We start from the raw sequence: 240865 nt of genomic DNA, 5'->3' as shown, positions 1-240865 counted from the left end.
ACATGACAAATAAAGATATGGATGGAATTACTACTATCCTCAGTTTCATTCTAGGGATACTTAGGTACTTGGGAAAAGGGCTAAGTGAAGACAGAGCTTTATTTATTATTATTATTATTATTATTATTATTATTATTATTATTATTATATTTTATTATTTTGCCAGGGGTTTTATTTGGTTTTGAGACAGGGTCTTGTTATGTATCCCAGGCTGGCCTCAAAACTCACAGGACTCTTTCTACCTCAGTCTCTCAAGTATTGGGATTACAAGCATATGCTACCATGCTCAAATATACAGAACTTTAAATGTAGTATTTAGACATAAAGAAACCCCTAGAAGAAAAAAGTAACAAAATCAGAAGTTGAAGATGATAGGCGTGATAGTGTAAATGGCAACAAATTTCTCAGTAGTTTCTAAATTAGGAGCACATCTAGCAGTTCTAGTGAACATCTGTAATCCCAGCAATTGGGAGGCAGAGGCAGGATTTGAATTAGAGGATTAGAAATTTAAGGACAATATCATCATTGTAGCAAGTTCAAGGCAAGCCTGGGCTACAATGAGACACTATCTCAAAAGTGGGGGAGGCACAAACTTGATGGCCTGAATTTGGTTCCAGAGCCCACAAAAAAAGATGTATATCATAGCTCACATCTGCAATTCCAGCATTTCTATGGTGAGATGAGAGGCAGAGACAAGAGAATCCACCAGTAGCTTGTGGGGAGTACTGAAAGCCCCAGCAGGAAAAAACAAACGAGAAACCCTGCCTTAACAAGGCAAGAAATGACTCCTAAGAGTGTCTTATGCACATTGTAGCACAGGTATGTCCCTCCTCAACATAAATAAATAAATGTAATAAAAAAGGAAATAGATTCCAACGTTTTAAAAAGCATACTGGACAGTTTCAGAGATGACTTTGGTAAAGAACAATATCTAGAGGGGTCCCCCAGGCAGTGGGATCAGGATCCATCCCCGGTGCATGAACTGGCTTTTTGGAGTCTACTATCTATGGTGGGACACCTTGCACAGCATTGATGCAGGGGGAAGGTCTTGGACCTGCCTCTACTGAATGCACTAGGCTCTTTGGACTCCCCATGGGAGGCCTTACCTTGTTGGAGGAGGGAATGAGGGGTGGGTTGAGGGGAAAGCTGGAGGGGTAGGAAGAGGGAGGAGGAGGGATCTGTGATTGGTGTGTAAAATGAATAAAAAATTCCAAAAAAAAAAAAAAAAAAGAACAGCACCTAGAGGTAGCAGAGGTAGCAACCCTGAGAGTGCTTATATCTTAGCTTGCTTCCTTTGGGGCTAATACAGTTTTTAAAGAAACAAACAAACAAACTGGGCAGTGGTGGCACACGCCTTTAATCCCAGCACTCGGGAGGCAGAGCCAGACGGATCTCTGTGAGTTCGAGGCCAGCCTGGTCTACAGAGTGAGATCCAGGACAGGAACCAAAACTACACAGAGAAACCCTGTCTCGAAAAACAAAAACAAAAAAACAAACAAACAAAAAAAGCCAACCAGAGCTATATGAGACTTGCCTCAAACAACAATAACACAATAACAACAAAGGCTGCCATTTACTTGGACAGCAGAACAGCACTCAGGAGAGCCATCTGTCCCCGAGTCTCTTGTTAAACAGTATAAAGGCCACTTAAGTATGCAATCAGCACAATGGCACCTTTGGTAACTGCCTACTTTTAAGCTTGAGAGTGTCTCATGTTAAAACCGTCATAAACTGTGTCCTCTACACTATGTGTCTTAGCTGAATTCATCTGATAGAGATCATAAGGACCAGGGAAGAGAGGAGAGGAGAGAGCAAGCTTCTGGTAACAAGATGACTTATTATACAAGAGTGTATGTAGCTGTAAGTTTTCTCCAATCCTGCCCAGCCCTGCGGTCTGTGGCCGCTTATAAAATAATCATTCAGAGGCTTAGTATTATTTACAAACTGTGTGGTCTATGGCAGGCCTCTCCCTAGCTAGCTACTGTAACAACCCATTTCTGTTCATCTGTAAGTTGCCATGTGGCTGTGGCTTACTGGTATTTTCACATCTTACTTCTCCTGGGGTGCTGCCGTCTCTGCCTCTGCCTTTCTTCTTCCTGTCCCCTCTTCAATTTCCCGCCTAGCTATAACCTGACTTGCCACAGGCCAAACGGCTTTATTTATCAACTGATCAGAGCAACACATAATCACAGCATACAGAAAGACATCCCACAGCACAAGAGTAAGTGGAAGAATTTTTTTATGACCAGAACAAAGAGAGAAAGGAAAGATGAGAGTTTCTGTGACTTGTCTTGGGGAAGAGAAATTCTAGTCCCTGTGGCCTGCCTCAGCAGTGGAGTTATGAGGTAGGAACTGTGGTCAGACATTATAAATCAGAGCTACAGAGTGGTAGCTCACATCTGTAATCCTACCACTTAGGAGTCTGAGACAGGAGGTCTTCTGTGAGTTTGAGGCCAGCCTGGGCTGCATACTACGTTCTAAGCCAGACTTGGATACATAAGACCCTATCTCATAAAGCACACACTCATGCACACACATACACACAAATAGAAAAACAAAACAAAACAAAAAACAAATCTAGGGTTGGGGAGATGGCTCAGCAGTTAAGAGCACTGACTGCTTTCTCAGAGGGCTTGGGCTTGATTCTCAGCATCTACACAGTGGTTAACAGCCATTTTCAACTCCAGTTCCAGGGGTTCTAATGCCCTCTTCTGGCCTCTGTGGGCCCTACAGGAAAATAGTATACAGACACACTTGGAGGCAAAACAAAGCTTAAGTTTAAAGATTACGGAGCTAGAAGGATGACTCTGAAGTCAAAAGTACTTGTTGACCTTTCAGAAGACCAGAGCTCAGTTCCCAGAACCCACCTCAGCAGCTTACAGCCAACTGAAGTCCAGTTTCAGGCAACCCGATGCCCTCTTCTGGCCTTAGTGAGCACCCCTGTCGTGCACGTATAGGCACATACACATAAATAATAAAATAAACCCTTATGTAGAATCCAGTAAAAAAAAAAATGCTCTGGGGTTTACTTATTTCTCCTTGAGAATATCCTGTTGTAAATGAAGTTGTAAGGTGATATTTTTTTTAGGCATGCTTTTAGATTTAGGGATGAGGGAAGAGTACAAATCTGGCAAAACTCATGTTTACAGACATTTTGGCCCTAAGAAAGCAGAATCTGTTTGCTGCTTTTAACATCCTTGTTTGAGACATCTTCAGAGAACACATCTCTTCTCTTCTGCAGGCAGTTTTGGCCTAATCAGTGGTGAAGCCTCTTGACTCCAGGTGAGGGGCTTCCTTTCCTTCCTACTCCCTTTAATTCTCTACCTTTCTGTCTTGCCTTGGACCCTCAGTACCACTGTTCATGGGATCCAGCCTGCTCTGCCCACAGTGTGGCATGCTAAGCACTGAAACTACAAATTCTGCAGAAAGTGTACAGCCCAGTTCTGAGCAAGCAGCTAGGAGGCTTGAGGCTCTAGGATCCACACCTGCCCTGAGGAAAGAACATTTGATTCACAAGGTACCCCAATGTTAAAAGACCATAGACTCAGCTAGAAGAGTAGGATAGCAGGAGGCATGGGGAAATGTGATTGGAGGAAGAAAAACGTGAAGTAGCCTCTGCACATGTAATCAACCTGGCTCCTCAGATGATTTATGTTCAGAAAGCATGGGGACCTGGGCTTTGATACCCAGCACCCAGGTAAAATCAGTGTCAGAGCACACACTACAGTACTAGGGATGTGTGTGTGGGGAGCTAGTCATAACCCCCAGGTAGCATAGGAGAACCTGTCTCAAAAATAAGGTGGAAGCCAGGCATGGTGGTGCAAATTTTTATTCCCAGCCCTCAGGAGGCAAGAAGTCCTAAGTTCGAGGTCAGCCTGGTCTACACAGAGAGTTCCAGACCAGCAAAGCCTACATTTTGAGACTTTGTCGCAAAAATGAAACAAACAACAAAATAATAAGGTAGAGAGTGATAGAGGAAGACACTTGGCATCAGCCTCTGGCCTCACATGCACATACAAGCTCACCATCACATATGCACATATGTAACAAACAAGCACACACAAAAGCCAAAGGAAAATGTCAGCCTTGTCATGTTCTGAGGGCATTTGATGTTCTAATTGGTGTTTTATAAGTATGGATTGGGGTTCAAAGGTACCAGATTGGATTGCCAGGTCCTAGTGTCCCTGAACAGAGAGATTTGGGCAGATGTTATCCATTAAGGAAGAGAAGCAATTTCAAGAGTGGGAAATAGCTGGGTGGTGGTGGTGCACACCTTTGATCCCAATACTTGGGAGGCAGAGGCAGGCAGATCTCTGTGAGTTCGAGGCCAGCCTGGTCTACAGAGTGAGTTCTAGGACAGCTAGGACTGTTACACAGAGACACCCTGTCTGGAAAAACAAAAAACCAAACAAAAGAGTGGGAAATGGGGTGGTGGTGGAGGAGGGAGAACAAGGGAGTCCATGGCTGATATGTAGAACTTAATTGTATTGCAAAATAAAAATAAAAATTAAAAAAAAAAGAGTGGGAAATAGACCAAGGTTGGAAAGGCCAGAGGCTCAGTGACAGATGCTAGGCCATGATAGTTGTGACCCTCTATAGGTCATTTACATATAGCACTTGCCTTTCCCCATCTGTATATTGGGATTGTTCCTTTCAAAAAACTTTCATAATTTATTTTGTTGGAAGGTAGGAGTGTGTGTGCCAGTGTGGAGGTTCACCATATGTGCTCCACCTAAGTGGCAAGTGCTTTTACCCACTGAGCAATCTTTGCCAGCCTCTACCTAGGTGTTTTTCTTGTGTGTTGTCTGTCCCTTACATGTTGGTCAGGGGTTCTCAGTGTTTTTCTCTGACATATACCAAAATTCTTTTTGTCTCTCTCCCTCCTTAGTCTCTTTTCACAAAGAGTCACCCTTAGGACACACTTGAGTAGGCCCAAGCAAAGGTGTGGTGGTTTCAGTTAGTTTGAGATAGACAAACGTGGCCTCTAGGTTCCTGAAAGGCAGCTGAGGCAATCATTACCATTTGGGCCCACATCAGAGGCTTGCTCTACGGGGGTATAGCTCATGGTAGAACATCTGGCTGCAAGGTGCCTGTAGTACTTAGCTTTGGGACTTCTGAAATGGCTGCAAGTGGAGCTGGAGAGCTTACTCGGACTTTCCCTGGGTTTCATCACCTCTATTGAGAAGATGCCTTTTTAGGCATAGTCATCTTTCTGTTGTCACTTCAGACTTCAAGATTAGCAAAAGAAGTTATGTCTCAGACACTGTGGCCCAGTGTGTGGTTCTTATTAAATTCCAATTCATTTAAACAAAATGAAATAATAACAGCTACAGTAAGCATCATTGTAATAATCTAAATGTATTTTTAATGTTATCCAAGGTTGTAAATTGAAGTTCTGTTCCCACATCAGTACTTACTCCTTGCTGAAAGACTTCCTAACAAACTCCCCTTTTACATTTCCATGGGTCTCTGTGATCCCAACCATCCTCTACCCCAGAGGGAACTTAATGGCACATGAACGTGTTATTACTGCCAGAGGGCTCTGAAGCACAGATTATAGAACACCGTGTAATGAAATCATTGATCTTGAAACATCTTCAGTTTGAAAGTCACATGAGTCTTCTAACATTTATTTGATTGATAAATGTCTTTAGCTACTGAATTTTTAATTGCTTTTAAGTAGAGGCAAGTTTACAGAGACATATGCACATCCACCAAAGACATTGGAATATTCATTTCTCTTTCTTTCAGCTCCTATCAAATCAAACAGGTTGACCTGCTTAATAAAGACCATCCTGGATGTTGGCAGATGTCTGTCTTTCCAGGTAGTTACCAATTCCTGGCCTTGCTGGGTGTCTCTGGCCAGTGATGAGTCCATGCAGGGAACTGGCACATACATTAATTAGATTCCCAACAAACATTCATCCCATTCCTCTATGGTTTGCCAGATTTACCAAAAGAGATTAAAAATAGAGTGTATTCAGTTAATGTTACATTTTGGACAAATAAAGAAAAGAAATTTTTAGTGTAAATATGCCCCAAATATTTCTTGGGGTATTATTATTTTTTCAAATAATTTATTTATTTTGTGTGCTCGTGTTTTTTTCCTTGCATGTATGTCTGTGTGAGGGTGTCAGATCTTGGAATTACAGACAGTTGTTAGCTGCCATATGGGTGGTGGGAATTGAACCCAGGTCCTCTGGAAGAGTAGTCAGTGCTCTCAACTGCTGAGGCATCTCTCCAGCCTCTTGGGGTATTATTATGACAAAAAATTATTGGATATTTAAAGTTAACTTGACAGCCTCAATTTTATCTGACAACCAATCCCTCTTCCACATTGTAGTCCCCAGTATCCTTTCTAAGAACTGAGCTTTGGGGGCAGGAGAGATGGCTTTCAATAAAATGCCTGTAGCACAAATGTGAGGATATAAGTCCAGCTCTCCATCACCCACAATTAAAGCTGGGCACAGTGAAGTGCATCTGTAGCTTCAGTGCCTGAGGCAGGGGACAGAAGGACCCTTGGAACTCACTGTCCAGACAGCCTAGACAAGTAGAGTTCCTAGTTCAGAGAGAGATTCAGTCTCCAAAAGTAAGGTGGAAGATGCCTGCCGTGTTCACTTTCAAATGATCATGGACATACAAATCCCCATACTCCCACAGACACTACAAACACATACACACACATCCCAAAAAGCTGAATTTTGCTTTCTATTTTATTTGTTAGTGACTTGGGTTAAGAGAAATATGTGGGAATAATTAGAAGAAATTTCTTTTTTTTCATAAATCACAACAGTTTCCACCAATTCATGCAAGAATTCAATTTTTTATGCCATTGCAAACACAAGTCCTTTCTGCAGCATTGCTTGACCTATAATGGTGTACAATGGGCATGTGTTAAGTGAATGAGTAAGTGACAAATGGCCAAATGCCTGGTGTCTTGGTTAGGGTTACTATGGCTATGATGAAACACCATAACCAAAAGCAAGTTGAGGAGGAAGAGTTTATTTGTCTTAGGCTTCCAAATACATAGTCCATCACTGAAGACATTCTCAAGACAGGAATTCAAGCAGGGCAGGAATGTGGAGGCAGGAGTGATGCAGAGGCCATGGAGGGGTGCTGTGTTAATCCCACTGATCGAGAATAAGATCACCACCACAGTTTAAAGACAAATTTGAAACAAGATTTAATTAAATACTGGCCAGGCCCATACCCAGGTTCCTGGGAAATGGCCCCAAGTCACAGTTTGCAGCAGCTTAAGAAGGAAAACCCATAATTCATTGCATTTCCCATCAGGTCCAATCAGGGGCAAGAAACATCCTGACATACCTCCAGCCTGCATCCAATCAGGGGCAAGTATATATCCTGATGTATTTCCTGCCTGTGAGCCTCCTGCCCACATGTGATCAAGCACATCCTGTTTTGTTTAGGGGAGTGAAAAACATGTAGCTTGTTATCTCCCATAAAAAAATCAGCCTCCAGTATTTCAGTAACTGTCCTTCAGCAAAGGATTTGCAGATCAGAGGCATTTTTTTCATGGATTTATAAGGAATAGTAATTAAAACTTAAAATGTAACTTTGGCTCTTACAGCTGCTTACTGGCTTTCTCCTGATGGCTTTCTCAGGTTGCTTTCTTATAGAACCCAGGACAACTAGCCCAGCCATGGCCCCACTCACAATGGGTTGGGTAATTCTCTATCAATCACTAAGAAAATGGCTACAGGATTGCCTACAGCCCAATCTTATGGAGGCATTTTCTCAATAGGCATTCTCTCCTCTCAGATGTGTCAAGCTGACATAAAAATATCAAGTACAATTGACACCTTGTCAACTTGACACACAACAATTTTTGTTTGTTTTTTTGTTTTTCAAGACAGGGTTTTTCTTTGGAGCCTTGGCTGTCCTGGAATCTGCTCTATAGACCAGGCTGGCCTCAAACTCAGAAATCTGACTGCCTCTGCCTCCTGAGCGATGGGATTAAAGGCATGTGCTACCACCACACAGTTGACACATAACACGTTTTAAGACATAACTGTTCCCTTTTTTGGTTCATCAAGATCTCAGATTAATGAATATCACAAATATAAAACATATTACAAACTTAAAAGTGCCACAGTCTTTACCAATTCAAACACTTTAAAAGTCCAATCTCTGTAAAATCCAAAGTCTCTTTTAGAAATTCAAAGTCTCACCAGGTAGTGGTGATACACACCTTTAACCCCAGCATGGGGGAGGCAGAGGCAGGAGGATCTCTGAGTTTGAGGCTAGCCTGGTATACAAAATGAGTTCCAAGACAGAGAAACCTGTAGGTGAATTTTAATTTGGGCTCACAAAAATCAACACAGAGACTCATTATTAATTATGAAAGTTTGGCCTTAGCTTAGGCTTGTCCCACTAGCTCTTAAGGTTTAAATGAACCATTTATTTTAATCAATGTTCTGTTGCATAGCTTGTTACCTCATCTCTCTGTACTGCCCATGCTGCTTTCTCCACATCTGGTTGGTAACCTTGCCTTATTTCTTCGCCTAGTCCTCTCTGTCCCCAGAAGTCTGGCCTAACCTCTTCCTGTGTAGCTATTGACCATTCAGCTCTTTATTAAACCAATCACAGTGGTACATCTTCACACAGTATAAGGGAATAGTCCAAAACAGAAACCTTGTCTTGAAAAAGAAAACAAACAAACAAACAAACAAACAAACAAACAAACAAAAATTCAAAGTCTCTCAACTGTGGACTCCTATGAAATAAAAAATATGTTAAATACTTTCTTGTTTTTTTTTGTTTTTGAGACAGAGTTTCTCTGTGTAGTCCTGGCTGTCCTGGAACTTGCTCTGTAGTCCAGGCTAATCTCAAACTCAGCTATCCACCTGCCTCTGCCTCCTGAGTGCTGGGATTAAAGGTGTGCATCACCACTGCCTGGCTGTTAAATACTTTCTTATTTCAAGAGGGAAGAACAAGGACACAGTCACAATCTGAAAAGAACAAAGCCACACTCCAACAGTGTAAATAAGTCAATGTCCAGTATCTGGGATTCATACAGGATCTTCTGGGCTCCTCCAATGGGCTTCGGTCACTTCTCCAGCTCTACCCTGTGTAGTATACACAGCTTACATTCTAAGCTAGGGCAGGTTCCACTCCACAGCTGCTGTTGTTCTTGGTCATCCCATGGTACTGGCACCTCCAAAATGCTGGGATCTGTAGCCCTAAGTTTTTTCTGGTCTTGCCCAGCCACACAGTCTTGTGTTCTTCCAGCCTGGCACCTGCTGTCCTTCAGCTGCTTATAAAATAATCATTCAGAGCCTTAATATTAATTACCAATTGCATGGCCTATGGCACGCTTCTTGCTAGCTAGCTCTTAGATCTTAAATTAACCCATTTCTACTAATCTGTGTTTTGCCACATGTTCCATGGCTTACTTCCGTGACTCTTCTTTCCTGTCTCTGTCCTTGATTTCCTGCCTGCCTCTAAGCTGCCTTACCATAGGCCAAAACAGCTTTATTTATCAACCAATCAGAGCAACACATATTCACAGCATACAGAAAGACATCCCACAGCATTTGGCACTCACTGTTGGGCATTGATCCACAAAGACCTAAAAAAGCTTAAAGATTCTGAATGCACAGAAACAGAGCCACCCTAGGCTTCCTAGTCTCACAATCTCATGTCAATAGCAGCATATAGAGACTCGTCTCCCAACAGCTGCCTGTGAGATGGAGCTGGCTCCCAGCTGCCATAAGCTAGAAGCGTGGCACATTCCTGTGGCAGTACACAGTATTGTCTCTAAGCCACACAGTGCACTGCGTGGTGGATTTAGCTTTTGCTAGTACAAATAAATAAATAAATAAATAAATAAATAAATAAATAAATAGTTTCTGGGCTACATGCTGCCTCCCAGAGTTAGCAGAAAGCATGGCTCCCAAAGCTAGCCGTAAATTACCTCTGCCATATTGGGAAGCTAAGGTGGGTGGAGTCAGCAGCCAAGGCTGCCACTTTTCATCCTAGCTACACAGTTTAACAGTTTAAAATCTCTCCTGGTCAGTAAAAGATTATAGATGCACAATAAGACAGATTCAGATGAAATAAATCTCTAAACTGTTTACAATGTGTGTAAAAATGTATGTAGGATTGGAAGAGAGAGAAAAAGGAATATATGCAGTTATATAAAGAAATAGATAGTTTTAAATAAAATCTTTAAAGAGACAATAAGAATAACATAAAAAAATAAGCCACATAAAGATGGAAATTACACAGAGACTCTGGATTATATTGTCTTTGGTATTTTTAACTGCAGAAAGACATTTGATTGTAAAGGTTACTGAGTTAAATCAGTATATATATTTTAAAGGTATCTTGACTTCAAAATTTATGTCTAAGGATACATTGCTTTGGAAAAGAGGTTCTGCTTTTGTTTCCATAGAAGATGAGAACCTGTGGATTGCTTCCAGGCTCATATGGTTTGATCATCCAAGACCCCTGAAAGGTCTCCGATGACACCATGGTCCAGATGATCCAACATCCAAAATGGCTTCAAGGCAACTGGCTCAGACAATGCAGTCTCACAGACTATTCCAGTCAGGACTTGACCATAATTCTTAATTATCTCAGGATCCCCATAAGATTACCAGTGCCCCCTATCAGCAGGAAGTAGTAGGAGAAACTACATCCAAGTTCCCAAAATATTGTTTATAAATGTTTATTTTTATTTAAAGGGAGTTGATTACAAATGCCATCTCTTTCTAAAGAAAAAAGGGATATTATAGATATAATAGGATGTTTTACATTGCTATGTATTTTAGTTAATTGATACAATTTTAAGTTAATTTTTGTTATACTGTATGTATATTTCTATTCTTGTTTAAGGTATGTTTGTATAGCTCATTTGAAATTGTAATGTATAATTAAGAAATACAGATTAATAATTAGTCATCTGTGATAATCACACTTATAGTCATGTTAAAGCTTTCTAGGTATACATAGATATATTTCAATTAGATAGGTGATCTCCAAACTCTTCAAAGACCTACAGAATATGGTATTTAAAATGTTTTAAAAACTTAGACTTTCCTGGACAGTGAGACACGTCTGCTCCTGGCAGCACCCATTTACTTCAAAGAGGAAGATGGGCATTGAAGACACTGTATATGGAGTTTATCTTCTTCTTGGCAGAAAATGGCCATTTGGGCAAAAAACTATTCTTGCCTGCACTGCTTGACAAAATGTTGTATGATTGACAAAAAACTTCACATGCAGGACCTATAGGAAGGTTACCACTAAACATTACAAGGTGAGATGATCCTTTAGGTTTCTCCTTCCCAGAAGAACCTGCCAGACATTCTACAGGACACAGAGAGAAGTGACTGAGAGACTCTAGGCCTATAGGCTGAAGAAGGATGCCCCAACATTGCAGAGGAACTGTCCAGGTAGCCAGCTGTCTCTGTCATTCTAGATTTTTGGAAGTTGCTTACAATGCATTTCCTGTTTACTTAGGTAATAGTGTATCCTTCTGGGGTCTCTGATGTAGTTGAAGACTAAATAGTTATAGTTATAATTTTCCTTAGTTATGATAAAAGATAAATTAGATATGAAACTTTAGACACACAAATATAGGATAGATGACAGAATATTTTCTTTAATTTTGGATAATGGATGCTGGTCAGCTGGGGCTAAAGAATCAGCTGTGATTAAGAAGAGGCCAGCATCATTGAGGTGCTGGAGCCAAATACAAATAGACTAGATATTGTAACTGTAATTCTTGTTTGATGACTATTCTATTATATGTAATTTTACTATGTTAAAGTTAAAATCTTCCTTTTTGATTAGACAGAAAAGGGGAAATGCTGTAGTATAATGTTCTTGTACACTGGCTTAATAAAATGCTGATTAGCCAGTAGCCAGGCAGGAATATAGGCATGGTGAGCTGACCAAGAGAATGCTGGGAAGAGGAAGGGCAGAGTCAGGAGTCACCCACCAGACACAGAGGAAGCAAGATGACAAAGGTAGAACTGAGAAAAGGTACCAAGCCATGTGGCTAAACATAAATAATAATTATGAGTTAATTTAAGAATAAGAGCTAGTCAGTATTGAGCCTTAGATAATGGCCAAGCAGTTATAATTAATATAAGCTTCTGAGTGATTATTTTATAAGTGGGCCATGGGACTGCGTGGGCCTGGCAGGACTCAAGAAACCTTCCAACTGCAGGGGTCTTCTGCTGTAACTGCATTGCACTTTCCCAAATGGCCTCTCCTGGGCTCTCTTCATGATACAAAGCCTCAACTTTTTTCCATGACCTCTTCAATCCTGGGGCTTCCACTGCTACTCCTGCTGCACCTTCACCAATGGCCTCCTCTGGGCTCTTACAGTGCCAAGCCTCAGGGCTCTCCATCACCCCTTCACCCCTTCAAAGCCAATACCACCTAGGAAACTCTTACACATGATCAAGTTTGGCTGTCAGCTCAAAGTACAACCTTGGCCACCTCTGAACACAGCTTGCATGTGCTGGCTTCAGCACCTCAATGATGCTGGCCTCTTCTTAATCACAGCTGACCAGCATCCATTGTCCAAGCAAAACAAAGGTTTTACTTCAGTGTTCTTGGTTGTTTGTTAATCACAGCTGATTCTTCAGCTCCAGTTGACCAGACACCACAGATTTCTCACACAAATGGCCTGGTAGAGTCTTTGCTTCCCTCTGAAACTTCACAAACTAGGCCTCCATCATTTGCATTACTTCCAACACTCTTATCTTCAAATCTCCTACAGAAAAGCTCACTGAACTCTCAACACTCAATGGTTTTTCTAGCCCAGTGCTCCAAAGTCCTCAAACAATCCTCCCCAAAGCAACATGGTCAAGTCTGTCACAGCAATACTCTATTCCTGGTATGAATTTTTCCTAGTTTGGGTTACTATTGCTATGATAAAACACCATAAAATTAGTGAAAACACCTGGACTCAGTTTTAATCTGTATGTGGTGCACATATTGGGAAACGGGGAATGCAATTTCAGTTAACATGATAAATTTCTATTGAGGCAAGAAAAGATACAAGAAAGAGGGATATAGTGGACTGAATAAAGATATCTTAATCCCTTATGAGTGTGTTACCACATCACAAAAATGTGGGGTTTTTTTGAGACAGTATCTCTTGTAGCCCAGGATGACCTTGAAATTTTTATACAGCCAAGAATAACCTTGAATTTCAAATCCTCCTGCTTTAACCTCCTGGATGCTGAAATTACCAAGTGCTGAGATTACAGGTCATAGGGATGGAACTCAGAAGCAACAGATTTGCTTTATATCATTCAGTTATTATTTGTAAATTGTTATAGCCAAGATCAGAAAATTGTAATTGGAAAGGGTATGTCCTGATAGTTTTATGTCAACTTGACACAAGCTAGAGTCATATGAAAGGAGAGAACCTCAATTAAGAAAATACTTCCATAAGATCTGACTGTAAGATGTTTTCTTAATTAGTGATTGATGGGGGGAGAACTCAGTCAATTCTGGGTGGTTCTGGGTTCTATAAGAAAACAGGCTGAGCAAGCCATGGGGAGCAAGTCAATAAGCAGCACCCCTTCATGGTCTCTGAATCAGCATCAGCTCTTGCCTCATGGTTCCTGCCCTGTTCTAGTTTCTGTGCTGGCTTCCTTCAGTGATGGACTACAATGTGGAAGTGTAAGCCCAATAAATCTTCTCTTCCCTATAGTGGTTTGACTAGGTATGGCCCCCATAGACTCATGTGTTTGTATGCTTGGTTCATAGGGAGTGGCACTATTAGGAGGTGTGGCCTTGTTGAAGAAAATGTGTCACTGTGGGGACAGACAGTCTTTGAGGTCTCATATATGCCCAAGCTGTGCCCAACATGCAGTCTCCTGCTGCTGCCTGACATCAAGATGTAGAACTTGCTGGGTGTGGTGGTGCACGCCTTTAATCCCAGCACTCAGGAACAGAAGCAGAAGGATCTCTGTGAGTTTGAGGCCAGCCTGGTGTACAGAGCTAGGTCCAGGACAACCAGAGCTATATAGAGAAAGCCTGTCTCAAAAAAAAGGTGTAGAACTCTTAACTCCTTCTCCGGCACCATGTCGGCCGGCCTGCCACTATGCTCCTTGCTATGACAATAATGGACTAAATTTCTGAAACTGTAAGCCAGCCCCAATTAAATATTTTCTTTTATAGGAGTTGTGTGGTCATGGTGTCTCTTCACAGCAATAGAAAGTCAAACTAAGACAGAAGTTGGTGCCAGGGATTGGGGTATTGCTGTGATAGGCCTGACCATGTTTTTGTTTACAGGAATATGGACTTTGGGATTTTGGATTAGAAAAGCACTTGAATGCTTTAAGTGGAGTTTAATGGGTCACACCAGTAGTAATATGAAAGACAGTGATGCTGAGGGTGATTTGAACTATGGGGGCCTGTCTCAAGAGGTTTCAGAGGAGAAGAATATTAGTATGTGGCCTAGAGACTAGTCATGTGATATTTTGGTAAAGAATGTAGCTGCTTTTTGCTCTTGTCCAAAAAGTATTCCTGAGGCTAAAGTGAAGAGTTTGAATTAGTTGTGTTGGCAGAGGAAATCTTAAACAAGCCTAGTATAGACTATGTTGTACGGTTATTAGTGTTCATGCTTATGAAGATCTATAATGAAAAGGAGAAAGATGAGCAAGAAAAGTTGCAAAATGTATAATTTGAGGAGAAAAGAGATACCAGGAAGTAGGATGGAGCTAAATCCTGTGATCAGCGAGATATACAGATTAAAGAAAAGCTGGATGTTAAATGGAATAAAAGGAGTAGTGACCTCAGGGCAAGACCTCACCCAGCTAAGCTTCCAACTTGTGAAAAGGAATTAAAGGAAAGTTTAGGTCCAGGCAGGTGGTACATGCCTTTAATCCGAGGAGACACAGGAGACAGAGGCATGAAGATCTCTGAGTTCAAGGCCAGCCTGGTCTACAGAGCAAATATCAGGATAGCCAAGCTTAGAGAAGGAAACCATGGAAAACAGAAAGCTGGTGAAGATGTGATTGAACAAGGCCGTGTTCCAGCCCTAGCAAGCAGCAGAACTTGGCTTTAGAGTCAAGGATAGAGGAAACAGTTTATAGAATCTCCCTCTGTGACTAAAGAAAGCCACCAAGGCCAGGCATGTGTCAGTGGTGTCCCTGCAAGGAGGCCCAGAGAGGCCATTATGTGAAGCTGTGAAGTTGAAGCCTGGATTGCCTTGGAGACCCCAAGATGTTGGAGATGCCAGAGTCATGGGATACTTGCTCAGGTAAGCTCTAACAGAGAGTTGAACCAGTCTAAGAGAGAGAAGTGTGTTGCAGTCAACAAAGCTGAAAGGAGTTAGAGATCTGAAGAATGTTTTGACATCAGACATTGAGATACAGAGTTTGGAGTCTGTTCAGCTGGTTTTCTGTCTTGCTTTGGTCCAATATTTCCTCACTATGCTCCCTTTTCTCTGTTTTGGAATGGTAATGTATACCCTGTGCCATGTTGGGAGTATGTGATCTGATTTTTTATTTTGATTTTATAGGAGATTACAGTTAAGAGATGCATGAATCTCAGAAGAGACTGAACTTTGAACTTTTAAACATTTTTGAGACTGTGATAGACTATGGGAACTTTAGAAGTTGGACTAAATACGTTTTGCATTATGTTACAGCTATAAGCCTATGGGGGCCAGGGAGTGGAATATGGTGTTTAGAATAAGTATGGCCCCTATAGACTCATGTTTGAATGCTTTACACACAGGGAGTGGCACTATTAGGAGGTGTAGCCTTGTTGAAGTAGGTATGGCTGTTGTTCAAATATTAAATGGTCTTATTAATAGAAAACCCAGAGCCAGATATCAGGGTGAAAGCTGAAAGATCAGAGCAGAGCAGCCAGCAACTAGTTCTTACCTCTATGAAATCCTCAGCCTAAAGAGAGTGAGTTCCTGTGTCCTCACACCTTATATGCCTTTCTCAGCCCTCCCATATTACTTCCTGGGATTAAAGGCATGTGTGCTTCTCAAGCAAAGGCATGAGATCTCAAGCACTGGGATTAAAGGTGTGTGTTACCACTGCCTGACCTCTATGTCTAATCTAGTGGCTGGCTCTGTCTTCTGATCCTCAGGCAAGTTTATTAGGGTACACACTATATCACCACATTTCCTCTTTTTTTATCTAAAATAATAAAAGAAGGTTATAATTAATAAAAGAAAAACTATATACAATAAGTACAATAAGTATATACAATAAATATATAATATTTTACAATATACAATAAGTATATACTATATACAGTCAAGAATTATACTAACAATATCTAGCCCATTAACATTTGACAAATTCAGACAAAAAACTCCATTATTTATTCTATTTTGGTGAGTCCAAAATGTACCTAATTCATTTCCTATCCCAACTTGTATTACCAACCGAAAACTATCTTTTGATGTCTTTCAAACTTATACACTTTACACCTCTTTAGTGAGGTTCTTTACTGAATTTGTTAACAAGGAAAACTATAACTATAACTATCTAGCCTTCAACTCCCTCAAAGATCAGAAGGCAATAATATTAACTCAGTAAGCAGGAAGTGCAAACAAGTGGCTTCTAAAAAATGTGAGAAATGACAGGAACAGCTGGCTGCCTGGACAGTCACCCAAGGTTTCTCTGCAATATTGGGGCATTTATCTTCAGCCTACAGGCCTAGCATATCTGACAAACTCATCTGTGAAGTAGGACTTTCTAAAGGGCCTTCCTTCCTTGTGTTGGCAAGGTTTGGCAGTCCTTTCTTTTGTGTCCTGCTTGTCCATTTTGGACAGCATACTGTCAGCAGTTGAGGCAAGGGCATTTTCTTGCCCAGTGGCTAACTTTTGCCACAAATAAAGTAAACTACATAAGGCATTTCTTCAATACTCATCATCTTCTCTGAAGTAGATTGGTGCTGCCAGGAGCAGACATGTCTCATTGTCATAAAAAAAAAAAAAGAATCCATGTTATGAAAACATCTTAAATGCCATATTCTATAGATCTCTGAAGTGTTTGAAGATGACCTGTCTATATAAAATGTATTTCTGTTTGACCTTGAAAACATACCTAATATGACTACAAGTTCAATTGTAATGACTAACTACCAGCTTGCATTTCTTTGTATCCTAATTAGTTGGTAATAATAACTTTCAAGGACTAGAAAATTACATTACATTGTTAAATGAGTTGTATAGGTACAATACCTTGAACAAGATTAGAAATATATGTACAGTATTTTCTAACAAAATCAATCTCAAATTTGTATCAATATACATAATTTGTATACAATATACAAAAATCCAATCCAATGTAAAATATTTAAAACTAGTAGTTGCTTTTTAAAAGTAGATCCAATAATCTACTTTTTTATCTTATATCTATAGCCTCCCCTTTTTCTTGTCAGTGTAGATTCAATAATCTACCTCTTATCTATATCCTCTTTTCTTTCTTTCTTTTTTTCCAAACAAGAACCTTGAATCTAATTTCCTTTGTTATAAAATACCCTAAACAATGACAATTATCCATAACCTATTGAACAACCAAAAACCACCCACTCCACCTCTTGGGAATGTGGGTGTCATTTTCTTAAAATTACTTCCTGCTGTATGGGGATGAAGGCATCGTTAGGGAATCCTGAAAAGAAAATTTTTGGGTTAATTATCAAGTCCTGGCAGCAGTAGCTGTATCATTTGTTGTCCAGTCTCTGCATAACAGGAAAGTCTCAAGTCCTTGCTTGAGTATGAGGCTGGATAATCTCAGCTAGCCATCTCAAGATTGTCCTGAGCAGTTTGTAGTCCAAAGCCGATCTTTGAGTAGTGTTTGTCATCTTAGTGGTGTTACCATTGTCCTGATGGAATCATTGTTGTTGGGCCCCATCATCTCTTTGGAAACTTCAAAGTCACTGTTAGGCATGATCATGTTTTACTACAGAAAACTGATAGAGACTCAAACCTAAAATCATGTACAGGCAGCTAGATGAAGCCTTTTTTCTAGGATTAGTTAGTACTCTATATGACCATTAATATCATGACAACAATGTGGGGATTTAACAAGGCAACTTCACATGGTTTATTTGGTAGATAAAAGGAGGTTTATTTTGGGGTAACTTAGAGCCAGTAAAGGAGTTCGTTACAGGATCCAGAAGAGGTGAGGTGCAGTCTAGCATGGTTCTCTTGAGAACTCTGACTTGGTCTGCAACCCAGCATCCAGGATCCATTCCAATATAATAATTGCCCTCTGCATCAAAATACGTGTGGGGGAATGTCTGGAGGGCAGTATGACCAGAATGCATTTAAGTTCTGGATTCATATGATCCACATGCACTTCTCATATTGTCTTTTCTACTAGAGCCAATTCCTTCTCAGCTTCTGCTGATAATTCTCTTGGACTATTTAATTCTTTGTCCTCTTTTAGAGTATTAGCCAAATTTTGTTGTCCATCGTTAGGTATTCCTATGATACCCAGTAACTTGGAAATCCTTCCTAACAATTTTTGAAAATCATTAAGAATCTGCAATTGGTCTCTCCTTAATTGTACCTTTTGGGGTCTAATTTTTTGTTGCTTTATCTTATATCCTAAGTAATTAATAGAATCTCCTCTTTGTATTTTTTCAGGAGTAATTTGTAGTCCCCAGTGAGGCAAAACTTTTTTTTTAACTTCTTCAAACATGCTTTCTAATGTACCTACCTTTGGATCAGCTAATAAGACATCGTCCATATAATGATAAATTATGGTTTGTGAAAACTTCGTATGAATTTTCTCCAATGGTTTTTGCACAAAATGTTGGCACAGGGTAGGACTATTTAACATTCCCTGTGTATGGTGATATTTTATTTGTACTGAAATGTGATTTTATTCATACGTTAATAAGTAAAGTTGCCTGGGGGTCAGAGTTAATAGCAAGCCATAGCAGAAGTCTGGCAGTGGCAGCACATGCCCTTAATCCTGATCACATGACAGGCAGGTCTCTGTATGTTCAAGGATACAGCCAGCATGGAAACACACACCTTTAATCTCAATATCAACCATAGAAGACCTGGAGATCTGTACAGACAGGCAGTGACGAGGAGGTCATGTGGTTGGGTTTACAACCAATGAGAAGGCAGAATAGAAAGTCAATAAAAAAGACAAACACACAGGAAGTAGGTCTCTTGCTGAGGAGGACAGCAGCAGCAGTGAAGGGTAAGGTTTTTAGCGCTTAGCTATTACTCTGACCTCTTGGGCTTTCATCTCTGCATTGGCTCTGTGTTTCTTATTTAACAAGACCATTCATCTACATTTGGCACCCAATGGCAAGAATTCATTAAAAACCACTTGGCTTGGCTTGGCTTGGCAGCAGGTCCAGTTTCCCGTCTAGGCAGCCTGGCTCCCTAGCTCGGGCCCAGCTCGGCTTAGTTCTCAGGCCCGACTGACTGTAGCTACAAACAGTTACCCGCAGCTGGAGCTAATTGCTTAAAGTCAGTGCTACAAACAAGTCAGGCCTGCCAGAGCTACCAGGCAGCTGCACTCGACTGCAACTGCTTTCAGCTGAAACACCAACACACTCAGTCGGAGCTTAAGGAAGCCGAGCCCAGGCTCGAGTCGGCTCAGGCAGGAACACGTGGCTGGATTTAAGTTTTTAGCCAGAACTTGTGGCTACACTTTCTTGCTCTCTCTCTTTCTCTCTCTCTCTCTGGATTCACACCTCGGACACTATGTAGCTGTTTTGAAATTCCCTCAGATTTCTACTGTTCTATACAGACTTGGTAAGTCAATTAAGATATCAGATATTTTAAAGGAAACTATTTAAAGAGAATTTTTTTTCACATTAAAAAATGGGTTTTATGTGTACATTGGAAGAAAATTGGGCTTTGTTTGAAATTTTAGGCAGTCTGACAATGGAACAACTATATGAGAAGATTAATGTTGATCAAATTATGCACATTATTACTTTTCTTATCCTTATTTTACTATTTAAAAAGATAGTCAACTTAAGTGCCAGGATAAAAGTTTTAGAAAAACCTGTTAAAATGAATTATAGAGAAATTCAGATTCAGACAGAAGAAATTAACAGTGAAGTTGTTTCAGGATTGGATTATAAGAAAGAAAGCCTGTTTTCACACAATCACCCTTAATTTATCCGGTAACCATACAGCAACTACATGGTTAAGAAAATGCACAAAATTTTTGGACTCCAACTGAAATGTTAGATTTATGAAGGTTCAAGGAGGCAATAGTATCTTATGGCATGCATTCCCCATATGCAAAGCAAATGTTAAACACCTGGTCAACTTATAATAGGATTATAGCTGGCAATGCTGTTCTGGAACCCGGACAACAGCTGCACTGGCAAATGTAGTCAAAGAGGAGGCTAAAAACATAGAAAAACAATGGAGGGATAAAGGTATACAAGTCTTCCAGGATCAGCTTATTGGAGAAGGCCAATATGCTGCAATACAAACACAATGTTTATATGATATCCAAACCCTAATTCTATGTCAAATGGCAGCCTTGAATGCATGGGACAGAGTTGAGGAACCAGGAAAAAAAAATGAGTCATTTACAAAGGTTATGCAGGGCCCAAAAGAATCTTTCACAGATTTCTTACAAAGACTGACTTCAGCAATACAGAGAATGGACCCCGAATTCAGAAGCTAGTAAGATAATAATCGAATCTTTGGCTTTTGAGAATGCGAATGCAGCATGTAAGAGAATAATCAGGCCATTAAAGGCAAGATCTGCACCTTTGGAAGATTGGATTAGAGACATGTTTAATGTTGAGGCACATGACCATGATGATATGTGGATAGGAGAAGCAATTTTAAGAGGTTTGAGGAATGTCAGATGTTTTGGATGTGGAAAGCAAGGACATTTGAAAAGGGACTGTAAACAGGGCATTCCTAGAAACAATGCTTCTTCAAGGAACAATGGCAACAGAATGCCCCTTCCTTCTGGAGTATGCAGAAGGTGTGGTAAGGGAAAACACTGGACCAATGAATGTAGATCAACAAGGGACAGGCAAGGTAATACTTTGCCTCAGTCTTCAGAAAACTCCCAGAGGGGCCTCAGGCAGGCCCCCACAGCAAATCCAGTTCAGACCTTTCCTGCAGTCATAGAGGAAACTCCTACTCAGAGCAATTAAATAATCAAATGCCTATTGGAATAAATCATGCTACTTGGGATAATGAAACAGAGAGAATAGAAAATTCAGGAAAAAACATAAAGAAAATTTTTTGGCAAACTTCTATTAATGAACAAAGACCAAAATTAACAATAAGAATAAATGGTGTTTTGTTGCCTGCTCTGGTAGACACAGGTGCTGACATTACCATAATTGCACCAGAATTTTGGCATCCAACTTGGCCTCTTCAGGAGGTAAACGTTTGACTGTTAGGAATTGGAACATTATCTCAAGTGAAACAGAGTGCAAGATGGCTTGAATGTATAGGTCTAGAAGGACAGAGAGGAAAATTAAAACCATATATGGCTAACATAGCTATGAACCTGTGGGGTTGAGACCTGTTGCAACAATGGAATACTCAGATTAACATCCCTCCAACCTCAGAAACAAATCACAAACTAGCACATGTTTCTGAGAGAAATATTAGAAGGTATTATTCTAATGAGTGGTCACCAGCCATCCATATTATACAAGAACAGGGTACAACAACTGCTGATCTTCCAAAGACACCAACAGCTCTACCTTTAAAATGGTTAACAGACAAACCTGTATGGGTTCAGCAATGGCCTTTAACAAAGAGAAACTCCGGGCTTTAGAAGAGCTGGTAGAAGAACAGTTAAATGCTCAGCATATTGAAGAATCAACCAGCCCTTGGAATTCTCCTGTATTTGTTATTAAAAAGAAATCTGGTAAATGGAGAATGGTAATAGACCTTAGAGCAATTAACAAAGTAATTCAGCCAATGGGCTCTCTACAATCTGGAATTCCTTTGCCAATTCTATTACCAAAGGATGGCCTCTCATAGTTATTGATTTAAAAGACTGTTTCTTTTCAATACCGTTACAAGAAAAAGACAGAGAAAGATTTGCCTTCACAGTGCCTACTTACAATAATTCTCAATCGTTTAAAAGATTTCAATGAAGGGTCCTCCCACAGGGAATGTTGAATAGACCAATCCTGTGCCAATATTTTGTACAACAGCCATTAGAAGTGATTCGTAAAAAATTTCCGAAATCTATAATTTATCATTATATGGATGATATTTTACTAGCTGACTCAAATGCAGATACTTTAGAAAGAATATTTGAAGAAGTAAAGAAATTACTTTTTTTATTTTTTTAATTTTGCCTGGCTGGGGATTATAAATTGCTCCTGAAAAGATACAAAGAGGAGATTCTATTAATTATTTAGGATATAAAATAGAACTACAAAAAATTAGACCCCAAAAGGTGCAAATTAGGAGAGATCGACTACAGACTCTTAATGACTTTCAAAGATTGTTTGGAGACATTTCTCATCTAAGAACTATTATTGGGGTAAAAAATGATGAACTGCATAATTTGTTCAAAACCTTCAAAGGTGACAAGGACTTAAATAGTCCAAGAGAATTATTGCCTGAAGCTGAGAAAGAATTGGCCTTGGTAGAAAAGAAAGTACATGAAGGACACTTGGATCGTATTGATCCAAAGCTGGATTGCATTTTGGTTATTTTACCTTCTAGGCATTCTCCTACAGGAATATTAATGCAGAGGGAAGATATTATATTGGAATGGATATTTTTACCAAATAAACCAAATAAAAAATTAAAAACTTATATGGAAAAAATCTCTGACTTGATTTGGAAAGGAAAATTGAGAGTTCGTCAATTAGCAGGAATAGACCCAGCAGAAATTGTCATACCTTTAACTAAAGAGGACATCGAAAAATTATGGACAGAAAGTGAACCTTGGCAAAGAGCTTGCAGTAATTTTTTTGGAGAAATTAACAGCAAATATCCCAAAAGTGATAGAATTGATCTTATAAAGAGAGCTGATTGGATCTTGCCTCGAATTGTATGGGAAAAACCCATATCTGGAGTTCATACATTTTATGCAGATGCCAACAAACAAGGAAAGGCAGGTTACAAATCACAAAATTTAAGTAAAGTGGTTCAAAGTCCTTATAATTCAGTTCAAAAATCAGAATTGTATGCTATTCTGTTGGTATTAATGGATTTTTCAGAATCTCTCAACATAGTTACTGACTCTCAGTATGCTGAAAGAGTAGTATTACATATTGAGACTGCAGAATTTATCCATGATGAGTCAGAATTAACTTCACTATTTATTCAGTTACAAGATACAATCAGGAAAAGGAGTCATCCTTTATATATAACTCACATCCGATCCCATACTGGTCTGCCAAGCCCTCTAGCACAAGGTAATGATGAGATTGATAAATTATTGATAGGAAATGTGCTGGAGGCCTCAGAATTTCATAAAATACATCATGTCATTAGTAAAGGTTTAAAAAAAGGATTTTTCCATAACCTGGCAACAAGACAAGGAAATAGTAAAGAAAAGGCCTACTTGTTCCTTTTACAATTAGATGCCATTACCAGCAGGATATAACCCAAAGGGTACTCAGAGGAATGAAATCTGGCAGATGGACATGTTTCACTTTGCAGAATTTGAAAATTGAAATATGTACATCATACCATTGATACTTATTCAGGATTTCAATGGGCAACTGCTTTGAGTTCTGAAAAAGCTGATTCTGTAATCACTCATTTGCTAGAAGTTATAGCCATCATGAGTATATCTGCACAAATCAAAGCTGACAATGCTCCATCATATGTCTCTGTTAAAATGAAACAGTTTTTTGCTTATTACAATATAAAGCATATTACAGGTATACTACATAATCCTACAGGTCAAGCAGTGATAGAAAGATCAAACAGAACTCTAAAGGATATGCTAAATAAACAGAAAGGGGTAACAAAACCCCCCAGAAATAGACTGCATATTTCTCTATTAACTTTGAATTTTCTCAATGCCAATGAGAAAGGAACAACAGCTGCAGAGAGACACTGGATAATAGAAAAAACTACAGAATTACATCAGCCTATATACTTCAAGAATGTGCTGACCTCAGAATGGAAACCAGGATATGTGTTACATTGGGGACGAGGTTTTGCTTTTGTTTCTACAGGACAAGATAAGCTGTGGATACCATCAAAATTGATAAAGGTTCGATTTGAACAAGAGAGACCTCTTAATTAGAGGAGGTGATAGTTTATCAGTCAGCATGACCATCCAATTTAAACAACTTATACCATTAACACATGCCTTTTCATTTAACCAGATAATGATTTTCTGAAAAGGAACCTCCCCAAAAATTAGTCTTGGGGAAAGGCTTTTGTTTTTGTCTTTTAGGAGAATGAAGGCTAAGGAATCTGAAGAACACTGGACAAATGTGACAACTGAAAAAAAAAAAAGGACAAATCATCTATCCCAGGAAACAGAGTAAAATGGCCTATTGGTATATCATCTATAAAATTTCATAAGTCTTCCTAAATGTTTGTTTCTGCTCTTCTCTAAAGAAATTTAACACTATTGGTCTTCTTGTAGTCCCAGTTCAATTAAAATTTAAAGCTGACTTTGGAGTTGGAGAATGGCTGTCTCCTTCTTTAAACTCAAGCATGTTGTTAAAAGGAAAATGCAAACTCCCTGTATCATGCCAGAAGAAAAGAGCCATCTTCTGCTATGGGACAGGAGAAAAACCAAATTAATTAAGGGACTAACTATTCTATTACTAATCTCAATTCTTTTATTCTATTCTGATTCTTTAAATTTTTCTTAAAGTATGAATTTTATATCAAATTTATAAGATTAATATATATACATATATATATTTTAAACTTTGATAAGATATGAATGGTCATATAGAGTACTAACTAATTCTAGAAAAAAGGCTTCAATTAGCTGCATATATATGTCTTTGTGTTTGAGTCTTTTATCAGTTTTCTGCAGGAAATCTTGGCCAGGCCTAACATCAACTGAAGTCTCTAGGAAGAAGATGGGGCCCCACAACAACAACAATTCCACGTGGACAATAATAATACCACTAGGCTGATAAACATCATCTACAGATCAGGTTTGGACTACAAAGTGCTCAGAGCAATTTTGAGAGGGCTAGCTGAAATGATCCAGTTTCAAAGACTACTTGAATAAGGACTTGAGATAAACCTTGAACTTTGGCATTATGCTCAAACTAGACAACAAAGGATGTAGTTACCTTTCCTAGAATTTGACAATTAACCCAAAATTTTTCTTTTCAGAATAAAGATACCTTTGCCCATACCCAGCAGGAAGCAATTTTAAGAATATGATGCCCATATTCCCAAAGAGATGGTGTGGGGAGAGTGGTTTTTTTGGTCTTTTAATGGGTTTTGGGTCTGGGATAATTTTCATTGTTTAGGAGGGTTGGTTACAAGTTGTTGTCAAGGGTTAGGAAAAGGGCTAAGCAAAGGAGATTAGATTTAAGGTTCTTGTTTAAAAAAAGGACAATGACTAGTTTTAAATACTTTACATTGGATTTGATTGTTTTACATTGTATACAAATTATATATATTGAGATTGATATTGTTAGAAAATGCCATAAATATATTTTTAATCTTGTTCAAGGTATTGTACTTAGACTGTTCATTTAACAATGTAATGCAATTTGCTAGTTCTTGAATGTTATTATTACCAACTATTAGGATAAAAAGAAATGAAAGTGAGTAATTAGACATTATAATAGAACTTGTAGTCATATTAGGTGTGTTTTCAAGATTGAGCAGATATATTTTAGATAGACAGGTCATCTTCAAACCCTTCAGAGATCTACAGAATATGGCATTTAAAATACTTTAATAACTTAAAAAAATTTTCTTTTTTGTTATGACTATGAGACATGTCAGCTCCTGGCAGTACCAATCTACTTCAGAGAAAATATGGGCATTGAAGAAACTGCATATGGAGTTAACTTTCAATGTGGCAAAAGTTAGCCACTGGACAACAAAGTATCCTCGAATCATCTGCTGACAAACAGGACAAAATGGACAGACAGGACATGAAACAAAAGACTACCAATTCTTGCCAAGACAAGTGTGGTTGTGGTTTTATCAAAAGGCATCTTCTGAGGCCAGGACAATATGGCACCATCCCTGAAGTGACCTTTGCAATCTGGAAAAGGTACAGTGCCCTTTTCTTCGAAGGCAGCTGAACAGGCAGTGGGCCAATGGCTTCTGAGGTGCAGTGGAACAGCAGCTGAAATAGTTATTCTTGAAGAGTAACTAAGCTCACACCTCTTAATAGTAGACTGGCATTTAATAGAGGGATGTGGAGAAGAATGGGATGCTGAGATGAAGCCACACACATACACACACACACACACACACACACACACACACACACACAGCCAAGAAGAATGGACAGCTGAATTCAAAAAACATCAACAATTTCCAGAATTTAAAATCCTGAATCATGACATGACTCTAGTGGAATTCAGGTGTTTCTGGTACATGGACTGCTCTCACCCAGTGTGAGGTTGAACTGTTGACCTTGTGTATATCCTAGTTCACAAATGTGTCTGTCAGGTACACTATATAGGCTGAAGATGATGCCCCAACACTGCGGAGAAACCTCAGGTGACTGTCCAGGCAGCTGGCTGTTTCTGTCAACTCACATTCTTTTTTTTGGAAGTTGCTTGCATGCACTTCCTGTTTTTATTTTTGTTAGGTAATATTATTTCCTTCTTGGGTCTCTGAGGGAGTTGAAGATTAGTTAGTTATAGTTGAAGATTAGTTAGAATAGAAAGTGAATTAGGTACATTTTGGACTTACCAAAATAGGATAGATAATGGAATTATTTTCTCTGAATTTGTCAAATACAAATGGATTAGACATTTTTTAGATATTTATTGCTTGTATATGTGGTATATAGTTATTGTACTTTTGTATATAGTTTTTCTTGTATTAGTTATAACTTTTTTCTTTTTATTAAAATGGAAAAGAGGAAATATGGTGATATTTTATTTGTACTGAAATGTGATTTTATTCATATGTTAAAAATTAAAGTTGCCTGGGGGTCAGAGTTAATAGCAAACCATAGCAGAAGTCTGGCAGTGGTAGAACATGCCCTTAATTCTGATCACATGACAGGCAGATCTCTGTATGTTCCAGGATACAGCCAGCATGGAGACACATACCTTTAATCTCAATACCAACCATAGAAGACCTGGAGGTCTGTATAGACAGGCAGTGACAAGGAGGTCATGTGGTTGGGTTTACAACCAATGAGAAGGAAGAATAGAAAGTCTATATAAAAACAAACGCACAGGAAGTAGGTCTCTTGCTGAGGAGTACAGCAGCAGCAGTGAAGGGTAAGGTTTTTAGCGCTTAGCTATTACTCTGACCCCAGGCAACTTTATTTATTAACATATGAATAAAATCACATTTCAGTACAAATAAAGTATCAGGGCTTTCATCTCTGCATTGGCTCTGTGTTTATTATTTAACAAGATGGTTACATCTATACCTGTGCAAGGACCTTTCATTGATATCCCTTGACTAGCTGGGAATTGTTATAGTTAGGTACTGTGAAGGCAATTTTTTCTTTATCATTTTCTTGTAAGGGTATGGTAAGGAAACAGTCTTTTAAGTCAATAACTATTATAGGTTATTCTTTGGGTAGCCGAGAGGGCAAGTGCATCCCAGTCTACAGGGAGCTCCTAGGCTGAATTACTATATTAATAGCTCTCAGAATTCCAAGGGCTCATAGATTCTTCAATGTGTTGAGCATTTAACTGCTCTTGAACCAGCTGTTATAAAGCTTGTAGTTTCTCTTTTGTCAAAGTCCATTGTCCAACAAAGACAGGTTTATCAATTAGCCATTTTAAAGGTAAGGCTGTTGGTACTTCTGAGAGTTCAATAGCAGTTTATGTACAGCCTGAATGTTTATGTACAGCCTGAATGGTTGGTGACTGTTTTTTATAGCATGTTATGATATTATTCCTAGAAACACATCTATATTCCCTTTCTGAGACTGTAGGAATTTCAATCTGGGTATTCCATTGCTGTAACAGATCTCAGCCCTAAAGATTCACCACTACATTTGCCTTTCTCTCTGTCCTTTTGGCCCTGTGCATTCAACCCATCTTGAACTCTGTTTTATCTGAGATAGGGTTCCAATCCCTAGAAACTGGACATCTACTTCTTGTAGACGCCAATTCAGATGCCATGATTTTGGTGTAATTATAGTCACATCTGCACCTGTGTCTACCAGACCCTCCAGAAAAATGTTATTAATTCAAATTCTAAACTTTGGTCTTTGTTCATTTATGGAAGTCTGCCATTTATTCACTTCATTGTGTTCTTTGGAACTTTTGATTTATCTATCAGAGCTGTTCTATCATCCAGTGCAGTACCACTCTTTACATTAGACATTGGGTTATTTAATTGTCCTGGAGAGGAATTTCCTCCACAGTCGCTGGAAATGTTTGGACCATGTTTGATTTGCGGGCCTGCAATAGGCCCTTTAAGGTGTTTCCCCATGGTAAAGGGTTGCCTCGTATATCTATTACTGATCTGCACTCATCGGTACAATGTTGGCCTTTGCCGCATCTTCTACATAATACAGAAGGTTGGGGTCTCCCATTTGGGTTATTTCTACAAGAAGTATTACTTCTAGGAGCATTCCATGTACAGTTTTTACTTATATGACCTGGTGTACCACCTTTAAAGCATTTGGTACCCCAGGGCCGCCTTCCACCTCTGGGAATTGCCTCTCCTATCCAAACCTCATTACTATAGATAAGAGACTCAACACTGTTAGTTTACTGAATCCATTCTTTGTTGCTGGAGAATTTCTCTCCAGCTCCCGCCACCAAGTCCCGCCAGTCCCAGAGCCCACTTGTAAAATAAACACACAGACTCTTACATTATTTAAACTGCTTGGCCATTAGCTCAGGCCTGTTATTGTCTAGCTCTTACTCTTATATTTAGCCCATTTCTATTAATCTTTACTTTGCCACATGGCTCATGGCTTACTGGTACCTTACATCTTCCTTGTCCTGATGGCGGCTCGCAGTGTCCCTCTCTCAGCCTTCCACTTCCCAGAATTCTTTTCCTTGTCCCGCCTATACTTCCTGCCTAGCCAATGGCCAATCAGTGATTTATTTACTGACCAATCAGCAACACACTTGACATACAGACCATCCCACAGCAATTCTTCCAACGGAACTGATCTGACCTTTAATGGCATAAGTATTCTTTTGCATTCTGTATTAGTATTGTTAAACACCAAGGACTCAGTTAATATTTGTCTTTTTTTTTTTTTTTTTCGAGACAGGGTTTCTCTTGTGTAGCTTTGTGCCTTTCCTGGATCTCGCTCTGTAGACCAGGCTGGCCTTGAACTCACAAAGATCCACCTGGCTCTGCCTCCCAAGTGCTGGGATTAAAGGCGTGCGCCACCACCGCCCAGCTAATTGTTTTAATTCTTTATCTGACACAGCTTTCATTATAGCTGTGATCAGCCTTTGTAAAAAAATCAGTGAAAGGTTCTTGCGGTCCCTGGAATATCTTTGTGTATATGTCAGTTGGTTTTCCTGGTTCTGAAAAGCATTTAGAGCTTCTGTATAGCACAGGATATTGTATGCTCATCATAAGTGGCTTTTAAATTCCTATCAGTGAAATGTCCCTCACCAAGAATTTCATCTTGGGAGATCTCAAAACCTCTGATCTTACCCTGCTGTTCCGGGTCCCTAGCCTCCTCTCTCAACCAGCTTTTCCATTGCAAGTGCTGGCAATATACGAGAACAGCTGAAATTAACTGATTTCTGTCATCTGGTATGATTCTATTTGACGTAGACCACGAATTTAACACCTGTCTTACGAATGTTGAGTGTATGCTGTATGTGACTACTGCTTCCTTCATATATTTTTAAAAAAAATCTCTTGTTGGAATAGGTTGTAATGTATATTCCACATATGGCTCAGGATGTCTATCATCTGCTGGCCTGTCATGGATGGTGACAGAATAAGCCATTATATGAGAACCATCTGAAGATGTTACGACATGTATGGTCTTGCCCTTCTGCTTATTAGGTCCCTTGTCATCTGTACTGAGAGTTTCTTCTAGGGCTTGCAAACGAGCACCCAGGGTCTGTTCTAGCAAATGAACCTCCTTTGTTGTAAGAGATTCCGGGGAATCATGCAACCTTTTATGTTCTTCTGAAACACATGATTCCATAGACCTTATCTTATCAGTTAATGATAATCCTTCTTTCTTATAAAGTATCTGAATAGCAACAACTTCACCATAGAGAGTTATTGTTCTATCCATTAAGTATTCTTATTTATGATCAATAAAATCAAATATGGCTATATATTTATTATTAATGTACTGAAGTTCTTGTAATAAGTTAGCAGATTCCAAAGTAAGAAGCCTGTTTTGTAAATCTTTATTATTACCTTGTAAATCCTAGTTAGCAGCTTCCAGAGAAAGAATCTTTTTATGTAAGCCTTCATTGCTATCTTGTAAAGCCTGTATCAGTCCTAATAATGACTCATCTTTGTTATTATTATTAAACCAGTATTTGAATGCTGTGTGAATTATTATGATATATGCCAAAATGGTGCACGCCAGATACACTTTAGGAAGTTCGTATATATTCATGAAAATGACATTCATCATATAGGCAAAAAAGTTCTTAAATTCTTGTGAAGTAATATTTTCCACCATATTATGAGAAGTATTCAAAATTTGTTAATCAGTTTCAAGGTGTAAAATTATCAAGTACCTGAAATGAAACACTGGCTTGCTTGTATTACCTTCCTTGTGATTTTTTTTTTTTTTGGGTGTAGTGGTGCCAGCAGGTGTCACCAGTGTAGCGCTAAAGAAGGTCCTGTTGAAGACTTTGGCTGGCGGCAGCTGCAGGTAGGAGCATAGTGTCCGGTGTGCATATGAGGAGGAGTGGCAGCAGCAAGAATGGGGCAGATCTTCCCGTGTCTCCCTGGAGCTTCAGGACCTGGCTTGGCTTTCATGGCCTCCTTGGTCCCTCAGTGCCCTACCCTCAGCCAAGAGGACAGTGTGTGGGGTTGAGTGGCCTGAGCCAGGACACAGAGAGCTCCAGACAGTGAGGACTATGGCTGGTGGCTGCAGCCCAGAGCCCCTCTCAGTGCCTATGAACAGCAGCAGGGGTAGCACCTTCAGGGAGCTGGCCAGGCAGCAGCAGAGGTGGCATCTATTTTAACTGGGCAGCCTCTGAGTGCCTTCAGAGAGAGACGGTGAGATGGTGGAAGCCGTGGGCTTGGGCAGGAGCAAGCAGATAGGTGCATGAGCCCCTGAGCTGGGGAGGAGGAAGGAAGGGAAGGAGCAGTACACGGTGGTTATGGGCTGAACAGGTAAGTGCTTGGACCCCAGGAGGGGCAGGAATTTTAAAAGAGACAGGGAAGAAAAGAGACAGGGAATCATGAAGTGTGGAAACACGCCACAGCAGCCACAGAGAAGGCTGAGGGCAGAGGCCACCAGTCGTTTGGAGTTTGCCCCACATGAGTGCCAGATAATGTGAGGATTTAACAAGGCAACTTCACATAGTTAAAAGGAGGTTTATTTTGGGGCAACTTAAAGGAGTTGGTTACAGGATCTGAGAGAAGTAAGGCACAGTCCAGCGTGGTTCTCTGGAGAACTCTGACTTGGTCTGTAATCCAGCATCCAGGATCATGAGGAGCCAAGCACATAAGGATCTTGGGCCTTAAGGGTTCCATTCTCAGGCATGCCACAGGCTCAGGTCATAGGTAGGTGTGGCAGTTACCAGCTGCCTCACTGGGGTAGTGCTTCAAGGTCAAAGCTGGAACAGCTACCCACTACATGACAAAAGTTTTATATATATATATATATATATATATATATATATATATATATATATACATCTTATAAATTTTGATATAAAATTCATACCTTAAGAAAAGTTTTGAAGAGTCAAAGTAAAACCAAAGAATTATGAGATTAGTGGCAGTAGAATAGTCCCTCAATTTTGGTTTTTCTTCTGTCCCATATCAGGTGGCTCTTCTGACATGATACAGAGATTTTGGATTTTCCTTTTAACAAGCATGCTTGGGTTTGGAGAAGGAGAGAGCTATGCTCCAACTCCAAAGCCAGCTTTAATTTTTAATTGAACTGGGACTACATAAAGGACATTTATGTTATGTGTCTGTAGGGAACAGCAGAAACAAACATTTAGGAAAACTTATGAAATTTTATCCTGTTAGATATGTGATATACCAATAGGCCAATTTACTCTTTTCCTTGGGACATTTTTTTCTAGATGATCTGTCCTTTTTCTTCAGATGTCTCATTTGTTCAGTGCTCTTCAGAGTCCTTAGCCTTCATTCTCCTGAAAGACAAAAACAAAACCCTTCTCCAACCCTAACTTTGGGGAGGTTCCTTTTTGGCAAGTTATATCTGAAGACTGAAAGATCAGAGAAGCAGAGTAAGCCACAGCCAACCTCACCTCGCCAACTCCTTATCTGATCCTGTTTCCATGAATCCTCAGACTGAAAGTCTCTGAGTCCTCAACTGAAAGGGTCTTAGCTGAACTGCTTTAGTTCCTGTTTCCTCAAGCCTTATATGCCTTTCTCCACCCTGCCATCACTTCCTGGGATTAAAGGCATGTGTGCCTCCTAGTAGTGGGATTAAAGATGTGTGCCACCACTGCCTGGCTCTGTTTCCAGTGTGGCCTTGAACTCACAGAGATCCTGACATCTCTGCATCCTGAGTGATACGATTAAGGGTGTGTGCCACCACTGTCTGGCCTCTGTCTAATCTAGTGCCTGGCTCTGACCTCTGATTCTCAGGCAAGCTTATTAGGGTACACAATATATCACCACATGTGGCCTTGTTGGAGAAAGTGTGTCATTGTGGGGGCAGGCTTTGATGTCTAATATATATTCAAGCTGCACCCTGTGTGGCACAGTGTCTCCTTCTGCTGCCTGCAGATCAAGTTATAGAACTCACAGCTCCTTCTCCAGCACCATGTCTGCCTGCATGCTGTCATGCTTCTCACCATGATAATGGCACTAAACCTCTGAAACTCAAAGTCAGCCCCAATTAAATGTTTTCCTTTCTAAGAGTTGCTGTGGTCATGATGTCTCTTCACAGCAATAGAAACCCTAAGACATTCCCCAACTTGTTTTTTGGTCATGGTGTTTCACTGCACAATAGAAACCATAATTATGACAGATTGTAAGTCATAAACAGATATGTTGCTGAGCTAGAAGCTTGCCTAACTGGGAAAATCTGACAGATTCATTTGGGACCAGTGGCAGATCAATGAGAGCCCTAGAAACTGGTATATGGTTAGTATGGAAAATCAAAGCACACAGATACTAGCAGAGTGCTAGGGACTGAAGAGGAAGGATGAATTAGTTTGTGTACATGGTGGGATAAATAGAAATGTATTTTCTTATAGTTCAGAAAGCTAGAAGGCCGAGGTCAAGTCTAGCTCAATTCTAACCCCTTTCTTTGGCTTATAGACACAGACTACTATCTTCTTCTCTCTTTCCTTCCAGTTGCCCCTTCCCTTACCTCCTTCTTGTAGCTGTACTTTTCCTGTGTCCTACCTGGTCTTCAGCCACTCAGACCCAAGTAAATACACAGAGACTTATATTAATTAAAACTGCTCGGCCATTAGCTCAGGCCTACCACTGACTAGCTCTTACTTTTAAATTCAGCCCATTTCTGTTAATCTATATGTTTTCACATGTTCTGTGGCTTTACCTGTGTGCCATTACATGCTGCTCCCTGGATAGCAGGCTGGCGTCTCCTCACTCAGTCTTCCTGTTCCCAGAATTCTCCTTGTCTGTTTTTCCTGCCTATACTTCCTGCCTGGCTACTGGCCAATCAGTTTTTTATTTATCAACCAATCAGAGCAACACATATTCACAGCATACAAAACATCCCACAGCACCTCCTTTTTTCTGTCTAATCAAAAAGGAAAGGTTTAACTTTAACATAGTAAAATTACATATAACAAAAAAGTAATCAAGCAAGAATTACAGTTATAATATCTAGTCTATTGGTGTTTAGCAAAATTAAAGAAAATATTCTATCTATCCTATATTTGTGAGTCTAAAGTTTTATATCTAAATTGTCTTTTATCATAACCAAGGAAAATTATAACTATCTGGTCTTCAACTACATTAAGGACCTCAGAGGGATATAATATTACCTAAGTAAACAAGAAATGCATTGTAAGCAACTTCCAAAAATCTAGAATGACAGAGACAGCTGGCTGCCTGGACAGTCATTCAGAGTTCTTCTGTAACATTAGGGCATCCATTCTTCAGCCAACAGGCCTAGAGTCTCTCAATTGCTTCTCTCTGTGTCCTGTAGAATATCTGGCAGTTTCTTCTGTGAAGCACGAACTGGAAGGACCATTTTGCCTTGCAAAGTTCAATGGTCACCTTCCTATGGGTCCTGCATGTCCAGTCGATGCAACATTTTGTCAAGCAGTCCAGGCAAGAACAGTTTCTTACCCAAATGGCTATTTTTGCCAAGAAGAAGATAAACTCTATATGGAGTGTCTTCAATTCCCATCTTTCTCTTTGAAGTAAATTGGTGCTGCCTGGGGTGGATGTGTCTCATTGTCCAGAAAATCTAAGTTTTTAAAGCATTTTAAATGCCACATTCTGTAGGTCTTTGAAGTGTTTGAAGATTACCTATCTATCTGAAATATATCTATGTATACCTAGGAAACTAAACTAATATGACTATAAGTTTGATTATCATAGATGACTAATTATTAATCTGTATTTCTTTCTTTTTTTTTTTTTTCAAGACAGGGTTTCTCTGTGTAGTTTTGGTGCCTTTCCTGGATCTTGCTCTATAGACCAGGCTGGCCTCGAACTCACAGAGATCTGCCTGGCTCTGCCTCCTGAGTGCCGGGATTAAAGGCATGCGCCACCACAACCTGGCTAATCTGTATTTCTTAATTATATGTTACAATTTCAAATGAGCCGTACAAACATAATACCTTAAACAAGAGTAGAAATATACATATAATATAACAAAATTAACTTTAAGTTTGTATCAAGAAACTAAAATCCATAGCAATGTAAAACATTTCAATCTACCCTTTCATCTTATCATATCTATATCCTATATTTCTATATCATATCCTCCTTTCTTTTTTTAGAAAGAGATTTATTATGACCAATAACAATTTGTAACCAACAATCTAAACAAAGACAAACATCCATAATCCATTTTTAGGGAATACAGGTGTATTGTTCTAGGGTACTTCCTGCTGATAGGAAGCACTGGTAGTCTTATGGGGATCCTGAGAAAATTTGAGATAATGGTCAAGTCCTGGGAAGACTGGCTATAACATTTGTTGACAGGTACCATCTGTTAAGGTTTAGGAGGTCTGGCTTGATCAAATCTGATCCATCTTAATCTGGAACAAATCCATAGCCTCTTGCTTCCTGTGGAAACACAAGCAGAGCCTCCTTTCCAAATCAACATATCCTTAGATCCAAATTTTGAAGTCAAGTTACTATATATATACATATAGGTTTAACTGAGCAGCCTTTATAATCAGTTGTCTTTCTGCAGTTAAAAATCCTAAAGACAACACAATCCAGATTCTCTGTGTGATTTCCATCTTTTTTTCTTTCATTTTTCTTTATTAAGAAATTTTCTACTCACTCCACATACTATCCACAGATCCCCCCTCCTGCCTCCTCCCATCCCCCAGCCCTCTTTCCCAAGCCACCCTGCATCCCCACATCCCTCAAATCGAGGTCTTCCATGGGGAGTCAGCAGAGCCCAGCACACTGAGCCTAGGCAGGTCCAAGCCCCTTCCCACTGAACCAAGGCTGTACAAGGTGTCACACCACAGGCACCGGGTTCCAGAAGCCTGCCCATAGACCAGGGACAGATCCCGATCCCCCTGTGTGGGTGCCCCCCAAACAGTTCAAGCCAAACAACCATCTTCTGTATCCAGAGGGCCTAGTCCAGTCCCATGGGGGCTCCACAGCCACCAGTCCACAGTTTATGGGCTTCTACTAGTGTGGCTGGTCATCTCTGCACGCCCTCCCATCATGATCTCGACCCTCCTCAGGGGAAGACCCTAGGAAGGACACATGGATGACCCTGTGAAGGAGAAGTGGATGAGATCTACATGTGTGGACTGGATGTGTGTGTGGGGGGTGGCAGAGGGTGAGGAGTGGGGGATGAGAACATAGGGAAATAGGAGGATCAAGCCGGAACAGGGACAGAGTGGGAGGGCAGGGAGGAAGATACCATGATAGATGAGGACATCATGGGAATAGGAAGAGGCAGGGTGCTGGGGAGGCTCTCAGGAATCCACAAGGTTGACCCTACCTTGGAGTGCTGGCAGTGGTTTAGAGGGTACCTGGACTGGTCTACTCAGGTGACCAGCCTAGCAAATAACCTAGTTGTCATCATAGAGCCTTTGCCCAGTGACTGATGGAGGCAGATACAGAGATCCACGGCCAGGCACCAGGCTGAGCTCCAGGAATCCAATTGATGAGAGAGAGGAGATATACTGCAGGTGAGGGACTACGAGATTGTGATTTCCATCTTTATGTGGCTTATTTTTTATATTACTTTTACTGTCTCTTTAAAGGTGTTATTTTTTAAAACTATTTTTATATAACTGCATATACTCCTTTTCTTCTCCCTTCCAAGCCTATGTACATTTTTACATACCATATAAACCATTTAGAGGTTTATTTAATCTGAATCTGACTTATTGTGAATCTATTGCTTTAAACTGCAACATTGCCAGGGCTAAAATAGCAGCTTTGGGTACGGGCTCCGCCCACCTCAGCTTCCCAACATGGTGGTTGTATGTTTACAGCCAGCTCTGGGAACCAAGCTGACAGCTGACTCTGGGAAGCAGTGGGTCTATGCTTCCATCCAGCAGCGTATAGCCCAAAAACCTTTTCTTTTTTTCTTTTTTTTTTTTTTTTTTGTCTGTACTAGCAAAGGCTAAATCCACCAGACACCACACTGTGCAGCTTGGGGACGACTCTGTGTACTGTGGCAGGAATCTGTAGCCATGCTGTAGGTCAAGCCCACATGCCATGAACCCACCATACTGTAGCTCAAGCTTGCACGTTGCAGCATGAGACATGAAGCAAGAATCTGTTTTTGGCTGCATTTAGAATTACTTATTAAATATTCTCAGGTTTCAGGTGGAAACCTGAGCCAACCCATTGGGTGCCATTTGTAGCTGGAGTTTTCCTGTGTCCTACCTGGTCTGCAGCCACTCAGACCCAAGTAAACACACAGAGACTTATATTAATTAAAACTGCTTGGCCATTAGCTCAGGCCTACCACTGACTAGCTCTTACTTTTAAATTCAGCCCATTTCTGTTAATCTATATGTTTCCACATGTTCTGTGGCTTTACCTGTGTGCCATTACATGCTGCTTCCTGGACAGCAGGCCGGTGTCTCCTCACTCAGTCTTCCTGTTCCCAGAATTCTCCTTGTCTGTTTTTCCTGCCTATACTTCCTGCCTGGCTACTGGCCAATCAGTTTTTTATTTATCAACCAATCAGAGCATCTGCTGGGGATGTCTTTCTGTATGCTGTGAATGTGTTGCTTTGATTGACTGATAAATAAAACACTGATTGGCCAGTAGTCAGGTAGGAAGTATAGTATAGGCTGGATAAGCAGAGAGGAGAATTCAGGGGAGTGAAAGGCTGAGTGAGGAGATGCTGCCAGCTGCCGCCACCATTAGAAGCAAGATGTAAGGATAACAGTAAGCCATGAGCATTGTGGCAAGGTATAGATTTATAGAAATGGGTTAATTTAAGATATAAGAACTAGATAGCAAGAAGGCTGCCAAAGCCATACAGTTTATAAATAATACGTCTCTCTGTGTTTACTTGGGTCTGAGTGGCTGCAGTACCTGGGTGGACACAGGAAAACTTCAGCTACAAGCATCACATTCACAGCATACAAAACATCCCACAGCACCTCTTTCCTTTTAGTTTTCACTCCCCACTTCTCTGTATCTGTGTCTTTCTCTCTGTGTGTATGTATATACTAGTGCACATGGCATGGCATGTGGGAAAGTCATAGGCAATTTGTAGGAGTCAAATTCCTTCTTCCACCATGTGCGTTCTGGAGATTGAAGCAAAGCGCCTTTCCCTGTGAGTCATGTTGCTGTCCCCCATTTTTTTTTAAAGTCAGAGTCTATATGGTCCAGGTTGGCCTCACACTCACTCACTGTGTAGTTGGTACCAATCTTGATCTCTTAACTCTTATGTCTCCACCTCTCAAGTGCTAGAAATACAAGTAAGGACACCACAACCAGTCCAAATAGCCAGCCACCTTCTTGTCACATCCTCACCCATAGTTTTTCTTCTGTGTGAATCCACCATGGTGTCTCTTGCTGAGTCCATTTCTTCTTATGAAGACATCGTATAGATTGTATTGCCTCTCTCATGACTTCATTTTAACTGGGTCACTTCTTTAAGGTCTTTGTCTTCAAATACAGTCACATTCTGAAGTACCAAGAGTTAGGGCTTCAATGTATAAATCAGAGTAGGAGACAATTCAGCTTGTAAAAAATGACTTTTAGTTAGGGACAATCTTTGAAAGATTGTCTATGGCTCAGATTGGAGACCGAAGTAAAACAACAGTACAGCAGGGCAGGATTGAGTGTTGAATGAGAGAAAGGGACTTTCTGGTATCAGTTTAAGTAAGATCGACATGTGAACGGGGAACTCTATTACATCAATTCTTATTTCCTTGTTTTGATCATTGTGCTATGGTTATGCAAGATGTCAACACTTGGGGAAGATTGAGTAAACAATATATGGTGGCTGGGCACTGTGGCAGAAGCCTGTAACCTTAGCTTGTAGGAGGCAGAAGCAGGAGGATTAGGGAGTTGAGGCTAGGCCGGGCTTTATGGCCCCTGGACTCAAACCAAACAAAACAAATGAACAAGGTTAGATAGGGATTCTTTGTATTTTTGTTCATTTTCTTGCTTTTGTCTTGTCAGATAGGGTCTTGTTATATAGCCACAGTAGCCTTAAACTCTGGGCAATCTGCCTCAGCAGCCCCCACCCCGAGTTCAGCATGATAAGTTCTGCCTGACATCCAGCTTCCTTTGTATAATTTTGCTGCATATTTCCTAAGTCTGGAATTACTTCAAAATTAAAACACTGAGTTAGTGAGAGGATTTAGTTGATTAAGCACTTGTCTCCAAGCCTGACTACCTGAAATCAATCCCCAGGACTTACAAAGTGGAAGGAGAGAACTGACCTTCACTACTCAAGGATCCAGGTTTAATTCTCAGTACCCACATGGCAGCTAATGATGGTGTGTAATTCTGTGGGCACCTGGTATGATAGTGATATGCAGACAAAACACCCAGACACATAAAATTAAAATAAAAATTAAAAAATAAAAGAAGATATTCTTTAAAAGGTACTAGATTTTTTTGAAAGAAAGAAAAAAAATATAGTGAACAAACAGAAGACAGAGAGGAGAGATACTGGGTGAGAGAAGTTGAATATCATGGAAAGAGGGAAACGCAGGAAAAGGCGTGGGGAAAATGGATTGCAGAAGGTCAGAGCTTCTCTTTGCTGCCCAAACGCCCACCTACCCTTGCTTTTGGAACTGGTACCATGGGTCTTCAAGCCTGTTTTGGGGTGGCAGGGGTCGCTGAGACTCAAGCTGAAGTGGGGAGAGTAATTGGCACATCATCCAGGATTATTTCGTTCATGAAAGTCCTCAGCCTAACCTCTGACATTTGGCCCGCAGTGACATAGAAAGGGAACATATTGTGTGCTAAAAGAATGAATTCCCTGTCCGCAGGCACCTCAAGTACATTGACACTTTGGGAACCGAGCTAGCTTGCTTGCTTTATTTTTATTGCAATAGTTGGGGAAATTGAAGCCAGGACCTTCTGCATGCTAGGTGATCACTACTACATAGCTTCACATCAGCCCTGCATCTTTTGAAATAGGATTCACGTGTCACAAAATTCACCACTTTAAATTGGACCCTGTGGCACAAACCTATAACCCCAGAACTTGGGAGGTGGAGGCAGGAGGATGGGAGTTGAAAGTCGTCCTCAGCTACATAAGGAGTTGGGGTTCAGCCTGGAACACATGAGACCCCGTCTCAAACAAACAAACAAACAAATCCCAGTTTTAAAGTGTAGGAGCCACTAGTTTCGGGTATATTCACAAAGTCGTGAGGTCATCTCCAATGCCCCGATGGCAGCCACAGTTCTTACAATGCTCGGCCTTTGGAAATGACAGATCTGCTTTCTGTCTGAGTGCCTCTCCTTCTGGAGATTTCTTGGAAATTGTCCAAACCTTGTGGACTCTGCACATCGAAGAGGCTCCGCCCTCTTGGTGGCCAGTCGTCACGGGATTGGGCACGCGGGTTGGGTGTGCATAGTGGTGTCGAATCACTCCGGCGCCTGCGGCTCAGTCAGGTGTGCAGGCGCGGAAGGCACCCCGGGTGGGTATGGCGAGCTGGTGGCGTGCGTTTCCACGCGCAGCACGGCGCTATCCGTGGCCCACCAACGTGCTGCTTTACGCCGGTCTCTTTTCAGCGGGTGATGCGCTGCAGCAGCGGCTGCGGGGAGGCCCGGCCGACTGGCGCCAGACGCGGCGCGTGGCCACTCTGGCCATAACCTTCCACGGTAACTTCAACTACATGTGGCTGCGCCTTCTGGAGCGCGCGCTTCCGGGCCGCGCGCCGCGCACGGTCCTGGCCAAGGTGCTGTGTGATCAGACTGTCGGTGGGCCGATTGCCCTCTCTGCCTTCTACGTCGGTGAGGGGCCTAGGCGGGGCTCAGAGTCTGGGACTGGGGCACTGGAGGCCGGGCAGGAGGAGCGGGGTGGGGGGGAGGAGGTGGAGAGTGGGGACTAGGGGCCGCGGAGACCGGAGATCTGAAGCCACTGGGGCTGAGGCAGGAGGTGATAACTCTGCTGCTAGAGAACCAGGGCTAGAAGGAAGCCTTGAAGCAGCAACAGGAGGTCTGAACATTGGGGGACGTGAGGTTTTCGTGAGGAAGAATTTTGGGGGCTGCTGGCCAGGGGAACTGGAGATCCAGCGTGCCAGGGATTCAGGGGGTTGGTGTCAGGTTGGCGATGTTCAGGAGTGTGTGTGTGTGTGTGTGTGTGTGTGTGTGTGTGTGTGTGTGGTCTATTTTCCTTCAGAAAAGGGCACATCTAAGACACCCTTGCTTAGCCCTGTAGCAGCTGCATTCCTGGGCTCCACCTGCCCTGCGAAAAGCCACACCTGAGGCTCTGCAGCCAATACATCAACTCAAAAATGAGGGGATCGGTGACTCTGGGGGCAGAGTGGGTGGAACCTGTGATTATAGAAAAGTCATCTCCAGGGCCTTAGCCTTGCTTGGGCAACAAGATTTCCCTGCATGGGGTCACACAGAGAATGGAAGGGGGTTGTATACTTGAGAAGGAACTCTCATCACTCTGGCCTGGATGGCCTGGCCTTGGGAAACCTTTCTGCCTGATATACTGAAAACAACAAAAGGTCTCTCTCCTCAGCGATTTCTGTACCCTCAAAGGCAGTGGCAACTGGGGAGGGTCATTCAGTATTTGGAGAGTCTTCTCCAGGGCCTTGGGGATGTTAGATCACCAACAATTGAGCCTAAAGCCTCAGGCCTCAAGCTGTGTCAACTAGACTATATCCCCAGTCTTTAGTTTGTTTTTAATTTTGAGACAAGGATTCACTAAGTTGCTCAGGCTGGCCATGAACTTGTGATTCTCCAACTTCAGGCTTCCAAGCTGCTGGAATGACAAGCCTGCCCCACCTGTCCCAGCCTGTCAATGTCTTCTTAAACCGACCGAGAGTTAGCAAACCATCTAGAAGAAACTTCCCCTCTGGGGGCAGGCATTTAAGGGAGACTGTATTCACTTCCTTTTCTTCTGTAGCCCACAGGAAATATCAAAGACCTGGTGGCCTGTTACAGTCTCAGCTAACGCCATGCTAAGGAGGTCAGTGAAGTCAGAATAGACAACCAGAGAGCAAGAGCCTTCTGATTTGCTCAAGCGCTGTGCCTTGTTCCCTGGTGTGGTCCCTCAGCTAGCTTTGCAAATGGATTCCTACACTCACTACAGCTTGGTGCAGTGGTGAAGGAGTTAGGAGCCAGGACTTGCCACTTGACAGGCTAGATTCCTATTGAATCTTTGAGCTACCACTTAGGCAGATATACTCACAATTCCCATGCTATATAATGAGAAAACAGGCATGGAGGGGTTTGGAAGTTCACCAGGAGACAGCACAGTCCAGGCTTTCAGCCTTGTTTTTCATCTTGATGTTGGTGGTCATAGTATGTGTGATCACCCTGAGACTAGGAAATGGTGCTGTCCCAGGGTGTGGGAGACGCCTGTAATGAAGGCCTGAGGCCTTCTGTTATATCACTGGTCTGGATTTTTGCTGGTTCAGTCTCCTCTGTTTCATGTTACAGTGGGGGGAGCATGGGTGTGGGAGTTGAAAATTGATAGTTGGGTAGTGCACCTGGACAGGTTCTTGCTCTTCCACTCCTTAAAGCACTTCATTTTTATACAAAGCCGTGCTGGGTAGTGTAATCTGGCCTTGAGCTCATGGCAGTCCTCCTGCCTCAGCCTCTTGTTTGCTAATTTTACAGGGCCACCATGACTAGCTGTCTTTCCTCCTTTTAACTCTTCTCATCTGAGTTAATTGTTAGGAGGGTCAAATAATGTGGTGATGTGAGTACTTAGCATTAACTGGGAAAGCAGATCACAACACTACAATATTTGCCGGGTTTTGTTTTGAGTCTCATTTTTTTTTTTTTTTAAAGATTTATATGAGTTTTCTATCTGCATGTCTTTAAAGAGGGCAACAGATCCCACTAGAGATGGTTGTGAGCCACCATGTGGTTGCTGAGAATTGAACTCAGGATCTCTGGAAGAGCAGCCAGTGCTCTTAACCACTGTGCCATCTCCCCAGCCCCCTTGAGTCTCATTCTAAGAATCTCCTGCCATTGGCTGATAACTCATATCCCCAACCCCCACCCAAGTGCACAATCAGGGCTGTTAGAAATTTTTAAATGCTGTTATTTTTACACTCTCCTTTAAAAGTGAGGTTTTGGCTCTGTTTCTTGAATGTTAAACTCTGGTAGGAATATACTGATGGGAAATGTGTAGTTGCTAGAATGTCTAGAGGCCAGTAATTTTTATTTGTTTGTTTATTTATTTATTTTTGAGACAGGGTTTCTCTGTGTAGTTTTGGTGCCTGTCCTGGATCTCGCTCTGTAGACCAGGCTGGCCTTGAACTCACAGAGATCCACCTGGCTCTGCCTCCCGAGTGCTGGGATTAAAGTCGTGCGCTACTACCACTTGGCTATTTTTATTTTTTAAAGGAATGGATTTAGGGTGAGAATGTGGCAGTGTTGCTCAGTGGTAGAGGGTAGGTTTACCATGCTTCAGGCCACAGGTTTAATCCCAGTACAAATAAAAAAGAACAAAAGGAAGGAAGGAGATGAAAAGGGAAAAAGATTAAAGTGGTTTGTGTTTTGTTTTGTTTTGTTTTCAAAGTTGGGGCTGGGGCTGCAACTCAGTTGACAGAGTGCTTGTTTAGCACCTGGGCTCCGCCCCCAGCAACACATAGCTGGGCATGGTGGTTCCCATCCGTAGTTCCAGCACTTGGGCAGCAGAGGCAGGAGGATCCAGTCATCTTTGGCTACCTAATAGTGAATTTGAGACCAACCTGTGACACTTGAAGTTCTGTCTCACAAAACAACAAATAAGCTGGGCGGAGTGACTCACACCTTTAATCCCCAGCACTCAGGAGTCAGAAACAAGCAGATCTCTGTGAGTTGGAGGCCAGCCTGGTCTACAGAGTTCCAGGATAGCCAGGGGTATATATAGAGGGGAAAGGAAAGGCTAGAGAGATGACTTAACAGTTGGAAACACTTGTTCTTGCAAATACCAGGCTTCAATTTCCAGCACCCACATTGCAGCTTACAAGCATCCACAGCACTGTGGTGTGCATACATATGAGGAAAACATTCAAATACATAAAATAAATCTAAAATTTTTTAAATACTTTAAAAACAAAAACAAATAAGGGGACAGGAAGATGGCTCAGCTGGTAAAGGCACTTGCTGCTAAGCCTGACAACCTTGGAACTGACCCCAGAACTTGTTCTCTGACCTCCACACTTGGGCAGCGGCAAGTGCAAACATACACAATAAATAAATAAAGCAAGCTCATTATCCAATGCAGAATTAGCTGCATTTTGTGGATTCTTCATTTAGATAATAATCATTCTGCTGTATCTTTTATAACTTGATATTCTCATTTCCTACTTGGTGTTCCTTTAAAACTTGGTTTTAAAATAGAGATATTCTTGTTTTCCTGTTGGGTCAACAGCAACATAGTGAATAGTTGGAATTGGATGTGCCTGGATGCTGTTGGGATGAGAAACTTGAACACACTATTAGATAGTAACCATTCTGCTTCTAAAATCCTTGTGGTATATTTCTATAAATAGGTATGAGCATTCTCCAGGGAAAGGATGACATATTTTTGGACCTGAAGCAGAAATTCTGGAATACATATAAGGTAAGACTGGCTTTTGAAAATGTAATCATATCTTTTTAAATATTTTAAACATTAAAGGACACTTACTTTAGGGGCTGTTGAGAAGACTCAGTGGGTAAAGGAATTTGCTGCCAAGCCTGAGGACCTGAGTTCTATTCCTGGGATTTACATGGTGATAGGAGAGAACTAACTCTCTCGGTTGTCCCTGAACTCCACATACTTGGTATGGCCTGCCTGCACTTGTGAATGAGTGTTCTCACAGGTAGGCACACAGACAGACAGATATCTCTGTCTCTCTCTCTGTTTCTCTCTCGCTTTCTCTCTCTCTCATACACACACTAAATGAATGTGATTTTTTTTTTTTTTTTTTTTTTTTGGTTTTTCGAGACAGGGTTTCTCTGTGTAGCTTCACGCCTTTCCTGGGACTCACTTGGTAGTCCAGGCTGGCCTCGAACTCACGGAGATCTGCCTGGCTCTGCCTCCCAAGTGCTATGAATGTGATTTTTAAAAAGAAACATTTTAATACAACTTTTTTCCCCCCTGAAGATTGAACTTATGCCTAATGACAAGCACTGAGTTCCATGTCGGCCTCTTTGACTGCTTGCTTTGAGATGGGGTCCCATACAACCCAAATTGGCCTTGAATTCTTGATCCTCCTGCCTCCACCTCCCCAGAGCTGAGATTACAGACATGTGCCATCATGCTGAGCTCCCTAGCTTTTCAAAATTAATGACATTATTTATTTAGTGGAATGGGGTTTAGAAGTGTGGAAGTCAGAGGACAATGTGTGGGAGCCAGGGATTGAACTCAGGTCATCAGACTTAGTAGCAAGCTCCTTTTACCCACTGAACCACCTTGCTATCCCACCTAGCTTTTCTTTTAGTCTCTTCTTTCCCTTTTCCTCCCTTCTTTCTTTTCTTTCTGTCTTTTCTTTCCTCCCCCCTCCTTCCCTTCTTCCCTCCCTCCCGCCTTCCTTTCTTCCTTGAATCATGGACTCTAAGTTGACTGAATGGCATTCAGTTCACTGTAGCTCAGCCAGCCATGAACTGTTGATTCCTGGGATCCTCAATCTTTTGAGGAGCTGGGATTACAGTTGAGGCCACCAGGACTGGCTTAAAACAACTACGATAAAATCAGGCTTACAGTTTGGTTGATCTGGGAATACAATATTTTGAAAAAGATCTGTCTTAATTTTGTTGTAGTTTGTTTTATTTTGAAAATGAACATCTTGTAATGTTGCCAAATTGGCATACAACTTTTGGACTCAAGCAGTCTTCCTGCCTCAGCCTCCCAAGTAGCTGAGACTGTAGGTCAGTGCACTAAATGTTTCTAGCTTGAATATGTTGGGATGGATACATTTGAGGAGGCCTCAGGGCATCTGCTTCTCGGGGATGGGAAATAAACACTATCACTGCATTCACACAGGTGTTCATGATGATTTCTGACTTCATTAGATTTACTCTTATAAGCAATCACAGTTTATTCAATAGGTTTCCAAACCTATTCACAAAACAGGATTGTAGGCTGTGGGTCGGCAAGGAATCATTCCCACTGCCAGTGCATCCAGGTGTGAGTTCTTTTGAGTCTTTGTGAAAAGAGCCTTCTAGATGTCACAAAGGTGTTTCCCGAGATTATTCCTAATGAAGCAAATCCCCTGTTGTGTTCTTTATTCAGTACAAAGGTTGATGTTGTTCCAACACTACCCATCATTCAGTGAAGGCTTATTGTTTTCAGGCCTGGCAAAGTCAGTGACATTCTTAGCTCTGACACAGCAATTCAATTAATAATAACCATCAGATAGATAAATTTTTAGGATTCCAGGATATTCCTAGTATCTTACAGGTACTTAATCCCCTATTCAGAGCAGTGCTGAGGGGTAGAGCTATAGCTTGGAGGTAGAAGTGTTTGTTTAGTGGGAGTGGGGAGGAGAGCTCTCAGTTTAAAAACACAAAAGCCAAAACAAATGAAACCATATTGAGCTATCACCTGCACTGTTTCTAGAATCTTCTGATGAATGGTTGGTTATGAGCCCCAGAAGCAACATTGCTCATTTGATGATTGAAGGCAAGGAGAGATTTGAAGCTGTAGAACCCCCCGAACCCCTATAGTTAAGGACATTTCCTGCAAGGAAGGGGTTTGGAACTCTTTTATTTATTTATCTATTTATTTATCTATCTATCTATTTATTTATTTATTTATTTATTTTTATTTTTTGAGACAGGGTTTCTCTGTGTAGTTTTGGTGCCTGTCCTGGATCTTGCTCTGTAGACCAGGCTTGCCTTGAACTCACAGACATCTACCTGGCTCTGCCTCCTGAGTGCTGGGATTAAAGGTGTGCACCACTGCCGTTCAGCTGGGTTTAGAACTCTTGCTACTTCTCTTGGGGTGCCTCCACAGAGACTTTGGAATGTGACTTCCTTGTCCTTTACTTTAGAAGGGGGAGTATCAAGAGAGATACACACATATGACATGTTTTATTAATTTATATATTTATTGGTTTTATTCTTTGTTTTGAAAAATGGTCTTACTATGTAGCCCAGGCTGGCCCAAACCTACTCTGTACTCAAGGCTGGTTCCAAAATGTACAGTAATCCTCATGTCTCAGCCTCCTGAGTGCTGAGATTATAGGCATTGTAGGCCACCACACTGTGCTGTACATCTAATGTTAGAAAGGACAGGAAGCAGGATTGGAAGTGCAGTTCATTGGTAATCTCCTCCCCCAGTGTTGCCTTGGGTGCAGAGTCTTGGAAATCCTGGCTTATCTTCTGTTTTTATCCCTTTTTGGGACTGGGATCAGACCCAAGTCCTCACGTATGTTAGGCAAGTAACATCACTCCTTACTTACCCTAGTCCTACCTCTATTGTTGTTATTATTGAAACAAGGTCTCATGTAGCTGAGGATGACCTTGTGTGCTGGGATTTGAAACCAGAGATTTGTGAATGCTAGGCACTCTACCAACTGAGCCATATCCTCAGCCCTATTTACTTATTTTTTGCAGTGCTAGAGAATGAACTTGGGCTTCAAGCATGCTAGACATGCATGCTACCACTGAGTTATACCCAGCTCTTTTTTTTTTTGAGACTTGGAACTTGCAATCCTCCTGCTTTAGTTTCCCAAGTAACCTGTGCCTCATTTCCCTCCGTTTTCTTTCCCCTTCCATTCTGTTCCCTTCCTTTCCCTGTTTTTCCTACAGTGCTGGGGCTGGAATTCAGGGCCTTGTGCATGCACCATCTTGGCCTCTGCACCATCTCTGATTCTGCCTGAGTTGCCCTGCTGTGCTGGGGTTGGGTGGTGAGTCTTCCCAGCACTGGTGTTCACCAGGTGTCACTCAGCACTGTACTGTGAGCAACGGCCTGCTCTTCTGTCCCAGCCACTTCTTTATTGTGGGTGTGTACTCTGGGGTTCTTTTTTTTCTTCCAGGGTTTAAAACTCATTACTGGGTTTAATTATTTTTGGTGCTTGCAGCATTCCAGAGTTGGTCAGTGGGAGGTCCTTCAAGCTGATTTCTGTGTCCCTACAGAAAGACCTCTGTCTTTCACACACACACACACACACACACACACACACACACACACACACACACTCTACCTCTTAATGGCTAGGATTAAAGATTTGCCATCATGCCTGGCTCATGTATGTATTTTCTAAAAATTAATTATTGATACTTGAATTAATACTTATAACCCCAGCACTCAGAAGGCTGAGGCAGAAGGACTGCCATGAGTTTGAGACCAAACTGAGGTACAGAGCAAGACCCAGTTACAAAAGCAAATAAAAAAAGAAAGATTTTAAAAATTAAGAGGATGGCAAGATGGCTCAGTGGGTAAATGGGCTTGCCACCAGGTCTGAGGAGCTGAGTTCAGTCTCCAAGACTCCTGCAAGTATCTTCACACACACACACACACCTACACACACACACACACACACACACACACACACACTAAATGTAAGAAGAAATTTGTAATGTCAGCTAATCTTGTTCTGTACCAAGAGATAGCATAGATATATTGTTTGCATATTGTTCCATAAAGAACTGTTTGCAGCCGGGCGGTGGTGGTGCACACCTTTGATCCCAGCACTCGGGAGGCAGAGACAGGTGGATCTCTGTGAGTTCAAGGCCAGCCTGGTCTACAAAACAAGTTCCAGACAGCCAGAACTACACAGTGAAACCCTGTCTCAAAAAACCCAAACCAACCAACCAAACAAATGAACGAACAAAAAGAACTGTTTGGATAAGCCAGCTGTGGTGGCGTATGCCTTTAGTTCCAGCAGTGGAGAAGCAGAGACAGGTGAATCTCTGTGAGTTCTAAGCCAGCTTGGTTTATAGAGTGGGCAAAACTCCGGGCCAACCAATGACATATAGTGATACCCTATCTCAAAAAAAAACAAAACAAAAAAAAAAAAACCTGGGGGGGGGGGGGCGCAGGGGTTGGCATATACTTTGAAAAATTCACTGATAAAAACATATGTATATTATATGCTGTTACTCACTTGGAAATTATAATATATAAATACATGTGATTATTTTTAAAGTACCTATTTCTTCCAGAATTTCTGACTGACTTTTTATTCTGTACTTATAACTAACAAAAGGTGTACTGGCTTACAAGTTGTGCCCTCAAGTCTCCACCTGCTCTATTCTCAAGGTATCAAGATGTCTTCATTTAATCAGCTCAGAGTGCAATCCAGTCCTACTGGGCACCCTACGTGCCTGGCATTTCTTAGTCTCTTATAGAATGAACTGTGCTTGCTTTGTAACTAGACAGCATTCTAATGAGGGTTTTCTTTATTCCAGAGTGGGCTGATGTACTGGCCTTTTGTGCAGGTGAGTGCAGATCTGTAGAGAATCTGGGGCTGGGTCTTGACTCAGTGGTAGAGCATTTGCCTAGCATGTGCTGGGCCCTGAGTTCAGTCCCTAGCATGGAATAAAAACAAAACCCAAAACAAACTCTGTTACCTGTCCATTCCTAATAGACTCTCTTTGCATTGCAGCTAACCAACTTCAGCCTTGTCCCTGTGCACTTGAGAACAGCTTATACGGGACTGTGTGGTTTCCTCTGGGCCACCTTCCTCTGCTTTTCTCAGCAGAGCGGTGATGGCACAGTGAAGTCCATGTTCATCTTCTTTCGCAGGAAAGAGGTGGGTGACGGGCCTCCAGAGAAATGAGGAGTCCAGGACTCCCTTTCAGACTCAGTTATGTCTCTCCATTGCTCTCAATCACCCGCGGCAGGCCTGCTTCACCGAGCAGTTGCTATGGGCTCCATAGGCCCACTTGTTTCAAAATGATTGTTTTAACTGTTATCTAAACCCTTCCTATTCATTCCAATCTGAAAGTCTTATTTCCCTGATGTTTTCACATCTCTAATGCTTTGGTTAAAATTACAACAGTGACAGGTGACATTTTAGAGTTATTAATACTTTTATTCTAATATAAGACCAGTTGCATTAAAAAAAAAAACAACAACCTTCTAGTTTTGATTGTTTATATTTCTAGCCTAAACTCTCAGGCAATTTCCTACACACTTTGGGATCAAATTGCCTTTTGTCCTTACAGTAAGTTTCTATCTATACAGAATTCAGTCAAGAAGATTGAATAACCAGCCTCCTCAGATACTCAATAATAATTTATTATTACACCAACAATAAAATTCTGTAAGCAGATGTTTTTATCTTCAAAAAGGAATAATGTTGGATATCTTCTATATAGAATATTTTATTGTTGCTGTCTACTTGTTTTCTTTCTAAGATAGGGTCTCTCTTTGTGTAGCTCAGGCTACCCTGGAACTCACTATGTATCCCAGGCTGGGCTTCAGTCTTCCAAGTGATGAGATTACAGGCATGAGCCATCATGCCTTACTCTTCTACTTTTATATTATACCATTCAAGTATACTACCCTTTAATTGATATCTTCTAGCTTTGAGAGGATACAATTGACAAGCACTCTAATTCCTACATACATGAAATAAAATATTTGGCTTCTTAATGAATTATATTAAATGAAAATTCTAGAAAACTAATCATTTCCTTCCTCTCTAAGGAAGAACTCTAATCTATATTCTACCAGTATATACAGTTTGCAATAATCCTCCTGCCTCTGCCTTCCAAATGCTGGAACTACAACATGAGCCATGCCTGGCTTTGTGTGTGTGTGTGTGTGTGTATGTGTGTGTGTGTGTGTGTGTGTGTTTATGGTACATAGAGTCTTGCACATGCCGGGCAAAAGCTCTGTCACTAGCTACATCCCAGGATGCTGACAGTATTCTTTTATAATTCAGTGCTTTAAAGTGGACTCAAGAAACATCAGCTAGTCTTTTACATTTATTCAGTTTATCTAATCTCAGCCAGCCACCATCAGGTTTCAAAATTATGTAAATAACAAGGTGTGTGCCTGTCTACTTGGGAGACTAATGGAGGAGGATCACTTCAGCCTAGGAGTTCAAGACTGCACTGGACAAAACAGCAAGTCCCTGTCTCAAAAACCACAAAAATAAAAAATTTAAAACTATGACTGTCTCAAGAAATTTCAACAATCTCTCCTAAAAACGACCCCCATGGGTCTGTTGCTTCTACTGGCATACTTGACAAATTTCAAGATGTGAAACACTGAATTCTGAGTTTATCTTGAGAATGTATATTTAAGGTCATTTTTAGAATTCATACTTAAATTTCTAAGCAAGTAATTTATATGGTTTGTAATATGTTTGTACTATCTAAGTGACTAAGTTATTGGAATGTAATAGATATGAATGTATTTTATGTTAGGTCAGTAGTAAGAACATTTCTTGGTGACTGTATGCTTTTGAAAGTTGGGTGGCTCTAGTGGCCTGCCTGTGTTCAGTAGGTGGGAATGGGATCCCTGGGGCAAGAGGGCTTTACTTGAGCAGCTGAATGGAATTAATGAGCTCAGGGCTCAGCAGGAGATATTGCATCAGTGTGGTGGTTTGGATGAGAATGGCCCCCATTGGCTCATAGATTTGATGTTTAATCATCAGGGAGTGGAACTGTTTGAAAGGATTAGGAACTGTGGCCTTGTTGGAGTAGGTGTGGCCTTATGGAAGAAGCGTGTCACTGGGGGTGGGATTTGGGGTTTCTGAAGCCCAAGCCAGGTCCAGTGTCTCCCTCTCTTCCTGTTGCCTGCGGATCCAGTTGTAGAACTCTCAGCTGCTCCTCCAGCACCGTGTCTGCCTGCATGCCACCATGCTTCTCACCATAATGAAGGGAACAGGTAAAAGCACCATGGCCTGAATACTGCCATTTTGACTTCAGACTCCATTTTACCTGCAGGGTTGAATAAAGTTCTGATTCCCAAGTCCTAGGAGAGCTGGGAACTTTCCAATAGCTGATCCTACCTCTTCTTTAAACAATAGAAATAATCACTATGCATCTTTAGTTCCCTAGAAACAATATGACTGTTCCTAACAACAGAAGGAACAAATGAATCTGATTGGTTGGACTGAAAGGCTTGCATTGTATATTGATTAACAATGAAGGAACACCCTAATTTCTAAATCCTGATTGGTGCAAATTGTAACTGTAACTTGGCAACAAATGTTTGTGATTTTTGTGCTTATAAACCCCACTTCTGCCCCTTCTTGCGGCTGTCAGGAGAAACAAGGCTCCCAAGTCCTTGTTCTGCAGCCCTGATCAATCAGTGCCCCATTTATGTGGTGACTTAATAAAATCTTTGGAACCATAAGTGTTGCCTCTCTTTTTCCTCATGGCGCATAATGGGCTAGGTATGACACAATAAAGGACTAGACCTCTGGAACTGTAAGCAAGCCCTAAATAAATGCTTTCCTTTATAAGAGTTGCTGTGTTCATGGTGTCTCTTCACAGCAATAGAACACTGACTAAGACAATCAGTAATGGGGAGAGAGATCAAAGAAAGGTACCCTGTGTCAACCTCTGGCCTCCATGGGCATACATATACCTGTGAACATCCATACACATACATGCATACTATCTTCACACACACACACACACACACATACACACACACACAAAGATGATGATGTGCCTGACCTCTGGCTTTCACACACACACATACATGCACACAACTATGTAACTATAATATTTGTAATATACAGATACAGATACAGAATGTACTGAGATGTAGCTCAGTTGCACGGTTCTTGCCTAGGGGTTATTCAAAGAAGGAGAAAGAGGGAAGAAGACAGGATAAAGGGAGGCAGAGAGAGAGGAAGGAAGGACTAACAATATTCTCTGGCCATTTCTCAGCTTTGCAAAAAATGTAGTGCTTCTGTACAGTAGCTTTGTAATTAAAAACAATGTATAATTAATACCTTATTGGAAGTTACTGTCTTATCCATATCATAGTATGGTGAGAATTAGACCATTTGAGAACTGGTGACAATTTTTGTAAGAACTGAGTTTGAGAACTTGTTTTAGTATTTCCATGTTTTTCTCAGTATGTGTTTAGTGGGTGATTTAGAGGGTAGTATCTGCCTATAGCAGAGTCAGTGAAATTTGTCAGTTAGGGAATTGTTTTGGGGAAAATTTAATTACTATCTGGTCTATAGCAGAAGAAATCATATAATGACTAAAAGAAATTAGAGATACTTGGCTGGTATGGTGGCTCATTCCTGTTATAACAGCAGGGAGACACAGGCAGGATGACCAGGAGTTCAAAGTCATCCTCAGCAAGTTCAAGGCCACCTTAGGCTACACGAGCCCCTGTCTGAAAAACAAAACAAAATCCAATTTAGAAAAGAGAAGAAAAGAAAAGGAGGGCCTGGAGAAGTGGCTCATTGGTTAAGAGCATTGTCTGCTCTTGCAGAGGATAGCAGTGGGGTTGGTTCCCAGCTCCCACAAGGCAGCTCACAACCTCTTGTAACTCCAGTTCCAACACCCTTGGCTCCTCAGGCACCAAACATGCACTCAACACACTCATACAGATAAAATAAAAATAAATTAAAAAAAAAAATCTCTGAGAAAGGTCAGGTGTGCCAGTCAGATCTCTGAGTTCAAGGCCAGCCTGCTCTACATTGTGAGCTCTAGGTCAATCAGAGCTGCAAAGTGACACTAAGAAACACAGTTACTAAAAGTTAGGTTACAGTGTAAAGAAGAAAACACTTTAACATTCTAGTACTTCACCTACAATTGTTACTTTTGTTTTTAACCATTTGAGGAGGGAAATTTTTTCTCCATTTCCTTTACATTAAAGTCTAGAGTTAAAGAAAATTAACTTCTGCCTTTGGAGTGTATCTAAATAGGGCCTTCATATTAACTATGGAACTGCACTGGACCAAATTAAATGTGTCTCTTCTATAGACATAGATGACCCAAGGTACAGTTCCTAGGTCATATGCCCTTCTGACTGCCTTGATTACTGTTTTCCTTTTAAAGGCCATCATCCTTCATGATTGATTTGGAGCTATGAAAAAAATTACTATTTTTTTCTACACAGTCCATTTACTTTTAGCTCATTTTATATACATTTCTACAGTGTTCGCCAAAACACATTATGTCTAGAACATACTTAACATATCCAGGAGGCAGCTTTCATTTACAATTAGGTTCATTGTTGTTGGGTTGTTTTTGTGTGTGTGTGTGTGTTTTTAATCTTTTGGCTCTTTACTCTTTTGGTCTTTGGGGGCCTGCCACACAGCTCTCAAATAAATCACATGTTGGCTTATTCTTTCTTATAATGCCTGGCCTTAGCTTGGCTTGTTTCTAGCCAGCTTTTCTTAACTCAAATTATCTTGTCTATCTTTTGCCTCTGAGCTTTTTATCTTTATCTGATATACCTTTCTTTATTTCTTACTCTGTGGCTTGCTGTGTAGTTGGGTGGCTGACTCCTGGAGTCCAACTCCATCTCTTGCTTCTCTATCTCTCTTGCTTTTTTCTCCTATTTGTTCTCTCTGCCTGCCAGCCCTGCTTTTCCTTTCTCCAGCCTTGCTATTGGCCATTCAATTCATTATTAGACCAGTCAGGTGTTTTGGACAGCAAGGTAACACAGCTTTACAGAGTTAAACAAATGCAACATAAAAGAATGCAACACATCTTTACATCATTAAACAAATGTTCCACAGCATAAACAAATGGAACACATCCTTAATATTCTACATTTCCCCCTTTTTGTCTAAATAAAAATGAAAGGTTTTAACTTAATATAGTAAAACTATATACAATAAAAACAGTTATCAAGTAGAATTACAATTACAATATTCAGTCCATTGTATTTAGCTACTTTAGAGAAAACATTCCACCATTCATCATATCTTAGTGATTCCAAAGTTTTATACCTAATTTGCTTTCTATCATAACTAAGGAAAACTGAAACTCTAATTATTTAGTCTTTAACTCCATCAAAGAAGGGTATACTATTACCTGAGTAAACAGGAAGTGTATTGCAAGCAACTTCCAAAATTCTAGAAATGACAGAGACATCTGACTGTCTGAACAGTCACCCAAAGTTCCTCTGCAATGTTGGGGCATCCATCTTCAGCCTATAGGCCTAAAATATCTGACTTTTCAGTGAAGCAGTAAATTTGAAAGCAAAGCTCATCAGTTGCTTTTCTCTGTGTCTTGCAGAATGTCTGGCAGACTCTTCCATGAAGCAGTCATTTTGAAGGACTGTCCTGCCTTGTCTTGGCAGTTCAACAGTCTTTTTCCTATGTCCCTGCTTGTCCAGCCTTACTATGCTGTCAGCAGTCAAAGGCAAGAGCAGTTTTTTTGCCTAGTGGCTATCCTTGTCACAGTGAAAGTAAACTCTGTATGGAGTTTCTTTGGTGCCCATCATCCTTTTATGAAGTAAATTGGTGCTGCCAGGAGCAGATGTCTCTCACTGTCATGAAAAACTTCAGGTTATCGAACATCTTAAATGCCATATTCTGTAGATCTTTGAAGTGTTTGAAAATAATCTGTCTAAAATATACTGGTTTAACCTTGAAAAATATACCTAATGTGATTACAAGCTTGATTATTATAGGTTAACTACTAACCTCATTTATTAATTACACATTGCATTTTTAAATGAGCAGCATAAGCACAATACCCTAAACAAGAGTAGAATCATATGTTCAGTATAACAAAAATAACTTTAAATTATACTATGATTAAAATGCCTAAAATAGGGGCTGGAGATATGGCTTAGTGGTTACGAGCATTGGCTGCTCTTTGAGAGAACTAGGTTCAATTCCCAGCACCCTCACACAGACAGGCATGCAGGCAAAACACCAATTCACAGAAAATAAAAAGAAATCATTGTTCTAAAATGCCTAAAATAAACTTCCTAGTGTCAGACTCTTGAAGTTTGAACCCACACCGGCTACTGAGTCATGTTGAGCCGGACTTCCTTCTTGCCTCATGCAGATTGACACTCTGTTGGCCATGATATTTTCAGACACCCCCCCACACACACCCATTGAGAAACCTTTGTGGTATAGATCCAATTAAAGCTGGTTCTGTCTAGTTCCCATCTCTTCCTTCACTGAATCTTTGTTCACCTGCCCCTCCCTCCAAGCCTGGCAGACCATTTTAACCTGTTGTGGATTTCCCACAATGCATGGTCATTCTCCATTTGCGTATCTGCCTGGCCTACAGGATTGAGAGTTTGGGAGGAAGACTGTACTTTTCACATTTGGACCTGAGGTGTTCAGCACAGGGTAGGCATTTGATGGCAACTGCAGTATGCTGACTGGTTTACTGAGGATGGTGGATTTACTGTCTCTATTACTTTTTGCTCTGGTTGGTTCTAAGCCAAGACTAGTCCCTTTTTGTCTGCAGACAGCTCTACAAACCCTCTCCTTCAGCAGCTTCTGGCTACAGGTCCAGGGAATTCTATTGTTCCCTGGGGATGCCTTTCATTCTCTGGCTACATTTGTACACATCCCTCAGGCCTCTCTCTGACTCTAACCATCATGCTGGTCTCTAAGGGTTGGGTGGAATCTCAGTATTCTGGATCATTGAACAACCCTTGTTCACATATGTCTGTAATGTATGCAAAATAGGTGTGAGTGATAGCCACTAGCTTACAGATGCGTAGAATTCTTTAGAGGCTGGCAAGGTGGCTTAGAAGGTAAAGGCAATGGCTGTGTAAACCTGGCGATCACTGGAGCCCAATTCAAGATGGAAGACACAACTACTGAAAGGTGTCCTTGGGTTGCCACATGTGCACTATGGCACCCAAGCCTTCCCCTCCACCCCACTCTATCTCACATTCATTCACACAATAACAAGTTAAATTTTTAAAAATACTTGTGAGGATAAATGTGCTTGCCAAGTTTGAATGATGTCCGGAGTTTGATTTCTGAGATCCACATGGTAGAAGGAAAGAATTGACTCTCACAGGTTGACTTCAGATTTCCACCCAGGAGCAAACACACCAATAATAATAATAAAAAGAAAGTGTCCTTTTGGGGATCCCTGACATCATATGTCACTTGTTTTTCCCATGTCTATTCCATAGGACCAGAAAACCTATATACCCTAAAGATAGACATTCAGCCAAGCAACTAGGTGATTTTCCCCAAACAAGAGAATTGGCTACTTTCCCTTTTCAGTTATGAATGGTTGGAATGGGCATGTTATGGGCTCTGTAAATGCTGAGGACTGAGCCTTAGTCCCTGTTAAATGACAACCCCTTTGGGGCTGAGATTCTCATCATGTTTGATGATGGTTTTTAGCAAGTGACTGAGTGTGACTGATTTTCTTTGCCATGGACAAACACTTGGTTAAGTCTCTGCCACATCTGAATACTGCCACTTCTTCACCATGATGAACACTTCTCTCTGTATACTCTATAACACCTGTATTCATCGGTGTCTTATTTCTCTGAGCCATGGGCCAGGAAGCTTGCTTCCTATTTTGTATGAAAAGTGAAGTGCAGCCAGGCGGTGGTGGTGCATGCCTTTAATCCTAGCACTTGGGAGGCAAGAGCCAGGTGGATCTCTGTGAGTTTGAGGCCAGCCTGGTCTACAGAACAAGATCCAGGACAGGCACCAAAATTACATAGAGAAACCTGTCTCGAAAAACAAAAAAACAAAAACAAAAACAAAAACAAAAACAAAAACAAAAAAAAACAAAAAAAAGAAAGAAAAGAAAAAAAGAAAGAAAAGTGAAATGCAAGCAACATTACTTGCTTCACTTTTTAGTTTAAATTTTCCTTGTAGAATGTGTATCTTAAATTTTGACATCATAGCCAGGTGGTGGTGGTGCATGCCTTTAATCCCAGAACTTGGGAGGCAGAGGCAGGTGGATCTCTGTGAGTTCCAGGCCAACCTGGTCTACAGAGCAGGTTCTAGGACAGCTAGAGCTGTTATACAGAGAAATCCTGTTTCTAAAAATAAAGAAAACAAAACACAAAACAAAAAATTTGACATTGTATGACTTAATAGGTATGGAAACATACATGAATCTGAATTAAGTGTGGCAAGTAACTGGCTGTTTGTGTTATTGGTGATGCTTATTCTGGAAAAAAAAATGGAAGGATACATTCTGTAATCTTTCCTAATGGTTCTTATTGAAAATACAAGACATAGGCCTTTATTTTGAATTAAGACACAATGGTTTTACTTTTTCATTGCTTAATGGTTTCTTTCAAGTGATGGCTCACATTCTGTTCTGCCATGTATACCATACAGCTGAACCATGTGGATTGAAGTTGTTCTTAAGTGACTTTACAAAAAAGACTTATTGCCGGGCAGTGGTGGCGCACGCCTTTAATCCCAGCACTCGGGAGGCAGAGCCAGGCGGATCTCTGTGAGTTCGAGGCCAGCCTGGTCTCCAAAGCGAGTTCCAGGAAAGGCACAAAGCTACACAGAGAAACCCTGTCTCGAAAAACAAACAAACAAAAAAAGAAAAACAAAAAAGACTTATTTATTTATTTTTGTTATTTTGTTTTGCTTTGGGAGAGGGTCTCTCTATATAGCCATACTATCCTGGAACTTACTATATAGACCAGGCTGGCCTCAAACTTGGAGATCCACCTGCCTCTGCCTCTTGAGTGCTGGGATTAAAGTTGTATTCCACCTCTGCCCACTACCCATTCTTTTTTAATGTTTCTTTTTTTTTAAACTTGTATGTGTGTGTGTGTGTGTTTGCACATGGACACAGATGCATGTGTAGAGGTCAGAGGACAACTTTCCAGAGTCTGTTCTTTCCTTTCACCATGTGGATTCTGCCCATCAGGCCTGGAGGCAAGCCATCTGACTCTGTCAAATTAATTTTTTATTAGTTATTATTATTGTCATGGGTGCATGACTGGTGGGGGACACTCACAGTGTCATGGCATACATGTGGATGTCAGAGGACAACTCTGTGTAGCTGATTCTTGTCTTCCATCTTTATGTGGGTTCCAGGGATGAAACTAAAGTCACAAGGTGGGGAGGGAGCTAGAGAAATGGCTCAATAGTTAAGAGCACTGGCTGCTCTTTTAGAGGATTAAAGCAGGGATTTAACAAGGCAACTCCACGTAGTTTATCTGGTAGTGAAAAGGAGGTTTATTTTGAGGTAACTTACAACCAGTAAAGGGGTCAGTTACAGGACCCGGGAGAGGTGAGGTGCAGTCCAGTGTGGTTCTTTGGAGAACTCTGACTTGGTCTGTGATCCAGTATGCAGGATCAGGAGGGCCAAGAGGGCTGGCACGTATGGATCTCAGGTCTTAAGGGCTCCTTTCTCAGCCATGCCCCAAGGACAGGTCATAGGCAGGCATGGCAGTTACCGGCTGCATCACTAGGGGAAGTGCTTCAAGGTCAAAGCTGGAGCAGCTATCCACCACAGAGGACCTGACACCTTCTTCTGGACTCTGAGGATACCAGGTATGCATGTGTTTCACAGTCATACAGGCAGACAAAACACATAAAATAAATATGTACATACATACAAAAATACTACTATTGTTTGCTTGGGCTGGAAAGCTGGCTCAAGTTAAGAGCACTTGCTGCTCTTCCAGAGGATCTGAATTTAGTTCCCAGCATTCATACTATGCAGCTCACAATTATCTTCTTTTGTTTTTGTTTTTTTCAAGACAGGGTTTCTCTGTATAATAGCTCTGGCTGTTCTGGAATTCATTTTGTAGAACAGGCTGGCCCTGAGATCCACCTACCTCTGCCTCCCTAGTGCTAGGATTAAAGGTGTGCACCACCATAATCCAGTGCTTACAACCATCTGCAACTCCAGCTCCAGAAGATCTGGAACCCACTTCTGGACTCCATGGGCACTTGCACTCAGTTTCAAATATCCACATACAGACACACATAATTTAAAAAATAAAATAAATATTTTTAAAAGTCACAAGGCTTGTGCAACAAGTACCTTTTGTGGGATATTAGATCACATTGTGAAACCCAAGACTGAGTTAATTAAATATAATCAGCCTTGGGTCAGGAGGCAAATCCAGCAACTAGTTGACAGAAAGTAGTCATCGAGAGTCAGAGGGAGTCTGAAAGACAGATAAAGAGATGCACAGGAAGTAGTAGGGAGGGACTTTACATGTGGTAGTCTTTTTGGTTTGGCACCATGGAAGGATACTCTCTTTCTGAGACACCAGCAAAGAAGGAAGGTCAGCTAGTTGCTCCTCAACCTCTCTGAGCTAGCAGGTTTTCACCCCAGCCTCTGACTCTGAGTCTTTATTGGTAAATAGAACAATAGAGATTTAGTTAAAAACTACATTTGGTGGCAGTGGCAAGAGGTGGTTCTGGTGGGACTTATGTGTCCTACCAGGCCCTGGCCTGAGCCGCAGCAGGGCAGTGACGTTGGAGCTGCAGTCAGTAGCTAAAACAGCAGTAGATCTAGGTGTAATCACTGTGCTGATGATAAAACAACATTTTGGCACTGCAACATGTGGTATGACCACATAAAGAAGAAGTCACACCAGCTAGTACCACTGCAGTCACCACCTGGGCCTCTCCATGAGCAACAGTTGCCTGCCACTTGAGAGGACTCTGAACTTATTCCACATGATTCAGAATTAACTTTGTTATTTATTCAATTATAACAAGTAATCAGAAATTGAAATCATCCATTTTATGTAACACATATCAGATTCCATATGGGTCTACCAGGCCCTCTAGCACAAGGTAATGATGAAATTTGTCAGGGACAAGGACAGAATCTCTAGTTAGTGGAAAAATACAGACCCCCGATAAAACAGTCATCTCAGCACGGCTTCTCTTCCTAGAGATCTAGGAATTGATCTGAGGAATAATAGGTTAGTCTAGGTGGAAGGGACCTAAGTGCCCTGAGTGGCAACACAGCGACCTGACCCAGTGATCTGCAGGTGCACTACATATGATGGGATCGGTGGGCTTCCTCTGCCACCAGTGTTACAGGATTTTTTAAAAGAGTATCATTATAAGCAGAAGGTTAGAATCAACTGAGCAAGGAAGATTTGGGTCTACGGCACATGCATGTGCCTAGTACAAGGCATCTTCTACCATTGCACCAATGAGGATGATGAGGGCTCCTGCGATGACCATCCCTGCTCCTGCTCCCGCTCCAACTGCTGTACCCGCTGGTCCTTCATGGGTGCCCTCTCTCTTTGGTGCTGCCCTGTTTGCTGTGCTACCTGCCAGCCACAGGCTGTGTCAAGCTGGCCCAACACAGCTATGACCGCCTGTGACACCAAGGCCAGCAAGTCTGACAAGCCTTTCTGACACTTTGGATGAAAATTCAGCACTGCCCTTGGAAACATGACCCCTGCTGTCAGACTGGATTTGTGACAAACAGTGTCCCTGCTCAGCCCAGAACATGATTGACTATGGGACTTGTGTGCTGTGTGAAAGGTCTCACACACAGTTTGCTGTAAAGTCCTGCACAGTCCATTGATTCCCGCACTATAGGGACGCCCATGGTGCTTGAGTCTGGAGAGACATTCCCTCTCGGACCTTTTTTCACAACCTTTAAAGGGACAGGGCCTCTGTAATCCTCCATGCAAAGCCTCTTTCAGAGCCTTCCTTTTAGACCATTCGAACCTGGTTTATGTTGGCCCTTAGATTTATTACTAAGAAGCGGGAGATGTCAGGGACAAGGACAGAATCTCTAGTTAGTGGAAAAATACAGACCCCCAATAAGACAGGGAACTAAACATCCTACACAAACATCCTGTTAGCTTGCCCCACCCTATGTAGATAATAGCTTCTTGCTCCCCCTCCCCTGCAAGAACTATATAAACCCTCTTGGAGAAAATAAAGTTGCACCTTGATCAGAATATTGTCTTGGTGTATTTCCTTTGTATCTCCTGTCCCTATCATTCTGTCCTTAGGGTGGTTGAGAACCCGTTGAAGCCCTGCTGGCCGGGGCAGAAATTGATCAGCTATTAATAGGAAATGTGCTAGAAGCCTCAGAATTTCATAAGAAACACCAAGTTAATAGCAAAGGTTTGAAGAAAGATTTCCTATAACTTGGCAACAAGCCAAGGAAATTATAAGGAAATGTCCTATTCTTCTTTGTATAACCAAACTCTATTACCTTCAGGAAGTAACCCAAAAGGTACTCAAAGAAATGAAATTTGGCAAATGGATGTGTTTCATTTTGCAGAGTTTGGGAAATTAAAGTATGTGTACAACACCATAGAAACATATTCAGTATTTCAATGGGCAACTGCTTTGAGTTCTGAAAAGTTTGATTCTGTAATTACACATTTATTAGAAGTTATGGCCATCATGGGTATACCTGTACAAATTAAGACTGACAATGCTCCTGTATATGTCTCTGGTAAAATGAAACAGTTTTTTGCTTATTACAACACAAGCATATTACAGGTATACCACACAATCCTACAGGGCAAGCAGTTATAGAAAGATCTAATCGAACTCTAGAAGAATATGCTTAATAAATAGAAAGGGTAATAAAGACCCCCAGAGATATAATACACAATACTTGATTGACTTTACATTTTCTAAATGCTAATGAAAAAGAAACAACAGCTGCAGAGAGACATTGGGTAATAGAAAAACTACGGAATTAAGTCAACCCATATATTTTTAAAGATGTGTTGACCTCAGAATGGAAACCAGGATATGTGTTATGTTGGAGAAGAGGTTTTGCTTTTGTTTCCACAGGAGAAGAAAAGCTATGGATACCATAAAGATTGATAAAGATTAGATTTGAACAGGAGAGACCTAACAGCATGACCATTCAATCTAAACTAACTTGTAAGACTAACAAATGCCTTTCATTTGATCAAGTATGAAAAAAATAATATTTTTAAATGATAATTGACCAAAGGCACAATTACCTTACTGGCATGAAAGGAAAAATGGGTTCCTTAAACCAGGTGTCTTAATTCTATGTTAGAATGTTAGACTGTAGATTGCCGTGTGACCCACACCATCTTGGACATCAACTTGGACATCAATAGGAAGGATATTTTTGTTATTTGGTGTTAAAAACACAGTTAAGATATTTAAAATGTTTAAAGTAAATTCAAAGGGTTGCTACAGTTCAAATTTGTTTTCTAAATGTCTGGAAACTGAAGTTGAGTCCTCTGTAAAAGCAACAAGTGGTCTTAACCTCTAAGCTGTCTCTCTAGCCACAATAAAAATAAATCTTAAAATATAACAAAATGTTCTTAGTCTACCAGTAAAGGTTCTTGTAGATCTAAGGTATTGTTTTAATTCCCAACCCTTCTTTTCTATTATAGAAAAACAAGACTGATGAGATGACTCAGAGTAAAGGCACTTGCAGCCAGGCCTGATGACCCCAGTACCCACTATGTAGGAAGAGAAAAGCAACCTCTACAAGGTATTCTCTGACTTTCACATGTGCTGTGGCACATGAATGTACATGTGCATGTGTGAGTACACACACAGACACTCAAAATAAAATATAATTTTTATAAAAAGGAGACTAGATATGATAGCACACACCTATAATCCCAGGATTTTGGAAGTCAAGGCAGGAGCATCAGGACAAGGTCATCCTTGAATACACAGCAAATTTGAGACCAGCTTGGGCTATGTGAGACCTTATCTTTAAAAAAAAAAAAAAAGACAAAAAAATGTGTGGTGGTGTATGTCCATAATCCCAGTATTTAGGAGACAGAAGCAGTCAGGTCTCTGCAAGTTCAAGGCTACCCTAGTTTACATAGCATGTTCCAGTCCAGCCTGGGCTGCACAGTAAGATGCTGTTCCAAACAAACAAACAAACAAACAAACAACAACAACAACAACAACGAAACAAAAAAGAAAAGAAATCAATCTCTTTATGCCTGGGTTGAATGCCAGGGAAAGTAATATTTAAAGGCTTTAAAAAACAATGTGAAGTACTAAATTAATAGACCAAGCAAAAAGATATAAACCCAGCACACAGAAATAAACATCTGTAAAATTTCTGTAGGCTGTTCTTGCTCAGTAATGATAAATGATACCAAAGATAACCAATGATGAATTTCTGAGCATAAACAGCAGAGCATCTTCTGTGGTGATGTGCAGGTTTTCAGACACAGTGAATGACTACAAGTTTATTGAACCTTCCAGAAAATTTTAAAGAGCTATATAGACATTAGAGTTATTTCTCAATAGTCTGTAGCAATTATACCTAGCTAGCCTGGTCTACATAGGTAATTCCAGGACAGTCAGAACTACTTAGAGAGACTTTGTTTCAGAGAGAGAGAGAGAGAGAGAGAGAGAGAGAGAGAGTTGACTGGTGTGGTGGCACACCTGGAATCCTAGGACTAGAGGTGGAGGCAGAGGCTCAATGCCATCCTTGGATAGGTAGTTATTCTAGGCTAACTTGTGATGGTACTCTCTCAAAAAAGCAAAACCTGAGCATGGTGGTGCACACCTTTAATTGCAGTACCAGGTTGCCAGAAGCAGGTAGATCTCTGCAAGTTTCAGGCCAGCCTGGTCTACAGAGTGAGTAGCCAGGGCTACAGAGAGCAGAGACACATTGTCTCAAAAAAAAAAAAATTTTGTGTCTTATATATAGTTTATATAGTTGGGCTGGAGTGTCACCAGGTGGTACAAAACTTCCTTTTGCAGGTGTGAGGCCCTGTGTCCCATCCCTAGAACTGCCAAAGGGAAAAAAGGTAAATTACAAGAGAAGGGTTACAGGAGGTAAGGCATCTTGGCGAACATGTTAGTGTGCAAAAAATGAAAGGACCAAGCAGACGCCATAACAAGCCGCTCAGTCTTCTCTCAGATATCAGTCCTCCATTTCAGTTTCCTGAGACTTGAGCCAGCAGTTTCTGGGAGGGCTATGATATAGACCTTGCAGTAACCCCCTTTCTGCACGTACTCTGCTCAAGGTTCAATCAATTGTTTACTGTCTGGGACCCCTCACCAACTTAGAGCTACATGCATGAGTCAAGGACAGAACCTGGGTCACTGAGTCAGCCTCCACAGTCAGTACATGTTAGGCCAGCCAGCCTCCATGGAAGCTCAAGGACAGAGCCTAGGACTTATCCAGTCCTGCCCCCAAATGATAACTGTAACCCCCAACCAGTAAATTCAAAGGTTACACACCCTCACTCAATCTTGTGACCCCAAGTCTTGTACCACCCTGCTTGCCGTTTTTCCCTTAAAAAATCCTCATTCTGAGAGCTCAGGGCTGTCCTCCTCCACCTGCTGTGTCGGAGTGTTGGACATGAACCAAGCCTGGGCTTGCTTGTTATTAACAAACCCCTGTGTGTTTTGCATTGGATATCGACTCTGTGGTGGTCTTGCTCGGGGGTCTCGGGACATGGACACAACAAAAGAATATACCTGGGCCCATGAGTTCAGCTACCAGCACATAAGACAAGCCTTCCTGAGGCAAACCATATGGACAGACACGAACATCCCTGATCAACAGCTTATCATCCCTATTCTGTTTTCCCCACATGGGCCACTTCCTTGTCCCATCAGAGCATGTGATACTCACTCCCTTGTCCCCTGCTAGGATCTTGCTTCTCCTTATGTGTGAATCAAACCTTTTGTTGTTGCTAGGCTATTACTGTTTCATCTTCTCCAGTTCATGGGGAGTCCTGGAGCTCACTCCATTTCAGTGTTTGCTCCAAAAGCTTTCTCTTCCCTCTTCCAGATTTAAAGAAACAGAGCCACCTGTACCAGAGAACATAGTGGGCTGAGCCAGATCTGGGCTATAGATGATGTATGTGTCTTGTGGAAAATGTACAGGTAACGAGGGCTGTTGTGTAGCCCCTGCACTGTGGCTGGTGCTCCCTCAGCTGTTGACCTGGGTGGGTTTTGAACTTTGACCTGTGTTTGTAGCACTGTAGTGTCTGCTGATTACTAGCAATGTGGTGTAATTGAGCTCTGTGCCTCAGTACCTCTGGACTGTTTGGATGTCATTCCTTCGGCTGGTGAAGTCCCAAGGCCTCTTTTAAAATCCCAAAGCTAAGAGTTGACTGACTTCTGGATTATCTGTGCTTTTTTCCCCTTTTTGTTGGCTATCGATATGATGAGTGGTGGAGAGTAATTCTGGTTAAGAATTCACTTTAGGGCTGGGGAGAGAGTAATTCCAGCCTTGAAAGGTGGAGGGAGAAGGGATGCTCAGAGCAAACTGGCCAGCAAGACTAGCCATGTCATTGAGCTCTGGGTTTGACTGAGAGATTCCCCCTCAGTGAGCAATGCCTCCTCACTTGCATGCCAAAACATGCATATATATGTGTGTATATACCACAAACAAAAAACGGAAAGAAGATATTTCACTATAATGCTAATCATTGATTCATCAATTTATTCAACAAACATCTATTGAATTATGATCCCTGTATTCTAAAGTTGCTTTTCTTTCTTTCTGCACCCCTCCCCCTCTTTGAGACAAGGTCTCATGTAGCCCAGGCTACATAAGTCTCAAACTTATTATGTTGCCATGAGTATCCTTAGACTTCTGATTCTTCTGCCTCCATCTCCTGAGTGCTGAGATTATAGGCATGCTCCACCATACCCAGTTTATGAAAATCCAGGGATTGAACCCAGGGCCTCCATGTATGCTAGGCAAACACTGCTACCAACTGATCTATATCCCCAGCCTCTAAAGTTGGTTTTGAAACATCAGCCCCAATTTAAGCTTAGTGGGTGGGAATTTAGTTCCCATTATGAGATAATTTCCGGAAAGGTTTAGAGTACTTGGGGTTAGAGATAAACTGGGAAAGAGAAAGACAAAATTGAGCAGGCTAGAAATAGAATGAGTGTTAGCTAATCTCGTAATCAGCAGCTTGTAAGACCAGAATTGCAGGACTCTAATTACCAGTCAGAAAATGGGATCTGAGTCCTCTCTTTTGCCCTGGGAGATATAACATCCCTAATTGTCAGGAAGCCAATATATTGCTAACTATCTAAACCTAGATCTGGAAGCCCTACGCCCTGTGAGATTACTGTCTAGCAGAAGTCTTTCTGATAAAGAAAAGGACATTCTACTTCCTCTTTTAGGAGTCAGTCTAAACAGGCCTATCAATCATGTAGATAGGAACACAACCTTCAGGGAAGCTGTCTGTCTCAGAGATTTTAAAGTAGTATTTAAAATAGCATTTATAAAATATATAAATATAAAATAAAATACTATTGAAAATAGTATCCTGAGGCCAAGGAGATAGCCAGTGGGTAAGAGTATTTGCTGTGCAAGCATGAGGACCTCAGTTCGAATCACTAGTCCCCAGGTAAAAAGCAAGATGTGGTCATCTGTGACCCCAACACTGTGGGGAGCCAAGACAGAAGGGTTGCTGGGGCTTGATGGTGGCTAGCCTAGCTCCAGGTTCAGTAAAAGACACATATGTAATCACACCATAAACACACACACACACACAAACACAGACATACACACTCAAGCAACAATAACAAAAACCCTGTTATAAAACCTATCTGAAATGTAGGCCAGCACAGTGGTCCCTTTGGTGTTGGCCACTACCATCCTCTGAAGGCAGTAAACTCCGATTGTCTTCTACACTACACTCTGTGTGTCTTGTGTGAATTCTTGAAGTGGCAGTCACAAGGACTAAGGAGGCAAGAAGTCATGAGCAAGATACAGTAACATTAGGACAGTGTCTGGCTCTTCCTTTTTAACTGTCATGAAGTTCCTTGAAGTCGTGCACATGCTTTCTGTCTCTCCAGCCCAATGTCTCATTAAAATATTTCAGTCAATATCTGTTGGTTGGTTTCTTTATCAGAGCATTAATTGCATTCAGTCACAGAAACCTCCTAAAATGGAAAAAAAGCAGATGGTGTTGATGCTGCCAGCTAGTGAGTAAGTAATATGCCGTTATTTGGCATGTGTGGTGGCTCACAACTGAAATCTCAGCACTTGGGAGGTTGAGGAGTCCCTGCCAGTTCTAGGCCTGTCTAGGCTATATAGTGAGTTCTAGTGAGTGATACAATATCAAAAAGAAACAAACAAACAAGGCCAGTAAGATGGGTCAGCAGGTAAGGGTGTTTGCTGCCAACCCTGACGAACTGAGTTTGAACCCCAGAAGAGAGCGGAAGAAGAGAGCAAGCTCCTACTGTTAGAATTCTGCCCTCACTCCTGCTGCGTGACCACACAGGCAGTTCAGGAGTTCAGCAAAGGGTCTTGCGTCTTACATCAGCGTGTGCTGGTGATCACATACAAGGATCATTCAATCTGCGCATGCGTGGTGTGGCTCTGTAAGCCCGTCTGCACCTTGAAAAGCCGTGACTCAGACCCTGCCCTCTCTTTTTGTTCTGTTCTCTCTCTCCACCATCTTCCCTCTCTCTGCACGTGCTCCTTCCCCACATCTGGTTCTTTTGTCGTCGTCCCCCCCCCCCGCCCCCATAAAGCTCTCCGTAACTAGGTAGTCGTGGTTGTGGCTCGTGACCATAAAGATGGAGGGTGGAAGTTGTCTTTTTTGTTTTGTTCTGTGCTGTGGGATGGTCTGTATGTCAAGTGTGTTGTTGATTGGTCAGTAAATAAATCACTGATTGGCCATTGGCTAGGCAGGAAGTATAGGCGGGACAAGGAAAAGAATTCTGGGAAGTGGAAGGCTGAGTCAGAGAGACACGGCGAGCCGCCATCAGGACGAGGAAGATGTAAGGTACCAGTAAGCCATGAGCCATGTGGCAAAATAAAGATTAATAGAAATGGGCTAAATATAAGAGTAAGAGCTAGACAATAACAGGCCTGAGCTAATGGCCAAGCAGTTTAAATAATGTAAGAGTCTATGTGTTTATTTTATAAGTGGGATCTGGGACTGGCGGGACTTGGTGGTGGGAGCTGGAGAAAATTTCTCCAGCAACAAATGGCGCCCAACGTGGGGCAAGAGTTTCCACCTAAAAACTTAAAAAAAAGATTCTAAAACGGACCTAAAAACAGCTTCCTAATTGTCTCTCTCAAATAAGCGGCAGCTGCCGGTTTGAGCTACTGGCGGGTTCCTAGCGTGCGCTCTCGACCTACAGTATGGTGGGAATGAGGCCTCTACAAGTAGCACATTAAACTGTGTGGTGAATTTAGCCTTTGCTAGTACAAAACAAAAAAAGAGGTTTCTGGGCTACACGCTACTTTGGTAAAAATGTAGACCCACTATTTCTGAGAGTTACGGCTCCCAGAGCTGGCGGAAAGCGGACCGCCGCCATGTTGGGAAGCTGAAGTGGGCGGAGCCAGCAGCCACTGCGCCCTTTCAGGCTTAGAAGGCTGCAGTTTAAAGCAATAGGCTCAAGCTAATATAAAAAAATAAGCCACGTAAAGATGACTACCACACAGAGAATCTGGATTATGTTCTCTTTCATATTCGTAACTGCAGAAAAACATTTGATTGTAAAAGCTGTTGAGTTATGCCAAAATGTATATTTTAAAGGTACCTTGACTTCAAAATTTGGATATAAGGATATGTTGCTTTGAAAAAGAGTCTCTGCTTTTGTTTCCACAGAAAGCCAGAGACTATGGATTTGTTCCAGATTAAGATACATCAGGTTTGACCAGCCCAGACCCCCTGAAAGGTCTCCAGTGACACCATGGCCCAGATGATTCAACATTCAAAATGGTTTCAAGGCAACTGGCTCAGACGATACAGCCTTATGGACTACTCCATGATCCTAAAATTTTCTTCGTGTCCCCATAAGATACAGCGCCCCCCTCCAACAGGAAGTAGTAAGAAAAGCTACGCCCAAATTCCCAAATATACCAAGCTGGCTTTAGAGATGGAATTGGCTCACTCCCCCTCTAAACCCAGACATATTGCTCAAAAAAAAAAAAAAAAATGGTTAAGAGATTCTTATGTCCCAAATCAGAAGAGCCCTCTGGTGTGGGACAGAGAAAAAACAATATTTTTATTTAAATCAGGTTGATTATAAATACAATCTCTTTCTAAAACAAAAAGGGGGATAGTTTAGATATGATAGGATGAAAGGGTAGATTAATGAACCTACTTTTAAAGAGTAACAACTTGTTTAAAATGTTTTACATTGCTATAGATTTTAGTTTATTGATACAAATTTAAACTTAATTTTGTTATACTGTATATATATTTCTATTCTTGTTTGAGGTATTATGTTTATGTAACTCATTTAAAATTATAATGGATAATTAAAAAATAGATTAATAATTAGTCATCTATGATAATCATATTTGTAGCCATGTTAGTTAAGTCTTCTAGGTATACATAGTTATATTTCAGATAGATAGGTAGTCTTCAAACACTTCAAAGACCTACAGAATATGGCATTTAAAATGTTTTAAAAATTTAGACTTTCTGGACAGTGAGACATGTCTGCTCCTGACAGCACCGATTTACTTCAGAGAGGAGGATGGGCATCGAAGACACTCCATACGGAGTTTATCTTCACCTTGACAAAAATAGCCATTTGGGCAAGAAACTGTTCTTGCCTGGACTGCCTGATCAACTGGACATGCAGGACCCATACAAAGGTGACCACTGAACTTTGCTTGACAAAATGGTCCTTCAGGTTCCTGCTTTGCAGAGAAATCTGCCAGACATTCTACAGGACACAGAGAAAAGTGAATAAGAGACTCTAGGCCTGTGGGCTAAAGACAGATGCCCCAACTTTACAAGAGAACTTTGAATGACTGTCCAGGCTGCCAGCTGTCTCTGTCTACCCTACAAGACTCCTAAAAGTTGCTTATATCCTTCTCCCATTTCTCAGGCAGTGTTATATCCTTCTGAGGTCTTCGATGTGGTTAAAGACTAGATACTTACAATTTTCCTTAGTTATAATAAAAGATAAGTTAGATATAAAACCTTAAACTTACAAATATAAGATAGATAGGATCTCTTCTTTAATATTGTAACTGTAATTCTTGCTTGATAATTGTTTTGTTATATGTAATTTTACTATGTTAAAGTTAAAACCTTCCTTTTTAAGAAAAAAAAAGGGGAAGTGCTGTGGGATGGTCTGTATGTCAAGTGTGTTGCTGATTGGTCAGTAAATAAATCACTGATTGGCCATTGGCTAGGCAGGAAGTATAGGCGGGACAAGGAAAAGAATTCTGGGAAGTGGAAGGCTGAGTCAGAGAGACACGGCGAGCCGCCATCAGGACGAGGAAGATGTAAGGTACCAGTAAGCCATGAGCCATGTGGCAAAATAAAGATTAATAGAAATGGGCTAAATATAAGAGTAAGAGCTAGACAATAACAGGCCTGAGCTAATGGCCAAGCAGTTTAAATAATGTAAGAGTCTATGTGTTTATTTTATAAGTGGGATCTGGGACTGGCGGGACTTGGTGGTGGGAGCTGGAGAAAATTTCTCCAGCAACAGTTCTGTTTTTTTTAAGTCAGGGTTTTATGCAGCCCAGGCTTTCCTCAGACTTGGTATGTAGCCAAGCATGACTTTCAATTCCTGATCCTCTGCCTCCACCTCCTAAGTGCTAGAATCTCAGGCTGCTCCAACCACCCTTGGCTCAGTAGGGGAGCTGTAGGTTCAGGACAACGATTTGCAACCTCTAGGTGAGGTTGCTGGACTCAAATATAGAAATATGGGAAAACCAGTAAAATGTAAGTTACAGATAAACAATGGGTATTTTTTGCTATAGATTATCAGTATTGTGCCTGTTTTAGAATTGTTTTATATTAGTTATTTACTTATTTGTCTGTGAGGGGTGAAGATGTGCTTGTGAGAAGGTCAGGGGCAGAGTTGGTTTTCTCCTTCCGCCATGTGTGTTCTGAGGATCAAGCTTGGGTTGTCAGGGTTGGCAGTAGGAGGGCCCAGCCCACTGTGGGTTACACCATCCTTAGGCAGGTGTGTAAGGATTCTGTCCTTAATTATGTCATCAGCCTGCGATGGTGTCCCAGCCTAAAAAGCGGGTGGGCCCTCTGTGCGTCCCTCTTTCCTTTCCGCTCCTTCCTTCCATCTGTCCTTTCTCTCTCTCTCTCTCTCTCTCTCTCTCTCTCTCTCTCTCTCTCTCTCTCTCCCTCTCTCTCTCTCCCTCTCTTTCTCCCTCTCTCCCCCCCCAATAAAGCTCTAAAAAGGTAACCATGGCTCGTGACTCTCCTCCAGCACTCTCCTCCGTCGGCATGGCTGCCTCAGGCGGTGGCCAGCCACGAGCAGCGCGCCGTTTAACCAACACAAGGGACTAAGTAAAGTTTATCCCTGTAATTAATTACATCAGTACTTAGCATGACTGCTTTTAAAGAACTTGGTTATTTATAAGATGACTATTTACTTGTGTTCTCTAACAGTCTACAATAAATTGGCAGCTTCCATAAGACTAGGATTTCACATTCTATTCCTGTCAGGTTTAGCCTTAAAAAATGATTTTTAGCCAGGCAGTGGTGGCATAGGCCTTTAATCCTAGCATTCTGGAGGCAGAGGCAGGCAGATCTCTGTGAGTTCGAGGCCAGCCTGGTCTACAGAGTGAGTTCCAGGACAGACTCCAAAGCTACATAGCAAAATCCTGTCTCAAAAAAACCAAAAAACAAAACAAAGCAAAACAAAACAAAACAAGAAAACAATGATTTTTAATTGAAGCTCTTCTAGTATCAAATATGGGTTCAATAAAGACACCAAAATAGCCATTCCATGGGTAAAAACAGAACAAGTTTGTACCAAGCTGTTAAAGCTGTCTCCTGGAAAGTCAGGGAAATGAAAAGAGAAAGATCTCAGGGCGAAATGGGAACAGGAGAAAGGGGTGAGTTAGGGTATGACCCATGAGCAGGGACTGAGGGAGCCTAGGGACTCACTTTGTTCTTGACAAGTTCTAAGGCACCATGGCCATATGTTAATTGAAGGGACACAAGTTCCTTTTGCCAGAGATAAGGAGAGTGAATCCCTTTTTAGCAAGCAAGAACTTTCTCCAAGCCCCCAAGGGAATGAATGGGAGCTTTATCTAAATGCCTGACCTTGGGAAAAGGACTTTGTAGTTTTATCTCTGTTAAGTATGAGCCTTAAAAAAAATAGGGGCTGGAGAGGTGGCTCGGAGGTTAAGAGCACTGACTGCTCTTCCAGAGGTCTTGAGTTCAATTCCCAGTACCCACATGGTGGCTCACAGCCATCTATAATGAGATCTGGTGCCCTCTTCTGACGTGCAAGGATACATGGAGGCAGAATGTTGTATACATAATAAATAAATACATTAAAAAAACCAAAACAACAATCTCTCAATTGAGGCTCCTTTTAGAATCAATATAAAACATTTATATGGGCTGGGCGGTGGTGGCGCACGCCTTTAATCCCAGCACTCGGGAGGCAGAGCCAGGCGGATCTCTGTGAGTTCGAGGCCAGCCTGGGCTACCAAGTGAGTTCCAGGAAAGGCGCAAAGCTACACAGAGAAACCCTGTCTCGAAAAACCAAAAAAAAAAAAAAAAAAAAACATTTATATGACTCAGTTTTCCCAAATAGCTTAAACTTAACAAATTTAGCAACGACAAGAAGACTAGACATACCATTAAGCCTATTAAGCCTGAATAGATCTTGAATAAGGAGAAACATTCTCCAAGCCACTGGTTCTCAACTTTCCCAGAGCTTTGATGTTTCAACATAGTTCCCCCATGTTGTGGCGACCGCCCCCCCCCATTACAAAGTTTTTCCCTTTGCTATTTCACAATTGCAGTTTTGCTATTGTTATGAATCTCAATGCAAACATCTGATGTGCAGGTGGTCCTAGGCTACCCCTGGAAAAAGCTTTTTCAACCCCCAAAGGGTGGAGATTATTGGGCTCAGAAGCTGTTCCAAGCCCTTTGCCAGATTATTTAGGTCATTGCTGTATCACAAGAAATGAACATCCCAGTTTCCGGTTAGTATTTGGTGCTTATGGCTGTGACTCTAATTTTTAGCCTTTTATTTTAAGTCCAAATATTAACATATAGAACATTTTATAAACTTAAAATGTCCCGTAGCCTTACAAATTTAAATATTTTAAAAACTGTTCTTAAAAAGGTTTAAAATCTCTCATATGTCTTCTTACAATATCAAAAATAAAGTACCCTCTTTTACTTAAATAAAGAGGAAGAAAACATGTCATAACCACAATATGAATAAGGCAAAACCAAGCTCCAAAGTGCAAACGGTCCCAAAGTTCAGTATCTGGGATTCATTCATAATCTTTTCGGTTCTTTTATTTAGAGACTTGGATCATTTTTCAGCCCCACCTTTGGCAGCACATATATAGCCTGTCTTTTAGATCTCGGCCTGCTCCGTTTCATTGTGGCTGGTGCTTCTCGTGACTGTCACCTGGCACTGCCATTTCCAATACTGTCAATTATTGTAATATGTAAGACCCACCTGCCCAAGGACCATGTAATTTCCTGGAATGCTGGGAGTTGCAGTTCTGGGAAAATATCAAAGCCACATGGGAAACATGGTAACCATATAGTTTTGTCCTTGAAAAGCCCCTACAATATGCAACTCGTTGTCATTTGCTGGGAACACAGGTGTTGCCCTGATCAGAGTCCATGCTGGTCAGTACTTAATTAAAGCTTGCTTCAAATTTGGCTCAAAATTGTGGATCTGATTTTTCTCTTGCTAATCTCAGGATTAGCATTTGGAGGCTCCAGTGAGACAAAAAAGACCATTCCACCCCCAAATTCTGGAGCTAGGCTCTTCACTCTGGCTCTCGGACCTCCCACAGTGAATGCTGATACTCTAAAAATGAGATAGCAAGCATTGTTGGTAAGTCATGGAAGCCTTTTTAGCTTCCTATGACATTTTTATGCCTGGTTTCTGGATTCCGGTTCTGGGATACCCAGATCTGGGAATATGGGAAGGACCTGATGGGATCTGTGTGTAGCTGGAAGTTTTCCTGTTTCTTGCCACGTCCTGCAGCTATTCAGGTCCTAAGTAAACACACAGAGTCTTATATTAATTATAAACTGTATAGCTTATGGCTCAGGCTCATTATTAACTAGCTCTTATAACTTAATCTCCAATTCATTTCTATTAATCTATGTTTTGCTATGTGGCTTCATGGCATTACCTGTTCTCTCACATCTTGCTTCTCCTGGCGGTGGCTCGAAGCTTTTGCCTCACTCCACCCTTCTTCATCTCCATCTTCCGTTTGAATGTACCACCTAACCTTATTCTGCCTCGCCATTGGCCAAACAGCTTTATTTATCAACCAATGAGAGCAACATATATTCGCAGCGTACAGAAAAACATTCCAAGCATCTGGGCTCGTTCAGGGCAAAGGGAGATTTTCCACGACCCTCTGATTAATTCTGGCTAATTGGGAACTTCAGCCAGAGCTACCAGTTTTTCTCCTGACCTGCCTTGGAGCCCTGAGGTTCCAACGCCACCTGCGCTAACCATAGAAGCATTCCATAACACCAGGGGCCAAACCAAGGGTTTGGAAAGGCCCAGTGTGGATCGGGGAGCCAAGGAGGACTCGAAGAGGCCTGGCCCCTGATAGGTTTGTAGCATCAGGGTTGTACTAGAAGGTTATAAGAAATTTTCTCTTGGTCAGACTGGTGAACTTCCGAAGCAGAGGAATCCAGTTGTTGTGTTGTTCTAGCTCTATGTCTCGTCTAGTGTCTGTACTTGTTGTTCTGTGTTCTGACTTGATGCTGGTGAGCAGCTTTGAAAAACCAGGGGCTCCCTCCCATACAGAAGCCCTGATGCAGCACCACTGTACTGGTGGAGAACTAGGTTCAGCAGCAGCAGCTACCAAGCCATCCCCTATACCCAATGTACAACAATGGAGGAGGTAGGGAAGTTTTGTCTGTCTGCTTTGTAATGTGTGAATGTATGGTGGCCACTGATTGTCTCTTGTTAGAAACCAGGCACTGTCCCAGCCCACCTTCAAAACTCAGCGCCCACAGCCAGGTCATCACCAGGCACAAGCCACCAAATATAATACTCATACTCCTTAAAAAGTCCCCTCTATCACGGACCACTCTTGCTCTGTCTGTCTGTCTGTCTGTCTGTCTGTCTCTCTCTCTCGTCTCCACTCCTAGATGGCCTTTTGCTTCCCACCTCCTGTCCCACATACACAATAAATCTCCTGTGTGAGATCTGTTGCACGGTGTGATTTCTGCAACATTCCTTGGCCTGGATCTGCCAAGGAACTACATACGCCTCATAAACCTTAACATCTCCGACTTATTTTGAATGTATGAGCTTACTGTGCTGTTTCTCCTAGCTAGGGCTCAGAATTTATCTCAGAATTTATCTGACCACTGGAACTAATGTACTAGGGATTCAAATGTCAACTGGGTATGGATAATATTGAAGTTGTTTCATGCTGTTCTAGTCCACCCCCGTGGGACCTGCACCCCTCCCCTACTCATGACCTCCCCTCCCCCCTGTGGGGTTTCTCTGTGTAGCCCTGGCTGTCCTGGAACATGCTTTGTAGAGCAGGCTGGCCTCAAACTCACAGAAATCCACCTGCCTCTGACTCCCAGGAGCTGGGATTAAAAGCATGTAACACCACACCTGGCTGATGTTCTAGTTTATTGAAAAACTGCCTCTAAAATTAGGTTATAGCTCTCTCTTTTGTGGACTCAGACATACTTTTAAAATCTCTATGTCTGGGGTCAAGAGCTGAGAGAGGGAGAAAAGAGAAAAGCAGAATAGCGAAAGGGATTATTGGTTTCATTTAATTGCCTTAAACTATCATATGAACTTCCTTTGGTTAAAAAATTTGTAATATCTGTAACAAAAGTTAATTAAAACTCATAACACAGGGTTAATAGTTAAAAGTCTGTGCGTAGGTAATCTTAAAGGAACCATGTGACATGATTCCATTTTGGGAGATCAGCAACATGTGGCTGGCTTAGGTAGCCATGTACCTGGCAGCCATCTTTTCTGGGTCTGCAGAAGAAAGATTTACTATGGCTTTACCACTATCTTGATTAAGGGTAACCACCTGGTATGGCTGACCAAGGAGAGAATAGGTCTCCTGTAGACAGAGTTTTCCTGTCTTGAACACCTGCTCCCAAATAACTGACACAGGGGCTTAATATTACTTATAAATGCTTGGCTAATAGCTCAGGTTCATCACCAGCTGACTCTTACACTTAAATTAACCCATATTTCTTATCTATGCTTCCCCACGTAGCCCATGGCTTGTTACCTCATTTTATATATGTCCTGCTCCCTCAGTGACTGGCTGGCATCTCTCCCGACTCTGCCCTTCCACATCCCAGTATCCTCCTTGATTGTCACTCCTAACTTTATCCTGCCTTGCTATTGGCCAATCAGCTTCATTATTAACCAATGAGAGCAATACATATTCACAGTGTACAGAAGGATTATTCCATAGCATTTCCTTTTTTACTAAATTAAAAAGGAGGGTTTTAACCTTAACATAGTAAAACTATATATAACAAAACAGCTATTAAGTAAGAATTATACTTACAATATCTAGTTTATTTGTATTTGGTAAGATTTATTTATTTATTTATTTTTTATTTTTTTTGGTTTTTCGAGACAGGGTTTCTCTGTGTAGCTTTGCGCCTCTTCTGGAACTCACTTGGTAGCCCAGGCTGGCCTCGAACTCACGGAGATCCGCCTGGCTCTGCCTCCCAAGTGCTGGGATTAAAGGCGTGCGCCACCACCGCCCGGCTTGTATTTGGTAAGATTTTAAAAAAATACTCTAAGCTGGGTGGTAGTGGCGCATGCCTTTAATCCCAGCACTCAGGAGGCAGAGGCAGGTGGATCTCTGTGAGTTTGAGGCCAGCCTAGACTACAGAGTGAGTTCCAGGAAAGGCACAAAGCTACACAGAGAAACCCTGTCTCAAAAAACAAAACAAAACAAAACAAAAATACTCTATTATCTGTCTTATCTTTGTGAGTCCAAAGTTTTGTATCTAATTTACTTTTTTTTTTTTTGGTTTTTCGAGACAGGGTTTCTCTGTGTAGCTTTGCGCCTTTCCTGGAACTCACTTGGTAGTCCAGGCTGGCCTCGAACTCACAGAGATCTGCCTGGCTCTGCCTCCTGAGTGCTGGGTTTAAAGGCGTGCGCCACCACTGCCCAGCTAATTTACTTTCTATTGTAACTAAGGAAAACTATAACGATTTAGTCTTCAACTCTATCAGAGACCCCAGAAGGGTGAAATGTTACCTAATGACAGGGACATCAGACTGTCTGGAGTGTCACCCAAAGTTTCTCTGTAACATTGGAGCATCCACTTCTGACCTACAGGCCTAGCATATCTGACAGACTTTCCTGTGAAGCAGGGCATTCTGAAGGACTGACCTACCTTGTCTTGGCCAAGTTCGGCAGTTGCCTTTCTTGTGTCCTGCTTGTCCAGTTTGGACAGTATATTGTCAGCAATTGAGGCAAGGACAGTTTATTTGTCCATATAGCTAGCTTTTGACATAAAGAAAGCAAGTTCTATATAGAGTTTTTCTGATGCCCAACATCTTCTCTGAAGTAGATTAGTACTGTCAGAAGCAGACATGTCTCACTGTCATGAAAAGCCATAGGCTATTAAACATATTAAATGCCATATTATGTAGGTCTTTGAAGTGTTTGAAGACCATCTATCTATCTAAATATATTTGTGTATGACCTTGAAAACATACCTAATATGACTATAAATTTGACTATTATAGAGTTCTCTTATTAATTAATCTGTATTTATACATTACATTTTTAAATGAGCTGCACAAACATAATATCTTAAACAAGAGTAGAAATATATATACAGTATAACAAAATTAATTTTAAATTTTGTTTAATTTTTTAATTTAATTTAATTTAAAATTTGTTTAAATCAATAAACCAAAATCCACACCAATATAAAATATTTAAGATTAATAGTTGTTTTTTGGATTGAAGTAGATTCAATAATCTACCCTTCTATCTTACCATTTCTATATCCTATCCCACTTTTTTCCTTTAGAAACAGATCTTTGAATCTTTTGGTTAATTTTTTTTTTTTTTACCATAACCAATAATAATTTGTAACCAAACCCCCTAATCCATTTTTTGGGAATGTGGGCTTAGTTCTTGTTATTTGGAGGTACTAGTAATCTTTGGACCCTGAGAAAATTTAGGATAATTGTTAAGTCTTGGCTGTAGTATTTTGTGAGGCTGAATCATCTCAGTCAACAGCCTGAAAGCTGTTCTGAATGCTGGATCACCTGGGCCATCATTTTCATTGGTGTCTGATCCTCTTGTTCTGAAAATACATAAACTTTTAAAGGTAACATACATAGCTGTATTAATACAAGTATAGACTGTGCATTGTACACAAGTCAGCCAAAGATGATTTTTTTGTTTTATGTTTGAGCAGGTAAAACATACATTATGTGTCTTGTAGTTCTTCCATGTTTATTTTTTATGTCTGTAGCCAGGATTTCAGGGGGTCTTCCTCAACCAAACCTGATTTTCTTTAACCTGGGATGAAACCACAGCCTTTCATTTCCTGTGGAAATAAAAACATAACCTCCCCCACAAAGTAACACATCTTTTGACTTAAATTTTGAAGTCAAGTTATCTTTAAAATATATAGGTTGGTTGAATCTAGCAGTTTTTATAATCCATTGTCTCTTAGCACCCAAAAAAATTCAAAGACAACACAGTAACATACAGGATGCAGACCCTCTGTGTATTTCTCATCTTTGTGTGGCTTATTTCTTTTATGTTACTATACTCCCTCTTTAAGGACTTTATTTGTTGTTCAACTCTTAGATAGTCTTTTAATAAAAAACCCAGAGCCAGATATCAGGGTGAAAGTTGAAAAATCAGAGAAGCAGAACAGCCAGCCACTAGTTCTTCCCTCTATGAAATTCTCAGTCGAAAGAGAGCGAGTTCCTGTTTCATCACATGTTATAAACCTTTCTCTGCCCAGACATCACTTCCTGAGATTAAAGGCTTGTGTGCTTCCCAGTACTGGGATAAAAGGTGTGTGCCACCACTGCCTGGCTCTGTTTCCAGTGTGGCCTTGAACTCTCAGAGATCCAGATGGATCTGTGCCTCCTCAGTGATAGGGTTAAGGATGTGTGCCACCACTGTCTGGCTCTATGTCTAATCTGATCCTCAGGCAAGTTTATTAGGGTACTCAATATATCACCACATTTCCCCCTTTTTGTCTAGAATAATAAAAGAAGGTTATAATTAATATAAGAAAAACTATATACAAGTATATACAATATATACAGTCAATAATTCCATTAATAATGTTTAGTTCATTAACATTTGACAGATTCAGAGAAAATACTCCATTGTTTATCCTATTTTGTTGAATCCAAAATGTTGTACTTAATTCACTTTCTATCCTAACTTGTGTTACCAACCCAAAAATATCTTTTGATGTCTTCCAAACTTATACACTTTACACCTCTTTAGTGAGTCTCTTTTCTGAATTTGTTAATGAGGAAAACTATAACTATCTAGTCTTCAACTCCCTCAGAGACCTAAACAGGAAATAATATTAACCCAGTAAGCAGGAAGTGCAAACAAGTGACTTCTAAACAACGTGAGAAATGACAGAAACAGCTAACTGCCTGGATAGTCACCCAAGGTTTCTCTGCAACCTTGGGGCATTCATCTTCAGCCTACAGGCCTAGCATATCTGACAGACTCATCTATGAAGCAGGATTTTCTAAAGGGCCTTCCTGCCTTGTCTTGGCAAGGTTTGGCAATCCTTTCTTTTGTGTCCTGCTTGTCCATACTGTCAGCAGTCCAGGCAAGGGCATTTTCTTGCTCAGTGGCTAACTTTTGCCACAAATAAAGTAAACTCCATAAGGCATTTCTTCAATGCTCATCATCTTCTCTGAAGTAGATTCATGCTGTCAGGAGCAGACATGTCTCATTGTCATTAAAAAAAAAAGAATCTATGTTATGAAAACATCTTAAATGCCATATTCTGTATATCTCTGAAATGTTTGAAGATGACCTGTCTATCTAAAATATATTTCTGTTTGAACTTGAAAACATACCTAATATGACTACAAGTTCAATTGTAATGACTAACTACTAACTTGCATTTCTTTGTATCCTAATTAGTTGGTAATAATAACTTTCAAGGACTAGAAAATTACATTACATTGTTAAATGAGTTGTATAGGAACAATACCTTGAACAAGATTAGAAATACATGTACAGTATTTTCTAACAAAATCAATCTCAAATTTGTATCAGAATATATAATTTGTATACAATAAACAAAAATCCAATCCAATGTAAAATATATAAAACTAGTAGTTGCTTTTTAAAAGGAGATTCAATAATTTACCTTATCTTATCATATCTATATCCTTTTTTTCAGAGTAGATTCAATAATCTACCCTTTATCCATTATTTCTATATCTGTTTTTCAGAGTAGATTCAATAATCTACCTTTTATCTTATCATATATATCCTCTTATTTTCTTTACAGAGTATCTTATATCTATATCCTCTTTTTTTCTTTTTTTTTTCAAACAAGAACTCTAAATGTAATCTCCTTTGTTTAGCCTTTTTCCTGACTATTAACAATAACAACCTGTAACCAATCATCCTAAACAATGACAATTATCCATAACCCATTGAACGACCAAAAACCACCCGCCCCACCTCTTGGGAATGTGGGTGTCATTTTTTAAAAATTACTTCCTGCTATCTGGGGGTGAAGGCATCTTTAGGGGATCCTGAAAAGAAAATTTTGGGGTTAATTATCAAGTCCTGGGAGAGGTAGCTTTGGGTGGTGTTTGTCATCTTAATGGTAGTATCGTCCTGATGGAATCATTGTTGTGGGACTCCATCATCTCTTTGGAGACTTCAAAGACACTGTTAGGTATGATCATGTTTCACTGCAGAAAACTGATAGAGACTCAAATCTGAAATTATGTACACGCAGCTAGATGAAGTCTTTTTTCTAGGATTAGTTAGTACTCTATATGACCATTAATATCATGACAAAAGTTTAATATATATATATATTAATCTTATAAATTTTGATATAAAATTCAAACCTTTAGAAAAGTTTTGAAGAGTCAAAATAAAACTGAGGAATTATGACATTAGTGGCAGTAGAATAGTCCCTCAATTTTGGTTTTTCTTCTGTCCCATATCAGGTGGCTCTTCTGACATGATACAGAGATTTTGGATTTTCCTTTTAACAAGCATGCTTGGGTTTAGAGAAGGAGAGAGGTATGTTCCAACTCCAAAGCCAGCTTTATTTTTAACTGAACTGGGACTACATAAAGGGCACTTATGTTATGTGTCTGTAGGGAACAGCAGAAACAAACATTTAGGAAGACTTACAAAATTTTATCCTATTAGATATGTGATATACCAATAGGCCATTTTACTCTTTTTCTTGGGGCATTTTTTTCTGGGTGATTTGTTCTTTTTCTTCCGATGTCTCATTTGTCCAGTGTTCTTCAGATCCCTTAGCCTTCATTCTCCTGAAAGACAAAAACAAAACCCTTCCCCAACCCTAACTTTGGGGAGATTCCCTTTTGGCAAGTTATATCTGATCAATTGAAAAACATTTGTTAGTGGTATAAGTTAGTTTAAATTGGATAGTCATGCTGGTTGATGAACTATCACCTCTTCTAATTAAGAGGTCTCCCTTCTTCAAATTTAACCTTTATCAATTTTGTTGGTATCCATAGCTTTTCTTCTCAAAACAAAAGCAAAACCTCATCTCCAATGTGACACATATCCTGGTTCCCATTCTGAGGTCAGCACATCTTTAAAGTATACAGGCTGATTTAATTCTGTAGTTTTTTTCTATTATCCAATGTTTCTTCATAGCTGTTGTTCCCTTTTCATTAGCATTGAGAAAATTCAAAGTTAATAGAGTATTATGTAATCTATTTCTGGGGGTTTTTATTACCCCTTTCTGTTTATTATTTTTACTATTTTATTATTGTTTTAAAACTATATTTTTAGATCTAAGACTGTATATACTTTCTCTTCTTTCTCCCAAGCCTATGTATATTTTCAAATACACTGTGACCCATTTAGAGGCTCTTTTTTGTCTGAATCTGGCCTTACTGTGAGTCTGTAACCTTTTCTGTCTTCATGAGAAAACAAAAACAAAAACAAAAACAAAAAAACAAACTGCTTTGTAAATTAAATCATGGTTGTTGGCAAGCTCCTCCCTCTTGGTTCCCTGAGAGGCTAGTCTCATGGTGGAGGTATATTTACTGCCAGCTCTGGGAGACATGTTTACCACCCCAACTCTTGGAAGTTTTGGGGTTCATACTGCCATCAAGCAAACTGTCACCTGGCACTCACAAACACCATTTAAGTGTTTGGCATTAGGACCTCTCAGAAAAGCCACCCATTTTTGCTGCTAGCACTGAGCCAGAAAGCCATCTCTTAAAGGAGCTGCACCTCTGCTGACTGCCAGCAAACAGAGCCCACCTGAGAAAATGCAGTTATCAAGAAGCTGTGCTTGACTTTATTCTTGTGTGTCTAGAATCCTTTTTTAAGCATTGTCAGGTTTTATGTGGATATTTTTGCCACACATTGGAACACCATATGTAGGTAGAATTTTCTAGTCCCGATTGCCTGCTCTCAAATAACCAACACTAAGGCTTAGTATTACTTATAAATGCTTGGCCTATAGCTCGGGCTTGTTACTAGCTAACTCTTACATTTAAATTAACCCTTATTTCTTATCTATGCTTTGCCACGTGGCTCATAGCTTGTTACCTCATTTTCTACACATCCTGCTTTCTTGGTGTCTGTCTGACGTCTCTCCTGACTCCACCCTTCCTCATCCCAGTACCCTCAGTTTGGCTGTCCCTCCCTAACTTTATCCTGCAATGCTATAGGCCAGTCAGCTTCTTTATTAACCAATGAGAGTAATACATATTCACAGTTTACAGAAGGATTATTCCCCAGCAGTCTCCAAATTTTTCTCTTGCAAGTCTCAGGATTAACACCAGCTAGCCCCAAATTCATAATCTTCTTGTCTCAGTATCCCCAGTGTTAGGTTAACAGTGTTTATTCTGCAATTGTGGGGTTTGCATCTGTGCCCAAATAGCAAGCCTGCATCCCTGAAAATGCCTGTAAATTTAGTCCCAAGGGGACAGAGACAATAGGATTTCTGGGCTTTTTTGATTTAGCTGAAAAAATGCAAACCCAAGGTTCAAGGAGAGATCCTGCATCAAAAGAATATGTGGAGAGTGATAGAGGAGGATATTGGGCACAGACACTTACACTCATACACATACAAGCACAACACTCACACAGACACAGATACATACACAAAGTAAACCTTTTAAAAGAAGAGGGGAAAAAAAGGACTAAAACACCACAGCAAACATTGAGAATACTTAGTCATTATCTTGTTCATTGATTGGTATAGATCACAAATGTGATGAGTGTTATTTACTAAACTGTGCTGTTTACCATGTAAGAGAAGCCACAAAGCACAATGAAACCCACCATAAGAGTTTATTAAGGGAAGAGAATAGAAGGGGTGTGCATAGGCCTATGGAATGACCATGCAGGAAGAAGAGGGGGGAAGGAATAAATAGGTGGAACCCACTTTTATAGGTTCCCCCCACACATGCGCATATGGGCTTACTTAGCTATACCACACATGTGCATAGATTTCGTAACCACACTGCACCCAAATTACATGATCGTGCAGCTCAGGGAATTCATAGGACGTAAGGCCCTGGGATGACTAAGCTTCTTGCCTGGCTACTGGACAGTGCACATGCAGTAATGTAGCTGGGGGAGTGGCTGGGAATTCTAACAGTGAGTTCCAGGAGTAAAGTAAACATGTAGATGTTGTGTTTGTGATGTTTGTTTTTGTTTCACAGAATTTATTATGGTTAGGCTAAACTTTCAGACCTTGTTTATCATTTTTTTCTAGACTCTAGATGTTCTATACAGACATTTATTGGTCAAGTTGACAAACTTTATAGCAGGTATTATCAAAGGGTAATAATATAACTATTAAGTTGAACCATGTAAATTAGTTTTCTTTTCAATTCTAGAGCTGGGTGGACAATACTTCTCATTATAAAATGAAGTAAGTGTTCTGATGGTCCAAGCAGAGGAAGTTGTTTTTAGACAGGGAAGGGTTTAAAGGAAAGAAAGGGGGATCATGGTAGGCAAGCATTCTACTACTGAGCTACATCTTCAGCCCCATCTGGCATTTTTTTAAATGTAATTTTATTTTTATGTGCATTGGTGTTTTACCTGCATGTATGTCCGTATGAGTGTGTCAGATCACTTGGAACTGGAGTGAGCAGTTGTCAGCTGTTGGGGACCGATTCCGGACAGCGGTGTCCTTACTTTATCAAGCCTTACAAAGGCAGGAAGTTCCTGGCCTAACCTCGGGCTGTACAACTTCCTGGAGTACCTGCTAATCAGCCAGCTGCAGGGGCCTGGGACCAAAGCGACCTCACCCTCCCTTAGGAATTTTCCATTCTTCTCTCCGTGCTTCCCCTGCTTCCCCTCCCTGCCTGAAGCCCTGCTTATAAGCCTCAATACCCAGTCAATAAACGAGACCTTGACGCAACTCAGACTGACTTTGTCTTCCTTTACGCGCCTGGTCTCCTTTCTCTCTCGCCCCCATTGATCTTTCAGGAGGTGCCTCCTCGGGTCTCATCAAATAACCTGGCCCGCGGGACCGGGCAGTCAGCTGCCATGTGGGTGCTGGAAATTGACCCAAGTCCTCTGGGAGAGCTGTCAGTGCTCTTAACTGCTAAGCCATCTCTCCAACCCCCAGTCTGTCATTTTAAATCAACTTTCCTTTGTGAAGTGGGGAGAGAAAATAGTAGGAAAATAAAGGATTAGTTATTTCAGACTCCTTCTTTTATGTTAGGATTAGGACCAGGAACTTTGGTTGTCATGCTAATGGAGTTCTCTAATCCTCATTTCCAGGAAGATCAGGTAAACAGTTTCATTTCAGCCAGGTGATGTGGCCCTTTAGCACAAGTGGTTCCATTTTGATTTTCAGCCAGATTTATGCAAAAGCTTAGTCCAGATCAGTGGCCTCTGTTATTTGTATCTAATAGCATAGATAATGGAGCACTTGGTTAAGAGTGGAAGCAGAGACAGTTAAAAGTCAGACTAGAGATAAAATAGAGGAAATACCAGTTTGGACTAAAATATTTATTGAACAAATGAAAAACAAGCTCCTTGGAGTTTGTTGAGGAAATGGATGACTGAGGCTTCCAGACCCCTCTGAGATTTGCAACACAGCAATGACCAGACTAACTGTCTTTCATTTCAGAGCAAATATTTACCCCTAGTATGAATGTGTAGCCAGAGCCATAGAACTCAGGAGGAGCGTCCGTTTTGGTCTGATGAAAAGCAAACCTTCCTGAAAACATTACTTTTGGAGAATGGGGCTCTTAAAACAAGGCTTCCATTTCAAGCAGGCTCAGCTTCTGCTTAGACTGACTGAATACTGTCAGGTTGTGAGTCTTCTTTTACACAGACTGAGGGAGCAGGTGTGAGCCACTTACATGTCTGTGCGAGTTGTGAGACTGGAAGAGGTGTGAGGATAAGCATGTGTTGTTCTAGATATCTTTTGGTGCTGGTGAAGGAAGCTCCCAGGATCCAGACAGACAGACAAACAAACCAGCAATTGCACATTCAACAACGACCTAGAGTGCTTCTATTTTTTCTACCACATCCCTTTTTTATGTTTAAAATGAAAAAGTTTCTGTGATATTTTAGATTAGCAGCTGCAAACTAATAGTCTACCGGATGCTTTTATGATATCCAAAGGGTTTGAAAATTTAGAGAATTTTATATTAAAACTTTTAAAAAAACATGTATTTATGTGTGTGTAGATGTGCATATCCACATGCATGCCACTGCATGTGGAGGTCAGAGGATAATTTGTAAGAATCAGGTTTTTTTTTTTCACCATGTGGGTTTCAGGGATTGAACTTAGGTTGTCAGGTTTGGCAGCAAGTGCCTTTATCTACTGAACCATTTCATCGGCCGCGTACATGCACATTGATCCCCACTTTTGTCTTTCACCTTATAATCCTACAATTTCTGTCAGTGCCTTAAAGATAGACAGACCTGTTGTTTGGTGCTGTGGCCACAGGGAGTAGATCCCTTCTCTGCCCTCACCCCCACTGAGCTATTGTGGTTGGCCCTGTTCTGTTGGGATCCAAAGAATGAGATTACTCTGGCCACAACTCTGCCAACTATGTGAATTTGTGACATAAAATGGGAAGACAGCCAAGCATGTTGACACACACCCGTAATCCGAGCACTTGGGAAGTGGAGACAGAAAAATCAGAAGTTCAAGGTCATCCTCAGCTACATGATGTGTTCAAGGTCAGCTTGGGCTACATGAGACCTGGTCTCAAAACATAAAATAGATGTATAGGCTGTATAAACTGACAGCACAACTGCTCCATGGTGTAGTTAAGGGAATGTTTTTATTGTAGATATGAGAGAGAGAACAACCAGAGTCATCTGGAAGAGTTCAGAGCAGAGAAAGAAAGTAGACTGAACATGGCCAGAAGACTGGACCTGGCCATGAGAAATGCAGGAACAGAAAAGAAAGAGATACAGAGAGGAACTTAGAGAAAGAGAGAGATAGAGAACATACATTGTGAAATAATCTTTTTGTACACTGTGAAGATGTTGATCTCATTGGTTTAGTAAAAAGCTAAATGGCCAATAGGTAGGCAGGAGGAGGTTAGGTTGGACTTGCAGACAAGGAGAGAGCTTGCTGGGATAAAGAAGGGCAGAGCTGCCAGCCAAACATAGAGGAAGCAGAATGTGTACAAGGTGAGGTTAATTTAAGTTATAAGTGCTAGTTATATGTGCTATATATAAGGCCAAGCCTAAGCTAAGGCCAAGCATTTATAATAATAATAAGGCTCTATATTGTTATTTGGGAGCTGGCTGGTGGGACAGAAAAGTCTACCTACAAGCACACATATCAAAAATAGCAGGAGAATAGTGCTGTGTAAAGAGAAGCCCATGAGCAGAGGGAGTTTAGGGGAGGAGGTGAGGAGGATTAGGATGCCAGCATGGACTCTGACATGTGTAATAGGTACTTATGATACTGAGGGAGCCTGGAGACCAGCATGTGCTTTGATATGCTAATAGGCACCTGCTGTGGGATGTTCTGTATGGCAAATGTGTTGCTAATTAGTCAATAAATAAAACACTGATTGGCCATTGGCTAGGCAGGAAGTGTAGGCGGGACAAGGAGGAGAATAAATCTGGGAAGTGGAAGGCTGAGTCAGAGAGACACTGCCAGCCACCACGATGACAAACAGCATGTGAAGATGCCGATAAGCCACGAGCCATGTGGCAAGGTATAGATTTATAGAAATGGGTTAATTCATGATAGAAGAAGTAGATAACAAGAAGCCTGCCACGGCCATACAGTTTGTAAGCAATATAAAGTCTCTGTGTTTACTTGGTCGGGTCTGAGCGGCTGTGGGACTGGCAGGTGAGAGAGATTTGTCCTGACTGTGGGCCAGGCAAGAAAACTCTAGCAACAGGCACCACAGAAAGCCATATGCCCCTTTGGCCAGTGATAAGGGAAAAACCTCCCTTTGGTAAAGGGGGACCAGTTTCACAAGCTCCTGAGGGATGCTGGCTTTTATCTAACCACCAGAAATCCTCCTACAGTCCAGGTTGAGCCCATTTCTTGATGTTTTTTTAGACTGCCTTTTAGAATTTGAGGAAATGCAGTTTCCTTTGGACCTGACAAAGTCTACACAACTGCAATAGTGTTCGATTAAGCCATAGTTCACCACAGATTTTACTTTCTCTTGTCTTACAATACATTTATCTCTATGATATATCTACAGGCATTGGAGTTTGCAATACTGTACATTTGACCAAATCACCACATATTAATGATAAGCTCATCTGATAATAACTTGAAATGACGATTTGTGCTTTCCTAATAGAAGAGGGGTGGGTGGCACAGTTCAATGGTAAAGTGTTTACTAACTCTGCATAAGGCTGTAGGTTCAAGCCCCAGTGCATTGCACATCCATGCAAAAGAAGTGATGCAGTACTGTGACAGTGTTCCTTGGACCTGTCTGCTGGTGGCATTAGCTGTTCGTTGGTCTGAGGTGGTTGAGTTTCATCTTGCTCACTGTATCACTCGATGTATTAATAGCAGCAACATTTGCCATGGAAGAACATGATTCAGCTCTTGTCTTCCACTTCTAGTGACAAACGTTTTCCTTTTGAATCAGCATTACTGAGAAGCAGAGGCCATCAAAATTTGGCTCTTATATTTTCCACATTGTAAATGTTGAGTAATGAAGAATTTTCCCAGCACTGATTACACACATCAGCTGAGTTTATCGTTCTGTGATAGATGTGCAGCTCCTTAGAGCCAGAGGGAGACACGCAACAGCCTGTTCTCAGCTGTGCAGTAGTGCTGCAGTATAATGAGTAGGTAATACTCAATCAGGCTGATCAGTCACAGTATAGTAATCCAATATTTCCCTTGCAAAGTCCCTGGGCTTTACATAAGAAAATCTCTTCTCCCATTCAAGTATTAGCCAGGCCTACTCTGCTTAGCTTCTGAGGCCAGACAAGATTGTCATGGTCAGGGTGCTATGGCTGCAGACAGGACATCTTTTCTAATGAGAAGTGTGATTCTTAGACAAGTGCCGTTAGTGCCATGTCCTCTATGAACTAGTGGTAGGATCTTGGACAAAAAGCTAAACTTTTCTTTTTTTTCCCCTTTTTTGGTCTTCTGAGACAGGGTTTCACTGTGTAATTCTGGCTGTCCTAGAACTCACTCTATAGACCAGGCTGGCCTTGAACTATTGATCCTCCTGCCTCCACCTCTCAAGTGCTAAGATTATAGACTTTCAGCATCACACATTGCTTGAAGCTAGACTTTTCAACCTTAAGGTAAGTTAGGGTTAAATGTGAAAGCTTGCAGACTGCAGAGATCTTCCAGTGAGTAAAGCACTTGTCTCATAAGCATAAGGACCTGAGTTTGAATCCATAGAACCCACATAAAAGAACAGACATACTTGCATGCAACGTAATCCCAGGGCTCCTACAGGAGATGTGGGGGGAACAGAGACAGCAGAATCCTAGGATGCTCTCAGGCTGACCTGATGGCAAAAAAAGGGACCCTGCCTCCAACAAGGTGGAAGGTACAGACCTATACTGAGATTGTCCTTTGTCTTCAGTGAGTGCTGTGGCACAGGCACTGCCTTCCTGCCTCCTCCCACTTCCCCAAACCGCTCTGTACCCTGTCTGTCTTTCACACACCAAGAAATAAAACATGAAAGCCTGTCCAGGCACCTGTGGGACTAGTCACTGTTAGCGTCCACAGAAGACCAGGAAGCCTGCTGTAAACTGTGTGGTGTTTGGCTATAACCAAACATATCTCCCAGACACCTCACATCACCAGCAGCTTACTTATAATGCCCAGTACAATATTGATTCCATGTAAGTAGTTATACTGTGTTGAGGTCCCGCTGCAGCTGAGTTTGGGTCCTGAGATGGGGAATGGGAAACGGTGTGAAGAAGAGTTGTCCAACCATCAAACGAGTTTCACACATGCAGTTGGTCCCGAATAGCTCAAGCCATCTTTATTTATACTTCAAAAACAAGCATGTTTTCTCCACCCTCCAGGATTAAGCTCTGGTAAAAACAAATTTTTTTTTCTCCCAACTTTTACATCAAAACAACTTTTAAACTAAAAGCAATGCTCAACATTTTGCTAGCTTGGCTAAACATCGAGCCAGGCGCATCCCATCCTTACAAAGTTAAAGGGTGATAAACATAGGCACACATTCTCAAGAACAATATCATTCAAAACTCAACAAAGCTTATTTACAGAACTAGGGGTGACTTCCCATAAGCTGCCTGCATATAGTTAGCTTGTTTTTCTCCAACTGGTCCCTTGTCCTATAAAAGGGTCTTGCAGCCTAATCCTCTATAAAGGGTGAACTTTCATAAGGCACTCTTTTTCTATCTTAATGTTTGTCTTTATTTCCCCAGAATTAGGAGATATAATTAATATCTCATGTGTTGCTTCCTTATATGTGCCCATTAAATTTTATTGCCTCTGAATCTGCCCTTACCAAATCAGCAATGTTCCCAGGGTCTGGAGTGACAGCTGGTATTTCTAGATAAGAAACCTGAGAAGCATCAGTTCCCAAAGAATTTTTAGGGGAAAATATTGGAGAAAAAAAAGGGGGGGTTTCTAGGAATGATTACAGCCTTGTGCAGTGAATGGGCCTGTGAAGGGGTATCAATGTATCAGCTACTGAATAGAGTCCTGGCAGCTAGCGAAGTATCCAGCACAGAATGATATTTGTGGAAAGAGTGAATGTTATATAGAGATCATAGTGTCTTGGGGGAAAGAATGTGAGCTCGATTTGGTTCAATGGGAGTAGACAGTAAGGGGAGATTACAGGTCAGTAAAAGTGAATGTACCTAGAAGAGTCAACAAGATGTGGGCCAATACATATACTTTCTGGTTTCAATAATTCACTAAAACAAAGCTGTGATAGAAAATACAAAATTTTATCTTACATATGCACACATGTGTGTTTATATGTGCATGTATGTGTCATATGAATACTTTGGATTTTCCAAACTCATTAGATTCATGTATTATCAGATTATTTCTTACTCATTCCTCAAAATCTAGCTCAGATAACACACACACACACACACACACATACACAAAAGAGAGACACACACAGAGACACACACACAGGCACACAGGTGCACACACACACACATTTGTGGTTCTGCAGATCAAATCTTGGGCCTTGCACATGCCAGACTAGTGCATACTACTGAGCTATTCCCTCACTAAAAGGCAGATTGTGGAGGTCAGGTTGAATTCAAGGCACTTCTGGGACACTTATTCTAGAGGTCTTGACAACAGAAAGATGTGTAGACTCATCTGGAAGCACAGATTCAGTTCTCCATGAGACAGGCATGTGAGTGCAGGAATACTTAACGGATCTTCCTACCTCCTACAGGCCAATTGGTGTTCCTGCTCTGACAGTGTGAAGGGAACGGATCACACTTCCACCATGTCAGTACACTGTGTCATGTGACTTGTCATTAATACCAATGCTCACTGGTGAGTACAGTTCGGTATAATACCTATAAAGGATTGTTACTTATTTTGTGGTGTGAGTGTGTGTTTGTGTGTGCATATACCACAGTGCTTGTGTGAAGGCCAGAGAACAACATACCAGAGTCTGTCCTCTCTTTCTTACCGTGTGGGTCCCAGTGTTGAACTCAGGTTGCTGAGTACAGTGGCAAGAGCCTCACGCTGAGCCATCTCACCTGCCACTGAGCCCATTCTATAGGAGTGAAAAACCTAGAACAGTATGGCTGCCGATATTACACTCATAGCTTTTCTCCACTCTTTTTTATTTAAAATGGAATGATGGAAACAACATGGGAATAGGAGGTCTTTTGTCTTTCTGGTGTTCTTTTATATGTCATGTGCAACAGGAAATTTTTCTATGGCTGCCAGATGTGGAAGCAGACACAATCCTGTTCTCACATGGTCTGTTCCTGTGTTTGCACATCCCTAGGAGGAAATGGTTAGTTCCACAAAGCCTCGTGCCCTGCTGGACAAAGCACAGATTCAGGGGTGGGGCAGGAGGATGATGGGGTAGGATGACGGGTAGAGGAGTTTGCTCAGTTCATTTTCTGTGAACTGGGACAATGCAATACAACACTAAGTGGCAGCACACAGGCCATGTCACAGTCATCTTGTTATTATTACAACAATTCACTGTGATTTAGAATATGTGGTCCTTCATGACTGACATGTGTCACTTATCATGGTGTTTTCAATATGACATAGCACATGTTATTGCTCTGTTGCTATGTAAGGTTGTGAGATCATGGGCCATCTCATTTAGTTATCATGATAGTGCACTCAATATACACACACATAAGATATACCTCATATATATATGAGGTAAAGTCTAACTATGTAGTCCTGGATAGCCTATGTAGACCATTCTGGCCTCAAACTCATAGAAATCTGCCTGTTTCGGCCTCCTGGCTGCCAGAATTAGAGGTGTGCACCACCATGCCCAGGCTTATTTATTTATTTTTACAGGTTCTCTAGTTTGCCTGGCCTCAGACTCTCTAAGTAGCTGAGGCTGACCTCCTGCTTCATCTCCTGGACACTGGGGTTATAGTCATGAACCATTGTCTGGTTTATGCAGGGCTTGGAGTTGAACCCTGGGCTTATTACCTGCTAGACAAGCACTCTACCAACTGAACCACATCCCCAGTCCAAGGCATTAGACACTTTAAAGATAAAGAAAATAAAACACAGGAGCTGCGGAGGTGGCATACTCATGTACTGTGTGAGCAGAACAATCTGAATTTGGATCCCAGCATCCGCATAAAAGGCTGAGCATGGGGTGTGCCTGTGCCCCAGTGCTGAGGAGAGGGTTCCAAGGTTTGCTGCCTTTGTAAATTAGTGAACTCTAGGCTCAGTGTGAGAGCCTGTTTTAAAGGTGGATGGGACTGGACAGAAGGTCAGCTGCTGTGGGATGTATGGCAAATGTGTTGCTGATTAATCAATAAAACACTGATTGGCCGTTGGCTAGGCAGGAAGTATAGGCGGGGCAAGGAGGAGAATAAAGCTGGGAAGTGGAAGGCTGAGTCAGAGAGACACTGCCAGCCACCAGGATGACAAACAGCTTGTGAAGATGCCGGTAAGCCATGAGCCATGTGGCAAGGTATAGATTAAAAGAAATGGATTAATTTAAGCTATAAGAACAGTTAGCAAGAAGCCTGCCACGGCCATACAGTTTGAAAGCAACATAAGTCTCTGTGTTTATTGGTCGGGTCTGAGTGGCTGTGGGACTGGCAGGTGAAGGAGATTTGCCCTGACTGTGGGCCAGGCAGGAAAACTCAAGCTACAAATGGCGTCCAACGTGGTGGCAAGAGTTTCCACCTAAAAACTGAGAAAAAAAGATTCTAAAACGGAGCTAAAAACAGTTCCTAATTGTCTCTCTCAAATGAGTGGCAGCTGCTGGTTTGAGCTACTGACGGGTTCCTAGAGTGTGTGCTCGACCTGCATTCCCCTATGGCGGGAATAAGGCCTCTGCAAGTGGCACATTAAGCTGCGTGGTGGATTTAGCCTTTATTAGTACAAAACAAAAAAGGAAGTTTCTGGGCTACATGCTGCTTGGCTAAAAGCATAGACCCCCGATAGCTCCCAGAGCTGGTGGTAAACGTAGCCATAATGGGAAGCTGAGGTGGGCGGAGCCAGCAGCCACAGCTGCTGCAGTTTAAGGCAATAGATTCACAAAAAGACAGATTCAGATGTAATAGTTTACAATGTGTGTAAAATATATGTAGGCTTGGAAGAGAGAGAAAAAGGAATATATACAGTTATATAAAGAAATACATAGTTTTAAAAAATAAAGTCTTTAAAGAGACAGTAAAATTAATATAGAAAATAAGCCACGTAAAGATGAATATTACACAGAGAATCTGGATTGTGTTGTCTTTGGGATTCTTAACTGCAGAGAGATATTTGATTGCAAAGGAAGCTGAGTTAAACCAATATGTATACTTTAAAGATACCTTAACTTCAAAATTTGGATATAAGGATATGTTGCTTTGGAAAAGAGTCTCTTTTGTTTCCACAGAAAGCCAGAGGCTATGGATTTGTTCAAGATTAAGATACATCAGGTTTGACCAGCCAAGACCCCCTGAAAGGTCTCTGATGACACCATGGCCCAGATGATCCGACATCCAGAACGATTTGAAGGCAACTGACTCAGACGATACAGCCTCATGGACTATTCCATAATTCTAAAATTTTCTTTGTTTCCCCATAAGATACAGCGCCCCCTTCCAGCAGGAAGTAGTAAGAGAAGCTACGCCCAAATTCCCAAATTATATGTAATTTTACTTTGTTAAGGTTAAAACATTCCTTTTTGAAAAAAAAAAGGGGGGGAAGTGCTGTGGGATGTATGGCAAATGTGTTGCTGATTAATCAATAAAACACTGATTGGCCGTTGGCTAGGCAGGAAGTATAGGCGGGGCAAGGAGGAGAATAAAGCTGGGAAGTGGAAGGCTGAGTCAGAGAGACACTGCCAGCCACCAGGATGACAAACAGCTTGTGAAGATGCCGGTAAGCCATGAGCCATGTGGCAAGGTATAGATTAAAAGAAATGGATTAATTTAAGCTATAAGAACAGTTAGCAAGAAGCCTGCCACGGCCATACAGTTTGAAAGCAACATAAGTCTCTGTGTTTACTTGGTCGGGTCTGAGTGGCTGTGGGACTGGCAGGTGAAGGAGATTTGCCCTGACTGTGGGCCAGGCAGGAAAACTCAAGCTACAGTCAGCAGTTAAGAGCACGTGTGGACCTGGGTTCAATTCCTAGCACATACATGGTAGTTCAAAACCATCCAAACTTCAATTTGGGGACATCTTCTGACTTCCTCCCTTACCAGATACCCATGTGGAACACATACACACGTAAGCAAAACATTGACACACAAAATAATTAATTAAAAATGAAGATAGATTTAGTAGTTGAAGAAGAAACCCAGTATCAATCTCTGGCCTGTACATGCATGTGCACACACACATGCACAGATGTACCCACAAATATATATATATACGTACATATACTACAAACCACGCAGTAAATCATAGAGAAACTTAGGACTGCTTGTTTCGCACATGTCTGCAATCCAAGCACCAGGAGGCTGAGGCAGGAGGGTCAAGAGTTAGAGGCCAGGGCTGGAGAGGTGGCTCAGAGGTTAAGAGCACTGCTTGCTCTTCCAAAGGTCCTGAGTTCAATTCCCAGCAACCACATGGTGGCTCACAACCATCTGTAATGGGATCTGGTGCCCTCTTCTGGCCTGCAGAGATACGTGCAGACAGAATACTGTATACATAATAAATAAATAAATAAATAAATAATTGGTATAAAAAAAAAAAGAGTTAGAGGCCAACCTACCACAGATTGAGATTCCCTCTCTCTGTCTCCCTCCCTCCAACCCCTCTCACTCACTCACACACACACACACACACACACACACACTCTCACTCTCTCTCTCTCTCTCATACACACGCGCACACACACACACACATACACACACACACACATACACACACACACACAAGCAGCAGGGAGAAAATAAAACTTAGAGAAATTAAGTGATGCATCACACAGGGAACCACAGATGGCAAGTGGCAGGATCTGGCTCCGTCCAACGCAGTATTCTGTATTTCAAAGTCTATATTTCCAAAAACCATGCTGCTCTGATAAGCTCCATATCATTCACATTTGAAGCTGTCAACATGCTGATAAAGTTTCAAATTACCAGAATGATAGTGCAATATTCTCCTTTTCAATCAACTGAGATGACAGTTATGAAAGTGCCTCATGCTGGTCCCTGCTGGCCTGGCTCCGAGTAATCATTCCTTGTCCCTCTGAGTGCTTGGCCTTCCCAACAGAGTTGAGTCCAGGACCAGGAGCTGGCAGAAGAGCGCCTTACTCTGCACAGGTGGCCATGACAGGCAGCTATTGAACTTGAAGCATTATTGTCCAACACTAATGGGAACAGACTGGCTCAGCCACACTGTAGCAGTGGTGGCCTCGTCCTCCAGAATCATAGATTCTGTGTTCTTCACACAGTGTTAGATGCTGAATCCATTCATTTTTGAAATGATAGAGCAATGTCTTCTCAGTATAGGTGCTTGGGAAATACAGAAAATTGAAAGAAGAAGCTTTTCCTCTTATCTCAACTTTAGAAATAACCGTTGGTAACATTTTCTAGGTTTACTTCATGCACTATAAGCATTATTTAAGGCAAGTGTGATGGTACATGCCTGAAAGCCCAGCAGGAGAATCAGAAGTTCAAGGTCATTCTCAGCTACATAGTGACGTTGAGGTCCCTAGGCCGTGGGAGACCCTATTTCAAAACAAAACAAAGTTTAGGACTGAGCATTCAATTACCACGTGTTCTCAGCAAAGTTGTCCTCTGATATTCACATAAGTACATGCATGCATGTGCGCATGTGTGCAATACATACATTAATGTAATAATAATAAAAAAGAATGGCCCTGTCCACAATCAGGGGTGTGGGAGGGGCTCATGGGGGCCTTATTCAATCCATGTTAAACTATTGCCTGCTGAAAGATCCTGAGAGAGGGCCAGTCATTGTCTTTGGAGCCTACCAAGCTCCAATGGACAGTTCCACACTCATGGCTACTAGTTAAACTCAGTGAGTCATAAGACAAAACAAAAGGACATGAGTGTGGAGAAGGGATTCAGGATGGGCAGGGGTTGGCAGAGGTGGTCAGAGTATCCAGAATGCATTTTAGACATGTATAAGATGTCAGAGAACAAATTACATTAACAAAAAGAAGAAATAAAATCAGTTTTATGACTAAAAAAGTAATAATATTATCTCATAGGAACATTGTAGACTACAAACAAAACACTTGCCATCATGGCATTATAGGTAACCATTATTAATATGCTGCATGTCACTTTCCTCCCTGGTGATGTGAGCAAATATGTAAACATATGAAGTGGGGAGTCATTGCTGGCCAAGGTGACACACACACCTATAATCCCATAATCTCAGCATTTAGAAGGCAGAGGACCTCTTCAAGTTCAAGTTCATCCTTGGACACCTAGCAACTTTGAGGACAGCTAGGGCTGCATAGACCCTGTCTTAAGAAAAAAATAAAAAAATATTTTTTATTTAATTTATACCATTACTAGTCCATGAAAGAACAGAATTGAGATCATGATGTACATTTAATGTTAAACAAGGTCAAGAACCAAGAAGGCCTGGTAGAAAAAGCCTAACATCCCAGCCGCTGTGGAGGCTGAGGCAAGAATGTCAAAAATTCTAGATTTTTCTGGGATTCACAGTGAGTCCAAAACCAGCCTGGGCTACATAATAAAATGCTAAAGACAGGAAGGAAAGAGAGAAGGAAAAGAAAAGGAAGGAAGAAGAAATAATAGAAAAATACAGTAAGATATTAGTTGATGGGTCACAAAAATGAAGATTAAGCATTACTGAGCATACAGAGAAATTGTACATTTGCATATTCCTGGCAGACAAGTAGAATGTTTTGACAGTTTCTCAAAAAGCTAAACACGGAATACTAGGTGGTCTGACAACTCTACTTGTAGGTATATATCCCAAAGAAACAGGTACTCAAATAAGTGCTTATACACAAGGCTCATACTGGGACTAGTCACAGTAGCTAAAAAGCAGGAACACTCATCTATTTATCAATGGCTGAATGGATAAATGAATGTGGCATATCCATACAAAGAAGTACTACTCAGTCATGAAAATAGATGAGTTCATGCTGCAATGTGGATGAACTTCAAAAAGAGTGTGGTAAATGAAAACAGATAGACACAGAAGTCCACATGTGGTGGTGCCATTCCCATGAAATATTCAGAACAGGTAATTCTTAGGGGAAGAGAGCAGGGTGGTTGCTAGGAACCAGAGGAGGACAGAAGGTGAAATGACAGCTTCCTGGGTACGGAGTCTCCTTAAAGGCTGGTTGGTGAAAGTGTTTTAGAATTAGAGAGAGAAAGTACTCAACAATGGGGCCTCCCCACCAGCCTGAAGGTGCACCCTGTTGCAAGATATTTGATTACACTGTGTAAAGATGTGTCACTGTGATTGGTTTAATAAAAAACTAAACAGTCAATGGCTAGGTGGGAACAATAGGTAGGACTTCTGGGCATAGAGAAAAATTGGGGATGAATTTAGGCACAGAGGAGATGCAAGGAACAAGTCAGAGGCACAGAATGAAAGAAAAGTAAAAAGCCACCTGATATAACATAGATTTAAAAATATGGATTAATTTAAGATATAAGAGTTAGTTAGGAACAAGCCAGCTGAGTTTTCATAATTAATAAGAAATCTTCATGTCATTATTTGGGAGCTGACAGGACAGAGAAAGACTCATTACAGCACCCCCATCAAAATATCCTTTCATTGTAAAGTACTGAAAACATTTTTCCATAGTATTTTACCATCTTTTTCAATTGTGTTTTTCTTAGGTTCTTCATACACCTGGATTTGTGTATGCCTTCGTGTGTGTGTGTGTGTGTGTGTGTGTGTGTGTGTGTGTGTGCACATACACATGTGTATGTGTGAGATGGGAGGCTTGCAGTTTCTGCTTGGTGAGGCAGCAGTCTCACTGTGCTGTAGAGAAGCACACCGTGTAACATTGCTGTAACAAGTCTTTCTCTGTTCTGCCAGCTCCCAAATAATGACACAGAGACTTATTACTTATGAAAGCTTAGCCTTAGCTTAGACTTGTTTCTAATTAGCTCTTATACTTAATTAACCCATTCTATTTATCTATGTGCTGCCATGTGGCTCATGGCTTTTACCTCTCCTCCTCCATGTTCTGCTTCCTCTGCATCTCTGCCTTTCTTCTTCCCAGAGCTCTCTGTCTAGAAGTCCTGCCTAGACCTCCTGCCTAGCTATTGACCATTTAGCTTTTTATTAAACCAGCCACAGTGACACATCTTCACAGTGTAATCAAACATCTCACAATACGTTGCCTCTGTCATATAGCAAGATTCTAAATATATGTGGCTTTATTGGGGGGCTTACAATTTTCTTCCTCTATTATCAAGCTTGCTTTATTTATTTATTTATTTATTTATTTATTTATTTATTTATTTATTTATTTATTTATTCTTGTCTTGCTGTGTTGTGGGTTTTTCTATTTTAGGCTTTTTAGTGTGTATGTGTGTGTTCTGGCTGTTTGTACACAAGGCTGTCCTGGAACTTGCAATCCTCCTGTCTCCACTTCTTTTCTCCTAGGATTGCAGACATGGGACACCATGTCAGGGCTTATCATAAGGTTTGATATCTCATCATTACATTTTCCCTGCTTTGCTCATTTTTTTTCCATGCCTATCTTGTCTATTCCTGGTGCTTTGTTCTTCTATGGAATTTTAGAATCAGCTTACCAAAGCTAATTTTAATCATGGATTTCCTATTGAAATCTCAACTGGAATTATACTGAAAAGAATTTCTTATCTTTATAATATTGATTCCTTTCATCCTCAAACACAAGGGCTAGGGAGTTGGCTCGATGAATGAGCTACTTGTCATGCAAAGCATGAGGACCTGAATTCAGATCCTCAGCACCCATATAAAAAGCTGGGTGTTTTGGTACACACCTGTAACCCTGTGCTGGGAAGGCAGAGATAGGAGAATCCCTCATGTTCCTGAACTGTTAGCTCTAGGTTCAGTAAGAAACCCTGTCTTAAAGAATATGGGAGAAGGCAAATGAAGACAGCTGATTCTGACTTCCAGCCTCCAAGTGCACATGGGAAACCCCCCCACACACACACACAAAAGATATGTAACTTCATATGTCTTTGTTTTGCTGAGGTTGGATCCATGACCTTGAGTATAGTGCGAAGCATATACTCCAATACCCTCCTAGGCTCTCAGCACCTGTAGTTTTCAATTCTTTGTTGCTGTTATTTCTTTCTGGTTTTGATTTTAAGTCAAGGTCACATGTAGCCCAGCTGGTCTTGATTCCTGACCCTCCTGTTTCTACCCACCAGGTGCTACCATGCTGAGTTCTTTCTATTTTGTTTTGTTTTGTTGAGACAGGGTTTCTCAGTGTAGCTCTGGCTGTCCTGGAACTCACTCTGTAGACCAGGCTGGCGTTGAACTCAGAGATCCATCTGCTGCCTCTGCCTCCAAGTACTGAGATTAAAGGCATGTGACACCATGTCCAGTGGCTTGGTTCATTTTATTTAAAAATTTTGATTTATGTCTCTAACTGTGTATGTCTGCACATATGTGCCATGTGAGTGTGTGCACACATGAATGAAAGTCTCTTAAGAGGCTAGAAGATGGTATCTAGTCTCATGGAGTTATAGTTACAGGGAGTTATAACCCACTTAATGTGGGTCCTGGGAACTCCAGGCCTATGCAAGAGCAGCAAATACTCAATTGCTGAGCCATCTCTACAGTCTCATCAATTGATTTTTTTAAATGTTGCTTAATAATGTGACATAAACCAGTTAATTAATTAACTTTCCAGGTGGCATAAAATAACAATTTTCTCAAGTTAAAAATATTTTGATTATATATTTAATTTCTAATATACATAAATACTATTTTACTATACTTAAATTTTTATTACATTTATTTATTCAGTGTGTGTGTGTGTGTGTGTGTGTGTGTGTACAGGATTGTATGCCATGTAGAGGTCAGAGAACAATTTGTAGGAGTTGGTTCTTTCCTTCTATCATGTGGGTTCCAGGGATAAAACTCAGGCCATCAGGCTTGGTAGGCTTGCCCACTGAGCCATCTTGCCAGTCCCGAGCTCAGGGCTTTCTGGCCTATACCACCACACCCAATCGTATTTCAATTCCTTGGGTTTTTTAAAGGTTTATTTTTATTTTATGTGTATGGGTATTTTGACTGTGTGTCTGTGCACATACATGCAGTGCCCTTTGAAACTGAAAGAGGGCATTGGAACTGGAGTTGCAGACTGTTGTGAGCTGTCTTGTGGTGCTAGGAATGGAAGCCTGGTCCTCTGCAAGAGCAGTCAGTACTCATAACAACTGAAATTCCAACCTCCTTCTTTCATTTTTCATGCCTTGATAATAAAGGAAATAAGATATTATTTTATGTTTTTATCTAATTAGATTAGGACCTCTCAGAAGTGGCCAAATGATGAGACCCCATCTCAATTCAAACTCCCAAACAAAACAGAGCAAAACTTGTCATTATAATCTAGGTTTATGGTTTTAGGATGTTTTGAAACAAGCTCTTTTAGGAGTTCACTGTTGATAACTTTTTTTAAATGGTAAAGTCATTTTCTTGAAAAACTGGTCTGCTTTACACTTCCAATTCATAAAAATAGATACCAATGTTCCCAGATGACATCACAAAATAACTAACAAACAGCAAGCCAGTATCTCCTGACCCAGAGATGGGTCTGTTTTGTATGGAGATACAAAACATAACAGCAGTTGAGATGCTACAGAGAAGGCTTGGCAGTTAAGAGCATGCATGGCTCTTGCAGAGGACCTGAGTTTGGTTCCCAGCACCCATGTCTGGTGGTTCACAACTGCCTATAACTCCAGCTCCATGGGCTCTAATGCCTCTGACCTCTGACCTCTGAGAGCACATGCATTCACATGCACCTCCCACACACATCCCAGCTCATGCACATACATGTAATTTAAATATAACCACAGGGGCTGGAAAGATGGCTCAGTAGTTAAGAGCACTGGCTGCTCTTCCAGAGGACCTGGGTTCAGTTCCCAGCACCCACATGGTAGCTCACAATGTCTGTAACTCTAGTTTCAGAGGATCTGACACCCCCATACAGACATACATGCAGGCCAAACACCAATGCACATAAAATTTTAAAAAAATTAAATATAACACAGTCAAGAAAGTCAAGACAAGAAGAGGTGGAATCTGAATTCATATATTCTGGATTCAAGGACTGATTCCGATACCTGGAAGTGTGGGGATTTGGGTAAGTGATCTCTCAGAACATCAATTCTGTCTTCTGTAAAACACGGGGAGTGGAGTGCTAGCTTTCACAGTGACATTGGTAAGTGTTTTATGTTTAGCAGTCATTCAATAAGTAGTATTAATTTTTATTAACCTAGCTGCTGATTATGCTCTATTTATTTATTTATTCATTTATTCATTCATTCATTCATTCATTCATTCATTCATTTGAGACGTGGTCTAGGCTGGCCTCAAACTCCCTATGTAGCCAAGAATGATTTGGAATTTCAGATCCACCTGCCTCTACTTGTGTGCTAGGTTTATGCAGTGCTGGGGATAAGGACCCAAGGCTTTGTGTGTCTTATGCAAGCATTCTACCTACTTAGCTGTGTTCTCATCCCTTACCTCTTAAATATATATATGTATATATATATATATACATATATGTACATATATATAAACACACACACACACATATATATTTAAAGTGTGTGTGTAGGTCAGAATTTGGTGCAAGGTGTCTTAAGGGTAGCAAGTCCTAGGGATCCTCCTGTCTGGCATTAGAAGTGTACACTGCTGCACCTGCTCTTTTAATGTTGGTTCTGGAGCTCAGATTTGGGTCCTCAGGCTTGGGCTGTGAATGCTGTACCAGTTGAGCTCCACTGATACCCCTGACCCTATATTTTAATGCTGCCGTGTTTGGTCATTATGGTTATTCTCCAGGTTTGTAAAGATCAATGTTTCAAATAGCTTTGTTGGCTATGTGCCCCAAAATAGTTTCGTCTCTCTTGTTCCTGTCCATACAAACACACAAGATTCACACAGGTGGGTACACACACACACACACACACACACACACACACACACACACACACACACGGTGTCTGCTGCCCCCTTTTTATTCAAATCATGTACGTAAACTCACAGAACTCACCAGCTGGGGTCCACACTCCTTCAAAAAGCACGCATCATCAACAGATACACTCTGGCTCACCAATCACACTTGAAACCTACCAGCCCTCTGACAGATCCCAAGCCACCCACAATTCTAGATCCATTCACGCAAAGCCTATTTATTCACTGGCTCCAATATGGGCAGTTACCTTATTCTTGCTTCCTTTAGGGATGATTTTATTTTAGTTGTTTTTGTTTTTGTTGTTCCAGAGAGTTTATCATCTGTCCCTCCTTCTCCTTACCCAGCCCCCAAACCTCCCCCCTCCAGCCTCCATTGCGCATGTGTTATGCATCCCTCCCCCATCCTGGGTACCAGTTGGGCGCTTTCGGGTGCTGGCAGTTGAAGAGATGGAACAGCTTCCTCAGGAACGCCTAGCCCCTTAAAACGCTGCTGACCAGAGCCGCCCTCCTCCCTGCAGCCTTCAGCAGGGATGGAATGAAAGGGGACCCCTTGACCTGCCCGCGGGGATCAGCAATGGAGTTAAAGCAATCTCTGTCTGTCCATCTGGAAGCCGAGAAGCCTCTGAGGCGCTATGGGGCGGTGGAGGAGACAGCATGGAAAGCGGAGGGACTGGGAAGTAAGTGTTTGGGCAGGGAACGGGAGGGGACAGTTGGAGACCCTGTGCTGAAGCTGGTGGCCCCTAGTGCGCGAGGAACGTGGGTGAGCAGACGGAGGAATCGCCCGGAGGAATCGCCCCCGCAGCCAGGCTTCCAGTGTTGCACAGCAGCGGTGTTCTCCCTACAAACAAAGAGGGGACCCTCCAGGGCTGGGCTGCGTCGGGAGGCTCCTCAGGAAATCACAAGGCAGCTAATCCAGGAGGAGCCTGGCTGGATTAGGGAGTCCTAGATCTGGGAGCTGGAGACTGCTCTTGCAAAGGACAATCTTTCTTGCAGCCTAGGAAGGAGGATGCTAGGGCGTTGAGATGCTTGAGGGCGCAGGAGCCAAGGGTCAGTTTGGGAAGCGCCCACGTACTGGAGATGGGGGAGTGTCTGTTTGGTCTTCCTGCCTTGCGGTTTGGGGCATAGCAGAAATCCCAGCATCTTCCCACCTCCTCCTAGGTCAGAGGAGAAGGGAAGGAGCAAGCAAGGGCAAGGTCAGCCCTGTGCACACACCCCCCCACGCTTCTAGTCCTTGACTTGATGATCCGATTTGGTTTGGGTTCAGCCTTAGCAGGCGGTTTTGAAACACACCTCTGCACTCATCGGTTCTCTCTATGGTGTTTTGGTATCAACAGACATTGCTAAATAAATCCAAGACTTTTGCCTTCAGTTTGTTGGACACGATACTTAAAACTGCAAAGTGTGGAGGCTGGAAAGTCTAGAGTCACTGATGTTCCTGCAACCCTAGGGGCTTCCCAGTGTCCTCCACCCCATCTCCTGCTCTGCTATGGCTTGCTCAGCAGCCTTGGTGTATGTAGCCTGACAGGCTGGGAAAAGCCCTCTTGTCTACCTGCTCTGCTCTGGGTCTCTGGGCTCAGTGCTCATTCCCAGCACCAGTCCCTGAGTTACATGTATTTAAAGTATTGTAAATACGGCTCTCTCTCTCTCTCTCTCTCTCTCTCTCTCTCTCTCTCTCTCTCTCTCTCTCTCTCTCTCTCTCTCTCTGTTTTCTTCATACTTGTAACTATGTACTCAACAGCTTAGCTATACTGTGTTTGGATTTCAAGTTCAAATGTCTTCATTACTGATAGGATGGGTGTCCTAATCCTTCTGATCTCTTTTCTTCTTTCATTTTCTTTCTCCTTTTAAGACCTGGGTCCATTCTTCTGCTTCATCCTTTCTAACTCTTTGGCTTTGGCATTTTGAGGTAACCTCAAGGCTGCAGGTCAGTTTTACAAGCTCAAAATAATACCACCAATGGATGCCTTTTATTGTTAGATTGCTATATCCTGAGAACTTCAGATACACCATCTCATTAATTACTGTTACCACCTTGTGTGGCCTGTAACACCCCTTGCATGAGAGGGCCAGGGCTTGCTAGGTAATGCAAACAGAATTGATAGACCCAGGATTCAGACCCAGGTTAGTTGGACTCTACACATTTTTCATGAAGGTTTACTGCTTTCACAGTTTCAGGAAACTTCCTAGGTCTGTTTCAAAGATGGTCAGTGATTTTATAAGCAGATAGTGGCCCTGTTGGTCCCTGCAGTCCATAATGCTTGAAAGAAGGTTGGGTCCCCATAGAGTAGAAGCAGAGCACAGTTGAGGAATCTCAGACTTGACTAAGATTTTCTGACTGACCATGTGACAAGGTATGTTTCTGTCATTACTTTGCCTCTTCTTTCAAAGTGGGGATAATATCATGGACCATATGGCTTTATCATGAATATTAAATAAGATGGTGCTCAGGTGAGTTCTCAGGACACAGCTATGTTTTGATAGTTCCTCCTCCATCCATAGAGGGAACTCCTCTCATCCTTTCCATGAAACTGCACAAAGTAAGACTACGTTAAAACTGCAATATTGGGCAGATCTCTGTGAGTTCTAGGCCAGCCAGGTCTATTTAGCAAGTTCCAGCCCAGCAAGGGCTACAAAGTAAGACCCTGTCTCAAAATAAAAACCAAAAGCAAACTGAAATATTAAGCAGTTCTCTAACAGGAACACCTGTCCCCCAAGGTCTCATGAAACCCAGACTGGCCTCAAACTCTGTAGCCGAGGATGACCTTGAATTCTTCTCCTGCCTCTCCTCCTAAGTGTTGGGATGCAGGTGTGCACCAGCTCACTCAGCTCCTTCCTAGCATTTCTCTTACAGATTTTCATTTCTTGCCTTTTTATTGGGGAAAACCAAATTCAAGCATGTAGGGAAAATTGAGGTATGAATCCAATTTATGCCACATGAGTCCCTGAAAATTTTGTACTTCTGAGTCCTGGCTGTAAACTCCCTGACCCTTTCTGTTCCAAACCATCCAAGACTCTGAGACTTGACTGGTGGTTCAATGGCAGATCAGTTTCTTATGTGCCTTGGCACAGATCCCCAAACATATCCCCTAGCTCTTTAAGCTATTCACATTGGAAATCTTCTCAAAGCAGGAATCCAGAGGCTCACTTTGGAAACTGGAATCTGGCAAGTTTGAGTATTTTGATTCCTGTCTACAATCAGGCACTTTGGGATTTTTGTTTGTGCATAAACATCCTCTCAACTCCCAAGAGATCTATAGAGCCTTCCCATAGGTCTGGGCCTCTATTTATTTATTAATGAAGTGTGGAAATTAGTAATACTGGTGCTATGGCCAAACTAGTGCCAAGCCAGAGCTGTAAAACTTGACATGTTGAAGGAAGAAAGAGCCCTAACAGAGGGGAAAGGTGGTAGACGTGGTTGCTTTTAGCTGAGATTGTATTAACTGCTTCCTTTCATTTCAGTGAGAATATTTAGAGTATTTATGTACTCTGACTTATTTACAGACAGGGTCTCACGTAGTCCAGGCTCGCCTCAAACCTGCTATATGCCAAAGATGACTTTGTAATGTAGAGGTCAGAGGACAATTTGTAGAAGTCAGTTCTCTTCTATCATGTAGATTCCAATCAAACTCAGGTCATCAGGGTTGATGCCAAGAGTCCTTACTGGCTAAACCATTAAATTAGCTCTTGACCTTGAACTGATCCTCCTGCCTCTACTCCTAAGTTTATGGGTATAAACCACCATGCCTGGGTTTGCATTGATGGGACTCAAACTTGGGGCTTTATGCATGCTAAGCAAGTGTTCTACCAACTGACCTACACCCCAGCTCTCAACTATAGCACTTACTTAATTTATTATCATTATTATTTGTGGTACTGGATCCTGAACACAAGGCCTTGTGAATGCTAGACAACTGCTCTATCACTAAGTGGTATTTTAAAGTCATCTAGGCCTTGAACCTACACTGTAGTCCAGGTAGGACTTGAACTTGGAACCCTCTTAGGCCTGTACCACCTGGTGCAGCTTCAGGTCCAGTTTTTAGATGAAGAAATGTGATGTACTGTAGTTATAGTAGAAAAGAACAGAAGTGGGGTATGGTGGTCCATGGCTGCCGTCTAAGCACTGGGGTGGAGCGGCAGGAGGGACTGGAGTTCAGGCTCATGCTTGGCTACAAAGAGAGTTTGAGGCCAGCCCTGTTTCAAAAACAAATAACTAAAAGTGAAAGAATAGGAGTTTGAAGCCAGGTGAGGTAAGTTCAAACTCGCCCTTGCCCTTTCCAGCTCTGTTACCGTGGGCATATAGTTGAAGCTATACTACTGGTTGTTTTATCTGTAAAATGGTAATAAATGGGACTGAAGAGATGATTCAGTAGTTAAGGGCACTTGACCTAAGTTCAGTTCCCAGCACCCACATGGCTCATAACCCTCTGTACCTCCAGATCTGACACTGTCTTCTGAACTATACAGACACCCGCATTTGTGAACACACAAATAAATAAACTAAATGCTCTAAAATGAGAATAATAATAGTAATGGATGTTTGGGGCTCTTGGAGGACAGAATGAAGTCATTTAACACACAGCCCCAGGTCAATGCCAAATGGTTGTCATAATAGGAACCAAGTAGAAGCCCCTTGTATCTGCAGAGGTTGTTGAAAAGCCGTAAAAGTGTGGATAATGACTGTGTCTATGCTACCTTCTTCACAGAAGTGTGTGCAGAAAGACTTTTTAGTACCTCAGCCCTGCCTGTACTTTTTTTCAGTTTTAGGAATTGAACTAGGGCATCATGAGTGCTAGAAAACCATCTAGTATTTCCTCAGTTGAAACAGAGTCTAAGAAATAGCTTCTATTAACCCTTTCCCCCCCTCAACCCTTACCAGGTAGCCCAGGTTAGCCTCAAAGCTGAGCTTCTGGCTCTACTCCACCTCCCACCCACCTTTGACAGCATTTTTCCATTAGCAGTGAGGTGTTTTTTTGTTTTTTTGTTTTGTTTTGTTTTTTTTGTTTTGTTTTTTTGAGACAGGGTTTCTCTGTGTAGCTTTGCGCCTTTCCTGGGACTCACTTGGTAGCCCAGGCTGGCCTCGAACTCACAGAGATCCGCCTGCCTCTGCCTCCCGAGTGCTGGGATTAAAGGCGTGTGCCACCACCGCCCGGCTTGTTTTTTTTTTTTTTTTTTTTAATAACTCAGTTGGAAAATGCATAGTGACATTTCACTGTGGCAAGATCTATAAAAATATTGCTTTCAACTGACTGTACTTAATTAAGGGAGACATGAAGACAAGGTGCCTTTGAGAAAGCTTGGGGCTCTTAAAAAGCACAGTGGTCTGTTGTCAGGGCCACGTTTTGGCAAATCTGAATGTGCCTTAAAGGATGATCAAGGACTGGGGGTTGGGATGGTGGAAAGATGGCTGTGGGGGTGGGGGTGGGGGGGGGTGCTGAGGGCATCAGGGTAGGAGAGGCTGCAATAAAGCAGCCAGCCCAGGCAACAATCTTCCCAGAAGCCCCTGGAAGATGACTGTTATTTACAAGTCCAAGGATGTGAAGCGACTAGCAATCAGATCATTAACTGACCAGTATCTCTGTTAATAAAAATACAGAGCTTGAAGTAATGTGACTTGCTGCCTATGTGTGAACACACTGTTGGGGGGAATGTTTTCGCACCATTTTTCTTGGTTTGGCTCATCTCCCCTGACTTTCTAATTAGGGAGGATAATTGTATTATTTCTCGTTTTATTTTTGGCATTATTTTGTTCTTATTATTATAAAAATAATAATTTCACTTTTTGTGTTGTTTAGAGGCAGGGTCTCATGTATTCCAGGCTAGCTTCCATTCACCATAAAGTCAAGGATATCCTTGAACTCCTGATCCTCCTGCCTCCACCATGGAAGTGCTGGAGTGACAGGCACATGCCACCACTCCTGGCAGTGTTCAAGGAGAAGGGCACCAGCACTGAGCAAGGCAAACCCCTCCCATATTTAGGGGACATCAGGATTAGGAATGAGGGTATCAGATAATATCTAAACAGCATTCCATTCCAGTCATGATAAATGTTTCCTGGGAATTCTCAGGGGAATACTGTTCATCTGGTCATCAGGAAATGACTGCTTGAAGAATATGACATTTTGACATGCAAATAGCTCTGGATGCAAAGAGTTGGAGTATTCGAGGAAGAGGCAGGTGGCTCAGGCAGCTGGGATCCAGTGAGTCAGGGCAAGGTAGTGCTTAGTCAGGAAGGAGGCAGGCCAGATATGTCCTGTGGTTACCTTTTTAAGAGAAGTCTGAGGCTGGCTACCACGGTAAGACATGTTATTGGGCCACGCTTTTTCATGTTTTAATATACTTATTATTCTGTGTGGGGGGAGGGCATGTGGAGGTCAGAGGACAGGGGTCCATTCCTCCTTTCACTATGTGGGTCCTGGGGTGGTCAGTCTCGGCAACAAGCTCATTTACCCACTGAGTGATCTTGCTAGCCCCTGCAGAGCCATTTTAAGCAAGGGAAAAACACAGGGTGGCTTTTGTTTTAAAGGGCCACACTGGTTATTGAGGGAAAATAGGACCACAGAGGGGCAAGCTGTGATCCACACAGCAGTGCTTGAGCAGCTGAAGCATTCCTTCTTCCTTCCTGATGACATCCATTTTGAGCAAATGGGGAATGGCCTTGAGTGTGAAGCGTTGACAAGGGACAGAGACAGCACGGCCAGCCTTGGGAGGCTGACCACTTAGTGAAGAGTGGATGTTGTTGTCTTGTTACCCTCAGCTGACAGGCACAAGCTTGAGTTGTGGAAACTATAGAAGCAGAAATTGGAGTTATGACGATGCTGGTATTAAAGAATTTGTTCTGCTTTTTTTGGCTAGCCTCAAACTCTTAGTGATCCTCCTGCCTCAGCTTCCTGACTGTCAAAATCACAGGCCATCACCCTTGTATCTGATGTTTCGTGTTTTATGCTTTCTTTCTGAGTGTTAAGTGAAGGGGGAAATGTCAAGGGTGTTTATTCTTGGTATCTGGTTTTTTGTTTTGTTTTTTTTCTGAGACAGGGTTTCTTTGTATAGCTGTCCTGGATCTCACTCTGGCAGTGTCTCTGACTCAGCCTTCCACTTCCCAGCTTTATTCTCCTCCTTGTCCCACCTATACTTCCTCCTGCCTGACTACTGGCCAATCAATGTTTTATTTACTAACCAATCAGAGCAACACATTTGCCATACAGAACATCCCACAGCACAGATATGCAGAGAGGGAATGCAATGACAAAGGACAGTGTCAGTGGAATGAGACCGTTGCTCCATGGGAACACAAGCAGGAGTAAGAGGAGATTGGTGCTCACAAAGGGACTTCAGGCCAACAGCAAATAAGAATGTTTGCACTGGGCTGTGAACTAAGCAGTTTTTAGAAGTGGAGAGAGGTGAGGAGGGTGAGAGAGGTTAACTGCCAGTTTGAAGAGAAGGCATCTCAGGTAAGCCGCCTGCTCAAGGCAGGGAGGAGGTGATTTCAAAGGTCGGAGTCCATGCACTGGCTTTGGGTTTTGCTTTGATTTTTTTTTCCTGGCTTCTTTTCCCTGGCTTAATGAAATATGCTTCCATTGCCTTATTGCTATTCCATGTGGCTCCCTTATGCCAATCATGTGTTTCCTCCATGCACATGTGGTCTGGAAGCTAACACAGAGAGTTTCTTCTGGTGTAGCCTTTCAGAACCCTGCTTGTGAGTGCCCCTGAAGAGGCTAGCACATGACTCTCTATCCTTCACCATGCACTTGCTGAACAGGTTGAATGCCTACTGTGTGCTAGCTTCAGAGACACAGAGTAGAGTAGGCCCAGCCTCCACCCTAGGGGAATTCTCTGCCTGTGTTCCCTTTTTCACTCTGCTGCTTTCTAGCAACTGGGATCTGAGGCAATGTACCTCACATCCTTAAACCTCATTTTCCTAATCTGTAAAGTGGCCATAGTCCCCTGAGGATTAAACAGGGCAGTGTCAGTAAGCATGGGGTTTGACATATCCATGTCTGATGTTACTGAAAGTCCCAGTATTAGGGTTCAGTCAGCTTAGCTGACGTTTATTAAGAAACATCAGAGGTAGGAGGAAGACTCAGTGGATGAAGGCACTTGCCATCAAGACTGAAGATTTGAGTTTGGTCCCCAGAACTCACAAGTGAAAGGAGAGAACTGCCTCCCATAGGTTGTTCTCTGACCTCTGCACATGCACCATGGTACTCACTTTTTTAGTTAAAAGGGGGTATTTATGCCAAGCTGAAGAGATGGCTCAGCCAGGAAAATGCTTGCTGTGCAACCATGAGGGCCTGGGTTCAATCCCCAGGTCACACATGAGAACAATGGCTTTGGGGGCATGTGCTTTTATTCTCAGTGCTGGAGAGTGGACACAGGAAGATCTCAGAGACTCCATGGCCAGCTCACCTCACCTACTTGGCAAGCCACAGGCCAGCGAGATACCCTGTCTTCAAAAGACAAGGTGGACAGTGCTTAGGGAGCTGCTGGCACACATGCACACATCCACAAGCTTGCACACACACATACATTTATTAAAATATGCTGGCTAGGTGGGCAGAGCTGATTGCTCAGTGCTTATCACGATATCCAGCACTTAGACCCTTATTATTCAATCAATAGTCACTGAATTGGGAGGCTGTTAATCCGTGAGGCCTAGGTGCAAATGTATTTTGTAAACCTTCAATTTCATGAAATTGAAAGTAAGTCGGGGTCTTGATTAGTCTGCATTGGCTGTCCATATGCTTGACATAGTTTTTTCCCAAGGCTGTGCTTGGATCAACATTCTTTCTTTCTGCAAGAAGCAATATTTTAAGATCACATATATGGTATCTGGAATGGCACTGTTGTTGGTAACCACTAACATTGACAATGTGACTATGAGTAGAGGCTGGGGTAGACACACACACACACACACACACACACACACACACACACACACCCCTCATATATTTTGACCTAGCAACCTTACTGATGCTAGCCTTTATTAAATCCATTCTGAAGAGAAACCATAAGAGTCTGTCCACTGGCAGTAGGAACACTAGTGTACAAAGATACTTTGCTGGACACAAAATGAAGACATTTACAAATTATTGCTTATCCGCTATGAAATGCTATGCAGCTGTTAGTAAGGACAAGTTGTCTCAGAGGTATTTCTGAGGGACAGATGAGATCCAGGAAGTGTCTGTGACGAGTTCTTTTTTGTGAGCCAGAATTCATGCTCTTTCCATATTTCTGTTTCCCTTTCTCACTCTGCCTCTGCATATAAAGTATCTATATACCCATACATATATAGATCACACATATGCATGCATTTGTGTATATGATTTTATTAATATGGATAAAAATATATTAATCAGTTTTGCATTATGACAACAGAACACCTGAGGCAGGGAGCTTGTGAAGAGTAAAGGTGTGTTTAGTTCACAGCTTCGGAGACTGAAAAGTTAAAATTAGTTGGCTCTATTAGTTTGGTCTCTGGTGAGTCAGCAGGTGTGTGTGTGTAAGATACATACATACATACACACATACACACACACACACACACACACACACACACACACACACACACGAGATAGACTAGTGTACCACAGTCTCCTAAAGGTGTACTCCCAATGACTTAAAGACTTCCTGCTGGCCCGCACCTCCAGAAGGCACCACAGGACTCTTCAATATTGCAACTTGGATGACAAGCCCTCAGTCACACTGGGCCTGTGGGGAGACAGTGATCATTTTCCACTCACAGGAAAATGACAGAGTGCACAATTCTTGCTGTTGGATGCTAGGGAACTGGGAGTGATATAAAGGCAGAAACAGGAAGACACAATGGGGAGCTAATGAAATTATACACAAAAACGAGTTTCACTGGGAAAATACACATACAATCATAATTGTATGTTTATGCTAAGCTGTGTTTGTAGACTGGGAGAAGGGATCCTCACTTCAGAAATGTAAAAAGTGTGGGTGTGTTAAAAGTGTATGTGTGTGTTCATGTATGAGTATGAGTGTGATGTGTGCTAGTATGTGTCTCAGACTTGAGGAAATTTAGTTTTATCTGACAGAATCCTTCTCACTCCAACTTTATAAGTATTGTCTATGTTTTTTAATTATAAATGGAAATCAATTTTCAGACAAGATCTCACTATGCAGCCCTGACTAGCCTGAAACTCTCTGTGTAGACTAAACTGGCCTTGAACTTACTAATTTCATTCATAAAGGTCTACTCTCAAGACCTCATCATTTTCCACAAAGCTACACTTATCCTATCATGTTGGGGTTTTGGTTTCAACATCTGAATTTCACGAACAGTCTGGGCTCCTTGGTTGAGACAGAAAAGAAGACAGCTGAAAGTTGGAAATGTGACCAGGTCTCACTCCAAGGGTGAAATAGTTTTAGCTCTTAAAAGGAGCCGTCATTTTGACAAGGAGCAAAGGTGCTGAAATTATTTCCATTTGGTTCTTCCCACATCCAGAGTGCAGGGGTGAGATGGGATGTCACTCCTCTGTTTACAGGTCTGTGTAAATCTGGAGACGCATCACCCATCCAGGCAGGACCCGCCCATCTTCATCCTCTTTGGATGGACAATGAAAGTGTCAGTGGAGCTCTTCCTGGTGGTTACAGCTAGTGCAAACTCGTCTGACAGAAGTGTCTGCTGGGCCCCAGCAGTTGGGCTAGGTACCAGGAGCTGGGCAGCCCAGTTCCCTAGGGATCAGTTCTGCCTTAGATATTTCCCAGAGGCTCATGGGAGGGGAAACTAGGCTAGTTTAGTCATCGCTGCTGAGATAGATCTTCTAATAAATGGAGGCGTGATTCACAAGGTTAACCATGACCTGTGTCCCAGTTACTTTTCCTGTTGCTATGATAAAATACCTGATGAAGGCAATGTAAGGAAGGAAGGACTTATTTTGGCTGGCAGTTTGAGTTCATCTGGTGAGAACATCAAGGCAGCACCCACTTGAGGTGGAAGCTGGTCGAGCAGTATCCAGTCAGAAAGCATTGAGTGATGGATGCTGCGGCTCACCACACTTTCTTCTTTTTATTCAGTCCAGGACCCCAGCTCATGGGATGGTCCTGCCCATAGTTGAGGCAGATCTTCCCACTTCTATTAACCTAATCTAGGTAATGCCTCACAAGCCTTCCCAGGAGCTTGTCTCCTAGGTGACTCTAGTCTAGGTCAAGTTGACAAATTAACCCGCACAACTGCTTTTCAAAGTTGGCTTTTTTTTTATCTCTCTCTTTTGAGACAGGGTCTCAAGCTGATTTGGAACTTTCTAGGCAGCTGAAGATGATCTTGAACATCTGATCCTGCCGCTGCTTTCAAGTGCTGAGACTGCAGTGTGCTTTACCACACATGGTTTTTATGGTGCTGGAAATGGAACCCCGGGCTTTGCATAAGCTAGGCAAGCACTCCAACTGATCTTAAAGTTGACAACGTATTGCCATTTAGTGCAGTCGCAGAGTGGGGCAAACATTAGCTGTCTCACTCTGATACATTTGTTCTTCCCTCAAGGAAACTGATGGGATTACACAGTTCCTTCCCTTGAGTCTACAGGACAGGAAAAGACTTCTCTACCCTACTGTTAGGTTCATGACTGAGACTCCAATAACAAATGGTGATCCACAAGAGAAAAAGGTTAAGAATTTATCCATATAGTTGAATGTCCCTTTCCTGAAACATCTGTGACCAAAAGTGGTTTTGATTGCTGATTCTGGAATGTTTGCATATGTTTGTATATGCATAATGAGATGTCCTGGTGATAGGGCCCAAGCCAAAACACTAAATTCATTTATATTTCCTATATATAGCATATACACACAGCCACGTCATTTTATACAATATTTTTAGTGTACTTCTGTGTTGGTTATGACTCATTATTCCACATTGGGTATGGAATTTTCAACTCTAATTGTGATATTGGTTCTCAGAAGATTTCAGGCTGCGGACATAGCTCAGCAGTAGAGTGCTGGCCTCACATGCATAATGCCACCTTTTTATAAGTTGGGCATGTAATTCCAGCACTTTGAAGGCTGAAACAGGATTACTGTAAATTTGAATAAGACTTTTGAGGTTGGTGTAAGTTTCATGGGACTGTTTGGAGGTCAGAGGTCAGCCCCAGCTGTTATTCCTCAAACACTGTCCACCTTGTTTTTGTATGTGTGACAGGGTCCCTCACTGACCTAGATTGGCTGGTTAAGTACCCAGCCCCAGGGATCCTTGGCCATCCAACACTGGAATTACATGCAGCTGGCTTTTTTTCATGGATCCTAGGGATCAAAATAAGGTCCTCGTGCTTGTACAGCAAGCATTTTGCAGACAGCCTCCCCCAGCTCCTTGTATGATATTTCTTCCCTTTGGGTATAGGACAAGGCACCTGCCACTCAAAGATCCTATTCCTGCTATTTCCTCAAATGCCAAGGTGCTATATTTTGGAGTAACATGTTCTGAACCCCATTGTGGCCCCTTTCCAGGTCCTTAACACCCACTGGGCTCTCTTTCAGCTCAGGGTATTTTTATATAAATAGAACGCATCCAACATGTGACCTTTTGTGTCTGGCTCATTTCTCTAGCATCATCTTTTTAAGGCTCCTCTGTGCTCTAGCAAGCATCAGCACTTCAAACCTTGCTGCTGAATGCTGCACTTACAGGAAGGAAGGAAGCTACGTTCTGTTTGCCCACCCATGTGTAGATGGCTAAGAAGAACCGGTCCTCACCCCATCGCTGGGCTCCACCCCACAGCCAGAAATCCCTGAGTTAGGATGCAAATACTTCAGTCTAATAGTGTTCCTTATCCCCTCTCTTCATCTCCATCCCTAGGATATTATTGTCTCAGTGTTCTGCACACACACACACACACACACACACACACACACACACACACAGAGCACTGACAAGCAAAATTGTTGCATGTGCTCAGAGTAAAGCCAAGGGAAACACAATTAGGAGCTTTTGGAAGCATGAAGAAGCTCCCATTCAAAATGGCTTTTATTTTCCTGCCTAGGAAATTTATGGCTTTCGACAAATTGAAGTGAAGGAAAAATTGTCACTTCCATTTACAGCCAAAAATCCTTCAGATGGCTTACTAGAAATACCCTGCACACATGAGCCCTGGCTGCTACATCAAGTCTGCTCAGCCAATGGACTCAAAGCTATCTCTGGAACAGGATCAATTCCCAGGGATAAACCATGTTTTCTGCATCGCCACCTCCCAAAGTACATAGGAAACAGCAAATGAATGAAAAGTACCCTGGGACATCTCAGCTTGCGTGTGTGTGTGTGTGTGTGTGTGTGTGTGTGTGTGTGTGTGTGTGGTGTGTAAGTATGCCATAGCTCATTTGTGGAGGTCAGAGGACTATTTACAGAGATGGTTCTTTCCTTCCACCATGTTGGTTCCAGGCATTAAACTCAGGTTGTCAGGCTAGCCAACTCATAGCCTGTGCCCAGCACATTTATGTGAGTGCTGGAGTGAGACTCAGGTCTCAGTGCAAATACTGTACTAATCTGGGCCGTCCCTCCGCTCATTTCTTTTATTTTTTTTCCAAACTGAGATTAGAATTTATTTAATGAGGTGGTGGTGGAGGAGGAGGAGGAGGAAGAGGAACAGGCACCAATGGCCAATCTCACTAATATCTTGACACATCAGATGCTCCTTGATCTCCTCGGGAGGCCGCCATGTACACATTTCCATGTTGACTTTCAGTTGCTCCTATTGCTGCTACCAGGTGTAGAACAAAGAGGAAGATGCCGAGGAACATCTAGCCCTGTGGGAGCCATCTCTGGCTGCACATTAGAGTCCTTAAAGTCACATTTAATAAATAAACCTATTCCTCCACCTTCCTTTTATAGAGGATTAGAGGCCTTTAGCTCAGAGGGAAGATGATATTCCCAAGGTCTGGGGAGCAACGGAAGTCAATCTGAACCACTTGTCACACACATACTTTTTTTTTTTTTAAGGAAAGAAACAAAAAGCAAGGCTGAGATATAGCTCACGATGTTTGCCTAGCATACACAAGGCCCTGTGTTCAATCCTCAGCACTGTGTAAACCAGGCATGATATCCAAGCACCTGGTGGCAGTGGCAGAAGGATCAGAATTCAAGGGTATCATCCATTACACATGAATTTGAGGCTAGCTGGGCTAAGTAAGACTCAGTCTTTAAAGGAAAAAAAGCTAACTTGAAAAAAAAAGTCCCTTTCTCAATCTAATCACAGTCACCAAACCCTAATCCTCTCAGTAAAACATCTGACCCAATGTCCACCTGCTGTGGTTCCCGGGTGAAAGGAAGCAGATGTCCTAGACTAGACAGCCCTGGCTGATTACAAAAGATGCTAATGCTCTCACTACTATTTGTAAACATTCAAAATCTTGCCATGGATAGAGGGATGCAGAATTCATGTTTTGTGAGTCAAACCCTCCATTACTTTACTCCCTTTTCTAAAAAGAAGGAGGAGGCACGGGGGGGGGGGGGGGGGGGAGGAGAAAGACAACAAAGTGTATTTAGAAAGGGTAAGGATCCAGTAGTCACTACCATTCCTAACGACTCAGTTGGCTACAGGCAGACACAATTGCTGTAGAAATGTGCCTGTACTGGACCACTAGGTTGAAGATGTGTTTCAGGTGACAGTGTGTTAGACGCTCTGTGTTGCTGTGGCGACCAGCCTGAATTAAGTTTATTTGCTTATGCTATGCAAGATGGTGAGCTCTGTGAACAGCAAGGTGTGTGGTTAAATCAGAGCTGCTCACTTCAGGGCACTGGGAAGCAGGGTCCCAGTGTCCCCTTCAAGACACGTACCCAGTGGCATGACTTCTTCCAATTAAGAAGCCCACCACCATAGTGGGTTCCCAGGCATTGAAGTCGGGTTGTAAGGCTAGCCATCTCACAGGCCTATAGGCTGACTGATCACCAAGCCTTTGTTGTGTTCTCTCTCTCTCTCTCTCTCTCTCTCTCTCTCTCTCTCTCTCTCTCTCTCCCTCTCTCTCCAGAATCTTATGTAGCCCAGTCTACTCTTGATCTGATACTTCTGCCTCAGCTGAGACTACAGACATGTACCACCATGCCCAGCTGGGTCTAGACCTTTAACACATGAGCCTTTAGGGGACATTTGAGATTCAAACTATAGCATATGGCCAAAACAAAAACAAAACAAAACAAAACCTTCTTATAGTATTATAAAAAGATAATTTTCAGGAAAAGATAAAAAGAAACAGAAGTTAGAAATTGTTGTCTGGGCCTGTTGGGCGAGTGCACAGCTTGCATTCTATCCCAACACCACCTGAAGCTGCCTGTGGTATTGAACATCTGTACTCTCTCCCAGCTCGTAGGAAGTGTTGGCAGGAGGATCAGAGGTTCAAGGTTTTCCTCAGGGTGCACCAGGAGTTTTGAAGCCAGCCTGGGCTGTATAAGACCCTGTAAATAAATAAACAACTATACACTGCATTCATCTGAATCCATGTGAGATCCAGGCAGGTGTGATAACAGGTTTTAAAGGACCTAACAGACCATGAAGGACCATGTAGTCAGGGATACAGGACCATGTAGTTGATAGGGATAGAGGGATGAATGTTCCCTGAGAGACTGATGTTTCATAAGCGAGGACAGAATCTGGATGTGGACCAGAATAGTTTGTATGTTGTTATCACTTTCCTGCCATTTGCATTGCAAAGACAATGAAAGAGCAGACTCAATCACCTGCAGAAGTGACCTCTAGACAGTGTTTTCCACAGGAAGCACAGGGTCTAAGGGAGTACACACCTCCCCTATTTAATTTACTTGCTCTCCTGAGGAGGTAGTGAGTGCTAGGTACTTGATAACATCTCAGGCTGGTTTCGACTAGCCATGCAGCAGAGCATGACCTTGAGCTTCTGATCCTCCTGCCTCTACCTCCCAAGTGCTGGGATTTACAGGTGTGTGCAGTTGTGCCTGGTTTATGAAGTGCTGGGTCATGAGCCCAGAGCTTTGAGTGTACTAGTTAAGCACACTGCTAAGTAAGCTGTCAGAGGCCAGCTCCGACTTGTCAAAGGGTTCTTGGGGGAAAAGAGTGAGGAATAAGGAAGTATTAGATAGAAATATAGGCAGAGATGATGAGAAAGACAAAGACACAGGATAGCTTTGAGAGGGCCTGGGTCAATACCCAGTCAACTGAGTTTAATCATAATGGGCCTTTTATATACTAGTAAAGGGAAAGGCAAAAGATTTTCCCCCTTCAAAATCAAAGCACAATGTAAAAACCAAGTGTGGATCTTTCAAAACACCTGGTAACCATGTCTTTGGCCAAATCATCCCATTATGCAGCCCTGCTGGGCAAAGTAAGCTCAGACTTTCTGACCTTGAGTAAGGCCTTACTAGAGAGCCTCTGTGGACCCCCACAGATTCCCCCTTCTTTATAATATAAAGGGTTCCTCAGACCCCTTAAATGGATTGTGCCTGTCTTAGGTCGCCTTCTTCAACCATCCAGCCTTACCCATCTTTGAAGCACACTTTCCAACAAGTGTGCAGGAAGGATTTATCCATCTTTGGCTACCAGCCTCTGGCAAGGGAAGGTACAGAGCCTAACTCTATGCAGCTCTGAAGCAGCTTTTCCACTAATAGCTTGCAAATAGCTGGAATAATCAAAGCAATACACCTGTTCCTTATGGCTGCTATACCTTCTAGTAAAGGAGTAAAAAGGATGACCAAGATGAAATGGCCTTTTAAAATGGGTCCAGGATGTCTACAGCAGTTTTAACTGCCTCCAACCTTTTTTAAATCAATAAACTCCTGATGTAACCACATCAAATAAATCAATAAACTCCTGATGCAGCCACATCAAATCTAAGGACTCCTTAGCATCATCATATTATGATTCATTAACATTAACAAGTTAACATCATAATTCTAGTATGAATATTACTATATCCAATTATAATTCTCACAAACTTACATCCAAAAGCAAACTCTTAATAGAACTATTTACATTTCCAATACGTTAGCAAACATCCAAAAGCAATCTTTTAATAGAACTATTTACATTTTCTTGCTAACAAAACATAGTGTACATTAATACAGGCTAACATTATCCATACAAAGAATAAGAAAATGTTTTTGCATTTGAGCTGCTTCAGTCCAGCAGCAAAACCTTTATGCCAACTCCTACTCATCAGTACATTTTTTTTTTTTTGAAATATGATGAGGTGACTGAGGATATAACTCCCCCTTTTCTTTATAATTGTTTAAAGCTGCATCTTGAGCCTGGGTAGAAAAAATAAACTTCTCTTTCTTACACAAAACAGTTCCATTTTTACACAAAACAATTCCACAAAACAGTTCCATTCCTACACAAAACAGCTTGTGGGTCACCACAGTTGATAGGGTATATATGTGTAGGTGAAATAAAAATTGTCCCATTTCTGAGGTCTGAAAAGTTCAAAAACCACTTCTGATACCAGTCTTAATGTTCCACTGAAAGCTCAAGATCAGGGCCTGGCTCACCAGCTGCCCTGAAAGTCCAAGTCATAATGAATCCGAAGCAAAAAGCTCCAAATACAAAGAGACCCACAACCAAAAATTTGTTGCAGTTCCCTTGAATGCAACAGCCCAGTTCAAACAAGAGTCTCTGAAACTTTTGCTCTCAGCTACAGAGGCATTTTTCAGTCAGTACCTTTTCCCTAGGCAATCTGCCCCAAGGCAAAAGTGGTGTCACAGTAGCTGAGTTGTTGCAGACCTCTCAAAAAAGACCTCCATGCTGAGCATGAACCAGGAAGCCATCTCTTAAAGGAGCCACACATTTTTTTCTTAGCCAGCAAACAGAAGCTGTGAGGCTTTGGCTGCTGACTCTGTCACATTCGGCTTTCACAGTCCTGGTCCATCTGTGCCTCCTGTCTCAGGCCTGTCCTTTCTAGGACCCCAGTGTCCTAGGGCCTGAGGCTCTCAATCACCTTATGTCACAAGGGCTCAAGGTGCTTCCCTGCTGCTGTGAGCTCAGACTCCCATTCAGTACTCTGTGTCTTAGAGGAAACATCCCCTCCCCCCACGCTGTGGTCAGTAGCGGCCAGCGTTGCACTCTGGCTCTGTTCCCTGCTCTGCCAGTGGCTTTGCGACCTCTGTGTGCTGCCTTACTTGCATGGCCAAATGCCAGCCTCAGGGTAGCCCCACAGCTCTGCCTCACCCTGCCGCTGGGAGCTCTGGCTAGCCTGGGTTCCAGCGTGTCTCTGCTGTTCAGCCTGGAGCATAGCTCTGCCTCACCTCAGCAGTTCCAGCACTGCTGCTGCTGCTGCTAGGGACTCACTCTGACCCTGTGCATAAAACCTTCACTGCACTCTCCATGAGTGGGCACGTCTTGCCCAGGCATCCTGTCAGCCAGCAGTTTCCCCTGGGTCCATAGCCTCTGCCTCAGTTCTGCCCTTGGGGATGCTGCCTCATCTCTGCAGGGACCCTGGTGTCCCTGGAATGCACAACCAACTGGGTGCATGCAGACTTGGAGGCACCTGCTCCCTGGCCCGCCTGGTGCATGCCCTGAAGGTATCTTTCTCCTGAGGCTTTATCTGTGACACAGCCACCACAATGCCCTGTGAGCTTGGCCTCCAGCTGCCCACTGACAGATCTGGGGTTCAAAGCCTCTGCTGCACTCTCCATGCCACAGTTGCTGTTTGCCTTTCGCCTCTCCTGCTGCATCTCTGCTCAGCTCATCAAGGCAGAATGTAGCCTCCAGCCATGTCAGTCTGGCTCTTGCAAGCACCATAACTGACTGTGCTCTTCTCACTGAGGCTCCTTCACAGCAGAAAATGTGTAGACCCTTGCTGCTCATGATGGTTCTCTCAGTGTCTGCTGCCTGTGATGCGATAATGGCCCGAGGGTCTCAGTGATGCTGATGCTGGGTCAGCCGCTGCTCCTGCTGCTGGTTGTGGTGGGGGCTTCTGAAGACACTGCTCATTCTTGGACTGCTAAATCTGTAGTGGCTGCTCAGTCATAGACACTGCTTTCTGTGTCCTAGGTCCCACGCTCAGGAAAATCTATTTTACCCTAAGTTACTTTCTATTAAGCCTTCACAATATCCTTATACCTAAAGCCTATATTTTTCAAACTTCACCAAAACTTTTATGACTTACTTATATTACAACTTTAGACCTAACTTAGCAGATAGAGAGATTCTTGCTGCTGCCTAACTTTAGCTCCTCTGGCTATTTTTTAAACAGCTATCTTCTATTACTCTGTTCTATATTTACAATTTTACTCCCAAAAAAGAAAATCACTGCACCCCATTATTGTCCAAGCATGCTCACTGCAACCTGCAGTGTTCCTTCACTTTATCCTCTGTACCCAAGCCCCATGTTGGGCACTATATGTTGGAGGCTAACTCCGACCTGGAGGGTTTTTGGAGGCAAGAGTGAGGAATGAGGAAGCATTAGATAGAAATAAAGGTGGAGGTGATGAGAAAGACAGAGACACAGGATAGCTTAGGTAGGGCCCTGGGTCAATACCCAATTGATTGAGTTTAATCAAGATGGGTCTTTTATACACTAACGAGGAGGGAGGCAAAAGACTTTCCCCTTTCAAGATCAATGCACAATGTACAACCAAGTGTAGATCTTTCAAGACACCTGGTAACCATGTCTTTGGCCAAATCATCCCATTGTGCAGCCCTGCTGGGTAAAGGAAGCTCAGACTTTCTGACCTTGAGTAAGGCCTTACTAGGGAGCCTCTGTGGGCCCCCACAGTAAGCCATATCTCCAAACCAACAAAATGATTTTATATGAAACCTGGTCCCATGAGCATCAGTGTTCGACAACCTGGAGTTTGCAGGGGCTGTAGAAAAGTAACTAAAAAATTTGGTCAATTATATCCAGATATCCTCATTTGATGCCCAGTGCCTCGTGCTTTACTCACTTTGTATAAGCTTCAAATAGATGTGTTCACCCCAGTCTTGCTGTTACCAATTTAGCTGACCCACAAACTAAAAATATCCACTACATATACGTATTTTCAGCTCAGGGTCACAGCTGTGTCACCTGTATGTAACAATAACCAGCCTGCTTGGCTGGCAGATCAGATCATCCTTTTGAAGAACAACAGGGGCTGTCAAACAGTAGGAATTCTACATATACCTGATGATTTACTGGAGATATTTGATTCCTAAGCAACCAAAGAAATCCATGTGTCAGTTCCTAAAGAAGTAGGGTTACTGGGCATTAACAAATCTCTAAAAATGACCTAGGAAGACAGATAACTTTGACCTCTGTGGGTTGGAACCAGGCATCCAGATTTCCAACATTTACTCAGCTGCTGTTTCTGTTATCTAAAAATACAGTGAGAGCAGCTTGGAGCTGGCTTGTGGGCCTAACCTTTCTGTTTGCTAGCCTGACGCACACCATGCTGCAAGCCCATCAGAGGCACAGTTTAAACAGAATTTCCCTGATGCAATTTACCTTTCTCTAAGACAGTGTTTTATAAATCCTATTCTGAGGAATCGCAGCTGTTAATAGGTTTTCTAAGAAAAAGAAGTGGGAGTGTGGTCAATAAATTTGCAAGTGGCTGTGTGAAAATGCAGGAGGTGGGGTTTCCTGGCTGTAGAAGTCTCTCAGTTCTGCTGTGTTGGGCCTCACACGTGCTAGGCCAAGTGTTCCATTCCTGAGCTGCAGCTACAGTTGGTGCAGATTAGAACTCTTTGAGGGTGCCTGGAACCTGTGGGAGTGAGGTTGAGCTGCCTGTCCTCGGTCTCACCCTATCTGCTGTTGACTTCGCATTAGTTATATAGTTGAGCATGACCTCAACTTTGATCCTCCTGCCTCCACCTCCGATGCTGGAATTACAGATGTGTGCCCCAGGCCTGCTTTGCTATTTGCGTGTGTGTGTGTGTGTGTGTGTGTGTGTGTGTGTGTGTGTGTGTGTGTGTGTGTTTTGAGGGATGGTTCAAATTTTCCATGACCCTGAACTTCTGGTCTTCCTGCTTCTACTCCTGAGTGCTGGGATTATCAAATCCATGTCCATTTTTATTTTCATTGTTGAGGGTAAAATCCAGGGTTTTGTGTATACATCCACCAATTGAGCTATATCCCCAGCCCTGGGACCAACATTTGAAAAATGAAATAGAAAAGAATAGAAAATTTGAGGTTGCATTTGGGGTACTAAAGGGCATTTTTTGGTGCATTTTTTATTTGCCTTATGTTTATATGGCATGTAGGTACTGGGTCATTGTATAGTTCTTTTTTTTTTAACATTTATTTATTGTGTGGGAGGGCATGTGTGTGAGACCATATAGGTGTGGAGGTCAGAGGACAACCTGTGGAGTCATTTCTCCCTTTCTGCTACATTGGTCACTGGATGCCTTTGGTCACTTAACTGCAAGTGCCTTTACCCACTGAGTCATCTCATGGGCCCACACTGCATATTTATTACTGTGGGTCACAATAAATAAATTTATCTAAATAAATTTGCAAAGCCAAGGACCCTAAGGAGAAAACCAAATGTACGGAAGGAGGTAGAAATCTTTCCAGAATAAAATAAAAACCAAACAATCGGGAATCAGAAGAGAGGGTGTGCTGCAATGAAAAAGTCAAAGCCTCCTCATCAAGGCTGTGTTTCACTGCAAATGTCTCTGACACACTGTGTTCACTGTTAAGATCAGGGAGAGGGGAGAAAAGTATAGTGTTAACTACAGTCACTCTCTGTGGCTAATAATCCCACCTCCTATGTGTGAAAGCTCTGAAGATAAACACCTCTAAAAGACTGCTGAATCCTGCACACTCTCTCAGGGTCTCAGAGCCTCCCATCAACTGTTAAGCAGTAATATTGCAGGACTTCTTGGGGGGACATGAACAAACATCTGTTCACCCCAGATTCATATCATGGTACTGATGACAAACCATAGAAAAACATCCATTCCAGACCAGCTTGGTGAATCAGTGAGCTTAAACTCAAGGAACTGCATCTTTGGAAAGCCTTCTCCTTACCTCTGCCTGGGTAATGACTCATGAAAGCTGCATCTCTGGAGCTCCACAGTACCACCATGCCACCAACAAGGAAGAGTCTGATGTCCCCATCCCACCCCTGTTTCTGGTTACTACTTATGTGGCTTTGGGGACAGGTTTGCTGAGCCTTGAAACTTTCTTCAGAGTTATTTAAGTTTCTTCTGAGTTTCAGGGGTCTCTCCTTTCCCCTGTAGGTGGAAAAGTTTCAAGCTGGAGGAAATAGCTATTCAACAGCAACGGATTTCCCCAGTTCCCTTCATCCACCCTTAATTCTCCCTTCCCCTTTCATGCTGTGTTCCAGGTGTGTGTGTGTGTGTGTGTGTGTGTGTGTGTGTGTGTGTGTGTGTGTGTGTAGGGGGGAAGGAGGGAGGTAGTTTTGGATTCTGTGCATTTGGATTCTGTGCTATTACCCTCTCTTGCTCCTCTCTCCCTCTAGGCCCCTCCCCCCACATAGCCATACTTGCATATATATGATATAATATTAACTTCATATATATGGTTCTGAATATGAGGGAAAACACAAATACTTATCTGAGTTTATGATGATGGGTGCCAGTTCCATCCATTTTATTCTTCTTTATGAATGAATACTCCTTTGTGTTTGTATACTATATTTTCTTTGTCCTGCATGCTGGAGAGATGGAGCCCTGGGCCCTGAGCACACTAGGCAAGCACTCTACCACCAAATTCCGTCTCCAGCTTGTTCTTGGTTCTTAGAACCAGGAACCTTGTCTTTGGGGTTGTTCTTCTTTGATTTCTCTTTCTCACCTTGTAAATTCCTTCATACTGTTAGGTCTCAGACATCAGTACCCGCTTCCCTAATGTCTCCCCAGTCTCAGCCCCTCTCCCTTAGCACACTGTCTTCTTTGGATTCACCTCCCCATCATAGAAGTTGTTACATCAGTTTCCTTTCCATTCTGTCCAGGTGGGAATCACACCTGGCATATTTGCCTAACATTTATCTATATTCAGTTAATATTCATTAAATTCATGAAAAGGCAATGACTATGTTAATGAAATGATACACTCTTAAGGAGCAAAGAGAGTGGAGGCTAGTAGTTCAGATCAAGACAGGTAGCTGCTGACAGATTCTGAGAGCAGCGTGGGATGTTGTGTTGGGCCTTTGAAGGGGAAGGGGACGTGAGTGGGAAGACTGGTAACTTTGAGCCAGTGTGAGGTATTAGAGCAATGTTTAGATAGGTGCCATTTTCTATACAGTGTTCATGTTAGTGGCAAAGGGAAGGCTGAGGAGGAGCTCTCTCTACTACCACTACGGGTCTTTGGTAAATCTCAGTAAAACTTAGCCCTCTGGTGTAACATCCTTTCCCACCTTCCTTTAGAATTCCCTTCAGAATGCTGGTATCTATGACTCTTTTTCTGGTTTATGTTTTTACGTTTCCACAAATGTACATATGTATGTGTGTATGTGAGGTCAATCTTTGAAGTAATTTCTCAGGAGTCAGCCACCATGTTTTTTGAGGCAGGGACTCTCACTAGCCTAGAGCTTGCTCAGCAACCCCCAGGGATCCACCTGCCTCCACCTTCCTAGCTCTGTGATTACAGATACATGACATTGTGTTTGGCTATTTATGTGGGTCCTAGGGACACACAGGTCCTCATGCTTTAGTGTCTGAGCCATCTTCTCAGCCTTCTTTTTCTTTTGAAGTGAACGAATAAGCAACTGACTTATCACATTAAAAAATTCTGGGGGTCCTTGCAAGCTCTACTGTTGGCAGAGAAATGAAACTTGAGAATCAAGAGGGAAACTCAGTTCAGCACGATTTAGCAGGGTTGATTCAAACTTCAGGAGTCTAACTCAGAGAACCTTATTATAAGCATATTTAAGCACAGTGCAATTTGGAAAAAAAGTTTCCTAGTGTAGTTTCGCAGTGCACATGGAGGCATAAATACATAGAAACCCAACTGAAAGTACATGCTATTTCTTCCAAGAACATGGGTTCTGCAGACAGGCTACCTGTGCTAGCTCAAGGGCCTAGGGAAGGAGCTGGCCTGGTCTCTGTCATACAGATAGCACTTGGCTGTTAGCCTGGCTAAGGGAGCCTGGGGGAGTCCCTGGTCAATAATGCAAAGGTCACCTAGATCCTGCCTTGTGGGAGCTTGATATGGCCTGGTCCTTCGGATAACCAAGCTATTAATCACCTCCAATTCCTAGCCTTCTGGGTGGGCAAACAGGTGATACATTTTTTTTTTTAAACTGGAAAAACAAAAAACAAAAACCCTGAGAGCTTAACATTCCTGGTTTCGCTGGTGGTCTGTGGGCAAAAGGACCTTTGTGCTCCCCCAAAAAATGAGAGGAAAAATATAAAAAGTTTTTTTTCCTTTTTGTGTGCCAAGTTCTGCTATTTTTTTTTTTTTGGCTTGAGTTTGACCATAACATAGTTTGTATTTTTCAAGAAAAATATCAAGCCCCCCCTTTTCTTATCACAATTTGAAAAGAGAAATATGGGGGGATGGGGGTGTGGCTCAATGACGGTATTTTCCTTGAATGTGCAAGGGGTTTGATCAGCAGCAGTGTGTGTGTGTGTGTGTGTGTGTGTGTGTGTGTGTGTGCACGCACACACTTTAAAAGAAAAAGAAAAAAATCTCCTTTCAAAATTTAATTTCTGTTCAGACAAATGCACGTAGTTAATAACATATTTGAACATACTTTGTAAAGTCAACTTATATTGAAAGCAGACCACAGTACCTGACTCATTCTGCTAATACCTAACTGATTTCTCCTTCTCTGTTCTCTAGGTTGTAATCATTATAAGATGATCTATGGCCTGTGATTAAATTTTAACTGCTTAGGTACAGAACTGTGAAGTCTTCACACTCTAGTGAGAACTTCTCAAGCCATCCATTGGAAAGAACCAAGGGAAACAGCCACACCTCGTGTCCTCCCTATCTTTCACGGGGTTAGAGATTTTTCTTCCCTGGTACATACTCAAACTACCTGTGCCTAGAGAGCACCTAAGACCAATTAAAGGGATCATTACTAATGGCTGGGAGTGAGCATTTATGACCATAAATAACTTTTCAAGAGGCTGAGGAGTTAAGATAGTCCATCTGTTAAAGTTTGCCTTACAATCACAAGGACCTGAGTTCAATTCCCAGAACCCGCATAAGAAAGCCAGGCCAGGCATGGTGGTGTTTTCTTGTAATCCCAGAGCTGAGGAGACAGAGAGAGGAGGATCCTTGGAGCTTGTTAGCCAGCCAGCCTTCGTAGCCTACTTGATGAATTCTTGGTTCCAGTGAGAGACCTTGTCTCAAAAACACAAGGTGCATAGTACCTGAGGAAAATGACAGCTGGTTGTCCTATGGCTTCCATACACAGGTGACCATCGAGGCACTGTACCTGTGCTGAGCATGCGTGTGCACACGTGTATACACACACATGCACAGGCACACACACACGTGCACACATGTATACACCTACTGTTATTTATTAAGTGGTGCTGTTTACCATTTGAGAGGAGCTACGAGGCACAACGAAACCCATGCGCATAGATTACATGACCATGCTGCGCTCAGATTATGTGATCACGCAGTGCATGGATTATGTAGGATGTAAGGACCTAGGATGACTAAGCATCTTGCCTAGCTACTGGACAGCACATGTGTGGTCATGTAGCTGGGGGAGTGGCTAGGAAGTCTAACACCTACCACAGACATTTTCCACATGGAAAAAAGCATCAAGATGGATACTCTCTCATATGAACAGGCTGAACAGGAACAGTGGAGTGACACCAGAAGACTGCAGCACAGCCACCTTTGAGCACAGCAAGCTTGATTGCTAGAATTGGGCTATAATGGACAAGCGAGGAGAGGCATGTGTGAGGCTGTGAAGCCCTGACAGATCCTGCAGCAGAAGAGCAGAGACGCACAGGGGAAGGCAGGATAAAGGACATCTGAAAAAGCACCCAGTGACGGCAGTGCTGTGCCAGCAGCCATGTCTGGCTTGCCCGAGACTCTCCTGGTTTCAGCACAGGAAAGTGCTGTCTCCCAGAACCCACCGGTTGTCACCAGAGCAGCTCAGGTGACAAGCTCTGGTGAAAAGCACTCCAGCACTGACCTGCTTTGTGGAAAAAGGTCGAGATTTGTGAAGTGTTGAGAAACAAACCCAGGCTTTGTGCATACTAGGAAGCCCATTACCAGCTGAGCCACATCCTTAACTCCAGGCTTCATTTCGAAAAAATGCACCATTCCAAAGGTCTTCACTGTCAAGAAATTTACCCCACATACTCTGGCCTGACCTTCACTGTGTTCTCTGAAAGGACCATAGTTAATGTCTGACTATTCTTAACAGCAGTTTCTAGCTCATCAAGTTGAAATCTTCCTTTCTCTTCCAGTGGCTGAAACATATCTACTGAATTAATTTCTTGGCATTCTTATACAGGAACTGTCAGGAAGCTTTTATGAAATCATTTTGAAGTAACAAATCCTCATTATAACAACTTAACTATACCCAAAGGGCAAGAAATAAAAGTCATTCCCTGCTTCGTGTTTCTGTCCCCATACAAGCCTAGTGTACAAACTCCTAGGTTCTTATTGGATGGTTATGTATGTGTTTATTATTTGAGACAGAGTCCCATGTAGTTCAGGCCTGCCTCCGTGGTTATGTAGTTGAGGATGACCCTGAACTTCTGATCCTCCTGCCTTTACCTTCCGAGTGTTAAGATTATTGGTGTGCACCACCACACCCAGTTTATAGGATGTTGAGGCTCAGACCCAGGGTTTTGTGCATGCTAGACAAGCTCTTTAAAACTGAGTTATATCCCCAGCCCAGACATTTATTGATTTGTATATTTTAATTTTTTTAAATTACATTTATCTATTTATTTATGTGTTATGTGTGTGAGCAGATTTGCCATGAAGTACATGTGCAGGTCAAGGACAACTTGCAAGAATGGGTTCTCTCCTTCCACCATGTGGATCCTAGAGATCTAAGTCAGATCCTCAGACTTGGTGGCATGTGCCTTTATCCACTGAGCTGTCTTGTTGGCCCTTCCTCTACATGGATCCTTCAAGTGGACTTGCTCAGTAAGGCTGTGAGTTAAAATAAATGAATAAAAAGGAAAAGACGCCGGGCGTTGGTGGCGCACGCCTTTAATCCCAGCACTCGGGAGGCAAAGCCAGGCGGATCTCTGTGAGTTCGAGGCCAGCCTGGGCTACCAAGTGAGTTCCAGGAAAGGCGCAAAGCTACACAGAGAAACCCTGTCTCGAAAAACCAAAAAAAAAAAAAAAAAGAAAAAAAAGAAAAGACACAACTGTTCCTAGGTATGGTGGAGGAGAAAGTTTATTATAGACAGAAGAGAGAATGCAGGCAGAGACAGGGACATCTGGGAGTCCAGAGTGAACATGACCTGAGCCAGGCCATGCAAGAAGAGGGAGGGGAATGGAGAGGATAGAGAAGGGAACCAGGTGCAGGAGCCTGGAGGCCAAAGGTACAAAAGGACCGGGTAACCAAATGGTTGGATTCTATAGGGAAGGGCAGCTGAGGGAAGGGCAGGGTATACCAGCTGGAGGGTAGGGACAGGTAGGGACTGAGGGGTGCCAGGAGAACCTGGCGGCCAGGTTCGCTTTGATATGTTAAATAGGCACCTCAACCTTTTGTCCCAGGTTTGAAACTTAACAGGCTGAATGGTGGAGGCATGTATGTCTGATTTCATTCTAGGAGGGCTCATTTTTTTGACCCAATTAAAACTTCTTAAGCAAGAAATGAAATACAACTTCAGTGGCTCAGTGGCCCTGGGTGAAGCCCTGTTCTCCTCCCAGCTGGCCAACCCCCCAATACTTTTCTGGGCCTTTGGCTCTTGTCTTATGGAGCTTTTTGAATAATTGACCAAGTCATTTTTAAAAAGTTCATGTTCACCTGTGTTTGTGTGTCCATGTATGTTCACGTGGAGGTCAGAAGATGACTTGGGGTGGTAGGTCCTTGCTTTCCAGCTTGTTTGAAGCTGGTGTCTTATCTTTTGCCCTTGCACAAGCCAGGCTAGCTTCTTCAGATTCTGCTGCCCCTGCCTCCCATCTTGCCATAGGAGATCCAGGATTATAGTCACAATCACCACATTCAGTTCTATGGATTCTAGGGGTCTGAACTCAGGTCCTCACATTTGCTTAGCAAGTGTTTTGTCAATGGGACCATCTCTGCACCCTGACAAAGTTATCTGCAATGTAAATATGACCTTCATTGAGCTCAGCAGTTCACCATTGTCTTTAGAAAGAAGCTAAAATTGGTTTACAGCAGCCACTGTCTTGTTCTCAAGCCCAGCCAAAGCCTTTGATCCCATTGCCCTGCCTCTACTTCACAGCCTGCTGCACCTGCAGGTGTAGGTTCAGATTGTTCCCATTTTTCTCACCAACCGTGTCCTACTCATTTGTCAATAACTCGGGCATCTTGCCTTCTTTGGAAGCATTTCCTGACTCCTACAGCTTGAGTTGAGTGCATCACATTCTTGGGGCTTAATCACATTAATCACATTGTGTCTAAGTTTCTCTTCTGGATTTATTTACTCATTGTTTATTGTTGAAACAGGTTCTCCTGTAGTTTAGGCTAGCTTCAAACTCACTATAAACTAGAGATGACCTTGAATAGTTGATCCTCCTGCTTCCTCACTGGGTACTGGGGATAGAACCCAGGGCTTTATGTGTACCAGGCAAGCAGTCCCCAACATTTAACATAAAATAAGGCAGTGACAGAGAAACACACACACAAACAAAAAGGACACAGCACATACAGAAAAGCAGCAAGACAACAGGTGTAAATCAACCATGTCACTAATTATATTAAATGTCCATGGGCCAAAGCTCGGTGTGGTGGTTCATTCCTGTAATCACAGCCCTTAGGAGGTGGAGGCTGCCGAGTTCAAGGCCAGTCTCAGCTACATAATCAGCATGAGGCCAGCTTGAGTTACATGATACCCTGCCTGAAAAAAAAAAAAAGAAAAGAAAAAGAAAGAAAGAAAAGAAGGAAGGAAGGAAGGAAGGAAGGAAGGAATGAAGGGAGGAAGGAAGAAAAGAGAAGTGGGCTTCGGATGTAGTTCAGTAGTAGAGTACTTGCTTAGCATGTAAATTTTATATTTAAAGACACAAATAAAAAGAAGATGATGGAAAAAATAGTTGGGATGCAAATGTAGGACCATGGAGGTGCTGTACATCTGTCAGAAAAAAAAGACTGTAAGCTTTCTAAAAAAAAAAAAAAAACCAAAACACCAAAACCAAAACAAAGCAAAAAGCAAACAGGCAAACACACAAAAACCTGAAACATGTTATTATAGCAAGGAGGGGCACTTCACAGTGGTGTAGAAGTCTAGGGGCTGGGAAGATGGCTCAGTGGTTAGGAGCTATCTGAGTTCAGACATGAGGACCCGAGTGACAAGGCAGGGCTGGCCAGTACGTGCGTGTAATCCTGGTGCTGTGGGACATGGAGACAGGAGGGTTACTAGCTTGTTGGCCGCCAGCCTAGTTGAAAACAAAAACAAAACAGCCCCCCACCCCCAACTCCAAGTTCAGGAAGAGACTGTGCCTTAAAGAAACCAGGCAGAACATGACTAAGACACCTGACGCCCTCTTCTGGCCTCCATGGGTACTTGCACACATGTTGTAAGATGACAATTACATCATGCATACACTAACCACAAAAATAGAAAGGAACTCTAGGATGAGTTGTGTGTGTCCAGATACATCCCTTACAGCGTCCCCAGCTTTTTTTTTCCTAAGTAGCCGATTTTCCTCTCTAATCCAAGGCATCATCATGCTCAAGTGCACCCTAGTGGCAGCCTTAACGGGGTAAGGAAATCCGCTGTAGTAAGGGCATGCTGCTGTCTTGGGTGTAGGGGTCATGTGTAAAAGCTCATTTTCATGATCCAATCTTCTGGTGCTGGGAGTGCGGTCCACTCTGACTTAGTTTCTTTCCATCCCTCTCTTTCAAAAAAATCTTTTTGCATGTGTTATGTGAGAGGTGTGTGTATATGCATGATTCCATGTGTGACAGTATGTGGAGCATGTTCCCATGTGTGCGGGTGACCTGTGTATGGAGCATGTTCCCATGTGTGCGGGTATACTGTGTATGGAGCATGTTCCCATGTGTGCGGGTGTACTGTGTATGGAGCATATTCCCATGTGTGCAGGAGTACTGTGTATGGAGCATGTTCCCATGTGTGCAGGAGTACTGTGTATGGAGCATGTTCCCATGTGTGCGGGCGTACTGTGTATGCATGTTCCCATGTGTGCTGGTGTACTGTGTATGGAATATGTTCCCATATGTGCGAGTATACTGTATATGCATGTTCCCATGTGTGTGGGTATACTGTGTATGCATGTTCCCGTGTATGGGTGTACTGTGTATGCATGTTCCCGTGTGTGGGTGTACTATGTATGGAGTATGTTCCCGTGTGTGTGGATGTACTGTGTATGGAGGCCAGAGGTCAACATCTGTGCTGTCCTCAGTGATCTCTGAAAGGAAAAGCATCAGCTCAGAGCCTCCCAGACGAAGTTCTCAGCCCAAAGAAGGTTAATTTGCCCCAGAGGGACAGAGGGCAGAGACTAAGAGACAATAGGAGAAGGGGAAGGGACAGTGGGAAGGATAAAGGACTGCTCTGGATGGAGAGGAGACAGACATGGCCTATAGGAAAATGGCCCTTTATAAAGTAAAGAGGAAAGCTTGTGTTAGGCTGAAGAGTCAGAAACAAAATAGGGAGAGAAACTTGACTCACCCACAGCCTTTTTAGAATGAGTCACACAAATAGAAAGATAATTTTCAGTTGTGGTAAGTGCACTAAGGGAAAGCCCAGGCAGGTTTGCCAGGTAAAATGCAGACCACTCTACTACCTTTGGTTTTCAGATAAACAGCAAGTAGTTTGAAAGTTAAGTATATCCCATGCAATAGTTGAGATATGTATTACCTTTATCTATTTGCTTTATTTGCTTATCTAAAACCAAAGGGAACCGAGCGAGCTATATTTTCATGTGTTCAGTCTGGCAGCCTCAAGTCCAAGATGTCATGAGCCATGTGATGAAAGGGCCCCAGCGCAGTGAGGGTAGGGTGTGACAGAAATGGTGAGATGCTGGACTGGGGTGGGGGGAGGGCGGGGGAGGAGGAGAAGATGGCAGGGTCTGGGAGGCCTCCCTGGAGCTCTACAGATATTTAACTCCCTGGATAACAGAGATGAGGAAAGAAGCAATTAGGAAGCGAATAAGTGTATTTCACATTTCAGGAGGGACACCACACAAGTGTCAGGTGCAGTGACTGAGGTTATTAATTCTAAGAGATACATCTGTGAAGCTGGGCCAGGAACACACCCCGCCTATCTGTGGTCAGGTGGCAGGAGCATGGCCAGCATGCCACTCCAGGCAGTCATTCCTTAAGGGCACCTGACTTTGCCCATTAACATGTAACACAGAGTTTCAAAGCCTGGGAAGGCCCAGGATGTTTGCTTTTTGTTGTGGAGCTGGAGATGACAGCCTAGGGGATAGGCACAGGTGAGCACTGTACATTGAGCTGCATCTCCAGCTCATTTCAGTTTCAACATAAAGTGTAGTGGAGAAGCTGGTGAGACAGCTGGGTGGGTAAAGGGCTTGCTGCATAAAGATGCCTCAGAGAGGCTGAGTCAGGGCAATCCCTGGTCTTGCTGGCTACTAGTCTTGGGGAGACATAATAGGCAAGCCCCAGTGAGAGACAGACTCAGTGAGAGACTGTCTCAAAGGAAGAAAGAGAAAAGAAAAAAAAAAGTAAGGTGGAGATTGATAGAGCAAGACACCTAACATTGAACTCCAACTTAAACATGCTCTTGTAAGGGCACTCAAACATATATGTGCACATATACATAAATAAAAATAAAATAATAGTGTAATTGATATGCCAGAGAGAAACTATTGAGAGAAGCCCTTCAGCAAACCACCAGGGAGAAAGAGCTCATGAGCATCCTGTACATGGTGTGCTGGACCACAAGCCCTGCCACTGGGCATCTAACCAGAACCTGCAGTAGTGCTTCTTAACAGGGGTGAGCTCCACACCACCCTGGCAATGTTTGGCCGCACAGATGTCACAAGTGGGGTAAGGGATGCTCCTAGCATCCCCTGAGTAGAGGCCACAGAAGCATCTAAACCTTCTCCAGTACACAGAATGCCCCTTTGTCCTTGACAAAGACTCACCTGGCCCCAAAGGTCAATGTTTCAGAGGGTGAAAAGCCCTGGCATGCTGACACTGGAGGTGAGGAGGAAGCATGATGCTGTGAATCTAATGACAGAAAGAGGTCTCAGTGTTAAATAGCCACATGGGCTTAGAGATTCCTTTCAAGACATTCTTTGAGGCCCTGTGCCATGACATCCTACCAGGAAGCCTGGTAGGTATACATCCATGCACACACATGACTACATGTCAAAGTACCTCCTGCCTATATGTGATCGAGCACATCTTGTGCAGTTGGGACCAGCAACCTACTGAAGTGAAAACACGTGGCTTGCTGGGCCTTTAAAGGGTGGCATACGCCTTTAATTCCAGCACTTGGGAGGCAGAAGCAGGTGGATCTCTGAGTTCAAGGCCAGCCTGGTCTACAGAGTGAGTTCTGGGACAGCCAGGGCTGCACAAAGAAACCCTGTCTCAAAACAACAAAACGAATAAACAAAAACAAAAACCAACAACAAAAAAACAAAAACAAAAAACCTTGTGGCTTGTTATTTTACATGAAAAACAACCCCAGCATTCCAGGAAGTTATCTGCCCTTGGGCAAGTAGGGCTTAGAGGTTAGAGGCATTTTTGTTTTATAGATCTCTTAACAATAATTTAAACTTAGAACATAACTTTAGCTCTCCTAGGTGCTCCTAGTGGGTATGCTTTGTCTTAAATTATTTATGCATAACTCACCACAGTCTACAGGTACCTTCTGGGATTATTCCCCATTAGGTCCCTTTATCCATTCCCTTCCTTTTTTTATAGTACTAGGGACTGACTTGGGGTCTCTCACATGCTAAGAAAGCATTCCACCACTGAGCTACTTCCCTGATTCTTTTAAAAATGTTTTCATTTTAAGACAGAGTCTCACTAAATTGTCCAAACTGGCCTTATATTGAACTCGGAATCCTTCTGCCTCAGTGGATGACAGACCAGCACCATCAAGTGTGAGCCCTATCCTACTTTTTCCAAATACGTTGGGCACCACACCAGACTATAACTTTTGCTTCTTATATTATTTTTGCATCAAATACTTACAAAACACAAGATAAAAGCAGTCCATCCTGTGGGCTCCTGTTTTATCCACCCAACATCCTTCTTCAAGCCTCAAGCCTTCCCTGTTACCATCCCTCTGATTAGAGAACTTTCTAAGCCATTCTTTAAAGGCAGTCTCACTACCAGCAAAATCTCTGAGCTTCTCTTCAGCAGGGAATGCATCTCCCCTAAATTCCTGACAGACCCCCCCCCCCCGTACAGAATGCAGTTTGGGAATCCTTTCTATCAGCACTTGAGACACACCAAGGCGTTTTCTGCAAGTGGCCCTGGTTCCACATCCACTATCATTTGAGTGAGTGTTCCTCTCTAAGCTGCATTTTCTTTCTCTTTGGATTCTTTCTTTCAAAATCTTTTCCTTTGTCAAATGAACTTTGATGAACATTGGTGGGATTTCTTCAGACTTAGCTTATTTGGCATTTTTCTCTTCTTTTGTACTCTACAGATTGTCTTAACACATTTGAAAAGTTTTAAACCTTCTCAGTTCTGTTGTCCTTCTTGCTGACTTCTGGATCCCAATGATAGAAACATTGACAATTTACTTATTTTTTTTAATTTATTTTATTTGTTTATTGTGCGTGTGTGTGCACAAACATGCACACCACAGGGAATGTGTGAAGATCAGACAAATATTTGCAAGACTCCTTTCTCTCCCTCTACCGTGTAGCTCTTGAAGATCAAACTCAGGTTGTCAGGCTTGGCAGCAAACACCTTTTCCCACTGAGCTATCTCCCTGGTCCTGTGCATGAATTTCTTTACTTCCCAGCCCGAAACACTCACACTTGCTTGTTATGGGGCCCTGAGGCTGGTTATTTCCTTGTTTAGAGACAGGGTCTCACCATGGAGCTCAGATTGGTTTCAGATTCTGTAGCCTAGGCTGGCCTTGAACTCTTGTTATGCCCAGATCACGTCCCCAAAGAAGCCACCAGAGACTTTGGGTACAGAATGCAAAAGCAAGGTTTACTCTAATGAAGTTTACAAGCCTCGGCAGGGGGGCTCATTCCAAATCTCTCAGCACAGCAGGGAGGTTGGAAGGAGTGCACCCCTTTCTTTGTGAGGCTAGTTCTTAAAGGCACAGACCACATAATTCATTTCCCACAACCCGCCTCCCTTTCTTTGGTTCATATCAGTTCTCTTTTTTAGTCTTTCATGTTATCTTTATTTCTCGTTTGTTCAGCAACCGTGTTTAGGAGTTTTACAAGCTGTCTCTGGGGTTCGGGAAGCTTGGGATGTTTTATGACCACTTAGCCACTGCCAGATGGTCGAATATCCTGACTCTGTTTTTTTAAGTTTCTGTAGCTGATAACGCCACCTGGGAAAAAGGGGTCTAAGTTCTTATCTACACTTAGGAATCCTGGTTTAAGCTTCTCTTTGTCTGTAGGGGATAGAGTGTGTGGAGGGTTTTACTGAGGTTTCACACTCTCAGTCCTCCAACTACAACTATTTGAGTGCTGGGATTATAAGTGTGTACCTCACCTGACTATTCACTTTCTCTGTGACCAGATTGGGCAATACTACTCATCTGATCTCAAGTTCATTGATTTTTTTTTTTTATCAGTTCCTGTCTTTTTATTTATCCATACACAACTACTTGTCTTCTGGTTTGTTGAAGCAGTAAGTCAGACAACACTTGCCACAGTAATGTCTGTCAAAGTGGCTAGCCATGAAAACTCCAGCACCACACTCTTCAGAAGGACACTCTCGACGAAGACAGCTAATTTTGCCATTTTCATCCACCTTATAGTACTTTAGTACAGCCAACTTAACCTTCTTCCTCTTATGCTTATTCTGCTTGGGAGTGGTGTAAGGCTTCTTCTTCCTTTTCTTAGCACCACCATGAAGTCTCAACACAAGATGAAGGGTGGACTCCTTTTGAATATTGTAGTCAGAAAAAGTACGGCCATCTTCCAGCTGCTTACCAGCGAAGATCAGCCTCTGCTGATCAGGAGGAATTCCTTCCTTATCCTGGATCTTGGCCTTTACATTTTCTATAGTGTCCGAGGGTTCAACCTCGAGCATGATGGTTTTCCCCATAAGGGTCTTCACGAAAATCTGCATCTTGGTGGCGGTCCCACCACAGATGGCGGATCGGAAAGGCAAGTTCATTGATTTTTATCCTGATGAATTTCCTGCTAAGTCCATCTGGTGACCTTTTAATCTTGAGTGTTTCATTTTCTAATTTCCTTGTTTAAGAAGATACAGGGTCTCACTCTGTAGTCCAGGCTGGCCTTAAACTCATGACAGTCCTCCTGCCTCATCCTCATGAGTGCTAGGATTGCAATCATAAGCCACCAATCTGGCTTAATTTTTTTTTTTTTAATAACCTTCTTTCTGGAGATTGTGGGAGTTTTCTAGTTTTTCTTTTGTTTCAAGAACTCTTGTAGGTCTGGTGTGTTGGGGCATACCTTTAATCCCAGGTAGAGGCAGGAAGACCTCTGTGAATTTGAGGCTAGTCTGTCTGTTCTACATAGAGAATTCTGGGCCAGCCAGGACTACACAGTGAAACCTTGTCTGAAAAAAAAAAAAAAAAAAAAAAGACAAAAAGCAAAATAAAGAAAAAGGGAGCTTGTTACATTTGGACCCTTTTAGTGATTCACCCAGTAAACCCGGCATCCTGTCTTCACTCCCTAATGCTGGTATTACCACAATCTGCATTAGGTTCTCAAAGGAACAGAAATAATAGGGTGACATAATATATGTGAATTTATTGGAGTGGTTTACAGGCTGTGGTCTGAATAGTCCAACAACAGCTGTCTCCTGACTAAAAGGCTCAGGATCCGCTAGTTTTTAGTCTGTGAGACTGGACGTCTCAGCAGTCCCTGTCTGCTGCTGGAGTCCTAGGTAAGTCCTAAAGAGCTGCCAGTTTCCAGTCTCAATTGGAATCCAGAAGAAACATGTTCTAACACCAGTGAAGGAGTGGCATGAGAGTAGAGTAGATGATCTTGCCAGCCAGAGTAAGAGCAAGCAGGCAAAAAGCAAAAGCTTCCTTCTTCCACACTCTTTTATGTGGCCTGCCACCAGAAGGTGTGGCCCAGTTTTAGGGTGAGTCTTCTTATTCACATGATCTAGATTTAGTGTGGGTCTCCCACCTCCAATGATCCATCCAAGAAAAATCCCTCACAGCTATGTCCAGCTGATTAGGTTTTAGTTATTTCCAGATGTAGTCAAGTTGACAGCCAAGATTAGCCATCACAAGTCCACTTCTTGTCAAGTTGATACAATCATGTCTCCTTATGTCATGGTTAATTTCCAAGTGAAAACAATAATCAAGTCATAATGACAGCCAGGGTTCGTAGAGAGACCCTGTCTCAAAAAATTCAAAACAAAACATAGTGTGTGTGTGTGTGTGTGTGTGTGTGTGTGTGTGTGTGTGTGTTTAAAAAAAAGAAGAGGCAGCAGTTGTTGCTTTCCATGCTCAGCAACAGGCAGCTGAGTTCTAGTTCAAGGGCATCTAGAAGCTGCCGTGACTCACTGCTACCTCAGTTCCCAACTGAAGGAGGGGTCACCTAGAGGGCACAGAATGAGGCAACTTCCAGGGGCTCCTATGTTTGCAGGGGTTGAGAGGGGTTTAAAATAGCATTTATTGCTCATGTTCCAAGTTATAAAATTAGTGCAGGTGATATAATCAAGCAGTTCCATGTTTATTGCATGGTCCTGTGTGGTGGAGTATTAGTGTGCCAAAATTTGCATGTATTACGTGTTAGTTTTCATGAGAATTCCATTAAGAAGGTTCTGGTATGTGTTAATCCCAGAGATAGAAGGAGAAAGACCACTGATCCAAATCATCATGGTCGAATTAATAAAGAAACAAGCAATTAATTGAAGCAAGCTTTTTTTTATTCCAGTACATGGACTGTCTCCCCCTAAAGGTGGAGTTCAAGAAGTCAGCATTGAACGAGGAAGACTTCCAAATCAGGGATTTGGCAGGCAATATAGGCATGTTTACAGGAACAGAACATAACAATGTAGTCATAATAAGGTAGCCACAACAAGTTTTTGAAACAAGATGGTCATTACAATTTTTTGAAATATAAATATGATTACTATAAGATGGCTTTTAAGTTCAAAATGGAGGCAGGCTGGTTTATCATCCCCCCTTGTCTTAGGTGTCCTTGATAGGGTTCTTTATCTGGGAGTGGGATATGACAAAATTTGTAGTGCACGCCCCTTTTATAAATTATACCTGTTTAGTTAGCATAGAAAGGACAAAGTTTTTAAGGCCATTATCATCTTGGTATGCCAAAGGCACTGTAGGTAGTCATTTTGTCTTCTCTGCCTCGGACCTGTTGATCTAACATTCCAGTCTTCTGTTGAGGATAAGGGGTGATGGATTCTCTAAACTACGTCCTATTGAAATTAGAACACCGTTGACAGGTCCTGGGAAGGATTAAATGTTAGTCAAAGACCAGGAGGGGATTAGAGTGATGGGGCATTCATCAGAAGCATCTGGTTTGAAGAGAGCAGTTACTTGGGTTGAACTGGTTTACATCAGCTTTCAGCAAAGACCGGGCTTTCCGATTTTATGGGACTGCCTGGGACTGGTGTGGTGTGGAGCACCTTTGGAGCAGTTTGTAGTTTGAAATCAATTTCTGGATGGTGTCAACTAGCTGAGTAAAACTCTGCCAACACAGGTAAAGACTAAGGACAGAAGTTAAAGTTTAGGCACTTAAGGGAAACTGACATTTGGAGCTTCCCCCTCAGGAATAGGCTAGGCAAGGGAGCTTGGGCTGTTAATTGACAGCATTACTTATCTGGAGTCCTTCTGACCTGTGAGAGATGGATCCAATTGTTATGACTTTCTTGATTCCCTGAAACTCACATTATGATGTTTGTAATCTGTACTAAAATCCACATTATAGAAAAAGCAGCCAACAGGTGTCCAGAACAGCTGGAATAGACTCACACACTTGAGTCTTAGCAAGAGCTATGGCTTTGTGTTAAAAAGCATGAACATTCTTTTCTCTGTCCAGAGGGATATATATATAATCGATATATATATATATCGATTGGACAGAGATGTGTTTAACATGCATCTTAAAGTCTATATTTAGAAGACAACTAGAGGGAATCTTTAATCTTGAGCTTGTGACTAATAATAGCAGTACTTTACCAGGGCTAGATTAATAAGTTATCAGAACTCTATTGATTAATGTTAAAACTCTGAACTTTTGAAATCTTAGTATAACAATAGCATAGAATACTTGTATTTATATATTTTAAATAACTTTCTTAGATCTTCATATTTATTTAGATTTTTATATTTTTAGAAGTTTATAATTTATATAAACCTTAAACTTTTTATCCAATTACTTACCATTAGATATACATAAGTGGTTGATTTCTGAGAGCAGCCTTTGCAAAGCAAGTTCCTTTAAACAGTAAAAGTTACCTCTAAAACCAGTTTATCCTTTAATATGAAGCCTGTTTGTAAAGCAACCCTGTCTGTGAGTTCCCTTTTTCATCAGGTGACATAATAGCTTTAGAAAAGCTAGGCCTGGTTTTTATATATGAAATGCATTGACCCGGCAGCTGCTACTAAATTGATGAAGCTAGAGTTAGCTGCCAACACCATTAGAGATCTGAGAAGGATAAATTATATCAGGAAGCATCATCCAAATAATCTATATATCAATTAAAATGACAGAGACTTACCGCTGTCTGGGTGGTTGCCAGAGGCTCCTGTGGTATTGGTGGCTTATTTGGGAGCAGTGGCAGTACGTCTTCAGCTGTACTGTCACACAGGACAGCAGGACATCTTCAGCTGCTGCACAGGGCAGCATAGGCCTTTGGCTGTCAGACCCGGAAGGTCCAAGAGATTTTCCTGTGGAAGAGTCACTTGGAAAAACTGACCCACTGTGATTAGGCAGAGCAAGGCAGTCAACCAAATTGTGTCCACAGTGTGGGAAGAGCCCTGGTGGTGTTCGCAGTTTTGCCCAGTGGTTAGTGTTACCATAATTCAAGTGGAGTTGTCTGTGCCCCTTCACCTCCTTGAAGACCTTAGGATTGCTGCTAGGAGCTGGCATTTCTCTCTGTCGTGGGAAGCTTTATCATTAAACATTTTAAATGCCTTATTCTGCAGATCTCTGAAAAGTTTTGAGGGCCATCTATACGTACACCTGAATTTAAATAAACTTTACTTGTTTTTAGTTACTTGTTTTATGTTTAACCTTGAAAACATATACAGGAGGCTAAATAAAGCTTGTCCCTGTAAATGAATTATATGTGTAAAGAATTTGATCGTTTATAAGGTGACTATTTATCTACATGTCTTAATCTTTAACAGTTTACAATAAGTTAGTAGCCTCTTGTTTGTTTGTTTGTTTGTTTGTTTGTTTTTTGAGACAGGGTTTCTCTGTGAAACAATCCTGGCTGTTCTGGAACTCCCTCTGTAGACCAGGCTGGCCTCGAACTCAGAGATCCACCTGCTTCCCAAGTGCTGGGATTAAAGGCATGTACCACTACCATAGCTTTTATAAGATTAGAATTCTACAGTTTTATCTCTGTTAAGATTAGCCTTAAAAAGATTGCAAATCTTGAAATGAAATTCTTTTAGTATAAATCATAAATATAGTCCATAGGGAGACTGGCAACTTTACTTTTCTGGTCCTTTTATAGTACACCACTGCACAATATCACAGTTTCTTGTATGACTCAGTTTATCAAAATAGCTAAAGCTTAACAAAGTTAGCAAAGACAAGGAGGTTAGCTTGAATAGATCTCAGGTAAGGAGAGACACTCTATAGGCTCTTTGTCAGACTGCTTAGGTCATTGTCCTTGCTGCCTCATAAGACAGGAATATTCTCATTTCTGGTGTTTAGTGTTTGGTGTTTATAATTGTGGCTCTAACTTTAGTTGGCTGGTGACTGTGCAGAGTGTTTGAGACTCCAGGGTAGCCTTGAGCCTTCAAGAACAGTTAGCCAGAAGTGGAACTGCAGGAGTTAAAAAAGCAAGGCTAATAAATTTGAAGACTACAGACATTGAAGGATTAGGTCTTTGTTTTAAGATTACCTATGTAGCTTTTTAATTATAACCCTGTGTTATAAGTTTTAAGTCAAATTTATTCCAGATTTTACAAATTTTTAACTATATTCAGTAAATTTGTAAATCCCAAGGCATAGAAAATTTGTACAATAGTCTTATAAATCTTGAGATAAGATTTACATCTTAACAAAAGTTTTAGACAGTTAAATGAAACCAATATTCTTTTTTTTTTTTAAGCTGCTTTGCCTTACTCTTTTTTTCCCCCTACTACAAAGTCAGGTGACTCACCTGACATAGGACAGAAACTTCCCAAGTCCAGAGCCAGCTTTTCAATACAGCAGAAAAGCATAAAACAATATTGCAACATTACCCATGCCCGAAAGACATTTGAATCCCTACTAAACTGAATCCAGTGACCAGAAAGAAATTTTGAGACTTGGTTATCAAAGTAGCCACAGCAGGAGCTTGGTCTGGCTCCCAGGTCAGTCTAACTGGAGGGGATTAATGGGGCACAGAAACATATAGGAGGAATGGGAACAGCAAAAATGAAGCCCTTACAACAGGGACAATGACAGCAGCAGTTGCGGCCATTCAGGGATTTACCAGTTTGATCAAACAAGTTTTTTAACAAATAGGAGGCTTTTTCCTGTGGCACATCCTGCTGAGCCACACCTGGCCTGGCTCCAGAGCACAGCCCTAATCCATCCTTTGTTTAACCGACACCTTTTGTTTTTCTTATACCTTTTGTTTCACTCACTGCCCTATGTGAATCTTGTCTGAGAGTCAAGGATCAGAGAGTTTCCCAAGGATCAAAGGTCCATGCAAAACTTGGTTCAGTAAACCCAGAAAACTATGGTACCTGAGAAATCAAGGAATTTGCACTTGGCATTTTATCTCTGGGAGCGCCTTTCAGGTTGCTTTGAAGGTATGGAAATTAACTGGCTAAACTGTAATTAGAGACAAATAAAAATGCCCTAGGCGAAGGGAAAGTGCTTCAGTCCTTCGATAATGGACCCCCCCTGCAGTCATGAAAGGCTAGATTCATTCTTAAGATGCCTCTGAATCTTCTTTCCATGGATCCCTGTGAACCCACACATTGGTGCCTAGACTACAGCGACATTTTCTCAATTGCCTCCATGCACAACCCAGGCACTGGGAACCCACTAGAGGTTTCCCAGTTCAGTTTGGCGGGGCCTCTCTAGTTTCTGACTCAGCTCCTGGTAGTGCCTGGCATATCCCCCCCCCCCCCCCCCCCCCGTTGGGCCTATCTAATCTCTTCATGGAATGTCTTCAGGGTTCCCGGGCTCTATTGTGCAGCCTGGGTATTGAAACCCTGGCAATGGATGCTTAGTTGCTGGGCCTCTCCAATTTATTGGCTCCTAGTCTCACCAGGGCATCCCCAGAGTTCCAAGACAGGTCACAAAAAGAACTAGTACCTCTGGCCGAACTCTTAAGTTAATCAGATGGTCATGTGACATCTTGCTTGTTTCCCTTGATGGAGGAATGTTGGATCTCATAGACAAACATACCCACATGCCTCCAGATCAGGATCCCACAGAACCAGAACAGAACCAAATGCCGCAGAGAGTATCTATGACTTATCAGAGGCGGCCTCCGGAAACTGGTGCTTGCTGCTTTCATTTTTTTTTCCTTTTTTCATCCTGGCATGATCAGACACCTGATGGCCTGGGAATTGAACCCAGGTCCTCTAGAACATCAGTCAGTGCTCTTAACCGCTGAGCCACCTCTGTCTTCTGCTGCTTCCATTTCTTAATGAAGCTGTTCCTTCAGAACTGAAGGTGGCCGGGCGGTGGTGGCGCACGCCTTTAATCCCAGCACTTGGGAGGCAGAGCCAGGCGGATCTCTGTGAGTTCGAGGCCAGCCTGGGCTACCAATTGAGTTTCAGGAGAGGGGCAAAGCTACACAGAGAAACCCTGTCTCGAAAAACCAAAAAAAAAAAAAAAAAAAAAAAGAAAGAAAGAAAGAAATACAGAACTGAAGGTATGCCTCAGGGCTTTGGAATTTCTCGGGAGGGAAGGGTTTGTCTTCTGAATTTGGTTTGGGGTCTTGATCTCCCTGGGGAACTCCAAATGTTAATCTCAAAGATGTAAGGAGAAAGACCACCACCCCAAGTCATCATGGCCAAATTAATTAAAGCAAGCTTTTTAAAAACTTGTGTATGCAAGCTATCTCTCCCTAAGGCAGAGTTCTAGAGGTCAGCATTGGATGTGAGGAAGACAAGGTTTTTATAAAGCTCAGGGTAGGAGGTCTCCAAATGGGGCATTTGGTGGGTAAAACAGATGGGGTTATAGGAGCAGAACATGAGCATAACAAGTTAGTCATAAGGACCTCCTGAAACAAAGATATGAATGCAAGGTGGTCATAACAAGGTAGTCATAACAACCTTTTGAAACAAGGTAGGGTTGCAAGATGATCATAACAACTTTTTAAGACAATGGCATAGTTGCCATTTCCTGGAACAGGCAATACAGAGCCATTTGTATTTACAGTCACAGGTGGAACATAGCTCAATCCTGGAGAAGCAGATTTAATCATAAACAGGAATGAGCCTAGTTTGTCTTTTTTTTTTTTTTTTTTTGAGACAGGGTTTCTCTGTGTAGCTTTGCGCCTTTCCTGGAACTCACTTGGTAGCCCAGGCTGGCCTCGAACTCACAGAGATCCGCCTGGCTCTGCCTCCCGAGTGCTGGGATTAAAGGCGTGCGCCACCACCGCCCGGCTAGTTTGTCTTTCTATAAGATGGCCTTCAAGCCTAATATGGAGGCAGGCTGGTTTATCAAAATGTCAATATATCATCAACAAACCAGTGGATGATACCACCAAAGCCCAGCTTAGGGAACCAAAGAGTTTATTGCGCTCACTTAGGAGCATGGTGACCCCAAAGCAGGTTAGACAGTCTCATTCCCATAGATGCACAGATAGCGAACCCACTTCAATTAAACTTCCAGCACCTTGGGCTATATACCTCAGCACCTCCAGAAATGACAACGAGGGTGCATGTATTTATTGCAGAATTACATACAGCTGGCTGAGAGGTGCTGGCAGGGGTGACTGGAATCTTAAGCAAGAGGCCAATGACCCTTCCCCCTCCTTCCATAGGAGAACACCCAATGTTGAAGCCAATGTGGAAGATCTTTTGCAAGTAGTTACAGCTGCTCTGATGATTTTGTACTTGGGGATAACACTCTACAGCAGGGGGAGAGAGAGATGGGGTGCTGATTTCATTAGAAGTCCGGACTTTGCCTCTTATCTTACACTTGGCTGATCTTCCCATCCCGAACCAGTTACTGTGGTAGAGAACATGGAAGCAGCTGGTTCTGATTGGTCAGATTCTGGGTCACTTCTCATTCCTAAAGGACATGGGTGCATGGAGGACTAAAAGAATAGATAGGTCCCTGGGCTGAGGAGCTGCCCTCAGAGTATTCTGATGACCTGGCCACTCAAGCCCCCACATTGCCCCTTTGTAAAAGGGCATACCACCACCCATTCAAATCTCAGTCCATCCCTAGCCCTCCCCTCTCTCTATCCACTCTAGGAAACCAAGCCTCTTTTTCCCCATCCACTTTTCTAATTCCATCAGAGAAATATCTTAGAACTACCTCCACTTTGAGAGATGGGGCTTAGGAAACTCTCCATCAGCGCTTGGAGCCACTCTGGTCATTTCTGTAATTGGCTATGAGACACCATCTCTCCAAGCTCCCTCTTGAGTGGAAGACAACACTTGCAGCTGAGTCATTGGAGGGAAACAGGGGAGGTATTTGTTTTCTTTTCAGAAAGAAAATAAAGGAAGCAAATAAGTAAGAATAAGAGAAACCAAAGTGAAACCCAGAGCTCATTTGTTGCCCCAGCTTGTCCAGAGCACCATTCTAGGAATTTTAACTAATCCATCCATCTGCAAGCCATGGGAGCTGGCCTAGTTCATGTCCAGCCAAGGAAATAAACCCAGCAAAGCTATCATATGAGAGGCCCATGCGGATGATTCAGATAATATGAAAATGGCTGGGTTGTTTTGCTTTTTTTGTTTGTTTGTTTGTTTTTTTTGTTTTTCGAGACAGGGTTTCTGTGTGTAGCTTTGCGCCTCTCCTGGAACTCACTTGGTAGCCCAGGCTGGCCTCGAACTCACAGAGATCCGCCTGGCTCTGCCTCCCAAGTGCTGGGATTAAAGGCGTGCGCCACCACCGCCCGGCTGTTTTGCTTTTTACTGAGCAATGTGTGTGCCCTAAGGATTTAAGTGTGAAAGGCTTAATCAGCACTCCAGGCACCTTGCAAGGTGGAGGAACTTTCATAGCTCAGTGGGAGGGGAGACTCTTTTACAGACATACCCAGAGGTTTGTCTCCTAGGTGAGTCTAGATCCTGTCAAGGTAGCAGTCATCACACCAGGCACACACAGAGCCTGGGTTCAATACTGAGTACTGCTCAAACCAAAATGAGCAGAAAACTGCAACAGGGTGTGTTGGATCATGCTACCAATTACAATTTAGACTAGAGAAACCCCCAAAGTTGAGATTATCTACCCCATAGTATAGTCTAGTTTCTAGGTCATAATGCAACGTGAGTCTTGGTTCAGCATTCACCAGCTCTGAGACCTTACAAAAAGCACTTCACCTGAATCTGTTTTAGTTTTGTCTTCTACAAAATGGGTCTAGTAATAGGAACTGCTCGAGAAAAAGGTCGGGTTGTTAAAGGTGCTGATGAACAGAAAGTGCTGCTGATGCTTTCTGATGCATGGCGAAGGCTAGAAAAGTCACAGCGACTACAGGACTGGTGGGATAGCTCAGAGGGTGGAAGCACTTGTCTCACAAACCCAAGTTCAATCCCCAAAACCCACATAAAAGTGGGAGGAAAAACCACTCTACAAAAGTTATTCTCATAGATATGTATGGATATGTATTCCCATGGCATGTATGGCCCCTCATTATACACACACACACACACACCCCAAAAATTTTATTAAAAGTAGTGACTGTTATTTCTGTCAGATTCATTTCAATTATGGCTTACGATATAAGATTATACAAAATACAGATGATGTAGTTTGTAACACTATAAAAATGGGGCTAAGTGACCATTATGAAATTGAATATACCATTGTTGTTGCCCTGGGGATTACTCTTTAAATTCTAGATGGCACGTTTGCTTTATAACTTTAAAAGCATCAATAAGCAGGCTTATATAAAATATTAGCAATCCTGCCCACCTGGCAAGAAATATCAAATGTTTCATTAAGTTTCCCAGCACAGTATGAGTGGATTTTAAAAATCCTGAATGCCTTGGTTTATAAGAAACAAGTTAGAGATGTGTGTGCCTGTGTGTATGTGTGTGTGTACATGTGTGTGCTTGTGTGTTTGTGCATGTTGTGTGCATGTGTGTTTGTGTGCCTGTATGCATGTGTGTTTGTGTGTTTCTGTACATTTGGAAGCCAGAGGTCAACCTTGGGTGTCTTCCTCTGTTGCTACCCTTTCTGATATTATGAGATGGGGTATTTCATTGGCCTGGAGCTCACTAATTCAGTTAGACTGGATGGCCAGTGAACCCCAGGGTCTGTCTCTATCTTCCCAGTGCTGCATGATGAGCACTTGCTATCACACCTGGCTTCTTCAGTTGTGTTCTGGGGTTTGAACTCAGGTCATTTTATTGACTGACCTATCACCTATTCAGTTTTTGCTAAATGTCTTCAAACACATAACACAGTCACTGGCTCACTTAGGAGAGGGGCCTTTTCTTCAAGGGTTGATAGTAAATATTTTTGCCTCAGAGGGCCATATGGTTCCCACCCAGATACTCTGCTCTATTGTAGCACAGAATAGCCATGGAGACAGTACATGACAACTGTGCATGGCCCCATTCCAATGATATTTTCTTTATGGGCACCAAAGTCAGAATTTTGTGCCATTTTCACATCGTGATCTGTTTTTCCCCCTCAACCATTTGGGAATGTAAAAACCATTGTGACTCATAGGCTGAACAAAGAGAGGCAGATGGTGGGTTGGACTAGCCACTAGGCCAAAGCTTCTAGACCCAGCGTTAGCAGAAACTGTCTCCTCCCTTCTCCCCCTCTTCTCCTTTTTCTGACACGTGGTCTCGTGTAGTCCAGGCTGCCTTCACACTTGCTATGTAGCCAAAGATAACTTGAACTTCTGGTTCTCTTCCTCCACTTTCAGAGCACTGAGGTTCCAGACATGCACCACCATGCCTGCTTTATACACTGGTGGGAGCAGAACTTTCCAGCTGGACTCAAAATAGCTGTTTCTGACGTGGGCTCTCCATGACTCATGCTGGAGTTTCCTAGCATTGGGGTATTGTGGGCAGCATATTTCACTCACTCCCACACTCACTCCCAGAGTCTAGACTTTTCTGTCTTTCCCCAAATGTAACTAACTACCTTCAGTTTAACCCAGGTACCTGTCATGCCAGCCCTATTTGTTTTTAAGGGGGTGGTAGCCCTTTGTTTTGGTATGTGTGTACACATTCACGTGTGCATGCACAGGTGCACAGAGGTCAGAGGTCAAAGTCAGGTGTCCTTCCTCATTTTTTGTTTTGAGAACAGGGTCCAGGACTCATGACCTCGCTAGCCTGGCTGGCAGCCTCCACCTGTGAACACAAGCAAGCGTGTGCTACCATACCCAGCGTTTCTTAAGGTGTTTCTGGGGCTCAAAGTCGCGTCCTCATGTTTGTGTGGCAAATATTTTCCTGACTAAGCCATCTCCTTGCCCCCCTGACCCTATTTTCACTGGAAATGACCTCATCATTTAGATCCAATATCTTTCTCTCTATGCTCTGTTAAATTGAGACAGTGACCCCCAGTGGCAGGTGGCCACTTCATGAACTACCAAGCAAGACACTCAACATAGTCTTCACTGGGACCCAGACCAGGGCTCCAGACCCAGTTTTTACAGTCAGCTATGATGCTAGAGTTTGTGTCCAGAGATGCTCTGGCTCCCTGGGGCTCAGCCTGCGTTCATTTATCTGTCCAGTGACACTGTGTGTGAGAACAGCACCCATGGCAACACCTCACTCTCTGCACAGAACCATAGGAAGCAGGAGCAAGGAAGTCGTCCATGCCCAAAATGAAAGAAATGGCTAACCCTTTTTCAGAGCCTCCGCCCAATTCCCACACTATTCCTATGGTCTGGAACCTTCTGAATGAAAACCCCGTCATCCACATGGTTTACCTGCATGACAGGTTTCCAGGCTGTGAGAACTCAATCAGCAACATGCCTTTCAAGCTGAGCAGTTTTTAAAACCTGAAGTCTGACTTTTGACAGTCCTAATCACTTTCTCCCCAGATTCTCATTGTAGTCCCACTGAGCACATTTTTCTGAGGCACCATTTGGTTTTCTAACCATCCTTGCATGGCCAGGGCCCTCTGCTAATTCTTGACTTGGTTTTCAAATTAGAAGCTGGGGAGTCATGGTGAAGATTCGTGCTTCACAGCTCAGGATGTATTTATAATTGTCTGGATTCATGAAGGAAATTGAAAAAAGAAACCTATGAATAATAGAATGAACTGTCGTTCTGTAAAGCATTGGTTGTCTATGTTATCCTAATCAGCCAATTGTCCTGTTACTATAGGGTTTTTGTTCCACAGTTTTAACTCAACAGCCAGAATAATATGCTCTCTCTTTTTATTTTATTTGTTTTTGTATTTTGAGGTGGAATCTCAGGTAGTTCAGACTGGCCTCAAACTTGTTATGTAGCCAAAGATGACCTTGAACATCTGATCCTTCTGCCTTCACCTCATCAAGCCTTAGGTCACAGCACGTGCTGCCATGTCTGGTTTATGCTGAGAATCAAACCTAGGACTTTGTGCATGGTAGATGAGCACTCTACCCACTAAGCCACATCCTCAGTCTCAGAACAGCTCTCTTGGATATTCACTTGCTTGGTCCCAACAGGTCTCAGGAACCAATCTGAGCCCTTCTACTTAGGCTAAGGCTTAGGAGAACTGTGTCACAGCGGCCCAGTGACTCACCGAAGGTCATCTGAAGTGTTAAGGAGAGGACATTAATTAATGCAAAATGGCATTACATATGGTCCAGTAATCCACCAGGACTCAACCAATATCTCATTTGGAGTGCCGGCCCTCTGGTACACATTCACAGAAAACCTTTTGGAAATCCTACTTGGGAGCTGCAGTTTCTGTCTGCCAGAAAGTCTCAGGAACATTTTCCACGGTGATAAATCTTTGCTTTGGGAAGGATGTTCAGAACAAGTTGGACCTTGTGTGATAAATAGCCCCAAGGTGTCATGCAACCAAAAAAAAAAAAAAAAAAAAAAAAAAGCAGATAGATACCAGACAGAGTTCAGCAAGGACACTGAGTCTTAGCAAGCAGGTCGTGTTATCTGTTCAAGGTCAGCAGTTAGAAAGATTCAGAGCCAGGATTGGGGTCCAAGTCAGTCTCCTGAAGTCCCAGTGTCTGAGTCACATTGCTGACTATGCCCAGTCAGTGTTCTGTTAATGTAATGAATGTATGAGACAAAGCAACTTACAAAGAGAAAAAAATGGGGACTGAGGAAATGGCTCAGTAAAGTGTCTGTTGTGCAAACGTGAGGACCTAGGTTTGGATCCCAAGCACACATATAAAAAGGCATGTAAGAATATATTGTAGGATTATAATCCCAGCATTGGGGAGGTGGAGACAGAACAGTCACTGGGGCTCTCTGGCTAGTCAGCCTAACCTACTCAGTGAGTTCCAGGTAAATGAGAGACCCTGTCTCAAAAGCCAAACTGGATGGCTCCCGAGGAACACCTGAGATTGTTCTCTGGCTTCCATGTATATATGTTCATGTGTACACATACACACACAAACACACACATGTACACATATACTTACAAACACACACTAAAAGATTTATTTTAGCTCAGTTTTGGAGATTCAGCGTGTGGTCACTGCCTTGGGCTTGTGGCCTTCAGCTCTCAGGTAAGAAGTGGTGGAGGGGAAGAGGAAGGACTATGTGCCCATTCACAGCTCCAAGCCTGAGCCCCACCTTTTCAGTTCCCACCATCTCCTGATAGCACCCTTCTGGGAGCCAAGTCTTTAACACATGGGGCTTCAGGGGACACTATGGGAACCATAGCACCTCAGATTACCTTGATGTCCTTGGAGAGGTCAGATGAGGCTGAGAAACCAGGAACTCAGAGAAGTTGAAAAATGTGCTTGAGGCTGAGATGGAGAATAACACTTCTGGAAGGGTACGGAGGCATTCTGGCTCCAGAGCTGCCGTGCTCTCCTCACAGGTAACTGAGTCAAAGAATACATTGTGGATGCTTCAGTGTGCAGCAGTATGCTTTCTCTTGGGCCTCAGCTTCATTCTCCTTCTCAAGACAGGCCTCAGGGATAAAGCAGCCAGGAGCTTCAAAATTTAAAGCAGTTAATTCACCTCCTTGGGAAAGAATGATTCATTAAAAAGCAACTGGCTGCTTGCTTCTCATTCTGTTAACATCAGAGAGAGAAGAGCCTCTCAGCCCACCCTGAGACAGAGTGCTTGAGGACTGAAATGGGTTCACGTGGACAGCTGATGACAACCACCGGTGGGCTGCCACCAGGGCTTTTGTAATTGGGCTTAGATATCTATTCCCTGATACATAAGACTCTCTCTTGGGTCAAGGTCAGGAAGATGTTCCTGTGGAAATGTGAGTTTAGGGACTAGAGTTTAATTGGGTTGCTACATTTTCCCTAAAGAAGATGATGGACTGGGCTGGAGAGGTGGATAAGAGTGCTTGCTGTTCTTGCAGAGGACTGGAGTTCAGTTCCCAGTACCTATGTTGAGTGGCTCACAATTGCCTGTAACTCCAGCAACAGGAAATTCAGTGCCCTCTTCTGGCTTTCATATGTATCTGCATACTCACACACGTACATTTTTAAATTATTGTTTTTGTTTGTTTGTTTGTTTTTGAGACAGGGTTTCTTTGTGTAGTTTTGGTGCCTGTCTTGGATCTTGCTCTGTAGATCAGGCTGGCCTTGAACTCAGAGATCTGCCTGGTTCTGCCTCTCGAGTGCTGGGATTAAAGCAGTGCGCCACCACTGCCCAGCCATTTTTAAGTTTTTAAAATGTTTTTAAAAACATTTTATTTAAATGTGGTAAAACATTTGTCTAGCACATGTGAGGCCCTGGACTCCCCACTCCCTAGCACCAAAACCAATAATAACTATAAATACTTTCAAAACAACAACAACAAAAACCCCACAAACAGAGTCAATGTAAAAATAATAATAATAATAATAATAATAATAATAATAATAATAATAATAGTAAACCTAGGTAAGTGTGTGGAAGTTTCACCTTGACCAGTTGGCCCTGTTGGTTTAGGCCTGTTTTGAGGGCCTGTGTTGAGGTGACATGTCCTGGTAGGAACGTGTGAATTCTATGCAGGGTCTGTAGTTTTGGTAGTTCTTTGATCTAGCACAAGGGCTTTCTAATTAAGTCTGGATTGGAGTCTCAGCCCTGCCACTTATTTACAAATCACTTACGACCTCTACAATTCTTTTAGATTAAACTAGAAAGAGATGGGTATGAAGAAGAGTGTTGAGGAGAGCAAGGAGCCTTCATCCTGAACACCAGGTATGGAATGTAAAGTGACAGCAAGGTCCTGGCCACCTGTGCCTGCGGCATACGCTAAGGGATATTTCTTTTGTCATTACCTATTTTATTCTCTGAGCTGGTGTTCATGGATATTTCAAACTGGGAGTGATAGATGGCTGTTATCTCTCCCCCAGGGAGGCTGAGGCTAGAGGACTAAGAGTTTGAGGCCAGCCTGCACAAATAGCAGTTTCTAGATTGCTAGTTCTCATCGACTGTCACTCCATTGCTGGGCATGTGTTCCTTGGGCATATACACTCTCAAGATAAATGGCTGAACCTGTTGGCCCATCCCAGCCATACCTGGCACTCAGCTCTTGTTTGCTGCTGCTCGTGAGGCACGTGTGTCCCTGGGGTGGCATTTGGGGATAAAAAAGATGGATTTAGCTGCTTCTTCCTCCAGGAATGACTCAATGGCAGTTGGAGCTCGGGATTTCTGTGCCTTAATGCTTTGTGCTCATCCCCAGCAAGTAAGCTCAGCTGGGAAACATAGCCATCTTTCCTAGCCAGGCCGGACACTTCCTGCTCCTCTCATAATTTGCTTTCCTCAAGTGTCCAGCTGTTGACAGCTGATGGATGTCTCCCAAAATATCAGAAGGGAGTGTAGAAACCATCATGTGAGACTCGTTTCTCTACTTCCTGTATCTGCTTGCTGAGGTTTGAAGTCTTCCTCATGTAAAGGACATGAGCTTTGGCCCAGGTTATCCTAATCCTTGGGGAATGCCCTTTTAACAAACTTCCCATAAAACTGATGTCTTGCAACCTAAGAAAGACCAAGCTTGTTTGGGCTTACAGTTGGAAGGGACACTCATCATGGTGGAGAGGGCAAGGTGACAGGTGTGGGAAACAAAGGATCACATTGCATCTGCAATCAGGCAGGAGACAAATGCTGGTGCTGGTGCTCATGTCCTCCTTTTAGTTCAGGACCCCAGCCCACAGCAACAGCCACATTTATGATGGGTCTTCTTACTTCTGTTAACCCCTAGATAGTCCCACACATGCATGCCCAGAGGTTAGTTTCCTGGGTGGTTGCTGAGCCTGGCAATAGCCATCTTAACCATCACTGTGCTCACTAGCCTGCAACTGGCCGTTTTGCATGTTCCAGAGGCAATACCACTGACATGCAGATGGCCTGTCTCTTGTCTGAAATGCTTGGGACCAGAATGCGCTGCAGACTTTGGAGCTATCCAGATTTTAGACCAGAATCCAAATGTTCCAAAAAGTCTTCTAATCTTCTGGGATCATCTTTTCAGATCACTACGAATTATGGATGCTCAACCTGTGTTCTGTTTTCTTTATTGATATAATGATGATGGTGCATTTCAAGTAGGAATATGCTCCTTAAATGAATAGAATGGATCACAAGGGTTTTGGAGTAGGACTCATCTATCTATCTATCTATCTATCTATCTATCTATCTATCTATCTATCTATCTATTCATCCATCCATCTATCTGTCAGGGGTCAAATCAATGGCCCCATGCATACCAGATAAATGCCCTACTACTGAGCTACATCCCCAGCTCATAGATCTCAGTTTTAGCCTCAGCCTCATCTCTTCTTTTTCTGATCCTCAACTTCTCCTCTGTGAAATGGGATAACAGTTCTGACATCTCAGGGCTATTTGAAAATCAAATAAGGTCCCAAGGCTCCTGGTATGTGTGTGATACAAAATGCTCCATCAATTTTAGTTGTTGATGTTATTGCTGAGTATGACAGTTCATCTTCAGTACCAAACTGACTGGACTTGGAATCACCTAAGAGATACACTTGTGGGTGTGTCTGTGAGTGAGTTTCTAGAGAGGTTTAACTGAGGAGGGAAAAGCCACCCTGAATACTGGCAGCACCATTCATGGTTTGGGATCCCAAACTGCATAGCTAAGCATCAACATTCATCGATTTCTGCTTTCTGACTGCAAAATACTAGGACCAGCATCTTCATCCCCCCACCTCCATGCTTTTCCCATGATGGACTGTATCCCTTCTTAAACCTCGAGCCCAAGCCTTTCCCCTTAAGTTGTTTTTATTAGGTATTTCATCACTACAACAAGAAAGTAGCTAATACGTGGAGTAAACCTAGTTTTCAAAACAATTATATTTATTGTGAGGGGGCGGTGCACACATACCACAGCACATACATCTCCATGTCAGAGGACAACTTGCAGGAGTCAGTACTCTCTTGAATTCAGATCATCAGTCTTGGTGGCAGGCACCTTTATCCACTGAGCAATCTTGCCAGAACTCAAGTTTCTGGTGTGTGTGTGTGGGGTCACTATAATGTTCTTGGTGTAACGTTTAAGAACTGCCCTGGTGTGTTGCAATTTTCAGCATTTGTATCCTCAAAAGCAGGTTGGCTAACTGAACAGTGCCATAAAACACAAGGAGGGTTCTATTGTGCTCTGGTTCAAAGCACATGCTCACAAGTACAGATATATGTAACCTGCACCAGGAAATGGCCTAGTGTGGGTGAGATGTGACTCATGGTTTGGGGGAGAATGAGGGAGAAAGGGCTCCAGTGAGCTGGGTCTGTTTGTATTCCATCTCTCCAATGTATTGGTGCTGGAATACATGCTGGGCAAGCCACTTTACTTCACTGTGTAGCTGCAGATGTGTTTGAACTTTTGACTCTCCTGTTTCCACCTGTTCAGTTCTGGGATTAGAGGCACACAGTGTGTGCTGTGCTGGGGCTGGAACTCGGGGCTTTGCACATGCTAAATAAGCACTCTACTAACTGAGCCACATGCTCAGCCCATCACTTGTCTTTTCTAATCCCAGAGTCATTGTTAGGGATTAGGTGAGATAAAATATAGAATCTGCAGCACAGCATCCCTGTTTTGCAGAAGAAAAAAGTTATTCATCAGGGAAAGGACATTTGACATTGTGTAGCTGATGATTTAGAGCAAGTTTACTAACTTGGGTCCCTTGCTGGCTCTAGGAAGACTCCATTTCCCTTCCCATGGTCCCTCACACCTCTTGGCTGCTTTGTGAGACACCTGCTGCTTCCAGCCTGGCTTCTGATGGTTTCTGAGAGAGTGGCATTCTGACGCTGCTAGCATGGGGTGAGGGCAAAAGGTAGCAGGTTAAGCAAGCGCAGTGGTCCTTCAAAGGATCGTTGTGACCAAATACGGAGCACAGCATACCTGGGCAAATTCATTCCTTATGACTGCCAGTGTGGGGGACTCCCTGACTTTCTGGTCACAGAGCTGCTGAGCCAGAGTGATTGACGGACTGCCCAAAGTCCTACAGGGAGTGGGGTGCAGGCCTGGAGCTCCAGCCCATGTCATTAGATTCCAGAGAGCCCCATTTATCCACCATCCCATGTCATCCTTCAAAAGCTGGGTACCCAGAGTCAGCAAAGTTGCATAGAGTGATGTTTAGCCAATATGAATGTTATAATTATTGTGTGTGTGTATGTGTGTTACATGTATAAGTGTGTGCACACATGTGGACGCCAGAGGTTGACGTTAGGTGCTTTCCTCTATTGCTCTCACCTTAGTTTTTTGAGACAGGGTCCCTCACTGAACCTGGAGCTTATTGATTCAGCGAGGCTGGTTGGCCAGCAAGCTCCAGGGATCTGCCTGTTTTCACATGCCTCTCATCCCCATTGCTGGTGTTACAGATGTCTGCTATCATAAGCCATTATGCCAGAACATGTTTGTGCTTTTCCACAATGTCAGAATTTGTTAAATAACAATAAATTCACATAGTTTATAGAGTTCAACAACAGCAATTTATCATATAATCCACCTGACTTGGTAGTCTGGCTGAGGTAAATGCAGGTTCTTCTATTCCAATATTAATTATGAATATTAATTCTCAGATCACCCAGAGCACAGTAAATATATTTATGTATCTGTATGCACATGGGCTACAGAATGAGTACAAGTTAAAGAAGCTGCAGCAGAGTTTAAGAGGGTTCCGAAATGGGCTGAGAAAGAGTCAATCTCAGTAAGACAATGAACTGAAGGGTGCTGCTGCTGGAGTTGGTCATGTTAGAGAGCAAAGCTGTGGAATTCAGCTGTGACATAAAAGGTCAAACCAGATTTGGAGCAGGAAACAGGTCCAGGCCCAGATGGGCAAAAAGGTGGGCTGGCAGGCAGTTGATGAGGCTGCATCAACAGCAGAGGTGGAGGAAGCGGAACCCAAGCTTTAGGCACAGTTGAATCGTTCTTGCCCTTGACCCACATGCCAAGTATCAGATGAGAGGTTGCTGTGGCACCATGCCATTGCAGTGTTAAGTGTGTGTTACTCTATGTGATCCATGCAAGGGAGCTTCCCCCCTTTCCTTGGTCTGATGTGTCTCCTAAGTTCTTGAGCCCTGTTTCCTGGTCAGGTTTTAATAAACCCGTGTGCTTCTACATTCTCAATTCAGCCCTATAAAATTATAGAGATGTCATTTTTCAGTCTGTGCTGGGTAGGTGGTCCTGGCAGATGCTGTTGTTTTTAGGTCCACCCAGAGGCAGTCATCCTCCCTCAAAATGGAGGCAAAAGCTGCCTGTATAATGGAATATCCTGGGGCAAGGCATGGCCCACGTGGAGTAAGTTAGAGCAGGCAGGGTACAACTGGCTCTCAGCACTTGACACGTCCACATGGGTGCATGGCAGGCACTTTATCAACAGAGCCATGCCCCCAGCCCATCCTTTCTCCTCTCTTCAGTAGAGCCTTATTGCTCCAGTCCAGGAGCATTTTGGTGTGATCCCTGGAGCAATGGGACCCAGAATATGATTGTGGGGTGGTGGGTGGGGGACTGAAGCACAACCAGACGGCCCTGACCAGACCTTTGTCCAGCCCATAATGCTGGAAAACTTCCTGCATATCCTCATATACATCATCACCCTTCCTTAACAACCAGACGGCCCTGACCAGACCTTTGTCCAGCCCATAATGCTGGAAAACTTCCTGCATATCCTCATATACATCATCACCCTTCCTTAGCCTCAGGCAGTAGTGTGGAAGAAATCAGCACATATATCTTCAAACAGGCTGCCTGTACCACCATAAAGGCCTTAGATATTGCATCTTTTATCAACCTCTATTCCCTCTGGAAATGTAGCCAGAAGGACCCCTTCATTGAGGGCTGACTTTGGGGATGGTCACTACAAAGCTGTATATAGGGGTGTGTTGGGGAGGGGCACCTGAATTTTTTTAAATTGGGAAACAATTTATAATATAGTCACAAATAGAAGGGGCTCGGGCTTTCACATCACTGCAGAGGTGCAGCTGAGGACAGAAAATACACGTGGCATGTGCTGAGTGAGAAGAGAAAGGATGAGCTATTGAGATTCACCAAATCCACAGAGCAGTGGATGCATGTGTATGTGTTTAATGGTTTATATACGTATTATATATGTATTAACATTTCTAACTACTAACATTTTGGTAGCTCTTTATTAGTCTTTTTAAGTATGTTTGAGGCTGGAAGGTTGTCTCAGAAGACCAGAATTCAGTTCCCAGCATTCACATAAGATGACTCACAACCTGTGACTCCAGCTGCAGGGGAATTTGACACCTCTGGCCACATGTAGGTAATTTTACAGAGGTCAGGTGTGGAATTGTCCCCTATAGTGTCATGGTGGTGCTCAGAAAGTTTGGACTTTGGATTCCAGATTTTTGGTTTTGAATTAGAGATTCTCAACCTCTATCACCCTAACATGACATCTCATGGACTACCATAGGGAGTGATGAATATGGAGGCACAGGCCTGTCACCCCAGCATGTAGAAGGTGGGTACAGAAGGATGGGAGTTCAAGGTCATACAGTTAATTTATGTATGCGGGTGTTTCCCCTGCGTGTGTCTGTGTACCATGTATCAGCCTGTGCCTGTGGAGGCTAAAAGAGGGCATCAGATCCCCTGGGGCTGGAGATATGGAGAACCGTGGGTGCTGGGAATCAAACCCAGGTCCTCTGGAAGAGCAGCCAGTGCTTTTAACTGCTGAGTCATCTCTCCATCCTCAGTATAGTTTCTTATACACAGTTCTTATATATGGGAATGTGTATAACTGACCATAGTGGACTGGAAGAGGACTAGGGTATAGCTCAGTAGCCTAGTGCTCACCTACAAAGTCCTGCATTTGATTCTTAGCACTGAAAGTTTTTAAAAAAGAGAATGAAAAAGAAAAATAAAAGCCTGGAGGGATGTCCACTAAAAGGTAATTAGTGGCTCTCTCTGGGCAGTGTCATATGGATATTTATTTATTTATTTATTTATTTAATTTATTTATTTTATTTATTGTGGGGATAGGGCACATGCGTGCCACAGTTTATGTATGGAGGTCACAGGACAACTTGTGGGGGAGGGATTGGTTCTCTCCTTCCATCTTGTGTGTTCTGAAGCTTCAATTCAGGTCATCAGTCTTGCCAGCAAGAGCCTTTACCCCCCTCACTGGCCATAGATTTTTTTCCTGTGTATTTTTTTCCTACCAGCATTCTGTGAATTTCCCACAACAAAACTCTGTTACTTTGTACTATTACTACTTACATTACTTATTAGCACCTTAAAACAATTAAAATGGAGTTTTCTTTCATCTAGAATCAACCTTAGTCTTTGAGGCTTGGGGATGCAAAATGGCCACTGTCAAAGAGGCAGACTGAGGGGCTGGGAGCAGGCAGAGACAGACAATGCCTTGGGAAAGTTCCCATGAGCCCACTGAGCCTCTGCAGACATCCCACCAGGCTCCACACATGTCTTAGTTCATTTTCTGTAATTAGGACAGAATACCCAGGAATGGGTGATTTGTAAAGAAAGGAGTTTGATTCTGGTGAGGGACAGAAAGTTCACGTGTGGGTGATGCCTCATGCTGCATCAGAGCAGCAGGTGCATGCAGGAGAGATGAGTGAGCTAGGAAAATGGAACATGCTTTATTACAAGCTGCCTCCTAGGTAACTAATCCAGGCCTGTGAGAGAAGGAGCATACCTTGATTATTTCTAATCATATATCACAGGCCCCACTTTTTCTCCACTCCATTATGCTTGGGTCCAAGCCTCAACACAAGTCATATTAAAACCATAGCACCATGGGTTTCCTGGATTTGGAAGGTTCCTTCTCTCACACACACTCTCAGCCTAGTTCATATCTCTGCCCCTGTGGTGTGTTACGGCTGCTGGGGCATGGTTGCTCCCCAGAGAAATAGCACAGTTTCCCTGTAAGAATTCTTATTTTTTGGAGAGACAGGATCTCACTGTGTTCCAGATGGTACTCAAACTCTCAACCCTCCTGCCTCTGCCTCCCTAGTAGCTGGAATGAGGAACCACACCCCATATGCCTGGTGGGAATTTTTGAAAGCCCTCATGGCATTAGAGTCCTGACACCAGTTTCCTGTTCACACAGGCCAGCTGGACATCATCTCCATGGCTGAGACCAGCATGATGCCAGAAGAAATTGAGCTGGAAATGGCGAAAATCCAGCGTCTCCGTGAAGTCCTGGTCCGTCGAGAGTCAGAACTCAGGTTCATGTGAGTGAGTGGGGAAGCAAGGTGGAGGTGTGGAGAATAGAGGCAGCCTGGAAAACATAGTTGACTAAGTACCATGCACTAACATCGATCCCTCAAGACACCAAGAAAGCCTCTCATGTATGCCACATATTCAAGGAACTAAACTCAGTTTCCTCCCTCCCTCCCTCCATCCCCCCTCTTTCTTTCTTTCTTTCTTTCTTTCTTTCTTTCTTTCTTTCTTTCTTTCTTTCTTTCTTTTCCTTTCTTTTCTTTCTTTTCTTTCTTTCTTTCTTTCTTTCTTTCTTTTCCTTTCTTGGTTTTGGTTTTTTTAGGATGGTTTCTCTGTATAGCCCTGGCTGTCCTGGAACTTGCTCTGTAGACCAAGCTAACATCAGACTCAGAGATCTGCCTGCCTCTAACTCTCAGGTGCTGGAATCAAAGGTGTTGCCACCATGCATGGCTTAAACTCCATTTTCTTAATTAAAAAAATTTTAAGGAAAGAAAATAGAATACCAACAAATTTTATATATATATATATAAATAAACTCGGTTTCTTTGTTGAGGGGAGATAGATTGGGATCACCATAGAAGATAGTATACAGGTGGCATCTACAGTCTTCTCTCTCTGGAAATCCCAGGGTTCCTGGAAGCCTTAAGAAATTTGTCTTTAGGGCTGGGAAGTGGTGGCACACATCTTTAATCCCAGCACTCAGGAGGCAGAGGCAGATCTCTGAGTTTGAAGCCAGCCTGACCTACAGAGCAAGTTCCAGGACACAGTCAGGGCTACACAGAGAAACTTTGTTTGGAGGAAAAAAAAAAGAAAGAAAGAAAGAAAGAAAGAAAGAAAGAAAGAAAGAAAGAAAGAAAGAAAAAAGAAAGAAATGTGTCTTTATGGGTTTTTTTTTGTTTTTTGTTTTGAAAGATTTATTTATTTATTATGCATACAACAATGTTCTGCCTGCGTGTAGGCCTGCAGGCCAGAAGAGGGCACCAGATCTCATTACAAGTGGTTGTGAGCCACCATGTGGTTGCTGGGAATTGAACTCAGGATCTCTGGAAAAACAGCCAGTGCTCTTAACCTCTGAACCATCTCTCCAGCCTGTCTTTATGTTTTAACTTTGCTATTTTAAGTGGGAAATTCCAGAAACTTGTTACTTATGGCATTTCTCAAAAGCTCTGCTCTCTGGCCTGTCATGTGATGGGTGCATTTTGCTGTATTGAGAAATGCTTTTAACTTCCCATGTCCTTGGAGCTGAGCTGGGATGGCTTACCAACTCACAAGAGAACATTAATAATGTTAACAATGTGGGGCCCTGTGTGTGTGGGGTTGCTGCAACAGCCACAACCCAGATGAAACTATGAAGGTATATGTACACACAAGTATGTATATGCAATCATGTATACATGCTAGTGTGTGTGTGCATACGTGTGTGGGGAAAGGCTGGTTCTTATTTTGAGCCAGGAGAAATAGAAAGCTGGTTGCTGGGGGAACTAGCAACAGCATTCCAGGAAGTGGCACTATCAAGGTGAATAGTCTGTGAACGTACAGCTTCTGGCTTATTTTAAGGAGGTGTGGTATGACATTTAGAGGTAATTTTTAAATTATGTAAAACAGGTATAAAATATATGCTTTGCACAAATATTAATTTCATATGCAAAAAAGAATTTTAGATTCTCACTGTAACCTAGAGGAGCAGATATTGTCATCTACTATTTCTTATTTTGTTTGTGTGTGACAGTGTCTCGCTATGTATCCCAGGCTGGCTTCTCAAATGCTGAATAAGTGCCTAAGTGCTCCACCATGTTCAGCTGTTACTACCATGTCAAACAAGGCCTCTGGGTTGAGTTCAGGCTAGCCTCTTCCAAAGCTATAACTTTCCCTGTCACTCATTAGGGATGGGGATACCCACAAGTGCTGCCCTTTTGTGAGCTAAAGAGGCAAATTGGACCATCCAGGCAGGCGACTCCCTGGACTTTGGTGCCCTCAAGTGCAGAAGGGGAGAAAATAGCTGCTGTGGGCCGCAGGAAAAATTATAAGAACTCGGCTGGTTATGGCAAAGCCACTTATCTGAAGGGATCAAGGAATTCTTTCAGAGGAAGCTAAATTCCAAGGAGCATTTGGTGTTATTTGGCTTGTTATTTATCGACTGTCTTCTGTTATAAAAATCATGTGTGCCTTCATAGTTTTCCCAATTGACTTTTCCCTAAGAATTGCTAACAGTGTGGACTGATACATTCAGGGTATTTGGAGAACAGCCTCAGGAAAGGCTTTCTTCCCCCCAGCCCATCTGTTTCTCCCCTTTCAGCACTGGAATCAGATTAGCCACATTCAAGGACTAACAGAAATAACAGTCCAGACTACCACATGCTAGTCTCCTGATTTAAGGTAAATTCCACAAGGAGACACCGCCTAGGTCAGGTAGACTTTAAGTAATAGCTTTATACAATTCAGCTCGGACCCTCCTTTCTTACAGCCTTACTAATTTTATGGACCTCTAACTCCTTACCTAACCACTTCTAGGAATATTTAGATAACCTCCTGCGCTGACAGCTATGCTCAGCCAGAACCCCAGTTCAAGCCTCCCTGTAATTATCATCATTGGCAGCATCCAGCCAGGTCCATCCCCAGAGAGAAGAAAGTACCTTATCAGAGATACCTCTGTACTCTCTAAGAACAGACTTAATCGTCCAGACTACCCATTTGAGAAGGCCTGGAGGATGTGCCAATTTAGCTTAACTTCCTCCTTTCCCAAATCTTACCTCTAATTCCAGATCTCCCTTTAACTATCACCAGAGGCATCTAGCTGTACACAGGTTGCCTAGCGACTGAGCACACTTTCCCCCACCCTGCAGAAAAATGGCAGAGAGCTTGGACAGATAGGAGCCACAGGAAAAAAGAAGGCAGTTTTATTTTCTCCCATTGACCTAGCAACTTATAGATTTTTTTTTTTTTTTTTTTTTTTTTTTTTTGGTTTTTTTCGAGACAGGGTTTCCCTGTGTAGCTTTGCGCCTTTCCTGGAACTCACTTGGTAGACCAGGCTGGCCTTGAACTCACAGAGATCCTCCTGGCTCTGCCTCCCGAGTGCTGGGATTAAAGGCGTGTGCCACCACCGTCCGGCCAATTTATAGATTCTTAACATTTTCTCCCAATCACATTTAAGATTATATATAGTTGAGCACATAAGATCCCTCTTCTTAGATATTATCCGAATTTAGCCTTCAGTTAATTCATTTCCCCATTAGTCACTTCCCTTTTGGGTTGCAAATGATAATTAACAATTACTGCTCTTCTTTGTGATTCTTATCACCCCTCCATTTGCCCCTGGAAGCCTGGCTTTGCACTACCAAGAGATTACTGCTTGTAAGCTTATATATACCGGGACTCCCAGGGCACAGGAGGATAGAGAAGAAGATTTGGGAGAATAAATGACTGGACTAAGAGCTTGGTGAGCTGAGATTCTATTTCCTGAAATAGTCCTCCCTGTTCATAGTTCTCTCTCCTGAGCCACTGGGATGTATAATATTAAGGCTGGTCCCTCTAATATTATACAAGAAATAGCACTGTTTTCTAGGGCTGCCTGGTGATCCGGGTCTCCAGAACTTGGGATTCCTGGGGATGAGCAGGGGGTTTCCCAAGAGAGTGTATGGTTTTTCCCCCTGTGTGTTTTTTTTTTGTTGTTGTTTGTTTGTTTTTGTTTTTTTGTTTTTTTGTTTTTTTTTTTTTTGTTTTTTGTTTTTTCGAGACAGGGTTTTTCTGTGTAGCTTTGTGCCTTTCCTGGAACTCGCTTTGTAGACCAGGCTAGCCTCAAACTCACAGAGATCTGCCTGGCTCTGCCTCCCGAGGGCTGGGATTAAAGGCATGCGCGCCGCCGCCGCCACCACCACCACCCAGCATGAGAATATGTGTTTTTAAAAACTGGATTCTAACAGGCATACGGTGAGCATTTAGACTTGAAGTGCATCAAAGAGTTAGGAGACAGGGACTCCTTCTTACACCTTGGAACCTAGGAGAACCGAAACAGCACTTCCAAATAACAGGGTCTGCAAGGAGGAGGTGCAGCCGTCTTTCCTGGCTCTGTGAAGGGTCTCTATAACCAAAGGGAACACACGAGGCTCCTAAACTTGAAGATGCTTATGCCCAAGTGAACTTAGTTCCATCAAGCAAGGGCTGTGCTTGTGTGTGTGCTGCAAAGTCCCTTAGCCCATGCATACAGCAGGCTAGTCCTGGTCAGATTCCTAAGCAAGCATCCTGCCCAGGCTACTGGACATGGAACACATGGGAACTCTAAAAAGACAGTAAGTGCAGCTAGATCTGTGTCCTTCTGAAATAGAAAACAACAAAACAAAGGTAGCTGGGCTGGATGAACATCTCAGCTGTCTGTCAGCTCAGTTCCGTCCTCTACCAGAAGTGGAATTGGGGAGCATCACCCTCCAAACAGGTCACGGCATCTTCCTTTGGTGATTTTTTTTCAGCCCCACCTGTTCAGCAGGGTGTTTGATCATTTAGCAGAGGAAGAGACCAAGCCTCAGGGGTTAAAGGAGCTGCCACAGGCCTCCCATCTGGGAAAGAGGGAGTTAGAATCCATGCCCAGTTCCCCTGCTTCCAACGTATGCTTTCAGTATAACTCTCTGGTATTGTCTCCTACTCTGTAAAATGGAGAGCAATGCTGACTGCAGCCATTCACTCTATTCTGCATGTGCCAGAGTGTGGCTTAAACAGAGGGACTGATGCTTCATGGGCATGACTCTGCTGATGGGATCCTTTGGAGGAAGGAAGGCTTCAGAACATTCCCAGTTTACAGATAAAACAAACAAACAAACAAACAATGTTCCCTTTGTCTGGAAATAAGCAAACTGAAACATAAGGATTCAGAAACAACCCTCCACCCTCCCCTCCCCCATCCCCACCCCATCCAAGCATTAAAAGTAGGACAAAGAACACAGGCTGCTTTAGAGGACTGAGGACCCCTTCAGCCTGGAGTTACATGAGATGGCTGGAGAATGCGTCTGCTGCTGCAGGGGCAATGGCTGCCAGTCTGTGAGAAAGGAAAGAAGGGAGGGAAGGAGAGAAGGAAAGGAGGAAGATGGGAGGGAGGGGAGGGGAGGGGAGGGAAAGGGCGCTGCAGAAACTACATCTGAATAAGCTGAATAGTTTCCTGTGGGGGGGATGGAGGGGGAGGGGGACGGGGCGAGGACCTTAACCATCTCTCTTAATGTAAATGTAACATCTCTAGCATTCTGAGCAGTGCTGAGTACTTAGGCCAATTAATATTTCTCAAATGTGCAATATATTACCTTTCTCAACCTTACCCATCCTTATCCCTCAGAGCCCTGTTATTTCTCTCTCTCTCTCTCTCTCTCTCTCTCTCTCTCTCTCTCTCTCTCTCATTCATGTGCATAAGACCCTTGGTCTAGCGTAAGAGGGAGACAGTGTTAAGACTCTGTGCCCTGTTGAGCGTTTTCAGGCTCATGGCAGAAGCTCTGCCTGACTTGAACCTAGCAGCCTTTGGCAGAACCAGTGGCAGTCATGGCCATAAGGAGACCAGTTCTGTTACACCCACTCTGAGGCGATCTTTAAGCCCACGCTGCTGTGGGACCTGTGAATTAACCTGTATTCCACAGTCCAGGTGGCCATGCGCAGATCCTTTTCAGACCAGGTGTGGTGGCAGCTGCCATCACTCCCTCTGTTTCTTCCTTGGTTTGGTACTGCTCTGTCCTCTGGGATGCACAGCCTCTCCTCATCTTTCTTCTGCCAGAATGTTGAGTAGTATGAGAGAGAGATGTACCCATTCTCTGAGTCCTATTGAGAACTCAGGAGCTTCTCCTACTACTTGGGCCCAAGGCAAGGCAGCTAAGAGCTACTGTTTCCTGGAGGCTCTGAAATGTCACACAGTGTACCCTACACATGGCATAATTCATTCACAGAAACCAACAAAATGTGGTTTCAACTTTTCCCCTATGTGGATATAGAAACCAAGGCAAGAGAGACATGACTGACTCCAGGTCAGTAGCTAGTGAACAACAGAAGCACAATTTGAACCCGTGATGTCTGTTTTGGAGGCAAAGCCTTAACCTGAAGCTACTCCCAATGCAAGGATCCCCTGTTCCTTAATTGTCCAGCCCTTCCAGAACAGAGCAAGCTCCTGCTGGGGTGCCCACATGCCCACATTGGGTTTTGTCTTGCTTCACCATCTTCGTTAGGTCCCCAAGAAACCCTCACTCAATCCCTAGACCACGTATTGCACTGCAGAGCCCTCCCTGCCTTATCCTCCAGTGCCAGCACCCAGAGACTCTCACAAGGAGTCTGGGGGACAGCTTCTTTCCCATCCACAGCACTCTGACGTTTCCAGACCTTACCTAGAGCCACTTGATGACTTCTGGGTGTGCTAGGCTTCTGACAGACACATACCAACATTTTCTAGTTCTCCTTTAGCTGAGCACTCCCCAGCCTCTCCTGGATTCTCAGAGACAGCACTTCCAGTCATACAATGAAGGAGCCATTGCCTCACGTGTAGCCTCACCAACCAGCACTGACCCAAGTCTCCAAGCTGTGGCCAATGCTCTTCATTCATTCATCACATCCTTCTTATCAACATTTCCCATCCACCTCCTGGCACCATGTGCCTGCTCACTCCGTGTCCCAAAGAAATTCAGGACAAATGACTAACTGAGGTGTCTATTAGCATAAGCAGATGCTGGCTACCAGGTTCTCCCAGCATCACAAGTGCATGTTAGAGAGTCCTGGCTCCTCCCAGCACTTCTCACCCAGACCTCCTACCCTAAAACCTCTCCAGCCCGTGGGCTGGGCTTTGCTTCCTTTCCTCCAGCTTCTCCTTTTCTATATAACTCAGCCCCCTGGATCCTCTGCTCTTGGCTCCTGGTCCCCTCTCTTGCCTTCTCTCTTCCCCACCCCCCTATCTCCCATGGCCTGGTTCAGTTTGGACCCTTCCGGATACTTCTGCTGAACTCTCCCTCATATAAAAACTCTCTCTCATAAAAACTTTCTCCCCCCCTGTGTTGAGTTGAGAGCAGATATAAGTCATATTGGACAGTGTCTTTGCTTTGGACAGAAACCGTGCTAGGCAGCTTTCTGTTATGATAACAAATACCTAGGATAATGGATTCATAAATAGAGAGGATTCTCTGGGCTCAGGGTTTCAAGTTTCAACTGTGATCAATCGGCTTCATTGCTATGAGCTTGGAGGAAGCAGAATACCCTGGAAAGGAAGTAAGAAGAGATGGGGTCCCAAAATTCTTCTGCAAAAGAATCCCCCCATGGCCTAACTTTCTCTCACTGGGCTCCACCTCTTAAAGTCTCCACTGCCTTCTAAAAGCACCATCCTGGGACTATGCCTTTAACGTGTGGGACTGTAGAGGACATTCTAGATCTAGGATACAGAATGACAGTTTGGGACTTGCAGATCCTAAACCCCGTTAGTAAAGACAGCCCACTATGACCTTGCTGTGGAGCTCCCTTTCTGCAAGGGTTCCTGGGGACCTCTTAATGGTTTTGATTGCCAACTTGACTGGATTTAGAATCTTCTAGGGGACACAGCTCTAGGAGTGTCTAAGAGAGTTTCTACAGGGCTTTAACTGAGGAGGGAGACTCACGTTCAATATGGGCAGCTCCACCTGTTGGGCAGGGAACATGAACTGAATGAAAAAGGAGACAGGAGAAAGCCACCTGGGCCGCAGGCAACTCATCTCTCTGCTTCCTGATGGTGGATGTGATGTGACTAGCTGTCTCATGCTCCTGCTGCACCTTCAGACAGTGAGACTAAGTAAGCCCCTCCAGTCTTCTATTGCTTTTTGCCAGCTGTTTTGTCCTAACAGGAAAAGTAACTATGACACTCACAGTATTGGTACTTTTTTAGTTCTCCTGGGCCGTGGCACACACTAAGTGCTTCCTAACAGGATATATCAAGACACTCATCAGGCCCATGCAGTCAAGTTATACACCACAGTCAGGTTCATAGGCCATGGTCAGATACATAGCTTCGTCATAAAGGAGCCCCCAGTAGTGTGTTTCCCAACCTGAATACCCAGCATGACTTCTCTGTGTCTCACTTTAGCTTGCCCTCTGGCTTCAAACCTACAAAATGCCATTTTGAGATCTCTTTGCTGAAGTTTGTTGAACTTTCCTTCAAAGAAGTTAGGGAGCTCCTGGGTCTCAGAGAACCCCATCCCCTGCAGCAGCCAGCAGGTAGCTGGGGGCTGATGCTTGGGACTGCCCTTCTCCAGGACACTCTTGTCTCTCCAATTCTGTCTGCTGCTACAGCCTCAGGCACATTCTCTTTTCCTTCCCAGCCAGGGATTACATCATTAGCTTCTAATAACTCCTGTAGCCCTTGGCTACCTGGCTCAGCTCTCTGTCTCATATCCCTCCCTATTCCTGCTATTTATCTGGGTTCTAGAAAATAAGTACCCTCAGCCTTCCAGTGGGCTGGGCTGGTTATCTCCACTCTCTACCTGCTGGTTGGATTTTCATAAAGGGGATGTGTGGCCCTCCTCTCAGCTTGCTCCAGGCAGTGGCAGCTTTTAATGGCATAATTTCCCTCCAGGCAAGGGAAAATGATGGCGTGAAGGGCATATCTCAGGAATGAGGTCCTGGATTCTAATATTTTCCCAGAACTATTTAGAAATATAAGGTTTGAGGAAGAGCCCAAGTCCTAGGAACCTGGCAGAGATCCCAAGAGCGGTGGCAGATGCACACACTGCAGACCCCATCCATTCTTGAGGAAGATTCTCTGTGTATTGATGTATTGATCTTCATCATAGCTCTTGTGGTAGTTTGAAAGAAAATAGTTCCAAAGGGGAGTGGCACTCTTAGGAGGTGTGGTCTTGTTGGAGGAAGTGTGTCACTGTAGGGGTGGGCTTTGAGGTCTCCTTTCCCCCAGCTTCACTCAGTGTGACAGTCAGTCGACTTCCTGCTGCCTTCTAGTCAAGATGTAGCACTCTCAGCTCCAGCACCATATCTGCCTGTATGCCTCCATGCTCCCTATCATGATAATAATGGACTGAACCCCTGAAACTGTAAGCAAGCCACCCCAATTAAATGTTTTGTTTAAGCGTTGCCGTGGTCATGGTGTCTCTTCACAGCAATAGAAACCTTGACTAAGACAGCTCTGGAGGTGGATGATATCACATACTCATTTTATAGATGAGAAACGGGGGCACAGAGAGATTTATTTCTTGTTCAAGCTTCCATGGGTTCTGATAAATAGAGGATGGTAATATGACCTGAGGTCTCTGGGGAGTGAGGGTAGGGACAGATCAATGGTCTCAACCCTTGAGCTTCTCAATGATTTTAGGTCTAGTTTCTATTGCCAACTATGTGGCCTAGAACAAATATTTGTCCTGTTGGAGCCTCAGTTTCTCCATAAGTATAATGTGGGAGGCCTGCTCCCACATTTTGAAGTGTTCTTACAAGAGAGGGATAAGAAAATATTAGATAGAAAGAGAGACCTAGCTGATGAGAAGAAAGACAGAAATACAGGATAGCTTTGGGAGGGCCTGGATCAATACCCAACAGCCTCTTCTGTTTATTCAAAAGGGCTTTTTCGTTTGTTTGTTTTTGTTTATTATTATTATTATTAAGAGATTTTCTATTCATTTTATATACCAACCACAGATTCCCCTCACCTCCCTCCTCCTACCCCCCAGCCTTCCCCCCCAACCCCATCCATTCCCACCTCCTCCAAGACAAGGTCTCCCATGAGGAGTCAGCAGAACCTGGCACACTCAGCTGAGGCAGGTCAAAGCCCCTCTGCCCTACACCAAGGCTGTGCAAAGTGTCCCACCATAGGCACTAGGCTCCAAAAAGCCGGCTCATGCACCAGGGATGGGTCCAGATCCCACTGCCTGGGGGCCCCCTAAACAGTTCAAGTAAACAACTGTCTCACCTATCCAGAGGGCTTAGTCCAGTACCATGGGGGCTCCTCAGCTATTGGTCCACAGTTCATGCATTTCCACTAGTTTGGCTGGCCGTCTCTGTACATTTTCCCATCACGATCTCGATGTCACTTGCTCATAGAATCCCTCCTTTCTCTCATTAATTGGACTCCTGGAGCTCAGCCTGGGGCCTGGCCATGAATCTCTGCATCTGGTTTCATCAGTCATTGGATGAGGGCTCTATGATGACAGTTGGGGTATTTAGCCATCTGACCACCGGAGTAGGCCAGTTCAGGCACCCTCTCTACTATTGCCAGTAGTCTAAGGTGGGGTCCTCCTTGTAGATTCCTGGGAACTTCCCTAGCACTCTGTTTCTCCCTATTCTCATGGTGTCTTCATTTATCATGGTATCTCTTTCCTTGCTCTCCCACTCTGTCCCTGTTCCAGCTCAAACCTCCCATTCCCTTATTTTCTCATCCCCCATCCCTTGCCCTCCATAACCTCCCTCACCCCCAGTTTGCTCATGTAGATCTCATCCATTTATTCTTTGCTGGGCGATCCATGTGTCCTAGGGTTCTCCCTGCTAGCTAGCCTCTCTGGAGGTGTGGGTTGCAGTCTGGTTATCCTTTGCTTTACATCTAGTATCCACTTGTGAGTGAGTATATACCATGTTTGTCCTTCTGAATCTGGGTTACCTCACTAAGGATATTTTCTAGTTCCATTCATTTACCTGCAAATTTCATGATGCTATTGTTTTTCTCTGCTGAGTAGTACTCCATTGTGTATATGTACCACATTTTCTTAATCCATTCTTCAGTTGAGGGGTATCTAGGTTGTTTCCACATTCTGGCTATTACAAATAATGCTGCTATGGACATAGTTGAGCATGTGTCCTTGTGGTGTGATTGAGCATTCCTTGGGTATATGCCCAAGAGTGGTATAGCTGGGTCTTGAGGTAGATCAATTCCCAGTTTTCTGAGAAACTGCCATACTGATTTCCACAGTGGTTGTACAAGTTTGCATTCACACCACCAGTGGAGGAGTCTTCCTGTTACTCCACATCCTCTCCAACATAAGCTGTCCTCAGTGTTTTTGATCTTAGCTATTCTGAGAGGTGTAAGGTCATTTTGATTTGCATTTTCCTGATGACTAAGGATGTTAAGCAATTCCTCAAATGTCTCTCAGCCATCTGACATTCTTCCATTGAGAATTCTCTGTTTAGCTCTGTAGCCTATTTTCTAATTGGATTGTTAGGTATTTTGATGTCTAGTTTCTTAAGTCGTTTATATATTTTGGAGATCAGCCCTCTGTCAGATGTGGGGTTGGTAAAGATTTTTTCCCGTTCTGTAGGCTGTCGTTTTGTCTTATTGACCATGTCCTTTGCCCTACAAAAGCTTCTCAGTTTCAAGAGGTCCCATTTATTAATTGTTGCTCTTAGTGTCTGTGCTGCTGGTGTTATATTTAGGAAGTGGTCTCCTGTGCCAATGCGTTCAAGATTACTTCCTACTTTCTGTAGCTAGAGGGTTTCTCTCCAGCTCCTGCCAAGCCCTAGCAGTCCTGCAGCCCACTTATAAAATAAACACACCTTCTCTTATATTATTTAAACTGTTTGGCCTAATGGCTCAGGCTTCTAGCTATCTAGTTCTTACATCTTAAATTAACCCATTTCTATAAATCTATACCTTACCACATGGCTTGTGGCTTATCAGTATTTTACATGTTGGTACTCATGGCAGTGGCTGGCAGCATCTCCTGACTCAGCCTTCCTGTTCCCAGAATTCTCTTCTCTGCTTGTCCCACCTATACTTCCTGCCTGGCTACTAGCCAATCAGCATTTTATTTATACAGAGTGATATCCACAGCAACTTTCTCTTCTATCAAGTTCAGTGTAACTGGATTTATGTTGAGGTCTTTGGTTTACTTGGACTTGAGTTTTGTGCACGGCAATAGATATGGATCTATTTGCAATATTCTGCATGTTGACATCCAGTTATGCCAGTACCATTTGTTGAGGATGCTTTCTTTTTTTTATTATACAGTTTTGGCTTTGTCAAAAATCAGCTGCGGATTAATGTCAGGATCTTCAATTTGATTCCATTGGTCTACCTACATGTTGGTTTTTATGCTAGTACCAAGCTGTTTTTATTACTATAGCTCTATAGTAGAGCTTGAAGTCAGGGATGATGATGCCTCCAGAGGTTGATTTATTGTACAGGATCCTTTTAGCTATCCTGGGTTTTTTGTTTTTCCATATGAAGTTGAGTATTGTTCTTTGCAAGTCTGTGAAGAATTATGTTGGGATTTTGATGGGGATTGCATTGAATCTGTAGATCGCTTTTGGTAAGATTGTCATTTTTACTATATTAATCCTACCTATCCATGAGCATGAAAGATCTTTCCATTTTCTGATATCTTCTTCGATTTCTTTCTTCAGTGACTTAAAGTTCTTATCATATAGGTCCTTCACTTGCTTAGTTAGAGTTACCCCAGGGTATTTTATATTATTTGTGGCTATTGTAAAGGGTGATGTTTCTCTAAGTTCTTTCTCAGCCCTTTTATCATTTTTATATAGGAGGGCTACTGATTTTTTGAGATAATCTTTTATCCTGCAACATTACGGAAGGAGTGTGGGAGCCCATTCTCGGGTTCCTCGTGGCTTTACCCAGCAGGTCCACATAGAGGATGATTAGGACCACGGGCCTGAGTGCAGGTGTCTGAGATGGTCTGCACTTGGCTGTGCTGGGGGAGGAGGTCTTTTGCTCCACCCCTTGGCGTCTCTATAAAAACCCTGGGGCAGAGACAGTCAGGGCCCGTTGGAATAGGTTCCAAGCCCTCTTGAGGCTATCCTTTATTTTCTATCTGTTTATCTCCACGATATTCTCCGCAATAAATCCTTCTATCTAATATTTCCTGCTGCTCGCACTCAAGAAAACTCTGGGGAACTGTGGGGGTGGTTGGGTAAACGCCCCACAGAATGGCGCCATGAACAGGGACTAAAGAAAAAAGAAAAAAAAGGGGACTAAAGTAAAAAAGGGGGGACTAAAGACAAATGAACAGGGACTAAAGACAAAGTAATAGGGACTAAAGATAAAGGAAAATAATAGTTTTATTACAGAGTTTTTGGTGAAAGTGCTGAGTTCAGCCCTGCCAGTGGATAAGGCATGCCGGTGTTATGGAAAATATATATTTTTTATATATATTGAGAGGCAGGGGTTTTATCCTCGAGAGAAAAGGAAAGCGGACTAGAAGAATGTCCGATGCTGCAGCGAAATTCTCTTCTGTCAAAGTTTTCTATCTTCTATCCCTTTCTCAATTTCTATCTGTGAAAAATAAGTATAAGGTATAGCGTAGTAATATAGTGTAGGAAAAACTTAGTGTAAGATCGTGTAGGAAAAAATAAGGCAACTAGACAGGAAAAACTCTACAATTTTCTAACTTTGGAGGCTATAAACGCAAACTGGGGAAAAAATCTTTCTTTGGGCTTTTTGGGTAGTAAAAAAGCTCTTCTTTGAGCTTATGGGGAAGAATAAGTTTCCTATGGAAGCTTTTGACCTGGGGACAGCTGAAATGCTAAGTCCAAACAGCAGGAGAAGGTAACTTCTCCCTGAGGCAATAATGGGGGTGTAAAAAGCCAAAAAATTTAAAGTTGGGAAGTTTTGGGAAAAGTTGGTCTTTCTCTCTTGGGGGAAAAAAAATCTCTTAACTAAAAGCTTTTCTTGAAAAATTTTTGGGGAAAAAATCTCTCTAAAAAGCCTTCATCTTTCTCAAAAGCTCTTAAACTTAAAAACTAAAGCCTTTAACTTTCTCAAAAGGGCAAAAATTAGAATCACCTGAAGATATTAGTATGGGGACCACCTGTGATTAGCTCTAAGGGAAAACGACAAACCTCTGAAGACAGCAAAACCTAAGCTCTCTTTCAAGCTTTAAAAATCCTCCCTGCAATGCAGGAGGCAGGGACAAGTTCCTAAAAACCTCTTCTACGCTGTCTCTTCAAGCCAGTAAAAGACAGTGGGTCAGAGTACCCTGAGGGAAATGCTTGGGAGAGTGTGGGTAAAGAGCTACAGAGAGCCCAAAAGGGCGGGAAACTTTACCTGAGAAAAGCAAAAAAGCCAAGCTTTTCAGTTACAGCCGAGCTGAGGCATCAAGGGTTTTGTTTCTGAGTGAGCGTTTCAGAATGAAAAAGTGCTCCTAATTGTCCTAATGCAAAGATCCCCTGAAGCATGCAAACTGTTAGCATTGTATCCTCGCTTCTGACCAAAAACCCAGAGGTGACTGACCAGCGTCTCTGAGTTGTGGTGCATTTCGGGGATACTAGGGTTCCTGCAGTGGTAAACTTCCTGGAGCACAGAGCTGAGGCAGGAAGGTGCAGGACCCAGGGGAAGATTGCCAATGAACAAAGCTAAAGCCAGTGGGAACGGCACAGTTGTTCACTTTCCTACAAGTCCTGGGTTGGTAGGTCCACAGCTGCAAAAAGAAATCTGAGAAAAGCTTTCCTATCAGAGTAAGGACCTTACTGGGAAAACAGTAAAGCTGAACTGTGTCTGAAGCAGTTGTGCTGCAGAGTCAGAATGCTGTCTGGGGAAAGAGCCCAGCCAGGGCAGAACAGAAGTATCCAGGAGTAAAGCTTTCTTTTCTGTCAGAGAAAGCATCTCTTTGAGAAAAGCTTTATTTCAACTGACTCCCGTGAGATGAGGGAGTGTGGCCCTAAGGGGTGATTGCCTCTGGCATAAGCTCTGTCCTTGAGCACCCAGACAAGCAAATGCAACCCACTGGGGGACTGGGCCAGGTGAAGGCCTGATGAGGCAAAACACCTGTCTTAATGGGAGTTTAGAAATGGCAAAAACCTCCCTTGTTAGATTTTCAGTCTGTACGCAAACCACACAGACCCCGAAAACAAACGGACAAAAAGCCCCTACCTTCAGTAGCAGGGAAAGCTGCCACTGTAGTGTCGGAAACTGTTTCTGGGGTAGAGGGGATAAATTGAGATCAAACTGGATACTGTCTGGGAGAAAGACTCTGAAGAAACAGAGAAGGGACATAATCCTCCCCAGACAATATGACCTGAAAAAGCTGCTAGAATTTGAGGCAGATTTGGGGGGAGAAAAAAAAAAAAGCCCCTACCTCCAAAAGCAGCTAGCAGAGGTACAGAGCCGCAGACAGATACCTGAAGCTCTGCATCTGGGGAGGAAGGAACAAGCAAAATGAGAATAAAATCAGTGGGAGAAAAATCTCTTCTGAAGGAGCTATGGAAAAGCTGTAGTAAATGCTTTTGTTTTTTCACTGACTGGCTAAGACAAACACAAGCCCCGAGGAAAGTTGCTATCAGAAATTGCCCACCTCAATGCGCGCTAAGAGGCAGGTGCAGTTCTGATTTGGGGGCCAGTGTCAAATGAAGGAGAGACACCTGTTGAAGCCAGCTGAGGAGAGACCAGAAACCTCCCAATGTCCCATAATTGAAAATGTAAAATGCTTGTTCAAATCTCCCGTTGCAAAAGCAAAAAACTTTGTTCAAACCTCCCGGACAAGAATTTGTAAGCAAGTCTGGTAAAAGAACCAGTTGACTCTCAGACCCAAAAAGAACTATGGGAAATGACTGATATAAGGGAAATGATATAAGGGACTGATATTATTATGGACTGATATAAGGGAAATGCATTCTGGGAAAGGTAGTTTTTCTGCTAAAGATGGCGACATTGCCCTGAAACACTTTTGTCAGCTCGAAAATGCATTCATGGTAAACTTAATATACAGCTTTTAAAAGAATAAGGAGGAAAATTGTCTAAGAGTTTAAGTGTCAGTTCCATTGGAAAAATTGAAAGGATATGGAACTAGGTGCTTCATGGTTTGGGGCTCCGTTGGTAAAATGCCTTATTTACCCTAATAGCTGTGCAAAGTTTTTACGGTAGTTGGATGACAAAAAGCTACCTTTAAGAGCAAACAAGCCACTTTAAAATCCTTAAAACAAGGGAAAGCAGTTTGTACACTGAACGTTGTCTTAGATATGAAGAAACTTATGTTGAAATTAAAAAAGTTCTTTGCCTTTTGAACAAACTGCCTGCAATGAGTAATTCCTTTGCAAATCTAATTAAGGGGATAAGAAACAGGCATTCAAAAAGAAATGACTGCTTTATAGATGGGAGACAAACTTCAGAAAATCTAGCTGTCTTAAAGTAGTTGCTTCACCTGAAAGTTCCTTAGAAGAAATCAATGCTAAATATCACAGCTGCTAATATCAGGAGTTAAAGCTAATGAAGAGAAAATACTAAATACAGTTTGGAGCAGTGCCACTTGTGGCTTTACTAGCTCCTTTAGAAAAATACTTTATATCACCTAATAGCTGTGCAGTATTGGCGAAGAGCTTTACAGCAGCTGAATACAGTAATTTCACCCTCAGAGTGAAGTTTTTTGGTAGAGCAAACCAAAAGTACTGCTGTAATAGAAACATTTGTCTGAATTGAAGCACTTAGGGGAACTACTATGGATTTGGGCGAAGGGACAGCCTCTAGCTAAACACCGTCTACTGCTGACAGTGCATCTCTGCCGGTTCCGAACGGCTGAGAGAACTGGCAACTTTGGAGTGTGGCGTCATCCTGGGAAGGTTACAGTCCCCTAGCAACAACTATCACAATTCTATAACAACACTCATTGAATCCCAGTGCTTTATAACAAAGCTGACTATAAGCTCTAAACTTTAGAAATGATGTACGTACTTCCTGTCTAGTTAAGAGAATCTCTCTAATAGAGATAGTGATAATAATTAAGAGTAAGAAATAGAAAAACATGAAAATAAGATATGTGAGTTTGTAAAAATTCTCTTGTTAGATCTGTGTTAAGAAATCTTTAGGTGTTTGCTAAGTTAAATATATGCTAATGGTAGCCCTATATAAGTTTGTAAGATCTATAGAGTTCCTTTAAGAATATATATAAGCTTGCAAGAAGTTTCTAAGGTAGTCTTAAGACATGCAGTAATAAGCTTGTAAGAAGTAAAGATGCTAGTTGTAAATGTAAGTTTAAATAAGAAATAAGATGGAATGAACATAAGAAATACGTAAGAAGTAATAAGAAATATATTTGCTAAAGTAGTTCTATAGTTTCCTTAAGGGGTATAAATAAGTAGATGTTAATACGTTATATGTGAGTTTGTAAAATGTAAATGTTGAATGTGAGTCTAAATGCTTTGCAAGGCAAAAAACGTTATATGTGAGTTTAAAAAGTGTAAATGTTAAGTGTGAATCCATGTTTAATGTATATGGTGAAAAAACCTGAGATATAGAAGTTAGTGTCCTAGCAGACTGCAAAGTAGGCAGTCTGAGCGGTTTTCAAAAGCTCCAGAAGCCGCTAGGAAGGTAGGAATGGCGGACACCAGAACCAGCACAACAAGGCATCCGCAGCTGAGATCCATGAAAAATCTACGCAATACAGAAAAACCTGAGCTAACAGCAAAAACGGTGCGGTTTAGAATACTGCTGTACCTAAAAAGGTCTCTGGCTTGAGAATAAGTTCAGAGATGCTTGTTTGAACAAAAATTGTTAACTGTAAAAAGTTTTGGTTGAAAAACGTCTCTTCATATTTTGAAGTGAAAGCCTAATACCAGAATTTATTTCTTGTTTGAACTTTTTGAACTTAAAATGAGATAAAACTACAGAAAGGTTTTGGTTCTGGATGTCTTCATATTTGGAAGGCTAGTACCAGAATTTATCATTTGAATTCTAGGACTTAATGAACTGAACAATATATTTCATTGCAATGGGACAATTTTGAGTTTACTCACAGTAATGACCCAGAAACTGTTTTCTGGGACTGGTTTTGTGTTACAAATGGAACTGTTTAAATGGAAAAGTTTGGGTTTTCTAACTAGGCTTGAGATTTTGCTTAAATTATAAAGAAAAGGGGGAGAGTTAATATTCCTTAGTCTAATTTCAAAAGTTGTTTGAGTGAATTAATGTCATGTTTTTGTTAGTAAGAAATGCAAATGGGGTATACTAAGAGACTACTTTTAAAGTGTAAAGAGTTTTATTCTTTTGGATGTTTTGCTAAGTTTTCAAAGTGTTAATGGTTAGATTGAGAAGATTGCTTTTCAATATGGGTTGGTAGGAATTGTATGAGTTTGGGTTCTTCTAACTAGGTTTGAGATTTTGTTTAAAAAATTATAAAGAAAAGGAGGAGTTATGAGGTTGAATTATGTCTGCAGAAATTATATTTACCCTATTGGTATTAATACACCCTGGTTTTGTGGAGTTAAGGAATATTTAAGTTTGATGTGAATACATTGAAGTTTTTCCTATGTTCTGTTAGCAAGAAAATTCAAATGATTGAGTTAAAGTTGTAAGACGGAGAAAATTGTTAACTATGTATAGCACCATATATGCTAATTCAAATGGTTTGGATAAGAGTTTGCTTTGTGTTGTAAGACTGAGAATTGTGACTATGTATAGCAATATTTATGTTAACCTGTTAATGGTAATGATGAAGCTAAGGGATTCTTTAAGTTTGTAGTCACCTTAAGAGTTTTGGCTTAGAAAGGGCTTGAGGCAGCTAAGACTGCTGTAGTCACCTTGGACCTAATTCAAAAGAGAAATGCCATCTATATCATCCTCTACTCCATACTGGGAGGTGTAACAGCTTGGAGATTGCTGTAAGCCATTAATAGTTATTTTTTATATGTTAAGAAAGGGGGACCTGTGGGAGCCCATTCTCGGGTTCCTCGTGGCTTTACCCAGCAGGTCCACATAGAGGATGATTAGGACCACGGGCCTGAGTGCAGGTGTCTGAGATGGTCTGCACTTGGCTGTGCTGGGGGAGGAGGTCTTTTGCTCCACCCCTTGGCGTCTCTATAAAAACCCTGGGGCAGAGACAGTCAGGGCCCGTTGGAATAGGTTCCAGGCCCTCTCGAGGCTATCCTTTATTTTCTATCTGTTTATCTCCACGATATTCTCCGCAATAAATCCTTCTATCTAATATTTCCTGCTGCTCGCACTCAAGAAAACTCTGGGGAACTGTGGGGGTGGTTGGGTAAATGCCCCACAAAGGAGTTTATCAGCTGTAGGAGTTCCCTGGTAGAATTTTTGGGGTCACTTATGTATCGTCTGCAAATAGTGAAAGTTTGACTTCTTCCTTTCCAATTTCTATCCCTTTGATCTCTTTTTGTTGTCTTACTGCTCTAGCTAGAACTTCAAGTACTATATTGAATAAGTATGGGGAGAGTGGACAGCCTTGTCTTGTTCCTGATTTTAGTGGAATCGCTTTGAGTTTCTCTCCATTTAATTTGATGTTGGCTGTTGGCTTGCTGTAAATTGCCTTTATTATGGTTAGGTATGTTCCTTGCATTCCTGATCTCTCCAAGACCTTTATCATGAAGGGGTGTTGGATTTTGTCAAAGGCTTTTTCAGCATCTAGTGAGATGATCATGTGTTTTTTTTCTTTCAGTTTGTTTATATGATGTATTACATTGATGGATTTTCATATGTTGACCCATCCTTGCATCCCTGGGATGAAGCCTACTTGGTCATGGTGGATAATTTTTTTGATATCTTCTTGGATTCGGTTTGCCAATATTTTATTGAATATTTTTGCATCAGTGTTCATGAGGGAGATTGGTCTGTAATTCTCTTTCTTTGTTGCATCTTTGTGTGGTTTGGGTATCAGGGTAACTGTAGTCTCGTAAAAAAAGTTTGGTAATGTTCCTCCCATTTCTATTGTGTGGAACAATTTGAAGAGTATTGGAATTAGCTCTTCTTTCAAAATCTGGTAGAATTCTGCACCAAAACCATCTGGTCCTGGGCTTTTTTTGGTTGGGAGACTTTTAACGACTGCTTCTTATTCCCTTAAGGATTATTGATCTATTTAAATAGTTTATCTGGTCTTGATTTAACTTTGGTATGTGGTACCTATCCAGAAAATTGTCCATTTCTTTCTGATTTTCCAATTTTGTGGAGTACAGGTTTTTGAAGTATGATCTGATCATTCTCTGGATTTCCTCATTTTCTGTTATGTCCCCCTTTTCTTTGCTGATTTTGTTAACTTGGATTCTCTCTCTCTCTCTCTCTCTCTCTCTCTCTCTCTCTCTCTCTCTCTCTCTCTCTCTGCCTTTTGGTTAATTTGGATAAGGGCTTGTCTATCTTTTTGATTTTTTTCAAAGAACCAACTCTTTGTTTCACTGATTCTTTGTATTATTATTTTTGTTTCTATTTCATTGATTTCAGCCCTCAATTTGATTATTTCCTGTTGTCTATTCCTCCTGGATGAGTTTGCTTCTTTTTGTTCTAGAGCTTTCAGGTGTGCTGTTAAGTCACTAGTGTGAGATTTCTCCATTTTCTTTATGTGTGCATTTAGTCTATGAATTTCCCTCTTAGCACTACTTTCATAGTGTCCCATAAGTTTGGGTATGTTGTACTTTGGTTTTCATTGAATTTTAGAAAATACTTAATTTCTTTCTTTATTTCTTCTTTGACCCATTGGTGATTCATTTGGGCATTGTTCAGTTTCCATGAGATTGTAGGCTTTCTGTAGTTTTTGTTGTTCAAATCTAATTTTAAGACATGGTGGTCTGATAAGATATAGGAGGATATTCCAATGTTTGTGTATCTGTTGAGATTTGCTTTGTGACTGAGCATGTGCCCAATTTTAGAGAAGGTCCCATGGGGTGCTGAGAAGAAGGTATATTCTTTTGTGTTAGGTTGGAATGTTCTGTAAATATCTGTTAAGTCCATTTGAGTCATAACTTCTGTTAGGTCCCTTATTTCTCTGTAAAGTTTCTGTCTGGCAGATCTATCCAGTGGTGAAAGTGGGGTGTTGAAATCTCCCACTACTAGTGTGTGGGGTTTGATGTGTGATTTAAGCTTTAGTAATGTTTCTTTTACAAATGTGGGTGCCCTTGTATTTGGAGCATAAATGTTCAGAATTGAGACTTCATCTTGGTGAATTTTCCCTGTGATAAATATATAATGTCCTTCCTCATTTCTTTTGATTGATTTTAGTTTGAAGTATATTTTATTAGATACTAGGATAGCTACACCAGCTTGCTTCTTAAGTCCATTTGATTGAAAAGTCTTTTCCCAGCCTTTTACTCTGAGGTAGTGTCTATCTTTGAAGTTGAGGTGTGTTTCTTGTATGCAGCAGAAGGCTGGATCCTGTTTTCATATCCATTCTGTTAGCCTGTGTCATTTTATAGCTGAATTGAGACCTTGATATTAAGGGATATTAATGACCAGTGATTGTTTATTCCTGTTATTTTTTGGTGGTAATGTTGTGTGTTTCACTTCTTTGGTATTTGTTGGTGTGGGATTATCTATTGCCTGTGTTTTCATACGTGTATCTAACTTCCTTAGATTGGATTTTTTCCATCTAGTGCTTTCTGTAGGGCTGGATTTGTGGATATGTATTGTTTAAATCTGGTTTTATCATGGAGTATTTTGCTTACTCTGTCTATGGCAACTGAGAATTTTGCTGGATATAATAGTCTGGGTTGGCATCCACGGTCTTTTAATATCTGCATAATGTCTATTCAGGACCTTCTGACTTTCAGAGTCTCCATTGAGAAGTCAGGTGTTATTCTGATGGGTCTGCCTTTCTTTGTTACTTGGCCTTTTTCCTTTGCAGCTCTTAATATTTTTTCTTTATTCTGTATGTTTAGTGGTTTGATTATCATGTGGTAAGGGAACTTTTTTTTTGGATCAAGTCTATTTGGTGTTCTGTAAGCTTCTTGTATTTTCATAGGCATTTCCTTCTTTAGGTTGGGAAAGTTTTCTTCTATGATTTTGTTGAATATATTGTCTGTGCCTTTGAGTTGGTATTCTTCTCCTTCTTCTATCCCTATTATTCTTAGGTTTAGTCTTTTCATGGTGTCCCAAATTTCCTGAAAGTTTTGTGTTATGACTTTTTTGGCTTTAGTATTTTCTTTGACTGACGAATCTATTTCCTCTATTGTATCTTCAATGTCAAAGATTCTCTCTTCTGTCTCTTGCATTCTGTTGGTTATGCTTTCATATGTAGTTCCTGTTCATTTACTCATTTTCCATTTCCAGCATTCCCTCAATTTGTGTCTTTATTGCCTTGATTTCAGTTTTCAAATCTTGGACTGTTTCCTTCACCTGTTTAATTGCTTTTTCTTGGCTTTCTTCCAATTTTTTGTTTGTCTTTTCCTCAATTTCTTTCAATTTTTTGTTTGTATTTTCTTCGATTTATTTAGGGGAAAATTTTCATTTCCTCTTTAAAGGCTTCTATCATCTTCTTAAAGTCTTTTTAAGGTCGATTTCTTCTGTTTCTTCTGCGTTGGGATGTTCAGGTCTTGCTGATATAGAACCACTAGCTTCTGATACAGCCATATTCAACTTTATGTTGACTGTATTTTTGCACTGGCACCTACCCATCTCTTCCTCCACTCAATGCAGGCAGTGTCTGTGTCTGAGGGAGCCTCTGTTGGTCCAGTTGAAACTCTTGATCCACTGAAAGCTCTTGGTCTAATTAGGGCTCTTGGTCCAATCGGTGCTGATGGAATTTGTGTCTCAGGGAGCAGCTCTTAGTCCAATTGGCACTGGGGGGGGGAGCTCTGTCTCAAGGAGCAGTTGCACTCTCCAAGGGAGGGTAGGGTTTGGGGGAGATGGGGCTTGATGGCTACAGGGTCTGGTGGGGCCTGGTGGTAGTCCGACCTGTCTGCAGAAGACCTGCCTACTGGCCTGAAACTGGGACTGCAATGGGTGGTGGTGTGGGAGCTCAGGGTTGAGCCCCTGGGCCCAAAGCCTAGAGGCTGGGGTGTTTGGCTATGAGGACAAAGACTTACCTCTTAGTCTAATTGGTGCTGGGGGTCAAAAGGGCTTTTTATAACATTGCCAAGGGGTGACCTTCCCCTAGTAAGATCAAAGCACACCACACAGCCAAGTGTAGACCCTTCTAAACACCTGGTAATCATGCCCGTGGTCCAGTCATCCCCTTATGCTGCCCTGCTGGATAAAGCAAGCTCAGTTTCTCAGACCCTGAGTAAGTTCTCACTAGGAAACCTCTGTGGGTCTCCACAGTACAATGGGGACAATGATGTCTCCCTGGCAGTGCTGTAGCAAGGGGAAAACAGGCATGATACATATGAAAATGGGCAGCTGTGGTGATATTTTATTTGCACTTTAATAAATAAAGCTTGCCTGGAGATCAGAGGAAAAACCGAGGCAATATAAGGAAACACAAAAGTCATGCAATGTTAGCACACACCTTTAATCCTATCACTTGGCAGGCAGGGATCTGTCTGGATCTCTGTTAGTTCAAGGCCATACTAGAAACAGAGCCAGGTGTGGTGGCACATGCCTTAAATTCCAACACTAGCTAACCATGAAGGTCTGGAGGTCTGTACAGATAGACAGGAAGCGACAGAGCTGGGCAGGAAGAAGAAGTGATATAGCTGGACAGAGAGAGCAAATCAGATGGCAGAACAGCAAGGCATATAGGCATGGATAGATAGGAAGTATCTCACATTTGGAAGCTGAGGTATTGGTGAGGTGAGGTTAGCTTGTGACTGTTCCTATTCCTCTGATCTCTCTCAGACTTTAACCCCTATATCTGGCTCTTCGTTTTTTATTTAATAAGACAGTTTAGAAATTCATCTATAGATGGCTCTCCTTTAATCCCTGACACTGTGCTCTGGGGGAGGGTGGAGCACCATGAGGGCTTCCTCTTCTTCAGATTCCCCTCTTTAAGTTCCTCCCCTGGAAGAAGCTGGGGCTGAGGGCCTGCCCCAAGAGCTCTGATGATGGGTTAGCTCTGGATGTGGTTCTCACAAACAAATCCGTGGGGTTGGGGATGCAGTAAAGATGGTAGAATGCTTGCTTAGTTGTAAAGGAAGCCCTAGGTTCATCTCCTCACACCACAGGCCAGTAATCCTATCACTCAAGGATCAAAAGTTCAAGGTCATCCTTCCCTAGATAATAAGTTCAAGGCCAACCTGGGCTACATGAGACTCTATTTCAAAACTAAACAAGTCTAACTTTATCACTAAGCCTGAACTTAATTATTCTTTTAATTAACAATCTGTGTTTTTTGCTTCCATTTAACCTGTTAAGAAGAGCTTCAAGCTAAGAGCAAAACAAAATACAGTGAATTTATGTAACTTGACATGTCTTAGCCACACTCTGTTGCACTCTAATTTTAAATAGCATCTCTCAGAATGGGTCACTGTTACCACAGCCAGGTGGGACAAGATACCCTTAATTGCAGAAGATCTAAAAAGCATCTCTCTTGGACAAAATATGCAAGAATTGGAGGAGTAATAAGGGAACTGAGGGAAGAGGTCTGGAGAGAATGGGAATAGGACATAGGAGCAAGAGAGAGAAAAGAGAAGCAGGCCACAAAATAGCTAGATTTCTTTTTCATTTTGTTGTTTGTTTGCTTGCTTATTTGTTTTGAGATGGGGACTTGCTATGTAGCCCAGGCTGGCCTCAAACTTCCTGCTCCAACTTCTTGAGTGCAGAGATCACAGGAGCACACTGCTGCCCCCATGACTTACACCCCTAGGGATTTTTCTGGATGTTTTGGGGGTTGTATTTGGACTATTTTTTTGGGAACCAGCTCCAAATAATGACACAGAGACTTATTATTAATTATGAAAGCTTAGGTTTAGCTTAGGCTTTTCCCCAAGTAGCTCTTAAAACTTAAATTAACCTGTCTCTACGTTCTGCCACGTGGCTCACTTACCTCTCCTCTGTACCATATGTCTGACTTCTTCAGTGTCTTGCTGGTGTCTCTCTCATGCCTAGATTCATCCCCAGTTTCTATCTTTGTCCAGAAGTTCCCACCTATTCTCTCCTGCCTAGCTATTGGCCATTCAGCTCTTTATTAAACCAGTCACAGTGACACATCTTCACACAGTGTAAACAAATATTCTGCAACAGGGGGTTGTGGGGTGGGTTTGGGTGGGATGAAGAGAGAAATGCCCCTTACTTAACAAGCCCTTGGTGTTACAGCTTCATGGTCAGAGCGAGGGTCAGGAGGCCATGTTTCTCTGGTAGCTCCATGTTACCATAAACCTGTTTCAGGCCTGGGGCTGTGATCCAGGGTAGTATGCTTGCCTAAGGCCTGCACAAGGCTGAAGGGTCAATCCCTGGACCACAAAAAAATTGTCTAGGAGCTGGGTGTGTTAGTGTACACCTGTTATTCCAGCACTTGGAAGGCAGAGGCAAGAGGATGGTGAGTTGGAAGCCAGCTAGGTCTACTTAGTTAGACCTTCCTTTCCATCCATAAGCCTACTAAACCATCTCTCCAGTTTTTGAACTACGATCTTGAACATGCTAGGTAAGTGCTCTACCACTGAGCCATGTCCCAAACCCAATACTTTGATTTTGTTGTTGCTTTGAAACAGGTCTTGCTATATCACATCAAGAAATAAAGGAAGAAAAGTACATGGGGTGGAGAATTGCCCTACAGAAATTCTTAAACATGAGCAGCAGACAAAAGACCCCAAAGTCTTTATAGGAGCCTTGTTTGCAGTAGAAAACTCAAAACAAAACCAGAAGCAACTCAAATCTTATTATCAGTAAAAAACACAAATTGATTATAGCCTGGTTATATAGTGAAATAATATACAGACATGCACATGCATCAGCATCAGGCATGCACATGGTACACAATAACATGCTTGGTTCAGAAACATGAGGAACTCAGGTTAACCTCCAGAACTGATGTAAAAAAGGGGTACATGGTGGTGTTGGTGGTATATGTCTGTAATTCTAGCCCTGGGAGGTTGAGACAAGAGGAGATTTATCAGCCAGCCAGCCTAGCTTAATCAGTGAGCTCCAGTCCAATTCGAGAGCCTGTTTTATAAAATAAGGTGGATGGTATCTGAGGAAGGACACCCATGGCTCCCCCTGGCCTCCACATACATACACACATTCAAATTCACAAAAACAAAAAGCATGATAGGTAAAAGACGTGTAAAGATGGAAATATATAAAAATCAAAGTCTATAACAATACAGGCATTCAATATGGACAGCACATGTATGAAATAAAATATTAACATAAACAATTTGCTAGCTTGCTATGCAGCTTAGCTCTAAGGGAACAGGGGAGCTATGAGGAGGTGGGGCAGGGTGCCAAGCATGTTGTAGCTCTGTGACTCTACTGACTGTATGCTTTATGCCTGCTTTTGTGTATAGTTTACAAATACACAGTTTCCCGCAACTTTTAACATTTTGGTAAAAATCAACATAAAATTTTCTCTCTTAGCCATTTAAGAATGTATAGTTCAGGACTGGAGAGATGGTTCAGTGGTTAAGAGCACTGGATGCTCTTCCAGAGGACTCGGGCTCAATTCCCAGAACTGACATGGCCACTCACACCTGTCTATAACTCTAGTTCCTGGGCTTCTGACACCCTCACACAGACATACATGCAAGTAAAACCCCAATGAACATTTTTTAAAAAAAAGAATGTATAGTGAAATTCATGGCCCAGGGGATGTCTTTCTCCAAATAAATGGATAGATTTTTCACAACAGTGTTGGGTCAATGGTATTGTATAACAAGTCTTTTTCTGTCCTGCCAGCCAGCTCCCAAATAATGACATGGAGACCTCTTATCCATTATGAAACCTTGGCCTATAGCTTAGGCTTGTTCCTAGCAAGCCCTTATAACTTAAATTAACCCATTTATTTTAATCTACATTCTATCACATGGCATTACCTCTCTTCCATCTTGCACCTCCTATAACTTCTCTGTATCTCCTGGTGTCCTGGTTGCCTTGATTATCATTTTTCCCTTTCTGCCCAGAAATCCTACCTATGTCTCCTGTCTAGCTATTGGCCATTCAGCTCTTTATTAAACCAATCACAGCAATGTATCTTCACAAAGTATACAAATATCCCACAACAGTATTGGGTACATTTGTGCTGTGTGACACCCCACCTTGTCTTAATAGTGAATTTCTAAGGAGATCATTGAGAGCAGGGGGGACATTAGTATCTGCTGTCTTCTTTGAGACATTAAACATACTGTGGTGGTTTGAATAGGAATGGCCCTCACAGGCTTATACATTTAAATGTTTAGTCATCAGGGAATGGCACTACTTGAGAAGGATTAGGAGGTGTAGCCTTGTTAGAGTAGGTGTGGCCTTGTTGGAAAAAGTATATCATTGAGGGTGGACTTTTGAAACCTTAAGCCAGGCCGATGTCTCTCCCTGCTGCCTGAAGATCTAGATGTAGAACTCTCAGCTACTTCTCCAGCACCATGTCTACCAGCATGCTGCTATACTCCCTGCCATGATGATAATGGACTAAACTCCTGAAACCATAAGCAAGCCCCAGTTAAATGCTTTCCTTTATAAGAGTCACTGTGGTCATGGTGCCTCTTCACAGCAAAGAACACTGACTAAGACACTCACCATATCCAGGGACCCCTCCAACCCCCAGGCCCTGCCAACTTTCCTTAGAAAATGGCTCAGCACCTAGAAACATAAAATTCTGAAATTGGGCATCATCTTTGTCTCCTTCTTACCCCTTACCTTACGTGTTAAGTCCATGACAACATTGCATCCCTATCACTTCCTAAGCCTGCTTTCAGTTGTCCACTGTTTTCCATCTCCGTGACCACCAGGAAGCCCATGTTCCTGCACCCTGCTAGGCTTGGGCACTGCTGCCAAGGTGATCTTCCAATCTGCACATCAGAGTTAACCAGACCTGCTGCTTTAATAAAAACACATTAGACTAGTTCATAATTGGTGGAAAGTAATTCTTCCGGTTCTGAATAGTGGACAGTCCAAGATCAAGGCACAGGCAAACTCATTATTGCTCTTCTCTGCTTCTAAGATGGCCCCTTGCTGCCGTGTCCTCCAGAGGGGACCAAAGGGACAGAGAGCACAATGGACTCCCTCAAGCTCTTTTTAAGTTATTTGTGTATGTGCATGGCAAACCCGCAGGTGCTAAGGCAGGTGAGAAAGTCACAGAATGACGTTGGGGAGTCAACTCTAGGGATCAAGTTGGCAGGCTTGTGCGTCAAGTGCTTTTACCAGCTGAGCCATCTTGCTGGCCCCATCCTGCAAGCTCTTATAAGGGCACTGACCCCATCCATTAGAGCAGAGATCTCTGACCTATCACCTCATGAATGTCTCACCACTTAATGCTGTTGCTGAGGCTTGAGTTCTGTTCAACACTAACGCCCACCTCTCTGTTAGCCATTCCTTTAACCCTGATCTTCCCTCTCATCCTTCCCCGGACTTGTCATTTCACACACATGCCAGGCCCCCTTCTGCCATGGGGACCTTCATGTCAATACCTTGCTTGTGTTCTCCCCATGCTCAGCTTAGATCCCTAGTTTCTGCCCTACTTCTCTTCCCTAGTACTGTGGTCTGAACTGGGAGCTTCCGGGGATCCCCACGGGGAGAGCATTAAGGCTCAGGCTTTTAATGAGTAAATAGGAATTGCTGTCTGTGGTGGTTAATCTTCTCTGTCAACTTGACAGGATCTAGAGTCACCTGGGAGACACAGCTCTTGGCATGCCCATAAGGGAGTTTCTAGATTGAGTAACTGAGGTAGGAAGACTCATTCAGAATGTAGGCTGGGCTTTCAGCCTTGTTGTTTATAAACCGCCCAGTGTTTTATCACAGTGGCCCCAGTGAACTAAGGCCCCTGAACAATGCTTCCTCTTGCTGCAGAGCTCAGCTCTAGGGTCACACCAGGGAAGCCACCCGTATCCTTCCCAATCTGTGCTCAGCCCTAACACTGTCACTCTACTCCTGGGTATATGTGAGTTGGTGCATGTGGAGGTCAGAGAACATCCACTTTAGGAACAATGAGGCAGGTTTAGGAACTTTGAGGCAGGTTCTCTCATTGGCCTGGAGCTCACCAATTTAACTAGAATGGCTAGTCATCAAGCCCCAGAGATTCTTCTGCCCCCACCTTCATAGTCTGAGGTTACAGGCACCACTACCAAGCCTGACATCTTTCCTTGTGTACTGGGGATCAAACTCAGGTCCTCATGCTTATGGGACAAGCATTTTATCAATTAAGCCATCTCCCTGGCACTTGATCCTCTTCTCAGAAGCCTTTGTCTGTGTTTGTAAATCTGATTTATCTTCCACGTGTCTCTTATTGGATACTGATCTCAACAAGGGCCACCAACATTGAGCCATTTACATTCATTGTTTACAACATTAGTGGCAATGTTGGTGGCCCCAGACATATGGCCAAACCCATCACTGGCACTCAGTGAAGATTTAATGAGTGGTGAGGTCTCACCTTCCTGCTTCTCCCATTGTCAGACTGTCCCATTTCAAGCTGCCCTGGGGTCAGTGGGTGTGAGCAATATGGCTCTAATGGCCAGGGGAGGGCATGCCCAGGCTTCAGGAATGGACAGTGCTGCTATAGCTCTCAGTGTAGACACTTCAGAAAGCAGATTTGCCTCCCTGTGGCTGTGGGGACAAGGTATAGAGACCCAGTCTTTATGCAGTGGCCATTTGCTCTCTTTACAGTCTTGGAAGCCAGAAGTCTTGACAATCACCTCCCTAGTCCTCAGTCAAGGCATCTGAGACATGCCTCTCTTAGCTGAGGCTCCTGGGTGAGAGGCTTTCCTGGCTTCTGCTGCTCTGTTTCTTGCTGTTGTGTGAATTTTCCCTGGGGAAACATGAGCAAACATTTACTCACCCCAGACAGGACCCACTGACCAAAGTAAAGATTTTGCTAAGCTAGCTTGGTGAACCAACAAACTTATTAGGCCTATTTTTCAGAAGCAAGGGTGAGGGGTTAGTTACAGGAATGTGGATGACCCCAAGCAGCCACACCCCTGAAAAGTTTCAAGCTATCATGGATGACCACTCAGGGTTGCATAGATGAATATCTTCAGGTAAACTTCCATGTACGCCATACAATCCAGTACTACCTGAGACCCCCTGCATCTGGGGCATAATTAGGTATAGCTTGGAGGAGCTGCTGGAGATGGTGGGATCTTAGGTAGACCCTCCTCACACCCTATTATGGGGCAATCCCAAAGGGCCCCATCCTGAGGGGCATTTATAGGTCGACACAGTTGCTCTGATTAAAATGGTCACCACAGTGGGCCAGGGAGATGACTCAGTGGATAAAATGCTGCTGTGGCAACCAGAGTTCAAATACCAGCACCCACATAAAAGCTCTTCACGGAGGCTAGCACCTATAACTAGGGAACAGAAACAGACAGGTTCCCTAGGCTCTCTGGCTGCCAGCTCTAGTTTCAATCAGAACTGTCTCAACAATGGAGATGGAGAGCAATAGAGAAAAATCTCCAACCTCTTCAGGCTCCACATATACATAAACATGGAGCTCATCTGCGCACGCACACACACACACACACACACACACACACACACACACACGATAGCCATGGCCATTCTACTCAGAGAATAGCATCCCACAAGCTTGTTTTTCTTGGCTTGAAGCCCCTTCCTGAAGTTCTTGATTTACCCTCTTTAAATCTCTCTTCAACTGAGATCTGTGTCAAATCACCTTCTTAAAGGATACCTGTGTGTCCATCTATGGCCCACCTGGATGATTCAGGGTTACCTGGATCCTCATTTTAGTCATGACTGCAACATTCCTTTAGCTACATATAGTAGCAGGCTCACAGGTCACTAGCATAGTTATCGTTAGGACCGTTATTCAGTCTTTTACACTAAGTGGCCATAGCAGTTCATTTAAGGACTAAGCCAAGAGGGTGACTCTCAGGCTGACAGAGGCAGAAATGGGCACAGATTGCTGAGTGAATGGGAAGGTCACTGCTTTATTGGTGCTCAATTCTCAACTTTCTAAAACCTGAGAAACAGGCATTTTTCAAAGACAGGTGGAATGGTGGGTGACACTATGACATCATGATGCCCTTTACTGGAAGGCTGCTTATTTTTAAAGTTGGGTTGGATTTTGTTGTTGTTGTTGTTATATTTGACTTCTATTTTGCTTTGCTTTTTGAGACAGGGTATCATGTAGCCCAGGCTGGCCTCAAACTTGTTATATTAGCTGAGGATGACCTTGAACTTCTGATCCTCCTGCTTGCCTTCCTTCCTTCCTTCCTTCCTTCCTTCCTTCCTTCCTTTCATTTTTTGTTTGTTTGTTTTTTGAGACAGGGTTTCTCTATGTAGCCATGACTGTCCTGGAACTTTTTCTGTAGACCAGGCTGACCTCAAACTCACAGAGATCCACCTGCCTCTGCCTCCCAGTGCTGGGAGTAAAGGTGTCACCACCACCCCTGACCCCACTCTTTCTTGGCACCTCCTTTTTCATGATCTCCTTTCTGGTTTCATAGCCTGTCCCATCCACTCACTCACTTAGATACAAACACATGAACATGGTAAAAGGAGGGTCTGCATACGAGAGCATACGATTTCTGTTCTGAGTCTGGGTCCCTCATTTACTATAATAGTTTCCAGATCCATCCATTTTTCTGCAAACCTCAGCATTCAGTTCTGACACTATCTCCTGGAGTAAGCATTAGATGGCTCTGTCCCATCAACCTGCTGTAGATGCTGCCTGCGAGGGTCTCTACCCTCTGCCTTTCTGACTAGTGCATCAGAGATCACCACAACTTTTACTAAAGTTTAATATTTTACTAAAATGACTCCGAACTCAAGAAAATGCCTGTATTTCCTAGTTTGTTATTAAAAAATATCACTCAGGAACAACCATGTAGAATAAACACATGAGGTAAGTGTGGGCATAGGAGCTGAGTGGACCTCCCATGGCCTCCCTGTGTGTTGTCACTTTGTCTGACCTCAGTGTGTCCATGACCTCACACTGCCTGAAGCTTCCCGCAACCACTCCTCTCCCCATAGGTCTTGGGTAGCAATAAAAATGCTCCTCCTGTAACCAGTGGTCTTTCTGGTGACCAATCTCCCTGCAGCTATATAGGGTCAACCCAAGTCACTTCGGTATAAACGTGAGTGTAGTTAAAAGGGAAATGCTGTGAGAATTGGTGGTTGCTTATTGCTTAGAAAATCTCAAGGGTTGGAAACTTTGTGACAACCTGGGACAGAGGCTGGGTCTGTCTTCTATCAAACCACACTTGACTTCCTCAGAACGAATTGAGGGGAGGGGGAGATACATGGGTTACAAAGACGGTGCTGAGAGGAAGTTAGACAAATAGAGCCCAAGTTGTTTACACTGAATTAGATACAAAGATCAGGAGGTGATGTCAGTGCAGAAACAGCTTGTAAACAAAGAAATGAGTATGACCTTTAAAACGATTGGTTGGTTCCTTCCACCCCCTCCTAGGTTTTTGAAGTTTTCTGCTATAAAAGAGGTTTACTGCCTAATAATAAATGAGTTCTTGCTTGACTTGACTTCCCACTGTGTCTGATTGTCTCCTGGTAAGAGGAAGGTTGGAAAACTGGTGAGCAGTGCACTTACCTTTCCTTGGTTCCAGGCCACCTCTTCAGTGGTGACCTAAGTTCCTGGTGGGGCAAGACCCTGCATGCGCAAGCGCACGTGTGTGTGTGTGTGTGTCTGTGTGTGTGTGTGTGTGTGTCTGTGTCTGTGTCTGTGTCATAGATGAGATAAGACACATTAAAAAGTTATTACAGGGTTGGAAAGATGGCTTAGTGGGTAAAGGACATGGAAAACTGTAGGGATCTGAGTTCAAATCCCTAGAATCTGTGTAAAGCCAGATTTGGTAGCAAAGGCCTGTAACCCAAAGCTTCTGTGATGAGATGGGAGGCTGAGGTAGAATTCTCAGGATTGCACAGGTCTGCTAGCCTGACATAGCAAAGAGACCTGTATCTCACAAGGTGTAGGGCAAGAGATTGTCCTCTGACTTCCACAAATACACTATGGCATGTGCACACCTATACACATGCACTGAAAAAAAAAGTTATTACAACAGGGCCTAGTTGTGGAGGTACCTGTAAGCGCCATGGCTGACGAGGAAACAGTCATGAGAGACAAGAAGGAAATCAGGTCAGCATGACTTAGCCTGGCTGGTTCGAACCTCTAGAGTCTAACACCAGATAGTTTATTTCAGACATATTTAAGTACAGTACAACTTTGGAAAAAAGTTCCTTGATAACAATTGTCTCAATCTCATGTGCACAATAAAGCTTAAGGTATGACTATATTGAAATTCTTTTGCAAAGTACATGTGACCTCTACCATGAAGATTGGTTCTACAGCTTAAGGGACTAGGATCTGATATGGTCTCTGATGGAGATAGTGTAGAGATCACCAGGCTATAAAGTACATGTAACATCTCCCCTAAGGATGGGTTCTATTGACTGAGAAACAATGTTCAAGATAAAGGTTTAGGGAGGAAGAATTTGAGATAAACATAATAGTCTGGGGGATTCAGACTGTAGGCTTGGCCCTACAGATAGCAGAGATCACCAGCCTAATACCAATATCCACTCCTAGACTTCTGGGTGGAAAAGAGGTACACATCCCTTCTGTTGAAGAGACAAGCCTGTGTGCTTGACATTCCTGGTTTCTCTAGTACTTGTCTATGAGCGTGAGGACCTGTGCCCTCTACACCTCCTGGCACAAATTTGTAGTCCCAGTTACTCAAGAGGCTGAGACAGGAAGATTATGAGTTCAAGAACTGTCTGGGTTCAAGGCCAGCATGGCAATTTAATGAGACTTTAAAATAAAAAGAACGAATATGACTGGGGCTATCCCTTAGCAGTGGAATGCTTCTACAGACCACTCAAGGCCCTAGCACAATAAACAAGAAGCCATTATCCCAGTACCTAACTGTACAGACACTACACACACACACACACACACACACACACACACACACACACACACAGAGTTTTAAAATAGTAAAATAAAGTCCTTAGAAAGGGGAGTAAAGTAATATAAAAAATGAGCCAGGTGATGATGGAAAATGCACAGAAAGTCTGGATTATGTATATTATTGTGTTGTCTTTAAATTTTTTGACTGCATGAGACATTTGATTATAAAAGCTGCTGAATTAAACCAATCTACATATTTTAAAAATATCTTGACTCCAAAATTTAAGTCAAAAGGTATGTCACTTTGGGGGAGAGGTTATGTTTTTGTTTCCACAGGAAATGAGAGACTATGGATTCATTCAAAATTAAAGATGATCAGATTTTATTGAGGAAGATGCCCTGAAATCCTGACTACAGACATAAAAACATAGATCTAAAAGAACTGCAAGACACGTGATGTATAATTTACCTGCTCAAACACATAACAAGAAATTATCTTTGGCTGACTTGTGTACAATGCACAGTCTGTACTTGTATTAATGCAGATATGTATGTTACCTTTAAAAGTTTATATATTTTCAGGATGAGGGAACCAGACACCAATGAAAACAAGTTGCCCAGATGATTCAGCTAGCTCAGTCAGTAGAGCATGGGACTCTTAATCCCAGGGTCGAAAATTCGTGCCCCATGTTGGGCTCCAGATACTGCTGAATGGTCCACAGATATTGATAAAGGAATTATTTATTTAAAAATTATTTTGGGGAGATCAATTCACAAAACAGGATAGGCAAATCTGTCATAGAGTCCTGGAAGGCTGGTGGTCTGTCCCATGCTGCTTCTGCTGCCTGAGTCAGTCCTCACCATCCAAGTCCATGAGGGAGAATAGAACAAGGTGTACATGCCCTCAGTTCTTAAGGGTAGCCCTGAGGCCACGCCCTAGGAGCTGGTACTTCAAGGTCATAGGTAGAACAGGTATCCACTACACCAACCCTTTCCCACCAGGGTCATTTGGCCTATCAGCTGCATTTGGGTTTTGCCTCTTCAGATCAGGGTATCAAGTTTCTAGAGCATGAACTTTTGGGAAATAAGCCATATTCAAACTGTTATAATGTCCATATCCTGACTCTGATTGGCTACTGGTTTCTTTCTCTCTCTCTCTCTCTCTCTCTCTCTCTCTCTCTCTCTCTCTCTTTCTCTCTCTCTTTTTCAGGCTTGTGCTTCTCATTTGTTTCTACTGTACCTTTTTTATTTTAAATTTAATTTGATTTATTTAATTACTATGTGAATGTTTTGCCTGCATATATATATTTGTACCACATGTGTGTTCAGTGCCTGTGGAAGTCAGAAGAGGGTATTGGATCCCCTGGAACTGAGGTGATACATGGTTGTGAGCCAGCAAGTAGGTGCTGTGAATTGGACCCAGATCATTTGCAAGAGTATCATGTGCTCTTAACAGCTGAGACATCTCTCCAGCCCCCTAAATACATTTTTTTTAAAAGTATTTATTTATTTTTGGTGTTTTGCCTGAACATATGTCTATACATAATGTGCATATGTGGTACTGGATGGAAGCATTGGGCCCCCCTAGAACTGGAGTTACAGACAGTGGTAAGCTGCCATGTGGGTGCTGGGAACTGAACCCGGGTCCTCTGGAAGAGCAGTCCCTGCTCTTAACTGCTAAGCCATCTTTCCAGCCCCCCTAAATACATTTTTAATTGAATAGAATTATATCACTTTCCCCACTGTTTCCTCCCTCCAGTTTCTCCTTTCCATGTTCCCCCAATGTGAGGTCTCTGTGACCACCAATGCCAGAAGGGTAACAATCAGTGAGAGATAAGAAGCCAGTCCAATTCCACTGACTCAGTAGAAGGCGTTGGTTCAAATGTCAAGAGTCTGACCCCAATTCATTTATATTTAGGCTTAAATAGTACAGCACAATGTGGTGAAATTTCCAGGTGATAATTAACTCAGTCCCATATGCACAGTAAAGCTTAAGACATGCCCATCAAAACTCTTTGTAAAGTGCATGTGACATCTTCCATTAAATAAGTTCCATAGATTGACCTAGAAAACCAAGTTCATGATAAGGGCCCGAGGAAAGATCTGATGTGATCTCAGCCACACAGATAGTGCAAAGGTAACCAGGCTGTAAATCAGCTCCACTCCCAGCTTTCTTTCCCTTTGAAGAGACAACCCTGTGTGTTTAACTTTCCCTGTTCCACCAGTGCTTACCTGTGAGCACAAGGACCTTGCCTCACACACCCTCACCCTTAAATTGATAGCTTCTTCTTTTTCTTTAATTATTATCACATGTATATACAGCTTGCTGAATCTGTTTCTGTTGTTTGTGTGTATATGATTTCAGGGCTGACCACTCTGTATTAGACAACCAGTAACGGGCTCATCCATGGCAAAGGTCAATTCTCCTTCTTCCAGCTACCACTAGTCAGTCACCTGTGTCCCCTTCCACTTTAACATGCCCGTTAATATTACCATTTTCTGTTTTTTTATGCCACCATTTCTAGGAGAGTGTTTTATATCAGGCTTCCTGGTATTCTGGGTCTTACAATTTTTCCACCCTCTCTTCCATGATGTTCCCTGAGCCATAGATGCAGGAACTGTGGTGTAGATGTACCTGTTGGGGCTGGGCTCCCCACAATCAGTTGATCTGTGCATTGTCTCCACTTGTGGTGGAAATGGTCTCCACTTGCTGTAAATATAGACGTCTCTGGTGAAGTTAGCTGGTGCACAAAGAGGGTTACACCTTTCCCAAGGCAATATGAACAAATGGTTTTTTTTGTTTTGTTTTGTTTTGGTTTTGGTTTTTCCAAGACAGGGTTTCTCTGTATTGTTTTGGTGCCTGTCCTGGATCTTGCTCTGTAGACCAGGCTGACCTTGAACTCACAGAGATCTGCCTGGCTTTGCCTCCTGAGTGCTGGGACTAAAGGCATGCGCCACCGCCACCCGGTGAACGAAGGTCTCTTTACTCTAGACAGTGCACCAAGACAGACCAAAGACACAACTGTGTGCAAGTCCAGCTTGGTGAACCAATGAGTGTGTTCAGGTAATTTACAAGAATGTGGGTGACTCAAAGACATCATCCCAAAGCTCATCCTAGTATGGGTGATGGCTCAGGAAAGCTGGAGCTCACTGTGTAACTTGAGGCAGCTACATGAAAAGTCTCCTTCCCCCACCAATTGTTTACTACATATATAACCTTATGGAGTGGGGAGCTGTGAATCTTCCTGGGTTTCCTTCTGGAGTCTCCGAGCCTCCCTCCAAGAGGGAGTGTTTCAATCCTTCCATCTGAGGAAGAGCCCCACATCAGCCTTAAAGCTTTCTTTTCTGGTTTTACAGGAGAGGATGATTAAGTCACTTCTCTGAGAATACCCCACTTCCTGACAACTTCCAACCCAGTACACATGACCAGTTACTGTAAACTGTCCCCCAGAGCATCTAACACAAGTGTGAATTTTATAAGTCTGTTCTAACATCCCTCTTACAGAAATCTGTCCAGAAACAAATGAAGGCAGAAGCTATTCTGTATTCATGGAAAGTGCTACAAGAGTCACCAAGATGTGGGAAGATGGAGAAAAATGCATTCATTGGGATTTCCCAAAGAGAGAGGTCTCAGGGTGGTGTCAGGAACACTCTGAAAGTCAGCAAGATGGCTCAGCAGGGAAGGACACTTGCTGCCAAGCCTGGCAACATGGGTTTGATCCATGGGATACAAATGGTGGAAAGAGAATCAACTCCCAAAAAATAGTCCTCTGACCTACACACACACACACACACACACACACACACACACACACACAAGAAACAAAAGGACTTTGAAAGGACAGGCTTGGAAAATGACCACAGGATCAGTCTGGCCAGGACAACACTGCCATATTGCTGGACCCCATAATATATTCACCATGGTCAAGTGGTCCAGGTCTTACCTATAAGCCTCTGGCTGACAGAGCTAGGGCAAGGCCTGCTCCCTTGCTAAACTTCCCTAAGAACAATTGACTCATCCTAATTCTTCCATGTGGAGCAGTGGAAAATTTAGTCTTCTGCCCACAAGTACACTAATCCCCCAGCCCTTGCAAAGACTGAGAGAATACCAATAGGTGGTCTCCAAACTGCTTTAAGTCAAGCAAGGCCTGCCATCTGCAGGACATGGGTGTTAGGATCCTGCCCTCACTCCTGTACGTGTGCAACTCGGGGTCTTATGTCTTCCATCATCAGCGGGTGCTGGTGACTATGTACCTGCCTTAAAAAGCCAGATGTGGACCCCCACCCTCTCTCTCTGATCTCTCTCTGTTCCCTCTCTGCTCCCTGATCTCTGCTCTGTTCCCATCATCTTTCTTTCTCTCCAGGCCTGGCTCTCCTCCCTCCTATCCCCTCCTTCTTTCTAATAAAGCTCTTTGTAACTCTGGTAGTCATGGCTGTGGTCCGTGACTTTTCCACTGGTAACCAGCGCCATTTATCATAACCATCATTTGGTGTCATGACTTGGATGGTGGGAGCAGAGAGGGAACAGAAAGAGAGCAGAGAGAGAGGGTGGGGGTCCACATCTGGCTTTTAAAGGTGGGTGTGTAGTCACCAGTGCCTGCTGATGACGGAAGACGCAAGACCCTGAGCTGCTTATGTGCAGGAGTGAGGGCAGGATCCTAACATTCTAGACTTTTTGCTTATTATAAATAAAGCAAGTGAATAGGAATAGGGGCGTTGTTTCTCCTGGAAACTGCTTCCAGCTGACTTGGTGGGCATCAGTTGACTCTTAGGGGGTAGGGAAGGGAGCCTTCTGAGGTAAACAGGAGTCCTGGGAAGGGGCTGTCCTGTTGCCCTGGAGCCATTCATCCCTCTTAGCTTGGCACCCTGGCTGCTTTTGTGTCTGACAGGATGCTGGTGAGACAGAAAAAGCCTGAAGTAGATCTGACCTGTCCAGATGGATTTAAGCTGGTTTCTGAAGCTTGGGAAACATTTTGAACATGTTAAGAAGCAGCTATGAGAAAATTGGTCACCATTGTAGTGTTTAGTACTCTGCTTGTATTGGGTAGTGTTAATGAGAGAGACAGAGAGATTGTAACATGTTTTTAAGCTTTATCAGAGAAAGATTATTTTAAGGCACCTGTTTTTATAGAGCCTAGACACTTTTGGGTCTGGGGGTGTAAATACCTTTTAGCTGTTACAGTTTCTTACTTGATGATCTCTGGACTCCAGTTCTGTGGTGGCCCTGTACCATTAGCTGAGAATTAGAAGAGGGAACTGGGAAGAGAAAAGCTTGTGGTGCGTGAGAACTTGTTTCTTTGGAATTAGGGACAGAGTAGAGATCAGGGCCCTGTCTGTGTGCATGATGAGGAGAAGCACTTCTGACAGGTCTGGAGTGAGGCACATGGAGGGAGCAATAAAATGAAAGCTCCTACCTTAGCTGGAGAATCTTTTCCCATTAAGTAACCCTGAAAGTACAATTAAATCTAAGGCTGTCCTCCCTACCCCAACAATAGGGAAACGAGGAGAGGTGAGACCCCAAAACTCTCAGGACTGGGTTATTGGCTCTGGTGTCAAGAAGGAAAGAAATGGATTGCTTCCATGCTGCCAATCCATGCTGTGTTCTGGGTTTCCTGCGAACAAGCCTGTGGCCAAACCTAGGTCTGCTGGAGGCCTTTGTCTGTCCCCCTGCCTCTTGGTGCCTGGGTGCAGTCAGCTGACCGGTTGTCTTTCTAGGCAGCACTTTGAACAAGGCTCAATTGATGGCCTGGCCTGGCAGGGCACACACTAGCCTACATGGCCTTTTTTTTCCCCCACACTTAAAACAGGGACCCAACGGCTTTCGGGAGCCAGCGTGTGCCAGCACTTGGCAATTCTGTTCTCGGGCTTTTTTCATCTCTCCCTGGTATACCTTAAATGCCACAGCTGAAACTTCCATCTGTGGGGTCAGGAGCCTTGCTCTCCAGATGCTTAAGTTTTAGCCCTTATGTCGGGGAGCCCTGGGGGATAAGAGACAGATTTTATTATGTGTCTTGAATTTTTTTTCCTTGATTTTGCTGGCTTGAGGACAGCTTTTGGAAGACCTGCCAGGAGGCAGGGTGTAAACTGATCATAAACTTATTTGCCTGCATCCTAGCCTGCTTTCAGACCCACCCGTCTGTGCTTCTCAGGGCAGCTTGAGAACAAGTGGGAGGAGTTAAGGTGAGTTAAAGCCCGCCCAATACCGGAGAGCGGAAAGCAGAAGTCAGATAGACAGAAGTGGTTGCACGTGGCAGGGAAAGAATCAGAAATGGGAGGGAGAAGGGTTCAGAGCTTCAGTAGAAAGCTTGGGGATAAGGTAACTCCTTTCCTTTGCCCGTTCGCTGGCAGAAGTTAGATAATTCCCATGAAGTTGTTATGTGGCCAAAGTTACTGGTATCTGCCCCTATGTCCCATGGCTGCAGCACTGAAAGAGAAAAATAAAAAATTAAAATAACAAACAGGATCCCAGGCTCCTATCTCAAGCATCCTTGAGAATAGGCAGTCTGCGAATCAGCATTAACAGCACAGGTTACCTCAACCATTGTCATGATAAGGGTAAAGGCTGGGACATATGCACCAGAGACCCCCCTGGGGGGGGCCAGACAGCATCCTATACTTTGTCAAGATAGAATGTGTCATGGTACACAGCCGAGGACCCCCCAGGGGTCTGGCACGAGCAACATAGCTCAGGCTGCAGCCATGGGAAATGGAGGGGGACTCATCAATCTTGGGGAGATGTGGCGGTGGTGGTGGTGGTGGTAGCATAGTATCATGGTGGCAGGCAAATGGGTAGTGGGCAGTCGCAAGTCCTTGGTTAGGTTTCTGACAATGTTCAGCCCCGGATGCTGAGTGCGTGGAATTTCCTATCCAAGTCATGGCACCAAATGATGGTTATGATAAACGGCACTGGTGGCGGCGCTGGTTACCAGCAGAAAAGTCACAGGCCATTGCCATGACTATCAGAGTTACAAAGAGCTTTATTAGAAAGAAGGAGGGGAGAGGAGGGAGGAGAGCCAGGCCTGGAGAGAAAGAAAGAAAGATGGCGGGAGCAGAGCAGAGAGCAGGGAGCAGAGAGGGAACAGAGAGAGAGCAGAGAGGGAGGGTTGGGTGTAGCTGGAGTTTTCTGGAGCTGTTGGGCGCCATTTGTAGCTGGAGTTTCCTCCAATCGTAGGCTGGCATCTCCTGATTCAGCCTTCCACTTCCCAGAATTCTCTTCTCTGCTTGTGCTGCCGATCCTATACTTCCTGCCTGGCTACTGGCCAACTAGCGTTTTATTTATCAATCAATCAGAGCAACACATTCACAGCATCCCCAGCAGTGGTGGTCCGAGTCTAGCTTTTTAAGGTGGGTATGTAATCGCCAGTGCCCACTGATGATGGAAGACGCAAGTCCCCGAGCTGCACTTGTGAGAGTGAGGGGCAGGATCCTAACAATGGTGAGTTTTAAAATGGGTCAGGCTGAACTTGTGTCAGCTGAATAGCTTGGAATAGCAGTGAGCTCCACATGGTACCTGAGTCAGGCCGCCAGCATCCTGGCTCCATCATTTAAGCAGCTGGGTGATTCTGCGCCACTGTCAGGTCCAGGTCCTGAGATGGGAAGGTGCACTGGTGCAAAGACGACTCTGACCAGATGAGTTTCGTACAAGTGGCAGCCCTGGGTAGTCTGAGCCATCTTTATCGATATCTCAAAAACAAACATTTTCCACCCCACCCCACCCCAGCATTAACCTCAGGCAAAAACAATCACGTGTTTCTCAACTTTTTGTTTGTTTGTTCGTTTTTGTTTTTTGGAGACAAGATTTTTCTGTGTAGTTTTGGTGCCTGTCCTGGATCTCACTCTGTAACCAGGCTGGCCTCAAACTCACAGAGATTCACCTGCCTCTGCCTCCAGAGTGCTGGGATTAAAGGTGTGTACCTCCCCTGCCCAGTGCTCAACTTTTAAATTGGAACAACTTTTAAACAAAAAACAATGCTCAGTATTTTGCTAGATTGGCTAAATATTGAGCCAGGAATATCCTGTCCTGATGAAGTTAAAGGTGGTAGACATAGGCACACATTCTCAAGAACAACAATATTGTTCAAAACTTAACAAAGCATATTTACAGAACAAGGGGTGATTTGCCGTAAGTTGCTTGCATACAGTTAGCTTGTATTTCTCCAACCGTTCCCTTGTCCTACAAAAGAGTCCTGCATGCCTAAGTATCTCAGTAGAGGGGGAATTTTGATAATACACTCCTTTTCTATCATGTCACACTGTTCTTAATGTTTTCCCCCCAGAAATAGGAGACATAGTTAATGTCCCCTGTGTTGCTTCCTTATATGTGCCCATTAACTTTCGTTTCCCTCAATCCTGCCAGCACTGAATCAGGAAAGTTCCCAGGGTCTGGAATAATAGCTGATATTTCCAGATAAGAAACCTGAGAAGCATCAGTTCCCAAAGAATTTTAGGGGAAAATATTTGAGGGAAAAAATGGGGTTTCCAGGAATGATCACATCTGTCCCATGCATGACTGACAAAGGAACACTGACAACCACCAAGAGAATCACCAATATTGTGAGAGAGGAGAGAGTGCAGAACACTGCAGTCCCAGCAATACTCTGTGCTGTCCTGAGGCCCGCTAGTTCTTGCCGAGTGATCAAATGCTGGAGAGAGATTTAAAGCTTCCATTGCTTGTTTATTGATTCTAGCCAGTGATGTTATATTTCTAAGAATTTTTCACTCCCTTTGGCTTTCTGAGAAGTTTCATGTAGCCCAGCCCAGTTCAAACTCCTATTTCTCTGCCTCAATTTAGAGTGCTGGGATTATTGGTGTGCAACATCACACTTGGCTTGTGATAAAGAACATTTCTATCAGTGCCTATTTCTTTTGTACCTCTTGCAACTCCTAATCTGCTGCCACCATAATTAGACTCCCTTGTTAATGAAATACTATATCGCATGGTCTTTAGGAACCAGCTTCCCTCACTTAATGCCATTCTTTAGAGTCTGGATTATTTCAATACATATTCTTCTTTTTGATGAATAGTATCTCATTTATACGTGTTGGGGATTTTTTGTTTGTTTGCTTTCTTTGGTTTGAAATTTTGAGGTGACTCACTACATAGCCCAGGCTGGTCTCAAATGCACAATCTTCCTATAAGAGGCTAAGGTGACAGGTGTCCGCCACCAGACCCCAGCTCAATTTTTCAGGAAACTTGTTTACCTGCAGTTAAAGAGGGGACAACTTAGCTGCAACAATGACACCACAGAAACTGACAAATAACTCAAGCCCAGAACCAGACTGTACTCCCCACCCCAAGCCAGTTAACACTCCAGCTTTGGGACCCCAGCAGAGGGTACTCACTGAGCCTTCCTGGTTCAGCAAGCCCCACGATCCCTCTCACGGATGGTGCTGAGTAAACATTAATTATCATTAGAAGTGACCCTACATCTGCTGGTGCAGCAGCTCTAATGAGACTTGCAGGAGGTGGCCAGAGAGAGCCTAGGGCTTCAGAGCTGTGTGCTTTGGCATGGACAGGCTACTGACCCTGTGGGTAGAGTGGCGTGATTCATCAGTTTTGCAAGAGTAGGTGGGAGGGGGCAGGAGGTCTGTGAGCTGAGACTACTTTCTTCCATCCCTTGACTATGCCCAGCCCAAGCCCATCAAGTTATTTAACTTGGGATTTGTGTGATAAAGATCAGTTTTTAAAAATAGCATGACTCTCAACCAAATGTTTCACTTACATGCTATACAAGACCCTCCCAGCAGTCTCAGCACTTGAGAGATAGAGGCAGGAGTTGAAGGCCAGCCTGGGCTACATGAATCCCACTCTTCCCCCCATTAAAAAAAATCTTATACAAAATTGGAGAAAATATTTTATTGCTTATGTCAAAAACATTTTTCAAACACTGAAGAGGTTTTGAGTGATAATAGAAAATATGGGATGAGACTAAATTATCTTCAAACCTTGCCAAGAAAACCCACCTCTTAGACTTACCCCTAGGGCATTATTTACTCACTTACTTATTTACTTACTTATTTTGGTTTTTTGGAGATAGAGTCTTTATACATAGTCCTTGCTGTCCTGGAACTCACTATGTAGACTAGGCTAGCCTCAAACTCCCAGATATCTGCCTGGGTGTATTACCATACCTGGCCTGATCCTGGGCCTTCTAAAAGGTTCATGAGTACAACAAAGACAAGGGGAAGAGATCTGGGTGACATGTGCACATAGTGTTACAGTGGCAATTGTCCAAGATTATGTTCTCTAGAATCTCGCCAGCTGTATGATCTTGGTTGGCTGACTTAACCTCTGTAAGACTGATAGAAAGAATGGGAATGTGTGCCCTATAGGCAGTGAGCATTGTCCTAGACAGTGCTGGGACCAGATACAGGCTAGAGGACATTGTCAACTATGTGTTAGCTTTTGTTGGTGTCAGTGTGAAAGATGGGTGGATTTTGGGAGTGGGGATGTAGTATGTAGGAGAGAAGACAAGGCATTAGCAGGAAGTCTTGGCAGGTGATTGACCATGGAAGGCATGGGGGGAGGCAGTGACTTCAAGAGCTCATTGACAGAATGCAAAGCTACATTACTCAAACTACCAGTGTTTAACTGGGTTTCTTCCAGAGTGACTCACTGCCTTTGATAGATGTTATTATCCTCCTGGTGTCTCTTTCATAAGATCTGAAAATTTCCACTTGCATTGGAAGCTCTAAGATTTGTTCAATGGAATCCAGGACTATATGTTCTTCTCTGTGCCCACCTGACAGCTTGTCTGCTTTCTTAAAAAAAATCACATATTGATTGAGATGTGCTATGCAGGAAACAGAACTCAAGTCCTTTAAGGAGGGCAGTCTGTTTGGGGAAACACAAAAGCTGAGCTATCATGAAAGAGAGGAACTAAACCAGCCTGGGAACGTAGAGAAGGTTCCAGAAGGAGGCACTAGGCTGTTTTGAAGGCTGCACAGGAATTAGTTTGAGCAGCAAAGGTGCTATGACTTAGGAAATGTTTGGTCAAAGACTGGGAAGATGTGGGGCCATAACTCATAGGCTTGTAGAACAGCTAGTGGGCCATAACTCAAGCACTCTGAGGCAGAAGAGGCCAGGGAATGGAGGAGCTGAGATGATTGTGGTTATATTGGTCTCCAAAGAAAGGAGTTGCCCATGAAATAAAAAACATAAAACCTTTCAAAGTTATCCAGACAGGAGCTGGGTGGGTCAGGTAGTTCAATGGCCATGCTCAAGCATTTATCTAGCTTGAGCATGGCCCTGGATTCCACCTCTAGTACCATACATGCACACACACACACACACACACACACACACACACACACATTTATTATTATGATTATTATTGTTGTTGTTAATAGTGATAGTACAAATTTTAAAATTAAATAACACAAACTTATTGTAAAAATGAAAATTAAAAAAAAACTACAGAGAAGGGAATGGGGAATAGCTTGGTCAGCAGATTGCTTGCCATGTAACCATGAAGACCTGAGTTCAGTCACCAGCAACCATGTGGAAAAAAAACAGGTGCAGCATTGCAGTCCTATAATCCCAGTGCAGGGAAGGTGCAAACGGGATTTGGGGCTTACTGACCAGCCAATCTAACCCAACCAGTGAGCTCATGGCTCAGCGAGAGACTTTTTCTCAAAAACTAAGGTAGTCCCTCCTCTCCCAGGCTCAAGGAACATCTCAGAAGAGTGGGTGATAGAGCATAAGGGGTGGAGAATGGGAAGGGGTGCTGTGAGATGCTGTCTTCTGGAAATGACCTGGCTGTTGCACCCATAAACTCGCTACAGCTCTGGTAAGTTCTTACCTACACAAGAGCAAGCCAACAAGATCAGCCAGTATTCCAGCAGGTAGCACTAAATAGACTCAGTAGGTTTTTTTTTTTGGGGGGGGGGAGATGTAGCTGGAGAGTTTTCTCTCCAGGTCCCGCCAAGCCCCAGCAGTCCAACAGCCCACTTATAAAATAAACACACAGACGCTTATATTATTTAAACTGTTTGGCCTAATGGCTCAGGCTTCTAGCTATCTAGTTCTTACATCTTAAATTAATCCATTTCTATAAATCTATACTTTGCCACGTGGCTTGTGGCTTATCAGCATCTTCACATGCTGCTTGTTTTGGCGGTGGCTGGCAGCATCTCCCTCACTCCGCCTTCCACTTGCCAGAATTCTCCTCTCTCCTTGTCCTGCCTATACTTCCTGCCTGGCCACTGGCCAATCAGTGTTTTATTTATACAGAACGATATCCACAGCAGAGAGAGAACATGAAGGCAGGAGGTGGATACGTTAGAGTTGAAGTGGATATGATCAATGTATACATGCATGAAATTTCCAAAGAACAAATGGAAGATAAAAATAAAAAGTTGGTAGGCTGCTGGGGTGGTGGCTAGGTCAATAAAAACACCTGTCAAGCAAGCATGAGGACCTGGATTTGGATCCCTATCTAAGTAAAAAGCTAGGTGTGGTGGCACACATCTGTAACCCCAGAGCCAGAGGAGGCAGAGACAGGAGGATCTGTGAAGCTCATTGACCAGCCTGCCTAGCCAGATTGAGGAGTGACAGGTTCAGTGAGAGACCCTGCTTCAAAAAAATAAGGTGAAGAGTAGTCAAGGAAGATATCCAACCTTGACCTCTGGCACATCCACATTCTTGCATAGACACACACGCACGCACGCACGCACGCACGCATGCACACACATACACACGAATACAGTCCCAAAAGATATATCCAACCAACATACATATACACATACACACACATGAATACAGTCCCTAAAGACATATCCAACATATGCACGAATAAAGTCCCCCAAAAGACATATTCAACACACACACACACACACACACACACACACACACACACACACACGCACCCTCAGAGAAGCTTAAGAAGCTAATGAGGGAAATAAGTATTCTTTTACAATAATGTAGCACTGTGAATGGAGCCTCCCTGTCTCTTTTTGTGCAGATGCACCTTACAGAACGGGACAGTGATCTTTCCTGTGAGCTGCTTTCATGTGGTTTACTCTCCCATACTGCTAATGTCTTCAGAGAACTCTCCTTCATGCCTCTGCACCATAATTTGCTTCAGCCGTGCTCTGCTGTTGGACATCCACTTGCTTCCTTTTTCTATTATAAACAGGCTGTAGCCGTCACAACTACATTTTCACATGCCTGTATTTCCCTGGGATAAAAATTCATAAACAGTGGAAAGACTAAAGGATTTAACTGTCTTCAAAGTGTTGGCATGGATTGTCAGTGTTTGTTCACTGGACAGCTCCACAGCTCCTGTGTATGCTCATGACTGTGCATGCGTGGAGGTCAGGAAACAACTCGCCAGACTCATTCTCCTTCAACTGCGTGGGTCCCAGGTATCATGTTGGTGGGAAAGCCCTTTACCCACTGAGCCATTGTACTAGCCCATCTGCCTTTTCACTGATGTCCTCCCAACTCTCATACAACAGGAAATTCTCCCACATGGCACTCTTCATCAGGAGTGAGAAGATAAGACTGGGATATTCCACCATTATCAGAATAGCCTCAGAGGCTAACCACAGCTTACAAAGTCTGACTAAGCCCCTGTCTTCATCTGTGTTGTTCCACCATAACAAGACAGAGATTAGAGAGTTCATAAAGAAAACAATTAGCAGACACAGTAGTGTATACCCTATAATTTCAGCACTCAGGTAGCTGAGGGAGGAGGCTCCAAGGCCAAGCGGGCTACAGAGTGAGGTCCCCTATTCATTAAAAAACATAAGAAATTAGCTTCACACCCAAGTCACAGTCTCCCATATCATATGAAACACTGATTAGGTTGCGTTTTTTAAAAAAGATATTTATATTCTTGAAGTTCTGGCTGCTGGAAAATCTCTGGAGAGGCAAGTGAGCATGGCTAAGGCTGACAGGCAAAAATCACTGGAAATAAGGTTTAGTTGGGAACCAAGTCCAGGCTAATGGCTGGGAGGCGTTCAAAAGGGCCATACCCTCCTAACTGAATTGCCTCTCTCATAAGACAAATACATTTCAATGACTGCTAAATCTTAACACAAGTTGTGGAGGGAACATTTGAAGCATAAAAGATTCTTAGATGGGGCTGTCAAGGTGGCTTAATGGTAACAAGCACTGGCTGCTCTTCTAGAGGACCCAGTGACACCCACATGGCAGCTCACAACATTATAGCTATCTGTAACTCCAATACCAAGGAATCCAACGCCCTCTTCTGGCCTCCATGGACACCAGGTACACACGTGGTAAACAGACATTCAAGCAGGCAAGACATGCATACATGTAAAATAAAAGGTAAACTAAATTTAAAAGTTTAAAGTTCATATACACCACATACACACAAAAGAATCAAAACTCAGTCTAGAATATTCTTTTAAGAAAAAGTAAGCTGTTCTCAAGGGGATATGGTGTTCTTTTGGGGAATAAGTGTCTCATCCAGGAAAGATCTGGTCAAAACCCAGGAGACAATGGAGATTAAGATAGAGATCATTTAAAAAGGCCCAGGGAGGAAACTGACAGCCAGGCCTTCAACGATGTCCCAGGGGCATCTCTTTCCTCTCTGTACTGTGGCCCCTAGCATGATGCTGGGAAATAGCTGGGCCAGGGCTCCCGGGAGACTTGTCCGCACATCAGCACAGTGTTATCAGGGATAGCACTGATGCTTGCATGTCTAGTGTGCTGGGTATTGAACCTAGGTTGTCAGGTTTGGCTGAAGGCATGTTAAGAGGTTTGTCTCCTACATGATTCTAGAGCCAGCCAAGTTGACAGTATTAACTAACCATCACAGCTTCTAAATGGCCTTCTGTCCTCTGAGTGTGTGTCGCACCTTCTCAGGCTACTCCATTTCCTCAAGCCAAATAGTTCTGACATGTGAATGTGGGCGTTGGTTTAGCCTTGGCCAGATGTGCTGGTTAGGGTTTCTATTACAGTGATAAACACTGTGACCAAAAGCAGCTCAGGGAGGAAGGGGGTTGGTTCACCTCACAGTTGTAGTCTAGGGAAGTCAGGTAGGAACTGAAGCAGAGGCCATGGAGGAATGCTGCTTACCAGCTTGCTGTGGAATGTTCTGTATGGCAAATGTATGGCAATGCTCTGATTGGTTAGTAAATAAAACACTGATTGGCTAGTAGTCAGGCAGGAGGAAGTATAGGTGGGACAAGGAGGAGAAGAATTCTGGGAAGTGGAAGGCTGAGTCAGAGACACTGCCAGCTGCCACGATGACAAACAGCATGTGAAGATGCCGGTAAGCCACGAGCCACGTGGCAAGGTATAGATTTATAGAAATGGATTAATTTAAGATATAAGAACAGTTAGCAAGAAGCCTGGTACGGCCATACAGTTTGTAAGCAATATAAGTCTCTGTGTTTACTTGGTTGGGTCTGAGCAGCTGTGGGACTGGCGGGTGAGAGAGATTTGTCCTGACTGTGGGCCAGGCAAGAAAAGTCTAGCTACACCAGCTTACTTCCCATGACTTACTCAGCCCGATTTCTTATACCATCCAGGACCATCTGTCCAGGGTGCATTGCCTACAGTGGTCTGGGCCCTCCCACATCAATCATCAATCAGGAAAATGCCCCCACACACTTGCCCACAGGCCAATCCTGTGGAGACATTTCCTCAGCTGAGGTCCCTTCTTTAGATAACTCTACCTTGTGTCAAGCTGACATAAAAACTAGCCAGCACACTAGACATGCAAGCATCAGTGTTATCCCTGGAGTGATGATGTGCCGGCAAGTCTCCAGGGAGCCCTGGCCCAGTCATTTCCCAGCATCATGCTGAGTTATTGTCTGACTTCCACAGATGTGCTGTGACACTCATACACGTGTACCCCCCCACATGCATACATACACGCATACATACATATAAAGGCAGATAGTAAATAAATGAAAAAAAACACAAAGATGAAGGTAGTGAGACTTGGGGAAGTGAAGTCCCTGGTTCATGGCTTTTGGTTCCCCAGCTCTAGCTTCTCTCTCTCTCTGTCTCTCTCTGTTTCTATTTCTGTCTCCATCTCATTTTCAATAAAATATCTGAGTTTTGAGTTTTAACTGGGTGTTGCTGACCTTCAACTTGACTGACAGTTCAGACTAGATCCTTCTCTGTTGTGGAGCACTTTTCTACACATTGGCAGGTGTTTAGCAGCACCCTGCGGCCTCATTCAGTAGCAACACTGTCTACCCAAAGGAGTTGTAATAGCAAGTATGTCTCCAGCCATATCAATTGTCCTTAGAGATCATATCACCCCATTAAGGATCATAATTTAGCTGGATTTCTATTAGTTGGGTATTCCAGAGACCTCCAGCTGAATACTTGCTGGGAGAAACCTCTTGTGGGATATTCACTATAGAAGACTGCTCAGACATGGGTTTAAGCCAATAGAAAGTCTTAATTAGTCCACTAGCAACTACACAGAGTGTTTGGGATCACAATGTAGTATTGAACCTTTTTCAGGATGAGCTTTTAAGCACAAAATCTATGTTCTGGGTTGACATACTTCTATTAACAAGAACAGTTAGCCAGAAATGGAACTACAGAAGCCAAAAGGCAAGGTTAGTCCATTTAGAGACTTTCTCAGAACTATGGACTTTGATGGATTAGAACTTTGTTTTCATTTTAGCAGGTGGTGCTGTCTACATGATGAGTTTTATGGCCTGAATAGTATTTCCATCATGGAGGCAGTTGTGCTAAGGTCTAGGAGTCTACTAAGGTGTGGGGCCCTGTTACAAACCAGCAGGCAGCCTGTGCCCTTCTGGCAAGCCCTGGCTCATTCAAGGTAGCCTGCTAGGATGTTCTAGGCAGAGTCTTGAAAAAGTCCTGGCATGCTTCTGGCATGAAGAGATGCAGACTGAAGCCCTGAATCCCTGCCCCAGTCCTGGGATCTCAGATGTTAGGAGTGGAGCGAAAACTGTGGGCATCTGAGGTCAGCCACAGGTGGGCCCACACTGTTCTGTGGTCACACTTCAGGAAGGAACTGCAGACTGAGGCTTTTGGTAAAGGTATGGTGATGAGTAGGCAGGTGGTCGGAGTCAGACTCCAGAGAGTAAGGCTCTCATCCTGATCCTGTCCTGACTAACATGTGGTCCAGCTGAGTCCCTTAACCTAAGTTTACATTGGTAGCTTCTCTCTACCTCTTCCCAGGATGGTTGTCAAGGCCAACACAGAGTGCTGTTTCCAAAAAGACCCATCCTCCCTTCATCTGCTGCCTTGTTCTTCAGAGCACCAGAATCAAACCCAGGGCTTTGAGCATGCTGGGAAAGCATTCTACCCACTGAGCTATAGTCTTGGGCCAGAGTTAATTTTTTTTTTTTTTATAACACACACCCTACTATGACACACAGCAGAATTGTAGGGAAGCCCAGTTTAAACATAGCCCCTGGAAGGAATTTGTAAATTCCTATAGAAATATAAATGTTCATATTGGTTGACCAGTGGCTTGCTTGTCTAGGAATTTATCACAGAAAAACCTAGTTGTGAGCAGTGGATCAATCACTGTATAGCAACATAGTGGGATACTGTGCACACACACACACACACACACACACACACACACACACACACATCAGTTGACTTGCATGTACTGACAGGGAACCATGCCCAAGATGTATTATTAAATAGAATTACATATAATTTGATGTAAAAAGATATATATTAAGAAAAAAGAGCAAATTGCTGAAATATTCTGTATAGTAACAATGTCATATGATATTTATAACCAGCATATTTTTAAACCTGTAAGAATCAATACTAAACTAGAGGCATGAGTAATACTCTGACTCAGTTTGTGTCTGGAAGCTTCAAAACTTGGAAGTGGATGATCAGTCCACAAGTTAGCCCCTGGGTATCAATGGTACAAAACCCAGAATCCAAGAGGTGAAAATTTTGGAGTTATATCTAAGGGCAGTGGGAGGGAGACAAAGAAAGAGAGAGAGACAGATCAAGAAAAGACAGAGACAAATAGTGACAGAGAGAGTGGACAACCCCCTACTTCTTCCTTTCCATTCTCTTCCCCTATCACCTCCAGCTGACTGGATGTTGCCTACATGAGGGCAGGGCTTCGTTAAACATTTCAGTGACTCACAAGCCAGCTTCTGGGGACATCATCACAGACTGTTGTGGTTTAAATGTAAACTATCCCTAATGTCAGGCTTATCTGTTTGACCCCAGCTGGTGGTACTGTTGTGGAAGGTTATGTGATTTTGGAGATATGGGGTCTAGCTAGCTGTGGGGGCAGGCCTAGAGGGTTCTACATGCCAGGTTTCTGCCCAAGCTCTGTTTCCTGGTCTGGACTGTGTAAACGTAGCTTCCAGGCTCACATGGCTACAGAGCTGCCCAGTGGACTGTAGTCCCTAGGACTCTGAGCCTGAACAACAACCCTCTCCCTAAGTCACTTGTAAGTTAGGTATTCCGTCACAGCAAGGAGAAAAGTGATGAAGACCCAGACTTATTCAGAAACAGGCTGGTCACTGATCACCCAGGCCTCCTTCAATCAAGTTAAGCAGTCAGCATAGCCCTTGGAAGGGGCACCCACTCTCACCAGCTGCCTGTGTATGTTCTGCTGAAGTAACTTATTGTGTGTCTCCTCCCCCACAGGATGGATGACATTCAACTCTGCAAAGACATCATGGACCTGAAGCAGGAGCTGCAGAACTTGGTCGCCATTCCAGGTAATGTGGGTGATTGCACCCTTTCTTAGCCACTGCCTAGGGCTCTTCATCTGCCCTCTGTACCCATGTGTCCAGCTGACCAATGAGTAGGATTGAGGCAGGACCGATCCGGCCGGTCTCTCCCTGGGGCTGAGCAGGATGGTGAGTGTCGACAGCCCAGACCTCCCCTGTCCACCAGAGAGAAGCACACTGAGCTGGGAGTCTTGTCAAAGCAGGAACTCATTTTATTACATCAGGAGTGGACTTATATAGGTTGGGGTGATGAGGGATAGGTTAAGGATAGCAGGCCAATGAGATGATGCCATCTCAGCAGTTACTAGGCAGAGGCAATTCTACGTCAGGTTGAGCTGAGTCACTCATATGTGGAAGTCATGTTCAAAGACAGGTCGCCAAACTTGAGCTAGGCTCAGGAAGTTATACTGGGCCTCATGCCCAGGCCTTATGGGGGCCAACATCTCCCCCTTTTGTTTTTTGTAAGATGTAGCCCTGTATTAGGTTGTCCCCACTTGGAGATCTTACCTGTCATTGAGTACCATGTATCATAAATAGGAGAGGGGGGGGTCACTCCATGACCTGTCTCAGCCTGCTTGAGAGCTTACCTGTCAAGTGGAGAGCAGAAGAAGGGCGCTCATAGGAGGATACCCAGCCATGGGAGGGACCAGACTCCTGAGTGGCTAATCTTTGGTAGTGTACCTCAATCTGATTTATCTTAATTGCCTCTAATCTCTGGTGGATAAATTGTGTGAATTTATTGAACACACAAGGCCCAATGGTGAAGAGGAAAATAAGGAGAAGGAAGGGTTCAAGGAGGGGAAGTAGGTAGGGTAAGAATCCATGAAGACCTGTCCACAGAGGACTATCTTGAAATTCCCATCATCTCCTTTCTAGGTCTTCCTGGAGCCTCTTTCTCTTATCCTAGATAATCCTCGACTTGTTAGTGTAGAAGCAGCATTTTTCCTGTAACAACAAAGGCCCCCCTTTTCTGACGTTAGCAGATCTAACCTCCTATTCTGGAGGACTACTTCAGCCAGAGAGTCTAACTGACTCTGCAGGTCAAGAATGGTGCTGGAGATGGCCTTTACATCATCAATTAACTGAATGGATAATTTCCTAAAAAGATGTGAGGACAGGCCTATCCCTAAGGCTCCTGTGGCCATGCCTGCGGTTACTCCCAGTCCAGCAAGGAGGGGTATCATTTGAATGGCCCTCTTAGACCTTCCTCCTGTGTAGTCAAAAGAGGGTACTGGAAGAGCCTCTTCACTGGGGACGATATCTGCATCTGGTATCAGCATGGCCGGGGCGCAAAGGCCTGTCTATGACCCAGGGAAAAAGCTAAAAGCCATTCCTTCTCAGCACACAAAAACCATTCCCATGGGGGGACATACCTGCTTGTGGGGGTGCTAGTGTGGTTGCCAGCACAAAAGAAAGATGAGACCTGGCCCATATCAATGGCATCCATACTATTCTGTGGAGCCCAGAGACAGGAAATTAGTGGGCAAAACATGGAGGGGCTGCACTATAATAGGGTAGGGGAACAGCCTGGTGGGGGGATGGTAGAGGAAACATCAATTTCAAAAAAGGTAAGGTTGGAATGGGAAACATTAATAGGCAATGCCAGTGGTCATGGTGGTGCCAGGCAAAGGCAGAGCCAACAATTCTCAGCAAGGGAGGGATTGGTCTGATTGAGTGTGGAGAAAGATGTCTCCAGGATGGCTTGAGGTTAAGCCATGGCATGAGGTTAAGATCCCTTTCTGATTAGGGAGGGCTAAGGGGTGATAGAAGAGCTTGGGGAACTCAGATTTAAGCAATTGTTCCACTCTCTTTTGGATCTGTAACTCCCACAACTGGCCCTGCACTCCCCCGCCATCAGAGTAACCCATGGGGGCCTCCAATTCCCCCCGAAATTGGTGGCCAAAACAGGGTTCAGTTCCCCACTGGATGCCTTCCAAACAGAACCAAAAGTACCTGAATAGCCAATGCCATTTCTGGTGGTGATCCAGTAGGTCTTATTATCAGTTTTTCTAATGCATTCATGCACCGTGGTGTTGCAGGTGGCATGCATGGATTGGTAAAAGGAGGTGCAGGGGCAGGGCCCAGGTTTGACATTTTCCGTAGGTATGATTTTAGGCTTTTCTACCCAAACCCATTTATGTGAGGCAGATTCAATAATGGTGGTGCTGGTATGAATACTGAGGTATGCAAATTTACCACCACAATCTACTGTGCTAATCAGCTGTCCAGAGTATGGTGAGGCCTTGAACACTCCACCACCACAATCACAGGGTTTTCTGTATATCAAGTTCAGGGTTTCTTGTGCATCATAATGACCCCCAAACTCTTTTTCACTGGGCTGGTCAGTCAACATCAGCCTCTGGACAAGCAACAGCATCTGCATCTTTGGTCGTTTCTGAGGAAGAAGCAAAAAGACTATCCTCCAGGGTGGAACACTCCATGGAGCCATCATTATCATTGTCCCCTTGTTGGGGTAAATATTTGAGGTCTCTGGCCAGTACCCAGATGGGTCTCTTTTCATTTTGAGGAAAGACACATCTGAACCCTCTTCCTGCAGTGAGGACTGGGTCTGGCCCTCTCCAGGCCCCAGTTAAGGGGTCCCTCCACTTGACCCAGATGGTACTGTAAGTAACCAAGGAGGACCAATGTTTTTGAAAAGGAGACAAAAATTTATCTTCCTTAGAAAAATTTAAAATATTTAAGGTAAATAATGCCTTTCTTAATTGATTATGTGGGGGTAGAGACTCCCCCTTCTGTTTTGTAATTTGGACTTAAGTGTTTGGTTGAATCTCTCCACAATGTCCAGACCCCTAGGATTATAGGGGATGCCAGTAGAATGATAAATTTTCCAGGTGTGTAGGAAATTTATAAAGGCTTTGCCAATAAAGCATGGGCCATTTTCTGTTTTTATTTGATTTGAAACATGCTTGGATTTTTCCCCAGCATGAGCTGATGCCCAACAGGCATGGGAGAAAGTATCTACAGAAAGAAAAACATATTTAAGTTTTCCAAATGGGGAATAGTGTGTGACATCAATCTGCCAGAGATGATTGGGACGAAGTCCTCGGGGATTGCTCCCCATCTTTTGGAGGGGAGGGATTTGAAGGAAGGGCTGACAAGACTTGGAGGTCCAGACAGTTTTTTTGAGATCTTTAATCAAGGAAACTTATGTTTCAGGCCTCTCCAGTTAACATGGGTAAGTAGGTGGAAATCTGTGGCCTCAGTAACAGTATTACATTGAGGCATTGAAGCCAGAGGGTCAGCCAACTGATTTCCTTTGGAGAGAAATCCTGGCAAATTTTGGTGACCTCTAAGATGTTGTAAATAAATTGGATTGAGTCTCTGTTTAAGTAAGGAGTGAGCCTGAATCATAAGAGGAGAAATGGGATTGAAATCTAATTTAATATGGGCTTCAACCAGGTTAGGCAAAAGATTTACAACATAAAGGCTATCAGAGAATAGATTAAATGACTCTGATATGGAATCTAGTATCATAACAACAGCAAACAGTTCCTTAAACTGTGCAGACCTCTCCATCTTGAGGAAGATTGTTTTTATAGGTATAGGTTCCTCTCCTCGTCCAAGGGGTGGGAACACGACTAGGGAGCCCCCCAAGTGTCCCCTGTTGGTAAACACCATAAGAAAATTGGGGTTTGGGTGAGGCAAAAAAAATTCTAAGGGGCCTCTACTCCAGATGGGAGAAGGAACTCATCCATTTATAAGGGCCATAATGGCAATCAGCCTTCTCTGGAAACCCCTCAAGGGCTATGGCAATTCTGCTATTGTTTCCTTGGGGCCAGGTAAAGTCAGTAATTTTAAATGGAACAATAACAGAATGAGGTTCTGTGCCAAATATCCTGACAGGAATATCTTTGCCCTTAATAATGCAATTGGCTACCTGGTTGGTCAGGGAGTAAACCCAGGGGGCTCCACCCACCAAGAGGTGAACCCAATGAATGGGCTCCCACTCTTGTGCTAACAGCGCAGTGCATAAGGTTTCCCCAGGAAAAACACACAGGGAGACAGGCAGGCCAGGGTCGAATCTCCTTAGGGGCACTGTATCAATGGCTTGTTAAACCTGTTGCAAGATTTGCAAATGGTGGGAGAATAAGGTAATCTGGATAAAAGATCAAGGCCCTTAAGGAGTTTATTTAAAGGGGTAACTGCTCTGTGGGCACAGAGATCCATGACCTCAGCCAATTTATTTCTCCCAGCATCTTTTGAAGCTGAGTTAAGGTATAGGTCCCTTGAATCAGCAGCTGGGGTTTAGCTGGAGAAACTGTATTAAGGGACAGGAGAGCACTCAGAATTTTAAAGGGGGGAATGGACTGTACTTTATCTGGAGCCACCCTAAAATTATGATCTTTCAAGACGGTAAGGCAATTAGTGGTCCTGAAGGCCTGTCAAAGTGGGGCTTCCTAGAATAATATCATCCATGTAAATATAAAATAAAATGTTGGGGCATCCCATTAGGGAGGAAAAAATATGTGACATAAAGTACTGACATATAGGGGAGGCTGTTAGTCATCCCCTGGGGCAAAATGGTCCACTTGAACCTTAAATCCAGGCCCTGGAAATTGGTAGAGGGCAGGGAGAATGCAAACTTCTCCATATCATATGGATGGAATGGAATGGAGAAAAAACAATCCTTAATATCAATAATTGTCAGATAATAGGTATTAGGGATGGCAGATATCCAGGGATGTCCCCTTTGGGGGATCCCAAATGGGATTATTCTTTCATTGATTTTTCTTAAGTCATGTAGGAATCTCCAGGAACCATTAGCCTTTTTTATAACAAAAACAGGAGAGTTCCAGGGGCTGGTGGACAGCCCAACATGCCCCAAGGACAATTGTTGTTTAACCAGAGCATCAAGCTGTTGTAATTTAAAGGACAGTAGAGGCCATTGCTCAACCCATACAGGTTCCCCAGGTGTCCACTGAATCTTTGGCACCAGGGGGCGAGCAGTGGCCCTTAGGATTGGGGGTGAACCTGGGAAAAGTCTCGTCTGAGCTTCTCAAAATAGGGATTATCCCTGTAATTGGGGTGTGTTTCCTGCCCCTCCTCAAACTGCTGTTGGTACTCTTCAGTGTCAAGCATGTCCTGATAAAAGGCCTTATGGTCGGTGGTGATAAAGGCCTCAGCTTCCCCGAGGATGTCCAGGCCAAGAAGGTTGTCAGTTACACCAGGAACCACAAGGGGGTGCACTTCCCCATAATTACCATCGGTCCAGCACAACCAATTAGCTGTCTCCCATGACATAGAATGCCCCCGCCCCCCACGCCAAGCACGTGGGGTCCGGGAACCAACCGCCTCCTTTCGGATGACCGTATGGTCAGCCCCAGTGTTTATGATAAAATTAAAGGTTTTTCCTTCAATGGTTAGGGTCATCTTGGGCCTCAATCCAGGCACCAAAGGTACGGTCCAGTGGGCTTTGACCACATCTTTCCCCTTATTTAACAGGGCTGGGGATCGCCCCTGGGGGAGTTTAAAGGCAACCGTTGGAGGTTGAATTTAGATCTACAGTCTTTGGCCCAGTGGAACCCCTTCTTACACCTGGGGCATGGGGTGTGGGGCAGGCCCGATTGGAGAGGAGCCATGGAGGCACCCTTAGCATGGTTAGGACACTCTTTTAAAATGGCCTTCCTCCCCACAACTGAAGCAGGACCGTTTTTCCCCCATGGAGACTAAGGTTGTCATCTGTTCCCTATTAGCTGCCGGCATGGCTACGGCCATGGTTTGAGCCTGGTGAGAAGTAGAGCCAACATCTCGGGAGGCCACAATCCATTTGCTAATGCCCTGATCTCTCAATCCAGCACAGACAAACTTATGATCAGTCTTCATGCCGTCCCACACCAATATTTTAACAAATTTATCCCTCGGCTCTCCGGGAGGAAACTTTCTCTGGAGGCTCTTACTGACCCTTTCAACAAATGTCACTAAGTCCTCGCCTGATCTCTGATGGACCCCAGATATAGGAGACTCCGTGGGGCCTTCATTCAATTTTTTCCAAGCAGCTATCCCAAGTGCCCTAACTTGATCTTGATAGGGGGCAGGGATGACAGCCTGCTGGAGGCCAGTGGAGTACAGGTCGGAGGTACCAGATAGCATCCCAAAGGTGATAGGGATTTGAGGGTTGGCCACTTGATTTTTCTCTGCCTGAACCCTGCATTCCTCTAGATAGAAGGCATCCCATTTCAAGTAGAGGAGTCCAGAGAGGACTGCTTTGGCAAAGGTCTTCCAATCCTGAGTGGTCAAGGCTTGATGAGCCAGATCCAGAAGAACAGTCTCAGCCCAAGGGGAATGTGGCCCATCCTCTGAAACGGCCTTTTTAAGGTCCTTAAGGTCCTGAGCCTCCCAGGGATACCAGGCAAGGGGACGATTGCCAAGTGGGTTAATATTAACAGGAAAGAGGCCAGTCACATCCCTTTGGGCTGCCCCCCACCCAGAGTAGGGCAGAGGTACAGACGGATTTGGGGGAATGGAATGTGGGACGGAGGGGGTGAGGAATGGATTGGTAGAGATAGCGGATATTGAAGGGTCCTTTGAAAGCCAGATGTGTGTGTGTGTGTGTGTATGTGTGTGTGTGTGTGTGTGTCATCAAAGGGATCAAGAGATGGAGACAATGAGCCAGATAAGCCAGGCTGACTCAGGGATTTTGGTTTGGGTGTGGCCTGAGTTTTTATGTCTCTTTTCTCTCTGTGTATCGGGGACTATGGGGGTCCAGCACCTTGATAGTCCCCTCCCAGAGTCCAGGAAGAATATACAACCAGCTGATAATTAATCTTTGATTAAAAGAAATGAATCTATGTACACGAAACTCCTTAGTCCATATACTTCATTATTCTGTCAGTTCTCTCTTTACAAGCTTCTATTCTGCTCTCATTTTTAGCTCCTTTCTTGCCTGATTTCTCTCTACATGTATCTGCTATCCCCTCTAGGTTTTATCTAAATTCCTTCATTTTAGTTCTGCCCCTTCTAGGTTCTCATCCATCTAGTTCTTTCTCATACTGGTTCCTCTCCCATCTTCTTCTTTCTCATCTTGTTCTTCCCCATCTGGCTCTTTCTTGTCTTCCATCTCGTTCCTCTAGTACTCTCTTCTTGCCCTTTAATCTAGTTCTTCCCTGTCTCAGTTTTTTTCTCTCCAATTCTTACCCATCTAGTTCTTCCATTCTCTTTTCTCCTCTCTGTCTCCTTATTATCTCAGTACTCCCTAAGTCTCTCAGGAATCCATTTATAAACCCAAGCAATATCAATCCTCTGACTGAGCAAGGTCACCAGGCTTGAATTCTTTGGGGTCATAAAGGCAGGTAAGAATTTTCCTCAGGCAGTGACCACCAGGCTTTCTTTTACAATCCAAAATGGGAGTGGTAAAAGAGGAGGTCAACTGAGTGCTAATGATGGGTTTGTATATGAAAAAGGGGATCTATGTGCTCAGTCTATATTCTGAGAAGTGGTTAGGTAAGAAGTTAGGGGTCTAAAGTTAGTAAGGCTATAAGAAAGGAGGGTCTGAGCTAAATCGTGTAAAGCTATTACTTAAGGTATCTCCTTGTGGAATTCACCTTAAATTAGGAGACTTATTATGTGGTTGTTTGGACTATTATTTCTGTTAGTCCTTGAAAGTGGCTAAGGGAGGTATCTGATTCCAGTGAGAGAAACAGATGGGCTGGGGGGAAGGAAACCTTTCCTGAGGCTGTTCTCCAAATACCTTGAATGTGTATGTCCAGAGAGTGATCAGTCCACACTATTAGCCCTTCTTAAGAAAAAAATCAATTGGGAAAACTATGAAGGCACACATGATTTTCATAACAGAAGACAGCTGATATATAACAAGCCAAATAACACCAAAAGCTCCTTGGAATTTGGCTTCCTCTGAAAGAATTCCTTGATCCCTTCAGGTAAGTGGCTTTGCCATAACCAACTGAGTTCTTATAATATTTTCCTGTGGCTTGTAGCATCTGGGCTCTGTTTCTTCTCCTTGAAGTCTTCCTACAGGCCCCTTCTCCTTGTAAGGCTCCAGACTTATGTCTCCCTCTTAGAGTCTTCCGAGGTATTCCACGGGCCATTTCTCTTTAATGGGCCTTAACGGAAAGCAGCCTTTTAAGGCAGTACCAATGGAGATAACTCCCAGTGGAGGAATCTCTCCTCTGTCAACCTGGGTCCTGTGAATCAGGGTTTCTATTCTATCCCAGGTGTCCCAGTTGAAAAGACTGCCATCAGGCAACCATGGGGCAATCTTAATGAGGTTAAGTCCATGTCTAGAGTGCCTGACTATTAGAGAGGTTGAGACTCCTGCTCTTTAGTAGTACTTGCAGGGACTCCAAGGCAGGATTTAGCTTAGAAGAAGACTGTCCCATATCTTATGGGGTTACCCTCACCTGCAGACATTGGCCCGTCAGCGTTCTTCCGTCGTCGACGAAATCGTTCCTCACATAGGGCACCAGTCTGTTGGGCTGACCAACAGGTAGGGCTGAGGTAGGACTGGTCCAGCCAGTCTCTCCCTAGGGCTGAACAGGATGGTGAGTGTCGACAGCCCAGACCTTCCCTGCAGAGAGAAGCACACTGAGCAGGGAGTCTTGTCAAAGCATGAACTCATTTTATTGCATTAGGAATAGACTTATATAGGTTGGGGTGATGAGGGATGCGGTGAGGATAGCTGGCCAATGAGATGATGCCATCTCAGCAGTTACTAGGCAGAGGCAATTCTAGGTCAGGTTGAGCTGAGTCATTCATATGTGGAAGTTATGTCCAAAGACAGGTCGTCAAACTCGAGCTAGGCTCAGGAAGTTATACTGGGCCTTATGCCCAGGCCTTATGGGGCCCAACACCCATGGGATTGGGAGGAGTGGGGTTGTCTCTTTTTCTAATGAGGACTCAGTCTTGCAATTGAGGCTCCATGAATTAAACACAAGTTCATGCAGGGTATGGTGGCACACACCTATAATCTAAACACTTGGGAGGCAGGAGGCAAGAAGATGGCCCACACATTTGAAACCAGCCTGGGCTACTAACTTCAACTGTATCTCAAACAAACAAGGTAAACACAAGTTTATGTCAGGCAGGGCCAACTTTGACCTCAGGCAAGCCACTTTATTTTTCCAAGTCTCAATTTTTCTTTCTCTGAAAATGGAATAGTAGTATACCTAATTTACATCAGTCTCATGAGGGACTGAGAGGAACAGTTCAGTGGCAGAATACTTTCCTAGTATGTGCAGGGACTGGTGTCTGAACCCCAGCACTGCAAAAGTAGTATAAAGCTGCCCAAGTCTAATTATCCCAGAGGTAAATGTACACTTTGGGTCAAGCATCACTTTGGCTCAGAGTCCATTAGTGCCATTTTTATTATGTGTGGAAACAGGGAGAATAGAACAGTCATAGGTTAATATTGGGGTCAAACCTACATTAGTTATCAATGGTACTGATTATCTCATCCCTTTTCCCCCTAAATGACTTACCTCTCCAAACACTCTGGGGTAGATGCCCCATGGGCCTTCTGCTTATCAAAGGACTAACCGGTCAAATGTCTGTTATATTAGTCAGGGTTCTCTGGAGGAGCAGAAACTATAGGATGAATATATATTTGAAGGGGATTTATTAGGTTGACTTACATGATATACTCTGATCTCTGCACACTGAGGAGGCCGAGAGCCCAGCAGCTGCTCAGTCTATGAGGCTGTATTATGCCTCAGTAGCCCCAATCTGTCCCTGAGGGCCTGGCAGTTTCCTGTAGAGCCACTGATTGTCAGTTCACATTGGAAGGCCAAAGAATCTGGTTCTGAGATCTGCAAAGGAATGTAACAGCCACAGCAGCAGCAAGCTGTGTAATGACTTCACAAATGGTAATAAATAATAGGCAAAAGCCAAAGCTTTCTTTCTCACATATTTAATCTATACTGCAACCAAATGGTGCCAATCACATTTGATGTCAGTCTTCCCACTTCAGATAACCTGATTAAGAAAATCCCTTATGGCTGTTTATGGTAGCTCTCCTTTGTTGACTCAGCCAATGCATCTCTCTCACTTCATGCCACTGACAGCATGTGTGGCAGTCTGGTAGTGCTAAGGGAGGATTATTAATAGACACAACTTCATTTTCAAGAACTTGACCTTGGCAAGTGTTTTTACTTGATTTATTTCTCTTAAAACTTGGGACTGGTTGGCATGGCTGGTGCATATAACAACTGTTTATTGAATGTTTGTACATCTCCCATATTATAGACAATCTGGAAGTGATGTAATGTATACAAGAGGATATTCAGGGTCATATGTAAATACTAATGATGTCAGAACTTGGAAAAGCTGATGCATAAGAATCATGAGTATGAGGTCTGCCTATTTCAAACCAACCAACCAAGCAACTTACAAGAACTCTATGACCATCTGTATTGAAACACTGTATGCTTAGAGTGGTCAAGGAATGCACCCAGAGTCACATATCTGGGCAGAGAGGGCAAGTAGACTATAACAGCCATCCTGTCTGTTCCAGACAGTAAAGGTCACAGGTGAGACAGGAGCTATGGGCCAGGGAAATCAGACAGGAAGCCATAGCATTGTTTAGGGAGGATAGATGGTGGCCCCATCTGAAGGAATGAAAGGAGAAGCAAGCATGTAGGGGCATTAAGGACCCGGGTATGTGGCACAATAGGTGAGGTGGCTTTCTTTTTGTTAAGTGAATGAAAATAAGGACATGACTGCTCTGATGTATGGTTGAGGATAAGGTTTTTATTGTAGATATGAGAGAGAACAGCCAGAGGCACCTGGAAGAGTCCAGACTGAACATGGCCAGCAGAATGACTAGACCACTAGAGGAGGGAGATGAAGGAGGAGCAAGAGAGGAAGGGAAGAGGGGATGGAGAGATGGCTCAGCGGTTAAGAGCACTGGCTGTTCTTCCAGAGGTCCTGAGTTCAATTCCCAGCAACCACATGGTGGCTCACAACCATCCGTAATGAAATCTGGTGCCCTCTTCTGGCCTGCAAGCATGTATGTAGGCAGAACACTGTATACATAATAAATAAATAAATAAAATCTTAAAAAAAAAAGAGAGGAAGGGAAGAAAGGAGAGAGGGACCAAGAGGGTCAACAGAGCCCATGGTAACCAAGAGAACCAAGAGAGCAGGCATGGCCAAAATTGCTGAGTTACATAGAGAAAAATAAGCTGAAAAAGGGGAAGCAAAGCCCAGCTCATGGGTTGGAAAAGTTTTAGGGTAGGAGGTGGGGCTGAGAAGTGCTGAGAGGAGCCAGGACTCTGTAACAAGTACTTGTGATGCTGGGAAAACCTAGCAGCCAGTGTCTACTTTGATATAATAGACACCTCAGCTAGTCATTTGTCCTGAGTGTTTTGGAGACCTACCATTTCAGCATTTTGTTGATGATAAGAGGTGGCATAACCTCTTCTGTAACTACTTCCTGCTAAAATTAAGGCGTTGTTGTTGTTGTTGTTGTTGTTGTTGGCCCAGGAAGGCTGGAATGATGATCAAAGGATGGGAAGGGAGATAGGAGTGCAGGCTTGGGGACATCTGTTTTGCTTGCTGCCCAGGTTCCGTGAGACCACCTGTGGCTAGTGAAATGCAGGCTGCTTTGGAGCCATCTGGTATGTAGGTTCCAAGGAACACTGCAGGCATCTTTGGAACAGTCTGCAGTTGATTGGGAATCTGTTGGGACAGATGTAGACTAGGGACTGAAGGTAAAGTTAAGGAGTTTAGGGGAACTTTTTCTCTTAGGTGTACATTTGAAACTTCCAGGCCTATGGTCCTAGTAATTGGAGCTGGGGGGAGTCCCCAGACAAAGAGAGAGACAGAGACAGAGACACACAGAGACAGAGATTCACAGAGACACACAGAGAAAGAGACACAAAGAGAAGGACACAGAGTCAGACAGAGACACATGTACACACACACACACACACACACACACACACACACACAGATCCCACCCTCAGGAATAGGCAGGTGGGGAAACTTAGGCTGTTGATTGACAGGAGACTGGGGTCTGTTTGACCTGTGACAGGTGGATCCAAGTCTCTTGACAAAAAGAGATAAAAGTTTTAGCTATGCTAGCATTACCACTGTTAGTAATCGGTACTGAAATCCACATTGTAGAAAAAGCAGTTGACTCACACTTTTGAGTCATAGTAAAAGCTTGGGGGACACAAAAAATAATTCTGGGTTAAAGCATGAACACTCTTTCCTCTGTCCAGATGGTTGGATACATAGATTGGAAAGAGATTATTTCAGCACAATGAGAAGTACTTTAGTCAGTGCTTTACAAAGGCTATATTAATAGCTTATCAGAACTCCACTGATTAATGTTAAAACTCTGAACTTTTGAAGTCTTAATGTAGCAGGAATCTTAAAGAGTCTTATTAATAAAAACAAACCTGGGGCCAGGTATTGGGGTGAAGGCTGGAAGATCACAGAAGCAGAACAAGCCACAGCTTCCTCACCTTGCCAGTTCCTCAGTTGGTCCTGTTTCCTCAGACTGGAAGCCTTTGAGTCCTCATCCAGAATGAATCTCAGCTGAACTGTTGCTCGAAAGCCTGAATGCTTAACCAGCCAAATGCTTCTAGTTTCTGGTCTTCATGCCTTATATATCTTTCCTTTCTACCATCATTCCCTGGGATTAAAGGCTTGCTTTCTGGGATTAAAGGTGTGAGTCACCATGCTTGGCTGTATCCTTGAACAGATGGATTTCTGCCTCTGGAATACTAGGATTAAAGGCGTGTGCTACCACTGCCTATCCTAAGTATCTAGTGGCTTTTCTGTTCTCTGACCCCAGATAAGTTTATTAGGGTACACAATATTTTGGGGAACCACATCTTAATATAACAATAGCATAATGAAGGAAAGAAATCTGAAAAATTTCTCAATTTTCACATATCTTAAATAATTTTCACATACCTTTACAACTTGTGTTTACATACCTTAAAGTTACTTTCTTCAAGCCAGACAGTGGTGGTGCACACCTTTAGTCCCAGTATTCAGGAGGCAGAGGCAGATGGATCTATGTGAGTTCAAGGCCAACCTGGTCTACAAAGCAAGTTCCAGGATAGCTGGAGCTACACAGAGAAACCCTGTCTCAAAAAAACAACCAACCAAACAAACAAACAAACAAAATTACTTTCTTAGACCCCCACAACTTAAATAAACATCAAAACTTTTCTTTTTCCATTTAATCATTTATCAGGAGACACAAGTGATTGATCATTGAGAGTAGTCATTGCAAAGAAAGTTCCTTTAAATAAAGGAATAGTAAAAATTACATTGAAACCTGTTTTGTGAGTTTATCTCTTTCAAAGTGAAGTCAGTCAGCAAGGTAAACTGTGTCTGTGTCTGCTTTCTCAGCAGGAAATCTAGTGGCCCTATAAAAGTGAGGCCAGATTTTACATAGGAAATGAACTGACCCAGCAGCTGCAGTCTTGAGGAGGAGCTGGGTGCTTGCCACTGCCAAACTGACAAAGCTACAGTTGGCCATCAACACCATCAGAGATCTGAGCAGGATAAATTATAGCAGGAAGTCTAATCCAAATGGTCTATGTAGCCATTAAAATGACAGAGACTTACCTACTACCTAAACTCTAGTGGTCTTGATGGCTTCATTAGGGGACAGAGATTGTAGGTCTTTGGCTGTCACACAGGACAACATTATATCTTCAGGTACTGCACAGGATAACATCAGCCTTCAGCTGCCAGACCCAAAAGGTCTGAGAGATTTTTCCTGTGGAGGGGAAACTTGGAAACTGACCTACTTTGTTGAGGCAGAGTAAAGCAGTCAACCCAACAGTGTCCTTAGTTTGTTCAGAGCCCTGATAGTGGGTGAGGCATGTGGCTGTTCTATTACCACAGTCCAGGCGGAGTCATCTGTGCCCCATCTTCTTTGGACCTTAGGATTTCTGTTAGGAGCTGGCATTTCTTCTATCATGGGAAACTTTTTCTATTAAACATTAAATGCCAAATTCAGCAGATCTCTGAAAAGTTTGAGGACCATTATCTATTAAATATATCTAAGTTAAACAAAATTTACTTGGTTTTAGTTACTTGCTTCAGGCTTAACCTTGAAAATTTATACAGCAGGAAGCTAAATAAAGCTTGTCACTGTAAATGAATTTCATTTGTAATTAGCATGACTATATGCATAGTTCTGAGCACATTAAAGAATTTGACCATTTATAAGGTAACTGAGCATTAACTTGCAGGTCTTAGTTATCTAACAGTTTACAAATTAGTAGCTTATGCCGGGCGGTGGTGGCGCACGCCTTTAATCCCAGCACTCGGGAGGCAGAGCCAGGCGGATCTCTGTGAGTTCAAGGCCAGCCTGGGCTACCAAGTGAGTTCCAGGAAAGGCACAAAGCTACACAGAGAAACCCTGTCTCGAAAAACCAAAAAACAAAACAAAACAAAACAAAACAAAAACAAAACAAAACAAAAAAACAAATTAGTAGCTTTTATGCCTTTAATCCCAGCACTTAGGAGGTAGAGACAGGTGGATCTCTGTCAGTTTGAGGCCAGCCTGGTTTACAAAGTGAGTTCCAGGACAGCTAAGGCTGTTACACAGAGAAATTCCACCTCTAAAAAAATTAAGGAAGGAAGGAAGGAAGAAAGGAAAGAAAAAGTATTTATAATTTTATCTTTGTTAAGTTTGAGTTTTAAAAATTTGAGTTAAAATTTTAATTGAAGATCCTTAGATTCAAAACTTTAACCGTAAATGCAATAAATTTTAAACCATAAATACAGTCCACAGAAAGGCTGGGAACTTTTTTGATCCTTTTTATAGTGTACCATTACAGAATATCGGTTTCTTGTATGACTCAGTTCATCCAAGTAGCTCAAGCTTTGCAAGCTTAGCAGAGACAGAGAGACTAGGCACACATCTTCAAATCAGTTACTGTAAACCTGAGTAAACCTTGTGAGTTTATAAACCTTATTTAACAAACATATATTGTTATTTATTGTCTTTGTTTGAGTTTCTATTGGTGTAAACATACACCATAACCATGGCAATCGTTATAAAGGAAAACATTTAATTGGGGCTGGTTTACATTTTCAGAGGCTTAGTTCATTATCATCATGGTGCAACATGGTGGCAAGCAGGCAGACTTGGTGCTGGAGAAGATGCTGAGAGTTCTACATCTTGATCTATAGGCACCAAGATTTGATCTGAACTAGGTGGCTCAAAGCCCACCCCCACAGTGACACACTTCCTCCAACAAGGCCATACTTACTTTAACAAGGTCACACCTCCTAATAGAGCTACTCCCTATGAGCTTATGGAGGCCAATTACATTCAAACTACCACACTTAATCTAAAATTTTTGGAAGCCTGGTGTTGAACAGTTAGTAAGGACACATGTGGTTAGACATACACCTCTAACTCAGTTTCTGTTAACCTGTGTAGACATTTATATACTTATATCCTTTTTTATAAACTTTATAGTTTATAAAGTTTTTTTTAATAAACTTTAGCAGTTTATCATCATACAAAAATCTACCCTAATCCAAGATATTTGGGAGACCTACTGTTACCTCCCTAGTCTAAAAAGAAGATACAATGATAAGCAGAGGGCTCAGTAGGACTAAGAAGTTTTATCATTGTTGCATTAGTTAGTTTATACTATGTGGTAACCTTAAGATGGTGGTGAAGTTACAGTGCATGTATTTTCTTTTAACCTTAGTAAAGATGACTGCCAGCCACGTGGTTGCTTCTGTCTTGATGAGGTCATCAGCCAAGATGAAGGAGAGCCATGTAGTTGCTATTTAAAAATATCTACTTTCTAAACAAGAGTTGAATCCAAGTTTTACACACACACACACACACACACAGACACACACACACACACACACACGTAGTTGTAGATCTAATTTTGTTTGTTTTTCGAGACAGGGTTTCTCTGTGTAGCCCTGGCTGTCCTGGAACTCACTTTGTAGACCAGGCTGGCCTCAAACTCAATGAGATCTGCCTGCCTCTGCCTCCCAATTGCTGGGATTAAAGGTGTGCACCACCACCACCTGGTGTAGATCTAATTTTAAGAGTTGAATCACATGTAGCAAATTAAGATTACCTATGCTTAAAATTTTAACTGTCAACCTTTTGTTATAAGTTTTAAACTAACTTTTTGTTACAGATTTTACAGAATTTTAACCATAGCCAATGAATTTACAAATCTTGAGATAGTTTACAGCATAGTCTTAAGAGATTTTTGGCTGGGCGGTGGTGGTGCATCCCTTTAATCCCAGCACTCAGGAGGCAGAGCCAGGCAGATCTCTGTGATTTTGAGGCCAGCTTGGTCTATAGAGCAAGATCCAGGACAAGCACCAAAACTACATAGAGAAACCCTCTCTCGGAAAGAGAGAGAGAGAGAGAGAGAGAGAGAGACAGACAGACAGACAGAGACAGAGAGACAGAGACAGAGAGAGAGAGAGAGAGAGAGAGAGAGAGAGAGAGAGAGAGAGAGAGAGAGAGAGAGGTGGGAAATTGTAGAGATAAAAGATTTTTAGGAGTGGAAAGTTGAAAAATCTTAGAGATAAACTTCTGGAAGTGTAGAGCAGAGAAAGTTTAGAAATAAGAGATTTGGGGTTCATTTGTTTGTGCAGTAGCAGAGGTTGCTACCATATGAGAGAATTTGAAAAATTGAGTGTGTCATCTTTGGCTATTGATTGAGCTATACTGAGGCCAAGCCATTTCCAGTAAGACAGTGAGGCTTTAATAAAATCCCAGAGTCCGAGAAGAGAAAGAGAAAGAGCTGCAAAATGGAACTCCACCAGAGGGAGGGTGCCAGGAGGTGGGTGGGAAATGTTGATAAGAAGGATGTGATGAATGAATGAAGAGCATTGGTCACAGCTTGGAGACTTGGGTCAGTGCTGGTTGGTGAGGCTACACTGAGTAAGTGTGAGGCAATGGCTCCTTCATTGTATGACTGGAAGTGCTGTCTCTGAGAATCCAGGAGAGGCTGGGGAGTGCTCAGCTAAAGGAGAACTAGAAAATGTTGGTATGTGTCTGTCAGAAGCCTAGCACACCCAGAAGTCATCAAGTGGCTCTAGGTAAGGTCTGGAAACGTCAGAGTGCTGTGGATGGGAAAGAAGCTGTCCCCCAGACTCCTTGTGAGAGTCCCTGGGTGCTGGCACTGGAAGATAAGGCAGGGAGGGCTCTGTAGTGCAATGTGTGGTCTAGGGACTCACACCTAGGCCTCACTGAACAGGAACCATGTACTTTCATCCAATGGGTGATAGTTGGTGACTGTCCATGCTTGCTGCATGGAGGTAGTGGTGGCTTTTGGGTCAACAAGAAATCTTTACCTTGCCTTCCCTTTCCAGGCAGCTCAGTGTGTCTTGTGGGTTCTACATCCACAGATCTAGCCATGAATGGACTGAAAGTACCCCTGGAAAAATAATATCTCCACTGAAAGTTGTACAGATCTTTTCTTGTCAGTATCCATGGAGGATACACATAACAACTGTTTACTAAATGTTTGTGTTGTGTTCCATGTTGCAGACAACCTGGAAGTGATTTAATATATACAAGTATTCCGGGTCGTATACCAATACTGTGTGTGCGTGTGTCAGATCTCCAGAAATATTGTCCACCTCTCTTGAGACAGAGTCTCTCAGTTGCCCATTAATTATACTAGACTGGATGGCCATCAAAACCCAAGGATATGCTTCTCTCCACTTTCCCAGCACTAAGATCATAAATGGATGCCACTAGGCCTGGCTTTTCTGCAGGTCCTGGGGATTGAACTCAGGTCCTCAAACTTGAAAGCCAAGCATCTTACTGTAAACTGAGTCATCTCCTAGGCCCCATATCATGACCTTTCCAAAGCTCTATGTCCCCATCTATAAAATACACACAAGAAGGCTCATAGTGCAGTCATATTAGCAAAAACAAAACAAAACAAAACAAAACAAAACACAAACAGAACTGAATACATGTCCACAGGCCAACCTAGATTATGGCTTAGCCTCAAGGCCTACAAAGCATGACCCCAGCTTCTTTTGGCATAGGAAGTGGGAGGGACATGGCATTTGTTGAATACCTACTGCACACCCTATGTTTCTGTGGCAACCCCTGGAGCTTGGCCTTGGATGGAACTCAGAAAACAGTGATGATCCAGCAGGGAGGTTCTAAGGTAGGAGATGGCCAAGAACTCAGGTTGGAGGAGGCAGTTGGAAGCTGCTCTATGTTGAGGGTTAAAGGGTTCATCTGCTAATGACAGCCTTGTTGCAGATATGAGGGGCCCAAAAAATAGAAAGAGGGCTGAAGATGAGACTAGGAAAACTATGAAACTTAAAGCCACTGTGCACTCTCTCGGTCCAGATCTCTAAGGATTAAAATGAGGGGCAGCATGCCCATCTGCCTGTCCAGGGATGGACACTGACAAGTTCTTTGAGATCTGGAAACAAGACTAGAGGTGAGAACACAGCATATTGTTCCTCAGTGCCCATGGATGGCTGTTTGCAGAAGGCTATGAAGATATGAAGGAAAAAAAAAACTCTAAAGTTGTATTTTGTATGTTTGTTTGTTTTTGTTTTTTAAACAATCTAACCTCAAGCTCATGATCCTCCTGCCTCAACTTTCCAAGTGCTGGCATTACAGCTGTGTGCATCATCATATCTACCAGTCCATCTTATATAAGTCCCTTCCATAAAACAGCATACAAGGGCTGGGGAGATGGCCCAGTTGGTAAAGTGCTTACCTTTTAAGCATGAAGACATGCATTTAATCTCCAGAACACACACACACACACACACACACACACACACACACACACACACACACACACAGAGTCAGGCATTACACCTGTACTTGTGATATCAGTGCTAATGTGGCAGACACAAGAGGAAACCCTGTCTAAAAAGAAAAGTGGAGGCTGGAGAGATGGCTTAGTGGTTAAGATCACTTGCTATTTTCCAGGGGAACTGGATTCAGTTTCCCAAACCCACATAGAGTAGCTCACAACTGCTTATAACTCCAGCTCCAGAGCATCAGAGGGCTTCTTCTGGCTTCCACAAATACCTGCAGCCACATGGTGCACACTCATATTCTCAAGCACACATATATACACAGCAAAAACAAGCAAACAAACAAACAAACAAAGCTGGACATGGTGGGGCATGCCTTTAATCCCTTCACTCGGGAAGCAGAGGCAGGTGGATCTCTGTGAGTTTGAGGCCAGCCTGGCCTACAGAGCGAGATCCAGGACAACCAGGACCACATAGAGAAACCTTATTTCTACAACAACAACCTCCCCCTGTGGTGGTATTGTGTTCCCCAAAATATTGTGCACCCTAATAAATTTATCTGGGGTCAGAGAACAGACAGCCACTAGATACAGAGGCTAGAAAATGGTGGCACTCACACCTTTAATCCTAGCATTCCAGAGGCAGAAATCCATCTGTTCAAGGATACAGCCAAGCTTGGTGACTCATGCCTTTAATCCCAAAAAGTGAGCCTTTAATCCCAGGGAGTGGTGGTAGAAAGCAGAAAGGTATATAAGGTGTGAGGACCAGAAATTAGAAGTATTTGGCTGGTTAAGCTTTTAGACTTTGAGCAGCACAGTTCAGCTGAGAGGCATCCAGTCTGAGGAAACAGGATCACCTGAGGAATTGGCCAGGTGAGGAAGCTGTGGCTTGTTCTGTCTCTCTGATCTTCCAGCATTTCACCCCAATAACTGGCCTCAGGTTTGATTTTATTAATAAGAACTTTTAAGATTCCTGCTACATCCCCCCCCCCAAAGCAAACAAATTAAAAATGTTAGACAGAACCTGAGGAACAACACCTGTCCTAGATCGGATTACTATTACTATGATGAAATACTGTGAGCAAGGAAGCTTGGAGAGTGATGAGTTTATTCAGCTTACACTTCCATATCATTGTTCATAATCAAAGGAAGTCAGGACAGGAACTCAAAACAAGGAAGGATCCTGGAGGCAAGAGCTGAGGCAGAGGCCTTTGAGGGGTGCTGCTTACTGGCTTGCTCCCCCTGGCTTGCACAGCCTGCTTTCTTGTAGAACCCAGGACCACCAGCCCAGGGATGGCACCACCCACAATGGGCTGGGCCTTCCCCCATTAGTAACTAATTAAGAAAATGCCCTCCAGGCTTGCCTACAGCCCTATCTTATAGAGGCATTTTCTTAACTGAGGTTCTCTTAGGTGACTTTAGTTTTTGTCAAGTTGACATAAAACTATCTAGCACAATACCCAATGTTGAGCATTATCCTCCACCTGCATGCACACACATGAGTGAGCACACAGACACATATATGTGCCCATTCATACACATAAACAAACACACAAGGTCACACTGCCTCTTCAAGTTCACCCAGTGAATGAAGTTGCAGAGCCACATGTCCAATCCTGTCCCCTCAGACTCAGTGTTTCTACTACTTACACTCACTGACTGTTTTGTTCTTTCTTGAGAACAGGCTAGCTTCAAACTCACCACTCTCCTGCTTCAATCTCCTTAGTGTTGGGATTGCAGACAAGCACCATCATAGCTGCTCCCCTCTTTTCTTCCTCCCAGAAAAAGAAAAAACCAAGCTGCAGAAGCAGAGAGAGGATGAGTTAATCCAGAAGATCCACAGACTGGTGCAGAAGAGAGATTTCCTGGTGGATGATGCTGAGGTGGAACGGTTAAGGTGGGGCCTAGGCCATCAGATCCCAAGCCTCCTCTCCCTGCACCACCCTACAAACCCATTGTCTACTCCTGGGACTTAGGGCCTTGCCTAACAGGCGTGGCCTCTGCCATTGCTCCCCAGACACTGAACCCTTTTGACAGCAGAACCTATTTCATATTCAAGAAACATGCCATTTCATCCCTCAAAGTCTTGCAAAGTCCTCTGTATCTCAGCTGATTGCCATCTAGCAGGTGGTCAGGAAGGAATTCCATCATGTGATAGAGGACAAAGTGCCTTACACATTGTCTGGATGCATCAAAACTACTGTCAATACATACAAACACTGCCCCCATGACAGTGTCTCCCAGTTCCTAGCTCTGTGCTTTCCTCTCCTTTTCTCCCCCTCATGCTGTTTCCTATCTATTTGTACCTGGGAATCTTAGCCTGGAGCCCCCCTCCCCCAGCTCTGGAGTTGTACAGCTAACTAGAGGCCCCTAAGAATGCCAGGTCTGGGTGCAGCTGTGCATCTTGGATATTTTGTCCCAGGAGAAAGCCTTTGGAGTCTCTCTCCATGTAGGTGGCAACTTTCTCTTCATTGCCTGTGTTCTCTGAGAACTTTGCCAGAGTCAGCTGGGCTGCACAAAACCCATTTTATTCTTAGCAGCCTTGAAGGCAAAGGTGACTTTCTCTCTGAGATGGGCCCTGAACCTGTGGGAGTCAGGGCGTGTGGGCTAGCTTGAAGGCACAAGGATGCTTCCCAGTTCACTGAACCCCAGCAAGGTGCCTGGGTCCTAGAATGTCCTTATTTCTGCCTTGAGGTCTCATTCTAGCTCTGGGCCAGCATTTATACAGTGGTGTGTGTCTTCATTAGAGATACGGTTCACCTAGCACAGACTCACACACCATATGTACACATTACACAATAACATATCCACACCACCCACAAAGCTCAACATGTCTGCTCTCACTTAGCCCCTTTCTGGGTATTACTGGCATTTTCTTTGCTGACTTTATTTCCCTCTTCTCTTTCCCATGTCCATCTTCCCAGGGAACAGGAAGAAGACAAGGAAATGGCTGATTTCCTGAGGATCAAGTTAAAACCTCTAGACAAAGTAACCAAATCTTCAGCCAGTGAGTGCCTGCATGGTTCCCCCCTTCCCTATGACAAAGATTTCAAACAAGTGAGGGCAGGGGGCATAAGACACACTTTATAAATATAGCTCGAGCATGGGATGGCAGCAGGCAGTGCCAGGCTCATGAGCCTGCAGCTTGTGCAGTTTCCCAGGTCCATGCCCTGATGTGCTCCATGCTTGGTTTAATGTTTTGCTACAACTGTCTTGAAACTTGTAGTCATTTTGGTTTCAAGAGCCTTGTGCTGTCATTTCCCCCGTATAAGCAGCTGGCTCTGCAGAGCTGTCCTTCCACAGTCCCATTTGATGTGTTTCATTAAAGGAGGAGCTTCAGCTGCTGTTAGGGCTGGAATCTGAAAGAGCCAGAAACACAATTCTCAAAATAATTATTAGCTTTAAGAAACACCCAGAGCAGAAAGAGTTTTGCATGAGACAAATTTGGGAATACCTCATGTCCACCAGATGTTAAAGTGATCAGGGCTTCTGTTGCCAATGTCTTCTCTTTTTTGATATAATGTTTGGTAGATATCTCTAACTGCTACATTAGTGAGTCCCTTTCAGTTTTAAGAAGTAGATATCCTGCCAGGGGGTGGTGCACACCTTTAATACCAGCACTCAGGAGGCAGAGGTGGTGGATCTCTGTGAGTTTGAGGCCAGTCTGGTCTACAGGACTAGTTCCTGGACAGCTAGAGCTGTTATACAGTGAAACTCTGTCTTGAAAAACCAAAAAGCAAAAACAAAAACAAAACAAAAAAATATGTGGATATCCTTGGATATTGGTGGTACACATCTTTAATCCCAGTACTTGGGAGGCAGAGACAAGTGGGTCTGAGTTTGAGGCCAGCCTGGTCTACATACATAGAACTAGTTCCAGGCCAGCCAGGGCTACATATAAGACCCTACCTCAGAAAAAAAGTACATACCTTATTAAATTTAGACTAAGAAAATGGGGGAAGAGTTGTTCGAGAAAGAAGAACTCAACCTCTGGGACACAGCACTGTTAGGCCTGCCTTTCCTTCTCCCCACAACTCATGTCCTTTTACACTAGCTTCATTGCTCCTGTGTACTGGACCTGCCAGAACAACTTGAAGGAGTAAAGGTTTATTTGAGCCCCTGGCTTCAGAGGTGTCAGTCCACCATGATGGAGGGAGCATGATGGAGAAGAATAGTTGACATGATGTCTAGGAATAAAAGAAAAAAGATCATAGGAAGGGGCCAGAACAAAATGTATCTCCCAGAGTCATGCCCCAGTAACTCAGTTCCTCCAAGTGGGCCTTGCTCCACCTTCTTCCAACTCTAGCAATGCTTTCATATTAAGAATCCTTCAAGGGATGACTCCATTGATTAGGCCAGAGCCTCACATTCTAACCTTCTCTGGAATACCACCATAGACACATCCAGTGGTATGCTTTACTAAATAGATAATTCTCAATCCAATCAATTTGAAAATTCATATGAACCATCATAATCTGATAAACAGGTCTCCATGGGCCAAAACCCAGAACCACAGCTTGGCAATTCCAAGGTAATGCCAGACTTTTTTTTTTTTTTTTTTTTTCCCTTTTTTTGGTTTTTCAAGACAGGGTTTCTCTGTGTAGTTCTGGTGCCTGTCCTGGATCTTGCTCTGTAGACCAGGCTGGCCTCGAACTCACAGAGATCCACCTGGCTCTGCCTCCCGAGTTCTGGGATTAAAGCTGTGCTCCACCGCTGCCCAGCACCAGACTCTTTCTTGTACTTTAGTCAGGGTTCTCTAGAGGAACAGAACTTATAGAATGAATCTCTCTCTCTCTCTCTCTCTCTCTCTCTCTCTCTCTCTCTCTCTCTCTCTGTGTGTGTGTGTGTGTTACTTTATTCTATCCATGTTCCTACATAGAAGGTATATGTCTCTGCTCTCTCACCATGTTGTTAGGTGGAGTCTTTCTATTTGATATTTTATAGAAGAGAAAGGCCTGTGAGGAAACTGCTTTTAGGCAGGGCTGTGTACCTTGTGGTTTTAGTGACCAATACAAGAGAGCCCTTCTGTATTCCCCATACTTGACAACCATGTTTTCACAGGTCATTAATGGGTGGCACAAAAAAACTGGACTTGTAGAACTTCTCAAAGTGGTGCACACATCTCATACACACAGCCTTCCATAGGCAACAACCTCTAGGAAGATTATCTCACAGTAAAATTTTAAAACTCATGGAAAATTGAATCATCATGATAAGAGTCAGTGGATACAACAAAGAAAATGACTTCCCAAGAACCTGATAGAAGAAGCCATCAAGATGGCTCAGTGGATAAAGACACTTGCTACACAAGCCTGACAACCTGAGTTTGATCTTCAGCACCCATGTAAATGTGAGAGAACTTCACACAATACTCCTCTGCCCTTCACACATATGTGTCCCACCACATCATCTGTGTGTATACATATAAATTATAAATAAAGTTTTTAAAAAATATTTTTAAAAAACTATCTTAAAGAGACAGTACACTGGGCATATTGAAATTATTAAAGAGACAAGAAACAAAACTCAAGATGAAATAGAACAATGTTATGTAAAAGAATAAACAGACTTGCAAAAACATTAGCCTCATTAATAAAACTTCTGTGGAAGAAAAAAATTAAAAGGATTAAATAAGGAGACACAGTTGAAAGCATGCTTCATAAAATGGAAGGCAATTCTGAGGAAATTACTCAGGATACAGAACAAATAGGAAGCAGTGGAAAATACAATAGCTTCTACAAAGAGAGAGGACAGAATGATAAGGTTTAACTTACATTTAATAGGTATTCTGAAGAGGATAAAATGGAGGATGACCAGTAGAGCATTCTGAAAAGATAACACGAGCATTTTCCTAAACTGAAAGGTGTGAACCCTCGGGTTAAAATGCCTTGAACAAAATTTCCCATTTATCCTGCACTAGGCCTGCAAGCTAACATGATGAGAGGAACTGACTAGGAGATAGGCTAAAGCTTCACTTGAAACCTGAGGAATGTATGACATGAAGGTCCATGAATGATAAACATAAAATGCACAGCCATTCTCCACAAGGCCTGGTCATGGTTTGGGTTTGGGTTGGACTGCCAATGGTCAGGGCTTTCTTGTCCTTACCTTTCTCTCTTTTCCTCTGCTTTTCCATTGCTGCAGGCTCCCGGGCAGAGAAGAAGGCAGATCCCCCACCTAGCAAGCCAACTGTGGCCAAGACAGGCTTGGCACTCATCAAGGATTGCTGTGGGGCCACCCAGTGCAACATCATGTAGCCCCTATGTGGGGTACCCCAGAGCCATGGGGACCATCCCTCCCACCCTCTTGTCCTCATAGCCCCCATTTTACAGGGGTTTAAGAGATTTCCAAGGCAGAAGGGGTTGAAGGCAAGCCCATGAATGCTATCATGGGCCATAGGTATGGCAGGTGGGCCCAGCCACTGCTGTGCAGAGTGTAGCAATAGAAAGCCCCTCACTGTCGCATGGCCCTCCCCAGAGCATGCCCAACCCAGGAGTCTGTCTCATTGTTTATCTAACCACCAAGAAAGCCCCTCCCTTAAAACAGTATACCCTCACAAACTCATCATGTGAACAAACTGGGAAAGGGGCATGCCCCCTAGGTGTGTATGGCTGTGAATTCCAATAATCTAGCACCATGTTGGACCCATTCCCCATCCACCCTCCCAGCTTTGCTGTCAGATACAAGTCCTGTTCCCTGTTTGTCCTCTCCCAGGGACTATAGCCTGGAGGGTCCCACACAGCCCACCCTCCTCTTAGGTTCCATTATGATCACTTTCCTAGAGGCACTGGCCTGTCTGTGAAGGCTGAGCTTGTGTGTGGTGTTGGGTTTACGCCTCCAGCTCCCTCCCATCCTGTATCTGGTCATAGTTCACATCAGGCTCCAGATTCTTTCTCAGTTTGCCATATCCCGCCCACAGTGGAGCAGGGTGGGGAGGAGTGGCCAAGAACAGTTGCAGTGCTTGGACCAGGTTGCAGAGAGCTGCAGGTGCCAATGTCAAGGTCGAGTAGTTGAGAAAAGGATCCAGAACAGATGCTAACCCACATCCTCTTCACCCACTGAGGGATGCTGCAGGGAGTACCAGTGAGGGGTCACCCTGCTGGCCCAAACACATCTATGTAAAGAACAATTGACAGGCAGGAGAGGAAGCCTGACCCAACTGTGTCCCGTCCGTCTGATGGTGTGTTTGAACCAGCCCCACAATTCCTCCTGTGTAACTTGATGTACATTTGCCATGGCCAGCCCGGCACAGCCTGTGTGACCTCTCTGTGCGTATATGTGTGTTGTGATTGGCCTAAGTAGTTAGCACCAGTCAAGATTTACTGATGTGCAAACTATCCATCAGAGAAAATAAAAATGAAAAACACAGACACAGCATTTTTTAAGTTTTTACCTCTTTCTTTCTTGATTATGGACATGTACATAGGAAATCATTTTAAAAGTACAGAAAATATATAAAAAAAATTAACCACTCACAACTTTCCCATGACCTCTGATATTTTGACATATTTCTTTGAAGCCTTCTCATACATTTCTTTTGTCATGATTGGCATCCATATTGAAACATTTTATACCCAGCTTTCTTTTCAGTTATTATTATTCCACATAGGTTCCTCCTACATCATTAAAAGCTCTTTGTTAATGTTAAACACTCTTCATAAATATTTATAATGGCTGTTTAGTACTCCATCTTGTGGACATGCTATCTTACCATTGCCTCATTACTGGACATCTAGACTGCCCCTACCTTTTCCCACATTACAATAAGGTCATGATCAATATCCTGAGGAGATAAACCTTCATATGAATTTCTGTCTTTTTTTTTCTAAGATAAACTAGAAAAAACATTGTTAGACCATTAATAAGAAGCATTTTCAAAATACTTGTAAACTTGTTAGACCATTAATAAGAAGCATTTTCAAAATACTTGTAAACTTGGCTTGGGGTATAACTTAGGTAAACTGCTTGCCTCACATGAACAAAGCCCCTGGGTTCTATCTCAACTTGTGTGTAACCTGGGTGTGATAGGGCATGTCTGAACTCATAGCACTGGGGGGAAGTGGGGAAGTGGATATGGGAGGTTAAGAAGTTCAAGGCCACCCTTGGCCACATGTTATATTTAAAGCTAAATAAGACCTCCATCTCAAAAAAAAAAAAAAAAAAAAAAAAAAAGTAAACTTGGAGTGGATCTGTAGTACCATCACAATGGCTTTGGAATTGACTTCAGTTCCAGCTGTGGGACCTGGTGTCTTGGTAGGGTGGACAGTGTGTGTCAGACCAGACCATGCACTGTCCCAGATGAGTTTCTGCTTCAGCTCACAGGCTACATCCTGACATCCTATCAGTGAAGATGCTCAGTAGGGCATTTGTCAGAATACTGGCCTCAGGGGACACTATGTCCCCTGAGGTCAGGGGACACTTTAGTACCCTAGACCACATGTGAAGTCAGGCCGTATGTGTGTCCTAGAACAACCATAATAAGTGAGCACAAACTGGGGGCTCAGTACCACAGAAACCCAGTATGAAGTCAAAGGTCCCTAGGGCTTTCCCTGCCAGGGCTATGTATTGGCAGAGTCCCTCTTGGCTTTGTTCAGTTCCTAGGAATCTTGGGCCTTGGTTGGTTTCAATGCTCCCATCCCTGCCTGTCTTCAGGCATTCTCCTTGTTCATCATGTAAG

General features: G+C 42.9%; 3 protein-coding genes across 5 annotated transcripts; 2 read left to right on the top strand and 1 right to left on the bottom strand.

Annotated features, from left to right (window-relative positions):
* Positions 1–40414: 40414 nt before the first annotated feature.
* On the top strand, positions 40415–50701 carry Mpv17l (MPV17 mitochondrial inner membrane protein like). Of its 2 annotated transcripts, XM_059269948.1 has the most exons (4): positions 40415–40780; positions 44491–44561; positions 49337–49366; positions 49534–50701. In XM_059269948.1, the coding sequence occupies exons 1-4, from the start codon at positions 40471–40473 to the stop codon at positions 49705–49707; spliced, it is 585 nt and encodes a 194-aa protein (XP_059125931.1). In that variant the 5' UTR covers positions 40415–40470; the 3' UTR covers positions 49708–50701. The 2 variants fall into 2 exon arrangements, with proteins under 2 accessions (XP_059125931.1, XP_059125932.1); XM_059269949.1 differs by lacking the exon at positions 44491–44561.
* A 52742-nt stretch (positions 50702–103443) lies between these two features.
* Positions 103444–239565, top strand: Bmerb1 (bMERB domain containing 1). Of its 2 annotated transcripts, none has more exons than XM_059269946.1 (6): positions 103444–103735; positions 161128–161251; positions 213372–213445; positions 233971–234085; positions 235113–235195; positions 238316–239565. In XM_059269946.1, the coding sequence occupies exons 1-6, from the start codon at positions 103594–103596 to the stop codon at positions 238504–238506; spliced, it is 729 nt and encodes a 242-aa protein (XP_059125929.1). In that variant the 5' UTR covers positions 103444–103593; the 3' UTR covers positions 238507–239565. The 2 variants fall into 2 exon arrangements, with proteins under 2 accessions (XP_059125929.1, XP_059125930.1); XM_059269947.1 differs by having other exon boundaries at positions 103448–103735; positions 238333–239565.
* LOC131916591 (ubiquitin-ribosomal protein eS31 fusion protein-like) lies at positions 137766–138303 on the bottom strand. The gene has a single exon (XM_059269950.1). The coding sequence runs from the start codon at positions 138274–138276 to the stop codon at positions 137806–137808; it is 471 nt and encodes a 156-aa protein (XP_059125933.1). The 5' UTR covers positions 138277–138303; the 3' UTR covers positions 137766–137805.
* Positions 239566–240865: the final 1300 nt, after the last annotated feature.

Source organism: Peromyscus eremicus, chromosome 8a, assembly GCF_949786415.1.
Source record: "Peromyscus eremicus chromosome 8a, PerEre_H2_v1, whole genome shotgun sequence".
In the NCBI taxonomy this organism is placed as follows: Eukaryota; Metazoa; Chordata; class Mammalia; order Rodentia; family Cricetidae; genus Peromyscus; species Peromyscus eremicus.
Note: the sequence above shows the minus strand (reverse complement) of the source record. Positions and strands in the feature narration are given on the sequence as shown.

What these genes read in the sequence shown, in the direction of transcription:
- Bmerb1 (XM_059269946.1), top strand. Translation starts at nt 103,594, where the DNA reads ATGAAAGGGGACCCCTTGACCTGCCCGCGGGGATCAGCAATGGAGTTA. An exon ending in GAAAGCGGAGGGACTGGGAA is followed by an intron (nt 103,736 to 161,127) that starts GTAAGTGTTTGG and finishes CTGTTCACACAG; the next exon opens with GCCAGCTGGACATCATCTCC. An exon ending in GCTGAGGTGGAACGGTTAAG is followed by an intron (nt 234,086 to 235,112) that starts GTGGGGCCTAGG and finishes CCATCTTCCCAG; the next exon opens with GGAACAGGAAGAAGACAAGG.
- Mpv17l (XM_059269948.1), top strand. Translation starts at nt 40,471, where the DNA reads ATGGCGAGCTGGTGGCGTGCGTTTCCACGCGCAGCACGGCGCTATCCG. An exon ending in CCTCTCTGCCTTCTACGTCG is followed by an intron (nt 40,781 to 44,490) that starts GTGAGGGGCCTA and finishes TTCTATAAATAG; the next exon opens with GTATGAGCATTCTCCAGGGA. An exon ending in TGTACTGGCCTTTTGTGCAG is followed by an intron (nt 49,367 to 49,533) that starts GTGAGTGCAGAT and finishes TTTGCATTGCAG; the next exon opens with CTAACCAACTTCAGCCTTGT.
- LOC131916591 (XM_059269950.1), bottom strand. Translation starts at nt 138,276, where the DNA reads ATGCAGATTTTCGTGAAGACCCTTATGGGGAAAACCATCATGCTCGAG.